The sequence below is a fragment of the Physella acuta genome, unplaced genomic scaffold, assembly GCF_028476545.2.
Source record: "Physella acuta isolate Inbredline_101_S28 unplaced genomic scaffold, ASM2847654v3 ptg000507l, whole genome shotgun sequence".
Classification (NCBI taxonomy): Eukaryota; Metazoa; Mollusca; class Gastropoda; family Physidae; genus Physella; species Physella acuta.
In genome coordinates, this window is record NW_026732026.1 from 75281 (window position 1) to 346466 (window position 271186).

Genomic DNA, 271186 nt, shown 5'->3' on the forward strand with positions numbered 1-271186 from the left:
ATTATACAACATGTATTTTATAAAGACTACAATATTTGATCTTTCAGCGATGTAAGTAATTTCTCAACTGTAGTTCTCTGTTATGTAAATTATCATATTCTCACATTTTCCCACACCCAGACGAGGCATTCATTCCACATATCCAATCTCACACACTCACACATTCCACACATCCAATCTCACACACTCACACATACTTTACATCCTACGAGAATTTCAACAACGTAATTAATTCCACGCCTTCGACCTACCCCAACTTTAGTTCCGTGTTGGTGCCTCCTAATCTGCCCAGCGTCACCCAAAGCTAATGAAATGGCAATCAGCAGCAGCCACTGTGCCTAGTCCCACCAGCTATCACCAACATCCCCCCTCGGTCTATCCGGCACTATCACGTGGTACCTCTCGCTTATCGTCCTCAACCATTTAACTAGACTCTTTTATTGCTAATTAGGGGACGTTTCTTCACGATACGAAAAATGTTGTGGTTGAGTTTAAATCTGTACAACCTGGCCACTATGTGGTTTTGTTTAGTGTTGGCCAGATTTTATAGACTTGTGTGTCCAAAATTCACTGTGATGTAGTGGATTCGTAGATTTGTAGATTGTTGCTGAGTTAAAATATCTGCGGTTACGGATTGTAAAAAAAATGATGGCGTGTACATGTGTTACGTTGATGCCGATGTTACACATCTTTTTAACATTAAAATAAACCGGGAGTGATCTCCCCTAAACTTTCTCGAATATTCTTATATAAAATAACAGGGGATGGGAACTCGGGCTATTGGGCTTGTAAGTTGTTAAAGTAGCTTACCAAGTTCTCGCTCCGGTAGTTGCCAGCTGGCGTTTTTTTTGTTTTTTCAAACCAAATGTGAATATTTTTTATTTTATTTTTTTAAGTTATGAAATTTACTTTCGTTTTTGGAATAAAAAAACTCCGACAATAAGTTGTTTTAAGTAAATTAAGTTTAAAATAACACACACACACACACACACAAATATATTATATTTTATATAGATCTAGATAGATCTAGAATACAACCTGTATAATAATAATACATCTATAATCTATATAAAATATGATATTTATAGGCCTAAAAGATTTCAATCGTAAATCTGAAATCAAGCCTAATTTAATTAATAAATATATATAGCCTAGATCTAGAGTCTAGATTTCTAGATCTAGAATTCTATATCTAGATCTATGACTTAAAAAAAACCCTCTTGAAAATTCCGACTTAGACAGTAACATACGACATACAGGATTTATTTTTAATTTATAGACTCAAGAGTAGTCTAGAGATCTAGATTCTAGATCTAGTTTCTTTTATTTTACAGTGTAGTTGAGTGGAATTAATTACTAAATTACTAAATAGGCTATTTACTTTAAGACAGGTAGACTAGAATATGTTCAATATCAATTTATATATAGAATCTAGATTATTCTAGATCTAGCGAAGTTTAGTGTAGTCTTGTTGTAGAACTTAAGAACTAAATCTAGAGTGTAAGCAACTGTAGTAATTTAGATCTAGAATCTAGTACTGTGTGACGTCATTTTAGGGGGTGGAGAAGATCCACACAGAAACAGTTTAAGGAAATGGGCCTAATATTCAAACAGGTAGAGGTACCAACATGATTTTAGAGATTATGTAGATATACATACATATATATATATATATATATATATATATATATATATATATATATATATATAGGGGGAGGGGTAGAGAGAGAGAGGGTTCATCTGTAAATTGCATCACACATTTTATGATGATTTTTACCTCCCCCTCATAAAGGAGGGCAGTAAAAAGAAGAATGTATGATAGCTGGGTAATCCTAATTTATATAATCAGATTATTGTGATAAATAAAAGTCAACATATCTAGCCTAACAAAATGCCATGAATTTAAAATATATATTATGACTTAGAGAAAGTTTGGTGAAATGGAAATATCTGCAAATTTGATTTATTTTTGATGTGTAACTTGTTTATATTATTCCTTTGGAGCTGATATTAATAAAAAGTTAATGAAATTATAGAGTTTTATCCAATTGATGTTTCTAAAGCCTTGCATGAACTTAATTTAAATATATTTAGCTGCCCAGGCAAAGAACCCAATGAATTTTCCAGAATTGGCTTGTCGTTTGACCGATGGTAACAAAGAGAATCACCCAGGATCTTCGCTGATAAGAAAATCTGAAGACATACCTTATTCTTCTATATCTAAATGTGATTTGTCTAATGAAAATATTTATTCAGTGACAATTGCTAAAGATATTTTACCATTATTTCAAACATCATCTTCTGAAATGTTGTTTTCTATCTCTAAACCTTCCACAATTTCTTCAAGTTTCAAGAGATATTTTAACATCATTGCCTACTTCCCACAGTTCTTATGTTCAAAATTTGCAATTTTCTGAGAAACAAAGTAATAATAAATTTGTACCCAGTGTTTTAGTTTCAGCTCCATTAAAATTTAATAAACCAATCAATTTCAAAATTAAATGTTTCTTATCCCATATGAAAGTAGTCTGTTTTATTTAAGAAAAATCACCTTTAAAAAAATTTAATGTTTGAATGTCAATAAGTTGTTGACATGGACTGGTTTGCGGGTAAGCTTTTATACTTAGTGTACAATAAAGATTCAGTTTTGATGTCAATATAGTTGCTTCTGAAAGAATTAAACTATAAACAATAGCATTTATATTAATATCTCAATGGCAGTTCAGTATACTTTCATCATTGTTTTCAAATAACAAAACAGAACTACAGTTTTAAAATTGAAACAAAAAATGAAAATAATTTCATAAATGGATGGTTTTTTAATTACTTAAAACAGAAGATGCATCAATACAGCATTACAATGTATATGATTAATATTTCTTTTCATGGACAATCATCATTTAAATTCTTCATTAAAAGTTAAATTCAGCTTCCTTGTGTCTAAAAATCCACATCCATGCTGTTCCATTTACCTAGAAATTAAATAAATAATATTTTTAACAACTTTCTGTAATATGAAAAAATTAATCATTGATTAAAACAGACAGCCAATATAGCAGTTGAATTAAAATTCACCTGTTTCTGTGACATTTGCATGTAAAATTAGAGTGTTCAGAGGTATATACCCAGCCACCTTTAATTTCCCTATCTTGAGCCAGGTACTCATGAGAGCTGGTACTCATGAGACTTGGGACATCATACCAGGACTAAAACCAGGGATCTGAACTCTTATCTTTTAGGATAGAAATGTGAAAGCTACTGTCTGACAGTCCCACTATCAAGCCATACATATTAATACTTACAGTATATAATCTTAGTAGCAACATATTCTTTAAGAATTAGAACACTGAATCGATTTCAAACTTGGGCTTAAGCTGAAAAATGGCTTATTATAAAAAAAAAATTCAGCTCACCTTTAGTTCAAGATCAGCACCAATAGCCACAGTAAAGTGTGAGAAAATTGCTTGCCAAGTACCTAGGGAATGTAAATATAATAAATTATTAAGTTTATCCATATATTATATTAAAATAATTATTTAACTAATATAAGATATTAATATATATATATATATATATATATATATATATATATATATATATATATATATATATATATATATATATATATATATATATATATATATATATATATATATATATATATATATATATTTATAAAAGGTTTAATTTATTGTAAAGGTTCCTTTTTTCTATCAACTTAGCTTGTCTTAAAAACTAAAATATCTGGTTTACAGTTAACCATATCTTAACTATTACAAAACTATTAGTTTCATTTTCATTACTTGTAACTAAAAATTGTAGTCAATAGATCTAAAACTTAATTCTATTAACAGCTAACTGTAACCATACTGACTCTGACCAATTTATTAATTTTTGTACCCTGTAATTCATTAATAATTAGGCTTATACTAAAAGGCCGAAAGTTATCAATTGTAGATTTTATAGTCCCTGGTCTAGACTAACAAGACTAGCCTACAAGTCTAATAGTACTAATACACATGATCTAGTTTATAAGTTTACTACTAGGCAACTTGCTAGAAGACTAGTACTTAACCAAACTTTAACTTGCTAAAAATAAAAGGGCCTAATACAATAATAGATGGCCTAGTAATACTTTTTTTTTACTGTGCTACTTACACTGCTTTTGGTACTATTACTATGACTAACTAACTACTAACTAAACTCTATTGTAGCTTGATGGAGATCTATCATCTTGCTCTTCTAGTAGTCTACACTACTTACTACTTAGAAAAGTAGTAGCACTACTGTAACAATTTCAAACTAAATTTAATCTATATATTACTAGATCTACTCATTGCAACACTGTAGTCTGATAAGTCTGTAAGCCCTAAATGTATCTAGACCTAGATTCTAGTCTAATTTAGTTTCAGTCTAGTTATTAGTACCTACACTCTACAATAGTCTACAGTACTCTACACTACACTCTACTACTACTCTAATCACTCTACTGGCTACTGATCTAGATCTAGTAAATAGCTAGAGTGAGTAGATCTAGATCTAGTCTAGATTCTAGATATAAAAAAATTAATTTAAAATTAAAAACAGGTTAGCCTTACTAGGCACTAGGCATTACTAGCTCTTACTAAACTTAACTAGGGTAGGTTTTACCTAAACTAGATCTAATCTAGATCTAGAATCTATCTAGATCTACTAGATCTAGATTCTCTAGATCTAGATTTTAGATCTAGGGCCTACCATACTACCATCTGCAACTAGAATCTAGATCTATTCTACTATCTCTATCTAGATCTAGTACTGTAATACTATCTATCAAGCCATCTATCTACAAGCTACTTCTAATAACTATAATAATAGGCCTACTTCTGAGACTAAAATATTAAACAGTAATCACTGAGTAATCAGTACTAGAGTCTAGTTCAGTAATCTAGCTAGATCTAGGTCTATTAACATTAACATTGTTGTCTAAGTTCTAGATATCTAGATCTAATATCTAGATCTAGTTCTAGATTCGATTAATTATTAATAAGTAAGTCGTAGGCTGAGTGAGACTGGAAGTGAGTGGAAGTCATCCTCATTTTCCTGTTGTTTTAGTTTTTACCGTCATCCTTTTCTTAATATTTTTAATATTTTATCTAGATCACTAAAATACTAGATCTAGATCTAGAATCTAGATCTAATATATTCTAATTCATGAACTTATACTCTTAGAACTAGATTAAAGCAATGTAGATCTTAGTAGGTAGATTCTAGAATCTAGATCTAGATCTAGGTCTAGACTCTAGGTCTGGGAATCTTAAGTCTCGTAGCAAAGACTGAGTAGAGTCAGAGTAATGTCCCCTAGCCTTGGACAAACTATCAACAAAAGAAATAAAATCAATATACTTACCGCCACAAAACTTTTATATTCAAAAATGCATACACATGTGTTTGTTCCCATCCATATGAAAAAAAACAGCGTTGAAAGTTTTTACAGTTGTTGCATTTCTGGAACGTTTGATGATTTTGAAATCTTGAAGCGGGACCTACTAACAAATAGCCGCCATGTTTTTTGTTATCAATGGGAAACCCCGTTCACAACAATTGATTTAGTTCGAAAACTTTTATCTCTCCCTGGCTAACCAGACACGAATTAACGCGAGAAAGAACGATAAACTTACAAGTTCTATAGACATGATTTTTAATCCATTTTAAATACTTAAAGTTTTAAAAATAGAATAAAATCTCGTAGACAAATTAATTGCACACCAAGTGAACGCCCAATAAAAAAGCGCATAATAGTGCGCAATATTATTAGTACTTTTAAAATTTACATTAGTTTTTTGAGAAATCGGAAGTAGCGTAAATTACTACTTCCAGTCAACAGAAATTACTCAAAATTTAACAGAAGGTAGAGAATTAGATCTTTTACTTACATGTGAAATTTCATTTATCTATCTGAAATAGTACTCAAGTTATAGGCTTTTGAAAAATTCAAAGTAGGAAAAGTACCACTTCCGGTTATCGGAAATCGCTCAAAAGTTGATACGGATCTACGATTTTGATACAATACTTATATATAAAATTTCATCAACCTAGCTGTAACGGTACTCAAGTTATCGTGTTTACACACGGACACATAGACACACAGACACACACACACACAGACAGACGGACAAGATTGCAAGATTATGTTTTTCCGTATCAGTGAGGTGTAAAACGTCGAGATCTGTAAAAATTTCGATTTTTTTTTTTGCACGATTACAATACTTTCTCTATACTTCGTATATACGAGAAAGTAAAAAGTAATACATTACATGTGTAATAAAAGCATCAATAAAAAAACCGGGAGTGATCTCCCCGAAACTTTCTCGAATATTTTTATATAAAATAACAGGGGATGGGAACTCGGGCTATAGACATGATTTTTAATCCATTTTAAATACTTAAAGTTTTAAAAATAGAATAAAATCTCGTAGACAAATTAATTGCACACCAAGTGAACGCGAAATAAAAAAGCGCATAATAGTGCGCAATATTATTAGTACTTTTAAAATTTACATTAGTTTTTTGAGAAATCGGAAGTAGCGTAAATTACTACTTCCGGTCAACGGAAATTACTCAAAATTTAACAGAAGGTAGAGAATTAGATCTTTTACTTACATGTGAAATTTCATTTATCTATCTGAAATAGTACTCAAGTTATAGGCTTTTGAAAAATTCAAAGTAGAAAAATTACCACTTCCGGTTATCGGAAATCGCTCAAAAGTTGATACGGATCTACGATTTTGATAAAATACTTATATATGAAATTTCATCAACCTAGCAGTAACGGTACTCAAGTTATCGTGTTTACACACGGACACACAGACACACAGACACACACACAGACATACGGACAAGATTGCAAAATTATGTTTTTCCGTATCAGTGAGGTGCAAAACGTCGAGATTTGTAAAAATCTCGATTTTTTTTTTGCACGATTACAATACTTTCTCTATACTACGTATATACGAGAAAGTAAAAAAAAACATTGTTCCTAAACTGAAATAATCTAAAAGCATCCTGTTGTTGGTTTAGAAGGTATACAGTCTTCAGAGGCGTTAAAGTATAGCTGTAACAGCTAACATTTTTAGAGGATATACGGTACTTAGTGGATTTCCAGTATAGCCGTTACAGTTATCAGTTTGAAAGTATTCTCGGTATAGTTTGAACCTGTTTAGAATAATTACAGTACTTCTGTAGCAGGTGGCGCCACTGAACAATGCCGTCTGCCACACTCACGGAGCAGACGTGTAGGAACTTCTCGCGAACTTAGTTCATCAGCTCGGGTTTAACTCAGCTCATCAGTTCAGGTTTAGCTCAGCTCACCAGTCCAGTTCAGGTTTAGCTCAGCTCACCAGCTCGGGTTTAACTCAGTTCATCAGCTCGGGTTTAACTCAGTTCATCAGCTCGGTTTAACTCAGCTCACCAGCTCGGGTTTAACTCACCAGCTCGGGTTTAACTCAGTTCATCAGCTCGGTTTAACTCAGTTCACCAGCTTGGGTTTAACTTAGCTCACCAGCGTGGGTTTAACTCAGTTCGCCAGCTCGGGTTTAACTCACCAGCTTGGGTTTAACTCAGTTCGCCAGCTTGGGTTTAACTCAGTTCGCCAGCGTGGGTTTAACTCAGTTCGCCAGCGTGGGTTTAACTCAGTTCGCCAGCTTGGGTTTAACTCAGTTCGCCAGCTTGGGTTTAACTCAGTTCGCCAGCTTGTGTTTAACTCACCAGCTTGGGTTTAACTCAGTTCGCCAGCTCGGGTTTAACTCACCAGCTTGGGTTTAACTCAGTTCGCCAGCGTGGGTTTAACTCACCAGCTTGGGTTTAACTCAGTTCGCCAGCTTGGGTTTAACTCAGTTCGCCAGCTTGGGTTTAACTCAGTTCGCCAGCTTGGGTTTAACTCAGTTCGCCAGCGTGGGTTTAACTCAGTTCGCCAGCTTGGGTTTAACTCAGTTCGCCAGCGTGGGTTTAACTCAGTTCGCCAGCGTGGGTTTAACTCAGTTCGCCAGCGTGGGTTTAACTCAGTTCGCCAGCTTGGGTTTAACTCACCAGCGAGGGTTTAGCTCAGCTAACCAGCTTGGGTTTAACTCAATTCACCAGTTCGAGTTTAACTTAGCTCACCAGCTGCGGTTTAACACAACTCACCAGCTCGGATTTAGTTCAGTTCACCAGCTCGGGTTTAGCTCATCTCAACAGCGTGGGTTTAGCTCAGCGCAACAGTTCGGGTTTAGCTCAATTTACTAGCTCCGATTTAACTCAGCTCATCAGCGCGGGTTACTTCAACTCACCACCTCGGCTTTAACTCTTTTCACCAGCTCCGGTTTAACACAACTGGATAGTTCAACTCAACAAAGCTAATCAATTTGGTTTTAATAAATTTACATAAGAGAGTGCTAATTATTCACTTACACGCCGCTCAGCGCAGACCCACTAATTCCGGCAACTACCTTTTAACACTAATCCTCACACCTGGTCTCACCTGCTAGGTGTTACTAATTAATGGATTAACGACTTGTTAACTTCCATCGAACGACCTTACGTTCAACGTGTTAAGAGTTATCCCGCTGAGGAGATTATACTTAAAAACAAGTAAGTAATTCGTGTCAATACCTGAAACCAATACTTGGATACTTTGTAATACACTTTACTTAAAAGTTCGTCTAAATTTTGTATTGACACGCGAGAGTTATCGTTCTTGGGTCAGCCGGGCTTAATAATTCACAGGTACACACAAGACCTCTTCAGCTGTTCCGGTGTCCTGTTGATACAGTGCCCTTGTAGCAGGTTCCGGTGTCGAGTCGACACAACACCCTTGAAGTATGTTCCGGTGTAGTGTTGACACAACACACCCTGAAACAAGTCTTCACGCCATGATCCAGGAGCGCCCTGGGCCGGGGGGTGATGCTAATGCTGGCAATTAGCGGAGACCCGACACCTGCTCATTACCCGCAAGGCACCTGGATCAAGTCCCGGTTGCGACAACATTTGTAGCCGTTTACACGATTCGGTGAATAGTTTTAACGGCTTTTGTTAATGGCGGCAACATGGTTCAGAAGAAAATCCATTAACTGACCTTAGTTTATAAAAATGGACTTTGTAAACACACATTTCATTAAACTAGTAAAATGACGGTATTTGCGGATACGATTCTTTTACGGGGCTTTTCCGATGCTAGTAATCCTACCTAATCCGGGCGCTGACCTTTAACCTTGAACAAAACAGAAAACCAATCATATCCCGAACATTAATCCCGACCACAGCCCTGACCCTAATCCTTATCCTTATCCTAACCCTAGACAAGATTCTGATACCGACACCCGGTATCATAACGCCGGCTGTTTTACCGAAATCAAAAACGATGACATACTTTTTGGATGCTGGAATTTTTTTTTTCATCAACACCGGGTTTGAATGAGTAGCTTGATCATCACCCCTCCCCATCCCTATGAGCTAGTTATGTAGTAGGCACCACGCTGGGCGTGAGTGCAAACAAATCTCGCAGCCCACTCATGTGCTCACCATCTAAACCTCGTTACCTCTGCTCACATATCTCGTGTTCCTTTTATATCGTGCTCACCCCTGCAAACGGTGCGACCAGAGCATCAAAAGATCCCGTCGGTGGAAACATTTTGAAAGACAGCTGGAGAGGACACACAGCCGGGCAACTGTGACCTTGACCTTTGACTGACCAATCACTGGCCTTTAACCCCCTTCATTAAATTGAACATGAGAATTCTGTACCATCTTAACATCACAGAAACGTTTAACTTATAAAAAGTTAATAAAACGCAGACGTGTGAATATATTAACAACATCTGTTTAACCAGCTGCTAGGGTGTAGTCCAGGGATATGCTCGTCTTCATAGAGGTAGGGGAGGGGGGAGTGAATCGTCTGTAAAGTACATTCCATGTGGTCAATGTTCCAGCAAACTAAAGCTAGTCGTTTTTCCAATGGAAGCAAATCTAAGGATAGACTTGACCATCAATTAGATCACGTAAAACAGCCGAATATTATCTCGCTACCCCCTATTGCGTCACGCGTCGTCACAAAGTGTGTGTCCCTTCCCCCCCCCCTCCCCCAACCAACTTTCTTCTTTAAACTAAAAAAAAGTTTATTCCCTTCATGCTTTAATCCTCCACAAAACTAAAAATACATCCGTTTATCTAAACATGCACACATTCACAAAGTGATATCACATTGACACATTACAGGCTTGCTTGAAAAATACGTAAATAACATTGAAGGACGCAGATGGTAGACACAAAACTATCACGCTGTGAAACGAAACAAGATTGAAGACCCGCTTTTACTTATTTTTTTTCACTCTCTCGTGAGCTGCCCAGCATTATGAAATACTCTCAACTCTAGATATGAACGTACACCAGTCACACCCGCTTCCTTTCATCTTCTATGATAGCGGCTTGTTTTTTTTATTCAACAAGAGCTCACATTTTAAACGGTTAACATATTTTCAATTTATCTCATTTTTTTTTAACTTGCGAGTTTTAGAACGATTTCCTCGTGTGTGTTTTTTCTTTAATAAAATAGAAAGTTGAATTAAACCCAGATATTTCGAATGGTCCGAGTTAGGCTTAAATTTATCACCCAGGCGGGTTAGCTTCCACCCCCTCTCCCCCCCCCCCCCCCCATGCTAGATGTTTTGAGACCTTGCGCCGTATTAAAAAGCCTTACAGTATATCTTTGTAGCCCCTGGGGAGCAAGGGGCTGATCACACCTCTCCAGCGGACTCTGTTTTGAGCGGCTCTCTTTATTTGTGCCAACGTAAACCCGGCAGCCTTTGCCTCATCTTCTACTGTCCTTTTCTAGGATATCCTTGACCAGCCTACCCTCCTCTTCCCCTGGGGATTCCAGTCCAATGCTTGCCTCGCGATGCTATCATCCTCTACTCAGGGTATACCCTATCCCATGTGCTTGCTTGAATAGATTAAAAAAAACCCACCCATTACATTCCCATGTGCAATTCACTGGCGACGGAGGAATATTATATTGTCAAAAGTAGTTCTTCCTGCTAAGTATTTGATGCGACCTCTCGCAAAAAGGCGGAGGTTCGTGTGACCGGAATTTTAATGGGGTTTGTTTTAATGAAAATATTCCGAGTTCTCTCCCTTAGTTGATGAATATTTTTTATGTATCACAAATCTAAAAATTTGAATATTACCCACCTCCATACCACCCCCCCCCCCAACCAGAATGAAAATACATTAAGGTGTGTAGTTAGTAGGAGGGGGGGGGTCACATAGGTAGTAAATACGATTACCTATTTGTATAACTATAATTGGATTGGATTATCTTACTTGGATTTAATCAATATTAAAATAAAATTATAAGTCAAGGGACGCTACCTATCTTGAAACTGCAAATACAAACAAAAATTAAAGAGAAAGCGATTGAACAAAAACAAAAAGGTATAATCTTTTCACCATTACTGAAACACAAGTATAAAATAGAATAAGTGTATACTTTTCCAAATTGTACTGCTTTTGAAAAAAAACAACTTTTATATTTTAATCAATGTTAAATTATAAACACTTTAATATAGTTTTATTAATATATGTTATAATTAATTTTTCGGCACAACTTTGTTTACTCTGATAAAATCAAATGAAAATTAAATTTTGACTCCCTATTAAACTAGGGAATTTTCAAATGCGAATACATAATTCTATTTACCATTTCATTACGACTTTCATTTTCGTCAGGAAAAAAAAATAAAAAAAAATACATAATTCTACCTTTAATAGTACACTATACCGGCCGTGAGTGACGCCCATCTCTGCAGGCACCCAAACATCAAGAAACCATCAGCCCTCCGTATGTGGTCAATAATCAGCCTCCCGCCCCATGCACCACCTGTTGTGTTAAAATCGCTGAAATTCCTTACATACGATAACATTATCAACTTCAGACGATGAAGATGACTGCCAAGGCCGACCAAGTTATAAAACGATCTAAATTTAGCGAACCTTGCGTTTGATTTTGTTGTGGAGCTAAAACTACAAGAATCCAGAGAGGGAGATAACTTAACCAAGCACATAAAACTGGCTTTAAAGTTCACATCGAAACACAAAAGGGAAACTTGATTACAGTTATCTGCTCTTTGTGGCCCGATAACATGTATTATAATGATTAAAGCAGTTTGTTTGTAGCTGTTTTGTTAGAAACCTTCGAAGATGGTTCTGTGGAGATACTGTAGGCGTAGTTTCATGAGGTTAATGAAGATGGTGGTTATCGTCTTGGTGTTTTGTTTTGTTGTTGTTATTGGACGTACCGACATGATGGTGATTTTCTCATCATTAGACTTCTTCTCATTAAAAAAAAAGAAGAAGAATTTTTTTTAAATTAAAAAAATGTTTTAAGCAATTGAAAGTTTGAGAGGATCAAAAGAATAAATAAAAGATTAAAAACGCACGATGCAATTAAAAAATAATAATTTTCTGTTGTAAGATCAAAGTAAATTATATTTTAAAAATATTGTCTGTTCGTATGGGGGTTTAGTATGTAAACACGCTTAATTTTGAAACATTCGCTAAAATATAGGGCCTATAGGTTGTTTTTATAAATTGGAATGCACATAAATATGTACATACATATAATGAAAAATAGTGTGGTTATGTTGTAAAACTGCGTCTTTAAAGTTCGATCAAACGGACACATATACCACCTCCACACACACATACACTGTACACATACACCTACAGCAGGTTGGCTACTGTGACACGCGTACATAACACAGAAGTGACTATGACGTCAATAAGTTTCTGACATAATTTGTCGCTTCGTCGCCATATTTGAGGTCAGGGTGAACGTCATTCGCACCGTCCGACCCACTAACCAACGGTGCACACCGTTTCAAACCAAACACGGATCAATTGAACAACGCACCGCGCCAACCTCGGTAGGAAAGTACTGTACACGTGGGTAGCGGTCACGTGGAATTGTTTGCAAACAGACCCTCGCCCCGCCCCTTCCTCTCACCTACCGACAAGCGGTGGGGACTCGGGACGGAGGGGGGAGCCCGCGTGCCGCGCGCTATGTCCGGGGACTGCGCCTCGTCGCCCGCTCCCCCACTACCATCGGCGGATTCGCGTTAGGGCTGACGGGGGCTCCAGTGCTGATGTAGGCGGCTGTGTACGCTGGGTCGTTCAGTCGTCGAAGTTGTGGTACGCGGTGTCGACTAGTGCGGACACACAGGATAAAAACACAGTGAAACCGTTCCATTTTCAACATTCTTCAACAAAAACTATTCGGAGACATTTACATTTTTTTTCTTTTGTGGATTTAAAGAAAAAGAAAATAAGACGCCGCTTTCTGAGTTGAAAGCAAAGGTATTCTGGTCAGTTCTTGCTTACGTGCGCTGACCGCTTTATAATAAGACTGAACCGTGGATCGCCTTTACCTCTGTAAATATTGGTGCAGGGTTTAAGATAAAGTTAGATTTGAATGCTCGCCTCAGCAGAAACATGTTGTTAGTTTTTTAAAAGTGTGAATTGATTTGTAGGAAAAACCGATCGATATTCTAGTTCGTGGTGTTAAAACCTCACTTAAGTTTGTTTATGAATTTAGTTTTCATAAAGCGTCGTGGCTAGCAGATAGTTTAAGCGTGTTATTTATGTATCTGATGTTGTGATTGGCAAATTCATTTCGCTTTATCTTGAAATAACTAGATCCAAGATTTTCTTCAATGTTTTTCATTTTTATAAAAAAAAATTGAAAATGATTAAAGTTTGAAGACAAAATTTTTAAACCGTCGTTAATTTAAAGAAAGCATATTATAAGCATCAATATATAATACCGCAGTCTACAGTCAGTACGGTATTTAGAAGAATTATTTAAAATATATCTGAGAATATTTGTAATATTTAAAATATATCTGAAAATTATTTGCGCTTCGCGTCCGTCCGCGAAAATTTTTTCCTGTTTGTTTATATTTGAAGGTAAACTAAACATGTCTTTGGGTTATCTATTTAAGCGGCATATTATCCCGTAGTTTTATTTCTACTCTGGTTTAAAATGAAATCTTTTGGCACTTTTAGACAATCTATTTTGGACTTAATCTTGGCTCCAGGGTTAAAGTTGAAAGTTGGTTTGTTGTTTTCTTAAAATGCTGAGTTTGTCAAACGTGAGTACTACGTGTGTTTTACTCATGTCTTGCTGCTGTTTACATCATTTTTCTTTCTTCAAGGTAGAGGCTACACTAAGCTACACGCTACTGGAGATTAAGGTGACACAGGCTACACGCTAGTGGAGTTTTACAGAACGGATATTTTACTTTTCTGTGGACCAATTTTTCAAAGCTGTAGATTCTAAATAGCAGGGACCAAAAGCAGACTTATTGTGTTGTATGGATATCTTAGCACTGTTTGTATTTCATTTCTGGATAAAACTACTTCAGTCTGGATTACAACGTATTTCCTTGATGTTTCTTCAATAATAAAAAAAACTGATGTCTATACGTGTGGAATAAGTTATTTTTATATGTGTGTATGTCAATAGTGTGACGTCATTTAACATGGAAGACGAGCTGCGTTGTCCGGTATGCTGCCGGTTTTTTACCAAGCCGGTTCTCATGCCGTGCGCCCATTCGTTGTGCGTCGCCTGCGCTCTCAGCTGCCAGGAGCCGGCCCAGAACCTGCTCCCGCAGTCCATGTCGTCTGCCTGCTCTGAGTCGGACAGCGGCACCGTCATCAGCGACCACCTGAGCCTGATGGACTTCCCGGACATCGACAAGCTCAGCATCGTCAGCGAGACGGACAGCGGCGTCGTGTGCAATAGCCGGCCCAGCAGCTACGTGGGCACGCCCAGCGTGGCCAACATCTTCCTGCAGAGCCTGCAGAGCTGCAGCTACGGCATCAAGTGCACAGTCTGCGAGAGGCTGGTCTTCCTGGACGAAAACGGCGCCCTGTCCCTCCCCACCAACCGCGTCTTGGAGGCCATCGTTCACAAGTATCAAAACCAGAGCAAGAAAGTGGATATCAAATGTGAGCGGTGCCTGGCCGACCACCGCACGGCCACGGCCATGTGTGAGCAGTGCGAGGTCTTCTACTGCGATATCTGCCGCGACCAGTGCCACCCGTCCGAGGGCATGTACGCCAAGCACAACCTGGTGGACCCCACCCAGGGGGAGATGATCCTCAAGTTTAAGAGGAGGAACAGCCGGGACCACAAGTGCGCCGAGCACCCCTCCGAGTCGCTTGGGATGTACTGTCTGTCCTGCCGTCTGCCCGTCTGCTGCTCGTGCGCCAAGGACGGGCGTCACATGACCCACGAGGTGCAGCCGATGCCGGCCATGTGCAAGAAACAAAAGGTAAGACTAGTTTAATTGGTGCCACCACACAACGTCCCACCTCCTCAACACACAAACTTGACATGTCAATCGGCCGTCAACTTCATCATGTCCCACATCATACACCATATGACTTCTCGTACCCCAGTATGTTCAACCCGTATTTCGTATAACAACATACATCGCACAACGCTCTATAAACCTGTGGTACCCTCTATATCTGTTTATACCCTCGTATCAACCATTCATCTAGTACCTGCTACTGTATCCTAATTTTGACTGCTCTCCCTCTATCCCCAGTACAATTTCATGTGGGTCCGATATCCCAAATGCACATCATTGTACTCCTCCCATATCCCATTATAGATCGCTGTTGGCCCCACGGCGATTTACACATATCCCAGTTCGCTTCTCTGTACGTCCCATATCCCAGTATACAATCATGTACTTCTCATACCCCAGTTCTCAGTACGCCCCCCCCCCCCCCGCGCGACCTACACGAGACCTCCATCTATCACGGCCCCTGATACCATCAACTCTGACCCCCACGGGCAGCGGATCAGCTGTCTGGCCTGCTGTTGGCAGTTGTCTGAAGACATGACAACTGTCATAACTCACGGGGTCACGTGATTTAACTGCCAGCCCACCACCCCCCGCCCCTGCACCGCTTGCCCCAGTACGTCACACGGCGGCCGTAGTTAGGCCGCACTTGATAGATTTAGACCTGTCACCGAACCTTTTAAACGGTCGCCTAGGTGACACGGTGATGTCTAGAGATGGATGAGTCTTGACACCCTTTGTTTGACCTTGACATTGTGGCTTTAGTCCTGACCTTGACACTATAGTCTATCTACCTATGACCTTGACATTTTATCACTGACCTTGACACTACAGCCACCTTCACCTTGACCTACTAAATCTACTATGAGCCATCGCCACTAACACTACTAGTGTATTGTATGCTGTTCCCACTGCTGTTATAGACACTGTATCAACTCGTGACCTTGACACTAGCTACTGGCAAATCGACCCACACTTTTAAAAAAGGTCGGTATTTCCACATCTGGTTGATCCAACTTCGATCCCCCACCCCACTTAAAACCCTCCGTCTCGCACCCTCCACCCACAATCCTCCGCTCACCCTCATGTTGAAACCGCCCCCCTCCCTCTCCTCCCCTCCCCTCTCTCACGGCAATGATTAACACCGTAGTGGAGGCGGGAGAAAGCGCGTGCAATTACCGCGGTAATTAGCCGACTCGCGTGAAGTGGAAGTACAAGAAAAAACGGAGCTCATCACATCTTACGATCCTGGCGTCCCCGGGGACTGGGGGGGGGGGGGGTCGATTCTTGGCTGGGCCCTAACCGAGTTTCTTGAGACACCACAACTTTCTCTGTATGTACATATGTGGTGTAGTATGTTTATTAGACTATATCATTTTCTCTGTGTGTACATATGTATGTAGTGTGTCTATTTGACTATGTATCAGACCCCACAGCTTTCTCTGTATGTAGACTTACATACTTATGTGGTGTGGCTATTAGACTGTATAACACGCAACCATTTCCTCTGTATGTACATATTTATGTTAGTGTTTTTAAGCTCAGTTATTCCATCATAGTCACGTGGTAGAGCTCACGATTACCACCTGTAAGGTTGGTGTGATAGATTACCGGACTCAAAACCTGAGTCCACTCACCTCTTAATACAGGTGCAGTAGAGTATATCTGTAGTTTGCATCACACGGAGACTGAATGACCATAGGGATATCAGTTACTTATACTTTCCTTACTGCAAGACTGCAGTACTAGTAACTTCACACTCCGTCAGTATAATTCCAAAAATCTTTTTTAAACTAAATCTTAATCGTCACAAAATAGCTTACAAGGCGCTGAACACAACCTTGATCACTGAAACATTTCCCTTCTGGTGTCACCCTTTCCCCACACTCGCATAAAAGTAAAACGTCTCAACCACTCACAAAGTTCGCTAGGTTCCCCACTAATCAACTGATTTTGATGCAACCCGCGATCACTTGTTTAGACTAGTCTCCCCTTTCTCAAGACCAGACCATGTTTAATCCCCACAGTCAAGAAGACATCTTTTTTTTCTACGTCTAACTTTGTCTTTTTGTTTTTTTCCTTTCTGTTTACCCTACCGTCCCCTCTTCTTAACTAAAGAAAAAACAACGATAGATTTAAATGAAGCAGATGTAAGAATTTTAATCAAATATCTCGGTAGTTAGTGTTCTCGTATGTATGATGTCAAGACGAGACGTTGCGTATTCCGCGGACATCGCGTCACGCGCTCTACCCCGGGCTTAGCGCTAATTTAACCAGGTCTATCGGCGACTCCGGATTTAGAGTATCTTGCGATGTTTTTAAGTCCGGACCTTAGACACGTGACCAGAGTTGATGATAGGTCCTGGGAGGGTGTCTGACCCCACCCCCCCCTGTACAACGTCAGTGTGGATACTGGTCCGTCATCGCCTGCCTGTTAAGTTTTGTCGTTCACACGTCATCAGCGCGTGAAGGACGAGCCCGGTGTTGGTTTCATGTCTGGCAGTCAAAACACAGAGAGAGGAAAACATCAGGTTGGGGGGGGGGGGGGGGTCTGATAGCACACCACCCACCCTCCGTATGAAGAGCACATTAGAGAGAAAGAAAAAACATCACATTAGGGGGTGAGCTGGGGGTGAGTGTATGATAGCTCACCATCTATCCTCACCCTCCCAGTTGTGGTTCTGACCAACCCACCACGAGATTCTGAAAGAGTAGCTGTCACTAAGGTCGAGGAGGGGGCGAGGGTAGGGGGTGCTCAATAAGAAGAGGGGGGGGGGGCAATAACTTTGTACTTCTGCTTGTGTTTCTTCGTTTGGTGCAAATGTATACACGGGGGGGGGGGGGGGGGAGAGATTGATTTAAGTTATTTGAAATGTCGTTTGGTGGTTGATTCTATTGTGTGATGGTGTCGGAGGGTGCAGTAGTGACAATCACGGGTGTGTGTATTTCTGCACGTGATGTCATCAGCTCTTCGTGATGTTATGTTATATAGGTGGTGTTTGAGTTTGTGAGGTCAACTGATGTTTTGTGCTGTTCGTAGTGTGACATGATGTCAAATGTTCGTAATATCAAACGATCTCAAATATTGTCCGTAATGTCAACGATGTCATATGTCCGTAATGTCAAACGATCTCAAATATCGTCAACGATGTCATATGTCCGTAATGTCAAACGATCTCAAATATCGTCAACGATGTCATATGTCCGTAATGTCAAACGATCTCAAATATCGTCAACGATGTCATATGTCCGTAATGTCAAACGATGTCAAATATTTTTACCATCAGTTGTGTACCTTCCCCCCTTACCATCCTCTGTTTACTTTTGAAAAGATAAATTCCTCTATCACGTGACTTGACAATCTTTAATCACGTGACCTGTTGCATGTATCGACGCCATTGGACTTTCAATAGCTCCAATCAACTCGGCGAAAATCGAACGCAAACTATATTATAATTTGACCAAACTTGTTATATTCGCTACCGAATTATTCTCCCCGTTGTACAATTAAACATAAAGAGAGGTAACCTTTTGTTTTGTTACGTAACCCGCACTCACTAATTACAGTTGTTTCCTGTCATCCTAGATCTGTAATTAGCGGATGCTGTATTTAGCTTCATTAAATAACAGAGGGCCCCATCAGCTCGGGTCATTATTACAAATAAAATATCCTCGCTGCCGGCTCGTGAAATTACATAGATGTCGCTCCACCCCGTCACGAAACTTGGCCATCTTTCGCTTTTAAAGCGGAGGCCGAGCAAAGGTCAAGGTCGAAGATAAAGGTCACGGTGCTTATTTTTAGACACATAAAATTTAAGAAAAAATAAATATTATGTTTTTTTTATTTTAATTTTTTTTTTTTGAAATTCGTTGGTTTGACAGTCATCGCTGGACGATCGGGCTTAGTCGGGATGATCTTGTCAAGTACGGCTTGTCTGATTGGTTTAACTGGTAGCAAGCATCTGTCTGATTGGTCTGATGACGAAACTTGTTTTTATGCCTTAGTTTTTAACCTGGCCGTCGTCTCAAGGTTGCGTCAAATGGTTTTTGTTTTCCTTATTGTTGTCATAGTTGACTTTTTTCTTCTGTCATAATTGACTTTCTTCTGTCATAGTTGACTTTCTTCTGTCATAGTTGACTTACTTCTTCTGTCATAGTTGACTTTCTTCTGTCATAGTTGACCTACTTATTCTGTCATAGTTGACTTCTTCTGTCATAGTTGACTTTCTTCTTCTGTCATAGTTGACTTTATCAGTTGTTGTCTCGAAGGTCTCTTCGGGATGGACGTGCCGGAGTCGACCCAGCTCAAATGAATACCCGACTCAAGTCATTGAGAGACAATGCAAAGAGGCGGTAGGGTGGGAATGAGTTCAAAACTTGGTTCACTATAGTCTCAAACATATTGTCGCCTGCTATTCTATTGAAAATCCGATTGATGTGTACCACAGACGTGCATCGACGTCCTCCGTCTGTCTGCCCCCTCCCACATCTCCGTCCATCAATACTCCGACACCTCAAAACAGAAGTTCACGTTCTAGAACAATCTCCGCTCCTACAGATTTCACGCCTACAGTAGCAGACGTCGAACATTCCAGACGTAGATCCCGTGCTCCCTGAAGCGTGAAAGATCACCCCCCCCCTGTCTCTCTGTGTTAGTTCGTCCAATCGTAAGATGATTTATTTTAAAACTTAAAACAAAAAATCTTTTCATTGCACTGGAAGATATAATTATTTTCTATGTTTCTCCATTTACATCAAATACAACCAGATATATGTTTCTCTATAATTGTCATCAATGATGTTTTTTTGCTTGTTTATATAAAAAAATTATGGGATAAATATATAGCTTCTGTCATCCACATTTTTTATCATTGTCCGGCACGCGATGTTATTGAAATAGAATTACGTCGAAGGCAGAAGATAACAATTATAGGCCTACGAAAGATAAAAAAAATATTGCTACAAGTTTTGTAAGGCTGCGAGAGACATCCAGTGAATTATTACTTGCTGACATAAAAACTATTTCTTTCCTTTAAAGCTCCGAGTTTTGTTTTTAAAACGTCCCTGATTAATTGGATTTCCCGGTTTTATTTTTAAACCATCCTCGCTTTTGTGATCTGTGTGAATGTCATGCTTGCAAGCATGTTTACATTCTGCTTCCATGTAATGAATGCGGAATGTTTGTTTTTAAAAGAAACATTTCTTGTCGAACACCATTAACTTCCAAAGATAAAAGCAGTTTTTTAATGAATATTTCAAAACACAGCTAATAATCACGGGTGGGTAATTTACCAGTGAACATGCGTTTCGTTAAAAGAAATTTTTTTTTGTTTTGCTGTAAGTTTTTGTGATTGGCAGACATAAATAGAAACTTTAATCACGTGCACTCTTCTGACCAATCACCGAACATTATTATATTTAGCACCGAGACAAATACGGCAAAATATTGATAGTTTAGGATCAAGTTTGTAAAAATGCGCGAACACTGTACATTTGACGCAATCGTAACAAACAGATGGACCAACGAGGCTGACAATGTACCGAAGGGCATGCGAACTCTTAGTTGTAGAATGATATGTCTGGGAAAAGGGAGCTTCACATTTGTAACACTTAGTAGGGAGTTTTCTATAAGGCAAGGAATCTTCACACACAAAACATATACTAAGTGAAATGGAACCTTCACATTTGTAACTTTTTGTTGGAAGTTTTCTATTAGGTAGGGGATCTTCACACACAAAACATATACTAAGTGAAATGGAACCTTCACATTTGTAACTTTTTGTTGGAAGTTTTCTATTAGGTAGGGGATCTTCACACACTGGACACATAGCTTGTTTATAACCTGGGGTTTTCCCCCCACCTAACTGACGCCCGTGTCAGAGACTAACAAAGTCTATGGTAAATATTTACAGCATACATCACGTCTTCTAGTTTACTTACACTATGTGTAGAAGGAGGGGGGTGGGAGGGTTGTTCCATATGGCGAGGAAAACATGTAAGGTGATACGAATATAGGATACATTTTTTAGGGTACATTTTTTTGGGTACAATTCCATTACCGTGGTCGGTACTTATGGCAGTGGGGTGAGTGAACATGTCTAACCGATGGCCTGTGGTAAAAGGTGAAAGTATCTACCCGATGGTCTGTGGTAAAAAGCCCGTGGGTGACTTGGTTCATCGGCCGCTCTACCTGGGCGTCAGACCACGTGACACGTGAGATTTCACACATTGAGTACTCACCCCCTCACTGTCAGCCTCGTAACAAAGGCTCGTTAGGAGTAATTGAGTAGTCTCCCCTCGGTACTAACTGCTGGCATTGAGTAGTCGCCCCTGGGTACTAACTGCTGGCATTGAGTAGTCGCCCCTGGGTACTAACTACCCGCTTGTACCTGACTGGCAGCTCTAGTCATACCTGACATAACGGCGCCCTACCGCTAGTCTGAAATTTCCCCCCACTCCACATTAAATATTGTACCCCCTACCTTGTTAGCAACATGCCCACCCTCCTGCCGCCATACCGATTTCCTTTCCCACCCCATCCCCAAGTAGCCATAACATCATTTCTTTCACCCCCCCCCCCTGACCGTAGTCACAACATAATTCCCTCCTGTAATTGTTATAACATAACATCGTACCTCCCCCCCCCGTGTTAGTGTTGCTAAAAATTGCATCTTCTATTTCCCGCGGTTCTGCCCGGAGCGTCCCTGATAATGATAAACATTAGTCCCTCTAAACACTGACAAATTGGGCAAACCGGGGGGGGGGGGGGGGGCTGGACTTAGCCGCAGGGTCCCTGGGTCGTGGGGGGGGGGGGGGGGGGGTTGGTCGCCAGATGACGCTGGCCCCCATTAAAGCGGTCAATATTGAAACACGATGTCTGGATGTTTCGCCAAGCTGCCTTCGTCTCCCAGCCGTCCCGCTCCGTCGTCTGGCCCAACACGAATGTCTTCGCGCCTATTTTCTTAATGACCTGATTTGCATACAAGCACAGAGCAGAGCACTTTAGCATCGCGCACCTTCTACCAGAGACGTCGTCACATCAAAGTGTCTCGTGTTTGGCTGTTAATTAAAACTTTAAAAACATGCGTGATATGGTCCGAAACTTTGGAGGTTGGTTACAAGGCTTGGGAAGATTTTGGAGGTCAATGAGAAGTTTTTAAGTACTTCAGCCTTCTCATAACACGATATTTTGTGAAGACGATATTTTGTGAAGACATTTTGAGAAAAAATTATTGTTAACATGATACTTCTAACACGATATTTTGTGAAAGCAATTTTTTTTTTGTTTAACTGATATTTTATGAAGACGATATTCCTGACACGAAATTTCTAACGAAGTTGTGTGGATGTATTCAGCAAACGATGCTTTGTTTTCTATTGTTCCCAATATACCAATCCAGGTGGCATTTTATTTTTAAATTGTCCTTACTTAAAACAGAATAGCATCTATTAGTTAGGGTTAGCTTAGCTCATGGTTAAAATCTGGTAGTAAACTCACCCACCGTGGCATAGACATTACCCTCGTCTAACCAAAACCACTATAGCCTAATCTGAACCAAGTAATGTACTAGGAAATATCTGGACTAAACAAGACGTGTCCAGTGTCCCTCCACCCCCACCCCCACCGATGACAGATTCTCGTGTCCACACTATTAATCCACCTCTAATCCACATCACGTGTCTGATAATCCTGCACGTGGCGAGGATGTAGGCACAACCGTGTCGTCTGCCTGCGTTTGTCTGGTCGTTGTTTGCTAACTGACCTAGCTCAGTTAGGGCATAATCCTAACTGCTAGCTCAGGGCCTAATCCTTACTGCTAGCTCAGTTAGGGCCTAATCCTTACTGCTAGATCAGTTAAGGCATAATTCTAACTGCTAGCTCAGTTTAGACCTAATCCTAACTGTGTGTCTGTCCCTTTCAACGTGTCGACTGCGCATAGATCTATGTCATTAAAAAATACACGACTGACCCTTGGGCAGTTGTTTTAACTCCACGACTGTCCGCTTAACATAGGCCTACCTCTGACCGTTGGTAAACCTCTTGCAAACAGCACACTACAAAAATCATCACCTGAGATGGTTTCCACCTTGACCCTGTTAATTAACAAGCACGTAACACCCGGCTTACGTCTGAGAGGGGTCTACCTGTAGGTTTACCTGTAGGTTTACCTGTAAGTTTACCTGAAAGTTTGACCCGTTCCATTTGTTTAAATCTTGCAGCTTTGCAGATTTCACCGCTGCTTACTTTGAATTACACCGGGTCTTCTTGCCTTGGCCTGTTGGCCCAGCAAGGGTTTGACTGTCTTGTTGGGCCATTCTCAAATTAATACTGGGTGCTTTAAAAAAAAAATCGGGTATATAAACTATACTATTTGTATTTTTAAAATATCTGTATGAATAACGTTAACTGTCTACACGCTTACACCACTGCCCTCCTCTGCTCCCAACAATTGAGCAGACATGTTTGTATTCTCATCAGACCACCAATGTAATCTATTGAGGAATACTACTCACACCCACACTAACCCTCACCCTCACACTTACACACACTCACACCCCCGCCCCATCATATCAATGGCCTACTTCATGATTTGACACCTGACTTTCGCCTCTCTATAAACCTGGTTCCCTGGTGAGTACTCACGCTGACCGGGTCCCAGCCCTCGCGCGAGCTCGTGGGCCAATAAATCTGGCAGCACTCAATAACAGAAGCACTAAATCACCGGGCTGGGTGGGTTTAGAACTCCGGACCCTGTGGTTATCTCAGACTCGTATCGAAGGTTGAATTCGTTCATTGCCAATCTATTTGATCCAGTACTCTTGAACTTTAAATTTGTGACAAGCTTATGTATACAATAGGAATACATTTTACCCCCACATTTGATTCATCTTACTCAAGTCTTCTAACATGGGAAAGTTCTATTGTATCAAGAATTATGGGTAGTTAGGAATAACGTTTCTTAAACAGGCACATAACTTGGGACAGTAAAGGTCACTTTGAGACGTGTTTCGTAAGGAATAAACAGGCGGTGGTTAAAGTCTTGCAGCCGCGGTCGTCTGCTACGGTCGTCTGTTTCAGTCGTCTGCCGATTTCCAATGAGGCGTCCGTGTGTGAAACATGGCCACTCGATGGCCGCTCATTAGCCTGGCCTAACTTGGTAGAAAATCGAAGCCATTCGAGTAAATGTTACGGACTTGTGGGAGGTTCGGGTGTCCTTATTGATTATTATGTCTGGGGTAAGGTTAGGGGGGGGGGGGGCTCGATACCATAATAACAGCCATCAACAGGAGAAGGGTAGGGACAGGGGGGAGGGTGACACGCCATCATCTCTTGTTCCACTTATTAGTCTTTTAAATCACCCGTTGCGCGCAGCCAACTCGCGCAGCATCCGACTTCCGCTTTGATCTACTGGCTCGAGACACACCCATTGACCCCAGAGACTGTAAATCTATCCCCAAAAAATCTCGTCCTATAAAGGCCCATCTGACGGTATACCGGTATTAGCATGCTGTAACTTCAGTCCGAAGGGGGGGGGGGGGGGGGAATAAAAAAATAAAAACGCGAATTCGGTCGACAAAAAATACGAAATAATATATTTTATTAGATACTAACTTCCTCTGCGATCAGTCATCGATTTTCACATAAAACTGTTAAGAATATAAACGACCACGATTCCCGCGCAAATAGAATACTAATGTATAAATTTGGTAGCAATTCAAACTAGTATTTTCTACCCCCTGCACTATTCAAATAAGACTCCCCCCCCCTCGGTTTATATTCCCCCCCCCCCCCCCTTTCTTAAAAGGGACTTAGCTCTCACGTAATCCAAACGGGAACTTGAGGTTTAGTATCGTGTCGAGTATTCATCCAATAAGGCGAATCGATTTTCTGTGTAGAAACCCAAGAAATGAAGGCAAGGAAACGGTATCGACGTGTGAGCCAGCGATATCCAATTACTGTCACTTCAATATATTTCTTAATGCCCACCAGTAGCCGGCCAATAGATTTTTTCCCCGCGTCTGTTGTGTTGGAGCAATATTAAACTAACTCGTCTTGATTTGTTTCGTAGAGTTTTTCCGAAGTTCTATTATCTACTTTTATTTTCAGTAGTTTAAAAAAATGAATTTAAAAAAAAATATTGTTTCGTTATATTTCTTCAAGACAAAAACCAAAACCTGGGTGAAATAAAAAGTAGAATTGTTTTGGTTTAGCGTAAGGTATGACAACATGAGTTGCCTAAGAAGGGGGATCATGGGAGGGCGGGTGTGAAGGGGTGGGGGTGTTGTTTTGCAGACGTTTGATCCCCTGCTCCCCTTCAAGTGGGGTGATCAGGTTTCATGGCACAGATACGTAGGATCTCCATATGACATGCGCATTAGAAGCTTCCGCTGGAGATTCTATTATACTAACTTCCGGTTAAGCTTCCATATTTTTTAAAAGTATTTTTTTATCGTGAGTAAAAGCAATTCAGCTTGCTTGATGTAATATCCGTGTAATAATTACTATTATTTTACAGGATCGGTAATGAACTTTTTACTTGAGAGGGATTTGAATAGAAAATATTGCCGGGATTAGAACCGGGTACGCTGGGATGACAGTCTGAGCTATTTTTAACTTGGCTTGTCATTCAAAACTGAGGAGGAGATTTACCCAGCATTTCCTGGGTCTTAGTTGGGACGTACAGTCGTGGTTGAAGGTATGTTCCAGGTTTAGGGTGTTATAGGTAACTGGGACGTACAGTCGTGGCTTAAGGTATGTCCCAGGTTTAGGGTGTTATAGGTAACTGGGACGTACAGTCGTGGTTGAAGGTATGTCGCAGGTTTAAGGTGTTATAGGTAACTGGGACGTACAGTCGTGGTTTAAGGTATGTCGCAGGTTTAGGGTGTTATAGGTAACTGGGACGTACAGTCGTGGTTTAAGGTATGTCCCAGGTTTAAGGTGTTATAGGTAACTGGGGACGTACAGTCGTGGTTTAAGGTATGTCGCAGGTTTAAGGTGTTATAGGTAACTGGGACGTACAGTCGTGGTTTAAGGTATGTCGCAGGTTTAAGGTGTTATAGGTAACTGGGACGTACAGTCGTGGTTTAAGGTATGTCGCAGGTTTAAGGTGTTATAGGTAACTGGGACGTACAGTCGTGGTTTAAGGTATGTCGCAGGTTTAAGGTGTTATAGGTAACTGGGACGTACAGTCGTGGTTTAAGGTATGTCGCAGGTTTAAGGTGTTATAGGTAACTGGGACGTACAGTCGTGGTTTAAGGTATGTCGCAGGTTTAGGGTGTTATAGGTAACTGGGGACGTACAGTCGTGGTTTGGTTGAAGGTTTGTACCAGGTTTATACGTTAAATGCCGTATGGTCCTTCTGATTCCTTGATCCCGGCATTGGATGCGATTGTGTGATATTTCAATGTGATATCAAATGTTTACTCTATCAAACGTGGGTCGGGACCACATTAGAGCTGAGTAGACTCAGTGCTGTCTAAAGAGTCAGGTCCGTTACCGTACTGGTCATTTCCTGGTGACTGATCGGATCACTGTCCACATATTTAGCAAACTAGTCTATTGTTGTGTACCTTTGTATACCTTAAGTTACTTTGCTGAAATCTATTTCCAATCGTAAATGCTTATAAGCGAACTAATTTAGACGTGCAATCTCGCTGAGAGTGAGCTGAAAATAGATTGCTTTAAAGTTTGGTATGAGGCGAATAATACCCAGACCAAAAAGCTTATCCGAAAGGCGAGTCGTTTTTTTTTTTTTTTTTTTTTTTTGTCAGGCTAATTAAAAGCGGATCGTAGGCAAAAATTTTTACAGCAATTAAATCCGTTCTAATGACCCGGCTTTAAAAAAATAGTTTTTAAAGAATCAAGACAACTGAAGGGAAATAATTTTAAGGGGAGGTAAAGCCGTGTGATACTTTATATGTCTCATTCAGTTAAAAACAAAGATTAGCCTAAACGTTTTCCATGATAGAAAAGCTGTTCTTTCAACTAATAATTATGTGTTGTAAATTGTGAGCAATCAATTGTAATCTTGATCTAAGTGAATCGCGTTATTATTTACTTTATTTTTAACATTTTTTCGTTCACCATGACTTTCAATAACATGCTTTTTATGAATCACCTTAGCGTTGCGTTAATTGTATTGTTGTTTTTAGCCATCGCATCTAGATTCTAGATCTATTATTAATTTATTTAAAAAAAAAAAAAAAAAAAAAATTAATTTATTTTTATTACTTGAACAAAGTCTAGAGATTAGCTCCTTTAATTAACTTAGACTAAGTCTAGTGATATAGATCTAGATTCTAGATCTAGGGAATTTTGTTTTTAAGTTCAACTCTGTAAATAAAGAGAAATGAATTGTAGATTTCCAAGGCCTGATGCCAGTTGTAGATTGTTTTGTTTTCCTTGGGCTGGAGGAGGTGCTAGCTTCTACACAGCATGGGGGAAGATATAACGGAAGATGTTGAGGTCATTGGTGTATGTTTGGCTGGAAGAGAAAACAGATTCAACGATCCTTGCTGTGATAATGCTAAAGAAACAATCGACTGGATAGTAAAGACATTACATGATGAATATTTTGATAAACCATTTGCTTTTTATGGTCACATCATAGGTGCGTTGTTATCTTTTCTGGTAGCTTTGGAAATCAAACGGTTGTACAATAGGGAACCAGAACATATGTTTTTATCAGGGACCACAGCACCTCATTCACCTCACAGCCAAGCACGCATTTTAAATGTTAACAAACTAACTAAAGACGAGTTTTTAGAAAAAATAAAAATATTAGGAGGGATTCCAGCAGAGATTTGTGATAATCCAGAGCTAATGGAGATATTTTACCCCCAGTGGCGTAGGCAGGGGGGGGTTAGGGGGGTCATAACCCCCCCCATAGACCCCTCGGTATATAGAAAAAGTATGAGGGGGGGGGGGTGCACATCGAAAGTTTGAGGGGGGGGTGCAAATCGAAAGTTTGATGGGGGTGTAAATCGAAAGTTTGAGGGGGGGGGTGCAAATCGAAAGTTTGTCCCCGGGTAAAAATTGGAACCCCCCCCCCCCCTTGAGACGATCCTGGCTACGCCACTGTTTACCCCTCTATGTATGCAGATTTCTGTTTGGTTCCTCAACTCAAGTATGAACAAAGCCCAGAAGACAAACCTCCTTTGAATTGCCCGATTGACTTTTTTGATGGAACGGAAGATGTTGATCACGATATTGCAGCTTGGAAACAAGTCACGAAAGGCAGCTTCACATTTCGTAAAATGCCTGGAGGCCATTTTTTTTCTAAAAGATCCAGAGAACACTAGGAAACTGATCAACTATGTGAACCAAAGGTTGGGGGGGGGGGGGGGGGGGGGTTCGAGGACATTTGCTAAAAACAGAAAACACAAAGACGATGATAACGTTCTGTGCAACATAAAGTAAGAGATGCTGAAATTAGAAAATTGTTTTATTAAAAAAAATTGACATAAAAAAAAGTTATGCAACATATTCTAAGCACTTAGCTTCTGCAAACTAGGTCCTTTGCTCTGTAAACTAGGCCCTTTGCCTCTGTAAACTAGGTAAATTGCTTCTGTAAACTAAGTCCTTTGCTTCCGCTAACCAGTTTTTCTAGAAAATTCTTCCTTGAGTGCTGTACTACGCTCGACTCCAAGAACTGAAGGTTACACTCGTTACGTCATCAAAACTTCAAGTCTGGAACTTTTGTCCTTATCTCACTGTGAGACTTCTTCAATCTGAAACATTTTAAACCTCAGCTATTTCTATTGAACTGTAGTTCACATGTTAGACCTTTGTATTGCACCCCGACCCACCTCAGGCCTTCTCTAATGCACACCTACCCCAGTGGTCCACCCCTCCCCAATGAACATTTACCCCCGGCGACCTAGACCACGTCACCCTGGCTAACTAAACACAAAACACGCACTTAAAGGTGCGCAAGTGAAAGCTAAAGAAACGCAACATGAATCGGGTTTGACCGAAGCGGCCAAGCGGAATCCGTGAAACGAAAATTGTGTATCGTTTTTCTCCCCATAGACCTGCCGAGGTAGTCTCGAAGGCGTCAACATTGACACGTTCAATGACCTAACCATTCAATGACCTAAGCATTCAATGACCTAACCATTCAATCATTAAAGAAAAGAGGAAAAATTCTTTTTTTCTACTTCAGTAAGATTCAGTAACGAGTTTCAAAGTATTTCTATTTCTGAAGATCTCGCGGTAACATAGATATAATATTATCTTTCTAAAGCGATGTATCAATCCCGGGTTTTCACGTGTCAGCTGTGATATATGACCTCGCGGACTAATGGGATCTCGCGTGAATGCCTCGCGCCGTGAGAAAGTCGTCAGGAGATCTCGGCCTATACAGAGCCAATGAGCCGTGACGGTGTTATAGGCTTGACATGTTCAGTTGACTTGATCGTATGCCTATAGAGGGCAGCACCGGTTCGTAAATAAAAATATTCAAAGATCAGCGCTTTAATTTTTTTATATATTTTTTTTCTTGTGGCATTGATCACCGACCTAATTTGGAATGATAAGTGTTAAGTTTGGATTAAGTCTTACCGCAGATTAACAAGATCTTAAGTTACATAATATTTATGGAGAGTTTTAGCCTGTATCGTTCATTTTTACTAAAATAGTTGTAAGCAAAAATTGCAACATAAAATCAAATCATACCTGTCATTTTATTCAAGAATTAAAATGGCCAGCATTATACATTTAAAATATACACGTTTACAAACGCATAAACATATAATAATACTAAATGCAAGTAGACATAAGTTTTTTTTTCATGATGAATATTTTTTCTATAGATGTTGCTTGTGTGTTTGGGGGGGGGGGGGGGGGAAGATACCGGTGAAGCAAATTTTAAGAGAGACATCGACAAAAAAAAAATCTCCACACAACACTGTAAAGGGCAAGTATGGGGGTGCCTAGGATATTGAGGGGAAGTGCGTTTCTGTTGCCCTTTCCTCACACATTACCACCCCCTCTCCCCCCGCCCTGCATGGAAGAAAAAAATCCCCTTTGATGTTTTTCAACGGAACTCTTCTGTTTTTTCTTTTTATTTTCAGCTGTTGGTTCAGCCGACGTCCGTCTAATGCTGAGCGCATGTTTATATCGTGGCATTACAGGTTTTTTTTTGGTATGTGGCCGTGGCCGGGGTTAAATGTTTTATTTAGTTTCGTATTTCTTGGGGGAGGGGGGGGGGGGGGTGGGCTCTGGGTGAAGGCATCGCGGGTATAGCGTTACTACATGACCCGTGTTATTGCTGGGTTATCTTTTCACGACCTGTGATGTGACCCGTGGCTCCATTTCGAAACGGTGAAACAATGGCGGTGACGGTCGGGGGGTTGGGAGGACGGGGATACCCAATCGGGTGTAGCAGCTTTTAAGGTTTATGTCTGAAAGGAAATTAATTGTTCGTGTGAATGGTGGTGCACTGTAAGGCGACAAGCCTGGTTCTTCCATTTCCGTTTTAGTTTTCAATAAATTTAAAAAAAAATGGTTTCAGTATGCGATTAAGTTGGAAACTCGGTTGTGAAACTTAGACCGAACCGTTTTTAACCGTGACAGCTGCGAGTCTTGAGCGTGGAGTGGTAAGAGGCTTTACCCCCGGGACTTGTCGGCGTCTGGCCCTTAAGGCCCTCCAATACCTGATCTGTCTGCGGCCCTCTAATACTTGATCTGTCTGAGACCCTCCATACCCCACGACCACGACCGTCCTTTGACAAAATCCCCACCCGGCGCCACTACCTGCGCTGAAACCGGAAGAGCCGGTTCCACCGAGCGTAAAACAACCGGGCGCCGGCTGATGAAAGGTATCGCTCACGTGACCTTTGTTGGGGGCTCGCTACAGTTGAGTGAATCCCGGCAGGGGGTGTCCGCCCCGTGGCTAGCCGCCATTGTCCGGGCTAAAATTGTGGCTCCACGCATCTGATCGCTTGTCGGCGGAGTTCACTGAAGCGTAGCGCCGAAAGTGATTCACTGAGGAGACTAACATACCTGTAAACACGTTAAACATAGCTGGAGCTTGTTAATTACTGGGATATGAGGGACTGTAGGACTTGAACTGGTCGCTTTAGAAAACATTTTTGGAGGGGAGGGGTTGACACAGGCAATGCTATTGAATAACCAAGATTGAATTTAAAAAAAAATATTAAAATCTCAACGCAATGATTACTTTTTGAGAATTTCACAGGAATTACCCTTATTAAATCTTACTTCTAGCCGTCTATTAATTCAACTCTACATCTAGCCGTCATGTCAACTCTACTTCTAGCCGTCCATTATATCTACTTCACTCCTAGCAGTGCATTAGGACTTCTCTACTTCTAGCCGTGTATTATGTCTGCTCTACTTCTAGCAGTGCATTAGGACTTCTCTACATCTAGCCGTCCTCTATGTCTACTCTACTTCTAGACGTCCATTATGTCTACTCTACATTTACCCGCCCCTTTAGGTCTTCTCTACAACAATACACCACGATCACGTGAGATCGCAGGGGCCCATAACCAATGGTGAACTAAAGCCTGTTAATGCCGAGTGATCCGCCCCTGATCATGTTACAACCTCGTGTGACGTAAGCAGCTTTCACCTCACACAAGCCTCGGCAAATGTAAATTGATATCCCGTCCTGCTCGTATATCATTGTCTCACCATTGTCTCACCACTTTATACAGCGTCAGCATGCAGAATGTCTCACCACTTTATACAGCGTCAACATACAGAATGTCTCACCACATAGCGTCAGCATACAGGTTTCAGCCTCGTTCTAAAAAAAATGTAATTTAATTAAAATGTTGAAATTCCACAAAACAAAACAAAATATAGCAATTTTTTTAACGTTTACAAAAGAGCATTGATTAAACTATTCTTCAAGTAAACAAAAGTGTAAAATGTCTACAGGTTACTTGATAGATTCTAGCTTGAGGCATGTAGTCATAAAGTAGGTACTTATTTGGTGGTTGGTAATACTTTTCTACGGCTTAATATGAGGTAGGACCTTGGTAGTAAACGAAAACCGCCATTTAAAACCTCCTTATAAAACCTCCGCATGAAATCACCCAATGGAAACACCCCTAACTCTTTCTACAGAAAACTCGCTGTACGTCCATAAAAAGAAAATTGTGAATACGCCTCTGAATGATGTTCTATTTTTATCACACCATACAAACAATACATCAGCAGGGTCTAGAATCTAGAAGCTTCACCTTATGTCGTAGATGCCCACATGACATAACTTCAATCACAGAACACCTTATGGCACCTGCACCCCAATATGTCCTCTTGTGACACTTTACACGGAACAACATACGGAGTGTCGGACACAGAGTTTCTTCCAGGCATCTCTTCGAAGAAAGTCTACCGCCCCTCCGAACAAAATGGAGATTATATTGAAAATATATACTTTTAACAACGTTCAAGCCCCCCCCCCCTCCCCGGAGAAGAAAGTTCGGAAGAAACACTTGTCAGACACCTTACACGGAACAACATACCCGGATTGTCGGTCACACGGAACAACATGCCAGGAGACGCCTGGGGGGGGGGGGGGGCGGGGGGGGGGGGGGGGCGTGTCGACTCTTTCAATATACACCCGTCAGCCACGAGCCGTGTCATGTTGCTATTTATAGTGTTTGGAGAAATCCGTTTTTTTTTCTCCACCGGAAGTCATTGGCTTGGTTATTGAGATTTTATCATTTATATACTAGATTTGATAATAATATATACACATATAAATAGACACACACACACACACACATATATATATATATATATATATATATATATATATATATATATATATATATATATATATATATATATATATATATATATATATATATATATATAAATACTCATATATATACTCATATACCGTAGACAAACAATGTTGTCAGTAGACCACAAGCCTGGCCAATCAGAGTCGAGTCTGTAAGCAAACTAGAAACCCAACTCCAACATGACCTCGACCCGATAATCGTCTGAAACTGACCTTAATCTACTTCTCGTTATCCATCCTGGTCACACCAGTCAAGGCGAATAACCGTTGGACGGCTCTAGCTGGGCCAAAAGGGGAAACAACTCGCCCGAATTAAGTCCCCTTTTCTATTCAGTCTATACCCAGCATTCTCTGTTACTAGAACACGATTCAACACATCCTTTTGCTTAAAGGCTTCTACGTTTTCAAAAGGAGTTCTTTCCCTTCCCCAAATGATTTGTTTGCACTTAACAACCGTCTCCTGGGTTTTTTTTTTATGGTGTTTGCCTGGCCGTTGGTTGGATGGACGTAAGGCCGTACAGGAGTAGAGATGTTAAGGACAGTGGCCATCGTGTGTTTGTGTACAGCTTAGCTAAAGATGGAGAATTGTTGCGGGTTTATAGAGTTTGTTGGAGAAACTGGGTTCGTTTTGTGTTCAAAGGGTGTTCAGTTTGAGGTCATACAGAAAAGTGTGTTTGGTTTGTTTTTTTAAAGTGTGTACAATTTGTTAGAAAGTGTGTTCAATTTGTGTTTGAAAGTGTGTTAAATTTTGTGCTTGAAATTGGGTTCAATTTTTGTTTGAAAGTGTGTTGAATTTGTGTTTGAAAGTGTGTTAGATTTGTGTTTGAAAGTGTGTTCCATTTTTGAAAGTGTGTTCAATTTTTGAAAGTGTGTTCAATTTGTGTTTGAAAGTGTGTTCAATTTGTTTGAAAGTGTGATCAATTAGTGTTTGAGGGTTTGTTCAATTCGAACGTAACATTGTGTTGAGTTTGAACGTAAAACCGTGTTGAGTTTGAACGTAAAACTGTGTTGAGTTTGAACGTAAAACTGTGTTGAGTTTACTGATGAAGATGATGAGTGTGTTAGCTCCGCCGTTGTTGTTTACATTCGATGATAAAGCAGCTGGTCTGGTACAGTTAGAAAAAAAAAATCTTTTGATTATCTCATCATTCAGGAACCATGCGGTGCTTGTTTATAACAGTTTCTTGGGGGTGGGGGTGGGTCAGGGGAGGGGTGTGTAAGAAGTTGGGTTTAGTTTGGTATTGGTACTAGTAGTGGGGGGTGGGGGGTGCATCAGGCGAGGTGTGTTAAAGAATGTTTAGTTTGATATTGGTGCTAGTTGTGGGGGGTGGGGGTGCATCAGGCGAGGGGTGTTAAAGAATGTTTAGTTTGATATTGGTGCTAGTTGGTGGGGGTGGGGGTGCATCAGGCGAGGGGTGTTAAAGAATGTTTAGTTTGATATTGGTGCTAGTTGTGGGGGGTGGGGGGTGCATCAGGCGAGGGGTGTTTAAGAATGTTTAGTTTGATATTGGTGCTAGTTGTGGGGGGGGGGGGGTGGGGGTGCATCAGGCGAGGGGTGTTTAAGAATGTTTAGTTTGATATTGGTGCTAGTTGTGGGGGGGGGGGGGGTGGGGGTGCATCAGGCGAGGGGTGTTAAAGAATGTTTAGTTTGATATTGGTGCTAGTTGTGGGGGGGTGGGGGTGCATCAGGCGAGGGGTGTTAAAGAATGTTTAGTTTGATATTGGTGCTAGTTGTGGGGGGTGGGGGGGGGGGTGCATCAGACGAGGGGTGTTTAAGAATGTTTAGTTTGATATTGGTGCTAGTTGTCCTGATTTCGCTGTCCTTTTTTTGTGCGCCTAGGCTATTTAAATAAAGTATTCCACAATTTATTTGTTTTAAAATAAATTTTTCCATACATCTTCGTGGATGGAAGTCTAGCACCAGTCTAGACCGTCCATTAAAACGGCTTTGTCTGCCTCTGTAGATCTGCTACAGAATGATACACGCCTTTATATTATAAAACTTGTCGCTAAAATAAATGTCTTTTTTTTCGCGCATTCAAGTGTCTACCCCCTTTTCATCCTTCGCCACTTACAACAAACACGAAATATCTTTTAAAATACCCCAGTCCAATTTCCCCGACCCCAAGTTACAAACCCACCCCCTTCCAATTCCACGCTAACCACACCCACCAAAAATAAAAAGAACAGACAGAATGTTATTAAGTTATGAGCTGAAATAAAAAAAAAATCTGTTTTAAAAAGCCGTTAAAACGCGCGTGCATTGAAGATGAGTTCTACGAACAAATCACGCGAACCCGGCGTCAAGCTAGTGACCTTTAACCTTTGAAATGTTCGAGTTACCAAACTTTAGAAGGATTCGGGGGAGGGGGTGGGGGGCGGCGGTGGCTCCGAGATCCGCGGGGGTGCACTTGACAACGTGATACTTATTTCTTCACCCTGACGGGCCGGGCGTCCGTCTCCGGCTGTCAGACTGACGCGGCTAAAGGGTGCTCCGGCATGCGGTGTGGGAACCAAGATGAAAAGACGTGAACAATGCTGGATGCTGGAGCGACAGAGCAGAGGCCGTATGATGGACGTGTGCTGGGGTAGGCGGCAAGGTCTCGCGTTCTTAACTGGACGGCAAGGGACTGGATTCTCTCCCCCGCCCCCCCCCCCCCCAACATACACACACACACACTTATTTTCGCCAATCTCAAACTTTCTTTTCTTTTATCGTATCTTCCTTTTTCCTTTCTCTAACATAATTTATTCCTCTACTCTACTGTCTTGTAATAAGTCTCTTTTTCTCCCTCTTACTCACTTCCCTCTTTGTTTTCTGTTTTTATCCCACTGGTATAAGCCCTCCCATCCAAATTCGACATATCGCCTCATATATATATATATATATATATATATATATATATATATATATATATATATATATTTATATATATATAAATTAACAGTTCCTATCTCCAATATCTAACGTTAAAGGCGAACTATGGCATATTTATTGACTTGACCCAGTTCTGCCCATCTCCTGCCAGGGCATCAGGGCAGAGCGCGCCTCCCGCCCCACCTGGCAGTCTCAGGGGCTCTATGATCCAACTCTGGAGTGGTGACCTTATCTGTAACAGATGATCAGGCCGCCCCTCTGACACGTCGGCTCAGCTGCGAGCCTTGGCGTACCGGAAATACGTCATCGATACCGCCATTACTGAGATAATGGACGCGTTTTGTTATATTCTCTCTAAACATTTGTTTTACGAGAAATTTTTTTTTTTTTTTTTTTTTTTTTGCACCCATGCTAACTTTAAATAAATGAATACTATCCGAAATAAGTTAATACATAAATAATGAGCCGAATACAAAAATGTACCAGGTTTTTTTCTAACTTTGCGGCCGAAAGTCTTTAATTATTTATCAAATATATAATTGACTTCTTTGATGTGTGGATGGAGGCCGAATGATTACACAAGCGAACTTATCGATTATTCAGATCGATTGTCCTGGATCTTCAATTATTTGATCAAACTAGCGCCGGTTCCGTGAACTGAATTCGCCATTTCCGACGTACCAGAACATCCATTGTGAAGGGATTTGATAGAATAGAACCCTGAGTCCCACACAGTGGGTGTGTGTGGGGTGGGGGTGGGGGGATGTTGGAGCAGGAATGACATAGGGGATTCCCTGTCACTTGTTGCCATAGACACAATGGTGGAAGATTTCATTGGTTGGATTCTAGTTTTCTTTCTAAACTAGGCCTACAAAAATGGAAGATTTCATTGGTTGGATTCTAGTTTTCTTTCTAAAGTAGGCCTGATTAAATGTAAGATTTCTTTTCAAGGTTGGATTCTAGTTTTCTTTCTAAAGTAGGCCTGAGTAAATGGAAGATTTCGTTTCTAGGTTGAATTTTCGTTTTCTTTCTAAAATAGCGGCTCATGGTTCTGATGTTTGGCTTAAGAAGCGTCCAGTGCTGTAGATTGTTCCTGCACAATACACGACTTTCAAATGCCACTTCATGATTCTATTTTAAGATTTCATTTTCATTTGACCCAATATGCTTCTTCTCCCAAGAGCCTGATATTAAGGCCTCTCATGAATGTAAACATTCCTTTGGTTTCCGTGAAAATATTCCAACCTTAAAAAAAAATAATCTAAATTTTGGTTTTCTGCAAAAGCTATCTATTTGTGTAAGAAGTAATCAATCATTCTAACCTGCTGATGTAAGATGTAATCATGTAATCTCACGTGCTGATATAAAATGTAATCACGTGGTCTCACGAGCTCGTGTAAGAAGCAATCCTTCAGTCCAAAATTCCCTACCGTCGTTGACTGATGTACTGGTACCACAAGACTCCGACTGTTCCCGTGGTGCCGCCAGACCTGACCCAGGTTCCCCCCACTGACAAATAGGTGTGGTCGCTACCCGTCCACCCGTCAACGGGCTGAGGTTAGGGTTGGAGACTAACATAAATACTTATCTCACGGGACTGTTTACAACAAACAGCGTCCTGTTGTGTGAACACAGTACTCTAACATTCAAACAAACAGATGGTACAAGCAATGAAAAGAAAACGTATTTCTGGAGCTTATATAAGCTTTATCATAGAGAAGTTATAAACATTTTTATGATAACACTGTTGTTATAGTTAGCAAAGTTTCGCTGGCGAATGTTATCATCGCTACACTTCAGTATAAGCCAGAAAACAGAAACAGCGCAACAGGCAAGTAGTTGGGCTACCTGCGATAGATGAGTCAAAAGCTGACTTGATTTAGCATGTTTGCTGTTTGCAACCTGTTGTACAGGTGGTTTAGTTATGACGTCAGAATGCAGGTACTTGTGCACTGTCAATGCTCTGCATATGTCAGTGTGTAGATGTCAGGGGTAGGTCGGTGCAAACAATAAACTATGATACGTGAGCAGAGCATAAGCAAACAACAAAGGAAAACTTACCCGTTTATGTTTTAAGTATAAGGTAGTACTAGAATACTAGATAATAAAGAGAGAGAGAATGAGAGACAGAGAGACAGATAAACATCCATTCCCCCTTCCCCTAGCTAAATATGTAGGAGCTAATTTGAATCATCGCTTAAGTACCAATTTTCTACTTCTTACATCTTGCCAATTAAGTAATTCATATCTTTGCTCACACGTGAAGATCTCAAATTAATATATTTGCTTACACGTGAAGATCTCAAATTAATATATTTGCTTACACGTGAAGATCTCAAATTAATATATTTGCGTACACGTGAAGATCTCAAATTAATATATTTGCTTACACGTGAAGATATCAAATGAATATCTTTGCTTACACGTGAAGATATCAAATGAATATCTTTGCTTACAAGTGAAGATATCAAATTAATATCTTTGCTTACACGTGAAGATCTCACCTCTGCGTTGAGGATGATCACCGCGAGTTAACCCCCCCCCCCCCCCCACTAATCCAACCATCTCAGCCCGTTGATTACCCGAGTGCCAGTTCCACCACAACATAAACGGCACGCGCTCCCAGACGCTAACAGGAAACCCCCAAATGAAAATATTTATCTCAAATGTTTCCGTGAGCGTTTGGAGTGCTCAGCCCCCCACCGCCCCCCACCGCCCCCACGCGTAACGCCCGGGCGGGTGATGAGCTAATCTCAAGGTGTTTATCATAATTATCAATGAACTCCCCGGATGGTGGTGACGATGGGCGGTGATCACGTGGCTACAAATGTCACGTGGGTCTGGCAACTTTACGTTGAACGTGAGCTCCCTCCTGCCTGCTCGGGAACAGGTGATGCCGGTCGGGGGTGGCTATTTATAGCTTTTGATTTACGACACAAATTAAAACGGTTCCTATTGGCTCTAGGAAATTTCGTGCTATTTTTAGAACCAATTTGAGCTAAGTCGAGTTTGCAGCTCTCTGTTTCACTGAAGGTATTTATATTTATGTGGAGAAACATGTTGCAAGGGGGTGGACAATGCACCCCTTTCATTATCTAGCTAGCTATTCAACGTAAGTGTAAGTGATGCTTACCTGTGTAAAATTCTTTAACATTTAGATGGCATAAGGAAAGAGGAAATAAAAACAAGAATTTCGGCATAGTTAAAAAGCAGAGTTTACAAAACTGTAATCTGGTTTCAATACATTTCACACGAATCTATATTTGAGTAAAAAGCGCTAAGTAACTTAACTTAATAGAGCTGTAACAATGTAATGATACGTAAGTTGATGAAGCTGTAACAACTTGCATACACAACCCCGCCCCCAATTCTTGTGTACTTGCCGTCAAGTTGAACGTAAAAGCAATGACCTCAAGGTCAGCGCTAGCACGCGAGAAATGATGAGAGTGAGTACCTTCTACAGTCTACCACCCCTCGCTACACAGCTCGGGATATGTAGATACAGAAGCACGCGAGTGGCTGGAATAAAAAAAATACATGCTTAAATGCCCCTGGGGGAGCGATGCCACCCCCAGCAGGTAGCCGTTTGATGCCAGAGTTTTGCTATTGTACCCTCTAGTTCTTATCACTCCAAGCAGTCCCCTGCCCTGGGGGTGATATGACACCTAAACAGACATGTTTTCATGGGGTGATATTGAGGGTGTTTGAATCAAAGCGGTCGCCTACTGGTTTGTCTAATGATAAAATATCAACTTTTATACGAAAAAAAAAAAAGATATGTGACTTCTGACCTTAGCGGTGTAGTAAAAAAAGCTTTTGATTTATATCCGCGTGCTATCGAAGCCCAGATAAGGGAGATAAATGATTGGTGGAGGGTGGAGCAGGAGTTGTAGTTAATGAGGTCAGCACTTTTATAGCCAGTAGATTTGGATTTAACCAATAGGCAACACCGCACGATTTTGCGACAAGAGAAATGATTGGTTATTGGCTGTCGATAAAGCATGTGTATATCAGGTTGTAATGTATGTTCAGTACATCGATGTTTGGGCGAGAGTCGTGCAAATATCAGCTTGCGAGGCAGGGGTGAGGGGAGGGGGGAGGTCACGTGGGGGGGGGGGGGGGGGGAGGGAGGAGGTCACGTGGGGGGGGGGGAGGTCACGCACTAAACAAGTCTGGATGCGCACTACCTGAATGTGTTATTCCAACATTGATATGCAAATCTGCACACAGCCACGGAAGCTGCGACTCCGGACGGGAAAGCCGGCATATCGGAAGCCGGACCCCCCACGTGACCTGCTTTCATGTACTCTTCCACTTCCGGAATAAAACAACTCTAGATTGCCACAGCGTGAATCGACCCCCCCCCCCTCCCATCGTCCCCTCCCCCCTTTTATTTTTGAGCTGTACTCATTTCTCGTCCCGACGCCCGGGAGGCGATATCTCCTCTTTGTTCTATCTCTTGATGCGAGTGGTAATGATTTCTCTCGCCCCTCCCCCCCCCCCCCCCCCACATCGCAAATCTAAGACAATAGCACCGTCTTACCAGAGTGGCTCCATAAAGATCTTTGGTCTTGTTTGACTTGTGTTTCTTACCTTTTTTTTTGTTTCTAGTTTTTTTATTTTGCATACCCTATAGTAAATCGAAAGGAGCGCTCGCAAAATTACATTGGGATCAATAAATCGGAGAGTTATTGGTTTTTTCTGTTTTGATAGATTAGCAATGATCTGAGTGGAAAAAGGTCAGTGAAGGTCATTAAAAAAACGAGGTCAGTGTGTACGTTTTTAGGAAGACGGATGTATCTTACAAGGTTGGGCCAAAACATGTTTTTTTTTTTTTTTTTTTTTTTTTTTTTTTTTTTTTTTTTTTTTGGGCGATGCATCTTCCTATAAAATTACAAGAAAATTCACAGTTTTGCCAACTAAGAAAAAAAACGTTTTTTTTTTATCGATGTATCTTACAAGAAATTCATATATTTTGACCAACTAAAAAAAAAAACGTTTTGTTGGTCGATAACAATGCAGCGTACATCAACAAGAGAAGAAATCGATGTTTTTTTTTTTGTTTACATCTCTCAACAGGTATGTCGTATCGTTCATCGAGGGGGTCCAAGAGGGGGTCCTAGAGGGGGTGCAAGAGGGGTCAACTCCGTGCAGCGAGCACGGGAGGTAATCCCGTGGATCCGGTATAAAAATAGAAACACCAGTCAAAATACGAAGGACGTGAAGAGGCCCCCTCATCACGTGGTATCATGTAGGTGGAATCTTTCTCTCATAAAGTGGTTCCTTTGTTCCCCCTCGGGAACATTCCGCCTGGGTGGAAGTGCCTTGTTGCCGCTGGTAATGTGTAAACAAGACACAAACAACGACGGGACGAAGAGGGTTAACGAAATGTACCGCGGAGACGAAAGGGTTAACAAAATGTACCGAATCGATCGTCTCTCTCCTACTTATAAAAACACACTCTGATATTGAAATATCTTTGTTTTTGTTACAAAAAATAGTGCTCCGACCTTTTGTTCGCGTGAGGTTGCGTGTGGCCTTAATGTCTGTATTGGTGTGGATTTTCTACACATCCGCTGTGGTCTGTATAAGGTCTATAATCGATAGGATTCGTGGATGTACTTCGATAAAATAGAAGGAAAAAAAAACAATACAAGGATAGAACCTCCATGTCTAAGGTAAAGCTAGACTGATGTATTTTATATTTTTAGATTGGTTTACATGTTGTAGGCGTGGTCGAATATTCAGCGCATGATTGTTAATCCAAATATCTCGATTTTGTATTTTTTTTATGACCGTGGATTTGAGTCTGATTGGTGTCAATGAGTCCTCTCAGCTCTAATGAGTACTTGACCCGAGTGGGGGATAGTAAAGCCGGTTGGGCTAACTGCTGGTCGTAGGCATATAAAAGAAACAGGTGAACTCTGCTTCACCTGCGCTATAAGCCAAACTTGATTGGCAATGGTGAGTTATGATTTCGTTACACTAATGACGTCACATGGTGTTGTGTCACAATAAGGTCTGTGGTATCACAATGTAACCAGTGCTACAGTGTAACGCTACAAACATCTGAATCGATGACCGAACATGCCTTCTACATGCCTGTTCACCCAACCGTGACGGTCTCGCCCTGCTATGGATTAACTGTCCTATGGATTAACTGTCCTATGGATTAACTGTCCTATGGATTAACTGTCCTCGGTCAACAAACACGGCGCATTTTCTCTTGTTCCTTGTCACAGCCCATTGATTTTATGTATCGATTCTAAAATGATTGTCACGGCTTTGAGACTATTTTATACTCTCACCTAGATGTACATTGAGGAGGCATTGATAAACCCTGCTTTATTTTATGGTAATCTGTCTAATATCTGTCGTCTGTTTTAGATTTGCCTACAGACGTGTGGTATACAGTATGTTGTATGCTACAAGATATGTTGTATGTTACAAGATATGTTGTATGTTGTATGCTACAAGATATGTTGTATGTTGTATGCTACAAGATATGTTGTATGTTGTCTAGAACCGGTGCTATCTTTGAGTCGTGTTTAATTTTCACTTACACAAGCCATTAACAATGCGTTTAGTCGATATTTCAATACGTTTCCCTCTATTGTGAAGTTGTCGTTTTGCTGACATTGAAGGTTGAGAGTGGGGGTGAGAGGGGGTGGAGGGGGAGCTGTGTGTTAAACCAGGTACCTCTAGCAGACGATAATTACTTTCGGTTTCACACGAATTAATTTCAGCGCAAATGTGACGCTGACTGCCACAGCTCGCAGCTAACCTGACATGCCTGGAGCTAACCTGACATGCCTGGAGCTAACAATAGTTCGTTTGCGCTTTCACTTGAGCCGGAAGCCACGGCACATTAACCCGGAGCGCCGAATTTCGCCGGATTAGGGCTGTGTCTGGTCAAAAATTTTAATTAGAAAATTACAGGCCCTGCGCCAGGTGTAAAATGTTTGAGGGTGTAAATATTTTTTCATGTCTAATGAGATGTGAAAGTTGTCAGAGCGCTTGTCATTTTAAAAAAAAATGTTGGGATTTGTGTGGGTGGGAGGGTTGAATGAGTGGGGGGTGGGGCGCATAGGGGTGGGGGTGGGGGTGGAGGCAGAAGGGGCGGTTGGCCGCGATAATATAAAGTAAGTACTGGTTAATGAGGAAGTAAAGGGAGCTGAAGCTGGAATTGAGGAGGGGGTAGGGAGTAGTATGTGTGTTTGAGGGGTGGGGGGGGGGTTGGGGGTGGGGATGGAAGAAGGAGCGGTGGACAGGACATCTCATTTAAATTGTTCTTTATCCCGTCACTTGGCCCTAGCCCCCTTGTCCAGCCTGGCTGTTTTTAACTACCCTGATACTGGTCACCACTCACCTGACCCCACCCCCAGCGTTTTTTTCTTCAATCCATCATTCAATGAGTTGTTAGCCACTACGACCCCCCCCCCCTTCCCAGCTGTCGTGTAGCTTTTAAAGGCGCGTCAAATCGAATGTGAATCACGGAGCCTAGTAATGTAGAAAAAAAAACAAAATTTGATGGACATTCGAACAAATGTCTTCGCCAGAATGTCTTAAAACATTGTACGACAATATATCTACATCACTGGCTACTGTAGGTAAACAAAGTGACGAGGTCAGCCAGGATACACATGTTACTTTACCAGTATCTGTTTCATATAGGAGCGTGTGGTAAGGGTGGGGTAGGTTGTGGGGGGGGGGGGGGGATGGAATCACCTTTTGTTGAGGATTGACTGCCGACTGTTGCCGTACATGTATGTATGACACGTTGAGCACCCAATGAACCCTGAATCAGATTTCTGTGTCCACAAAAGGAAACCCACTTTGACATGTGTTACAAAAACAAACCCACTTTTGGAAATAGTAACAACTCAAGTGGTTATCAAGTGGGTATCAAGCAACACACACCATAGCACCATGTACAAGACTGGCGATATCTTGAGACACCCAACAAAACAACCGGAAGATGTTCGGGACATTCCTGGTTACGTCGATCATCCCCCCCCCCCCCCACCTTCTAACCGTGTCACATTAACGTGACCACCCTACGTGACAGTTTGACGGTTACCACCACGTGACACGCCTGTAAGATCCCCACCTCCTCTACGCTTACCCAAGTGGTAGCATCAGCAGCGGGTAAACAGACAGGAGGGTCCAAGACGTTGTTGATCAACGCATTCCAGCGGACACAGGAGAAAAATGTCCGCCTGGGTGTCAGGACAGCCCGTCGTATTGTTGTAGCGGGTTGCCATGGGAGACCAAAGGAAATCTGGGCCTGCGTGTCGCGGGGCAACCAGTTGATGTGTTTTCTTAGACAACAATTTGGGGGGGGGGGGGGTGGCAGGTGACGGGGAGAGGAGGGTCGGAGGCTGATGGGTCTAGGGGTTGATGGGTTGGTGGGTCTTGTGGGTCGATGGGTCCGGTGGGTTAGTGGATCCGATGGGTCTAATGTATCTGATGGGTTTTGTGGGTTTCTTGGGGTCGATGAGTTGGTAGGTCTAGTGGGTCTGTCTGGGGTCTGAAGGGTCTGGTAGATGGGTCGGCTAGTCAAGGTTTAACTGAGCAGTTGTGTCGTCACGAGTTAAATCATCTAATCGTCTTAAAGTTAAATCTTCACAAGATCATCTTACACTACAGTAGTTAAGTTCATCACAATGTGCATCAGCAGCGGGTAAACAGACAGGAGGGTCCAAGACGTTGTTGATCAACGCATTCCAGCGGACACAGGAGAAAAATGTCCGCCTGGGTGTCAGGACAGCCCGTCGTATTGTTGTAGCGGGTTGCCATGGGAGACCAAAGGAAATCTGGGCCTGCGTGTCGCGGGGCAACCAGTTGATGTGTTTTCTTAGACAACAATTTGGGGGGGGGGGGGTGGCAGGTCAAACACCTCATACATCGACCACAGCTTCATCCGTTAGTGTACGACAGTCCCTGTTATCTGACTTATACAAGGACGGAAAAAATAAAGTATAAAAAATAATGAAAAACTAACAACACGCGTAAACAGAATCCACAAATAACAACAGATTCTAAAAGACAAAACCCAACCACCGGAAAAAAAAAGTAAATTTAAAAGTCAATTCTAGTTTATAATCCAGGCAACGCGGACACAATAGGTATTAACAGCTTTATAATAAAAACACTTTGAAAACTAAATCTACATATTCTAATTCTTTACAAACACTAAAACAACACAAATAAAACAGCGCTTCTGAAGCTACAAGTGGTATTCGAATCAGTCAACTTCAAATTGTTTTTTTCCTTCTTCTTTTTGTTAGAAAATAATGGGGAAAAAAACCCCGAACAACCCCCTCAATGTAATCCTTTCCGGAAATTGAGTTTCAAAGGGAGGTGACTAACAATGAGAAAAAACAGCCCCTGATTAAATTTCTCCTTCTGAGCCGATGTACCGAGGGCTGATTAAACAGATCTGTGGTGGGGGCTACCCATCCTGCAGTTGTGAACAAACTTTGAACGTTGGGTCTAAGCACGTACCCCTGGTGGGAGTAAGTCAAAGCTAGGACTGTAAGCCCCCTGGGTGGGTGTGTGGGTGGGAGGGGGGAGGTGGGCAGAGATTTTCTGGGTTTAGATTCTGTAGAAAGAGATTAGGTAGGTGTATACGGGTATAGAATGTGTATGTTGTCTACAGAATATGTAGGCGCTCATGACCATACAATACATTTTCTATTTTGGCCAAATTACATATCGCTGTATGTTGCCAAATAACGTTTCGGTGTACGTGACCATAAAATCTTTGGGAGTTTGAGCATAGGTAATATTTGGGAGAGTGTTACCTTGATACCTATAGATGTAGTGGCTATATAAGTGTAAATTGTGTGGCCTTATTATTTATAGGAGTATGGCAAAAGCCTGATGTACTAGGGCTAGTAGGCTAGAGTGAGATTCTTATAGTTCAGTACAACCAAACCCTAGACGGGGACTGTTAATTCACCGGAGGTGTTAAGCTCAGGTTAATCTCAGGTTAAACTCATTTTCTTCCAAGTTGATGTACGTCGTGTACTGGCCGTTTTAAATAGTCACAGGAAGGTGTTTCGGGTCGTTTGGTGTTACAAGGTCAGGGGTGACAGGTGTCATTTTGACTGGTCATAGCGAGGTGTTTCAAATCATTTGGTGTGTGTGTGTGGGGGGGGGGGGGATAGGGGAGGGGGGTGACAAAGACAACAGTAATAAAACATGTCTGAACATGGAGCTGACAGTGTAGTTTACCTGATGCTGTCCACACCCCTTTCACCCTTATCACAGCCTTCTTTCTTTCTCCCCTTTTTTGTGTGTGTGTCTTTCAAAAGTTGATGGGTAGGGTTTTAAAGCACTAGGGGCATTCACCGGGGATTAACCGCAAATCGAAAACGCTTATCTGTCAACAGTATTCGTCAATACAAGGCTGGGGCCGCGGCGCCAGGGCCGGTGGAGGGGGCGCCACACCTTGTTTGTCTCCCCTCTTTTAAGTCGGATACCGACCGGAGCAATGGCTTTTGCCACCTAGAGGTGTCTGGGGGGGGGGGGGGGGTGTCACCTTACCTCCACCATTCCGTTTTCAGGCTTTTGTAGTTACCTGGTACCCCTTGCTTATACTTTAGATTTTAGGGGTGGAGGAGGAAGGGTGGGGAAATAGTTGGAAGAGGGAGAAAGGAGGTGTGTCACTTTTTACTGCCATAACAAACGAGACAAGACAAAGAAACAGCACCATTTGTACTTTAACGCTTTAAATTTGTCATTGATAATTAATTGGATTTTCCCGTTTTAAAAAAAAAAAAACTTCGGCGTGTGTTTACAATCGGAAAAACCCGGTGTAGCATGGGCGTTAGGTCAACACAGTTAACTGAATTCACTCAAATGTTGGCGCTTTTTATAGAGCTCGGCGCTTTGGTGTGATATGACAATGGTGAGGTAAAGTTTAAGCGGGGGTTCAAATTTAATTAAGTCGGGCTGGGGTGCGACTATACAGGCAACAGTGGTAAACTGGGATGGGACAGTCAATGGCGGTTAGAAAATATTATGGTGGAGTAAAAGTAATAGTTTTGTGAAAAGTACTTTTACGCTAAAATTATTGTACATTGAAAATGTTATTGTTGAATTACGAGTTTATTTCGAATTGACTGCATTGAGAATTTCAGATTAAAATAAATCATGTTGGTGTGATAATGTGTACAATTTTTATCAAGTTTTACCTAAATAGTTGAAGAGTGAAGCACATTTTGTTTTTGATAAAAATCTGCGGATGCGTGCGAGGCCGTTCGGCCATTAACATCAGCGCGAGCCGGCGCTTTACACGGTTGTCACGTGTCACGGGATCCCGACCAACCACAGACTTAAGTTATGGCCGCCATTTTCGGAGGAATTCTTTAGACACGGCGCCAGGTCCCTGGAAACTTATACATCAGCCCCACAGCCCCCAGCCCGTGTGTGCGCGGGGGGGGGGGGTCGCTTCTCTACCATGTACCCCAGACATCAACCCCCAACCCCACCCTGCATAGAAGACACCCTGACAAGCTACACAAACTCCGGAGTTTTTATAAAACTGGCATTAGCAATTATGTCAGTACGGTCACGTAAATGCATGCTCAACCTGGGCTATTATTAGCAACGGGAAAACCCCCGTGACACGAACACTGAGCGTTCATGCTTTATTCAGATTTCGACTTTTACCACGATGATGGAGCTCACAGAATTTAGATAACCCAAGCGAACTCTGGGTCTGTCTTCATGAATAAAAAATAACCGCATGTGATGTCCCCTTTTCTCCTTTATCCGCGAATAAGCGAACCATTATAGTCGCGATAATTATCGCCACGATAATGGCAGTGATTTAAATACAACAAGCGCCAGATTAAGTCAACTTTTGACACCTCTATAAAACACAAACTTACGGGGGGGGGGGGAATTTTTTTTTTGTCTAACTAAAACCCAAAGTCGCCTAAAAAAAATATGGACGGGTTTTATTATTATTATCAGATACATTATTCAAATTTAGAAGTTCACGCCGGGGTCAAACAACAACTGATCGAGTCGTCTGCTTTGAAGTTTTATGGCGGGCCGTGAAAAGGGAACAAGTTAATTGTGACCGCTTGAAACATCAAAGGACGAGCCTGGTCGAATCAAAGGACGAGCCTGGTGGAGCGCCGAATGTTCTCGGCTGTTGTAACGTTATGGTGCCACCGGCGCTCTTCCCATCCCCTGATAGTATCGGCACGCTAAAAGACAATTTTACTGCCCGCAGGCGATGAAAGGCTTAGTTCTTTGAGTTGTCTTTGAATGCCTGGGTGGGTTATTTCCCTTGGTTCTAACGCCGTTGTCTACCCTGCGAGCTCTTCTGTAGGTATCTTTAAAAAAAAATAGAACGAGAAGCTGTATAAAAAAGTCTATAAATAAAACTTCAATTTGTGTACGACTTTCCATATCTCTGTCTTGTAGTAACGTGATGTCAAATCTCCGAAGTTGATTGGTCAGCAATATACAGTTACAACATTATGGAGCCTATTACATTGACTTGTTAGAATGACTTGTTTAGGAACTTGTTTAGGAAATTGTTTTGTAACTTGTATAGGAACTTGTTTAGGAATTTGTTCAGGAACTTGTTTTGTATCTTGTTCAGTGAATTTTTGGTAACTTGTTTTGTAACAACGTTAGTAACTTGTATCCACTTGACCACAACTGTTACCTCCACAAAAATCTCCAAAATTTTATCGCGACTTGAGCAGCTTCGTACACAAAAAGCTTTTTCGCCTTTTTTACGCATAAAATTTACATGCTGCTCCTTTATGCACATTTTATCGCATCTGTAATTAAATAAACAAGAACGAGGCCAAGCAGAAAATGGAACAGCCGACCCAGATCACACAGACACTGGAATAAAAGACCGTACTACTGTAGCGCTAGACAGAAAAAAACAACACAGGCTCATCTTTCAAACTGTGAGCCGTCAATTAGGCCGGGCCGCCGGAAACAATGGGTGTTTGTCACGATAGTGAAAGCTATTCCTCACTTCCTGTCTACCTGCTCTCCGCGAGCGATCCGGCCAAATCGTGTTTACATCTTCGATATATCCACATCCAGCTTATCCATATCCAGCTCTGGGTCTCTCGACCCCCCCCCCCCCCCCCCCCCCCACTCTCCCAGGCTCCCGAATCGTGTTTACATATTCAAAAATATCCCCATCCAACATATCCAGCCCGGCCCCCCCCCCACCCTCCTACAGGTCTCTCTACGCTCAGATTTAATCCTGACACAGCACATTTATAACAAACCAGCAAGACGGATGTAATCTTTCAAATCTCGCGGTGTCTCGTCACCTGCACGTGATGATGCGTGGCACCGCGAGACCAGTTAGTCGGAGATTACACATAGCGCCGGCAGAAATTAAATCTTGTCACATCACTCCATAACCTCCCCCCCCCACACACACAAACGTTCCAGATCTAATGAACAAAAAACATGAACTAATTAGAAGCAGGGTGTAATCAATCAATCAACGATGTTAATTTCTCACACCTGAGATCACACAAACACAATTTAAAAAATCAACAATGAAAAAAACCCAACCAAACAGCAAGACTCCAGCGATGAATTAAACTTTGATAAATCTAGTTTGAACTGATTACTACAGTAACGCTGATTCACACACAAGTCTATATTTTCTGGTTGGGTCAGTTTGACATATATATAATATGTAAAAAATTAAATGCTTACAAATGACAACTATTATGTCGTAATCTCGCAGATTTTATACTTGTCTGTTAAAGCAATGTTACTTAAAATTTTATTGCTTTGTACTTAGATTTTGTAATAGAAAGTCAATAATTGAACATTTGATCAAACTAAAGCTTTAGACTGTCTGATTTCCTTTTACTATTGAACACCGAAGACATTCAAATCAAGAATTTGAGTATCTGAAGTTATGCCTTCGGGGAATGAACCACATCTTGAAATGTCAACATACTTTAGGCGCCAAACTGGCAAAGCACGGTCGAAATGTCCAGATTTTTCAAATACTGCCACATTGCCATTTCTTAAAGAAAAAAAAAGATTTTGTGTTATTGATTTTGGCGTTGATATTCCCAAGGAAAGGGAAGTGTGTTTGAAGATAGTGTTAAGATGGATTTACATGTCGACAGCGACGATAGGGCAGACGCTGGTTTCGAGATCAAAGCGTTACGGGCAAACACTCGGAGAGAGAAAATAAAATGGCCACTTGGGCTACGTGAAAGCAACATTTCAAATTTTCAATAACTGTTTCAAATTTCTTTATTTTTTTTTTTCGTTTTGTAATTATGAAAAATTTATTTTGAAAAGAATGTAGGTCAGCTTATCACAACATAAACATCTTGAGCTGATGTAGGTCAACGTGGCTAGGTGTCGCCATCTTAAACTGACCTAATCCTCACACTTGACCGGCGTGCCGGGTCAATGTCCGATCTCCTTGGTTACTTAGCTGACGTCATCAAACCTCCCCGCACGTGTCCCAAAGCCCGAACTAAAACATGACCCGAGGGGCGATGTTTTGATTTCATCTGAAACTGCTCATCCACTCACCCCCCCCCCCCACCTCACTCGCTGACCCACTAACTCCACCCCCACCCCCGATGTTCAGTGACCTGTGGGGGGGAGGGGGTAAAACCAACAGTTCAGCCACCAGTTGATCTAACAACTGACCGCTCTAACCAACACTCTTACTGACTGACCATCGCTCTTATAGACTGGCCTCCACACGTACAGACTTACCACCACACGCATGGACTTACCACCATTCTGACCACCATACGTATAGACAGACCACCACGCGTATGGACTGACCACCACACGCATGGACTGACCACCATTCTGACCACCACACGTATAGACAGACCACCACACGTATAGACAGACCACCACACGTATGGACTGACGACCGCTCTCATAGACTAAAAACGCCACGAATGGTCTGATCATCATACTCTTCGACTACTACACCCTTGCATGGACCTTTGACTGACCAGGGGTCTCCTGCTATCTCATTCACAAAGTCGTGTTTAAAACTGACCCACACTCTCATATACTGAGCACTACACCCCTGTACCCACCTCTCCGTTATACTGACCCACACTCTCCGATACCGACTCCCCTATACTGGCCACCACTCAAGTGTACTGACCCCGGATCTCCCACAATCCCATTCACCGACTCTTGTTTACATTGACCAACCGGACACTACGGTTCACTACCGCTAATGGACAAACCATGTCTTCGGACAAAGTGACCTTTAGAAATGTATTTTCTTTTCACACCTCACCCACCCTCCAATCTCACCTAACACCCCGCACACCCCGCACACCCTCCCACCTCACCCTCACCCACCCCCACACCCACATGCTTAAAACGTTACTTATAATTTTTAAACCTTTTTCCTCCCCACTTGATATTTCTGGAGATACTGCATTAAAAAATATCCTTTTCTTTACCGTGTTTTTAAATCTCATATTTTGTTAACGAATAATGTGCTCATCTTGTTGACACTCGATTGACTGACCTAAAATCATAAAAATTCGATAACACTTACCTGCCATGAAATGAGGGCGTCTTGACCTTAAGGCCAACATACGAACCACAAAACCTGGCTAAAATGTCATCCTTCTCTGGCCGTCTGGCTTAAGACATGCCGAGTTTAAACCTCGACAGATTAGCATGTTCAACGGATTAGCATGTTCAACAGATTAGCATGTTGAAACTCTTACGTCTTGAAGGATTAGCATGTTGTAACCAAATATATGACGTTGCGACAAGACCTTTGGATAAGTTCTATTCCACGTAATTTGGAACAAGTTCTGTCTCAAGTAGTTTGGAATAAGTTCTGACCCAGGCATTCAGAAGGTAGACAGCTAGACAGCTAGACTCTCTAGATGATTCATTCTTTTCAGTTTAAGCAGCTTTATTGTTTGAAAAACAACAACAACAACAACAACCTTTCAACGTTTAACTGTACGTTATAGGCAGCGCCGTAGATGTCTTACCATAACGATAACTTAAACAACATCCTAACTAATGTTGTACTTCAGCTACGTCACTAAGATGGCCGCTACCGTAGACAATTTAATAACTACAACCAGTGCTGAGGGCTCCAGAATTTGGTTCCACTCCATCTTTAGCTACTACTGCCTCGCTTCTGTGAGACCGTTCACTTGGGTGGGTGGGGTCGTAAAACTCTGCTACGTCACGTGACTGAGGTGTTTTTTTTTTCTTTAAGCGTTGGGGGGTCGCCTCGTTAGCGGCACTGACTACCCCACCCCCACGGGGCAGAGTCGCGGTATACGAGTCAGGGTCTGTACGTTACACGTGTCGTACAGGTACATGCAGGCGTACTTTGTGTTGGCCACACGCAAGTCACTAACACAGGCTGGTGGTTTGAATGGTTGATTCAGTCAACCTCTATTTTCATTGCAACTTGAAAACGGTTCAAACCTTTGGACAGTGTCCCCCCCCCCCCCACGCTTTGAGCAGTGTCCCCCCACTTTGGGCAGTGTCCCGTCCCCCCCCCCCCAACTTTTGGCAGTGTCCCCCCCCCCCCCCCACTTCCCCATTGGACAGAATTTTTTTGCTGATTGAGTCAGTTTGGATTGGGGGGGGGGGGCGGATGGTCATTGTTGGTGTGGGTGGGTACTAGGGGGGGGGAGGGCATTGTTTCTCCATTACATTCTGGGACCAGATAGAGAAGTGGAGTTGGCATGACAAGGGGGATCAATAGCGCTAACTTTGGAGGGGCTTAACTCGGAAGGGAGAGGGTAGATACTAGCTTGGGGGTTATGGGGCCGGTGGGGGGGGGGGGCTTAGATCAGACGTGAGGGGGTAGATACTAGCTTGGGGGTAATGGGGGCGGAGGGAAGGGGGGGTCTTTGTACATCCGTGAGGGAAGCTAATTGGGAGTGGGGCGGGTATAGAAGTAACTTATTGAGATTTTATTTGATATTTCTCTACGTCTACTGTGCTAAGTATTTTATTGCATATTCACGAAAATAAAAGAAATAAATAAATATAAACAAAACAAAACACCAGCTTTTTACACGAATAGGAACAAAAAAAAAAAACAACCTCCGTCTCTCTATTTCACACGCCCTATTGTCCCATTGACCGGCCGGATTGAAAGAGAGACTTGACTATTGAAAAGAATTCTGTAGGCGAAGAACATTCATTTCTATAATAACCGTAAAAGCAGTAATGCTATCATATGCCTAAGTTCTTCCAATATAAGTATAATCTTCTTATCAAATTACACGCGTATTAAAATATTAACCCTCCTACCGTCGTCTTGAACTGGTCTTTGATTAACCCATTCTTGCCCGAGTACGTAAATTCAGCCCCCAATCCGGGTCTATTATTGACGTCCGGGTCGTTTAAAAACACCACGACCGTCGGGCTGTAGCTCCGACAGGTTGGCTGTCATAGCCGGGACCCCGTGTGGGGAGATGTCTGTCTATTAGAGACCCTGTGGAGAAATGTCTGTCTATTAAAGGCTCCGTGTGGAGAAATGTCTGTCTATTAGGGAAATAGTAGACTAATCAATAAATGGAGACAGGGGGCGGGGGTGTGAGGGTGGGGAGTTGTCGTCTGATTCTTTAACCGTCTGTACGTTCGCAGCGTTTTTACGACGAGCTGAGAGGTTGAGTGGGGGGGGGGGGGGGAAGGGGGGTTGGAGGAGGAGGGAGGGGAGTCTAAATGTAGATGTCATGATGGAGATTGAAAGAGAGAGGAGAGGGGTAAGGAAAAGAGTGTGTGTAGGTTAGAAAATAGAACAGAAAGAATTAATTTTTAATCACTGAATTTAATGGCACCAGATTAGTCATAGAACCTCCCGCATTGGTATTTAATCTCGTCGTTACCTGAAGTGACATAAAGTATACAAAGAAATGCATTTCAGGACGGAATATTATTTTTACTAAACTCATAAACACTTGAGGTAGACTTATCCAACGTCAGCATATAGCCGAGAAATTAGATTTAACAATGAAATATTCCACACATAAAAACAAACAAACAAAACCTAATTGCTTGGAAGCACACCTGATTGAAGGGAGTTCTAAGCTTTCGTTCAGTTCATTTGTAAATTATTTAATTTGTTTTTCTTTAACGAAGGTGGGCCATTAAAAGTTCTGTTGTCTATATATGTTTTAACATCCATTTTTCTTAACAAGCGTTACTTGAACATTCCGTCTTAAATAATCACCTTAATAATGCAGCATTGGTCAGCACACACCTTTTTAAAGATGACAAACTTGTAAGTCATTCAAACATTCGAACTTAGGAAACCATCATTACGTCATCATGTTTTAAAATCACAACCCCAAACATGAAGAATCAATAATTGCCGCCGTAATAACAGACCTTAATGAAATGATAATGAGTATGAATGTTTTATCAATTCTGTTCATCCTTCCATGAGGCAAGTCGCGGTGACATTGTGCCGTACAAAAATATTCTTGTTGCTGTGTCGTCAAGCCTTGCTAGTTATTTAATCTGTGACTAAAAAAAAGTTACGGTTTCGCCTGTCTTCAACCTAAAACAATGACAAATAACAGCCACTACATCTTTTTTTTTTTTAATTTTTTTACAACAGATTGGAATTCATTTGTTTCTACTCAAATATTTTAATCAAAAGCACGCTATTAATTGAGAGTCCAACCTTGATGTTGCTGAGTTTATTGTCTCCCCTTATAAATATCTGCCCACGTTATCTCCCCTTAACTAAAGACAGAACTCTGGTTAAACACAGAAAACAACATCACATTCATATATAGTAAAAAAAAATCTGGCAACATTTTTTACCCCATCTAAATGTAATTAGGATATTCACCGAACACTGGCATTGCTAGGATTGATTAGAGGTCGGGGAAGGGGGGCCCGGGGGTAGGGGGGGTAAATATAGCTTTATATTGAATATTTAAATTCGATCAAGGGAGGTAAAAAAAAAGGTCGAGAAAGATAAATTGGAAAGCTCATTTATTAGAGCTCATTATCCGGTGTGTGGAGGTTAAGGGGGAGGGTGGAGAAGGGGGGGGGGGGGCAATCAATGTCCAGGTGGCGGCATGTACGTGACACGCATCACGTGACTTGCTTGTTAAGGGGGGCATGTCCGTGAAACACGTGGCATATTTGTTAGTGGCGTTCAAGTGACATGCTAGTTAGAGGCATTACTGGTCAGTGTGATACAATTGGTAGAGGCGATACGGATTAAAGATATAATTTTGATCAGGGCTCTCTTTTTTATTTTGGTACGATAAAGAACCAGTTTTGGAGCGTATAAATACTCTTTTAAGAACTTCTCTTCCTCATCCGGCATAACCACCCCCCCCCCGTACTACTTTAGTACTTATGAATAACTCGTACGACATGAAGTCTCGCAACTCTTCCAGCTATAAATAGTCTTACACTCCCACAGGGGAGGCAACAAATAAAATCTTTATGACAGACGGACATAACTTTTATTATAGACGGGCTATATTTTTTTCTTACAAAAAGACTAAATTTTATGACAAACAGATAACAGATGACCAAAATCCGTCTGCTGATAAAAGACTGGAGTATTTCCCTCCATCACCGCTTTTCCCGCACAAATTCAACCCTCGCGCCCAAACTTTTTAGTTATCTCGCGTCTACCCCAGCAGTAAAGTCACCACCATATTGTCGACCTACATCCGCCGTAAACCGGAAGTTGACCCCCACAATTGGCGTGTCATTATACCATAAGACTAAAAGTTATACTTTGTGAAGAAAAAAAAAGGTGTTTTGGTTGGGGTTTAAAAAAGTCGTGGATAAAAACACTGGGTAGCTGGATACTTAAGAATTCTGAGGCTGAGTCTTAAAATGGTTTATACGTGTTGAAATTTGCATAGCCATAGACGTTTTGCGGATCGCTGTAATGAGTTAGGGTACCGTGCCTTGAATATAAGCGACCCCTGGGATTGATAGTCAATCTTAAGAGGCGGGGTAGTTGGCAGGGAAGGGGGGGGGTCGGGATGGGGAGTAAAAACATGAGGAGAGAAAGGAAAAGGATTAGGTGAGGGGATGGCAATTATTTATAAATAGAAAGCATGAACCTTGGGAATATTTCCTTGCTGGCAACCATCGGTCAGTTAGCCAGGAGTTCTGACAGAAAGATTGGGTGTGGTGAAAAAGGGGGGGGGGGGAGAGGGATAGGGTCATAGGGTCATGAAGTGATTCTTTTGAAACTGATATATTTTCATTTACTAAATAGTAGCTAATCTTTGCCTGTGTTTGAAAGCTTTAAATGACATTTCTTATAGCTATTCTAGCAGATCGGGCATATCCAATTCTATTTTTTAACCTCTAGCCTGTATGCTATCCATTGATGTCTTGTCCAGGTCGGTTGACCCCCGGGGGGGGGGGGGGGTGAGGTCTGTGATTGATTCCTGTATCACAGAGTCAGCCGATGAGTCAGGCTACGGGCCATGTCTAGATCTGGGCTAATTGCTACATAGCGACCAATGGCCAGCGACCTATGACCCGTGACGCATGAGATCATGTGATTCTCGGACTGGGATGAGCACAAATTGTAAACTCACGATTAGTGGATCAACATTTTGGACGTCTGTCATGAAAATAGTGGAATATATATATATATATATATATATATATATATATATATATATATATATATATATATATATATATATATATATATATATATATATATATATCACATTTCTGTGTGTGCGTGTCTGTGTGTGTACTACTTGGTACAATGGTACAATGTGAAGAGACAGAGCCCTAAAAGAACAACGAGGTGCCCGTATGTAGGTCAAGCAGCTCCTAATATAGCCCTGGCTAAACCCATCATTACGTCCGAGTGTCCACGGCCTGGGTAGGTCATAATAAATCAGTTGTAGGTTCCATTACGGTCGCCTCCAGCCAGTGACCACAACAAATGACTTCTGTCGTGTACGTACTGACAAAGTCGCCTCTCTGGAACCCACTGTTCCCGGGGTCTTAGCTCCGAGGAACCTATTGTTCCCCGACCCGGGTCGGCCCAACGGTGGGGATTTTGTGCTCAGTCCGGTACGCCATTAATCCTCCGGTAATCTGGTGGGTTTCCTTTCATCATCACCACAACGCGCTTTTTGCGCCTTTCCCGCCTCCGTATTTTTCTAATTCCGGTCAATGCTGTATATATTGTATACCAGGATGAGGGGAGAGCGTGGGCAATACTGGACGTGCTGGTCATCTAGAGGTCCAAATGTTAGGCTGCCTGGTTCTAGTCTGGAACTTTCCTGGCTAATGGACGTCCAGTGAGGGAGACGGTCAGTTCTCCGGGGAGGGGAGACTGACGTCACGCAACATTTGTGTTCGCCGGCCTTCTCTTGGTGTTTTCTCCTCTAACCCACTCACATAGGCCTTTCGTATGTTTTAGATTGTCTCTCTTCTCACATCGGCCTTTCCTATTGTTTAGAATCTGTCTCCTCCTGTCCTTTTACTTCGGCCTTTCTTATGTTTTAGCGTTTGTCTCTCTTCTCACATCGGCCTTTCTTAGAGTTTGCCTCCTCCTGTCCTCGGCCTTTGTAATGTTTAGAATATGTCCTTCTGTCCTCTTTCATCGGCCTTTCTCGTAAAATCTCACCTGTACTTCAATTTTCTCACAAACCAGCAAACCAAAAATAAACAAAAAATGAAACCAGTCTGGTATTTCAAACAAATCGCGATATTTAAATGTCAATAATATAAGCTCAAGACGAAATGCTAGTGAACTTTAAACTGAAATACCCCAGTAATTGATATCTGAAGATTAATAATATATAATAAGACTATACGGTAAACACAAATAATAGTAGATAATTGTAATAACCTGCTTGTCGCCCCTGAAGGCAATGATATTTTGCATGAAGAAATAAATATGTTTATTTTTGGGTACAGGGGGATGCGCTTATTAAAGAAATTATGATAGCAGCACTAAATGACATTGATGCTTGAGAAGGGGGGAAGGGAGGGTGGGGGCGAGGAGGAAGGGAGGGGTGTGGTGATACAAAACATCAAAGTTGTTTGGGATAATGGGATTATCCCATGCGTGTCTCCTCGCGTTTTTTTTTTTTACGAGTTATCGAATATCTCAGCAGACAAGTGTTAAAAGACGAGGCTGTCACGGGGGTGGGGGTGGGGTAGTAGGGTGGGGTGGGATTTGTCAGGTAATTACGTACACCAATCAACGAAGTGTTGACTGTAATTGTCATGACAAGTGTGAGAGGAGGGTGAACACAGATAAACTCTGACGGCTTAATGGAGTTTGTTTCGAGTTAATTTTTTCACTAATATGTTGTGTGATTGTGTGCGAAGATCGAGCTGTAAGCTGCAGTAGACGAAGAGAGAAATACAAATGTGCGAATCTAAAAAAATATTTACGCACCGTTTACTTTTCTTATCTAGCAAGAGGGTGATTAAAATAGATTGGATGTTCGCTAATAGGGAATTCCCGTTAACAATACGGCTACACCTTGCCACAAAAATGCTCACAGGAAGTTTTTTATCTTCCCTTCTGGGAGATTCAACCAATGACGTTAAACATTGAGGTCACGTGGGCAAACCGCCTACATAAGATTTAATTTTTAACATTAAAGGTTATGTAAAAAATCATTCGAATTATTTTTTTACCGTAACTTTAAAGTCCAACGGTTAACTTTACCAACTGTAATTAAAAATCAGAAAAGATAAAAAATTCTAAACCGAATATTAAAATGAATTTTAAAATATAATTAGAAAAAAAAAAGCTTCTGTCAGAGTTGTCGTTCGTTACCAAAGAGTACTGTAAAGAACACCAAATTAGACGCTTTTCTTTTTCCTATTGTTCGGCTATCGATTTCCCAGAGTCACTGAAGTCGTTTTAGGATGTAATATCAGGGGCTAAAAATAGCCCCGAGTTGATATTTTACGACACGATAATTACATTAATCGTGAACAAGAGTTCTAACGTTCAGGGTTTGAGTCCGGTGACATTGAGAAGTCGAGGATAAGAATGATGATTAAGGAGATAATCTTTCATCGTGTACTCTACGGTGGCTGTCGTTAGCCTTGAGCCAGGAGATTTGAAGTACATTTTTTAAAAGCGTTTTTAACATGGTTTAAAAACATGATGTTTGGGTCTAATTATTTCTTGTTATGTCGTTAATGGGGATTAAGGTGGGGTCTGTGTGGCGAGGCCGTCTGATGTGAGTCTAGCAGAAGTGTCTGATTATAAGTGTGGAGGCGGGTCTTAGAGCAGCAGGGGAGAGAACAATGTCAGAAGACAATTTTCTTGACTTACAAGAAGGCAACGTTGGAAATGTTAACGAGAATAACTTCAGCACCAAGCTTGAAGGAGAAGTTTAAAATATATTCCGTCACTTAATTTCAAATGTTGATTGTAAGATACATCATTCAACCACCCGCTCCCACTTCCACATGTTATGCATACCATCATCACCATAATACACCTAACGCAAGTAATCTATACAGATCTCTATGCTGATTAAGGCTTACGTTCGAAACGTCCATGGTTCTTTGTCTTTATTAATGATATTACCGACATAATCTACTTTATTAATTAATACATCTATATCTCACTCTTACCCCAACCCACACTCTTACCGCTACACTTCCCTCTAACCCCACCCCTAACCCCACCCACACCATCTCCCTCTAACCCCACCCCTAACTCCACCCACACCATCTCCCCTATACCCAGTCACCCCCAAAACCCTAAAGTAACATTACCCAACCACAATTCATCATTGTTTACTTTGGTTGCGCCAAACTAGCCAGACATTTCCATACCATTTCGATATTTCAACTCAAGGGCGAAAACTCTACATCATCGCCGTCTTTTTAAAACCACATTTTTCTTTTCAACAACACAACTCAGTAAAGCAGACTTGAGTTAGGGGGGTGGGGTGGGGAACCGCACCCAGTGGTAACCTCATTTGCATATGTCATATCCAAACATTAACAACTCGATTAATCACGCGCTAACAAGATGGCCGCCTCCAAATCCTGGCGCTGCCTGCTGTACCCCTGCAGTCCCGGGGACAATTCACGAGAAGTCCCCGGGACATTCAGAGCGATGTCCCGGACCGATATGCTCGTGAGCATAAATCAGACACAGGGGCCTGCCAATATATGCGCCCCAAGATGGCGGCCCGGCTCAAAGGCCCATAAAGTAGGCGCTGGGATAATTGACGCACACGCTATTAAAAGAAAGATTTACAAATCGTTTTTGACAGTTTCGCGAAACGAATGCGAATTTAAAAACTGGATTCTGGAAGAGGGGAGGGATGGTGGACAATGTATGGAGGAGAAATACAACATGGCGGATTTGTTTACAAGCGAGTTAGTAGCTTGACACGATATATTTAAACAGATTCTTAAATAGCAGCTTATGTGCATGATAATGGAGAGTAGATATTGTCTGCTGTTTGTTGACGTTTTTATTTAATTATCGTGATGCGTATTGATTACAATTAAAATGAGCTAACCAAGAACCTATCAATACGTTTTGAACAAATTTCGTAGAAGAGAACTTTACTTTCGACTTGTATGTCATAGTTATATTCACCCGTTTATGCTGTGATATATGCATGAGTTAATATGCTTATGTTGTGATGTGTACACGGGTTGACACCCTAATGTTGTGATGTGTACAAATACTTTAGGTTTTATATCTTAAGTTGTTCCTTTTGTCTGTTTCAGAGCGAACTCTCCCAGAACTTACAGGCTCTGTCTGAGAAAGCTAAATCAGGGACAGAGTTTATACAGAGGTTAAAAAAGATGGCGGACAGTGTTAGTGTAAGTAGACATTTTTTTTTTAAAGACAGAACTTAGCTATACTTAATTGTGTGATTAAATGCATCGAGGGGTGTATATATTTGTGTAGGTGTGTGGGTAGGCGTGTGTTCGTGTGTAGATTAGCGTAGGTGTGTGGGTAGGCGTTGTGTTCGTGTGTAGATTAGCGTAGGTGTGTGGGTAGAATTTCGTGTAGACTAGAATGGGTGTGCGTGTATCGACTAGTGTGTGTAGACTTGTGTGGGTGTGTAGACTAGTGTGTGTGCGTGCGTGTGCAGGCTTGTGTCAGTAGATCTACACAGCACTACCACCTCAGTCACATGACTTTATGTGTGTGTACCCGCCTCAGTCACATGACTGTAGATGTGTGTTGGTGTGTGTGTACCCCAGTAGATCTACACAGCACTACCGCCTCAATCACATGACTGTAGGTGAGCGGCGACAACAACCATCAACACCCATCACAAGCCCAGGTGTAAAATCTCTTTTGATGTCCCCTCATTTATTTTTTATCTGGCATAAAAGTTTTAAAACGAGTAAATTGAAACACCTTCCCCCCCCCCCCTCATTTCTCGACCCCCATCCCCAGTACATACGTAGGTCTGGTTTATTTGAGAGAAAATAGAAATTCTTAGAATCAAAGTGTGTGAACGAAAACCTCATCTACCGCCTACCTTTCTGCTCCGTATCTTCCATCTACGCTAGAACCATTTCAAACACACTTTAATTTCTGCTGGGAGCCACAGGAAAGTTCATTGAATTTATCTCTGATAAACTGCCTTCATCATTATTTTGTACGTGGATCTAAGATATTAAAAAAAAAACACGACCTAGTTATTATTTTCTTTAGATAACATTTTTATTATAGTAATTATCAGTTTTTCCTGTTAAAATTTACACCGATGTTGACAGTAAATGTTTCATATTTCTAATTTTTAATACGTTTTTTGACAAGATTCGATGTAAAAGTTTCTTTGATGGACTTTTGACAAGATTAAATTGAAAAATTATTGGGTAAACTTTTGTCAAGACTGACTGTAAGTTTCTTGATAGACATTTTATCAAAATTCGATGTAAAAGTTTCCTTGTTGAACTTGAGACAAGGTTAAATAGAAAACTTATTGGGTAGACTTTTGTAAAAATTCGATGTAAACGTTTCTTTGATGGACTTTTGAAAAGATTAACTAGAAAACTTATTGGGTAGACTTTTGTCAAGATTCGATGTAAAAGTTTCTTGATAGACATTTTGTCTAGATTGACGGTAAAAGTTACTTTGATAGACTTTTGTCGCCTTGAGAGTGGAGCATGGCACGATCAATATTACGTAGTCCCCTCTCTGATCCAGTCGGCCTGTCCAATTTAATCTCCATTCTGGGGGGTGGGGGGGGGATAAAAATAAAAATACACCGAAATAACCGAACTCTGGAAGCGGATATTTTAAGGAACATTTTGTTTCAAAATAGGGACTGGACTTTTTTTTTTAGCGATTTAAGTTTCATTTCAATGACAGTGTTGAGTTTGAAATTTGATAATAAAAATGGTAACTTCAATTAAGTTTAAAAAAAAAATGCCTGGCTTCGATCAGATGTTGGTCTGATTACAAGACAGCCAAAATAATATAGCATCAAAGTTTGGCTAAAGAGACAACAAAAAATAAAAGAGTAGCTGAAAAAGTAGAACAAAAGATAATACTTTAAAACAGCGCTCGTTTTTTTTAACGGGAAATATTACTAGTATTGAAATATTAGTAAAGATAAACGACAAACAAGCATCCTCTTTCATCCAGAGAATAAAATTACTGATGAATTGGAAAGCGAGCAGGTAACTGTGTAAACAGAAGCCCTTCATCAGTTCTAAAGCCATAGATGGTGGTGTTATATTTAGACCAAGATAACTCGAAACTGTCCGAGTTTAAAAAATATATCGACGAGTCTATTATTTGTTTCAGTGATTACTTGTTTTAGGATATCATAAGCATGACATCTGTCGGCATAGTTATTGTGGATGCCTCCCCTACCCCCTCCACAGTCAACTGTACCTAGTTAATGATTCTTGTGCTGCCCCCCCCCCCCTAACCCCCTACAGGGCAACTGTACTTAGTTAATAATTCTTGTTCTCCCCCCCCCCCTACAGGGCAACTGTACTTAGTTAATAATTCTTGTTCTCTCCCCCCCCCCTACAGGGCAACTGTACTTAGTTAATAATTCTTGTTCTCTCCCCCCCCCCCCCCCCCTACAGGGCAACTGTGCCGAGTTTGAGAAGACGGTGGTCGCCCAGTGTGACGCCCTGATTGAGGTCATCAAACAACGGAAAGCTGAACTCCTGGAGAACGTGGCCGAGGAGAAAGCGCTCAAGGTTCGAACCCTGAAGGAGCAGGTCTCAGACTGCACATCCCTCCTGCAGAGAACCACCGGCCTCCTGCAGTTCTGTATAGAGGTTCTCAAAGAGAGCGACGCCTCCTCTTTCTTGCAGGTAACTCGACTTTTATTTTACCTTACCTCCTCCTTCATTAGATAATTCGACATTTCTCCCCCCCCCCCCCTTTTTCAAGTTATTTCTTTCATTGGTCTTGTATGGTTAGCCAGGGGCGGAGTCACCGTGTGCCCCCGGCAGAACCTCAACCATGGCCGTCGACACAATAATATCACGAGGGATATTTATACTTGCCCCAGTCAGAACCTCATGGCCGTCGACACTATTATCACGAGGGATATTTATACTTGCTTATAGCCATAAGACATTTCAGGGGCCCATAAAATTGGACTGGCCGTTATCTATCACTGTACTAAGTCGTAGAGACTCCAGAGATTGATACTAAATATCTACAGGCATAAAAAACTATCTGGTCTCAGGCATAAAATAAACTATATTTATAGGATAGCAATGTGTAGAAGTTACACCATCATTGTTTTTGTGACAGAAGCCAAGAAAAACATACAACTAGTTATTTTAGAGGATAATCATTTGGTAGAAATACATTTTAAAGCATGCAATTTTACTTTAAAAAAAAATCAAAATAGAGAGAAGTAAAATTATAAAAAATAGAGATCGGTGAGTGACTGGTGTATGCACATGTGTTTATTTACTTGTATGTGTGTGTATGTTTGTGTATGTGTGTATGCGCGTGTGTATATGTGTGTATGCGAGTTGTTAAGGTAGATTTAGTTTATTGATCGGGCCTAAAGCTGAGGAAAGACTGAGGCTTGCACACCGGGCTTCTACAAGACGCGAGTCATCAAAAAGGTTCTACATTCTCAAGTCTAGCCGTCAATCTTCTAGAATCCCTTGTTAGCACTGGAGATGTAGCACTGGCACTGCTGGCACTTGGGGGAGGGGGGGGGGGGAGGTTGGCTTCAGGGGGTGGATTGAAAATGGTTGAGAAGTGAATGGAAAGGGGGGGGGGGTGTGACGGTTAACCGAAAAAAAAAAGAGGAAATAAAAAAAAAGTTTAGAATTTTAAAAGGTTCCTTAAACTAAATGAATATTTTTTGTGTGCTTCCTACGTCTTTGGTTGGTGAATGTATTTTTTGGGCTCTAGCGGGTTCGTGTGTTATTTAAGAAAAAAGTTTTTGGCATTTCCATTTTGGTTATCCTTGTTGGTGTTTCGATGTTACTGAAGTCAAATTTTTATAAAGTCAAGTTATTACATTTTGACTTCGGCATTTCCATTTTGGTTATCGTTGTTATTGTTTAGATGTTACTGAAGTCAAATTTCAAAAAGTCAAGTTATTACATTTTGACTTCGGCATTTCCATTTTGGTTATCGTTGTTATTGTTTAGATGTTACTGAAGTCAAATTTCAAAAAGTCAAGTTATTACATTTTGACTTCGGCATTTCCATTTTGGTTATCGTTGTTAGTGTTTAGATGTTACTGAAGTCAAATTTCAAAAAGTCAAGTTATTACATTTTGACTTCGGCATTACCATTTTGGAAATCGTTGTTGGTATTTAGATGTTACTGAAGTCAAATTTTTATAAAGTCAAGTTATTACATTTTGACTTCGGCATTTCCATTTTGGTTATCGTTGTTATTGTTTAGATGTTACTGAAGTCAAATTTCAAAAAGTCAAGTTATTACATTTTGACTTCGGCATTTCCATTTTGGTTATCGTTGTTAGTGTTTAGATGTTACTGAAGTCAAATTTCAAAAAGTCAAGTTATTACATTTTGACTTCGGCATTACCATTTTGGAAATCGTTGTTGGTATTTAGATGTTACTGAAGTCAAATTTTTATAAAGTCAAGTTATTACATTTTGACTTTGGCATTTCCATTTTGGTTATCGTTGTTAGTGTTTAGATATTACTGAAGTCAAATTTTTATAAAGTCAAGTTATTACGTTTTGACTTGAATGATGGCGAGAGTGTGTTGTGTTTGGTTAGAGATGGCCATGTCTTTAAACTGGCCACATATGGCCTAGTGTGGCCATCCATGGCCATGTCCCCTGGCCGTGTATCAGGCCCACACAGTCACGCCCTGAGTCTGTCCAACCGACCTCTACCCCCGGGGTGGTCGAATTAAAATGTTTCTTAAAGTTAAAAAAAAAACCTCTATGACCGTGTTGAAATGTCTTCAGGCCGTCTTCACGATCTTACGAGTGACGGGACTATGGGACAGCTTCACTGCACACGATCCCGAATCTCGGTTCTATCCCCCACTCCCCCTACAACTCCCTCCTCAGTGCAGCCTGCAGTAACAACCCCCCCCCCCCACATCCAAATATCTGTAGAGCAAATCTCAGTCTCAGGTTAGCGTGTAAACTGCCAGGCAACACAAATGATTTTTATCTTCACCAGACGCCACCCTACGGCTGTAGTAGCTTCTGATCTTTTACACCCCATCCTTTACACCCCATCCTTTACACCCCATACTTTACATCCCATCCTTTACACCCCATCCTTTACATCCCATACTTTACACCCCATCCTTTACATCCCATCTTTACACCCCATCCTTTACACCCCATCCTTTACACCCCATCCTTTACATCCCATCTTTTACACCCCATCCTTTACACCCCATACTTTACATCCCATCCTTTACACCCCATCCTTTACATCCCATCCTTTACATCCCATCCTTTACATCCCATCTTTTACACCCCATCCTTTACACCCCATCCTTTACACCCCATCCTTTACACCCCATCCTTTACATCCCATCTTTTACACCCCATCCTTTACACCCCATCCTTTACATCCCATCCTTTACACCCCATCCTTTACATCCCATCCTTTACACCCCATCCTTTACACCCCATCCTTTACATCCCATCTTTTACACCCCATCCTTTACACCCCATCCTTTACACCCCATCCTTTACACCCCATCCTTTACACCCCATACTTTACATCCCATCCTTTACACCCCATCCTTTACATCCCATCCTTTACACCCCATCCTTTACACCCCATCCTTTACACCCCATACTTTACATCCCATCCTTTACACCCCATCCTTTACACCCCATCCTTTACACCCCATCCTTTACACCCCATCCTTTACACCCCATACTTTACATCCCATCCTTTACATCCCACCTGATCACTTACATCCCATCCTTTACACCCCTTCCTTTATACCCCATCATTAACACCCCATCCTTTATACCCCATTCTTTACACCCCATCTGATCCTTTACATCCATTCTTTACACTCCAATTAATCTTCTACAACATAAATGATCATTTACACCCCAGATGGTCATCTTTTATGATAAATAAGTGAACGTTTATGTGACAGAATTGAAAAGTAGATATTACACACAAACAGAAGTAGATATTAAAACAATATGAAATTGCACACACAAGAGTAGATAAAAAGGATTAAAATATCATATATCAATGTAATTATATCAATCCCCGACCAATAATTGAGTTTAAAAACGACGACACAGTTTGGGAACCGTTACTACGGGGTGTAAACCATTTCCCTACCCACTCCTCTTCTCTCATCAGGGATAATTTTTTCCCTCTTTTCTCTCAATAATCCCCCTGCCATCCCCCTCCCCCTTACTTCTAGCCCGGTTGTGTTTTTTTTTCTCGTTTTGTTCGCAAGTAAAAAAAAAAATCTAGAACCGGTTCGATATTTTTTTTCCCCTTAGGTTTGTAATCATGGCTTTCCTCGAATCTTCAGTGGGAGAGAGCTGATGGTGTGGAATGGCTGTTTTGTGGTTAATAATGAAACGAGAAATGTACTGTACTGTAGCTAGGAACTTCAATGGATGAGAGAGGGAGAGAAAGAGAGAGGGGGGAAGGGGGGGGGGGAGAGGGAGAGAGAGAGAAAGAGAGAGAAAAAAAGCTGATTTTTAAAATAGTTGAATTCCCACGTAAACCAAATGAGGTTTTCCAAAAAGTTGTTTTTTTTTATGCCAGACTGCGGAGTAGGTTTAGGCTTAAAGGGAGATAAGTCAGACAAGGGAAACAAATGTAGGCTAAACCAGATATTCAAATCTATCGGACACAAAAGCATCTTTGATATGATATTCGTGTTTACCTGTTATGAAACTGGGGTTAGGGAATATGTGGTTTGTTTTGACTCCCATTATCTAATGTTCGTCGCGAATGTTCTCTAGTTTTTCCAGTCTCTGTACATCCAAGTGTAGATACGACTTCCAACAAGAGTTTTTAATTGATTCAAGATAGTTTAATACATGTTTGAAATTTTACATTTTATATATACATATATATATATATATATATATATATATATATATATATATATATATATATATATATATATATATATATATATATATATATATAATATATATATATATATATATATATATATATATATATATATATATATATATATATATATATACATATATATATATATATATATATATATATATATATATATATAACGGCCTAAATACAGAAGTTACCGAAATGCATATTTGCTTGTCCTTTAATCTCTGGTCCAGTAATTGGTGAAAGCGCAATCAGCAAGTTGCCGTAAAACAAATAATCGATTATCGATTGGACTCGAGCGTAGAATGGTCCATGCAATGCTGCCCTGTGGTTTGATTTTATCTGCTCAGTACATGGGCATGGCAGGGCACATTTCAACACAGAATCAATAGTTCATTATTAGACCAGACCGATAGGACATTGTAACACGTAATCGATAGGTCATTACTATTACTAGACGAGATCGTTAGGTCATGGTAATATGAAATCAACAGGTCATTACAAGACTAAACTAAAAGGTCATTTCTAAACTAAACCAATAGGTTATTACTAGACCAAATCAATAGGTCATCACAAGACAAAAACTAATAAGTCATTATCCCATAACACTAACCCTAACATCACTGTCTCCATTAATTCAGCACTAAGCATTTATAACCGCCTCCATTAACTCCACATTAAGGCACTACAACATCCCCCCCCTCTTGACACAACAATCAGCCATTACCTCCCTCCCCAACACAACACAACACCAGGCCATTAAAGTAAAAACAAAGCCAGCCTTCGATGTGTTAACAAAGCCGTAACGTTCCGTCAGTTTGAAATCAAACAGGAGTTGTTTGTTTACATTTGAAAACGTGCGGTTTAGAGATCAAAGGCCGGATCATTAATAAGGTCAAGTTGTGGATGTTCTGAGGGGGGAGGGGGAGGGATAGTATGTTTGTTGCAGGTTGCTTGATGGCACCAACATGTGCAAGCAGTGATGTATTATGTCATTTACCAACAAATATACCTGCAGTTATATATCCCACCTATTAAATATCACAATCGTTAAGTACAATTAATCATACAGAAACTACGCAAAACACCAATTATACACCAAGCAAGTATCACCACTCATACACCACCAATCATACACCACCAATCATCCCAATTAAAGTACCAAATCAATGTAAAATCTCAGCCTTTGAACACCCGACTTATCCGCCTCAATAATTTCTCCATATTTCCATTGTTCTAAAGACCAGCTATTAAATTTCTTACTTTCTTCATTTCCAATCACGCTCAACCGATTGACAAAAAAATTTCTTAAGAAAATCCCCCAGGCTTTCATCACGTAGATTCAGTTCTGAAAAAAATCGAATCTTTAAACTTCCAACTTGCTAAAAAAAAATTTAATTGTTCGAGTGAAGAGACGTTTGCGTTTAAGTCAACATCAATAGAGCGTGACGCGCTGATTTTCCGCGTGAGTGATTGGACACGGTTCGAATCTCCCCGGCTGATGGATGATGTGAAACTCACGAAAGCAATCAAGTCCACTTTATTTGTGGTGATGTTTCAGTCGCTGATGTTATTGTCTTAGGTGGGGGATGGAGCGTTAGATAAAAAAAAACTTAGCTTGCTGTACAGTAGGTGTCGGCTCTTTGGAGCATGAATAAGTTATGTCTTTGTTGAGATCGTCAGCTCTGGGAGGTTTTCTGGTGAGATCAGAACTTACTCGGGTTAAAGGTTACACGGTCAGTAAACGTTAAGCAAGAACAGGTTGGGTTAGGGTTGGGTTTAGGTTGGGTTAGGGTTGGGTTTAAAATGAGATGAAAAGTTCGAGCTCGGTCGGGTGACATCATCTCACATAACAAGTAGCACATCATCCCACCTAAAAAATAGCACATCATCACACCTAACAAATAGCACATCATCACACCTAACAAATAGCACATCATCACACCTAACAAATAGCACATCATCACACCTAACAAATAGCACATCATCACACCTAACAAATAGCACATCATCACACTTAACAAATAGCACATCATCACACCTAACAAATAGCACATCATCACACCTAAAAAGTAGCACATCATCACACCTAACAAATAGCACATCATCACACCTAACAAATAGCACATCATCACACCTAACAAATAGCACATCATCACACCTAAAAAGTAGCACATCATCCCACCTAACAAATAGCACATCATCACACCTAACAAATAAAACATTATCTCACATCAGCAACAAAACAACATCAAAACTTACAATACATCAACAACCAAACAAAATAAAACCCCACAACAACCACAATACAACCAACACCAATCTGTTATTTACCCCTCCCCTACCCCAGCCCCCACCCATCACATCATCCCATCCAAAAATATATTTCCCTCACCAAATCCCCTACAAGATTAACAAACCCCATAGCCCTCTGTGTGTGAAATCTACTCACCAGTCCATTCATGGCCGCCCTCCGAACGTTTTACATACATAACCTCGCCCGGCGCACGTCAATAGAAAACTCTGTATATAAATGATGTATTGATGGGGCATAACCGCCTCTCGGTATCGAAGGGACGTAATCACCCCTCCCCTTGCTTCTACTCTCGGTGTAGTCTTTCTATAGCCTCCCCTTTCACCTTGACGCATTGATTTTCATCTCGACCCACCAGAGATGGTACTCGTTTTCAGCACCGTCAACTTCCATTTTTTTTTTTACTTCACTTTAAGATCGCGTTTCTTAGGTCTAAGATCGCGTTGAGATTACGAGATTTCGACACCAGAAAACGGGATATCGCGAGATCACACAACGAGATTACGGTATCGTGGTAAAAATCTCACGGGCAACGATACGATTCCAGCTTCTATTTTCCCACAAAATAAAACGATCTACGGTTTATTCTGGAGCGTTTTCTCTTCGATAAGGTCTTGAAAACGGATGTGGTTTTTGCTCTTAGCAGCTCGTACTCAGCAAATATGTATTTTTTGAAGTTTTCCTATAGTATATTGAAACTGAAATGTTTCTATTGATTTTCAAATAAATTCTCAGGATTTTTTTTTCTTACTGGCTAAACTGCAACATAAATTCGAGAAACTTTAAATATTTTATAAGTATTTTACGAGCTTTTTTAATCAGAATTTAAGCCCGGATTAAAATAATTTCCCAGCGTGCCTCACCCCCGCCCCCTCCCATAGACATCCATTTACATACCGACTTGCTATCCGCCGTAACATTAGTTTATTTTTTAAAGAAGTAACTTATCGTTTTCACGGCTTTCAAATTAAAATGAATACTGTGACATATCTTTTCCAAGACCACTGACTTACATATGCGCTACCACTGACTTACCTGGACAAAACCACTGACTTACCTGGACACAACCACCGACTTACCTGGACAAAACCACTGACTTACCTGTACACACCACTGACTTAGCTGGACACAACCACTGACTTACCTTGACACAACCACTGACTTACCTGTACACAACCACTGACTTACCTGGACAAAACCACTGACTTACCTGGACACAACCACCGACTTACCTGGACAAAACCACTGACTTACCTGGACAAAACCACTGACTTACCTAGACAAAACCACTGACTTACCTGGACAAAACCACTGACTTACCTAGACAAAACCACTGACTTACCTGGACAAAACCACTGACTTACCTAGACAAAACCACTGACTTACCTGGACAAAACCACTGACTTACCTGGACAAAACCACTGACTTACCTGGACACAACCACCGACTTACCTGGACAAAACCACTGACTTACCTGGACAAAACCACTGACTTACCTGGACACAACCACTGACTTACCTGGACAAAACCACTGACTTACCTGGACAAAACCACTGACTTACCTGGACAAAACCACTGAATTACCTGGACACAACCACTGACTTACCTGGACACAACCACTGACTTACCTGGACACAACCACTGACTTACCTGTACACAACCACTGACTTACCTGGACAAAACCACCGACTTACCTGTACACAACCACTGACTTACCTGTGCAATACCACTGATTTACCTGTGCACTACCACTGATTTACCTGACCGTTACGTCATCAATCACTGACGCGAGAGCCGCTAATAAAAAAAGAGGTGACGGGATTTAATCTAAGCGGGAATAAACTCAGCTCACATCATTTTTTATCTCTAGTATCTTGATAGATAGCGGTAGATAGCAGGTCCAGATCATCCATCTTAACAACACTCCGACCGTTTTTAGCTCACACGTCAACATTTGTCGAGACTTAGGTGCTCACGTACCGTGGTCTAAGTGGTGGATGGATAGTTGTTCTGTTGGGGAAATGTTTGGGGCAGTTTAAATAGTCGATGGATAGTTGTCCTAATGTGGAAATGTTTGGGGAGTCTAAGTGGTCGATGGATAGTTGTCCTAATGTGGAAATGTTTGGGGAGTCTAAGTGGTCGATGGATAGTTGTCCTAATGGGGAAATGTTTGGGACAGTCTAAGAGTTTGAGCTTATTGTAATGTCCTGAAGTGGATCAGTCGAAGTCCCCAGACGGACTAGTAAATGTCCTATACAGGACTTGTTAAAGCCCCTTATTTTTTTAAACTACATAAGTGTATTACCAGAGACAGACAGACATAAGCTCACAAAGCTATGAATAAGCTCCAGACCATGTTTTATATTTCTTAGTTATGGCTCACAACAAAGGCATGGTGAGATATTCACTGAATGGAGGTATAAAAAAACGCTGTTTGCCTCTAAGGGTTTCATCTAAATATGACTTTACTGCCAGATACCAGAATCACTTTCATCTATTTTTGGCAACCAGTCACCAGGCAAACAATAACAATAAACACGTTCAAGTGTTATAGCAATGCAGGCTTAATAAAAACGTGCACAAAACTTGGTTTGTTTTATGCTTTTCGTTGGGTGAAATTATTTCTGTTTGCTGCCGACTCCACGATTTATGTGCATCGTGTTGTCTGGTTTTCCTCACTTGGGGAAAAATACTTTTGAGAAAATTCATAGGATTGACAGAAATTCACTTTTTAAAAAAAATAAAGGACCTTTGACTATCGTGTTTTTTTTCTTCTCCTTGCTGTTTCCGGTCTGAGGCTACTAATCAGCAGACGTGGACATTAATGAGCCCGTAAAACATCGCCCGCCCCACCCTGACAACTCCCAGACCCCCACCCCACCCAACTAGCGGACCATCCCGACACATCTTCCTTTGATTTAACCCCACCACTGACAACTTCCCCACCGGCCGGGACCGGTCTTGTTTACGGCTCTGCCGGTCGTGAGTTTAGTCTCGGCTACCTTATACCAAAATGGCGACGCCGTTAACCGGCAGACCCCCCCCCCCCCCCCCCCCCAATAAAACAGAACCGTGTCATTTAGCGCAATAACTCGCGATAGACGTGGACTTAACAGCAGTGATAAACGTCAACTGGAAATATGTAGCCGGTCTGCCGGCTCCATCGTTTAGTATCCCCGACCTTGTATTCTTTCATCAATCTTAGACGCCGGCCACGATTTTGTCCTCTCAGCATTTAAAAAAAATCCTTTCATGTTTTGCCTCAACCACTTGTCAGGAATGAATTATAAATTAATTAATTTTTTAACGCAAACGGCTAAACTTGAAGTAGTCATCAATTTTAAACGGCGGCTCCACTTTAATTTTTTTTTAAACGCCAATCGTGAAATAGGTTCAAGGGTACTGGCTAAGCTCCAAATATCTTTCCATAAGAAAAAAAACGGGTTATGTAAAAGACATAAAAACGATCGCAAAATTAAACCAAATTGTCTCTAGGAAATACCTACACGACGAAATCCCCAGCCCTGTAACGTAAACACACCTACATTTCGGAGTGCAGGAATACTATTTCTGTTAGAACGGTTCGCGTATTCCGATGGCCTGTACGAATGCGCACCCCTGCCAATGAAAGCTATTAAGGTAGATCAAGGATAGCTACGATATATCTCTTACACTGTCATTTTCGCTCCAGTTTTTTTATAAAGCAATTTTTTCGCGAGTAAAATCGTGTTGGTTTTGGCACGGGCCAGCTACTCGTGTGAAGGCTCCACACAAGATGGATTACCTCCCTCTCTCACCACATAATTGCATCATCTAGTATTTTCCTGCAAATATTTTTTTTCCCCTTGAACTGAATATACAACAGCGAATAGATTGAACTAGCACAAAAAGAAAAACAATTAGTTTACAATGCTTTAGTTTAATTGTTATTGTTCGCAATAAATCCTTTTTTTTTTGCTGAGCTATCTAGTGTCAGGTTTAATTTCCTACTTGAAGCATATATTCCAAGCTTATTGTCTAGATGACAAGGATTTTCATAGCAATACAATAAACGTGTATTTATTTTTTTACGTGATATTTATGATTTATGTATCTCATACAATATTAGCCTAGCTCCAAATCACTCAAATAATACACCTACATCCAAATCACTCAAACATTATACCTAACGTCGAATCTCTCAAACATTATACCTAACGTCGAATCACTCAAATATTGTACCTAGATCCAAATCACTCAAATATTACACATAGTTCCAAATCACTCAAATATTAAACCTAGCGGCGAATCACTCAAATATTAGCGAGCTTTTAAATCATTCTAGTATCTTCAAGTCACCCAAAATATTAAAAAAAAAACACTTAAAAAACCCACTCATTAAACTTGAAATCACCCAAAACATAAACACGCCACCAATACAGAAATAGACACAAAGATTTCATTGAACGCACGTGTTAACGCACTATAAATAAACCAACACTGATGGTACAAAGAAGAGTATGGGAAATTCCAAAATCAAGGAAATAATCGACATTCCAACGCCGCACCCCTTACTAAATATACTTTTACCCCCCCCCCCCCCCCCTTCTAGTTAATGTCCTATAAAGGGATATTTAAAGGCCTTATTTTTAAAAAAAATATTGTTAGATTCTATTGGTCGGTCACATCACGTGGTTTTACTGCTTGTTGTCTTGGTATGGGTGTTTTAATTATCGGGTGAGGTCGTTTTGCAGCTGGTTTATACAATATATTTTTTAGAGCAAGCTCTGGATAACTAAGGATTCGGCTTTGTTGTTATAATATATCTTTCACAACGTGGTAGCAAGGGATTTATTTTTAGATAATTGTTTCAGTGGGTTTATGTGAGGATCAAAATGTTTGGCAAGATCTGGAGAAGACATGGGCGTTCTTTGGTTTTGGGGGGAGGGGGGGGGGGGATGGCGACATACGTCGCCTGAACTTATTCAGTGTAAGATTGTGTGCATGCCGAGTGCAGGGTATTGAGAGTGGGGGGGGGGGGGGTGATAAGCCCGGATGTGTGCCTTGAATACATGGGCCAGACATTTCACTTTACGATCAATATAAGTTGTAGCTTTAGAAAACCGCGATCTTTATTTTCTTGGAGAATATCTTAAGTTTACATTCCTTTAAACATTTTGTCTTGCAAACAGTCGTTTATGTCCAGTGGTGCGTTCGTTGTGGTTTGATCCTAGTGGTGCATGCACAGCGGTGCGGCTTGTGGTGCTGCGGTCTGTAGTGTGCAACATCCCCGCAGTGAACGCACTAACACATTTATCTGCGGTGCCAGCTTACTTAGTCTGGTCTCAATTCTATGGGGAGGTGAAGCTCCTTCAACATGAACAAATGCAGACATACATTCTTTACAACAGACACAAGAGTTCTGAATGCGTATTCGATTCTTTCTATAATCGTACAGTCGATTTCACGTATCGATGCATATAAAACCCGATACCTCTCTGACCCCTAAGTGGTTTAAAGTGTAGAACAACATTCTTGGCGAGTCCAGAAATAGAAATATATGAATCGTATAAATATCTGGGATACACATAAATGTTAACTAAACAGGCGTTGCCTAGCAACCACAATGTGTTACCATTTGAACCAACCAACTCCTACATCAGAGAAGCAGGTTCAGCAAAGTGTGACCCACACCTCGCCCATCCATATCGATCTTGTATCATCTTGTATCATCTTGTATCAATCTTGAATCAATCTTGAATCAAACTTGTATCAACCTTGTGTCAATCTTGACGCTCTCTGCAAGTAACATTCACTGCACCGTGATACACCCAGTGTGATTTCTTCAATAACTTGATGTATATAGTCTATACCTGTTGTTTAATTGGTCCAGTAGTTTGATGAGACTTTGAAAATTTGGTAGAGTTTAGGTACCCGACACTATCTTAATACATGTGACCAAGTATATGGAACTTTAATAATTTGGAATGTGGATTCATTTTTCCAATAAATAGAGAAAGCATTCCGTAGAGACTATTTTATCCCCATATAACTAGCAAGTATGTTACACAAACGGCGGTTAGCAAGTACATTATACAAACTCTGTTTAGCAAGCACGTTATACAAACGCCAATTAGCAAGTATGTTATACAAACGCCGGTTAGCAAGTATGCTAAATATACGCTGGCTTTGTTATAAAGCCTTCAATCTTTATTTAAATCGCTCGTATTGTCCTTAGGGTTAATAGTTTAATTATAGGATACACATGTATGTCCCGGGACTCCCAGTGCATGATGGGTAAAACATGCATATACATTATAGATCCATTTTCTATAAGCTTGTGTTTGAGAGGCCCCCATTATTCAAAGTTACCAGCGTAAAACACATTGTTTAGAGGATACGATAGCAATTTGGTCTGTCGAGGGCAAAGTTGAACACAATAGGAATCGTTAGGCAAATAGACGTGAACAGAGGAGAACAGCCAAGTGTAGATCAATAGGCTTAACGCTAGATGTGGCTGACGGAACGGTCGAGTACGTATTTGCTATAGGCCAGGGATGGCCAGACAATAGCTCTTGTTGTCCCGTCCCCCCCCCCCCCCGGGGGAGGGGTGGGAGCTGATCATAGACATGGTTTCATAATGGGGCCGAGCGGGGAGGTAATTGGGACGAACATTACGGGTGCTCGCGGAGTTCGGTTTGTTGAGACCGGAAGTGTTCGAACCGTCCCATGAGGCCAGTGGTCAGTTGACGGATATGGAACTGTCCGTCAATCTCTGGTGCCAGAAGCGGCGTACATGCCGGATGTGAGGTTATGATTTGCATGCGGCAGACAGATAATCAGGAAATCCGGTCTTGCTCCCAAACACTGAGCTATTTTGGTTTAGAAATTTTAGCTTTTCTTTCCTTCTAATATTTATCTATACATAGAGGATACTTCAGGGGACATGAAATGTCTGTCTCTTTCTCGTAAAAAAAAAAACTTTAAGCAAATAAATGTATTAAACGTCATTACTATTATTTTATTTTAAGACGTGTTTGCTTGTTCAAAATAAACAAACCCAAACATACAAATTCTCATTCAAGATGTACAATGACCACGATCGTGTCTACTTTTCCCGGTACCTTTCCTCTTTCTTTCTCTCCCTACCCCCCCCCCCTCCCCTCCCCCGTTATTTAATTTGTTGGTTATCCTGCCTGCGAAAAGGGACGTCACTGTTACATAACAGACCCCGACTTGCCTACACCCGCTCAGGTTCCTGTCCGTCGGTCTAGATCTGCCCTAGCCCAGGTGACAGGTTAATGTCTAAACGTCTGGGACTATCAGGCCCTGCCAGGCCGATGATGCCCTTATCACGCGGCAACGTCGGGCTCAGTCTCTGATTGGTCAGACCCACTTCCGGTACCATCTACAATCACATTTCAAACACCTGCACAGTCACGAGTACCAGGGTGAGTTATCAAAAGCTGAAGTCTAGTTTTGTGTGAGTTATCAAAAGCTGAAGTCTAGTTTTGTGTGAGTTATCAAAAGCTGAAGTCTAGTTTTGGGTCAGTTGTTAAAGTTGAAATCTAGTATTAGATGAGTTATCAAAATGCATTAGTAATCTTGTCATAGCGCGTACGAAACATACATTACGTCAAGTGTAGCTCTAATACAAAGCAAGTTTTGACAACATCCTAAAGCGATTAAAATAAACATCAGGATATGAAACTAGCTCTCAAACAAAGGAAACAAAATTAATTTTCACAAAAATAACTTAATTGAAAGAAGATATTTTTAAGCATTTCAAAATAAAATCTAAAACGAGAACAAATTTATCGTAGACCGATTGGATGCGCATTGTGCAAACCTCATGGCTAGGCGTTATTGAAATACGATACGGTAAAACATCGAAGAATTGTAACAATCAAACAGAGCCAGTTTTTAGCATCGGCATTCGATTCTACAGGTTCAAATATGTTATCAATATTAACTATAGAACAAGTAAGTCAATCTCTTATTATTTTTTTAAAAGAAACAGCTTAATACATTTACATATAGAAATTGTGAAATATTTTTAAAAAATCGTTGATACACAAATGGTTCCCGGTTCCCATGAGTTGAGAGTCCCTGGCTTGTCTATTTTCGTCTATGCACAGATTATCAGAATTCCAGCTTCGATTCCAGACTTTTCCCTTCAAGCCCAGCAAATTGCCAATCACTGTTTGTGGAATCCTGTTGATGCTCTCAGGCTGGCCCCGTGTTAAGGAGACGCTATCAAAATAGCTGTAGACACACGCTCACACAGACCCCACTCACGCACACACACACACACGCACGCACATAACGACACACACAAACACACACACACTAGACGGGGACTATCACGGCGCTTATAGGCCAGGGGACAAATTGTTGGACGGGAATAAATACAAGGGGGGGGGGACATTTTAGACGCGAATAAATACCAAAAAAGGGGGGGGGGACCTTTTAGACGGATATAAATACTAGAAGGGGACTTTTTTTTTAGACAATAGGGTGGGTGGGGAGGGGGACTTTTTACACGGGGATAAATACAAGAGTGGGACTTTTTAGAAGGGAAGAAATACAAGAGAGGGACTTTTTAGAAGGGAAGAAATACACGAGAGGGACTTTTTAGAAGGGAAGAAATACAAGAGGATACAAAAAAGAGGGGACCTTTTGTCCAAGAACACCGCCCTATTGGTCGCCATGTAATGCCAGCTGAATAAAACAGTAGCTCTGGATGGTCCGTGACGTCATTAGTGCCACCATCTAACGTCTTTCATGTCACATTTATTGTCGGTTATGTCCAAGACGCTAGGCAGTAGAGGGACATTAGGGGTGGGGGGGGGATGATCGATCTACAGCTGTGGGGTTAGCCGGTACACACTTGACTTCTATAATACTAGCTACGATTTGTATTATATACGTAGTAGATGTACAGCAACTAAATTTAATTAACATACCAAGAACATTCTTTATTTCGATAACATTTGTATAAACAGACATTTAAATATTGTGTAATACCACAAATCAGGGTATCATAAAATTTATTTTAAAAACAAATATTGACAGCTATAACTAAATACAGTTTAATATGGTAATTGCGTAAACGTTTGCATTTTATTATTGAGTGTAAATTTACATAATTTTATTATAAAGTTATAATATTGTGTCGGCTCTGCTTTGAGTTAGTGCGAGCGTAATGGTGAGTACTTAGACGGCCATAGCTAGATAGTGTGCAGATCTTGAGTACTTAGACGGCCATAGTTAGATAGTGTGTAAATCTTGAGTACACAGACGGTCATAGTTAGATAGTGTGCAGATCTTGAGTACACAGACGGTCATAGTTAGATTGTGTGCAGATCTTGTGTACACAGACGGTCATAGTTAGATAGTGTGCAGATCTTGTGTACACAGACGGTCATAGTTAGATTGTGTGTAAATCTTGAGTACACAGACGGTCATAGTTAGATAGTGTGCAGATCTTGTGTACACAGACGGTCATAGTTAGATAGTGTGCAGATCTTGTGTACACAGACGGTCATAGTTAGATAGTGTGTAAATCTTGAGTACACAGACGGTCATAGTTAGATTGTCTAAAGGTTGACTAACTAAGTCTGGAATTCTCTGTAGATTTGAAGCACTGGGCCACTGGCGTCACCTCGCTCTCGTAATGTATTCAAAACCAGTTACCTAAAGATGTCGGCCATCACGTGACAGGCCTTAAGAGCACTGGATCACGTGACCCGGCACCGGAGTACCCTGGTCTAGACGTCATTTGCATTACCCACCGGTCATCTGCGTGCCGGGTCTAATAGCTTACTGGGAGGGGGTAGGGAGGTTGTGTATTGGAGGTTTTAGTCTTGTTTTCATGGGCTAATAGGTTGTGTTTCGAGGTTTTAGTCTTGTTTTCATGGGCTAATAGGTTGTGTTTCGAGGTTTTAGTCTTGTTTTCATGGGCTAATAGGTTGTGTTTCGAGGTTTTATTCATGTTTTCATGAGCTAATAGGTTGTGTTTCGAGGTTTTAGTCTTGTTTTCATGAGCTAATAGGTTGTGTTTCGAGGTTTTAGTCCTGTTTTCATGGGCTAATAGGTTGTGTTTCGAGGTTTTAGTCCTGTTTTCATGGGCTAATAGGTTGTGTTTCGATGTTTTCGCATTGTTTTCGGGGGCTTGTGAACAAATGATTCCTATGGGTTACAAGTTTGTGTCTAGAGGTGTAGGTTTTGTGTGGGGTATATTCTTTTTTTAAAGCTGTAGCCCCTTTGGGGCTTCTAGATTGTGTATCTGAATTCTTGAGGTTTGTCTGGGTTTATAGTTCACGGACTACAAATTTAGGGAGGAGAGCTCATAGTTTAGTGTCATTGAACCATTCCGATTGCTTTCTTCTTGTGTATCAATGAACAAAACAAAGAGTTACAGCCAAACATGGACCCTAAAATGGTACAATTTTACAATTTTTAGCTAACGTTTAAGTACTAAATTTGAAAACACCAATCAAAGACGTGCGATTTAAACATTTCATTAAAAAAACGAATACTTTTGACTGACTCTAGTCTACGCAGCCAATGACGTATCTGTGTTTTAAGAAAACAGGAAATGTATTACTTGATTTGGTTCCATAGCAGCCAAGCAATAAAACCTCTCTTTGTCAAATCGAAGCTATAGAATCTCGCGCGCTCCAATTGCGCTTAAGGTAATTGTCATTTAATGAGTTCACCAGATATAATTCAACTCCCCAGTCATTATACGGTCCACATTAAAACCTTTTTTTCAGAAATGCAATTCGTTTTCGTTTTCTCATGTTTTTTCCGACTTTAAATGTAGACTTTCCTTTTGCACCAGGCGACATTGGCCATCACTGTAGCTATAAATAACTCATGGCTCTCGTCACGTGACAAACAACGAGCAAACAATGGCGTCTGAAAGAAAAAAACCCACGTGATCGCCCGCGACCGCTGGGAAAACAAAACGTACCCGTTAATACGTCATCAATAGCTCTCCCAAAGGAAACCCAGGCCCTAATTCATCGCCAGTTGGCACTTAAACTTCAAGGTCAGGCTGACCCCTATAATAAAATTAATCCCCCTCCCCCTTCTCTCTATTTTCATTTTGTGTTTTCTGGAGCCCTAATGTAGCAATTCAAATAGGAACAACACATTTTTTTTTCTCAAGGTTTTTTTGGAAATTTTCCAGGTCGTTTCGTTCAACTTCCGGTTTAAGATCAATTAGAGGCCAAAGTCTCATTAGCCTCCGTTGTCATATTCTCTTGTCTGCTAGCCGGCAGCCGGTTAAATCTAGAGGTCATGGTTTGACAGCTGGTTAGACAGTATTGTCTAGATGTGTTGTCCAAGTTAGTCGAAAATGTCTAGACGTGTTGTCCAAGTTAGTAATGTCCACTATAGCGCGCGCTAATTATTTCACCAATCAGTGACGTAAAAAAAAAACATTAGAAATACCCAGCATCAAATAAATTGATCTATTCCATTTTAGGATACACAAATCGTAGATTCATTATTTACCAGCACAACTATACTTGCATCTCCTTCGTTGGGCTATGGTTAGGGTTAAGGCTAGGGTTAAGGCTAGGGTTAGGGTTAGGGCTAGGGTTAGGGCTAGGGTTAGGGCTAGGGTTAGGACTAGGGTTAGGGCTAGGGTTAGGGCTAGGGTTAGGGCTAGGGTTAGGGCTAGGGTTAGGGCTAGGGCTAGGGTTAAGGCTAGGGTTTGGGCTAGGGTTAGGCTAGGGCGTTGGGCTAAGACTACGTTTAGCGCTTGATAAATTAACGATAAAGATAATAATCTGTATGAAGAAAAAAAGGAATGCAATTTTAGCCCATAACGAAATGTACCTATACATCTATATAACCAAATAAGCCACAACAAAAACAAGCATGCATTTTCAATACAACGAAGATGGCGTTGATAATCTTTTTACCCATAGCGTGCAGTTCAAAATATGAACATCTTTCACATAGAGAGCGCTATTTAAAATATGAACATCTTTTACCTAGAGAGTGCTATTTAAAATATTAACATTTAGCTTGTGACGGCCAAAGTAAGGTTTTATTTCCCCAGTATTGATTTTGTAAACACCGTGTACGACCCGAGCTAATGTATTAAATATTTAAAAGCTATTTTTGTTCCCCAGTCAGCGCGCGCAAACACTGTATAATGAAAAGTGTTACGCCGGTGAAGTAATTTAATGCAACAGCGAAACAAAACTAAAATGTCGAGTTAGGTATTTTGTTTTGTAGTGGTGGTGGTGTCAAAAGGGCTTCTTGATTATTTTTGGGATGCGAACTACATTTTTCAAGAATGTGGTGTGTTACTACGCCGTACTTTCTTCGGATAAGGTACTACTTTCAGAATCCGGGACTTCTTACATTCCAGACGCCAGCCCCAAAAGTGATCTAACAGATATTCGATACCAGGTATCTCCACGGAGAATTCTGGGAGCAGATATTCTTAAATAAACAGAAATGTCACCAACAACATTCTATAAATAGATTATGTGTATGCAATCTCTAAACACACGTGCGATATTTTCTTTTTTGATCATTTGACCTATTTTATCTGACCCCCCCCCCCTCAACCACGCACATCTCATCTGCTCTAAATATTTTCTACCTGATCCTTTCATCCTTACCTCCCCTTCCTACTCGTGTCTTAACAAACAAGTGGCGATCAATGCCGTTAGCCGTACACAATACACCTACTTATAATATACAAATAGCACAACATTAGATCACAAAAGATCCCTTTGTAGGTCTACTATTTCCGGATCCTTTAACCAGGTTCCCCCCCCCCCTCCCCTCCCACCCACAGGCCTGCCCACACATGGTGTGAAAAATGTAATAGGGATCAAAGCTGTTCTGGTCTCAGCATGGAATGGCCGGGTCTTGGGTAATCTGAGACGGCCAGTACCAGTGGTCGGGGGGGGGGGGGGGGGTAGGGTCGGGGTCTGTTTATTTGGGGCTTGTTCGTGGTGTCTGTGATCTTCGTGCGACGGTTACCTCCCTTGGATGTGAGTTGTGTTTATCTACCTATGTATTGTAGTGTCGGTAGGCACGCATTTGGGGTGGGAGTGGGGTGGTTTATGCAGTCTTTGGTGGTGGTGTAGGATGTCGTATAGGGTTATAGGGTGATGTAGGCAGTCTTTAAAGATGGTGGTGGTGTAGTCGTTTTGGGGGGGGGGGGGGGCATAGGCAGTCTTCGGAGGAATAGGATGTTATAGACATAAATAGCTCTCAAGTGTTATACGGGTGGTACATGGGAATGTGACACACTGAAATGCTCGGACCAAAATACGCACTGAAACAAAAAGTTCAGCAACTAAATGATACCAATGGTCTTGCCTTGGGCACAACTGTCCGCTCTTCCATCTACCACTGACAACTCCACACACTGACAAACTCCACTGAAATGTGACTGACAACTTCACATACTGACAAAGTCCACTGAAATGTGACTGACAACTTCACACACTGACAAAGTCCACTGAAATGTGACTGACAACTCCACACACTGACAAAGTCTACTGAAATTTGACTGACAACTTCACATACTGACAAAGTCCACTGAAATATGACTGACAACTTCACATACTGACAAAGTCCACTGAAATATGACTGACAACTTTACATACTGACAAAGTCCACTGAAATTTGACTGACAACTTTACATACTGACAAAGTCCACTGAAATGTGGCTGACAACTTCACATACTGACAAACTCCACTGAAATGTGACTGACGACAACTCCACATACTGACAAAGTCCACTGAAATATGACTGACGACAACTCCACATACTGACAAAGTCCACTGAAATATGACTGACGACAACTCCACATACTGACAAAGTCCACTGAAATATGACTGACGACAACTCCACATACTGACAAAGTCTACTGAAATTTGACTGACAACTTCACATACTGACAAAGTCCACTGAAATATGACTGACAACTTCACATACTGACAAAGTCCACTGAAATATGACTGACAACTTTACATACTGACAAAGTCCACTGAAATTTGACTGACAACTTTACATACTGACAAAGTCCACTGAAATGTGGCTGACAACTTCACATACTGACAAACTCCACTGAAATGTGACTGACGACAACTCCACATACTGACAAAGTCCACTGAAATATGACTGACGACAACTCCACATACTGACAAAGTCCACTGAAATATGACTGACGACAACTCCACATACTGACAAAGTCCACTGAAATATGACTGACGACAACTCCACATACTGACAAAGTCCACTGAAATATGACTGACGACAACTCCACACACTGACAAAGTCCACTGAAATGTGACTGACAACTCCACACACTGACAAAGTCTACTGAAATTTGACTGACAACTTCACATACTGACAAAGTCCACTGAAATATGACTGACAACTTCACATACTGACAAAGTCCACTGAAATATGACTGACAACTTTACATACTGACAAAGTCCACTGAAATTTGACTGACAACTTTACATACTGACAAAGTCCACTGAAATGTGGCTGACAACTTCACATACTGACAAACTCCACTGAAATGTGACTGACGACAACTCCACATACTGACAAAGTCCACTGAAATATGACTGACGACAACTCCACATACTGACAAAGTCCACTGAAATATGACTGACGACAACTCCACATACTGACAAAGTCCACTGAAATATGACTGACGACAACTCCACATACTGACAAAGTCCACTGAAATATGACTGACGACAACTCCACCGTTAAAGCACGCAGTCAACCATCCCAAGACTACACAACGGCGCCGTCAACTTGGTGGTTTCTGATTGACATTCGTCTGCTAGACTGTCTCGTTAATTATCACCGTGTCTGGCGCTTAAGTATAACCGTTTGATTGCCAACATTCTGTAGCTAATTGCTTCATTAAAGTATAGACGTCCTTGGGATGGTCAGACTAAGTGACTGTACACGTTGATCGCGATTAAAGACTTTATTTTTTAAAATAATGACGTCATTCCCGTGGAGAGTCTAGTGAAATATTAACTTAAATTAACGTTCGATACTTTCTAAACTAGTTAAAAATTATGTCATTAATCTACTTTTTTAAATATAAATTAAAAATAAATAAGATATCGACTAATCATGTTTTCAAATATTTCTATTACTTCATGGAAATTCATATTTAAAAAAAATGGCTTTGAAAACGAAAATTAATTCCGAAAAATTAAAAAAAAATTAATTAAACGTATTTCTTTTATATGTCTGATATCTGGGATAATTTAGCTGAATGTTTTCTTCTTATTTCTTTTTATATTGTTAATTAAAATTCGATAGCGGCTGAAGTGATGGCTTTTAAATGACTTGAAGGAAAAGTAACGAGACCGTCTTATTGTCGCCTACCTGGTCGTGTTGATGTTTCGTGTCAATGACCTCAGTCAGCAGACGACCTTGAGATGTGTGAACCCCCACAGAAATATCCTCACGTCTCCGCCAAGGTCTGTGGGACTCCCACACAGTCGCTTGTCTAGACTAGACATTCCATTCAGGTAAAGCTCCCCATCCTATGTTTCAGCCCCCCACCCTCGTGTTTCAACACCCCCATCTCTAGCCGGGGTGTTAGAGCACATGTTAGAGGTGGCTGAGGTGGGTGAGGTAGCCCCTAGGGGGAGGCCCTGCACTTCCAGCAATGTTGAAGGCACGCCGATGACCTTTCCGCACTGCTCGCAAAGTACATCAAAATAACAAAGTTGTACAAATAGTCAGGTGGCCTTCACCTTAGGGGGTTGACGCCAAGCGACGAACCAGAAATTCTCCGTCTTTTAAAATGCAGACAAAAAGTCTGCCGGAACGTTTAATTAATTTTTCCACCCATGCAATCAATTTTTTTTGGCTCCAGCCTTAGAGATAATTAGATTTTTGTTCTGGCATCTTCGTCTGACGCAATCATAGCTTTGGTGGCTCGAGATTTTCTCGAGATATCTTAAAAGGTGCGGCATTGTCATCACGACTGTACTACCCGCTAATGCATCAGCTGATTTAAGGCATGCACGTTTCACTTTATTCCTATATTTATAACTCATTCTTAGAAACGTTTTTATGAATAATGGAAATTAAACGTTCATAAATCACATAGAAAGATTTTAATAACATTCTGTAGATCAATCTCAGTTGGTTTTGGAATACGCCATATGTTGTTCATAAGAGTAATAAACCGGGAGTGATCTCCCCTAAACTTTCTCGAATATTCTTATATAAAATAACAGGGGATGGGAACTCGGGCTATAGACATGATTTTTAATCCATTTTAAATACTTAAAGTTTTAAAAATAGAATAAAATCTCGTAGACAAATTAATTGCACACCAAGTGAACGCGAAATAAAAAAGCGCATAATAGTGCGCAATATTATTATTACTTTAAAAATTTACATTAGTTTTTTGAGAAATCGGAAGTAGCGTAAATTACTACTTCCGGTCAACGGAAATTACTCAAAATTTAACAGAAGGTAGAGAATTAGATCTTTTACTTACATGTGAAATTTCATTTATCTATCTGAAATAGTACTCAAGTTATAGGCTTTTGAAAAATTCAAAGTAGAAAAAGTACCACTTCCGGTTGTCAGAAATCGCTCAAAAGTTGATACGGATCTACGATTTTGATAAAATACTTATATATGAAATTTCATCAACCTAGCTGTAACGGTACTCAAGTTATCGTGTTTACACACGGACACACACACACACAGACACACACACAGACACACAGACATACGGACAAGATTGCAAAATTATGTTTTTCCGTATCAGTGAGATGCAAAACGTCGAGATTTGCAAAAATCTCGATTTTTTTTTTTTGCACGATTACAAGACTTTCTCTATACTTCGTATATACGAGAAAGTAAAAAGGAAACACATGGGGTACTGTATGAAAATGGTAACCTTTCAATCAAACACGTTTAGGTCTTCTTGACGATTTCAAACCTGACATGTGAGGTCAGCTCAACAATTCACTTCTCCTAGTCCCGTATTGATCCCCGCAGGTTAGGTCAGTGAACGTAATAAGTAGGTCCTGTCATCTTGCCGGTCACTTCCTTGTCCCTGATAACTCCTGCTCAACGACCTCATTTCCGCTCATCTTCCCCCACTAACCCCGGGCCTTAACTTGGTAACATTCCGCTAGAAGCACGTCATCGATCTACATAATATAAACAACACGACCCAACTGCTAGCTCAACAAGAGAGCTTCCTTTACGTCGGCACAGCAAAAATCTACATCATAAGTGTCTCGGAGTTGACTCGCCTCGCTTTTCCAAGGAGATGATTGCTTGTCAGACACTCGATTGGGCAATGATCTGAGGCGGTTTCATGCTGTACATAGATAGAATGATGTATATCTGATTGATGCACACGTATACGAAGCCATCACATGCGTATCTTCTCCTGAATGCAATGCGATGATATCTCTCGTTTAGATTTCTGCGCAGATTTTTTGGCGTCGGAAAATCATTTCTTCGCGATCTATGCGTTTTTAATGTTTTCGCGAGTCGATTTATCTGCGGATTCGCGCAATGAAAGGTAGCAATTTTCCCGCGTCCTACCCATCACTGCGCGTAGTAAAACTCCAGACAGCTTTCGTGGAAGATGCATTGCACTGAATATAGCGTCAAGAAAAATAAATTAGTTTCGAATCATAATGAAAAAATTATAAACACAAGGGCTGAGGCAACGTTAGTGGGACGAATTGGGGGAGAGATTTGAGGGTGTTATTCTTAGACCCTGAACTATAAATAGAGCCTGAACTAGAACTAGAACTAAAACTATAACTACAAGTGCAACAACATCAACAACAACAAAAACAACAAAAACAACTACAACTACAACTACAACTACAACTACAACTACAACTACAACTACAACTACAACTACAACTACAACTACAACTACAACTGCAACTGCAACTGCAACTGCAACTGCACTTGCAACTGCAACTGCAACTACAACTACAACTGCAACTACAACTACAACTACAACTACAACTACAACTACAGCTACAACTACAACTACAACTACAACTACAACAACTACAACTACAACTACTACAACTACAACTACAACTACAACTACAACTACAACTACAACTACAACTACAACCACAACTACAACAACTACAACTACAACTAGAACATTGCCATTCGTTATTTCATCTCTTTCTGTAGACCACATGCCATATTTGAACTGGAATCGTCCACCGCCCACCCAATAATAACATCCCTAATGTTTATTTTTTAAATTATTTATTTTCGCCGGATAATTTTATGATAGCTCCAGCAGATGGAAATAACACACGTAAAAACAGACATTTTCCTCTTCATACAGCAGACACAGACAATAAACTGTCTTAGATCAGACAATAAAAGTCTTACATCAGACACCAGCGATAAACTCACGTCTATGGCAAACTCCGACCAGGGAAAACAAAATAATGGAATCGATTATAGGTCTAAGTTTCCTTTGAAAGTCGTTTCCTCGTGTCGACCTCCATAAGAAATGGGCTCTAGGTCCGCTAGCAGTAATTGACAGATACATTCCGGTATCGATACCGTGCGGTGTAGATCGATACGGCGTCGAGTCTAGTTTTACTCCTATACCAATGTTTAGTTTCATAAGAAACGTTGTGATCGTACTGAAAATAGTTGTAACGTAACTGGAATAAAAATATCGATCCTGCCCCAGGGAGGGATATCTTAAGCTTGAATGGTACCGACAATGACATCAAAGCGAGCCTGTCTGGTCCAAGATCTTTGAAGAACTAAAACTCTCAACTTCAATTATTTTCTTCGATTTTTTTTTTTTTAGAAAATAAAAAAATTCATGGACTTTAATGGGTTTTCACATTTTTAACGATGTTTTTTTTTCTTTTCTATTTTGAAATATTTTAAAAAGATTTTATATTTTAAGTAAACATTTTCATTTTTAAGTTTTGAATGAAATAAATATTTTTCCCCCTTTTTGAAGACTGGTAACTTTACTATTATAAGTGACGAAGTGACAGAAATTTATAAAGTCAACTTCCTAACACCTCATTTGTAACGTTCTCCTGTGCACATACATCCAAGTTATGTGTCAAAACATAGAAAAGCTGCTATCACGTGATAAGTTCACCCATGGGTGTAGAGTAGGTTCGATGTAGGGCACCATATGTCTTCCCCCCCCCCCCCCCAATCCCTAACCCACAACATAAAAAAAGTATTTCTTCCAACCGTACGATGTGCATGTCCAACTGCCCGCATACAAACAGATCTCAGGTTCCTGGCAACACGGCACAAGTCCCACGTGTAACCAACTCTTCATTTTGTCCGCGCCATCTCCCGTTTCCGTTGTGTGTTTATCCTACTGGGTGTAGCATACGACATCTATTACGTCAAGATGTTGCAGACGTGTCTCTAAAACTGTAACATTTAGAACGACAGTAAAACACAACATATCCAGGAACAACGGGGTGATCTCCCCTATCCAACACTGTTGTTCTAAATGTTCAGGTTACTCTTTATGTTTACGGCATGAAGAGCTTCACCACTCAATACCTCATGTAACATACGCGATGGATACCAAAATATGCGGCTTCAAATATCGCAGAGTTGACCTTGTGGTTCATCGCCAGACAACAAAACACGCTTTCTCATTCTCTCGGCAACGATATTTGGCATATGTGGGACCCATTTTGTCTTGTTCCGTTTGTCGTATCTCTTCTTGTCCTGCTTGAACGCAGGTCTTGTCTAGTTTCGGATGAGACCAGCGGATGTAGAGCGGGGAAGAAGGGACCCTGGGACCAGTGGATGTAGAGCGGGGAAGAAGGGACCCTGGGACCAGTGGATGTAGAGCGGGGAAGAAGGGACCATGGGATAGCTCACAATGTTGCCAGACACGGATGGGATAACGGGGTTCACTCCCATCCCCCCCCCCCCCCTCCCATTTACAGCGACAAACATCCCCCCAGCCACTCTTACTTCGCTTTAGTTGTCTCGCGTCAGTTGAGTCGTGACGCCGAGCCGTGACGCTATGGTACATCGACGCCCTAACAAGTCCCGCATTAACAAAAAAAAAATCATCTTTTAACACTCTACGGCTTGTTTGTAAATTGAAGCATTTCTATTTTTTTTTCACTAAGTCGATTTCACAGATTTCTGAAATTACCAACGAAGAACTCCAGTATTGTTCTATCGTTCAAGGATAACATTGTGCGATTGCATTGATTTTTTAAAATGTGTTTCTCAGATTTCTAAAAGTTTGGAATTCGCTGATACAGAAATAAAAATAAAGTAACGAAACAATGTTTATTTACATTAAAAAGTAACATTTAAAAAGATTTAAAAGTAAAAAGAATTGTAAAAAAATGTTCATCATCGACGAAGAAAACAGCCGACCGCTAAACATCAAGACACAGAGTACTGTGAGAATAGACTGACGCAAAAAGTTGAACATAATAGCCGCAGTTTTTTTCTTCTGGAAGAAATATGGATTTTTTAAAAGTTTTGTTTCGTTATCAAAAAGATAATGAAAGTACAAGATTTGAGACTTTCCCCTTTGATGTTAGCGAGTTCTCTTGGTTGGGTAGTCGGGTTGTTAACTTCCATTTTGGTCGAATGAGTTGAATCAATGTTTAACATTTTGGTCGAATTAGTTGAGTCGATGTTGAACATTTTGGTCGAACTAGTTGAATCGATGTTTAACATTTTGGTCGAATTAGTTGAGTCGATGTTTAACATTTTGGTCGAATCAGTTATCGATGTTAAATATTTTGATCGAATTAGTTATCGATGTTTAATATTTTGATCGAATTAGTTGAGTCGATGTTGAACATTTTGGTCGAATTAGTTGAATCGATGTTTAACATTTTGGTCGAATCAGTTGAATCGATGTTAACATTTTGGTCGAATCAGTTATCGATGTTAAATATTTTGATCGAATTAGTTATTGATGTTTAATATTTTGATCGAATTAGTTGAGTCGATGTTTAACATTTTGTTGGAATTAGTTGAATCGATGTTTAACATTTTAACAAAAACATGACGACACTGTATTGTTGTTGTTATTTAAATCTTTACTTAGGACATTATTGAATTTATTTGTTTGTCAGGTAGTACTAAGTCACTCCTGTAAAAAAAAAAAAAAAATGCGTCTTTGTTTTCCAAAATGTTATAACACCTAAAGCATCAACTAAATATAAACATATTTTTAATTAAAAAAAATTAAGATCGATTTCGTGGTTATGTTTTTGTTTTCTGGAGATCTCGATGGCCCCTTTGTTCTGACTGACTGGACAGGGTGCGGGCTGATGAAATTTGCGTTCAAACAACACTCGGCGACCTCAATACAAAACAGGGCCGGGTAATAAATTCATTAACTGATCGGCAATTAATTGCGTCACTCTTGATGATCCAATATCTTTGCTCTTTTATTTCCTCCTCCCCCCCACCCATCAGCCACAGCCCTACAGCATAGCTGCCAGCCCCAACTTTCAGCGCCCCAGTCCAACCATCAGCATCCCCGCGCCCCCACACTCCCATCAGCACCCCAGTCCAGCCATCAGCACCCCCGCGCCCCACCCTCACATTAGCACCCCATACAACCATCAGCACCCCCACACTCCCATCAGCACCCCAGTCCAGCCATCAGCACCCCCGCACCCCCACTCTCCCATCAGCACCCCTCCCTCCCATCAGCACCCTCGCCCTCCCATCAGCACCCCCGCCCCGTATCTCCAGCAGCCAGAATCAGCAGACGACCAACGTCACAACGCTGCCAGCGGACATGTTGTCTGTCTCCATCCATCTCCATCATTACGCAATATTCACGACACCCCGTGATCTCTTTCACCAATTTGGTAGCCGCTCTTTGTTTCTTGATTAGCCGCCATTGTTGACGCCAGCCCCACCCCCCTGTCACATCCGCCTCTATCCCAACAAATTAATGTCCTTCCTCCTAAACGTCCAACTTCGAATTTTGTTCGCAAAAAATTATTTTGCTCAATTTATTTTTCCTGAAATTTCCTAATGTTTTGTAAAAACATTTTTACAATTATAAACTTTGTAATCAAAGATATCCAATATAAAAAAGTAAGCATTATTATATTACTTTTTAAAAAGCCTACATGACAATATTATACAGCGCTTATTGCAAAGAAAATTCTCGAACGTATGTAATATAGCTACTTTAGGTAAATATCCTGTAAGCAATAAAGACAATTACCATCACGGCTAATAGCCACGCCTAATAATGTTATGGAGGAATTCCCAATCATTTCTGGGAATTCCCGGAAAGTAGATTAGAGTTGATAAATGTTGGATGTTTTACTGTAAATTAGATCAGACCAGACTCACTGGTTCCATTAGAGTACCTTCACCTGCTACGGGAATGTCCGGTTCTGTCGTTAGACACTAGTTTCGATTTCAATGTGGTGACAGATTTTTTTTTCCTAGTTTCGATTTCAATGTGGTGACTTGGATTTTTTTTCCTAGTTTCGATCTCAATGTGGTGACTTGGATTTTTTTTCTTGTATTCGATTTCAATGTGGTGATTTGGATTTTTTTTCCTAGTTTCGATTTCAATGTGGTGACTTCGATTTTTTTATTGGTTTCGATTTTAATGTGGTGATTTGGATTTTTTTTTCTGGGTTTCGATTTCAATGTGGTGACTTGGATTTTTTTTCCTAGTTTCGATTTCAATGTGGTGATTTGGATTTTTTGTCTTGGTTTCGATTTCAATGTGGTGATTTCGAATTTTTTTCGGGGTTTTGATTTCAATGTGGTGATTCCGATTTTTTTTTCTTGGTTTTGTTTGCAATGTCGTGACATGAAGTTTTTATCTTAGCTCCGATTTTCAATGCGTTGACATGGAATTCTCTTGTCCTTTAATATATTTTATTTAAAATACGAGTTTTATAAAGTCAGCCGGCATAAATATATAGAAATTTCAATTCTGTTATTAATGATTATGTTTAACGAAGGTTTATTTATTTCTGCTAGAAATTTTTACATTTGCGGTGAAACATGGATACAATTATTCATCAAAGGTTCGAAAACTGACATTAGTAATCTACTTTGTAATAGTACAAACATACTCTAATATAAATGCACCGCAGACGTCTTCATTGTAAAAAAATTGTAGGCAAAATTATCCCTCTACGTCTTACAGATGTTCATTCGTCTGTGCTTAAACTCATTCATGCATGAAACACATTTTGATCAGGTTAAAACAGAGGACCTAGTATTTCCAATATCAAAGTCTGTGGTGTCTTGTCTTTGATCACGTGATTAGAGTCAACCAATCGACATCCGCCTAGTTAAAGATTGACATTATTTTTTCTTCATGCGGAGCTATGACGACTGCGACTTGATCAAAAAGTACACAACGTAGTGTATTTCTGATGGTGTTCTTACCAGACCCGGAATTTCTTATTCCCTCGACATTTGTGACAAAACACAAGAAAACAAGGTTGTGTGGGTGGGTGGGGGAGGGGGGGGGAATAAAAAAAAACTTAAGAAAACAGAAAGAAAACCTTATAAAACCTACATCTATCCTTGTGTCCAAAACGAGGTTTAAATCTCAATAATTCAATACCAGAACGATTTGTTTCCCCTTCTGTCCTTCCTGGTGTTTTGTTTTGTAAAAAAAAAAAACACAACAAAACCCCATCCCAACAGGCATTCTCAGACTGCCAGACGGTCTAGAAGACACACACGCACTCAAGCGCCCTTTCCTCCTCCCCCCTCCCCCTGCCTTTGCTTGAAGAATTCTTGGACGACCTAATTTGACGCAATGTGTTTTAGAGGCTCTCAGTCCACACTTGCATTTTTTTTCTTCGTTACTCTCCAAGACGTTGTTTGTTGGAGACACACGAACACACAAGCACACACACACGAATGTACACACACACACAAGCACACACACGTACGTACACACAATCATACACGAACACGCACACACAGACATCGACACACTCGTAGACATAACGATACCCACATCCACACAATACCAAAGCCAAGGTAGTGTAGGACACCATCAGTGCGGTGTTGTGTCATATGTGTGTATGTGTGCTGGACTGCCGGACAGACAGACGGACAACTGGACAGCATGACAGCAATACAGCTGGACAACTGGTATGAGATGAACTATCCTGGATAAGGGATACTGTGAGGATGTCTTTCATCAATTTTCACATCAATGTTACATCAACATTACGCCAACATCACATCAACATTACACCAACATTACATCAACATCACATCAATATTACGCCAACATCACATCAACATTACACCAACATCACATCAATATTACACCAACATTACATCAACATTACACCAACATCACATCAATATTACACCAACATTACATCAACATTACACCAACATCACATCAATATTACACCAACATTACATCAACATTACACCAACATCACATCAATATTACACCACCATTACATCACTATTACACCACCATTACATCACTATTACACCATCAGTACACCAACATTACACCACATTACACCACATTACACCACCATTACATCACCATTACATCACCATTACACCCCCATTACACCACCATTACTCCACCATTACATCACTATTACACCACCATTACATCACCATTACACCACTACCCCATCAATACTACATTCCTACAAGAGACACTAACTCCCTCTAATCGGCTTGAGGAACTGTCTGGGAGCCAGGACAGGGCTTTATAACCGTTTTAGTGGCGGGGCGTCAGGGGGTGGATTAAAAATGGGCGGGTAGAATGGCTCTTGGTCGTGGGGAGGGGGAGAGGGGGGATAGAGGGGGTGTGGGGGGTGTGGGGGGAGGAAGCAGACATTAGCATACCAGTAGGATCGATACTAGTCGATACGTTGGATGGAGTCGAGTATCGGTTAGAAATAATCGAACAGCCATTGACTTTAAAAAGAATGAAATAGTTGTGTTTTTTTGTTACATTTAGAGATGATATACTTCACGTAACTAACACTCCAGCTTTATAAATAGTTTAAGTGAATGTGCTGAGTTACGTGTATTCTTAAGTTTTATATTGTGTTAATGCACTTAACTATACATTAAGGTATTATTTTGTACCGTCTGGAAAGCGATGAAAAACAATGACTTTTTCAGGAACCAATATTCAACGAATAACAGAATAACAAAATCGGCCAAATTCCCAAGCGATTTCATTGTTTTTCTATTATGTTTTGACTAGAAAAAAAACGCAGACAGCATTCATATTTATAAAACAACCGATGATTGACGGAGTTTTAAATCAGATTTAAAAGCTCGGCTTGCATCAAATTACATTTTGTGAATGGGGTTTGATAGGAAAAGGTGCGAAGGTTAGGAGAGCTGGAACAATATGTGTAGAGCGGTGTTATCTTTTAAACGCGATTAGCTGAAACTTTTGATGATGACATAAATCAATAAATCAAACAAAGGTGTTTGAATATTTGGTTTTTTTTTTTACAAAAAACAAAGCAACAGCGAAGACAGTTGTTAGTTAAAAAAATAAATCCGTTTCTTATAATTAAATAGAACCCAGTTTGTTACTTAGAATTAAACAGAACTGGTAATTGATCAAACGGAAAGTTCATTACTTAATGTTTAAATAGACCAGTTAGAGTTAAACAGAGAAGTTGCTTTGAGTTAAATAGAGCAATTACTAGCTAAAGAGTTAAATAGAGCAGTTGCTAACTTAAGAGCTAAATAGAGCAGTTACTAACTTAAGAGTTAAATAGAGCAGTTAATTACTTAAGAGTTAAATAGAGCAGTTAATTACTTAAGAGTTAAATAGAGCAGTTAATTGCCCCCACTACAGGTATGTAAATGAGAGCCAACACCTGGTGTAGACGCACGGGGTGAGTGTGACCTTACCTTGACCTTACCTTGACCTGACGAATCCCTTCTCGTCATTCATATTCCAAAAATAATTTCTTGAACACGACCCAACACCAGCAGGCGAGGTGTAGAAAACTGGGATCTTCACATCATCAGCATAATTACTCCCCCCCCCCCCCTTCCTCTCTCCACCCCCCGCCTTATTTTGTCGTTGTGTTAATCAGAAACGATCTAACGCCTGGGATGATTGTAATTTACACCTGCGCGCCTCCTGTGTCGGGATAAGCCCATTATCTGTCGGGATAAGCCCATTATCTGTCCGGCATCTCGATCAACCGACCACCACCAATAGCATCTCTGATTGATACGTGTCGCTAACGGCCCTCACAAAACACTAGCCCGTCTTGAGCCCTTAGGCTGCCAGATAAAACTAGTTCGGTCGACCGTAGGCCAAAAATAAATAAATCTCCGGGGTTGTGAACTTTGGTTCACTTTTTAGAACTTAGTTTGGCCCGGGGCGGTCAGGGTGACAAGTTCTCGACGTTGAAATATTTATTTTAAAAACATAACTCAGTACTACACGGTTTCAGTATTGTGGTATCATACATTTTAAATAGAAATAATGGGGTTGGGACACTTTTCACCTAGTGTTTCTAAAAAAGAACCACAAAAAATAACGTATTCAAAAAGAACTCATAATATGAGTTCTTTTTAAGAATTCCGTTCAAGTAATCAAAACAGGAATGAACTTTGTGATACATCATTTTTTCTCTTAACTTTAAAATATGAACTGAAAATGTATGTCTATTTATAATTGTAATAATACAAGTGGAATTATTGCATTTTTGTTTTAAAAATTTAAAATCCCAAATGTTTTAAAAGAAATTGGCGTGTGAATTGGCTAAATCAACATAGACAAAATGGATGTGTAAAAAAAATAAAGCACTTAGACAAATGTTTTCGGTCCAAGGGTCACCGTGACGCGACTAACTGGTCTCAAGTCTCTCCATGACGTCACTAACTGGTCCCGAGTCTCACCGTGACGTCACTAACTGATCTTAAGTCTCACTAACCCTCCATGTATTTGGTCCCAAGTCTCACCATGACGTCACTAACCCTCCATGTATTTGGTCCCAAGTCTCATCATGACGTCACTAACCCTCCATGTATTTGGTCCCAAGTCTCACCATGACGTCACTAACCCTCCATGTAATTGGTCCCAAGTCTCACCATGACGTCACTAACCCTCCATGTATTTGGTCCCAAGTCTCACCATGACGTCACTAACCCTCCATGTATTTGGTCCCAAGTCTCACCGTGTCTAACCCTCCATGTAATTGGTCCCAAGTCTCACCGTGTCTAACCCTCCATGTAATTGGTCCCAAGTCTCACCATGACGTCACTAACCCTCCATGTAATTGGTCCCAAGTCTTACCGTGTCTAACCCTCCATGTAATTGGTCCCAAGTCTCACCGTGTCTAACCCTCCATGTAATTGGTCCCAAGTCTCACCATGACGTCACTAACCCTCCATGTATTTGGTCCCAAGTCTCACCATGACGTCACTAACCCTCCATGTAATTGGTCCCAAGTCTCACCATGACGTCACTAACCCTCCATGTATTTGGTCCCTAGGTCTCACCGGGTCTCATCAGCCGGGTTGTGACTGCCGACGCCAACTTCAACAAGGAGATGGAGCTGGCGCCCAGGGTGAGTCCGGAGTTTGAGCTGACGCTGGATAACACCCCCGCCATCCACGCCATCCAGAACATGAGCTTCTTCCAGATGAAAGGTAAGCACCACTCGTCTACTCAACCACAAACATCTTTAATTAACCTCGATTACTTTTTTATTAACCTTGATTACTTTATAAACAGCAAATATTATCTTTTCGCACCTTTCAACGGCTTAATTTATCTCACCCAGATCTTATACTTAATCCTGAACTTAATCCTGAGCTTAATCCTTCTGATCCTAAAGCCTCTTCGTGAAAATTCCCGACTCCAATTTTTAAAATACATTCCCGTATTCATCTCTTCTTATCTGTTCATTATCCTAAAGCACACTGAAGTTGATAAATCAAAATCTCTAACGTCAACAATTCTGTTCTCGCATCAAATAAATCATCAAGATTCTCATTTGATTCTCATCGACACCGTTTCGTTATCTGAAAACCCCTGGCTACACAATATGCTGGCTACATTCCCATGACATCACACCCCTCAATCATAACGTGCTGGCTACACCCCCTCCCCCCCATTACATCACACCCCTGGCTCACTATGTGCTGGCTACCACACCCCGCCCACCACGTCTCCCACACACCCATGACATAACACCCCTCAATCATAACGTGCAGGCTACACCCCCACCCCCCACCCCGCCTCCCACACACCCATGACATAACACCCCTCAATCATAACGTGCTGGCTACACCCCCTCCCCCCATTACATCACACCCCTGGCTCACTATGTGCTGGCTACCACACCCCGCCCACCACGTCTCCCACACACCCATGACATAACACCCCTCAATCATAACGTGCAGGCTACACCCCCACCCCCCACCCCGCCTCCCACACACCCATGACATAACACCCCTCAATCATAACGTGCTGGCTACCCCCCCCCCCCAATTACATTACACCCCTGGCTCACAATGTTCTGGCTACACCTCACATTACATCACCACCCCCCCCTTACTCACTATGTGCTGGCTACCCCCCCACCCACAAAATCACATTACACCACACCCCCCCCCCACCCCCACCCCCACATGACATCACACCCTGCCCGACATGCACAACCCTGCATGTATTTTACAATCTTCCCGCACGATTTCCATCACGTCTATGATGGATCTAATTTCTCCTCTGTTGCCGGTCAACACGGTTTCTATCTAACTACTCTATTGACCCCTCTCTACTCCCCCACCCCCTAACACCCACCCCCGCGACCCCTGTATTCAAACCCTCGATCTACAGCTCAATCTTTGCTTACTGTAGCGACACACACGCCCAGCGGCTGGCTCGTCTATTACTGCTGTATTGATTTCTGTATGTATACTCCCCCCCCCACCCTCCCCCACCCCCGGGCCCAATGTTTTCATCTTGCTCTCGAGGATTAGCGAGATCCCATCGTATCCCCATCGTAGCCCCATCGCACCCCCCTCACACTGTTATTCCAAGCTTTCTATCAACTTGTCTATCGCTGCCAAAGCCCCTCGGCATATTTTTGTCGTTTTTTTTACAACCAAAAGAAAAATAACAAAAATATCCAACTGCTGTATACACACTTGATATTTCACATTTATCTCAGCTAAATTGCGTACCCAGCCCGGTGTTATCCCTTCAATCACCCCATCTCTCTATATCACTGTTAGATATTCCTACGATAATCACCCGTAGATTTGCCAGTCATGGTTTGGGGTTGTTTTTGTTGATATCTATTGAGATAGAACTGGGGCAGGAGATATTTCTCTCTGGAGGTGGACAGGGGATAGAGAGAGAGAGAGAGAGAGAGAGAGAGAGAGAGAGAGAGAAAGAAAGAGAGGAAACATTTCTCTCGGAAGGTGGACGTGGATAGAAAGAAAGGGGCGTGAAATGGTGAGGTTGATAGTGACTCTAGCGTCACCTAACTGAGGCTCCAATCATAGTGATGCCCAATCTTTTATAGTGAGACCCAAGTTATGGTAGTGAGACCAACGTTATGGTAGTGAGTGAGACCCATGTTATGGTAGTGAGACCCATGTTAGTGTTTGTATTTTCCTCCGATCAACTGCGACCAAACCTTATGAAACAAGGTCTATTCTTAAAATCTACAAATTGCACTGAGCTAAAAAAATTTTTTTTAAAAATCATCCCCACTCCCACTGTCAAATTATTTTTTAAAATTTAAAACCCGAAATGGTCATCTCGAAATAATTAACTTTAGCCTTGAGAAGGGAAAAAATTAAATTAAAAAGCAAATACAATATTGTAAAAATCTTGGAAAAAATTAATGAAAGCTACTGTATCAGCCAAAAAATTGTTAATATCGAACAGTTTTATCTCAGAAAAAAAAAAAACTCATCTTCTGAAATCTAATTATAAAACCTCGCGTACAACTTTCTTCGAACTTTAATCATCGAGCCATCAAAGACAGTCTATAAATAAACTTATCTCAAATATTATTTTTACCCACACCACCAAACTCCGGCCGTCATCAAAGAATAATTCCAGAGTACCCATCTTACGGTCTGCCGGCTCCGCGGGTACATTTTAACCGGCAACCACGGCGCCCGACGCCGGCAGGGGACTTAACTCCGGCCTACTCAATCATCGCGAGCCCCGGATTTAAAAAAAAAAAGACGAATTTAAAAGGTGAACAAACTACGGCGAAATCCCCCGACGCCATTGTTTCTACCATTATCACGTGGTTCTGGTGTGAGGGTGAGGGGGTTACGTCCCGTGGAGAGCAACCTTAAGCCGTTATAGACGGACTGTGATGCTAAGGTTTTTTTTTTTTTTTTTTTTTTTTTTTTCATGGCTGATGTCTTTAACACTCTAGGATAGAGCACAGTTTTTGTGTTAGTAGTATATGGATTTTTTTTTTTTGCCGGCTGTTCTAATCCTAGTACACGGTTTTTTCCGGTTGCTCTTATCGTGAGAGCTGGAGATGATGAATCGCTGACTGGTACAGGGTTAGAGACGAGGGGGCTTTCCACGCCTCATTGGTCACGGCTCTGTCTTCGTGACGTCAAGACTTTTCCGCTTGACTGGAACCGTCACGCCAGCCTGGCGGGGTGAGAGATAACAGGGGTGGTGTAAGTCACGTGACTAGCTCTTGTTCTAGTGTAAAGTCACATGACTGTTAAGTCAGATGATCATCTCTTGTTCTAATGTTAAGTCACATGACTATCTCTTGTTCTAGTTTTAAGTCACATGACTGTAAAGTCACATGACTGTAAAATCAGATGATCATCTCTTGTTCTAGTGTAAAGTCACATGACTATCTCTTGTTCTAGTGGAACGTTAAGTCACATGACTGTCATACTAATTGGTGTATGCAGCAAACAGCTGAGTCAGCACACTGAATTTTATTGTCTTGCTTAGGTCGCTTCTGACCTCTACGACTCCAGGCCAGGTCTAGGAACCTGAAAATATTGCAACACAAGTCATTCTCTGTATCAGACATGTGGACCAACTGGTAGCTCTAGCCCACAAAGAATGAGGATAGGAATCAGTTTTAAAAGACGAGTAAACTTTTGGGCACCGCTACTTTCTTGTAGTCCATTGGGCACCTATATCATTGGACGCTATATCCCTATCGGTTAAGCTAAGACTTTGAACGGCCGCACGCGTCCACCCACCGCCGACAACACCTTACCTATGTTGGCACTGTGCACCTGAACAATAACAGGAAGTAGTTTACCAAACTTTACCGAACGATAACCGACAACCTGTTCCACAGGTCACTGACCTTTGTGTATCATATCTACAATCCACCACCGGAACCAGTTTATCTGGTGTTTAACATCAGATCTCCACCCCCTCCCCACCCCCACCCCCCATTCTAAAAACACCAGAGCGTTTAGAGCCTAGCTTCAGTTGCTCGTGTAGATTGCAGGTATCAGCTGTTTTGTTTCACGTGATGTTAATTAACATTCTTTGGCTTGTGTTCGATGTTTAGGTTCAATACACTCGAACACGTTCTATTTTTGCCGAATTGTTAATGAGCAATTTGTAACCGGTTTTAATCAATCAATACAAAACTGTATCATCACATAGCGAATAAGCTTTACAGTTTGCTAAAAAAAAAGTAAACATTTTAGAGATATTTTTGGCATTAGTCTGTTAGTCTCTATTAGCTTATTAGCTCCAATCCCTACTAAATAACCTCGAATGTTTTATAAGCCCCAGTTTGTTAGAATTGAGAACCCCTGACATTAACTACATGTTAAACCCGTAACGACGCGAGACAGGTGTTTCACATAACTCAAAAACCCCGAATCAGGCATTAAAAAAAATGTGGAATCCCCCAAAACCCGAGGTTTACGTCTTCTACAAGTGGCCTGAGATTTCCTAATTAAATGGGCAGGTGGGGGTCAGGCTGAAGGTAAACTCAAATATATTTTTTTACCTGCGAACTTGGTCGGGGCCAAATTGAATAATGATGCAAATTGGATTAGTGCCAATTACCTGCGAAAATAAAACAACCATTTAACTTAGTTGCCGTCTTTACCAAGCAGTAAAATTTTATTTGTGTGTATATATATATATATATATATATATATATATATATATATATATATATATATATATATATATATATATATATATATATATATATATATATAATGATATACATATATAAACATGTACTTCCTTACCCCATTAGAATGGCAATGTTCCATTGAGTCGTGTTCAATTACCAACAAGTAATCACCGAATTATGTCATAGCACTATTGTAAGTCTTCTGTTGTTAAAAGTCTTTGTTGTAGTGTGCAAGGGGGGAAATAAGGGGCGGCGACTCCTAGACACTGGAAGGTCTTCTGGAAACAGTTAAAAAACAAAACAAGGCAACGTTGTGTGAATGAGTTCAACTTTGGCGGCTTCCGATGTCAAGAGAGTCTGGAACTATGTGAATAGGCCGAGAGGAATGGGGGTAACTGGGAGTAGTTGGAGGCTAGCTGGTTAAGTGAGCTAACGGGGGGGGGGGGGCAGTGTTGGGAGGTGTCTTGTTATCGAGGTGTGTTGTTATCGAGGTGTGTTGTTATCGAGGTGTGTTGTTATCGAGGTGTGTTGTTATCGAGGTGTGTTGTTATCGAGGTGTGTTGTTATCGAGGTGTGTTGTCATCGAGGTGTGTTGTCATTGAGGTGTGTTGTCATTGAGGTGTGTTGTTATCGAGGTGTGTTGTTATCGAGGTGTGTTGTTATCGAGGTGTGTTGTTATCGAGGTGTGTTGTTATCGAAGTGTGTTGTTATGTCTGTCTTTGAGATTTCCATTGCCGCCGTTACCATTGAGCAAGGCCAAACTTCCTTCAACACTAGGCAGCCCATAAATAAAATGACACAACCCAGACCATTGCAATAAAGAAGAACATTGTATTATAATAAACTGTGCAAAAACCCACAACAAAACTGTAGACAACAATTTTTTCACCTCCACAAATGTGCCGTGTTCTGTACAGCATGAGATCTTCACTTTCCCAAGTTTGAACTGGATGTTTGCAAACAGAGTAACAATCGATTAGATAACTGACGGTGTTGTCTACCTTTGTACCGAGGCGACCCTACAGATCATCTCCCCTGATTTGTTGATCAGGGATGTCAGCCAGCGCGTCAATCTCCATGACAACACAGACATGCCACCAGCAATTGACCTGTCACTGACAACACAGACATGCCACCAGCTAGTGACGTGTCACTGCCAACACAGACATGCCACCAGCTAGTGACGTGTCACTGACAACACAGACATGCCACCAGCAATTGACGTGTCACTGACAACACATACAATGTGAAAACATGGCCATGTTTCACCGGAAGTGTTTTTTTTTCTGATGCTGATACGGAAAGCCATATACTACTCTTACAAAAAGCCATACAACTTTCTTAGGAAAAAGAAAAGCCATAGCTCACACTTAAGTTTGACAGCTTCCTGGTGAGTCGACTCACGATGTGTGAGGCTGAGACAGGAACGTGCTACGTCACGATCACCTGGTGTTTTAGGAAACACTAGAAGCGTCACGAACATTGGTGACGTCACGAACATTATTGACGTCACGAACATTGGTGGCGTCACCACCACTAGTCTCTAAAATTAAAACACATTTTGACGCCTACAATTACTACAAATATAATGACCACTACTCCGACTCTTAGAAACACGCTGACGCCTATCCAAGCACAACCACTAGTCTGACTCTAAGACGCATGCTGACGCCAATCCACAGTGGACCGGTCAATCCAATCCACTCGATGTCAACTTGACCTTCTGTCAGGTCCCAAACCAGGTTTGGGAATATTTTTTTTTAGCTTCGTCAGCGCTTTCTGTTTAACTTGAACAGAAGGGCATAGGATGGAGGGGATGGGGGGCATGTCAGCACCATCTGTCCAATAATGTCGGCACCTCACTCCTACCCCCCACCCCCACCCACATAAAAACTTAAAATGTTACGCAAGCTTTGCCGCTAAACATCAGGATAATGGCCCGGCGAATTTTTTTTTTCTATTGACATTCGCCCGGCCTGGGTTCGCCATTTTTGTGTGTATCATAAGATAGCTACATGTGTTTGCTGGGAGCGTCTGGTGTGGGGTGGGGGGGGGGGCAGGTGAAGGCGTGTCATGTCTGTGTGGGGGGGGGGGGGGTATTTTTGTCTTGTGTGGTGTGGGGTTCTATAACTTGGAGGGTCGATGGGGTGATCCCAAAAACGTTGTGTGTTGAAGGGATCAGGACATTTCTAGCGCTAATGGAGGTCTGCTATATAAGTACGGTGGCAAATAGAATTATTTAAATGGAAGTTCTAAAACTGATCTGCAAGCATTTCGTGGATACCTCAACTTTACTCAAGTGATTCCAGTACTGTAAGCATTTCGTGGATACCCTAACTGTACTAAAGTGGTATCAGTACTGTAAGCATTTCATGGATACCCTAACTGTACTAAAGTGGTATCAGTACTGTAAGCATTTCACAGATACCCTAACTGTACTAAAGTGGTATCAGTACTGTAAGCATTTCATGGATACCCTAACTGTACTAAAGTAGTATCAGTACTGTAAGCATTTCATGGATACCCTAACTGTACTAAAGTGGTATCAGTACTGCAAGCATTTCATGGATACCCTAACTGTACTAAAGTGGTATCAGTACTGCAAGCATTTCATGGATACCCTAACTTTACTAAAGTGGTATCAGTATTGCAAGCATTTCATGGATACCCTGACTTTACTAAAGTGATATCCAGTACTGCAAGTATTGATCTTATTCTCTTAGAGCACTGAAAGGATCCCAGATTTGCAAGCATTGAATTGAGTATTAAAACAATCCCACTGAATGGATCCCCAAACTGAAGTACTGAAGGAACCCGTATCTGCAAAAATGTGAAGGGATCATAAAACTGCAACTTGGTGTGTAGGTGTGTATGGGGGTGAGGGTGGGGGGGGGGGGGGGGAGTCCGTAAGTGCAAGTTCTGCACGCAGCCCATCCCACCAGCTTGGAGTTAAAATTTCAAGTCTGAATAAAGCTGAGAGTAAATACAAGAAAACATCAACGAAACTGATTTCCTCTGACACTTACCACCCCACCCTCCCCCCACCACTCCCCCACCCCTCCCACCCCCTGTCACATCCAGACCGGAGCTGATTGCAAATCTATTCGCCTATTAACCCTCTCACAAGTCGACGTGGGAGGTGTTCGTTTATTTTCGTGCATTTACGTTAATTTGTTTTATTTTCACTGGCAGTAAGGAATGCCCTACCGCTGGGTGGGAGCAGGGGGGGGGGGGGAGAGCCAATTTTTACAGATCCCGTACAGTTTGATTATGGGGTTTAAATCGTGGGACGTAAATCGAAATGTTTGGTACACTTCAACGTTGTTTCATTGTTTAGAAGTTAATTAGTCTAGGATTGTGTGTATGTGGGGGGGGGGGGGGGAATTTAAATAACAACCCACCCCCTCAAATTTTAAAGGACCCAGTACGTTGCTTGACGACTATATCCTGCAACTGCAATAAATAAATTCAGGCCTTGAAAACAGGTCAGACTAGCATAGTATTAAGTAGCTAGCCTGCGGTCACATTAGGACTAGGCTACCCAGGCAACTTCACCCCACCTACCCCCCCCAACCCCCACCCTCATAAAAACTCTGCTCCAACTGTCCCCAGGGGTAACTCATACGATAGACGCAGGCTTGGGGATAATGCTTGGAGCCTGCCTCACCCTCACCTGCTTGTAGACTTCCCATGAATGAGATCTGAGTATTCGAATTTGTATTTTAAATGTCCCTGTCCACGTGAATATGTTCGGATTTTAAATTCACTTCTATGTAAAATTGATTGAGTGCTGTTTCCGTATACTTTTAACTCTTATAAAAAAAACGATGACGTCATTTCCGTTTAACCAGGTGTTACAGCCAGGGGCAATTACCGCCCTTGTGTGGCTGTTAAACCACAGCAGTGAAGCTACACAATTACCGCCCTTGTGTGGCTGTTAAACCACAGCAGTGAAGCTACACAATTACCGCCCTTGTGTGGCTGTTAAACCACAGCAGTGAAGCTACACAATTACCGCCCTTGTGTAGCTGTTAAACCACAGCAGTGAAGCTACACAATTACCGCCCTTGTGTAGCTGTTAAACCACAGCAGTGAAGCTACACAATTACCGCCCTTGTGTAGCTGTTAAACCACAGCAGTGAAGCTACACAAACAGCGATAACTGTGGCTAACCACAGCAGTGAAGGTACACAACGGAGAAATAGTCATTAGAGAATATGGGCGTTTCGTGTTTAGAGATGTATGTGTTCATGTGCATTCTTGTCTTAAATCTCGTGAATAAATAACGTGACAGTTGGGAGACCTGACGTGATCCAACAATTCCCCGTGACACTTTCGTCACGTGTAATATCGGTATAAATATGATCACATGATACAGTTGGTTATAAATATGATCACGTGATACAGTTCGGTATAAATATGATCACGTGGTACAGTTGGGTATCAATATTTCCGCTGGCGCTGGGTCTGTGTTACAAGTGGCGCCCTATGCGGCTACTGTGTGGATTGTGTTTTCGGCGCCCCGACCCCCCGGGGACAATAACAAACATAGCTACGGCTGTAGGTAAAGGCCGGCGTTGTTTTACGTGGCGCGGGGGAGGGGGGGGGGGTCGTCCATCAGTTGATTCATGCCGGCTAGAGCTGGTCTAAATGTCACGTGATGGATTCCTTGAGTTGTTTGGCTTATGGGGGGGGGGGGGGGTAAGATAGATTGGCCATTGATAAAACAGTAGTTTGACTATTTGGTGGTAGTGAATGAAAGACATTTATAGATAACATGCATTCTAAATATATATATATATATATATATATATATATATATATATATATATATATATATATATATATATATATATATATATATATATATATATATGGTCCACACATCTTTTGACTACCTTGCAACTATTTTTTTTTAGTAGGTAGAAAGTAGACTACCTTGCAACTATCCATAAATAAACTCTCCGTTTCTCCGTTGCAGACTTCTCCCTTCTATTATACAAACTTTAAAAAAATCCGAAACGGATATTTCAATGGTTTATCTTCTGATTATGATATCAAGCATGTGTAATTGAAACCATGTTGTTGTTTCTACCTAATGGCTTAAACAGAAGACAGTGAAAAAATTAGCAGAAGTCAGCATCTTAACCCACCGTTGGTTGGTCAGCTTGGATTAATTAATTAATCAAACTCAGCGACTTTTGATGATTATTGCTGGAGTTGTACGCTCCCTGCGTGCCCCGTATTCGCGGCGAAGTTCAGAACTGACGTCACGATGGTTACCATCTGTCCCATCAGTTTGACGTCACGATGGGTACCATCTCACACACGCGTCACTATGGAAACCATCTGTCTCAACACTTGCTGGGGCTCCAGATTGATGGTATAACGAGACTCATCTGGACAAGGTTAAATGGATGAGTTGGATTTTTTTTTCTTCTTGGTAAAAAAATTGTTTCGTCTTTATTTTCTGTTCTACGTTTGTGATGATGATTGTGTGTTAAGGACTGTGTGGGATGGCTGTTTGGGAATGATTGTATGGGGAAGATTTTGTGGGGATGATTGTATGTAGAGGATTGTGTGGGGGGATGATTATATGGGAAAGATTGTGTGGGGATGATTGTATGGGAAAGATTGTGTGGGGATGTTTGTGTGATGGTGATTGTGTGGGGATGTTTGTGTGATGGTGATTGTGTGATGATGATTGTGGGACAGTGGTTGTGTGGCGGTGGTTGTAGCAAGATGGTGTAGTTTGAGAGTGTGTGAACACAAGCTTGGGGGATCCTCACAATTTGGTCCACCCAACAACACGTTTGACCACCCCTGTGGCCAATTGAGTTGTTTGAGAACACCTACCTCAATTTCTTGAACCCGATCTTCAACGCAGGCCGGGCCTCTATACGACAGTGAGTCGTTGGTTAAAAGGCCCCGTACCTCTATATTAATACAGTGAGTGGTTGGTTAATAGGCCCCTTGCGTCTGCTATACAGTAGGTCGTTGGTTAATAGAGTCCTTCCTGGTGTAATAAAGTGGGTTCCGTCGTTGATAGGTCCCGCCCCTGTTTAATACAGTAGGCAGCTCCACTGATACGTACCACACCGCGAGTGACACCATTATCACGTGCACACACTACTCACGCTCGCTCCTCTTGTTTATCTTACTGACACTCCCGCTCATCATCTAATGGACCCCAAAGGCTTGCTCGTCTGCTGGTCGTCTGCTGGTCCCGACCAGCGAGCAAACACGACCATTTTACAACATCCACCATTTCAGCATAACCCGCCGTTTTTGTGGGGTTTAATACAGTGCTATCTCGACATAGGTCAAACGAAACGAGTATCGGATTTTCCCGGAAATATCAAAGGTTTTGCCTCGAGAGGATTTTTTTCTTCGAGTCTCCACCCTCGGGGTTTAATGACGTTTAGGGGAGGACGTGGCCCGGGGGTAGGATCGTATGGCAGGGCCCGGGTGAGGCTCAGTTTGTCGTGCTCTCAGAAGTGACAGTCTTTAACTAATCCCATTTTTTTAATGTCGTATACATAAATACTGCAGAACGCACCAACGAACAAATTAAAAAAAAATTTTTTTAACCATGAATAGTATTTTCAGCAGTCGAAAAAGAATTTCTATTGAACGCGATTTTCAGTATTGAATAAAAAAAAATCTTTTTTTTTTTCTTCGCTTTTTTTAGATTTGTCCCCAAAAAAGTGTGATACACCCCACACCCCCCACCACAACGCCCCAAACGTGTAAAGGAAAACCTGTTTGCATAATCGATTTATGTTGTCAATTTTCATTTCCCCCTACACCGGAATCGATTCTTTACATCGTTGCGTCACTCAAAGCTCGCACCTAACGTTATTTTGGTGGTAAAATATGGACCGGGTAGAAAGGACACGAACATTTTATTTTTTTTCTTCCCTCCCTTTTATTTTATTTTGGTGCCCGATTGCTTGTACATTTAGTCAGATGTTTTCCAGTAATGGATTCTGGGATTTCAAGCTTCAAATGCGGGGTCTAGAATAATCCGCCTGGTAAAGTTGCATGCGACCTTGAACTTATTCAAGGCTGATCTCGTTTTCGTGGTTTTTTTCTCTTAAAAAATACCAGTATCTTATTTTTGTATTCCATTATGGACTCTAAAATAGAAAGAAAAAAAACTTAATCCACTCAGAGGAAACGATTTTCTAGACTGGGTTGAATACACAATTAGATATTTATAGAAAAAAGGTCAACGATGCTATTTTTTTTTAAAGTTGTTTTGACGTTGAAGTCAAAATCTTGTGTAAGCACATCTTAAACTGACCTTTATTTTATACGATACAGAAATTTGTTAAACAATTTTTTTTTTGCAAAAAAAAAAAATCGTGTATGGGTAAGATTCGCATTGATCTTGATATCTCTACCTGACGACACCTGACTTCACCAACACCAAACATTGTACGTAACACCGTCAACCACCAACATCAAACATTGTACGTAACACCGTCAACCACCAACATCAAACATTGTACATAACACCGTCAACCACCAACATCAAACATTGTACGTAACACCGTCAACCACCAACATCAAACATTGTACGTAACACCGTCAACCACCAACATCAAACATTGTACGTAACACCGTCAACCACCAACATCAAACATTGTACGTAACACCGTCAACCACCAACATCAAACATTGTACGTAACACCGTCAACCACCAACATCAAACATTGTACGTAACACCGTCAACCACCAACATCAAATATTGTACGTAACACCGTCAACCACTAACATCAAAGAGACATTTCCTTTTAAGCCTGAGTGTGAGATACCAAAATCTGAAATGACGAACACACGAGCCATTATAAGATTCTACGTGGTTGCTGTGTTCCAGTTCACGCGATCACGACTTTAAATTCAAATCAACACACACGTTTTACCAGACACCATCCCCGTCTCTCCCCCACCCTCTACAGCAGCTTACCCCACTATACACTTACGTGCCTACTGTACGCGAGGTTTGCCATTATGAACGTAGTTTTGTCAGTTTCAGGAGGAAATGCTAGAACTTATCAGAGAGAGAGAGAGAGGGGGGGGGGGGGTTAGAGAGAGGTAGGGTGAGGGACTGAGAGAGGAACAGAGGGGGTGATATTCTATCTGTATGTCGTCAATCTGCTCCGTAATGAAACAACAACAGTTAAACTGTTCATCGGTTCTCGCCCTTTGTTCGCATTATCCCCCTTTCTTCCCGGTTCAGTATTTCATTTTAATTAAACCATTAATAATCCCCTACCCTACCCTAACCCTAATCGCCATTCTCCACTTAATAAAACTCTGGTTTATTATTCTTTACAACACTCGACTTTTATGATGCCAGATTTTGCTAACACCCTTTGACAATGCCCATAAAACTTCGCATCAATTTTCTTCCCTTGACTTACGACTTTGAGCCATAAGTACTGTCTATACTTGGCATCTAACGTTTATGGTTTAACGAGGGACGAAAAACCAACACGACATATTTTCTTTGATTGGGGCAAATATTCCCATCAACATAGCAGCCAAAATAAGCAGGGGATGGCCTAGTCTTCATGTTCAGTAATGAAGAACTCAATGAAAACGGCAAGGGAATTAATTTCGAAGACGCGCACAAGGGGAGATTATCCCAGTAGTAAACGAACCAGATCAGCGCAGGCGCGACCACCCAGACTGTATGCACCAAGTTTAACTTTGTTTAACGTGTTTTTTTTTTCTCAACTGTTTTTTTTTTGTCAGATATTAATGAAATTCATCCACTCCTCCGTGAAATATTTCTAAATTTGTCTTTACAATCTAATTCTGTTTTCTTATTGATCTATGCTGTTTAACTTTTGCCTTTTTGTAAATCTTTTGTAAATCTCGAGTTGAATTATCTGACGTTTTGCTTTTCTCTCTCTTTACTCAGATGGTATTATAGGTAAGTTGGTTTCCCCCTCACCCATTGTGTTTTTTTTTTGATGTTGTGAAAACCCGTTACCTCAGCTTGATATTTTTGTTTCGGTTTTCGTGCCTGATATATTTTTAAACATCTTGGTTGCTAATTTTTTGTTGTAAAAATTCGATTTAGTTTCGTTAAAACGTGTTTATTTTTATTTTTTATTTGGTTTCTCGCGCTGGCGCATGCGTGAATGGAGACTATCGTGACCTAATTTACGTGACCTAATTGTCGTGTACTTTTTTTTTTTGTCAACAAACATTTGTATGTTTAAAGCCGTAAGCATGTTCTCTGTCACTGACATATAAAAAAAAACACTCTAAAAATAGATATCACGTGATTGTCAATGCCTTGAAATTTTTGTCATGCTCAAGTGTTATTATTGTGTTACCATAACTTGCTTTTTGTTATTGTTTACTGTAATTCAAACACGCCTGACCTGTATGATAACATCACATCCAATTCTTAAGTACTATTCACATGAAACTGATTGTTCGGTGTTATAGTTAGTCATATTTTCCTTCTAAAAGCATCGTTTCTTGTTCTTGTTTGACCTACCCATATGTCTTCACGCTCTAGTTATTTCAGATTAAACATTGTTTATGCTCTAATCATTAATTAAGATTCGTTAATGAAATGTGAATTACTTACAAACCACAAAGTAATGCATTCCCCCATCCCCCACCCCACCTATTCATATACCATATTCACTCCGTTCAGGAGTTTCTTCATGTTTCAACAAATGTATTATGTTTTGTTTTTTAATTTAAAGATTTTTTTTTTGTGTCAAACAATTAAATACTTAAAACTAATTAGCGCACGAATTATCATGTTGCATCGTGAAACTTAACGCCGACAGGAACTCTCTAAAAAAAAAGGATGTGTAATGGTGAACCTTTACATCTGAATACATAAATAGATTTTTTATAATTGGTTTTGATCTTTGTTTACCCCCCCCCCCTCCACCTAAACACAGTGCACACAGTGTGAAGCACTGTACGCAACAGATGCGAGCCAAGTAAATAACAAAACTCTCCAATTAAAATGTTTACCGGGTACCACAGCTTTAGAACTAAAGATAAATCTGGCTGAAATTGTAGTCTACTCGCCAACAGATGAGTATGTGAGTTCAAGGGCAGCGCTCATTAGTTCAGGAGTTTAAGGGGAAAGTATCACCCAATGTAAAAGTGACCAAAGAATATACAAAAAAAAATTATTGCACATACACACATGCATTTTTTACCCTAGTAGTTATAATCAAGGAGCTATAAAACGGCACATAAAAGAAAGTCAATGTATGATGCAAAAAAAAATAAATAAATAATTTGACCCAAAAAATTGTAATAAGAAATCTAGGACTGCAGTTTTCTAGCATTTTGGCCCTTCCTGCTGAAAATACGTAAGGAGATCATGAGATGCATATCAAGGTAACCTACGCCTGGAACTAGCAGATTTTTATTGTGACAACATTTGTTTATTTTACAATTTTTGAGAGCCAAACATGGGGACGGCGTGGCCTAGCGGTAGAGAGCTAGACTGTTAACCCGAGAGTCACGAGTTCGAATAAGTGGAACGTCCCTAACTCACGTTATATTCCGTGTCTATTAATCAATCACACAATTTAACCCGCTTCAAGATGCTGTCTTTCATATGGTCTCGAGTTCGAATCCGGGTTCAGAAAGAAGAGCGACTCGTGTTTGGGTACAAATGGAAAAAGACAATAATTTCCAAAAAAAATGTATAAGAAACTATTTTTTTTAAATACTTTTTTTTAGTGACGTAAAGTTTGAAAAACAGGACTTTATGATGCTTTAAGTTTCAAGATAAAACTTTACCCTTTCGTTAGATGAATAAAGTAAAAATAACTTTACTCTGTTTTTGAGATAAATAAAGTAAAGAAGTAAAGATAAATTTGATCTTGTATTTTAACGTTAAATCTTGACTCTGCACATCAAGACGTTAAAAACTTGACCATATATTTTGTGGTTAAAAAAACTTGCCCCTATATCTTGTGATTTAAAAAAAAAGCCTGACCGTGTACTTTACTACCCCCAGCCCCGGGCTCGCCTGTGATCATCCCCGAGGAGTGTTCGTGTGAAAACAACAGCGTGACCATTGCCTGGGCCCCCCAGATGGGCAGCGTGGTGGAGGCCTACACGCTTGAACTGGATGACGGGAACGGTGGAGATTTTAGGGTAAGCTCCTTCACACTGTCTGTCTGTCTGTGTGATTGTGTGTCTGTGTGTCTGTGTGTCTGTGTCTGTCTGTCTGTCTGTCTGTCTGTCTGTCTGTCTGTCTGTCTGTCTGTCTGTCTGTCTGTCTGTCTGTCTGTCTGTCTGTCTGTCTGTCTGTCTGTCTGTCTGTCTGTCTGTCTGTCTGTCTGTCTGTCTGTCTGTCTGTCTGTCTGTCTGTCTGTCTGTCTGTCTGTCTGTCTGCGTGTGTGTGCTTTTGTTTGTGTGTATGTGTGTATGGTTGGGTGAGTTCACCATCTCTGTTTTTGTGGGGTACTGTTGTGGCAGGGTAAGTTCCATGTCAATGTGTGAGTGTGTGTGAGAGAGTTTGTGTGATTGTGTGTGTGTGGTGCAGCTTAAGGCTGCTGTCACTGACGGTATGCTAGAGTAAGTTCCCCTTGGTAAATTGGAATTGATACTTTGAGTTCCCTGTGAGTTCCTTGTTAGTTCCATGTTAGTTCCCTGTTAGTTCCCTGTTAGTTCCTTGTGAGTTCCTTGTTAGTTCCCTGTTAGTTCCCTATGGGCCCCCTGTTAGTTCCATGTGAGTTCCCTGTTAGTTCCTATTAGTTGTACATAGCTCGGTTTAACTGAATATGACTAAGGAGACTAACCTGGTTCTGGATCATTATAGTGCAAAGATTAGGATTAGTGAGGAAAAAATTAACAGTTTATTGATTCAAAAGTTAGATTTAGTGAGAGAAGTTAGAAGATGACTTATTTAAAGGTCAGTTTTAGTAAAATGAAGCACTATCGAAACGTTTTCACTTGACTGATATAATTGAGAGACAAATCTTGGTTAACTTGACGTTAGGAGACCTGGACCACGGTCAATAAATCAGAGGTTGACATGTCAAGATAACGGTCAACATTTAGAGAAGGTTGACAGTCTCGTGCATGTAGGAGATTTTCACCCACATGAGGGTGCATTTGTGTGGGGTGTGGGGTTACGTAATAAACAACATTTCCGGTGTAAGAATATTCTAGAACCAATAGTGCTAACGGTAGTGTTAAAAATATTTTTTTCTCTAGACCTACGGGAGTCGTTTTTTTTTTTTAAGGGCAGGTTAAACCCCCCCCCAAAATACAAATTTAAGTCAGAAATGTTGATTTTTGAAAATCTATTGTTTCTGAAACTACATTCAATTCTGAACATTTTTGTATAATCATTTTGCAAAATTTTTTATTGCTAGTATTTTTTATATTTTTTTAATTAATGAGACTAATGACGTAATTCACCTATATTAAGCAACATTAAGCAACATAAAAATTAAAAACTAACTAAAATAGATGTTCTTATTGCTGAGTAAGAGGCTCCAGATGCAATTTATGTAACTGGGAGGTTTTAAAAATGACTTATTTGGTATAGTTTTCGCTTTTTCTCGTTTTTTTCAAATTTAGTATATTTTTCACTATTTAGCGTTTTTCTCAAAATGTTACTTTTCAACAAAATTGTACCAGTCAAATCACTATAACTCAAAAACTAATTGAGATATTTAGCTGAAATTTTGCACACATGTTTACTAAACACTGCTTGTAAAGTTGAACTAAAAGAATTTCTATATCTTTGAAACTTCTCATTTTATAAAAAAAAAGCTAAGTCTACTCCCTACTTTTTGGAAAAATTTTAGGTCTCACTTTTAAAAAATTTGGCTAAAATCCATTTTTTATTATTTTCTAATTCTTTTAGTTCATCTTTTTTGTAATTGCGTATATTACACTATATTAAAGATTTGTGTTATTCTGACAAACAGAAGCTGTGTTATTTTGATTTCAATGAGGGCTAATTTTGAGCTATTTTACCCTAAAAATGACACTTTTTAGAAAATATTTTCTCAAAACCATAACTTTTTAGTGATTTTTTTGCATTTTTTTCATATACTATGCTAGTTACAACTTCCTTATCACTCAAAAAAGTCCTAACACCTAAATTTCAATTTGGGGGTTTAACCTGCCCTTAAATCTTTGTAACACAAATTTTACATTCCGTTCGTGTTTTTTTTTACACCGGATCTGAAAGAGAAATAAACAAATTTAAAGTAAAATCCTCGGGAAAAATACCCAAACTTTTAACAAGTTAAAAAACCCACAACTAATCTATGGATGCAAATCAGTGGAGCAGGGGAATCCCCTTAGGGTTAGTGATTTCTGTGATGTAGTCAACGGAAGTTCTAAGACTTTTTTGTTGGAAGACTTTTTTGTTGTAAGACTTTTTTATTGTAAGACTTTTTTGTTATAAAACTTTTTTGTTGTAAGCATTTTTTGGTGTAAGACTTTTTTGTTGTAAGAATTTTTCCTTTTTTTTGGCTGGTTTAAGACTTTAGTTGGATGGTGTGGCGGTCAAGTTGTAAAACTTTTGTTGAATGTTACCTCATTAAGCCACCCAATTCTCCTTCTGATAACCTATGTAACACAAAGCCTCAGTTGTTGTTTTTTTTTTTTTTTAAAGAAGAAAAACTTAATTTGTTTTGTTTTTTTGCTAATTAGAGAACATTCTGACTCCCCCGAGTTCACTCATCAAAATACAAGAAATTCCAGTCTACACAATTCACACGAACAGCCATAAAACGAGGCGCGCAAAACAAAAGTTGTTAAGGCACAATGTGACAGCGCCACCTGTAGAATTAGCGCACAACAAAAAACATACAGACTTGTAGATAAGAAGGGGAACAACAGCAGAAACAGGGGGAACAACAACAGAAACAGGGGGAACAACAGCAGAAACAGGGGGAACAACAGCAGAAACAGGGGAAACAACAGCAGAAACAGGGGGAACAACAGCAAAAACAGGGAGGACAACAGCAGAAACAGGAGGAACAACAGCAGAAACAGGGGGAACAACAGCAGAAACAGGGGGAACAACAGCAGAAACAGGGCGAACAACAGCAGAAACAGGGGGAACAACAGCAAAAACAGGGGGAACAACAGCACAACAGCAGAAACAGGGGGAACAACAACAGAAACAGGGGGAACAACAGCAGAAACAGGGGGAACAACAGCAGAAACAGGGGGAACAACAGCAAAAACAGGGAGGACAACAGCAGAAACAGGAGAAACAACAGCAGAAACAGGGGGAACAACAGCAGAAACAGGGGGAACAACAGCAGAAACAGGGCGAACAACAGCAGAAACAGGGGGAACAACAGCAAAAACAGGGGGAACAACAGCACAACAGCAGAAACAGGGGGAACAACAGCAGAAACAGGGGGAATAATAGTTGTAACAGGGGGAACAATAGCAGAAACAGTGGGAACAACAGCAGAAATAGGGGGAACAACAGCAGAAACAGGGGGAACAACAGCAGAAATAGGGGGAACAACAGCAGAAACAGGGGGAACAACAGCAGAAACAGGGGGAACAACAGCAGAAACAGGGGGAATAATAGATGTAACAGGGGGAACAATAGCAGAAACAGGGGGAACAATAGCAGAAATAGGGGGAACAACAGCAGAAACAGGAGGAACAACAGCAGAAACAGGGGGAACAACAGCAGAAACAGGGGGAACAACAGCAGAAACAGGGGGAACAACAGCAGAAACAGGGGGAACAACAGCAGAAACAGGGGGAACAACAGCAGAAACAGTGGGAACAACAGAAAAAACAGAGGGAACAACATCTGAAACAGGGGGAACAACAGCAGAAACAGGGGGAATAATAGTTGTAACAGGGGGAATAACAGCAGAAACGGGGCAATAATAGTTGTAACAGGGGGAACAACAGCAGAAACAGGGGGAATAATAGTTGTAACAGGGGGAAAAACAGCAGAAACAGGGGGAATAACAGCAGAAACGGGGAATAATAGTTGTAACAGGGGGAGCAATTGCTACAGCAGGGCGAACGAGCGCTGTACCCGTGGAATAACCGTTACAACATGGGTGAAGGGAGGGGGTAGCTGCACTGTTTTAATTAACACCTCCGCTCCGCGTCTGTTGTTTTAAATAACTCACGGCAATTGTTAAAGAAAACAGACAATTTCAAACTACAGACCAGAGCAGATAGCTTATCTATTTCTGTCAAGGTTTGACTGGAAACTTTTTTCTCAAACATTTTGTTCTCCTAAGTTTTTGTTGTTTAAACTACGTTTTGGTTGTTTTTATGAGGCGTTTTTTAAAAACACATTTTGATAACACTCTAGCGCATTGTAGACTAGGCCTACATGCTTATTTTAACAACTGTTTTCTTTTTTGTACACATTTTTTTTCTCCAAATATTCCTTACATTATTTAGATCTAATATTACATTGCAGGTGCTTAGTATTTTAAGGTCGTTTTTTCCGTATTTTTTTCTTCTGCTGTTGTTGATATGAAGGGTAAAAGCAGTTATGGCGTTTTATATTGCGCAACCGTTTTAAAAAACATCGATTAGAATCTAGTTCAGTTTTGACCTAATAGACAAAAAGGTTGGCTCTAATTAAAGTAATTAGCTGATGGCGTACAGCGCGAGGAATGAACGGACATTGGTGCTGATGTGGTCTCCATACTGGTAGTGACCAACGGCATACGAGATTGGTGCTGATGTAGTCTCATCCTGGTGGTGACCAACGGTACACCAGTAACGTTACATTCATCAGCTTCGACTTCTAGCTTTTAATTATACTGTTGGACTGAGTTTTCTCCCACACAAGTATTACGTGTCAACTTGTTGTGCGCCATATAGGCCGTTGACTCAGATTTCAGCCTGTTTTTTTTTTTGGACTGGCTTCCATCTAATAACAAACTACAAGGCAGCAGTTGTTTGATATTGGAGTTTTCTATCCTAGATGGGTTGCTGCCTCCAACTATCGAGCCTCATCTACCCGTGCCCTGGTTTCGAACTCGGGACTTTTAGGTTTAGTGATTGAGCTTTACTGATCCGACCTTGCCGACAATCAATAGTGATTGATTTCTTTTTTAAAAAAGTGTTAAATGCACATTTTTGCGCACTTTTTGAACTGAGTCTATACGGGTCACGTGTGTAGATCTCCATCAATCGGCTTAGACTGATCGATCTAAAAATAACTACCGGAAAATATAAAAACTCGGCACAATGCCAACCTATGCCGCTCTCGCCTCGGCGGAGTAAAAAAAAAAAACAATATCACAATCTAAACAGGAAGTGACGATTTAATGCTCGTGGGAAACACGATACGGTGGCGCGTGACGCCGCGTGAAACTTGTGAACCTGACGTCACGCCGGCCTTGACGAAGGTGTGAGTCTACAAAACAAAGATTAGCAGCCTTGTCTTATAGCAGCGGGGGTGTTTAGTCAACACGGTGCATAAAAGGAACAAACAAATTTTTTATTCCACAAAAAAAAAAACAAAAAAAAAACAAAAAAAAAAAAAACGCAGGCTGATTCTCCAGCCGGCGCCATTAATTACAATGGCCCAACCCTACACGCGCCGCTGTTATTAAAAAACAAGGAGTCATAACTGCAGCCCTCTAGTGCGCATGCGCCGCGTCTGATGCGGTAATTACTTTATTCCTTCACAAGTCTTCGCACATTTGCCTTTTTTTGTTACACCATTGGTCACGTGTTCCCCGTTAACTCTGACCGTCTAGTCTGATCCTTTTTGTATCCCATAATCCGGTGAGCTTTAATGCTTCCATTTCCGGTGGGGGGGGGGGGGGGGCGGGCTATAGAAAACCGGCATACATGTGCAGTCGTCTGCAACGTCATGAGCTTTTAAGTACCTAATTATAAATCCACCGTGGCTGCTTACAAAGTGGGTTGTACAAAGGACCAGCGTGAAGCTGATTATATTGTTACACCAACAAAAGTTCAAAAGGTGTACAAATTCCTTAAAAGTTCCAGGTTTATATTCATGCATGGAATATCCCCCCCCCCCCCCCCCCCCCGCCCCTACTGTAACTGAGATCTGTTTATTTTAGAACATTTTTTTAAAACTCTCATAACCATTTAAAGTTCTAACCTTGGGCTGATTTAGTTTCTGGTTTGTCTTAACCTTGCAGCGACATTGACCTTCGACCCCCCCCCCCCCCTCCAAGTTTTTCCCACACCGCGTGAATCACACCTTACGTTTGACACCACCCAACGATTGATCTCTGCGCATGCGCACTGCGTGGCCCCCCATTTATTTATTTTTTTGGCCTCCTGGACATGCGCGCCTAATTGCCGTCAGTCGAGACAAGGTAAGATGGCGGCGTCAAGAGACAAGAGAACCAAAACCAATAGCCGAGTCGAAACTTTTAGATCCCTTGTGCCCCACGTCCCCTCTCAGACCATGTTTTTAGCCCAGCCAATCAAAGCTTTGAGATTCTGAGTTTCATTAGAGCTTCACTCACGCCACATCTGGTCACGGGGGTTTTAAAAAAAAATCTGGCCAGCCGAGGTAAATACGTAACCATAGTAACCTTGTACTCTAATTGAACGCTTGGATTTTTAAATTTATTTTTGTATTTAAACGAAACATTATTTAGATGGACGTCCTAGCTAGCTAGTTATATTATCTGTATGTGTGTGTGTGTGGGGGGGGGGGGGGGGGTACCGTTGTTAAGGGGGTTCATTTTGGGGGTGGGGGAGGAGGGGGGGGGGTGAAAGAACTAGTAATTGAGATGTTTGAGATGTGTCCTGATAAATTATGCAAATCTTTTAAAGAACGTTTGACACGAAACCTGCTCCGGGGTCAGCAGCATTATAAAGCTTTCATTGTAATTATGCTAATGACCCATTAGGCAAATTATGACGGACGCCTTGTTTATCTTCGTTGCTTTTTTGTGTGGAATTCATTCAACTTTGACACAAGAATTCGTTACATAAACAGATTTTTTTGAGACGAACTTATTGGAAGGCGAGGACAAAGGAAATAATCCAGTAGGAAATCTAAGTTCTAATCTGGGGCTAAGGCTAGCGGCCCGCATAGGCAGGGAATGGGTTGGGATCGGTTACGTCATGGTGCCGACGAGGTGATGTTTAGCTAAATTAATTAGCTCGTGCTGGCGTGCACCAAATCATACCCTCACCCCCCCCCCCCTCACCGCTCAGCCTTTGTCGGCTTCGATAAGGTTTAGGGTTAGGTGTCGTTCATTAATGACGTCACGATAGTTTAGACAATTCTTATACCACCCCCCCCCCCCCCCACCCACAAATCTCATCACCTCACATATCGTGACAAAATTTATACATCGTCCATTGTGACGTTACAGTAGCGTCTACCCACCCTTCAAATAACCATGACCCTGAAGTCAATTTTTTTAAAAACCCAAACCATCGCAGGTGTAGTGACATTAGTTACGGTACAGCTCATTGGTCATGTGATAGCTAGAGTTTAGGTTAAGGCCATCGCTAGTCCTGGTTTTAGGATGGTTAAAGAGCTTTATATATATATATATATATATATATATATATATATATATATATATATATATATATATATATATATATATATATATATATATGTACAATCTTGCCTGACCGTCTCAAGGGTATGGCATATATTTGCATATCCTGTAATATCAGCTTACAAAAGGAAACAAAAGAGAGCCTATATACAGCACTCGATGGTCCATCCATCACCAGATCTCCCCCCATCTAACGTGAAAGGGAAGTGAACGAGAAACCTGCGAGCCGGTTCCCTGCCAGCCGGACCCTGCCAGCCGGTCCCTGCACGCTATGTATTGAGCATCTATCATCCCGGACTGTTTACATTAGAAAAACCGATGCCGGTTGTCTAAGCCTGGATGTTGAGAATCTTGTATCCCCCCCCCCCCTTATGTTAAAATATTAAAAATAAAAATTAAGTCGTTACAAAATTTACCGAGGCGTGTAATATTCTATTTAATACCAATTAACCCATATTAAAAAAAATAATTTCCCCGTATTTTTATGTATTAACTAATGCCAAAGCATACAGATTTCTCTCCCTTGCCTTCTATACACCTCATGTTATTTCTTTCGTCCATTTTTTTTTTGTTTCAATTTTTTATCACTCCCGAAATCCTGCCTGATGAAATTTTTTTTTATCGAAATATGGAAATCAGATTTTATTGATCAGGTTCGATGGGGAACATGCCCTTTCAGCAGAAAATCTCGTCTGCCGATGTGAGAGCAGACCAGAGTTAGGGATCTTGAATGTTTCTAGCCCCTGCCTCCTTCCTCTCTTCATCTGCTAGACAAGAGAAGATAAACAGAGAAGTTTTTATTTAGAGTTACCTCGCATGATTATAAGAATATAGCTATATATATAACGTGTTTTTATGTAACTTCCTTGGATTATTTTGGAGAAATTATTTGGCTCAATAATCCATACATCCATAAGATTCCGTAAGGTGTATTTATAAATCCATTTATTATACAGTAATTACATCATTTTAATGGCGGCTGACCGAACCAGCTTACGTTCAAGTAGTTTAATCAACAACGTAGATTCTCCAGCTAATAATGTTTGTACTTGGGAATCTAGGCTTCATATCTCAGCATGGGACATTCTCAAGTGCTGGGTTTTTTGTTCAAATTTACTTCCATTTCTTTCGTCTAGTTTTTTTATTCGCGACAATGTTTACCGTATACTGTGACAGAGAACTGCACCGCCCCTCGGGAAGCGAACTGGCCCCATACAAAAGCCCACTCCAGTGTGATACCTACTCGGCCAGGTACTAACGCATTCATCTCTCAGTCGTTGAGACAAACATTCAAGGGCGACAACCCGTTCACTCGCGCCGGTTTAATGGCCACTAAAATCACGGGAGAAATGAATTGCATTCCTCACAATAAACAGATAGATAGGGGGTAATGTTTTATTGGGTTAACTTTTTTTATAATCTCGAAGACAAGTAACAAGAGGGAATACTTTTCTTCAAGAGTATTTTGAAATATAAAAAAGGGTCTTAGGTTTCTTTTATCTATTCTATTTGCAAACGTATGGAACGTTCTATGGAACGTTACACATACACACAGAGAATATATATATATATATATATGTAACGAGCGAACAGTTACCCTGCCCGACAACGCCAATTGTAACGAGTTGAACCACTCATGCTACACAACATCGACTACAGTAGAAAGACTCGAAGATGCAGGTTCGCTATTGATCCTTTTATTACATGAATCAAGAAATGCTTCAATATAACACAAGGAATCAACAGGAATGTTTCACAATAATAGTCTGAATCAACTGACCCATAACAGTCCTCACTAGGCTTCATATAACTGAATCCACATGTCTATTGTCCTTCTTAACACAATATAACCAACTTGATATGTCACACAGACTGACTGATCTAAAGCGAGCGATGAAGAGGGAAGAGAACGAGTTCCGCCGTCCCCTCCTATTTATCTCTTGTATCCGTACTCGTCTTTGTACTTGTATTCCTCCGTAATCGATACTTGTACTCGATGTCTCCGACCACTAGTTGCGCAGTTCTACGTACAGTCCGTGAAATAACATCTGCATCCTATCAATCAAAGTTGACAGGCTGTCTGAATCCCCTCGTACCGTTTCCCAAAATAGCACGCGTTGGCTTTGAGATCGTCATCAGTCCGATCCAATAAGCCACCTGCTATGTTGCGTCAGACTGTAATACTGCGTCTCGGCTTATCGTTCGTTATCAGATTTGTAACTAGTGGCTAGGCCTACCCTAGTCACATCCACCCCTGCCTTTTTTTGTGTGTTTTCAACCACAAACAACGCCTGGCAGGTGCACTCCTCCAAAGTCAATCGCACAATCGTAGAAAAAAAATTTTATTATTCCACTCACTGTCCACGACGTCCCATTCGTATACGATTGACAGTTATACCTATTTCACATATCAACTGTGTCTACATCATCTTCCTGAGACACAAAACAGTTCTAGAATTCACATCCACCCTTTTCGTTTGGTGCCTTCACCAGTTCACTTTTATAGCTTTTTGAACCGTCTGTTCTCATACCAGCGCGACCATGAAAGACTTGATGGTTGCTGACAAAAAATTTCGTCTTCCTTCTGTTCCTCAAACTTCTCCGCGGACCACTTATCTGATGGTCTACTGTCTCTCTGCTTCTGGAAGGAACGGGATCCTCTTTGTTGCCGTTATCCTCCACTTGTGTATCGCGGTTGTTCTGTTGATGGTGATATGGTTCCGGGATGGGTATGTGAATTTCCGTTATAGTTTCCGGTTCCCTAATTGTCTTGGATTTCCTTGTGTGTAACTGCTCTTCTTGCCTATTCCAATATTTCTTTAATTGAGCAATATTCGCCCACCGATCCGGTTTGGCGTGATCGATGGGTCTTATCTTAAAGGGGCCACCTGCTACTCTAGGCATCTCCACGACTTGCCATATCTCCTGTCCCCAGAGGTCGTGGATCTTATTTCTGCCTAACGGGTGGCTACGCAGTAATACCCTGTCATTCAGTTTGAGTGGCGGGTCCTTTGTCTGTACCGGCGGTTCCCTTCGCCGTGCTTCATGTTCTAGTCTTTCCTGTACTACCCTGTACATTTCTCTAATTCTTCTCATGTGTTCATTCACATATTCCAGTGCGGTGTATGAGCCAGTCATACTCTCCCTTTTTCCTAGGAACAAATCAAGAGGGAGTCGAGCCTCCCGTCCGAACAGCAACATGTATGGCGCAAAGCCGGTTGTGGCATGGGGTGTGCAGTTGTATAGATATACCAACTCTGGGAGAAAATCAGGCCAACGTTTTTTCTGTTCAGGTTCTAGCGTACGCAGCAAATCATGCATGCTGCGGTTGAACCGTTCACACTGTCCGTTTCCTTTCGGATTAAATGTGGTTGTTCTAGATTTGTTGATCCCGTAGTGGCTGCACAGTTGGTTAATTACTTCTGACTCGAAAGCCCTTCCTTGGTCAGAGTGTAATTGTCTTGGTATGCCATATTTGATGAACCAATGTTCTATTAAGACCTTTGCCACTGTTTTGGCAGTCTGATCTCGCGTGGGCACCGCCACCGTCCATTTGGTGAATACATCAGTCATTACCAACACATGTTCCGTCCCATCCGATGATTGCTCCAACGACGTAAAGTCCATAGCCACAATCTCTAGTGGTTTTGTCGCTAGTAGGTGTCCTGATGGCTGTCTCAATTTGACAACTGGCATTTTCGCATGCTGACACCTCACACAAGCCTCACAATGGCGTTTGACCTCCATTTCCATATTGGGCCAGTAACACCTCCGTCGTAATATCTTGTGCGTCCTGTCCTGACCCTGGTGTCCTGCCCTGTCATGTGCCAACCTTAGCACTTCTTCTCGTAACTGTCCAGGCACCACCACCTGGTGTATTGTCCCATCAATTTGGTCATGAATTCTCCGCATGAGAACACCATCCTCTATACTGAGACGGTCCCACTGACTCAGTATTTTCTTTGTTTCTCGACCAAATTGTTCTCTTTCCCTTCTTCCTGGGAATTTTTGTTCCTGGACGTGTTTCAACAGCGGCTGTAAGCCACTATCCGTTCTCTGGGCATCTCTTATCTTTTTGTGATTAAGGCAATTAAAATCACTACTGTCCATATGTTCGGGCTCTGTGGATATGTGCTCCACCCCGGTCTGCCCGTTTTGCATCACTTGTACCCCATGAGGGATATCTGTTGACGCTCTGACCTCACATATTCCTGTCAGCGTTTCTTCCTCATCGCCCGGTCTCTCGTAAGGATTCCTTGATAAGGCGTCCGCATTGACATTGGACCGCCCCGGGCGATGTTTTCTCTCTAGGTCAACGAGTGCCAATTCTGCTGCCCATCGCTGTTCGATGGATCCCAGCCTTGCTGTACTTTGAAGTTCTTTTTCAATATCGGATAATTTCTCTTCAAGTCTTGTTTGAGACTCTTTCATTTCTTCTAGTTTGCCAACACTGTTCTGTTGTCTACTATTTTTATTTACTTCTTCCGATAACAGACACTCTAAAGATGAACATTTCTCCTGTGCTTTTAATTTGCATGACCTTTCCCTATCCAGTTTCCTGGTTAGACTTTGAATTCCTTTATTAAGTCTACCAATTTTCTTCTTATCATCATTTTTCTCTACCAACGAATTGTTCACTTGAAACTTTTCAACATCCCAGTTCATTTCACAGTTCATTTTTTCCATTAGTTGTGTTTTGCCTTTCTTTTTCTCCTTACTGTGTTTCTTTGTCATTTTGTTTACTAAGTCATTACCTCGCCGCTCTGTAGCCTTGACCTGCCGTACAGAGGGCGATCGTTTCACCGGACAGTACCGTGCCATATGTCCGGGTTGTGAACAGGACAAGCAAATTGGTCGACCGTCGGCCGTCCATTGGAGTGATGGCTTGGCAGGACGCGGCCGTCCAACCCGTCTCTGTTTTGTCCCGTTTTTGCCCTGATTCTCAGCTGTTGACCTGCTCTCTAACCTCTCCAATCGTTGGTCAACCTTATCTAGGTGGGCCAACAGTTGAGCCATCATGGTCTCCATCGTGTCGGCCCCTGTGGGTGGGGATTGTCTCTGTTCAGGCACCGAGACTTTGTCCACCGAACAGTTCGATTGGTCCTCATCCTCGGACCTGCGGATCGCTGAGTTCCTGACCTGAAGGAAGGTCAACTGCGGGTCTTTGTGGACCTCCTCTTTCAACTCTCTTCTTAGGATCGGGGTTGCCAGCCCCTCAATGAAATGGTCCCTCAGTAGGCGCACATCAATGTCAGGTGTTTTGACCTTTACCGAATCAAAGGCCCTGTTCATCCGGTGTGAGTACTCCATCACACTCTCCGCCATTCTCTGCCTTAAGCCTACGAACCCTGCCAGCAGTTGCGATCCCGACCGTCTCTCCCCAAAGGTCTCCATAATCAGATCCAGCACCTTATCCGGATCTGATTGGATGGTTTTATCGTGGCATTTGACCTCTGCCCTGACCGTCTCTCCTATACTTCCCATCAGCAGTCTTAATCTTTCCTCTGGTGACATACCTCTCGAGGCCCAGGCCGCTTTGACCTCTTCACTGAACCTGTTGGTTAAAGTTGGATCCCCGTCCCCGTAAAATTTGTTAATGTGGGACTCTCTGGGTAGGACCACTATATGGGTCCGCTTCTCGTCCAGAGTAGACATTTTATCCCGTAAGTAAAACAAAAGAGTTCTTTCTTACCGTGTGTGTATGAAAAAATTTTCCTCAATTTTCACAGTTCCTGAATGTCCGAATTCACATACACACAAAACACAGTTATGCACAAGGTTGACTATGGGTGCCTCAACCGGCAAGTCTAGTTGAATTCATCCTGATCGCAGCGCCAAATGTAACGAGCGAACAGTTACCCTGCTCGCAACGCCAAATGTGACCTTCCCCGAGTCTATCCTGCCCGACAACGCCAATTGTAACGAGTTGAACCACTCATGCTACACAACATCGACTACAGTAGAAAGACTCGAAGATGCAGGTTCGCTATTGATCCTTTTATTACATGAATCAAGAAATGCTTCAATATAACACAAGGAATCAACAGGAATGTTTCACAATAATAGTCTGAATCAACTGACCCCTAACAGTCCTCACTAGGCTTCATATAACTGAATCCACATGTCTATTGTCCTTCTTAACACAATATAACCAACTTGATATGTCACACAGACTGACTGATCTAAAGCGAGCGATGAAGAGGGAAGAGAACGAGTTCCGCCGTCCCCTCCTATTTATCTCTTGTATCCGTACTCGTCTTTGTACTTGTATTCCTCCGTAATCGATACTTGTACTCGATGTCTCCGACCACTAGTTGCGCAGTTCTACGTACAGTCCGTGAAATAACATCTGCATCCTATCAATCAAAGTTGACAGGCTGTCTGAATCCCCTCGTACCGTTTCCCAAAATAGCACGCGTTGGCTTTGAGATCGTCATCAGTCCGATCCAATAAGCCACCTGCTATGTTGCGTCAGACTGTAATACTGCGTCTCGGCTTATCGTTCGTTATCAGATTTGTAACTAGTGGCTAGGCCTACCCTAGTCATATATATATATATATATATATATATATATATATATATATATATATATATATATATATATATATATATACTTCAGATTTTTTTGGGAATTTGTGTGTACACAGCCAAAATTGTGGTGCCCACAACCGCCGAGAAACGATGCTAGTAAAAAAAAAAAACTTAATTGGAAAATATACACCGAACCTTTCCGAAACTTTTTTATTTCATTTAGATATGTACTAAAATGTTACAATTTAACTTTTTAATTAATTGAAACACAAGCCAACATTCTGACAACACCATTACCGTAGTCCTGATAACACCATAAGAACACCATGCTGTTTAGTAGCAACATTGGAACACCTTGCATTTTTACATGCCTCTTTGTAAACTGTCGTTATATTTTTAACTCCGTGCTCACAAGATTACTATGTTTTTCTCCCGAAATGTGACAAAAAATCACAAGCCTCGTTTGAACGTCCATATTTTAACTGCTTACCCAGTCTTAGCCACCATAATAGTAAACTGTTAATATCCCACGTGCAGCGGGCGTCACGTGATGGGTTCACTCAAGTGTGATTGGCCAGGCACAAGACGGGCAAATGGCGCCATTCACATCTATCTATTTACCGTGCGCAGCCAGCCGGAAGTCCATCGTTTCCCCGCGCAGAAAGCGCTTTAGAAATTTCTCCTATTTGCCGGTCCCATTGTGTTACGAGGCCGGGATCGATATTTTATATTATTTATCGCTCGATTGATTGGAATTCGCTTTGGTGTTCACCTGGGCCCAAGGCTAATGACGTGTTTCTATTGTACCAACTACCCAGTGATATTTTCATGCTGGGGAAGAAGGCAACATGTTTGGTGCTAGACTCGCAACAAAAAATATTTTACCCAGACCAGTTTTTCACACCGGATTTTGTTTATTTTTATGTCGTAGAAATTTCGGTATTATGAAATTCAGTATTTTTGAAACATAAACAATGAAAGCAAGGATAGCGTGCAGTAGACTATAGCTGAAACTTAACGTGAGGCAGTTGTCTTTTTATACATGTGTGGGGTTCGAGCCCTTCTCATCTTTTTTTAACCCCCCCCCCCCCCTCTCCCACACACACACACACCCTACACGACTAATTGGAACATAGATCCTTAAAAGATGCAGTACACTTTATCAGCTATGTTTGGTACCGATATGATATACACTGAAACACAAATAACATTTTAAATTAAATACAGGATACTATAATAAAGGACAGCTAACACTTTTTTTTTCTGATCACATTTTTTTTTAAATAAAGAAAAGTTCTGAGGAAAATTTCCAAATCGGATTATGCTTTCTCGAATCATCCTGAGTCTGATATTTTTATATTTGCTTTTATGTTTAATGGACAGGATTTCACAAGAAAGGTGAAAGGTTATGAAATTCAGGGTCTCAAAGTTGAAAGTTCAAATATAAATCCATGATCTTATAACACAGGACAGTAGGAAAATCGATGATCTTTAAATTTTAAATGAATTTCGAAATGTTCACTATCATTGAGATTAGTTGTTTATAAAATCAAGATCCGCATTGTAAAAATAAAAATCTTTAAAGAATGTTCACAGGTTCATTTTAGATAGATCGGTTATCTTCAAAATACTTTTTTCGCGAAATAAATAATCTTTAAAAAATCTTTAAAATATCTCAAATAGATCTCTAATCGATCTTAGCCAGAAGCCATAAAGTTAAGGAACACTCTACACACCAAAAGTTGGGGTGCATTCTGTAGAGCAAAAGTTGGGGAACATTGTGTAGAGCAAAAGTTGGGGAACATACCGTAGAGTAAAAGTTGGGGAACATTGTGTAGAGCAAAAGTTGGGGAACATACCGTAGAGTAAAAGTTGGGGAACATTCTGTAGAGCAAAAGTTGGGGAACATACCGTAGAGCAAAAGTTGGGGAACATTGTGTAGAGCAAAAGTTGGGGAACATACCGTAGAGTAAAAGTTGGGGAACATTCTGTAGAGCAAAAGTTGGGGAACATACCGTAGAGCAAAAGTTGGGGAACATTGTGTAGAGCAAAAGTTGGGGAACATACCGTAGAGTAAAAGTTGGGGAACATTCTGTAGAGCAAAAGTTGGGGAATATTCTGTACAAAAAAAGTTGGGGAACATTATGTAGAACATTCTGAACAGCCAAAATCGAGGAATCCTCTCGCCGTTAAGAAAAACACCATCACGTCTCGCGGTAACCATAGACGCCATGTCACACAAATGGCTGCCGGCGGTGTAGCAACAAAAAACCTACTAAAACAACACAGCCGGCAGTAGGGCTGCGAACAGTGCTACACTGTCGGCATTTCCTCCCCACCTAGCGCACACCTGGGCTGGTAACTGTGTCACTCACCATCGAAATAGCGATAGATCCACTCACCCCTCCAATCAAAGTTTGACAGAGGGAACCTACCTGTGGAATGTTAATGAAACAAACACTACCTGTACTAAACAAACCAGCGCCCCACGCCCTGACTCCCTCGGTTAGTGTGTTGGGAGTGTGGGGGATTGGTGAACACCGGTGTTTGTGTGTTGGGTGTGTGGGGGATTGGTGAACACCGGTGTTTGTGTGTTGGGAGTGTGGGGGATTGTTGAACACCGGTGTTTGTGTGTTGGGAGTGTGGGGGATTGGTGAACACCGGTGTTTGTCAAGACAGTGGCATGCGGGCCGTCACCGGCCTTCGAGCTATACATTAAGATCTTTTTTTTTTTTTTTGGATTTAACTACTATGACACTTATATAAATATAACAAGCGGGTAGGTGTTGAGTTGGGGGGGGTGGAAACGTTGAGGAAATCCACATTTTAAAGATTAAATGTAACGTGTAATTGCTGCGTATGTGGTGCGTCTGGTTTGTTTAAAAAATGTTTGTGTTTATAAGGAGTTGTAACGAGGTTGTAACTGTTGTGTGTGATTTATATTGTGTACCGTTTCATCTTGTCTTTGATGCTCGGGTTGGTAGCGTATCAGGTGTCACAGCTTTGAAAATCGCCCCATGTCTCAACGTATACCATGTCCCATCTGCAACCTGTCCTGGTTGTGCAACTATTCCCAACTCCACACCCTGCCCATAACTCCACACCTTACCCCGCCACACCTTTCCCCCAACTGCAACTGACCTCTAACCTCTTGTATGTTGCAGGTGGTGTACGTAGGTCGCGAGATGATCTGTACAGTCGACGGCCTCCACTTCAACAGCATCTACAACGCCCGAGTCAAGGCCCACAACCACGCCGGCGAGAGCGACTACAGCGACATCATCTCTCTGCAGACGGCCGAAGGTAGAGATGTTAGAGACCTCGCTAGTTTTGATTGGTACGAGCTAGGCGGGATCCTTGAGCGCTTGTCCAAAGTGTGACCCCCGTCTTACAGCTCGACCCCTGGTGTCCGAAATATCAACCCCCAACCCCCCAAAACAACTTAGTAAAATACACATGTATTTTATTTAACTTGTAGGTGTATTTATTTTCTAGATACAAAATATAGGTGCTATTTTAGAGCTTTATTTGACGAATATCTAAAATAGAGATATTTTTTAAACATAGCTTAGGATATCCTTTGGGAATGTATGTATTTAGAAGCTCTGAGTTGTAATTATAGTACAACCAACAAGAATTAAGCGGGGCCAAAAATATTTAATTAGAATTTTAAAATATGTTAAGTGTTGAAAAAACATGTTTTTTTTTTAATTAAATTTTTGTTATGTAATTCTGAACTAGCCCAGATTAGAAACCTGGAGAGGACATTTTTTTTATCTGCCTTGCCGTGGCTTTAAAAACGCCACAGTAAAAAGAAACAAAAAAAATTATTAGCAACTATATATCAAATATTTATAAATTGTTGTATATAATGATGAAATATGTGATGAATGTTAGCCAACCAATCAGTGTAGATGAAAGCAATCGGGCCATATGGGCCTTAGTGTGAGAGTTGTACATTAGATGTAAAGGGCGAAACAACGGTTAGCTTTCATATATTTGTGTGTGTGCACAACCATATATGGTAACATGTATGTGTGCAGATGAACATATTAGCACACGTGCGTTGTGCATTCACATATTGTATGTTTGCAACCGTTTAGCCATCACATAAACCATGCTAGCGTCTGTCTGATCTGAACACAGTGACCAATATTTATGAGAACATGATAAGCATAGCAGCAAATGGTGGGTTTTAACAGACCACCCTGAACCACCTTGGACCACACGGGTTTTGAACTCGGAATCACAAGCGAAGCCACTGTTTAGCTTGTATTCTAGGCTATAGAGTTAGGGCTATAGCTAGTTAGGTTTTATTCGTTCGCTGTAGATTCCCTAAACTGTATTCGGAATCAAAATTTTCAATTAATTGAGAGGTTTGAAAAGGTGGGGTGAGTTTCATTGTTATTCATTGGGTTCTGGTTCATCCATGAGTTCAGGATTAGTCATGGGGTACTGGATTAGCCATGGGGTACTGGATTAGCCATGGGGTACTGGATTAGCCATGGGGTACTGGATTAGCCATGGGGTACTGGATTAGCCATGGGTTCAAGATTAGCCATTGGTTCAAGATTATCCATGGGTTCAGGATTATCCATGGGGTACTGGATTAGCAATGGGATACTGGATTAGCCATGGGTTTAGGATTAGTCATCAAGGCTCCAGCCTACAAATCCAAGCTAGACGATGGTCTCTCTTGATGTTTGCTGTTCTCCAATAACCCTCCTACGTCTTGTCCTCTACTAGTGAAGTGGTTTGTGAACATTGTACTAAATTAGTGTTCCATTTTCACATAGTAACATTTTATTTTTTTTATTAATATATTTGGTTGTAGTAGGATTCACTTTCATTTAGGACTGATATAAATATATATTTAAATACCCAATTTTATAACTGACAATATACATTCTGGAAATATTTATCGAAATTTTAAAAAATCATGAAAAATTATATAACTATTCATTGATTTAAATCATTTGTTTTAAGTCTAAATATGTTTTTTTTTAGAAATTTATAGTTAACTTAATAGTATTGTTTCTGAGGTTCTTTTTAAATTAAGATGTTTAAAAACTGTTGATTTTGGTTTTAACTAAATAAACACAGCCTTAATATTTATTTACCACTTATTTTAAAATGTAAGCAATGACTAATTTGTTGTACAAAAATTTGGACTGTAAAAATTTGTACCTAAATAAGCTTTGTGGTCTTGTGCTTTCAATTAAGTTTGTTTCATTTGTGAAATTTAATTTTTTGAAATTTGTATTTTCCCTTGATAATTTGCCTCCCTTTTTGTTTTTCTTACAATGCATCAGTGTGCATATCAAATTTTGTGATAAAACAATGGTTTTGAATGACTTAACATGAACCTGTATTTTAAACATAGGCAGCTACATAATCATCTTGTACCAACATGAGCATAGAGTTTTACCTCAATTTCCTTAATCCATTCGATATAATCACATTTAATCCAACACAGATAACACAGTTTTACATCTACATTTTTTTTTTATATTTAAAACTAAAATTAGGAATAAATATGTAAACAAGTACAATTTTCAACAAATAAGATTTTTTTACGAGCAGTTAGATCTGATAGGTCAAAATAAAGTTTTGAAACTCGGATGTTTTGATATATTTTTTTTATTATCAATTTGTGTTAGATCAGTTGACATTTTCTCAGAAGAACATTATGTTGTGTGGATTGTGTACACAACTGATCTAAACACTTAGTGTTTTCAAAAGATATGTTACACTTTAACATCTTGAAGGATTGCTTGCTTTTTAACAGTTAACGTATTGATTTATTTTGTACAGAATTGTGTTTATTTTAGTTGACCGTGAGTTGAATGTTAATTTAAAATAATTAATATTTGATTGAGAATATTGTATTCACGTGTAAGCAGGTAGTAGAACATGTTTTATCTTTGAAGATGGTTGCTGTATGTTCGGTGAAAGTTTTATGTGTGTTCTTACATGTGGGTTATATGACATTTGATGAAGTTTTAATAATTACACAGCTATGAAAACCATCGACATTACCTAGGGCGAGGCATATCTTACCCTCAAACTACCCCCCCCCCCCCCCAACTTTGTCAATTGAAATTTGACTCCCAAAAATCTGACCACCGTTCTAGTTACTTAAGCTGAAGCCATGTTATAAAGTGTGTATGTTTGTGTATGTGTGTGTTTGTGTATGTGTGTGTTTATCAGTGTGTTTGAAAAATTGTATATGTTGATTTTTTTAAACAGTTATTTAAAAACCACGAACCTGATTCAGCCGTTTCAAACTGAAAAGCTTCTTTTAACATTTTGTTTTTGTTTTGTTTCTTGAATTGAATATTTAATTTTTACTTTGTCATGACCTACTTGGTTAGATTGAGACTATTGATAACATAGTTGTTACATATATGACAAAACAGAATGTAAGTAATGCTGAGATGAATTAAACTTTAGTTTACAACGTGCCTCAATTCTATTTACTTCGTTTCTTCATGTTCATAGCACCCTATTTTTAAACCATTCAAGTGATTTAAATTCTCAAACAAATACATTAAATGGAAAGGAATCAATAAATCACGTATAAAAAGAATTCGCAAAATGGTAAAAGATTAAACAAAAAAAATCATTAGACATTTTTTCTCTACTCTCAACGTTTACTACCAGTATACTGTTATACCTGGACCAGTGGCGTAGCGACCCTTCCCGGCGCCCGGGGACAAACTTTTCGATTTGCACCCCCCTCGAGATTTCGATTTGCACCCCCCTCGAGATTTCGATTTGCACCCCCCCCCTCAAACTTTTGATTTGCACTCCCCCCCTCGAGATTTTGATTTGCACACCCCCCTCAAACTTTCGATTTGCACCCCCCCCCCTCGAGATTTTGATTTGCACCCCCCCTCCAACTTTCAATTTTCACCCCCCTCAACCTTTCAATTTAGTTTTCCAACCCATTTTGGCGCCCACTAAGCTCGGCGCCCGGGGACATATGTCCGTCCCCCCCGCCCCCCCCCCCCCCTCGCTACGCTACTGACCTGGACTGTCTACAGTCTCAAGAACAAACACGGCCTTTCCTTAAGGAGAAAACATGTCGGACTACTACAGCAAATAGCCCTTGGTGTAGCTAAGATAAATCGGTGCCAGCGATCACGCTGGATTTTCCGGTAGTTATTTATTTATCAGGACAGGTTCTTGATTTGGTCGATTAAAAGTACCTGCCGGGGAGGACGCCCCCCAGCACACCACTTAGCTACGCCTCTGTGAATAAAAATAAAACAAAGAAGAGCTGTGATAAGACAACGTCTGACTATCGAAATAGTCGTCTTTATTTTTTAAACGAAACGGTGTTCCTATTTGATAAATATCAGATTTACCTGCCCTCCATTTAACATCAGATTTTTCCTAGCATCAAATTTACTTCAGTTTTTTTTCAACAGCTTCACAAACACTAATAACAAAATGTCTGTATTTGATCTAATGACATCAAAAACAGATGACTTAAGTATAAAGTGATTAAAATATTAATCATGGTGGGTAGAAAATAGTTTGCTTTTTGTAAAGAGAGGGAGGACACGTATAAAGGAGAAGTGTGTAGTTACTGCAGTAGAAACAATGGTATTGTGGTGCGCTACTCACATAAATAACGGGAACTTGGTTAAATTATTGGAACATACGTATTCACGTCGTATTTATTTTGATTAATGCATACAGTGACTTCGTCGATTACAAGACAACACAAAGCAAAGAACCGAGACATAGAGGCTGTATGTTAAGTTACCTGACGAGGTCAGTAATGGCCGTCAAATCGTCACTAGCGTCACGTCCATACACTACTGGATGTTAATGGATGCCTCGTTCTTCGTGTGTTAAACAGAGCCTCTACTTGACTTCTCGCTCCCCCCCCCCCCCCCCGCTCCACCATCCGCCTGTTGTCAAAAACAATAAACTCACCACGGTTATAAATAACAGTCACGTGATTGGAGAAACACTGATATAAATCTGGGCCGGTTTTGTGAGTATTGTTTTACCAAGAAACGGCTCTCGGTGGATCCGATTCCTACTCGATATTTCGGGTGTATTCGATTCTTGTTCTATTTTGTGTGTATCCGATTTTACGACTTGATCAATATCTTTGTGTATCCGATTCTACTTACTACACATTTTTGGTACGTCTAGCCTCTAACCAGCTTCTAGCCCTGACCCTAACCATCTTCTAGCCCTGACCCTAACCATCTTCTAGCCCTGACCCTAACCATCTTCTAGCCTTGACCCTAACCATCTTCTAGCCCTGACCCTAACCATCTTCTAACCCTGACCCTAACCATCTTCTAGCCTTGACCCTAACCATCTTCTAGCCCTGACCCTAACCATCTTCTAACCCTGACCCTAACCATCTTCTAGCCCTGACCCTAACCATCTTCTAGCCCTGACCCTAACCATCTTCTAGCCCTGACCCTGACCCTAACCATCTTCTAGCCTTGACCCTAACCATCTTCTAACCCTGACCCTAACCATCTTCTAACCCTGACCCTAACCATCTTCTAGCCTTGACCCTAACCATCTTCTAGCCCTAACCATCTTCTAGCCTTGACCCTAACCATCTTGTAGCCTTGACCCTAACCATCTTCTAACCCTGACCCTAACCATCTTCTAACCCTGACCCTTACCATCTTGTAGCCTTGACCCTAACCATCTTCTAACCCTGACCCTAACCATCTTCTAACCCTGACCCTTACCATCTTCTAGCCTTGACCCTAACCATCTTCTAGCCCTGACCCTAACCATCTTCTAGCCCTGACCCTAACCATCTTCTAGCCTTGACCCTAACCATCTTCTAGCCCTGACCCTAACCATCTTCTAACCCTGACCCTAACCATCTTCTAGCCCTGACCCTAACCATCTTCTAGCCCTGATCCTAACCATCTTCTTGCCCTGACCCTAACCATCTTCTAACCCTGACCCTAACCATCTTCTAGCCCTGACCCTAACCATCTTCTAGCCCTAACCCTCTTCTAACCCTGACCCTAACCATCTTCTAGCCCTGACTCTAACCATCTTCTAACCCTGACTCTAACCATCTTCTAACCCTGACTCTAACCATCTTCTAACCCTGACCTAACCATCTTCTAGCCTTGACTCTAACCATCTTCTAACCCTGACCCTAACCATCTTCTAACCCTGACCCTAAATATCTTCTAGCCCTGACCCTAACCATCTTCTAGCCCTGACCCTAACCATCTTCTAGCCTTGACCCTAACCATCTTCTAGCCCTGACCCTAACCATCTTCTAGCCCTGACCCTAACCATCTTCTAGCCTTGACCCTAACCATCTTCTAGCCCTGACCCTAACCATCTTCTAACCTTGACCCTAACCATCTTCCAACCCTGACCCTAACCATCTTCTAGCCCTGACCCTAACCATCTTCTAACCCTGACCCTAACAATCTTCTAGCCCTGACCCTAACCATCTTCTAGCCCTGACCCTAACCATCTTCTAGCCTTGACCCTAACCATCTTCTAGCCCTGACCCTAACCATCTTCTAGCCCTGACCCTAACCATCTATTAGCCTTGACCCTAACCATTTTCTAGCCCTGACCCTAACCACCTTCTAACCTTGACCCTAACCATCTTCCAACCCTGACCCTAACCATCTTCTAGCCCTGACCCTAACCATCTTCTAACCCTGACCCTAACCATCTTCTAGCCCTGACCCTAACCATCTTCCAACCCTGACCCTAACCATCTTCTAGCCCTGACCCTAACCATCTTCCAACCCTGACCCTAACCATCTTCTAGCCTTGACCCTAACCATCTTCCAACCCTGACCCTAACCATCTTCTAGCCCTGACCCTAACCATCTTCTAGCCCTGACCCTAACCATCTTCTAACCTTGACCCTAACCATCTTCTAGCCCTGACCCTTACAACATTCAGAAGAAAAAAAAAGTGTTACGTTCAGCGTTCTCATTATGAAGCAAATTTTGTAGCACGCACAGAAAGAAAAAACTCGCCAGAAACAACGCGAGATTTGAACAGCCCCGGCGAGATCTCCTTACAACAGCTGAACACACAAATACTGTGAATGCAAGCAGACAGACGCGAATGTTGTAGCCCAGCTTCATTTTTCACAGCTACCGATGCGAACCTAAACACAACACGAACATGCTTACCCTTACATGTGTTCGGCAGATCTCTCAAATGGAAGAGTTACACATCTTGATTAGAATCATGAAAAAATACGCGGGAATATAAACGAAAAAAAAAAAGACTTTTTTTGGGGCTGAAATTGCCAAATATACTGTAATTTGTTTCCATAACTTATCATTTGACTTTTTTATACTAATCAAAAACAGTTATTTATTCTTTCAACATCAAATTCTAACATAATTTCCAAGCGTGTTTTTATTCTCTGGACAACGAAGCCAAAAATCTTATCTTGATATTAATTTTTACCCTGACTTAGAAAAAAAATCTCTCGATTTATTAAAAACATGAACCTCCAAAAATAAATCCGAACAAACTTGAAGGTTTTGGCCACTGAGTTCATTAGGGTAATGATCTCTTTCTTGATTCTCTGATCATGGGCATGACAAGCAAACCATTGTGTCCCTCCCCACCTCCCTCCCCACCTCCCCCCCACCCATGTCCCCCACCCTCCCCACCCAAGCCCCGGCTAAGCCTAAGACTAGCTTGTCATCTCGCCTTGGTTTTCTGGAAATTTCTGGAATAATTTTTTTTTTTTAAAAGACGAGAAACCCAAAAAATTCAAGAAAATGAAAACCTCAGTGCGACGTTTACCTTTCAAGGTGACCTTGAAACAAAGTGTACTCATCAACAAGTATGCCACGTGACCGGGCAAGTCGCGTGACATCCAGACCGAAATAGCCTCGAACCGAAGAAATCTTAGAACATCTTTCAACGTCTACGGATGGAGAAGTTGGTCTTGGAATGACGTTATCGAGTCGAGTTGGCTTGTGAAGGTTATCAGCACTGTGTTGGTTTAAAACTTGAAGCACTAGATCAACTTTAATCCACGTTAGTATCCATCACGTGAACTCTAGTCTATGTTGGTATCCATAATGTGAACTCTATGTTGGTATCCATAATGTGAACTCTATGTTGGTATCCATAATGTGAACTCTAGTCTATGATAGTAACCAAATTGTGAAGGTTGTAAAGTGAATCAACTGTAATCAACAATCTGCCTGTACAGTACATCAAGTACATCTCTCTGTAAATTAGTTCAAGTTTCAACATGTCTGTATATTAGCAATACTAACTTGATCTTGCTGCTAAGTACCAAACTATGGAAGCTAAGCTTAATATTCTCCCACAACATCTAGCTATACGTTGTCCTCTAGATAGCAAGCATCAGTTGTCCAACCCATTTTTGTGTGGTACACCAGTGTGTGGGTCTACTGTGTGGTACACCAGTGTGTGGGTCTACGGTCTGTGCATGTGTGGGTCTACTGTGTGGTACACCCAGTGTGTGGGTCTACTGTGTGGTACACGCAGTGTGTGGGTCTACTGTGTGGTACACCCAGTGTGTGGGTCTACTGTGTGGTACACCCAGTGTGTGGGTCTACTGTGTGGTACACTAAGTGTGTGGGTCTACTGTGTGGTACACCCAGTGTGTGGGTCTACTGTGTGGTACACCCAGTGTGTGGGTCCCAGTGTGTGGGTCTACTGTGTGGTACACGCAGTGTGTGGGTCTACTGTGTGGTACACCCAGTGTGTGGGTCTACTGTGTGGTTGTGTGGGTCTACTGTGTGGTACACGCAGTGTGTGGGTCTACTGTGTGGTACACCCAGTGTGTGGGTCCCAGTGTGTGGGTCTACTGTGTGGTACACCCAGTGTGTGGGTCTACTGTGTGGTACACGCAGTGTGTGGGTCTACTGTGTGGTTGTGTGGGTCTACTGTGTGGTACACGCAGTGTGTGGGTCCCAGTGTGTGGGTCTACTGTGTGGTACACCCAGTGTGTGGGTCCCAGTGTGTGGGCCTACTGTGTGGTACACCCAGTGTGTGGGTCTACTGTGTGGTACACGCAGTGTGTGGGTCTACTGTGTGGTTGTGTGGGTCTACTGTGTGGTACACGCAGTGTGTGGGTCCCAGTGTGTGGGTCTACTGTGTGGTACACCCAGTGTGTGGGTCCCAGTGTGTGGGCCTACTGTGTGGTACACCCAGTGTGTGGGTCTACTGTGTGGTACACCCAGTGTGTGGGTCTACTGTGTGGTACACCCAGTGTGTGGGTCTACTGTGTGGTATGTGTGTGTGGTACACCCAGTGTGTGGGTCTACTGTGTGGTACACCCAGTGTGTGGGTCTACTGTGTGGTACACCCAGTGTGTGGGTCTACTGTGTGGTACACTCAGTGTGTGGGTCTATTGTGCGGTTGTGTGTGGGTCTACTGTGTGGTACACCAGTGTGTGGGTCTAACCCCTGGCGCCATAAGTCCCGACGTTTCGTCTTTGAAGAAATCAAATTTATCGTCACATTAGAAATTAGGTCACGGTTATTTTGTTTTACCTGTGCTGACGTCATAACAATCTCACGCATCTTACTTTTTTTTTCTCACTTTTTTCGGGAGGTGGGGGGGAGGTGGAGGGTTTGGGGGTGTTAAATTGCTGACAAATGATAAAAAAAAATGAAATCATCAATCAAAAGAGAAATGTAAAGTGCGGCGTGTTAAATGTTCGCGTCTGGTTGCCATGTGAACGCGGACATGAAGAAAGTGACAGGGGGGAAAATACGACTCATCTCTTGGCGGGGAAGTGCAGCGAGATATCTATTACATCTGTTCATAAGTTGTTGCTGCCTCCGGCTCGGGGGGTGGGGGTTGTGGGGAGGGGGGTGGGGGTGAAGAACAATACGCCTAGCGCCGTCTCAAATAAAACCCATTGAGGGAAGCAGACGATAGCTGTGCAAATAAGTGGGATCGTCTGCTACAAGCATGTTAAAAGGACGTGATTGCATTGTTTAGGGTAGGGGTGGGGGGGGGGGTGAGTTTGTAAATATGATCTTTGATAGGGTTGTGGGGGGGGGATACTGGGATTCCTCATCTACTCACAGTTTCTTCAATCTCAGTAGTGACGTCACGGTTCCTGAGACGTCTTCACACTAAGACGTCTTTACACTATGACGTCTTCTCACTGCGACGTCTTGTCACTGAGACGTCTTCACACTGAGACGTCTTCACACTAAGACGTCTTCACACTAAGACGTTTTGAAACTAAGACGTCTTCACACTAAGACGTCTTCACACTAAGCCGTCTTCTCACTAAGACGTCTTCACACTAAGACGTATTCACACTAAGACGTCTTCACACTAAGACGTCTTCACACTAAGACGTCTTCACACTAAGACGTCTTCACACTAAGACGTCTTCACACTAAGACGTCTTCACACTAAGACGTCTTCACACTATGACGTCTTCTCACTAAGACGTCATCACACTAAGACGTCTTCACACTCAGACGTCTTCCCCATGAGGCATTTTAACGCCATCGTCTTCACAAATAAAGTCTTTATAAAATATACAAAGAGATCTCTAGCCAAAATATACAACTTGATATTTTTTACTCCCTGTCAAGATTTACCATCCAAAAACCAACAACATTATCTTCGCTACAGTTACTTTATACAACGCTATTAAACTCACATTTCCAATCCATATTTTAATTCCACTTTTTATTCTATTCAAAAAAAGTATTTTTAGATATCTTTAAACATTTCAAAAACACCGACCGCATCTCACCATTGGGGAAGAAGTACCTAATGTTGTCTCCAAGTCCACACAAGACCCATCTCCTGTGTGTCCTCTGTCCTGTGTCCTATGTCCTATGTCCTTCCCGCCTTTTATCTTTATGTTCCAGATATCTGAAGTAGCGCCTTAGGGCGTCATCCGCAGACGACCATTGTTGGGGAGACACCAAAGATCGATAACTTAACGATTTATTTTCTATCCATACCCGGATGTAACCAGCTCACTTCCTCGCATTTTGTCGTCACTTCCGGCGGTATCCTTTACCGCCATTTTTTTTACCCATTCTGGGTCTCGTTTCATCTATTTACTGCGGACGTCATGTATCAATTCTTTGCTCTAATGCTTTGTTGGCCGCAGTCCTATTGTCGGCGGTACTTCTGCTAAACTTTTCTACAGACTTACATTTCCATTGGATGTGTTCACTTTCAAACCGGAACATTTGTAGGGTAGATGCACTAGAGTTCATCTATTTCGATGACGTAGTCACGTCTTACAAGCATAGTGACGTCATGCAGACAGACAAACTCTCTACAAACGCATGGACGTACTACAGATATACTGACGTCTTTCAGACTAATTGACGTCCTACATTGACGTCCTACAGACAGACGAACTTTCTACCGAAACATGGATGTCCTACTGACATATTGACGTCCTACAGACACACGTTTTTCTAACTAATTGACGTCATTCAGACATATTGACCATCAACAGATACATTAACGTCTTTCGGACATATTGAAGTCTTACATACATATTGACTTCTTTCAAACATTTGACGTCCTACAGACACATTTAAGTTATCCGTCGTATACTCTACTCCCCGACAAGGAAAATCCCACCCATTTTTCGACTCAGTCTTTATGGTATTCTATCTAAATAAAACACCGACCAAAATAGACAGCAGTACATTTTCTTCACTCTCCGTTATGTTTGTTTTATTGAAGATATAGTAGGTCAAAGTTACCGGATAATGCATGGAAAGGTCGGGGAGAGTCGTAGCTCACAGTTCTGTTATCGTATTGTGCGCGCAAACAGCGATGTCTTTGATGATGAAAACTGAATGTCCCGGCCCCGCCCTGACGTAATGGCGACCCGCGGTTGCATGATACTAAACCAAACACATACCTTTTCAGGTGATTGTCTAGTTAGCAGCGCGGGTTAGGGGAGTTAAGGCGAATACCGCAGGGGTTAGTCGCCGTACGAGTTGTCTGGTTTAGGGGCGCCTAATTATTTATAGGTCAGATCTGCGAAGGGGAAGTATTTGGGTAAATACCACTCGTCTTTTATGCGGTAATTTATTGATGTAGGTCAAGTTAGTGGGAATTCGCCAAAGAAATGTGGGTTGTTGTTGAAATAGCCGTACGTCTCAAAGAGTGAGGCGAGGCATAGAAGGCGTGGTTATGTTGAAAGATTTGTGTGTTATGTTTTGGCGAAGATATTTTCTGTTAAATCTATCCAATGCTTAAATGAGATATGTATTATTACTATAGTACTTGGCGTGGTAGGGCAAAGCAAGGAGGAACAGTTTGTAATAAGATCATATTCAATTTGGGTGAGTTTCTTTTTAAATAAAAGTGATACCCCCCACCCTTCCCCCTCCCCTAGACACTGGAAAGGTCAAGTTTAAAACTACCTCCCCACCACTCCCCCCCCCCCCTCCCATTCACATTGAAAAGGTCAAGTTTAAAATGACCACCTACCATATCCCAGATCGGCGATAACTGTCAGTGTTTACCATTAAGTGAAGTCACGTGACAGCTATGTTTACCTCAGCCTGGACCCTGTCAATGAAATGGCTTCTGCCAACGTCGGCTCTTATCACGGGCGTCCATCACTGGACCAGGGGCCGCCGGTCAGTGGCCGATATAAGGGCCGTGAGTTGGCTCAGTCAGTGGACTATATAAGGGCCGTGAATTGGCTCAGGGGCCGTCGGTCAGTGACTGATATAAGGGCCGTGAGTTGGCTCAGTCAGTGACTGATATAAGGGCCGTGAGTTGGCTCAGTCAGTGACTGATATAAGGGCCGTGAGTTGGCTCAGTCAGTGACTGATATAAGGGTCGTGAGTTGGCTCAGTCAGTGGCCGATATAAGGGCCGTGAGTTGGCTCAGGGCCGCGTCTTGATATCTCCGTCAGCTGTCGGAGACGTCGATAGCCACTCAATATGATGAAAATACCTGCCACACTTTTCTTTTTCTGTTTTTTTGGTTCGTATTAGCTAGTCAACATGATGTATTCTATGCGACTTTTGTTGGTCATCATAGGCTGTAATCAATTTCAGGAGCTAGCTAAATTAAGTTCCTCTTTGGAAGTGACGATCCTTAGGGCAGATGAAGTATAGCGCAGCTATTTCTTGACCAAGACAAATGTACGAATGGTGTGAACAGTCACCTTTACTTTAACTAAAATGTTGACCACCCCCCCCCCCCCCCCCCGAAAATTTCAAGTGCCCCCCCCCCCCCCCCGGAGAAAAAAAGTCTGGAAGAAACACTGGTGGGCTCAGGAACGTCATGCATACCAGTCAGAGATCCGAACTCGAAACTTTCCAGTTAGCAGTCGAGTGATCTGCGACTCTAACCACACCGTCACCTACTAATAGCTTACCCTTTTTACCCTTTTACCAAACTCTAATCATAGGCTTACCCTAACCCCAATGCTGTAACTACTCCTAACCCTAGCCCCCTCTCTCAGCCTAAACCTTAGACTAACCTCACCAGCGATACCGAAAAAAAATCGACACGATACTATATTCACCGGCTGGCGTTTTTACAAGAACCTTTTTCCTATTTCTAGAAGTGTTTTTCAAAATGTTTTCAGACAGCACACAACTCGTAGAATGAATAAGTAATGAAGCGATTTGTGGAGCTATTTAGAATCAAAATTGCTTTGGTAAATTGCCTTTTAACACCCTCATATTCACCGTTAGTTTTTTTTTTTTACACACATCAGTTTTTTTAAGGGACTTTAAAAGTCAGGATAGCAGAGCTGGATTAGAAACGTTTGATAGAATGTCGATTTGTTATATGACGGGAATAGCAAATAACACCTGAGGAAAAACGGCTAACCTAATCTAAAGAGAAACACATTTTTATCTGCAGACCTGTGAATCGTGGGGCAGGTTTCACATCACAAAGTTGACTCATTAGTTGTAATTAAAAATCGGGTATTAGTGAAAGTAACGCGGTTCATCTGTGTTTGATTGCTCAACTATATCAGGGCTCCCGAAAATATTCTAGACTTTCTTCCTATAAAAATCATTGATAGGTTTTTACAATTATTCAAAGAGAATCTTTAAATAAACCCAATCTTACGTTGTGCGCAAGTCACAATTCATTAATTAAATCATCATTTATACCAACGGCGGCCACATGTGAATATTCCTGAAGAGTAAAACAGCATCCACTAAAAGCACACCAATGTATTGTACACATTTTGATCCATTAAATATATAGTAAGGCCTACATCCCAATTCTTCCTAGTTTAAAAATTAACATTGTGGTATAATACTAGTCCACTCGTTTTATTTTCTCATTACGTTTTCATTGATTGATTTTTATTTATTTTTTTTTTTGCATTTCATTAACCACAGGACAATTGCCGCGATTAAAAAATATGCAGGTAGTAATTACGTTAATGAGGGATTTAAAATCAGCGCATTCAGTGTGAGGCTCAATGAATAGTGCTCGTGTTGAGTGGGGGTGGGGGAGGTTAGGGGGTCATTCAAACAGAGGTGAAGGAGGCTCCCCGGGGGTGGTGGAGGTTGGGGGCTACTAAAACAGAGGTGAGGGAGGCTGACGGGGTGGGGGGGGGGGGGGTCATGCAATCGCAAGGTCAGACAGGGAATGCAATATTTCAGTACAAGCGTACTAATTCTTTAGAGTCAATCTTTTAATTAGTGCTTAAAATTAGCTGTATGTTGAAATACTTCAGTAAAAGATTCGTTAGCAGCACGGTCCTAGTTAGTGCCCCACATTCAGCTGTATGTTGAAGTACTTCTGTAAAAGCATATAGATTCGTTAGCAATTAGTACCCCACATTCAGCTGTAAGTTGAAATACTTCTGTAAAAACATATAGATTCGTTAGCAATTAGTACCCCACATTCAGCTGTAAGTTGAAATACTTCTGTAAAAACATATAGATTCGTTAGCAATTAGTACCTCACATTCAGATGTATGTTGAAGTACTTCTGTAAAAACATATAGATTCGTTAGCAATTAGTACCTCTTATTCAGATGTATGTTGAAGTACTTCTGTAAAAGCATATAGATTCGTTAGCAATTAGTACCCCACATTCAGCTGTAAGTTGAAATACTTCTGTAAAAACATATAGATTCGTTAGCAATTAGTACCCCACATTCAGCTGTATGTTGAAGTACTTCTGTAAAAGCATATAGATTCGTTAGCAATTAGTACCCCACATTCAGCTGTAAGTTGAAATACTTCTGTAAAAACATATAGATTCGTTAGCAATTAGTACCCCACATTCAGCTGTATGTTAAAATACTTCTGTAAAAACATATAGATTCGTTAGCAATTAGTACCCCACATTTAGCTGTATGTTGAAGTACTTCCATACGAATCAGATTCGTGATACTAATTAATGCTCACAATTCAGCAGTAATGTTGAAATGTTTTAATATATTTCTAACTAAGGCCTGACTACAGGTTAAAGTATGTGTGTCTCGCCCATCTCACAATGTCGGGCCCACTAATCCTTGACTTTTATTTTATTCTTTTAAAAAAATCAAATCTCCACAAGACTGGAGCGATGAGTTATCTCCCATCAGAAGGGGATGATGGAATTAAGCCAGGAATAAAACACAAATTTAACAAATGTCAGACGGTGCAGACTGAGTGAAAAAAAAAATCTTCTTCACCGTTTTTTGTTTGGATGGCGAAATTATTGATTCATTTAATTAGAATATCATTAATAAACTTATCAGGGCTGAATATAAAACATTGTTCCTACAAATACACGACTATTTTTTCTACGCGCAAGATTTATGTTTGATTGCATTACACAATTACAGTAAATTTGATGTTTGTGTGTATCTATATAAATCAGATTTTTAAAGGGAAATAAACTTCCATGCGTTTAGGTATACTGATTGTATTTTGTATGAGGGAACAGTGTGGTCAGCCTTATGTTCGGCCACTTTAGGTTTCCCAAACATTAGTCAGGTACCAATTAGAGCTAGGTAGTCTCAGGGACATCCCACAGGTTCCGAACTCTAGACTTTCAGGCTAGCGACCACGCCGTACCATTTCCTTTATGTATGTCTCTACCATTTATCTAATACCTACTTAAGCTGACCTATTCTGATAAGCGAATACGTTCAATGTTGTTTAGACGATCAGTTCCATGAAGATGTTTTGTGTACATAAAATATGAGAGGAAAAGCTTGAGAAGCCCCGAATGTGGATGTGTAGTGTGCTACCCACATTATGTAGTTTTGAAAATCACAAGTAACAAAAACAGCTTGTGTGATGTTAAATCCTAGTTTTTTATTTATCAGACGAGGCTTCAACATGTGTTTTTAGATTTAAACTTGATTATGATATGTAAATAAAACATTCTTTGAACATGAGAATCCATGTAAACACCGCACACAAACACACCTGCAGACGTACATTAAATATTCAACAACACCTGATATTGTCATTACGTCATTCCATTTGTCCAACAATTGGCGCCTGACCAGTTGGGTTCAAGGCTTCTCAAACTATCATCCATGTACCCAGTTGGTCTCAAGGCTTCTCAAAACATCATCCATGTACCCAGTTAGGCTCAATGCTTCTCAAAATATCATCCATGTACCCAGTTAGGCTCAATGCTTCTCAAAATATCATCCATGTACCCAGTTGAGCTCAAGACTTCTCAAAATATCATCCATGTACCCAGTTGGGCCCAAGGCTTCTCAAACTATCATCCATGTACCCAGTTGGGCTCAAGCTTCTCAAAATATCATCCATGTACCCAGTTGGGCCCAAGGCTTCTCAAACTATCCATGTACCCAGTTGGTCTCAAGGCTTCTAAAATATCATCCATGTACCCAGTTGGGCTCAAGCTTCTCAAAATATCATCCATGTACCCAGTTGGGCCCAAGGCTTCTCAAACTATCATCCATGTACCCAGTTGGGCTCAAGCTTCTCAAAATATCATCCATGTACCCAGTTGGGCCCAAGGCTTCTCAAACTATCCATGTACCCAGTTGGTCTCAAGGCTTCTAAAATATCATCCATGTACCCAGTTGAGCTCAAGACTTCTCAAAATATCAACCCTGTACCCAGTTAAGCCCAAGGCTTCTCTCATAGTCCTTAATCCCTGTATCCCTGTAAGTTGTGGTGACATAGTGACATTATGAGATCCGCTGACGTCACCACGGATACTGTGTGTTAGCTATTCTATCCAAGCAACCCATGTCAGGATAAAGTTTTAGATCTGATTGTCCTTATTCAATATGTCCAACTTGTGGTCGACAATAACGGTTCTCAAAAAGTGCATAGCAAGTGGAGTTTAAAAGTTTGATTTATCTTTAGTCTCTGTATTTAATCCATAGTTACAATTTCAAATGACGGAGCGTCATAGCTTAGTTTTGTGGTTGTAAATAAATAAATAAATAAATAAATAAATAAATAAATAAATAAATAAATAAATAAATAAATAAATAAATACATAATTATATATATATATATATATATATATATATATATATATATATATATATATATATATATATATATATATATATATATATATATATGAACAGACAAAAAGGAAACTTTCTTAGAGCGATTAAGTCCGACGTGCATCATTGAGAATTAACACCAAATCGTAGATCATAAATATCAGACTTAAACCCTTGAGGCCCCAGATGTGTCCGCCTGTGAACCATTGATCCTAGAGACGCCCCTGTGAGAAGTATAGCCTCAGTCAACAGCTGCTGTACTGGAGCCAATGGGGGAAGAAAACGTCACTTAGTGATTTGAATACACGGCCGTTGACTTGAGTCTATTCAGTGGTGTTTGACTGGAAAAAAAGTTTAATCGTTTTGTAGTCAAGGTTAGCGTGGGGTTAAAAGCTGTTACGCCGTTAGCTTTGAAAGCTGTCGCTTCAGTTCTCGATAGCGTAAAGCTGTCAAACTGCTGTGAGGTATAAATAAAAAGCTGTTGCACTGTTCTGAATATTTGGACAGAATTGGCCGTAAAGTCTTATTGTGTAAAATGCCCAAAAGTCTAATAGCAAGATTTAGTTATATTTGGCAATGTGAGAGTGTGTTGTTCGCGTCAAGTTTCCGTATTTAAAGTTTGGTTTCTTGTACTTAAATCATATATCCAGTTCAAACACTTCAATCCTCATACAAAGGTGATAGGGATCTTGCACAAGGCATGGAAGACCAGAGGTAAATCAAAATATCCTCAATAAGATTAGTCTTACAAGGTCAATGAGGTACAGAAGAAAAAATACAAAACGCGAAACCAAACAAATAAACGAACGGTGTTTACAGTGCATCAACATAGTGTACGTAATATGTCATGGGAAGTAGTGGTCTAATTGTGTACGATAGCAGGTCTTGGCTGACAATAATTGTCAGGAGATGTCATAGTATGGTCTATGTCATGGGCCGTGGCATGGACTGTCATTAGCTGTCATGTGCTGACATTCGCTGTTAAATTATGTCCTAATGTGACAGGTGATATACATACTTTATATTCGTTGTCATGTGCTGTCATTCGTTGACATATGCTGATATTTGCTGTCATTCGCTGACATTTGATGTCATGTATTGACATGAAAAATGATATTGTGTCTTACTGTGACATGAGAAATGTGTGTACTCCCATACGATCTTTGACTTCCACCGGTGTCCCCACAAGCTCCCTTTTTTACATCACGTGATGACATTTTTTTCTGTCATGTGACATGGGATATCACGTGTTGACATTTGCTGTCATGTGACATGGGATATCACGTGCCCTTACTAAATTTCAAAGTTATGGCGTCAGGGAGAGGTAACTCAACAACTTTCAAAATTACTTATCTAAACTCACACGTTTTTAATCACAAACACAGACGAAAACCATCCAAATCTAATAATAAAACGACTCGTCTTTAACCCACCTCAACCTGCGTACAAGACAAGCAAACACCCCTATATCGGCCAACATTAGAACCGCTGAAGACTTGAGATTAGCCCCTAGATCTGCCAACATTAGAACCGCTAAAGACTTGAAATTAGCAGACGTATTTGTTGTAGAGAGTGTAACACAATCCTCGCAGCCGGATCAAACCGGGGCGGTTTAAACCAATCACGATGCGTCCGTTGCCAAGGAGACGTGAACAGGAGTCTATTAAAATAAAACGATATCGCCCCACTATTAACACGCAGACCTGAATGGCTGGCCGAATTACGTGGTTAAAAAAATGTCGCGAAAAAGCTAATTTATTTCAAATTGCTACATCATTAGTTTAAAGTCTGCTGACTAGCGATTACGTGGGGTATTTAAAAAAAAAACATTGACAATGTAGTCATCTCTGGCTGGGATTTAGTGTGTTGGTGAAATCTAAGACAATGGAGAAAACAGCTTATTAATATTTAATATTGGATTTCTGTTTCTATTATATAAATAGATTTTTTTAAAATGAGGTATGACGTAGGAGGAATTAGAAGAGATTTGTTGCCACGTCGGATGTTGATGGGGGGGGGGGGGGGAGAGGGCGTGTAGGGAAGTAGGTAGAGATGAGATTTGTGTAGGTGGTGGTAGAAATATGGGAATTTTGAGGATTTAGAAATATAGGGGAGCCGTTTAGAAGTGTGAGGTTATTGATAAGTGTGGTGTATGGGTGGGGTAAATACGTGTGGAGGTAACGATGTGTGGGTGAATAAAGGAGGGGGTTAAAATGTGTGGGTGTATAAGAATGTGGTTTTGTTCTTGGGGAGTATATTTGTGTGGGGTTAAGGGTATCGATGTGGCAAAATGACGTATTAAAGCATGGGCTTGGTGAATTTTAACTGTGTGGGGGATGTAGATTTGTGGGGTATAACTGTGGGCGTATACGTGTGTTGTTATACGTGTGTGGGTAAAGGTGTGTGGGGTATTGTGGTGATTTATGGGTATCATCATTTTTTCCCGTTCATGCCCAAGACACATAGAGCAGATGAAGTAGAGTTCATCTGATACATAGACCTCGGCATATGAAGGGATAGTGTGGTCAGCATTACGCCCAGCCGCCATTGTTTTCCCTAACGTGAGTTAGGTACCGATCAGAGCTGGGTGGACTCAGGTACATGCTACTGACTACAACCCGAATTAAAACTCGAGACTTTCGGGTTAGCAGTCTATCTCTCTACCACTAGACCACGCCGTCCCATATTTATGTGTGTGACAGTCATTTTTTGTAGTATAGATATATGTGGGGGGTATACTTTTGTCAAACTGAGGTGAGGAGTAGGTGTGAGGGTAAGTGTGAGGGCAGGTGTGTGAGAGCATGGAAGTGTGAAAGTAAGTGTCGTGATATGCAGGGGTGTAACGAATATGTGAGGGGTTTGAATAGAGATTTAAAGAGAGAGTGTCAAAAAATATATGACGGTCAGCAAGGTGTAGAGTAGTGGAATGGTGGGTGGAGGTGTGGAGGGGTGGAGTGGAGATTCTTTATGGATTTGCTGCCTAAGCAATAGAGTGTTCACTGCCGCTAATTATTTATGTACACAGTCATCCAATCGTGTCCATCTACTCAGCTTTCCTGGGCAAATTCACAGAGAGTTTCAAGCTGGTTGCATAATTCAAAATTGGCCAACATTAAAAGCTTTGACAACAATCACAAAACAAAGGCATCAGTTAGAAAAAAACAAAACAAAATTGACAAACAAAACATACACAAAAACACTAAGATATCTTAGCTTTGTTTTGTTTTAACAGATAATGAACAAAAAAAAAACAAATTTCAAAAAGATATTTATTTCAAACATGGAAGTTTTTAGCAAAACTTTTAGCTGCGTGTTGTCTAGATATCGTTTTGACATGTCGGATTTTTTTAACGTAATATCATATGTTTGCGTTTGTGTGTGTGTGTGTGTGCATGTGTATGTGAATGTGTGTGTGTGCATGTGTGCGTGTGTGTTTGTGTTCTGATATTATTCAAAATAGAGATGGGAAGAATATTTGTGAAAGGTAATTTATAGAGATAACACATGTAACAAAATTCATTTTTGAAACTGACATTGTATTTAAATTAGTAACAAGTGACTGTACTTTAGATTGATTTGATTTTTTTATTTGATTCCATCCCAACTAGCTCTTGTTCACATTTACCCTAAACTAAATTTGTTGGGTTATGTTTGAACTCTAGCAAATGGTAGACAGAAGACCTCTAGCAAATGGTGGACAGAAGACCTCTAGCAAAAGGTGGACAGAAGACCTCTAGCAAAAGGTAGACAGAAGACCTCTAGCAAAAGGTAGACAGAAGACCTCTAGCAAAAGGTAGACAGAAGACCTCTAGCAAAAGGTAGACAGAAGACCTCTAGCAAAAGGTAGACAGAAGACCTCTAGCAAAAGGTAGACAGAAGACCTCTAGCAAAAGGTAGACAGAAGACTTCAATTGGCCCTAGTACAGGTATCCGTTTCGTGATTCTGTTTTTCTGTGACTCAAAGTTTGCTTTTATCAGATCGTTTGAAACCTTGACACATGCACGTATGATTATTCATTGAGCCGGGGAACTACCGTGTGAGCACAGTTGTGTGTCCCCTACAACATCACGCGCGCCAAAAGGGTAACATTTATAACGGATTACCCGCCATCTCCACCCCAAATTTCCATCAATTTACACAATTTAGCGCCTGTTATAATTTTACAGCCTCGTGAATTAAAAAAAAATATTCTCAAATATTATCGCAGGGGAGGATTTTTAATAAAAAAAATTGACGCCTTGACGCAATAAACGATTTTATTGTAGAAACATTGAACTCTCCCGACCTTTGAAATACCCCCCACCCTCCCCCCTTAAACTGACGTTGAATATCTAACACCCAATGGCCCACAATGCCATGAAACAAAATGTCGCCCGCCGCCATATTGATTTCCTCAAGGCCGAGAGTCACGTGGGTCCCGTAAACTGCCGGCAGATTTCAGACGGCCGTGAGCCGAGACCTGACCTTTCAGTCGTCGCCTCACGTGCAGGTCAAGTCACACGTGGGGCCGTAGAACTGTGACTCACGTGCATCAAGGTGTGAACTCTGATGATGGCCTTGGGTCGGAACAGTCGACTCTAGGTCGATCATTGGCTCTGACGTTAGCCTTGGGTTGGAGCAGTCACCTTTAAGTCAATTATTGGATAAGTTGCTATTATATCATTTATTCGTTGTGAAGGTGCAATTATGTAATGTAAATGGTGTGTAAGGTAGATGGTGTGTAAGGTAGATGGTGTGTAATGTAGATGGTGTGTAAGGTAGATGGTGTGTAAGATAGATGGTGTGTAAGGTAGATGGTGTGTAAGGTAGATGGTGTGTAAGGTAGGTGGTGTGTAATGTAGATGGTGTGTAAGGTAGATGGTGTGTAATGTAGATGGTGTGTAAGGTAGGTGGTGTGTAATGTAGATGGTGTGTAAGGTAGATGGTGTGTAAGGTAGATGGTGTGTAAGGTAGATGGTGTGTAAGATAGATGGTGTGTAAGGTTGATGGTGTGTAAGGTAGATGGTGTGTAAGATAGATGGTGTGTAAGGTAGATGGTGTGTAAGGTAGATGGTGTGTAAGGTAGATGGTGTGTAAGGTAGATGGTGTGTAAGGTAGATGGTGTGTAAGGTAGATGGTGTGTAAGGTAGATGGTGTGTAAGGTAGATGGTGTGTAAGGCAGATGGTGTTTAAGGTAGATGGTGTGTAAGGTAGATGGTGTGTACGGTAGATGGTGTGTAAGGTAGATGGTGTGTAAGGTAGATGGTGTGTAAGGTAGATGGTGTGTAAGGTAGATGGTGTGTAAGGTAGATGGTGTGTAAGGTAGATGGTGTGTAAGATAGATGGTGTGTAAGGTAGATGGTGTAAGGTAGATGGTGTGTAAGGTAGATGGTGTAAGGTAGATGGTGTGTAGGTAGATGGTGTAAGGTAGTCGTTATGTAAGGTAGAAAAGTTAAAGAAAATACCTAGCGGCCGACCGTGTACGGAAAAGGAGTGTTAAACAAGTGATCAACCTAAGCCTCCAACACAACCTTGCTCAGCCTCTCTTACAATAGACAAAGCCATCACTTATTACATCAAACTAAGCCCCAAACACAGCCTCTAAGCCCCAAACACAGCCTCTAAGCCCCAAACACAGCCTCTAAGCCCCAAACCAAACCTCTAAGCTTCCACCACAGCCTCTAAGCCCCAAACACAGCCTCTAAGCCCCAAACACAGCCTCTAAGCCCCAAACACAGCCTCTAAGCCCCAAACCAAACCTCTAAGCTTCCACCACAGCCTCTAAGCCCCAAACACAGCCTCTAAGCCCCAAACACAGCCTCTAAGCCCCAAACACAGCCTCTAAGCCCCAAACCAAACCTCTAAGCTTCCACCACAGCCTCTAAGCCCCAAACACAGCCTCTAAGCCCCAAACACAGCCTCTAAGCCCCAAACACAGCCTCTAAGCCCCAAACACAGCCTCTAAGCCCCAAACACAGCCTCTAAGCCCCAAACCAAACCTCTAAGCTTCCACCACAGCCTCTCTCTCATCCTCCCTCGCAATAAACAAGCCCAAAACATTTATTACAAACGAAATGAATACAGCTATTTTTAGACAAAGTGTCCCCATTTGAAAACGAGGCTATACTTTCAATAAACCTCTACATTGTTGTTAATTAACGGGAACGTTTACACCGGGTACTGTAATTAGGGGAGTTTCGTAATTAGGACTTTATTTTTATTTTCGTGAGCGCATCAATCGAGTAGCAGAAAGACCAGCCTTGTCCTTGGGTAGTTCAGTGTGAGCGGTTTGTGCACGTTCATTTCTCACCTCTATTACGTGAAGAACTCCGACTGCTTAGAACAGGGGAGATAAGGACGAAAGTTATTTAACATTCTACGCACGCTTTTAAAAAAAAGGGAGGTAACTCACCATCAAACTAAAAAACACCGGAGTTTTTTGTTATATTTTTTTAAAGTGGCATTGAAATTCTTCTCTCGTAGTCTGAGCGCTAATGGAGAGCATCCAATTGACAAGAAACTCCCTGACAAAAAAATTTGGCGCAACTAAGAAATGAGTTGTGGCGTTTCTTTTTATTTTCACCCAACACCTTAGGCAGAAGGTGAGCACAGAATGAGAAGCTTAATGGGAGGCCGCAGGTATCAGACATAATAATAATGGGAACTGGGAAGAGGTAAGGTAGGGAGCACCGGTGAAAGATGGTGGGGGTGGGGGTGGGCGGGACGGCCAGGTGATAAACAAAATAAAATAAACAAAAGCCGCATCAGAACTCCCGAGTTCATGCGTTTAGGCTGACCTTTGCTTGAAAAATAAATTCACGTTTGACTGTTGTAACTTGTCCATTACGTGAAGATAGAATCAAACACACATCAAGTTAACGGTGTGGGTGGAGGTTGGGTGGGTGGGGGGGGGGGGGGTTGGGAGGAGAAAATACTTTTTAAAAATTGGAGGAAATAGTTTTTTTGAAAGTCCCGGGCCAAATGTCTTTGCTTCCGCTCTGAAGATTGCAGTCGGAGATGAACAGCCTCAGCACGAGCGAGAAATTAGGAGGTTTGACTTTCTGACCAGACGGGTTAGACGCTTGAAGTTGGGAGATGATGGAGCGGAAGTGACGTGCTTGTGTGACGCCATCAACATGGCCGACGCCATAACACGGAGTTCGTGTTTAAAGAACATTGGATCTGAGAGTTCTGAGATCTGTAGAGTTGTGTGGGTTTGGTAGAGTAGTGTGGGTTTGGTAGAGTTGTGTGGGTTTGGTAGAGTTGTGGGGGTTTGGTAGAGTTGTGTGGGTTTGGTAGAGTTGTGTGGGTTTGGTAGAGTTGTGTGGGTTTGGTAGAGTTGTGCGGGTTTGGTATAGTTGTGTGGGTTTGGTAGAGGTGTGTGGGTTTGGTAGAGTTGTGGGGGTTTGGTAGAGTTGTGTGGGTTTGGTAGAGTTGTGGGGGTTTGGTAGAGTTGTGTGGGTTTGGTAGAGTTGTGTGGGTTTGGTAGAGTTGTGTGGGTTTGGTAGAGTTGTGTGGGTTTGGTAGAGTTGTGCGGGTTTGTTAGAGTTGTGTGGGTTTGGTAGAGTTGTGTGGGTTTGGTAGAGTTGTGCGGGTTTGTTAGAGTTGTGGGGGATGTGTGGGTTTGGTAGAGTTGTGTGGGTTTGGTAGAGTTGTGCGGGTTTGTTAGAGTTGTGTGGGTTTGGTAGAGTTGTGTGGGTTTGGTAGAGTTGTGGGGGGGGGGGGTTGGTAGAGTTGTGTGAGTTTGGTAGAGTTGTTGGGGGTTTGTTTGAGTTGTGTTGGTTTGGTAGAGTTGTGCGGGTTTGGTCGAAATGTCTTCATGGTTTAGTGCTAATAAAATATTCAGCTAATTGTGACTTGAACTATGACATGAACTATGACATGAGATATGACATCAACTATGACATGAGCTATGCCATGAGCTATGCCATGAAATATAACATGAACTAAGACATGAACTATGACATGAACTATGAGATGAAATATAACATGAACTATGACATGAGCATGTATTATAATCAGGTTCATGAGCACCGGACTTACATTTCAAACGTTCACCATCACAGTCCCACAGTTTAAACACACATGCGCTGGAACAAAACGTCCACCATCACAGACCCACAGTTTAAACACACATGCGCTGGAACAAAACGTTCACCATCACAGACCAACAGTTAAACACACATGTGCTGGAACAAAACGTTCACCATCACAGACCCACAGTTTAAACACACATGCGCTGGAACAAAACTTTCACCATCACAGACCCACAGTTTAAACACACATGCGCTGGAACAAAACGTTCCATTCATGCTGAAATTGAACACGTCTTGGTTTTTTACGTCACACTCAAGTGGTGGGGTGGGGAGTGGTAGATGGTAATGTAAGGGTTTTACTGGCGGGGTATTTGGGGGTGGGGGGGGGAAATGTTTGTAATGTAAGGGCTTTACTGGCGGGGTATTTGGGGGAGTGGGGGAGGAAGATGGTTGTAATATTAGGGCTTTACTGGCAGGGTATTTGGTGGAAGGAAAGAAAAGAATGAGAAGATTAAGTACTATTTTTCTCTAAGTTAGGCAGAAATATATAGTTTTACAATTATTAACCATAATGTTTATTACTCATAAATAGCCGACATATGACTTCGTTTCTACTTATACATAAAATTACACTGGCATTAATGTAGATTATAAAGAATGTTCCGTTAATTAAAAATAATTGATACAGTTGGCCATGTACATAACAGAATAACCTTTTTACCATGTTGACAAACTGAAGCCTGGTCTAACTCTCCCCCTTAACCCAATACTGGACAGGGAGGTGACCACGTGATCGGTCAACAAATGGTTAACATAAGTTTCAGGTTCCACAACTAGTGTAAGGTTAAAATCCTACAGTCTAATAGCCTTTCTAAAAGTTGACATAACTCTGTCATTTCTACCCTGTGTTTTGCAAGATTCGCTCACAAAGAAGGTATAAATATAGAATCTGGAATCAGGTTTAAAATTTTAATCCTCGGCTAAGTCCGGATGTAATTTCATTAATTTTTAATTAGCTAACATCGTAATCTGACCATAAACAAAAGACACCAACAAGTTATTACCCTGCCACCCCCCCCCCCCCCCCCCCGCCCACGCCGTATTTGCTGACACTACTTACATAAATGACTTTTGTAACATCTAAATGTATACGTATATGATACAATACAATCGGAGAGGAAACGGATATGACGTACTAGAATATCTATTTACGTTGGAAACCAACAATTAAAAAGCTATTATGTGGGCTGGCGGGAATGATTAAACAAACTAAATTAATATTTTCAGAATTCATTTTAGTATAATTGTTTGTAATTTAAGTAGAAATGTAGGTGGTACTTTCTTATATGAGCTTGAAAGTTACACACGAATGACACGATTTAGGTCAAATCGTGAGAATATTTTACAAGTATCTTACGTTAATTCTGACAATAACGCTTAAGTATAAAATACGTTTAAGTTTGCATGCAATAAGTATGACATAAGTATGAGCTAAGTACACATGACAAAAGTATGACATTCGTTTGAGCTGAGTACTCATACGTATGACCTTAGTACACATGACATAAGTATGAGCTAAGTACACATGATATATATATATGTCATTCGTATGAGCTGAGTACACATGACAAAAGTATGACAAACATATAGATCTAAGTACACTTGACATAAGTATAACATACGTATGAGATATATACGCATGACAAAAGTATGTCATTCGTTTGAGTTGAGTACTCATGGCATAAATATGACATACGTATGAGCTTAGTACTCATGGCATAAGTATAACAACATATAAGTATGACATACATATGAACTAAGTACCGTTGATAGTGTATGACATTAAGACCATTTGTCTGACTAAAGGCTATACCTGCAATTGAAAGGTGAATGGGAAAACTGTGAATGGAGGTGAAATGTACAGACGTTTTGAAATGTCTTGATTGACATTTAAGCACTTCCGGTTGAATTGTTTTTACTTCCGGCCAGGTTTATTTTTAGACACAGCGGGACAGGGAGGAATGGATTTTGTTCTTGTCTCCAGTTGTGATACCAATAGGTTATGTCCCTTTATAGCTTGATTTTGTTTATTTCAATACCTAGTAATTTTGTTCTATTTACTTGGCTAGTAAACTACATAATTACAAGATATATCTGCAAGTAAAAATAATGCAAGCATAAGTCTACTACATTAATATTCCATGTTGAAAAAAAATCTTGTTTCTAAGACGTGAAATAAAATCTGTTTTTAGTTTTGATTTTTTTTGTCTTAGCTCCACTATTGGCCTGACCTATATGTTTCTTTTAATTTTAACTAACCTTCACCTACGGTGTTGTCGTGTAGTAGAGCGCACGCTCACCAACACCAAAGTCTGAGTTCGATTCTTGATAAGGTGCATTACACGTTCTTGGGTTAACCCAGCTCCTATGGGTATCTGATGGTCGGGATAATAAAAGGAGAGAACCGGACCCATAATCGCCTCTTATGCTGAGGTTACTGAAACAGGTGAACTCTGCTTCATCTGCCCGTCAGGTCCGAACGAGTTACTCTACTGACAAATAAATATGTAAAAAAACTGAATTGATAAGTTCTCGTCAACTTGTAAACAACTACCATCTTTTTGTCGGTGTGTATGGGGTAGACGTACACTAGACAGTCCTAGGGGAGGCGTGAAGTAGACAGTCATGGGGAGGCATTGAAAACTGTACAAAAAAACGTGTAACCAGACCTCTAGGCTACACCATCGTGCGACTAAATTGAATTCATCGACCGAAATTCAATCTCTCATTGGTCTGGCGAAATCTATTGAGATTAATTCGACTGAAAACCGAATTCTGTGGATGTATTTTCAATTAAGTTTATGAATATTTGTTAAAGTTTTTTTTTTTTTTGTAATCTAAAAGTTATACAACAACAAACTCGATGTATGAGACATGGCCATCTTTATTTACATCTCAAGGCTTCAAGCCACAAGAGCTTCGGATACTGTGTGCATGTGTGTATGTGTATGTGTGTATGTGTGTATGTGTGCATGTGTATGTGTGCATGTGTATGTGTGCATGTGTATGTGTGCATGTGTATGTGTATGTGTGCATCTGTATGTGTGCATGTGTATGTGTGCATGTGTATGTGTGTATGTGTATGTGTGTATGTGTATGTCTGTATCTGTGTGTAAGAGGCAGGTTTCAATGGCCATCGAGGACGAATGTGCCCTTTGCTCCGGATAATGTGTGCATGTGTATGTATGTATCTCCGGATAATGTGTGCATGTGTATGTATGTATCTCCGGATAATGTGTGCATGTGTATGTATGTATCTCCGGATAATGTGTGCATGTGTATGTATGTATCTCCGGATAATGTGTGCATGTGTATGTATGTATCTCCGGATAATGTGTGCATGTGTATGTATGTATCTCCGGATAATGTGTGCATGTGTATGTATGTATCTCCGGATAATGTGTGCATGTGTATGTATGTATCTCCGGATAATGTGTGCATGTTTATTTATGTCCGAGCCCCAAATGTTTTTTTAACTGGCCACAGATCTCGTGGAATCGCTCTCACTGCGGCTCATATTCCAGAACGTTCGAAATCTAACGGTGGGGGACGCTCCCAGGGGTGTCCATCAACCTTCCCGTAACGAGGGCCAACGAGTTTGTTTGATTGAAAACGACACTCTTGCCTAACCCCCCTCACTCCTTGCCCGAAAACCCCTGTTTTTGTTAACCCTTATATCCCGCCGCAATAGGGTGTGGGTGGGGGGGGGGGGGCTAACTTTTAACTGCAGTGAGCATTGTAAAGGAAGGCCCACGTAACATCTGTAACTTGCTGAAAATGTTACTGATAGATGACTATCTTAACAACATGTAAGTCGGTTGTTATTTTTTATTTTACTTAATAATGGACTAACATCAGTTTATACTTTCTCAAACAATCATTACAAATATATATATTAAAAAGTTTGCACCTTAAAATTCCACCAGTCGCGGATTTGGGTTTCATAGTACTTGGAGTATAGTGTTTTTATTTCCGGTAATGCTAGGTACTCTTTTTAACTGAGTGGACACACAAAAAATGTTAAACCTCCAATTTCTGAATTGACAAAATCTAATGTGTCCCTTCGTTTCAAAGCTTATTATTATTATCTGCATTAAAATGCAAACTCCGTTATACAATTATGGTAATTAAGATAAGTTATAAACTTTCATGGTCCCCTCTCACCACTAAATTAAAACTAATTAGCCAATTAAATTTGGGTCTTTTGATCTTTCCTGTTTTATATAGAGCTCTGCTATTTCTCGTCATCAATTTTTATACGTTGACCTTGACCTCGATATAATGACTCTGTTATCTTTCTTCCCCTCGCCCGACCCCCCTTCCTTTCATCAATGACGCATTGAGTAAACCTCGACTGTTTCATCTCGGGTCAAGGGTCACCTGTGGGGTGGGGGAGCGGGGAGCGCCCGGGTCCACAAACCTCCCCACAATCCCCAGCGCCCCGTGTCATCGAGCCTACAGTTACCAAATAAATTGAGCCCGACACAAACCTCCCCACAATCCCCAGCGCCCCGTGTCATCGAGCCTACAGTTACCAAATAAATTGAGCCCGACACAAACCTCCCCACAATCCCCAGCGCCCCGTGTCATCGAGCCTACAGTTACCAAATAAATTGAGCCCGACACAAACCTCCCCACAATCCCCAGCGCCCCGTGTCATCGAGCCTACAGTTACCAAATAAATTGAGCCCGACACAAACCTCCCCACAATCCCCAGCGCCCCGTGTCATCGAGCCCACAGTTACCAAATAAATTGAGCCCGACACAAACCTCCCCACAATCCCCAGCGCCCCGTGTCATCGAGCCCACAGTTACCAAATAAATTGAGCCCGACACAAACCTCCCCACAATCCCCAGCGCCCCGTGTCATCGAGCCTACAGTTACCAAATAAATTGAGCCCGACACAAACCTCCCCACAATCCCCAGCGCCCCGTGTCATCGAGCCTACAGTTACCAAATAAATTGAGCCCCGAGAGTAAATAAGCCCGCGCGCCCCACATACAGGTGAGTACATCAAGAAACGGCTCACGTCTGCTGACATGTGCTCTCATCTGGGGACCTCACAGGGGGAATTATCCTCCCACCCTCACCCCACCCTCACCCCTCCCCGACCGTCGTTTACTCTCAAGTTCATAAATAAAGAATTGTATCAATGCTATAATAATGAGAGCAGAAAAGCGTGAGAGAAAGCGAGGGAAATTATGGGGAGAGAGTGAGAGAGGAGAGAATGACCGACATCTAACATGTAGACTATGTAGAAACATCCCCATCCGCTACTGAACTTCAAACGATTTTCCTCACTTGAGTGTTTTATGTCATGGCTGAGTTTTGTGCTATTCGACTTTTTTTTGTGGCAGCCTTTTACGAACACACTGACATATGTTGGTGTTAATCTTGATCAACCTACTATCAACCGTTGAGATACACTGTCGAATATTTCTCTTTTTGACCGACTTGCGAGTGTTTGTAGTACAGTAGACGGTTAAATGATAGTTTACAAGCTATGGTCAACTTGGGACGTATTAGGTTTATGCTGTTGTTAAAGTTAGTGGGTTTAGTCTCAAAAGGCTAGGGTTTACACAGTGGAGTTAGATTTGTTATCTTTACATGCTGTGTGTTTAGGGGTTACATATGGTTAAGATTTAAGACGATTTGTAAGGTGTTTGGGTTTAAAATATTGGTTTATTACGGTGGGTTTAACTAAGCTTTCAGCAGATTAATGTTTATCAAGTAAGCAGAAAATTAAAATTATCAAAAAAGGACTTCCAAAGATTCTTAATCTCTAACCAGAATTTTAAAAAAAATTAAAATAGTGTGGAGACAAATGGAACCAAAGAATACATTTGCCAACTATCATTACAAGCACAATCTCCAGGTGGATTATAGAATATCCCTAGCACAATCTTCAGGTGATTATAGAATATCCCTAGCACAATCTCCAGGTGATTATAGAATATCCATCAAAGTGTAGGAAAACCTGGCGACCGGAAATGGCCTTGAAGAATGTCAGTACCTGCCTGCGATGGGAACACCTGGAGAGAGCACCCTAGAGCTAAGCAAATATCACCCTGACAACGTCCCCGTGGGGGCCGGCACATGGCTGGTGGGGCGTCCGGCTGTGGGGGCCGGCACATTGTGTGAGTAGATTTGGGAGGAATTATAAGACAGACATCGAGAGTCAGAACGAGGATGCACGTGATTGTGTGTGTATGAGGATATGTGCTCTTTTTTATGTTTTGTAGGGGGGGGGGGGTTGTTGGAAATGTTATATCTCTGCTAGTCTAAGAATAGTTTGATATTCACTTGCTGGGGGAGGAGGGCGTGTGGGTGTGGGGTGGAGGGGGATGTGGGTTGTTCTGTTGAAAATACTACATCTCTGTTGAAAATACTACATCTCTGTTGAAAATACTACATCTCTGTTGAAAATACTACATCTCTGTTGAAAATACTAGATCTCTGTTGAAAATACTACATCTCTGTTGAAAATGCTACATCTCTGTTGAAAATGCTACATCTCTGTTGAAAATGCTACACGTCTACACGTCTTAGAATAGTTTGATCCTCTTGCCTCAGGTTAGGTTGACGTCTTAGAAATTAGCTTCCGGGTCACATTAAAAAAATAAACATCATTTCGATTCTTTCATATTTTTTTCTTTTTTTTTTTTTTTTGCTGGAATAGAATTGAATCCAAGCACTTAACGTTATTTAAGATTCATTTGATTCTATTTTCGCTTCTTGGCTATCCTTTTATTGAATCGATAAATATTTTTATCGTGAATGTGGTTATGTTATGACATGATTTACCCTGTGATCCAGTACTAATTACATCACTTTAATTAGACCATATTTAATTGCCACTAATGGTTACTTTTATCATCCATGGTACAGCTCCGCACTAGTTGTTTTTCTTTTAAATTTTGTGTAGTAATGATACGATCTTCATCATATTGAGTCAAGATATTGGAAACTGCTCCAGCAATTAGACACGACTCATTAAAGTAATTAGGAAGAAAGCCTCGGTGTGAGTGTTCGCTGGCCGGTTGATTGTGTGGCCAGGGAACAATCGGGTTTTAATGTCAAACTTTTTTTTTCTTTACGTTTTCATACGGATTTAATTACCAATGTTAACTCTGATGTTAATCACGTTAACTTTAACGATTGGGATATGCTAATTTGATGGCCGCTGTGGTCGCGGTCACCATTTCATAGCTCGGCCTTGAGTTATTGTGTGGGTAAAACGTCACTGAAATATGGTGTGGGAGGGGGGGCGTACACGTCCCCGTGTCAGGCACCACCACACCAGGGGTATCGGTGTCGCAGTCATCAAATGGGCGTAAAACGCGCGACGTCTGCCCGATTGACAGCCGGGTACTAAAACCCATCCGCCCGTATTAGTTATCTTCCCTCGTAAAATCGGCGCCGGAAAATCCGACACCAGCCATAAAACGGCGCAGACAATCTGGCACGTCTGATACACCCCGACTACAAAAAGCTGGCCAGATTTAAGTACATTGGCAAGTGAAATAGAATAGTCCTCTCTGTTTCTCTGGCTAACTAAAACAAATATATAATTCGACTCGTGAACGAGAATGAACGTGTTTATTGTTGTTGGGTGGGCGGGGGTAAAGTAGTTCACTGTCAAATGAAGCTATTTTTTTTTTCTTGAATCCTTGTTGAAATACGGTTTGGCTAAACACGACCAGATTTTTATCTGGAACAAGTAGGTGACTGTTATGGCCACTTGACTTCACCAGAATTCGGTACACAATTTTGTGGGTCGTTTTAACAATTAAAAACTCCGCGTATTTCAGTATATGGTTCTTTATGTAAGAGATGCTTCTGCATACATATCAACATACGGAGAATTATTTCCGTTATTTTCAATATAGGTTTTGGGGGTTTATTTTTTTTTAATTCAAATTTTAAAAAAATTAAAATCCTAACGAAATTAGTCTTAACCGTAAATGAGAAGTATAACCATTCTGCAACAAATACATCCATAATCTTTATGACTGATTAAACTTGAACTAAAAGGTTAATTTTTAAATAAAATATTTCCCGAGAATTGCTGTTGTGATATGTAAGTTTGTGGCATTCCCCTTAGATACTTATAAATTGATGCCACTTGCTACTTTTTATGAATAAGTGGTATGCTAAAATCTGAAACCAATGCGTCAAATCGCAAAGAACTTTAAGTCTTGTTGGTTGAGGCAAGACATAATAAAGAAAAGACATTTGATGCGGGACTGTTCTTTTTTTTTATGATAGCACGGCAGATCAAGTGTTACATTTTGTTTGTAGAAGGTTGACACGAGATTAGGATTTTGTTTTTACGGAAGACCGTCACGTCATGTGTAATGTTTTTTTTTTCTTTCGGCTTCCCATTCATGCAATCGTTGGGGTGAGACTGGGGTGGGAAATAAACAGTAAGGGGGTCTAGTTGTTGTAGCGTTGTTTTTGTTGAACGTGAAACGTAAATAGGGTTTTTTACTAAAACAATATCATGACAGGGTCTAATGTCAGTGTCAGTGTCTAATGTTAGTGTCAGTGTCTAAAATCAGTGGGTAATGTCAGTTTCTAATGTCAGTTTTTAATGTCAGTCTATATAGTCAGTATCTGATGTCAGTCTTTAATGCCAGTATTTAATGTCAGTGTCTGGGCCGATCGTGTTTTATCTGGATTAGTCATGGTCCACAGAACATCAGGTAACATCCCCCCCCCCCCCCCCACACACCCACCCACCACGTAACGGTTCGTTAGTCTATAAATATAACAATAACAGACATGCCATTGGTATTAAGGCTTTAAGCAATAGCTGACATGTCAGTGACATTTATGCTTACAGCAATAGCTGACATGTCAGTGGCATTTAGGCTTAAAAAATAGCTGACATGTCAGTGACATTTAGGCTTAAAGTACCTCCACTCATCCAGCTTATAGGCTACATCTCTACGACACGGACTAAGATGAAAGAATACAGCAAAAATAATGACTGATAGACAGAGCTCCAATTTGTTCATATTTAAATGCCGAATAGTGGGGAGGCTAAACAGCTCCTGTGTTTGCGGAGGATAGACAAAGTCCTGGCTAGAGGCTAGATGGAGTCTGGGTATGCAGGGGCTATACGGAGTCTGGGTATGAAGCGATTTGGCATAAGCTGCTGAGTAGGAGGATAGTCTAAAATAGGCAAAGTTTTCAGATTTAGATTTTACATTGTAGTAAGGGGGTCGTCCATAAATGACGTCACACTCGTAGGGGGAGGGGGAGTCGGTAATTTTGTGACGATGTGTGCGACGTCACACTTTTGCTGTACAGAAAAGAAATTAGAAAACGAATTTTAGACGTTATTTTGCGTTTTAGAAAACAGTTTTAATAAATTGTAATAGGAATTTTGACAGATTTCAGACAAGATTTTGGAAAAATATCAATGTTTTTAAAAAAATTCAACTGCAATTTTGAGGGAGGTTGTAGGATGAGGTGTTACGTCATTTTAGGGGGGGGGGTCTGGCTTTTTGTGACGACGTGTGACGGAGGGGAGGGGGGGAGGTAAAATCGTCCAAAAAAAGCGTGAAGTCATTTATAGATGACCTTAAGTTTACATCTATTAGCTTTTGTCTTGCATTGATGCTTGCCAGTTGATAATGCTCGTGTATTGAAGTTGTTTCTATCAAAGATTATCTTTAAAAGTGTCTACTTCGCTCGACCCAAACCTCAGTTTTAGTATCTCATTTGTTAGATAGGTTGAACCGTGGTGAAAATTGATTGGGTCAATGGTGTTTATCTCCCCTGTAAATACAATTACTTTTAAGAGTTACAGAACGTCGCGAGGACGCGAGAGTTATGGTCCCTGCCAACCACCTGCCGTGAACTGTTTACAATTTAGTCAAACGCGAGCGGAGTTGTGTCCCATTTCAAACTTCAGAGACAGAGTTCACTTTGTGGGCTAATGGGCAAGTGGTTACTTACTAAATTAGTTCTTGGGCTAATGGGCTAGTGGTTAATTACTAAATTAGTTTGTGGGTTAATGGGCTAGTGGTTACTTACTAAATTAGTTCGTGGGCTAATGGGCTAGTGGTTACTTACTAAATTAGTTCTTGGGCTAATGGGCTAGTGGTTAATTACTAAATTAGTTCGTTTTACTTTTTTGTCTGCTAAGTCGAATATTGAAGCAAGTTAGTTGAATTCATCTCAACTTAAATAATCGTCTAACTGTTACCTTATGTCATAGTTGAAACTCGACACTTGTTCTTGTGTAATTTGTATCCGTTTACTGAAGTGGTTTCACACTTAGCCTAAATAAAAGCCATTTATTTTAGAATTTCATTTATTTAAAAAAATGACCGACATTTTTTTATGTAAGCTACACAACAGGTGTTTGCTAGTAGTTGCAGGAAGACGAGAATATAAGGACATCCAGTCTTCTACAAGGTCATTTAATCTTGTACAAGGTCATTATGTCTTATACACGGTCATTCAGTCGTGTACAAGGTCATTCCTTCTTGTATAAGGTCATTTAGTTATTTACAAGATCACCGTCCACTAGAAATTTCCTGTCAAAGATAATGATAATGATGGCCGTGGCGTTTAGTCTATTACAATAAACGTGTTCTTTGCGCTTCGAATACCGCTGTCTCTGATCCATCTTGCTACTACAAGTAATTAGTAATGAGGACAAATAAAACTTGTTTCCGTGCGTTCAAGAAAAACTCCTCGTCCTACACCCAATATGTATTGGCGATATACAATATAATCTAACTCTTTAATCTAAGGGGTCATCCTTAAATGACGTCACGCTTTTTTGATGATTTTTACCCCCCCCCCCCCTTCCCTCCGTCACAAAAAGCCAGACCCCCCCCCCCTAAAATGACGTCACACCTCAGCCTACACCCCCCCACACACACACACAAAATTACAGTTGAATTTTTTTTAAATAGCTATATTTTTCCAAAATCTTGTCTGAACTCTGTCAAAATAGAGTATTTTAATCAATTCCTATTACAATTTATTAAAACAGTTTTCTAAAACGCAAAATAACGTCTAAAATTCGTTTTCTAACATTGCTTTTTTATAATGCAAAAGTGTGACGTCGCACCATCAGACCCCCCCTCCCCCTCACCACACACCGTCACAAAATTACGGACCCCCCCCCCCTCCCTTCCCCCTACAAGTGTGACGTCATTTATGGACGACCCCTAACTCTAATCTCCCGTCCAAATTAAACCCAATGTTTCCAATCTTATCCAGCCTACCAACCACATCAAGGTCTGGTCTATTACGTCATTCTGCTATCGTTACGTCACACTCACCCTACACATGTTCTACTGCAATAAACAAAACAAACATCAAATACCCTCTAACCCAATCTTACCGTCTCCTTAAAGTACTCTCCAGCCATACACGTCTTTAATCAACTGTCACAATCATGATCTACGCTTAGTTAGGTCACGTGTACCGTCAACCACCCCCCCTCCCACCCCACTTAAATTAACCTACCCAGTGATGATGTCATAAAACAGTGTGATTGTAAAACAAAATTAACTTCCCCCTGAGAATATTACTAGAATTGTAACGTTATCCCCACACCGTAACCCCGCCCCCTGCCCCCTCTATTGAAACGCCTGACCACACCTTTAGCACAGCAGACGAGCGTATAACTGGAGTACAACTCACACTGACGAACACGTGACCCAGTGCACGTGGGGATCACGCGCGTGCAGATAAAAAAAAATAAAAACCTGGTTGAGATTCCGCAGCGAGACAATTAAAATGTCTAATTGATTTCAATTACCTGCTGTTTCTGTAAATTAATGCACGGCAACATCACGACCATGTCTGTAGCAGACGACTGTATCAGAGCATGTCTGTAGCAGACGACTGTATCAGAGCATGTCTGTAGCAGACGACTGTATCAGAGCATGTCTGTAGCAGACGACTGTATCAGAGCATGTCTGTAGCAGACGACTGTATCAGAGCATGTCTGTAGCAGACGACTGTATCAGAGCATGTCTGTAGCAGACGACTGTATCAGAGCATGTCTGTAGCAGACGACTGTATCAGAGCATGTCTGTAGCAGACGACTGTATCAGAGCATGTCTGTAGCAGACGACTGTATCAGAGCATGTCTGTAGCAGACGACTGTATCAGAGCATGTCTGTAGCAGACGACTGTATCAGAGCATGTCTGTAGCAGACGACTGTATCAGAGCATGTCTGTAGCAGACGACTGTATCAGAGCATGTCTGTAGCAGACGACTGTATCAGAGCATGTCTGTAGCAGACGACTGTATCAGAGCATGTCTGTAGCAGACGACTGTATCAGAGCATGTCTGTAGCAGACGACTGTATCAGAGCATGTCTGTAGCAGACGACTGTATCAGAGCATGTCTGTAGCAGACGACTGTATCAGAGCATGTCTGTAGCAGACGACTGTATCAGAGCATGTCTGTAGCAGACGACTGTATCAGAGCATGTCTGTAGCAGACGACTGTATCAGAGCATGTCTGTAGCAGACGACTGTATCAGAGCATGTCTGTAGCAGACGACTGTATCAGAGCATGTCTGTAGCAGACGACTGTATCAGAGCATGTCTGTAGCAGACGACTGTATCAGAGCATGTCTGTAGCAGACGACTGTATCAGAGCATGTCTGTAGCAGACGACTGTATCAGAGCATGTCTGTAGCAGACGACTGTATCAGAGCATTTCTGTAGCAGACGAGAGCATGTCTGTAGCAGACGACTGTATCAGAGCATGTCTCTAGCAGACGACTGTATCAGAGCATGTCTGGAGCAGACGACTGTATCAGAGCATGTCTGTAGCAGACGACTGTATCAGAGCATGTTTGTAGCAGACTGTATCAGAGCATGTTTGTAGCAGACTGTATTAGAACATTATGGCAGTCTTCATTTTTTTAAAAAGCATCTCTTAGTAAAAGAGAGAAAGTAAAAATAAAATTCCAACAGTTTAATAAGTCTAGCTTCTTGATTGCGTTTCCACAATATGTAATGCAGGCCTTATGTAATGCAGGCCTAGTTAATATCACCATCATAGCTATCATTCCGTGTCTGCTCTTTACACATTCTTCCTATGTATGTATTCTGTGGAGAAAAATCTGGCAAGGTATCCCCCCTCCCCCTTGTGTTATTTTTAGCAATTTACAACTGGCTAATTGCCCTGGAAAAAAAAAGTTTACGAACTTCCCTAATTCACATCAGGCATGCAGCAAGACAACTTTTTCGTGTGATCTAATCCCCTCGGGTTTTGACTTACACGAGATGTCTAAACGCTAAGACAACAAACACAGACGAGGTGGAAGCTAGGCGTAGACAGAGCATTGTCTAGGCCGAGGCTGTGTTTTGAAAACAATCACAGAGACAAAGGGACATAAGCTGATGGTGTTAGTAAATAACCAACTTGGGAAGCAGGAGTTGTCTCTGATAACAAAATGTTATTTTTTTCGTTTTTGTACCGATGTTGATCATAACAAACACGTTTTTACTCGCTTTGGTTGAGAGGGAAAGGTATGTTTATTACCAATTTAAGTAAATAAAATTATAAAGATAATCATTAAATTAATTGTTTTGTCACTTGGGTATTTTTACACCACTATTTGTTAACGTAATTATATAGTTAACAGGATTGATTTATATTTGCATTCCTACATTATAATCAAGGGACGGTTGGCCTAGCGGTAGAACGCTAGACTGCTAATCCGAGAGTTACGAGTTCGAATCCGGGTTCGTCAGTAAAACGTCCAAGGGTGGGGATAACGTTGACCACGCAATCCCTTCATATGCCGAGGACTTAGAAGCAGATAATACAAGAATATCATCGCATGATAGCAGTCTAACTAAATTGTTCTGGTTTCGTTTTTTTAATGATTTGACAGCTACGGAAATGTTTTTAAGTTAAGAATGAAAAAAAAAATCATCACTTTATTTTTAGGAGATGGAAATCTTTTCTTTGATGAGGAATGCTCATGACTTTATCAAATAGCTGTTTTTGTTTTTCGAATATTGAACTTTTTAATTTGTTGCCATCCCGTATCAATGATTATTTTGTGGTTTCTCAAAAAATAATTTTTTTAAGGAACTTGCAACTCCTGGTCTGCCTGGTGTGGAAATATCAACATTCTCTTTGGTGCATCAAGTTTAATATCAATATTCTCTTTGGTGCATCAAGTTTAATATCAATATTCTCTTTGGTGCATCAAGTTTAATATCAATATTCTCTTTGGTGCATCAAGTTTAATATCAATATTCTCTTTGGTGCATCAAGTTTAAAATCAATATTCTCTTTGGTGCATCAAGTTTAATATCAATATTCTCTTTGGTGCATCAAGTTTAATATCAATATTCTCTTTGGTGCATCAAGTTTAATATCAATATTCTCTTTGGTGCATCGAGTTTAATATCAATATTCTCTTTGGTGCATCAAGTTTAATATCAATATTCTCTTTGGTGCATCAAGTTTAATATCAATAATTCTCTTTGGTGCATCAAGTTTAATATCAATATTCTCTTTGGTGCAGCAGGTTTTATTTGTACTTGGATTAATTGTGTTACATCAGTGTACAAACTTTGTTTTTAAAAAAAAATCGCCCCAATTGTAGCAGACAGCGCTGCCACTGAACCACACTGCCTCTCTAGACAACTTGAAAAAATCTATTTTTAGGTCACTTACAAACTAAACTAAAACGGTACGACTACCCTTTCAATGTGACAAAGTATGTTTTCTTCCAAGCAGAACACTGTATTGATTTGTTAGCGTTAAAATGCTTGTTAAATATTGTTTCTGACGTTACCACTTTTCCAACATTTTTTTTTACAATTAATGCATGGCCCATGACAGCTACAAAATTTAAAATTGACGAATGATTCGATTACAGTTTTTCTCGAGTGCACTGTATCTCATTCTTTCTCTCATAACGCCCATCTATATTCTCTCTCTCTCTCTCTCTCTCTCTCTCTCTCTCTCTCTCTCTCTCTCTCTCTCTCTCTCTCTTGCTATATATATATACTAGGCATGCTGCCCAGCTTCGCTTAGGCTTTCGAAAACATTGAGAATTTGAATGCTTAATTAATTCGCCCGAAGGTCGGTCTACGACCTCAAGAGTTATGAAGAGGTTCCTCCGTGGACATTTTTTTTCGATTTATAGCTCATATAAGGTACCGGTCAGTCGAGGTCAGTTTTGACCCCCACATCGTAGACTTTTCGGCCAACCGGCCCCCGTGTTCTGTCGCACCAAGGCAAGATCATGCCAAATTTGAAGCGCCTGCGGCGCCGGGAAGTGCCCTATCGGACACCCGACAATCTAGATCTAGATCTAGATTCCTAAAAGAATTTTTTTTTTAAATTTAGCCCGAGCATAATAAAAAAGAATACATTAACCAAGTTGACTTGCTGTGTCTCGAACCCGCACCACCTGCGTGGTTTAATGTACACTAACATCTCCGCTATTTAGGCACCTTATAAAATACGGAGAATGAAACACGTATTTTAAAATCTTAACTTACGCGAATATGCCTATTCTTTCAAATTAATTTTTTATCCCAAATTAGCCAGTTCCAAACAAAGATTTTGTATAAAATAAATAAGTCTTGAAATAGTTTAGTCCTAATATAGACATTTATTTTTGGAATTGATTTTAGAGAAGTTAGAGTCTAAATCTAGATCTTAGCGTCTACGTCTAGATCTAGTTATTGCGTAGATTTAGATTTAGATTTAGTCTAGATCTAGAATCTCTAGATCTAGAATCCAAATACATAAAATAAATTTTATGAGTTTAGGCCGGAAAAATTGTATTGTATACATTTCATAGTGTACGTAGATCTAAATCAAATTTGAATGAAATAGTTCATTTCTTTTCATTCTTAACACGGCAGATGACGTCATTAGTTAATGTATAAGCAATAGTGACGTCACAGTTTTATGCGTTCTTTTTCACATATATTAATGCTTTTCCGGTTGCATAAATAATACTGTTTCTCTACATTCGAATACGCCTTTAATTTTTATTTTTCTTCTTTAAGTAAAATTGTGGTTATACATTTAAAACATCTAACATATTATTTTCAACAAAAGTCCGTAAAAAGTTCTCCATATACCGCTGCCGATTCTGACGTGATGTCCGGCGAAAATTTTTTGCGGACAGAGAAAGAGAGAGAGAGAGAGAGAGATGTGCGCACATTGGGCTTTTATAAATTAGGATATATATATATATATATATATATATATATATATATATATATATATATATATATATATATATATATATATATATATAGGCTCGTCAATTTGACGCCATTTAAGTCTTAAATAGAGGGAAAAGTAATTGCGAGGTTGGCACCCGCCGCCGTTATCGCCCTTTTAGCCGTCTGTGATTAGCTATCGGTAAGGTTTTTATCGTCATCGTTCAACAGACTTACAGCCTGTTACAGAGGGGCTGGATTAGTAAAACATTCGCAGCCCTTCTCATTAATCCCACTCAATGTTCCTCCACCACTGACAGAGTAGCCGCGACCCCAGTAATGAGCAGTCGTTAACGGATAGGTGATGCGGGGAAGGTAAGGCGAACGTGAGCGGATCTTGAAGACAGCGCGGCTAATCTGAAGCTGGTCTTTAGGTGGAAAAAGATTTCTCACTGTCTACCGGGCTACGGTGAGTTTCTTTTCTTACCTGAAACTCGATTCTTGACCTCTCGCCTGCCGGGCTATTTATAACTTCAAGCATTATTTTTGCGATGAGGTGTAGAATGGCACTACTTAGATGGCGTGGCGAATTGGTGCTGAAGTTTGGGTTGTGATCTGGGGGTCACGACTAGATGTAATGTTCTGTACTTACCTAAAGTATCTTCACTTTGTTGAGTGTTGAAACAATAAAGTGGTTACATTATGTTACGTCTGGCGCCTTTAGTTGTGCAATATTTGTTTTCATTATATGGAGGGGGGGGGGGGACTGTGAGATGAATTGTATGTAACAGTAGGGAGACGGCACTCGTGTCGCAAACTATATGATTTAATGTGTGTGTAACACAGCAATCAAACATACAAAGTTGCAAGTATGTATTAACATAGCAATCATATGTATACGTCGCAAGTATGTCTAAACATTGCAATCAAACATACGAGCTGCAAGTATGTCTAAACATTGCAATCAAACATACAAGTTGCAAGTATGTCTAAACATTGCAATACTAACTCAACATACAATTCACAAATTTCCGATTTAAAGACCTCAGGACCCTTACGGAGTGGCTTATCTTGACGAATAAACAAATACACGTGTTACAAATAATGAAACAGCATATAATGCTAACACAAAAATTCCGATTAAAAAGAAACTGCGTTGGAATTTTTTTTTACGTTTAAGAATGTATTTATTACTATAGTTTAGCTAGGTATTCACAGTAGGAACTTCTGCCCCTATGTTTGTTCAAATATGAAAGCTGTGTAGGCACGCTGGGAGCGCCTACCCCATCAATTTTATTTTTTCGTATTCCCACAAATTAAAACCACGGCATACATTTATAGGTACATAAACCTTAAACCAACACATTTTTGTGAAGATGGGTACTGGCGTCTAGAAGTGTAACTACGTCGTAGTCTCGATTCTAGACATCAAACCTCGGTTAAAATTTCTAATTTACAGTTGGGCAGGGGGGGGGGGATGCAGGGGAGTTATTGCTGTCACACGGTGAGATTTCTTTTATCGCTTTGACGAGGGGTCGGGGGGGGGGGGGCGCCGGTTATTGCTGCGACGATTGGCTTGTTTTTACCTGGACTTACAAATACGCGGCTTGATGTAAAATCCAGAGAGGTTTTTGGTGCGACTTGCGAGGGGCGGGGATGATGGATGCGCCCCTGAGGTCTGGATGGGGAGTTAACCGTCCGGCGGTGCCAGACGTTTGGCGCCTGACGCCTGACTTCATCGCTGCACCATCTTCAGGGATTAACTCTAATCTGTCTCAACTTGAAAATAATGAATCCAAAAATTTTAAATTTGTATAAAACTGCCGGAAAGTTTCGGTTTTGGAGATTTAAAGTGGGGCTCGTTGTTTGTGAAGTTTACACTTACAGTGTGAAAATATTTGTTGTAGTAAAGTATGATGGTTTTTTTTTGTGAAGGTAATAATGCTTGAAGCGGTCGTCGTGGTTGCACGGTAGCGTTCGGTAGCTAGCCCGAAGGTTTCGGGTTCAGATCTCGGTTCGGACTTGTGACTGTAGGACGTCCCTGAGTCCACCCAGCTCTGACGGGTACCTAACTCATATTAGGAAAGTAAAGGCGGTTTGGTATAGTGCTGACCACACTATCCGTTCACAGAAACAGGTGAGCTCTAATTACCTTAACCCATGGACCATCATACCACTTGTTAAACACCGCGATAATATATAACAAATGCCATACAGGTGAAACAAAAATTACATAGCCACGTTCTTACATGTGTAACCTTTCTGCACTTGGTTTTGTCAGTAGCTGCATCTTTAGCGTGAGTACATTTGAGTTTTAATACTGTTGGTCATTTGACAAAGTTAAAATTGAACTGTTGATGTCAAGCAGTTAATGTCAAATACTTGAAGTCAAGTACTTGATGCCAAGTGCTTGATGTCATGTCAATGGTATTACAGTGTCATGCAGCTCATGTCATCCAACTCTTACATCCCAACCAGAGATGTTTTTTCCAGGCACCCGTTCGAAGGGGGGTGGGGGGGAGCCCTCCCCGAAGAAAGTCTACCTTCTCCCCCCCCCCCCTAACGAAATGGAATTTATATAGAAAATATAATATATACTTTTACCAGTGTCCGCCTCCCCCCCCCCCCGGGAAAAAAATATCGAGTGCCCACCCCACGGAGAAAAAAGTCTGGGAGAAACACTGATCCCAAGATTTCTCTTGTTGACAGCAGCATTAGATTTCTTAGAATATAAAAATATTTTAATTCATTATTTTCAATCAAAAAATCTGATTTAAATATCAAATTTTCAATCAAAAATTCGATTTAAATATCAACTTACGTGTGTTGGGGGCAAGTTAATTAATTAAAATTTAATTTAAAGGAAGGTAAGTCTGTCACGCATGTAGTCAGTTATACAGCTGAGCTATCATACAATAAGTCAGTCATACAAATTGTCTTCAGTCAACCAGTCTAGCATACAATTCATCTGTCATGCAACTTGTCTGTCATAAAGTAGTAAGACATACATTTAGTCTGTAATGCAGCATGTCTGTCATACAACAGGTCTGTCATAAAACTAGTCAGTCAAACAACCAATCAATTATACCAACGGCTCCACTCAAGCAACATGCGAAGATTAATACAGCAATGAGGGTTATATAAGCTTTGTTATACAAACCTTTACATCAAGTAAACATGTCTAACATTTGGCCATAAGTGTACAACATTTGGCCATAACTACAACATTTGGCCATAACTGTACAACATTTGGCCATAACTGTACAACATTTGGCTATAACTGTACAACTTTTGACCATAACTACAACATTTGGCCATAACTGTACAGTAGAGGACTGTGTTCTCATCTCCCGAATGATTAAAAATATCCAAAAACATATTTCCTTGAGACAACTATTAGACTATTTATTCACCAAAGATGGCGGCAGTCGGTCAAATAACCGACGCCATTCACCAACTTCCGTTTCCAAGACAACCATTTTTTGTATGTTTGTACTCAGATTTCAATCGGCCTCCTGAGACTACTCGCAACGTAAGGGATACCGTTTCAAATTTTGACGAAACCCGCTAATCACTATTTTTGTTACCGCTCCTGCCTTTCCTCCGCGGTGAAATTAGCTCCCTTTACTGGGGCTATTGACACGGTAACCGGCTGATATCTCTCGGCTCGGTTTCGGGTCCCGCTGGGTTACACCGCGCAAAGTTGTGAGTGCAAAAACTTGTGTAAACACTCAGTGGAGAACTCTCTATAAACGATCACACTGACGAACTCTCGGCGAAATTATTTCATTGGATTAATCAGCAGAGGTAAGACTTCCGCTCCTACCATCAGACGACGACAAAAAGTAAAGATTGTGGTCTCTTCCAAATCTCACGAGATCTCGTAGAGTGGTGATATGGGGGGGGGGTAGAAAAAAAATTCAAACAGTTTCAATTACCTGAGTGGTTTTTTAAACTTGCAAAATTGTGTTTTAGCAGTGGCTGATTGATTCTTGACGCATACGTTCAAGGAAAATAGAGACACATACACATACACAGAGAGTGTGTGTGAGTGTGTGCGCGCGTGTGTGTACACACTGGAATGGGGTGGGGAGTAAAGTATTTTTCAAAAAAAGAGGGTAACCTTTAATAATTCAAAAACCTCAATTCGACTGTCTACTATTTCTATAGTCCTAACTAGACTAATGTTTTTTCGTATACCACCCCCCTCTCCACCGCCCCACTAAATCGACCTGCAATGCACATGACAAAGCCGACACATGCAGACAACGTTACAATAAAGATTTAGTTTAATCCCTACTTTGACCACAAACACCAGAACCCTCATCCATGCATGGTTGACCTTGACCCCATTAAAACATTGATGACCGCGGCACATGTCCTGGTCAAGTGGCGCGAGCGACGCGTCATCATCAGATCCAACCTAGCAGATGTCCTTTCATCTGAGTGATCCTCTCCTCCCTAGCCCTCTTAATCCTCCCCACCCTAGCCCTCTTGATCCTCACCAACGGCCTCCCACGAACATTGTGAATGGCTTCAATAAATCGGCTACTGAAAAATGTATCATTGAAGTCCTTAATCATTGAGGTAAACGACTGAAAAAAATGTATCATTTACGTCCTTAGTCACTGAAATGAATGACTCATCATTTGATTTTGTACAGCTAAGATTTTTTTTCAGCATTTTTTATGTACATTTTCGAAACTTAATCATAATTTGCTACTTAATAAAATTTCAAATTAATTGTAAAAGAGGTCATTTTTACAAAACTTCTAAATAGTGTTTTTCTGTACGAAAAATCCATTTTAACCCACATATTTTTTTCCGCCTCAAGAAATTATGAGGGCATTGATGCAAATCTTAAATCTGTTGAATGGCTACAAAAAGGGATCTGTAATTTGTGTTCACAGTGTGTATGTGGGCCAGTACGTTGTGTTGATAGCGTCTCTGTGGGCCTATAAGTTGTGCTGATAGTGTCTATGTGGGCCATTTAGTTGTGCTGATAGCGTCTTTGTGGGCCATTTAGTTGTGTTGATAGCGTCTTTGTGTGCCATTTAGTTGTGCTGATAGCGTCTTTGTGTGCCATTCAGTTGTGCTGATAGCGTCTTTGTGGGCCATTTAGTTGTGCTGATAGCGTCTTTGTGGGCCATTTAGTTGTGCTGATAGCGTCTTTGTGGGCCATTTAGTTGTGTTGATAGCGTCTTTGTGTGCCATTTAGTTGTGCTGATAGCGTCTTTGTGTGCCATTCAGTTGTGCTGATAGCGTCTTTGTGGGCCATTTAGTTGTGCTGATAGCGTCTTTGTGGGCCATTTAGTTGTGCTGATAGCGTCTATGTGGGCCATTTAGTTGTGCTGATAGCGTCTTTGTGGGCCATTTAGTTGTGTTGATAGCGTCTTTGTGGGCCATTTAGTTGTTCTGATGGCGTCTTTGTGGGCCATTTAGTTGTTCTGATGGCGTCTTTGTGGGCCATTTAGTTGTTCTGATGGCGTCTTTGTGGGCCATTTAGTTGTTCTGATGGCGTCTTTGTGGGCCATTTAGTTGTGTTGATAGCGTCTTTGTGGGCCATTTAGTTGTGCTGATAGCGTCTTTGTGGGCCATTTAGTTGTGCTGATAGCGTCTTTGTGGGCCATTTAGTTGTGCTGATAGCGTCTTTGTGGGCCATTTAGTTGTGCTGATAGCGTCTTTGTGGGCCATTTAGTTGTGCTGATAGCGTCTATGTGGGCCATTTAGTTGTGCTGATAGCGTCTTTGTGGGCCATTTAGTTGTGTTGATAGCGTCTTTGTGGGCCATTTAGTTGTTCTGATGGCGTCTTTGTGGGCCATTTAGTTGTTCTGATGGCGTCTTTGTGGGCCATTTAGTTGTTCTGATGGCGTCTTTGTGGGCCATTTAGTTGTTCTGATGGCGTCTTTGTGGGCCATTTAGTTGTGTTGATAGCGTCTTTGTGGGCCATTTAGTTGTTCTGATGGCGTCTATGTGGGCCATTTAGTTGTTCTGATAGCGTCTTTGTGGGCCATTTAGTTGTGTTGATAGCGTCTTTGTGGGCCATTTAGTTGTGTTGATAGCGTCTATTTGGGCCATTTAGTTGTGCTGATAGCGTCTATCTGGCCCGCAAGTTGTGCTGATAGCGTCTTTATGGGCCCACAAGTTGTGTTGATAGCGTCACTTTGGGCCCGCAAGTTGTGTTGATAGCGTCACTGTGGGCCCGCAAGTTGTGTTGATATTGTGTCTGTGTGCCCGCAAGTTGTGCTTATAGCCTCTCTGTCAGCCGTCAAGCCCCCACCATTACCACGTTGAGCTGACCGATCCTTTCTGACAGGGCTGAGATCTCCATCGAGAAAACTGCAGACGCTATCAGATGGATGAAGGGGGGGGGGGGGGAGGAGGGATTAATTTGGTATAATTAATTACATCGAAAGCTTGGACAAAGGAAGGGTGTCTTGGTGCAAAGTGCATTAAGCATTGCGTCATTGTTGTCAGAAACCAGAGTAAGTATGTTGCGGGTCAAGATGCAGTGTTGTACATGTTGTCACAATCGTAAAAAGTTGTTGTGGTTGTCTATCGAAGCTGTTTAGATTTACATGAGGCCTGACTAGCGTTATGTTTGTAGCACGGCATTGGGCGGAGATAGGGTAAGGTTGTTGTATCGATGACCTTGAGCAACAATAACAAAATCTGTTGACTTTTTTGCTTTTCATTGTGTGTGTGTATGTGTCTGTGTGTCTGTGTGTGTTTGTGTCTGTGTATGCGTGTGTATGTCTGTATGTGTGTGTGTGCGTGCGTGCGTGCGTGTGTGTGTGTGAGAGAGAGAGAGAGAGAGAGAGTAATTAAGGTTTAGTTAAAATGTGCTACGTACGGAATAGGGCTGGTAAGTAGGTCACCAACCAGTTCTACGGCTCAATAAAACCTGCATGAGCCACAGAACTGGTTGGTGACCTACTTACCAGCCCTATTGTTGGAACAATAAGAGAGAAAAATTAAAATAAAATATTCCAGATATAAACTGATATTGCGAAACATGCGGACGGCGCTCGCATGATTTGCCCCTCTACAATAAAGAAATAATCAACGCCCTCCGAGTTTGCCGGGAAAATTTGACAGTGACGTCCAATATCTGGATCACACTGATCCCTCAACCCCCCCCCCCCCCTGCTGCTGCAGGCCTAGAACCAGTTAATTGGTCATTGTTCCAAGGTCGTGACCTTACACTGCTGTGGGACCCAAACAACGGATGCTGGAACCCCTAAACGACGTCACACGCCGGATGATGGGCCGCTTTTGGTCCGGTCGTCTGATTGCGTGGTGCGTGGGAGTGGATCAAATCCCTGATTATGCTAATGCCTGATGACATCCATGCCCCCCGTCCCCCGTCTCCTGCTCTCATGGGCATTTAAATTTTGTTCTCTTAAAAAATGTAAATAAATTATGCAAGGACTTTGTGTTTTTTTAGCCATTTTATTGTTACAATTAGTTGATGCGCTTCATTAAATGGATCATTTAACACAGTTTCACGGATACCGATATGTAAAGAGTAATGTACACTTCAAGATTATCTGTGGGGTAGACAAGGTAGAGAGAATAATTATGTTCTTATGTCTTCGGCGTATAACATGCATAGTTTCAAGTAGAGTAAAGAATACTCTTTGAACCTAGCGATCTATTTGGGCAGATGTTTCTTGACCTCGGCACATGAAGGGAAGCTGTGGTCAGCACTTTGCCCAGTCGCCTTTACTTTCCCTAACATGAGTTAGGTACCCATCAATGCTGGGTGGACTCAGGGACGTTTTACTGTTTGAAGTGTGCAGCAGTAAAACGAATCTGGACTGACAAAATTGCCCAGAAACATAAAAGGGGAAAACAGTATGTTGACATATGTTTTTAGCGCAATTTCCATTCTGGAGAATTGCGTTTATTAACCCGTCATTTCTGGATGGATGGATGAATGGATGAATGTGTGTCCGCAGCTTTAAGTCGTATCTCCTCCTCAACGAAGCAATATCGATGACTAGTTCCAAAAGCAATTATTTTAAGCAACTTACGAGGATGAGCATAGGCCATAAAAATTCCGGGTTTCTTTCATGGATTTCCCGGAAAAGCCAAAAAACCTCGAAAAAATGCAGTTTTTGCCCATATCTCGGTAACCAGACCACTTAGCGACTTGAAACATGTACCAATCGATTCCTGACATAATTTAGAACAATATTGCCGAAGAAAGTTTTCAAAAATATCCTTTCGTTCGGTCACAACAAATTTTTTGAATTAATTAAACTTTGGACCGAATTAGTAGGCATTTTTTCCAACCACACCACACGCGTCATCACGTTCAATAGCTGCGCCATCGCGTTCAATGGCTGCGTCATCACGATCGGTAGCTAGGCGCGCAATGGTTTTTAGTCATGTAACTATATTGTAAATAAAACATGTAAAATACTGAAAAAAAAGTTAATAAAAAAAGTTTTAATAACTAACCAATGGTTTTACTAACCCTGCTCTTGATTTACGCTACGACAAAGCTATTTTTAGATAACATAAGGAAATTGCGCTTAAATGTCACTAGACTTTTTAATTAACTTGTTTAAATATATATGTTTTAAATTTTACAATACGAGTGTGGCTCTTGTCAAGTTTTCCATTCCTCGATGTGGGACATACACGAGTTCCCAGCCCAGAGTTTATTATAATACCCTTACATAGAACTGTTCAAGATCCGTCTACTTTAGTAAAGTGAATTCAACACCACCAACTCATCAAATGGCAACTCTTTGGGCAAGATTTGCGGAATCTAAAACCTAACGATTCAAATACTTTCATCCAATGCTTTAACTGGGGAAGGGGGATCTTTGATCAAAATATAGAATTAAGGCTGTTAACTCCCTTTTGGAAGTCATCTTTGCGGACACAATACTTACTTTTGGAAGTGCCTCGCTACACAAGTCCAAGTTACAAGAATTTCAATTCGCTGGTGTAACGTGGCGACATTTGGACTGATCAGCTCGACACGGACACAAAGGACTTGACGGACACACCAGATGTAACCTGCCAGTGTGGGCAATATAACAAGGTGGGGACCGTTGGATCAGGTTAGGCTTTGTGTCCATAACATTATAGGCGGATACTGCAGTAAGTCCAGTGTAGGGCTACTGATAGGGAGAGTTACAAATAGGGCGACAGAGGTATAGAGGCACCAGACAGAGCTCGAGAGAGAGAGAGAGAGAGACTTAGACAGTAGACTAGGATAGAGAAAACAGAGACTTAGACTAGGGCAGAGACAGAGAAAAAAAGAGGGCTGGGGGGGGGGGGGGTGAATGGGTGAGTTAAATATGTATGGAGTGATTAGCCAACTTGGATGAATGGCCAATAAACCGTATACATCAATGTCTGGTGTCTGTCTTTCTCAAGTCTTCTTATGTCACGGCCGACACGACTGCAGACAGATAATCTAAAAAAAAAAAATGATTGAGTTCAAAGTTAAGCGACTCGTGAAAAATAAATTGGACAGCGCATTTCAATTTCAGTCCACGTGCTCAGTGGCTCGCGCGGGGCGGCCGGTGGGTCGGGCGACTAATTAACGCTCACCACCAAGTAAAAAAGGATGTTATTGTCAAAGCGGTTCTCAAGAAAGCGGACCGCGGGCCTTATACGAGCTATGTACTCGCGCATTGCGACGAGAGAATGAAAAAGAAAAACCGGGCAGGTCTGCGTGGTTAGGGCCTGGGTTAACGTTGGACTCTTCCCAACACGGCACCCCGTGCTTGCCAGATAAAGCATTAATTAATGAACCTGATTTATTGTTATTGTTATTAATTTTGCGAATCCGCTTCGGCTTGGGGGAAGGTCGCTTCTCTATAGAGACATTTCTAGAGGGACGCGAGAGTGGCGTCATCAATCACGTGACTCCCGTGGAATTAGCCGCGCTTGTTCAGTGTTGTTGTTTTTTTATGGTAAGGGCGATAATTCTTCTTGTCAGTGAAGTGAAAGCAAATGTTTACGAGGTGTTTACAAATGTCATTTACCCTCATTTTTTTATTCCCTCGTTTCCTTTTTTTATAATTTATTAGAGATTATTCTGAGACTATTTATTAGTTTTAATTATCCTTGAGCCTCATCTCATTAAGTTCACCATTTGAATGGCGTATCCTTAAGCCTCATCTCAACCAAAAAAAGTACTAGAAGCGTGATTGCCTACATGCGGTTTTTCTCTATATAGCTAACTAAGCATGAAGTGTGGAGCGTGAAGTATGAGGCATGAAGCATGATGTGTGAAGCATGAAATATAAAGCATGAAGTGTGAATCATTAAGTGTGAAGCATGAAGTGTGAATCATGAAGTGTAAAGCATAAATCATGAAGCATGAAGTGTGAATCATGAAGTGTGAAGCATAAATCATGACGCATGAAGTGTGAATCATGAAGTGTAAAGCATGAAGTGTGAAGCATAAATCATGAAGCATGAAGTGTGAATCATGAAGTGTAAAGCATGAAGTGTGAAGCATGAAGTGTGAAGCATGAAGTGTGAAGCATAAATCATGAAGCATGAAGTGTGAATCATGAAGTGTGAAGCATAAATCATGAAGCATGAAGTGTGAATCATGAAGTGTAAAGCATGAAGTGTGAAGCATGAAGTGTGAAGCATGAAGTGTGAAGCATAAATCATGAAGCATGAAGTGTGAAGCATGAAATATGAAGCATGAAGTGTGAAGCATGAAGTGTGAAGCATGAAGTATGAAGTGTAGAGCATAACGTGTGTAGCATGAAGTGTGAAGTGTCATTTAGGTTTTTAAAAAATTGTTTTGTTTTGATGTTGTAACAACGTGTTCTTGGTCCCCACTACCTAACCAGGTTCTTATACTAATAAACTGTCTGCTTTTAAAAATCAAATGTAAAATAACAAATAACAAATAGTGTTTCAAAGAAATGGGAATTGTAGTGACGAAGAGTTTGGGTGGGGAGAGGAAGGGTGACGTCTAGCACACCACTTCACTAACACACCTCTGTGTTTGCGAGTGCACCTTAGCACATCACTGTGTGGTGAGTGCACCTAAGCACATCGCTGTGTTGCAAGTGGACCTTAGCACAAGTCTGTGTTGTGAATGCCACATTTTTGTTTAACCTTTAGGTGTGTGTGTGTGTGTGCGTGTACGTGTGCGTGTGGGTGTGGGTGTGGTGTGTGTGTGTTTCTGTGTGTTTTGTGTGGGGGGGGCGTCTTTCGACAGTTGATACAGTAAAAACATGTCATCGGTATTTTATATATACATAAGCTTTTGTTTCTTTATTTCATTCGTTGTTCTAACTTGACCTCCATTTGACCCCCTCCCTCCACAGTGGCATGGTTCACCTTCGACCCCTCCATGACCCACCCGGACGTGTTGCTAAGCAACAACAACACGACCATCACCTGCAGCACGTTCGACCACCGGGTGGCGCTGGGCAGCGTCGGCTTCAGCAAAGGCGTCCACTACTGGGAGGTGACCTTTGACCGCTACGACAACCACACTGACCCCTCGGTAGGGATCTGCAGGTTCGACGTGGACAAGAGTGTCATCTTGGGTGAGTTGCAATCGGGAAAATCCCGTCTATTTATAGTTATAGTTCTATCGAGATTGCTGGATCGGGAATACTTTGTTATTTTGTGCTAATTGATTGAATCAGGATTTCGCGTATAACTATTAATATTTCTAGCCTGGTGCTAGATACAATATTGAACTTTAAAATATACAGAGACCTAGTATATTAGTTATTTGTCAGGAGCCTATTCGTCTTGTGTTTTATTTGTCTGAAGTCCTTTTGGGCGCGGATCCGTTTTGTTTGGGCTAATAAGGTGGAAGGGGTTTGAACGGGGCACTGTACTAAATGTATAGTAATTTCAAATGTAACTAATGCATCTAATGTGATGTAGTATGAGTCTAATTTTGGGAAACATGGAACTTTTTTATCGCGCAGAAATATTTCGTTCACCTCAGTTTGTTGTTTGACGATTGTCTTTCTCTCTTTCTCCCTCTCTATCTTTCTCCATTTATCTCTGCCTCTTTCTCTATCGCTCTCTCTTTCTCTCTCTCTCCCTCATTCTCTTTCTCTCTCTCTCCCTCATTCTCTTTCTCTCTCTCTCCCTCATTCTCTTTCTCTCTCTCTCCCTCATTCTCTTTCTCTCTCTCTCTCCCTCATTCTCTTTCTCTCTCTCTCCCTCATTCTCTTTCTCTCTCTCTCCCTCATTCTCTTTCTCTCTCTCTTTATATATATATATATATATATATATATATATATATATATATATATATATATATATATATATATATATATATATATATATATATATATATATATGCATTTATGTGTGTGCATTGCATCATTGTTCAGTAAATTTAAATTCTCTGCAGTGTGGAAAAAGGTAACTAAATATTAATAGTAAACAGTATCTCCCATTAATGTGTTTAAAACTTTGCAGGGGAGGCAATGTTTAAATATATATTTTTTTTACTTTGTTAAAAATAAACAAAAGTTCAGCAGTACTAAAACAAAACAGAAGTCAATGTTGTATATTACGCATAATATGTATTTTAAATATTTTATATACATTTTTTGTCAATTTTATATACTTTATGGGATTTCAAATTTATTTTTAAACTTAATTTAAATAGAAAACTGTTGAATGCTTTAAATACATAATTTGTTGAATTGTTTAACTACTTGTGTAAGTTTTGCTCCAACATTTTTCCTTGGGTCTCCTAGACCAAACATTTAGCATTCGTTTTTACTTTCTCGTATAGAGAAAGACTCTTAAAAAAATATAATAATCATTAAAAAAGTTTTTAAAAAACCCACGTTTTCTGATTGAACTAAAAAGTAGAAAATAAAAGCTATAGATCACAATAATGCAAGCGATCACTCTACTATACTTTCATATGTTTTGTGCGAAACATTTGTATGTTTTTATAAGAATATATATATATATATATATATATATATATATATATATATATATATATATATATATATATATATATATATATATATATATATATATATAAAGCTATTTATTTCAAATAAAAATAACATTTATTCACTTAATCCTAATTAAATACCAAAGTATTGAAATAAAAATGTTAGTGGCTCTTTAAAAACTGGAAAATTTCGTAAATTGAAGCTTTTGGCTCCTCCGTCTCAAAAGGTTGCCGACCCCTGTTCTAAACAATCATAACTGCCGGTACTGTGCTGTTAGTGGGAGAACTCTCCACTGTTTTGTGGAACTACCTGTCTAGTACTTTATAGAACTACTTGTCTAGTACTTTATGGAACTACCTGTCTAGTACTTTATAGAACTACCTGTCTAGTACTTTATGGAACTACCTGTCTAGTACTTTATAGAACTACCTGTCTAGTACTTTATGGAACTACCTGTCTAGTACTTTATAGAACTACCTGTCTAGTACTTTATAGAACTACCTGTCTAGTACTTTATAGAACTACCTGTTAAACGGTTTATAAGCGTACCTGTCTTATGGTTCATGGAACTACCTGTCTAATTGAATATAGAACTACATGAAATAGTTCATGGAACTACCTGTCTAATTGAATATAGAACTACATGAAATAGTTCATGGAACTACCTGTCTAATTGAATATAGAACTACATGAAATTGTTCATGGAACTACATGTCTAATTGAATATAGAACAACATGAAATAGTTCAGTGAACTACATGTCTAATGGCTCATGGAACTACCTGTTTAACGGTTTATAGAACTACCTGTTAAATGTTTAATGAATGAAGAAATCACCTGTGAAATCACCTGTGAACTCACCTGCGAGCACCTGTAAGACTGAATTCCCGACCCAGGTTTAGTCTGACTGGCTAGCCACATCACCACCAAACGGCCGACCCTCATACCTGCTTATAAACAATGGATGGCCCTACAACTAGATGCAAGGAAGAAGGTCGGCTCTAACTGCACACAGACTGCCTCAAAAACAGAGCGCTACATTCTTTTTACAACATCTGATACAAACAGATGCAAGGAAGAAGGTCGCCTAAAACAGAGCGTAACCATTTTTTGCAAACACTTTCTGTAATGCCGCAAATTGTCCGTGGAAAATAAATTCCACACGCGCTTATTGAAGACACAAAGAGAACGCAATGAAGCGTCAACCAATGTACAACCTAAGTAAAACTTTTAATAAATTCTGAAGTGATCCAGATTTAGCCAATGATTAGTGCAAGTTGGTAGTTATCCGACTTGGTGTGTATTAATTTGAAAAAAAATACACTTCACAAATTTTTCGGTCAAGGTGAGGTTTTAATTAAAACATGGTGCTTTTTTTTTTTTTTTTTACATCGCAATTTTTTATTTTTGTTTTTGTATCTCAACTTTAAAAAAAACAACTTAAAAACTAGATCCAATCCATTCTCTAACGCGATCGTGAGGCGCGCGAACCGGGGGGGGGGGGGGGGAATGTAAAGCCCAGGGGAGTTTCAGGAGGTGCCAGGGTCTCAGGTCAAGAGGTGTCAGCGCTGAGTCGGCTGACGCCTTTGATGTGTGCCTTCATCATAAACACCGATAATTGCTCATTAGGACTTGAGCTGACAAATGGGACGTAACTATTATAGAATCAAGTCATTGTCAAGGGGAGGTAAATCTGGAAGAACTTTTTTTTCTATCTTAGACAAGTCGAGTCTTATTATAGAAACATTATTGGCAGGAAATTATCCACATTCCAAAGATTTATATGAGCTTTTTTTATTTACATAGCTATTCTCAATTTTTTTTTGTCACTTCAAAATTGTTAATTTTTTTTTCACCACAAAATCATAGGTCCTTGTCACAGCAATATTCTTAAATTCTGGTCATATCTTATGTCTACAAGTTTTTTTTAAGTTATTCACTTCGACGCAAATTCACAATATAACAGTACTCTGTACTTTAATTTTGAGACATTTTTATGTTGTTACTGATATACTGTGCATCTATTTCAGAACATTGTACTTTTATGATGTAGCACTACTTTTATACTGTGAAACTGTACTTTCATACTGTAAAACTGTACTTTTATGTTGAAGCACTACTTTTATACTGTAAAACTGTACTTTTATTTTGTGACACTGTACTTAATTTTCTCCAACACAAATGTTTTTATTTTGAACTAGAATTGTAACAAATTCAAACCAAACTGTTAACTCCACCCTGGCGCCCTAAGGCAGGGGCGAACACTACCACTAGTCATCTCCGGTTCGCGCGAGTTGTTAGTCATGGTGATTTCTTAATTATTTCCTCCCCCTAGGCGAGTCGCCTCCCATAGCCTCCTACATCCTGGCTAGTTTTTTTTTTTCCGTTTCTCAAATCTAGTGCTTACTCTCAAAACAGCTGCTATCGATTTTTCTTACAAAATCCTTCTGACACGTAAGTAATTTTAATTCAGTATTACCGAGGGAGTTAGGTTTTAAAATGCTTGTTGTTGCTGAGTTTACCCCGGGGAGTGGGAGGTGGGGGGTTAGGGGTCAAAACATGTTAGTATTTTAAGAAGATTGCGAGCTTATAAGTAATTATTAAACAACGAAATATTTGAGAAACTAATCCCCATGCCTATTTGTAAAAGTTAAGCTAACGCAAAGTAATAAGACTTCAGCTCAAACTAAACAAAAACAAAATTTCAACATCCAAACAAAAACATTTTTTTTTTACTAAGCAGCAATACCCTAGATAAGCCAACAACAACAAACATGAGAGATGAAGAAAAAAAATCCAAGGTTTTTGTTTTGTATGTGTGCACGCAGATTAGCAGTAAAGCTGCTTAAAGATAGAGCTATGCTGCTTGGTGCTAATCCCTTGCTGCTTAGTGCTAATCCCATCGATTTCTACTGTTTGGCCAGTTGAAGATGGTGCCTACATGTCAATTAGAAAAGTATTCAAATGTAATTAAAACTAATAGAATGTAATCAAATGTAAGTAAAACTAATAGAAAGTAATCAAATGTAATCAAGGCAAATAGAAAGTAATCAAATGTAATCAAAACTAATATAATGTAATCAAACGTAATCAAAACTATTAGAAAGTATTCAAATGAAATCAAAACTAATAGAATGTAATAAAATGTAATCGCATTTTCTTGTCAGTAGAGTTAGTATTAACTAAGTAATTTGGGTCTATAATCTGGATTTTTCAGCTAAGGAAATTGCGAAGAAATAAAACGATATTGTATTTTGTTGTTTTACACATTTATTTTGCAGCCTATTAATAACTTGTTCACTGCGGGTGCTAAAGATCGTTCACTTGATGGCGTTCGTGTTCACGTGATGATGTTCGTGTTCACGTGATGATGTTCGTGTTCACGTGATGATGTTCGTGTTCACGTAATGATGTTTGTGGTCATGTAATGATGTTTGTGTTCACGTGATGATGTTCGTGTTGACCTGGGGGTTTGACAAACTTAGACATCGTGTCATTAAATGATCGCTGGAACTGTCGAGATGTTCGACACCCCACCCACCCCCTACCTCTGATTGTTAATATATTAGTAAGAAAATCTCTGGTCTAATTTTAGCTCACTCTACCTACAGTAGCTTGTTAATTGTTTACAAACCTTATCGTTGAATATAGTGACCTATCACCGGGTGTCATAGGCCTGTGGCCGATACCTAGAACTTTAACTGAGTGGGTTCGAAACTTCTCTACCTCTGACTGATTGACTTATACATCTACTTTCTTGACATGGATAGATTTAACCAGCTTGTTAATGGACCAAACATTATGAACCAAACCCTTGATTAGCCCTAACGAAATAAAACCACTGATGACATATGGATTAGCCCCAACAAAATAAAACCACTGATCACATATGGATTAGCCCTAACGAAATAAAACCACTGATCACATATGGATTAGCCCTAACGAAATAAAAACACTGATGACCCAATGGCCCTGCTGTGGGTCAGCACTGGACTAACTCAGAGAAATGTTTTTTTCTCTGTCCTGTAGACACGTTCCTCTTCTGTTAGTCGCTCAGAGCCGTGCTAGCAAAGTGAATTTGATTTGATTCAACGATTTCATCAAGTAATCGATTCCTTACACGATTACACGAGTCCTGCCCCCCCCCCTTTCCACACACGCACACACCGAACGACATACGTAAACACAAAAGTCAAAGACGTAAATCAAAATAATACTAAAAGTCTTAACCACCCACCTTATCATCTGCCTCAAGCAAACAATGAACTACCCACCTCAACCACCTACCTCAACCACCCACCACAACCACCCACCTCAACCACCTACCTCAACCACCCACCTCAACTACCCACCTCAACCACCCACCTCAACCACCCACCACAACCACCCAACTCAACCCAACTCATCCACCCACCTCAACGACCCACCACAACCACCCACCACAACCACCCACCTCAACCACCTACCTTAACCACCCACCTCAACCACCCACCTCAACCACCCACCTCAACCACTGACCACAACTACCCACCACAACAACCCACCACAACCACCCACCACAACCACACACCTCAACGACCCACCTCAACGACCCACCACAACCACACACCTCAACGACCCACCTCAAACACCCACCTCAACATCCCTCGCCAACAACAACAATTTGATCAAGTTTAAGCCCGACAAATTGCTTTCTTTGAGCACCACTTCTCGTGTCACTTGTACAATGTACTGTAGCGCGGTGCTAAATTAGATTTAAGTGCCAGACACCAAGAATAACAGAACTGACTAAAATACTAAAAGATTCCTTCTCCATCCTCCCACCACCCCCATCTTTAAATAAACAAAATCCACCCTCCACCAGTCTCCTCAGAAAACCAACAGATTTTAATGGTTGAGCTATAAGCAAATTCGATAATATTTTTTCAGGTCAATTATTTTAAACTGTTATATATTTTTATTTTATTTTCTGAATTTGAAAACAAAATAATGCAGTTAAATTATTTTTTCTGCTTCACTTGGAAAAACCAATCGGTTTTGACAATTTTTCCACTTGAATAGAACGAGTTATCTCCCACGGGGATCCGTTTTATCTCTGCTCCGTTGTCGGGTGATTGCCATTGTTTTCTGTGCATGGTTGTTGTTTTGTTCTTTTTGTGGGATTGGATTTAAATGAGCGTCTATCTAAGCTTTGTGATGGTGATGACATCTTGATGTTAAGCAGATGACAGCGGCAGATAACTCTAACTTAATTACATGTTATTGTTCAAAACATATTGTCGAGTCTCACATTTCTCCAAGTTAAGTTTAAATTGACGCTGACCTTTAGTCTGAAGCCCTAAAGACTTGACCAGACGCGATCAACAACAGATTTTCGCGGCGAACAAAAACTAAAACATTACAATAGTCTGTGCATCAAGGATGTTTAAAAATTGTGTTCTACTTTTGCACACCCCACCCCCACTGATCCCCCCTCTACTGACCTCATCATCACTGACAGTCATACATAGATACACACACTTGCTCTCTCACACACACAAATTAGCTCACACACACACACAAACTTACACACACTCACTATACCAACACGCAACACAGTGTGTCCATCTTCTACCCACTGTACCGAACACGGTTCCCAGTTCAGCCGCCAGGGTAATATTCACCGAAGAAGTCAGCGACGAAGTAAAATGACAATGAAAACAACAAACAATGTTGCCAACTATTTGAGCCAGGCCATTTGCGTGGAGCTTGTCTTACACGTATGCCGGCTTCTGTGCCGGCTTCTGTGCCGGCTTCTGTAGCATATCACGGCAAGCAGCTGCTTCACACAACAGCCACCACCGTCATGTTGCCTGTTGCTCCCCCCCCCCCTCCCCGCCACTAAAACAACAGCTCGTCATTAGTCCAATTCCACGCCTGCTAATTGCCGGCACTTCTCCAGAAGACCGGCTACATCACCGGCACCACAGTTGCCGGAATTTTTTTTCTCTCTCCATTAGCTGAATTGTTTTACAGCACCTCAGATATAAGGAGGGGGGGGGGTGTTAAAATGGTTTAAAGTTACAAAGTTAACAATTGGTCCAAAGCGTCAAGAATTGAAAGTTAACTATGAGCAACATTAACCCGTAAGTCTCGAGTTCGAATCCGGGTTCAAGTCAGCAGACCGTCCCTGAGTTCACCCAACTCTGATGGGTAACTAACTCACGTTAGGGAAAGTAAAGGCGGCTGGGCGTAGTCCTGACCACACTATCTCTTTATATGCCGAGGTCACAGAAACAAGTGAACTCTACTTCACTTGCCCCATAGACCGCCAGGTTTGAAAGGGAAACTTTACTTTTTTATGAGCTACATGATCAGATGACGTGATTGGACGGTGGGACGCATCCGAAAGTGTCAAGGTCGTAATCTGTACTCGTGTCCATTTGGATGTCCCTCACTCCACCCAGATCTGATGAGTGCCTGACTTACGTTAGGGGGAAGTAAAGTCGACTGAGCAGCACTGACCACACTATCATCTTGTATGACAATGTCACCGAAACTCTACTCGCCCTGCACGCTGATATAGAAACACTTTTAAAATTAAAAAGTTTACGTGTTGCCTTAAGTAAGAAAATCTGCCAGTGGTCAAACATGTTGGAGACAGACACGTCAAGTGATCCAGTTGGTGCAAATATTGGTTTGCAGATATATCATTAGTGTCATTGAGGTGGGATAGGTGTGGTCGAGTTTGTAAACGCTCATGGTCGCTAAACCGAATAGTCTCGAGTTCGAACCCCCGGGCAGATGAGGCTCGTTAGCTGGGGACAGCCACTCTTCTATAAGAGAGACAATTCCAAAATCAAACAACTGCTGCCTTGTAGTTTGTTCTTGGTTGGACAAAGGCTATGAAAGCAAATCCTAAAAGAAAATCAGGCTGAAATCGGAGTCAACGGCCTGTATGACGTATAACAAATTGACACGTAATACTTAATTTTGTTGGAGAGAATCTATTCCATTCCAACATTAAAAATTAAAAACAGAAAAGAAAGTTATATAATTATAGTTCTTCGTATTTAGAACCTACTTGGTAAATATCACTAATATTTCTGACGAGCCGGCCCGCGGCATAACATACGCCGCTATTTAGTTGTTTCTAATTTTCAATACAATTCATAATTTGTGAATTCGACAGTACCAACGCTGACACTGAAAATATTTCTTTAAAACACTATAAGTAGCTCGTTAAGGACCATAACCCCCCCCCCTTCCTTCCCTCCCCCCCTCCTCCCCCCCCCCCCCCCTACGTTTAAAATCGTTGGCTCTGCTTGTAAACATTTAGAGTGAACACAGCTCACTAAAACCATGTAGGGGTGGGGAGGTAGGGAGAGCGTTTGCAGCTTGTTTTCTAACGGCTCGAGGAAGAGAATTATATATATAGATAATACCTAAAGATTGTTGCTACATGTGTTACTTAATAGCGATTACTCGTCAAGTTTACAACAGAAAAAAACTATGTTCGTTTGCTAACTTTTATCTGCAGCCAGAGTTTTAGTTTAAAAGTTTTAGCGTATGAAATAAGTGATTTATTTATTTTAATCACTATATTATTGGTTTTAACATTAGCAATATTATTACTTCCCTTCAGAACTTCAATGTAGTAAAGGGAAACAACCATAACTTTATAAGTCATTAAAATACAAATACCCTCAACAGTTATGAAAATAAAATTTTAGTTATTCACTGTGAATTTAGACATAAATATAACCTTTCGTGTACAATTTGTGTCGGATTTGTACTTTCTTTGATTTTAATATTATATTTTTGTACTATTGTTTAATCAATAAAAACTAATACCAAAGTTCCAATAAAAATTACAATAAATATGTGAAGAAAATCATTTAGCTCACTAAATAAAACGCAATTAAGTATAGTTGTAACATTACTAGCGACTAATTATTACAGAAATTCATGTTTACAAATTCAATATTAAAAATAAGGTTATGACAAAAATCTTCCTAGACGTGTAATAGCTATCGTATTTTGTCATGTCAAAATCTTTTCAATACATTTGAAAACGCCATGCTCTTAAGATTGCGATAGGTGGATGGAACTTGGAAGTATTTCGGAAGGCGCCGTGTACCATCAACACTCCTGTTGTATTACTTGACTTGTATCTTCAACCAAATTTTTAAACAACCAACCACAGAATAAAGCGGGATCTAGCTACCCTACACCTTCTCGTATATTCGTATAACAGTAGGGGCTGGGCTGGCATGTCAGGGTATAGACAGTCAGGTTAGTGAATAAACGCTAGGTTTTGAGGGTGGTGGGTTTTTTTTTTAGGGTTGAAACGTTCTTAGAATATACTGCTTTATGAGAATATAATATAAAATTATCAAAATCTGAAGGTTTTTGAGAAATCCGAAATAGAGGGAAACACAACTTCTAATGAAGGAAATCTCTAAAAATTGATAGAAACCTAGGATCCAATTAGCTCCTTTTACAAGTAATCATGTTCGCCTTACTAAAATAGTATTCAGGTTATCGGTTTTTCGGGATCCGAAGGAAAAGTACAACATTCGGATAACAGAAATCTAAAACACATTGATATAAACCTAAGCGTAGGATCTAATACTTATACTTGTATATGAAATTTAGTCTACCTGCTGAACAACATTCGTATACCTCATATGTTAAACAATATGTATGTGCCTCATATACTGAACAACATTTGTATACCTCAAATACTGAACATTCGTATACCTTATATACTGAACAATATGTAAGTGCGTCATATACTAAAAAATATGAGCTTCATATACTAAACAATATGTATGTGCCTCGTATACTGAACAATATGTATGTGCAACCTTCCCGCTAAGGCGAAAAAGCTAGAGTGCAACTTGTATTTTGTGTGCGCGGAATTCTAAAAGTTTTATACAAGGCTATAAGTATTTTAGAAAATGACTGCGCGGCAGGTCCAAAACTACTGTGCGGCCGCGCAGCTTAGAGGGAACATTGTGTATGTGCCTCTTATATTTAACAATATGTATGTGCCTCATATACTAAACAATATGTATGTGCCTTGTATGCTACAAATTAACGGTGCATTGGGGGAAATCCAACCCGAAAACTAAACGATTCCTCTATTAGAAGTTTGTTTTGCTGTTTTCACTTTTTTTTTTTTTTTTTTTTTTTTAGAAAATTAAAGTTTCGTTTTTATTTATCTATTTTTTTCTAGTGAGAGATTTTGCATCAGAAACGTTCTTAAAATATCAGGACATGCTTTATATATATAAATCTGTGATCACGATGTCCATTATTCTTTACCCTTATCTACGCACTACCTACGTGTCAAAACATCGGGAAAACCCATCATTCTCATTGGAAATCCCCGAAGTGGACACGAAGCCATTACCGTAATCAATATGTATATCCTATATTCATGTTTGAAATCAAATTTCCAAACTGCAAGAATCGCTTAAACGAATACCACCGTTTAAATCACGCATGTGAAAATAGGATAAGACAATTACTTGACTGTTTACAGATATTTAGACTCGCTATTGGCCCGATCAACGCCGGTATAATTCTATCTGGTCCCTCGGTGTACACCCAACACGATCCTGTTGTCCTGTTTTTTTTGGCTGCAAGTCTCGCCAACCCGTGAACGGTAGATCTGATTAGCCTTCTGGCTGGGTTCTCCTGTTTAGGCTGCGCACTGCAATGCGCAGTGACAGTAATTGGCGACGTTTCCGGGAATTGAATTGATGACGTCATAGACCTCACGACATAAAGTACCGGTCAGTTGAAGACTGCACGTGAGAATTGATGACGTCATAGACCTCACGACATAAAGTACCGGTCAGTTGTAGACTGCACGTGAGAATTGATGACGTCATAGACCTCACGACATAAAGTACCGGTCAGTTGTAGACTGCACGTGAGAATTGATGACGTCATAGACCTCACGACATAAAGTACCGGTCAGTTGTAGACTGCACGTGAGAATTGATGACGTCATAGACCTCACGACATAAAGTACCGGCCAGTTGTAGACTGCACGTGAGAATTGATGACGTCATAGACCTCACGTCAGAAAGTACGGTCAGTTGTAGACTGCACGTGAGAACTGATGACGTCATAGACCTCACGACATAAAGTACCGGTCAGTTGAAGACTGCACGTGAGAACTGATGACGTCATAGACCTCACGTCAGAAAGTACGGTCAGTTGTAGACTGCACGTGAGAACTGATGACGTCATAGACCTCACGACATAAAGTACCGGTCAGTTGTAGACTGCACGTGAGAATTGATGACGTCATAGACCTCACGACATAAAGTACCGGTCAGTTGAATACTGCACGTGAGAATTGATGACGTCATAGACCTCACGACATAAAGTACCGGTCAGTTGAATACTGCACGTGAGAATTGATGACGTCATAGACCTCACGACATAAAGTACCGGTCAGTTGTAGACTACACGTGCAGATATCTGATGACAGATCCAGTTACACACAGAAATCTACACTGTAATAAAACTCGACATAATTAGTGATTAGGACCTTAATGAACGGATAATTTTATAGATATGGGTCATGAGGAGTAAGCTCATATTTTTTTATCATTGACGTTTAATTATTGTTGCACAATAAAACAACAATTTAATGGTATGACAACATCTTTTTATTTTTCTAAACTCTTCACGTTGTTAACTTACATTTTTTTGGCAGTCATTTTGGTGAACATTCAAATCCTAGCAATAATCAGTCACATACGGGCAGAGAGCATTCACATTTTAGCAGTAAACATTCACGTTTTAGCAATGAACATTCACATTTAAGCAGTATACATTCACATTTTAGAAGTAAACATTCAGATTTTAGCAGTATACATTCACATTTTAGCAGTAAACATTCATATTTTAGCTGTTAACATTCACATTTTAGAAGTGAACTTTCACATTTTAGCAGTAAACATTCACATTTTAGCAGAAACATTCACATTTTAGCAGTAAACATTCACATTTTTAGCAGTAAACATTCACATTTTAGCAGTAAACATTCACATTTTAGCAGTAAACATTCACATTTTAGCAGTGAACATTCACATTTTTGACAGTGAACCAAACGTGTTACACGTCTGCCCATCTTTAATCACCCAAGCGTGACACGTGATCTGCACGTCTCACCTTCCCTCACGTGCGCCCCCCCCCCCCCCCTGTCATCGTGACCCACCACGTCACTTCCTGACGATGCCAATGTTTTAACCACAACCGGCACTTCACTCAAATTTTCTCACCCCCCCCCCCCCTCCATTACACATGCTGCGTCAGTGAACCCATGTTCCTCGCGTCATGTTCCTCGCGTCATGTTCCTCGCGTCATGTAAGACGTGCCGCACGTCCTATAGACATGCACGTCATGCTGACGTTAAAAACATGCACGTCCACTGTGGTCTCCGTGTGAGTTCTTAAATTTAATTACACGACCCCCACCAGGACACTCAACGTGTAAATGTGCGTGCAACAAATAGATGGAAATCTAACAATTTGACATGGGAAGCGATTGGCACTTTTTTAAAGACGGCCTCCCCACCCCCTTCCACTCATAAGCTTTCAGATGTAAACAAAAGATAATTAATTACTTCTTTCTTACATAAATCAAAGAAAACTCAATCAACCCCCGACCTAGTTAAGGGACTAATTTTTTTTTCAGTCACAGTTGGCATTAGTCGGGTATAGGGCATAAGGAAATTGTTCTTAGAACCATCCCGAGAACCATCCCCAAACAACATCTGCCCCCACCCCACACACCATCTACCCCACACAACACCTGCCCCACCCCACACAACATCTGCCCCACCCCACAACATCTGCCCCACCCCACAACATCTGCCCCACCCCACACAACATCTACCCCACCCCACACAACACCTGCCCCACCCCACACAACACCTTCCCCACCCCACACAACATCTACCCCACCCCACACAACACCTGCCCCACCCCACACAACATCTACCCCACCCCACACAACACCTGCCCCACCCCACAACATCTGCCCCACCCCACACAACATCTACCCCACCCCACACAACACCTTCCCCACCCCACACAACATCTACCCCACCCCACACAACACCTGCCCCACCCCACACAACACCTTCCCCACCCCACACAACATCTACCCCACCCCACACAACACCTGCCCCACCCCACACATCTACCCCACCCCACACAACACCTGCCCCACCCCACACAACATCTGCCCCACCCCACAACATCTGCCCCACCCCACAACATCTGCCCCACCCCACACAACATCTACCCCACCCCACACAACACCTGCCCCACCCCACACAACACCTTCCCCACCCCACACAACATCTACCCCACCCCACACAACACCTGCCCCACCCCACACAACATCTACCCCACCCCACTCAACATCTGCACCACCCCACACAACACCTTCCCCACCCCACACAACATCTACCCCACCCCACACAACACCTGCCCCACCCTACACAACATCTACCCCACCCCACTCAACATATGCACCACCCCACACAACACCTTCCCCACCCCACACAACATCTACCCCACCCCACACAACACCTGCCCCACCCCACACAACATCTACCCCACCCCACTCAACATCTGCACCACCCCACACAACATCTACCCCACACAACATCTGCCCCACCCCACACAACACCTGCCCCACCCCACACAACATCTGCCCCACCCCACACAACATCTACCCCACCCCACAACATCCGCCCCATCCTACGTGTCTTGTACTTCCCGTCCACACCTCACATAACTTTTACCTACATCAAAATTTGCTTCCTGGCCCTCGTGTAAAACATATAACACCTAACCCCCCCCCCCCACCCCCGCCCCGCCACGTGTAACAGAACCCACCCCCCAGGTTGACGAGGTGCATGTAGCGTGACGGCTTCAGATCCGACAACCGTTTAGCCGTCCATTTGGTGGGCAGAGTCCATGACGCGTGACGCGTGAGCTAATGACTCGGCTCTACCCCCCGTCTATCTGGTCATGAGAAAACACGAAACGCCAGACCCCACCCTGGGGCAGACACGGGGTGGGGCAGGCGGGTGGTCATCAGGTGACTAGCGTTATCTAACTGCCTTTGGTTGGTCCCAGTTTTCCACTCCTGATTTGAACAACGTTTTCACCATGTTGGATAGCACCATCTTGCGATTATATTTAAAGACTGCAGTTTTTTTCTCTAATCCTAAAAGCAGAAACATAATCCTTATCTCGCTAATACTTTTTTACATCAAGAATCGTATTTTCACCCCTCCTATCTATATCTGCCAGACTACTTTAAAAACAATACCGGGCAAGTCTAAATATCTATTCTAGTCTTAAGCTAAATTTAGAAGAGATAAATCTTCATTTAGTCGTCTGAGAGCCGCTTGTATTTTAAAAACAATCATGTGATTTCTGTATACTTCTACGTCAGCAGAACGGAAGACAATGGCTGGTCACGTGATTGCCTACAACAAATAAAACAATTCCAGTCCAGGATTTAACTGTCCGAGTTAGCCGATGACAAAGGGTTGTGTTGCTGGACTTTTTTCTAAATGATCGGGAAAATCTAAACCGCTGATATAACCATTGTTACACACAATTGTTATATGCAACAGCTGTTTCACACAAAGGTTGTTATATTTAACAGTTTTTATGTTCAAAAGTTGTTATATTCAACAATTTTGATATTCAACAGTTTTGATATCCAACAGTTGTTATATTCAACAGTTGTTATATTCAACAGTTTTGATATCCAACAGTTGTTATATTCAACAGTTGTTATATTCAACAGTTTTGATATCCAACAGTTGTTATATTCAACAGTTGTTATATTCAACAGTTTTGATATCCAACAGTTGTTATATTCAACAGTTGTTATATTCAAAAGTAGTTGCATACAACAATTACTTCCAACATCTCAGTATAGAAACGCTACTTGTAAAAGTATGATATATTTCTCGCTGTCGTCTGTTTCATCGTTTGTCCTCACATCTGTAGCCACAGCACCCCCCCCCCCACCCCACCCCCACCACCCCCACCACCCCTGGGACCAATAGCTTTTCAATTTATCTTCTGTGGTGACCTTGTCTGGCAAAAAGGAAATGACGTGACGTCATTGTGTGTGAGCCCCAGAATGTTTTATTCTACAGCCAGTTGTGCAGATTTTCCAGGCATCTCTTCGAAGAAAGTCTACTGCCCCCCCCCCCCCCCCCGAACGAAATGGAATTTATATAGAAAATATATACTTTTAACAGTGTCCCCCCCCCCCCCGAAATTTCAATCCCCCCCCCCCCCAAAATTTCTAGTGTCCTCCCCCTAGAAGAAAAAAGTCTGAAAGAAACACTATTGTCCAGCTGAATATCTGATTGTACGAGAAGTAAGGTGTGGAGTGTGTATATCATCACCGCCATCTTCTCCGGTTTCTTTTCAAGACACTGGGCATATGAAGTAGATTTCATCTGTTTCGACTAAGATTATCCCCGGAATTGGCGCCTCACTGCTTGTTATTTAATTAAATAACCCGAGGTATAAATAGCCAACCTTCAAATTCTCATTAATCTAGGATGATTACTGTTTCCTTCTTTTTTTTAAATATAATTTAAGAAGTGTTAACCACTGCTTTGTAACTGAAAAAAATAATTCTAAAAGCGTACACAAGCTAATTGTATATTTGACAAAGAGAAGACATTGGGGAAAAACATGCAGGGGAGGGTGAAGAGCGGCAGCTTTTTAAATCCTTAACTAAAATATACAACGTAGTAGACTTCCGTTTCTATTTTGTGTGTCTGAAACATCTAGTTTATTACGTGCCATGTAAGCTAATACCTTATTAATTAGCTTCTGTGCTTACCCGCCTACGCTGGTAGGGTATCGGTTTAGACACGTTAATGAATCTTTAATTCGATACAGCCTCCGCAGCTTTTAGCCGCAATAAAAAAAAACCTCTGCTTTACGTAAACTCCCTTGTTTATTACTAGTACTCTCCCTTTATTTTTCCACGTCTCGTTGTCTCCCTTTATTTTTCTATTTCGTGTTGTCTCCCTTTAATATATATATATATATATATATATATATATATATATATATATATATATATATATATATATATATATATATATATATATATATATATATTTTTTTTTTTTTTTTTTTTTTGTTCAATTTTCAAGTGAGTTAAGTCAACTTCCTTAGACATCCATCAATGTAATCTGCCAGCGGCAACTCTGTTTAGTGAGGCAACGGGTGCCGTCAAACTGCCATTACAGGCAATACTTTAGGAAAATAACCGGCTCGCTGACATCGACGTCGGGAGATCTGATCTTATATAACCCGGGATCGAATCCCTGTCACTCAAGTGTCGTGTCACCTGCCGCACGGTAACATAGATTTAATTGCGTGCCAAGAAGTCGACATAAAGCAAATATCCCCCTACAGTGTGCAATCATAAAGTGTTACGTTGTGTAAAAGATACGAGAATCTCCAGTGTTTTGTGTTTATTCAACCGAAACGAGTCAGTTGTATTGTGTGGAATGATGTGACTCATGTGAGTATTGTATAACCTGAAGGTTGGTCTTGTAGTGGTGTGCTATGTAAGGTAAGGTGTTCGATAGAGCAGATAGGGGATTAGCTTCGGATTATTTTATTCTTATTGTTGACATGGCTGGGTGATTATGTTGACACGGCTGACTGAAGATTGTTTACAATTGTTGGCGAAACATATGGGTTCACAACTCTTTTAAGCAAGATACAACTCGTCATTTTATCTAACATTACGTTATTCCCACTTATTTGTTTTTAATATTACAGGTTTTTAATTACTCGTGTTAAATAGGGGGGGGGGGGTGTCTTGGAATGTGTATGTATATGGGGGTGCAGGTACTTGCAGTTGGGTAAAAGATGTCACATTTCGTGCACATGTAATACGATATGTTCTCGTGTTATATGTTATGTGACCGGGTCATACGATATATTAACACGAACCCTTCCGATGAATGTTTATGTTTTGCACATGGCCTCATAGTATGTTGTAAATTACAACCACTGTCGCATGTGTGTTGGTTGCTGAGACTTCCTCACTGTCTATAATAATCTCACAACTCAATTGTCTGTTAAAACCTCTTTTTTCTAACTACATCCCGTCGACGGATGTATAATGGCGGTAATTTAAAAGCAATCAACGGCTCCAACTATCAAGTCTACCACAGCCTCGTTCTAGTGACACAGGTTTAGCCAAGGTCGTTAACATCATAAGCAGATGACGTTCGTAAACTCTGAGGGTGGGGGACCTGTCCGCGGGGCTGGTTGTGGACGATATACAGCGCACTATTTGACCCCCGGGGGGTCGCGATCAAAGAGAACGGGGCCCGTGGCTGGCAGACACGTGCCGGGCAGGTTGCGCGTGCATGTGTCTGTGTGAGCACTGCTTGTCCAGGTCTGTGTTTGCTTGATAAACATGCACATAACCCGCCGGCTGGGAACTGGATTAGGGTGAGCTAACGGCTGTTGGGGGAGGGGGAGGGGGGAGGTTAGACTGGATATCTTGTGTCCAAAAACTGGGGGGACTTTCTGAGCGTCATGGAATCTTTCTCGGCCGTAGAAAGCGTTAAGTTCATTATCTGCGTATAAAACCGGCAAATTAGTTTCATTGCCATTTTTTAAATTTACCTTTTATTCATTTAGGCATTATTTTATATTCCTCTTACTTCTTTAATTCGACCATGCCATTAGCACGCAGTGTTTCTTTCAGACTTTATTCTCCTGGGGGGGGGGGGGGCACTTAAAACTGTTCGGATGGGGGGGGGGGGTGGGGCTGAATAAATTTTCCGGTAGAAAATACAATTATTTATAACTACTGTAGGAATACTGGGTATAAAACCACTGACTATATAAATATAACCACCAACCATAGAACTACTGACAAAAATACTGTTAAACCTATTAGTTGGGGCATAATAGATCCAGTATCGGACTATATCGGAAGTCATCGGCCAGTATCGGCCAGTATCGGCCAGTATCGGTCAGTATCGGCCAGTATCGGCCAGTATCGGTCAGTATCGGTCAGTATCGGCCAGTATCGGCCAGTATCGGCCAGTATCGGCCAGTATCGGCCAGTATGGGCCAGTATCGGCAAGTATCGGCCAGTATCGGCCAGCATCGGCCAGTATCGGTCAGTATCGGCCAGTATCGGACTATATCGGAAGTCATCGGCCAGTATCGGCCAGTATCGGCCAGTATCGGTCAGTATCGGCCAGTATCGGCCAGTATCGGTCAGTATCGGCCAGTATCGGCCAGTATCGGCCAGTATCGGCCAGTATCGGCCAGTATCGGCCAGTATGGGCCAGTATCGGCAAGTATCGGCCAGTATCGGCCAGCATCGGCCAGTATCGGTCAGTATCGGCCAGTATCGGACTATATCGGAAGTCATCGGCCAGTATCGGCCAGTATCGGCCAGTATCGGTCAGTATCGGCCAGTATCGGCCAGTATCGGCCAGTATCGGTCAGTATCGGCCAGTATCGGCCAGTATCGGCCAGTATCGGCCAGTATCGGCCAGTATGGGCCAGTATCGGCAAGTATCGGCCAGTATCGGCCAGCATCGGCCAGTATCGGTCAGTATCGGCCAGTATCGGACTATATCGGAAGTCATCGGCCAGTATCGGCCAGTATCGGTCAGTATCGGCCAGTATCGGCCAGTATCGGCCAGTATCGGCCAGTATCGGACTATATCGGAAGTCATCGGCCAGTATCGGCCAGTATCGGTCAGTATCGGCCAGTATCGGCCAGTATCGGCCAGTATGGGCCAGTATGGGCAAGTATCGGCCAGTATCGGTCAGTATCGGCCAGTATGGGCCAGTATCGGCCAGTATCGGCCAGTATGGGCCAGTATCGGCCAGTATCGGTCAGTATCGGCCAGTATCGGCCAGTATCGGCCAGTATCGGCCAGTATGGGCCAGTATGGGCAAGTATCGGCCAGTATCGGCCAGTATCGGCCAGTATTGGTCAGAATCGGCCAGAATCGGTCAGAATCGGCCCATTGTAAAAGTTTGTTCCATCAGACGTGCGTTTGACTGCTCACCCCAGCACGTGACCGGCAGGTTAAAAGCAATAATTAGTCGCCTCCCCGTCGTCACGAGTGATCAGTCTCGGATAAAGCCAGATTATCGCCCTTGTCCTCGCGTTATTCCCCCTGAATCACGGCACCAATTTTCTAGTCACATGTTGTGTGGCTTCACATGGGAATTAATTCATTTCCCTTTTGATCCACCCATCCACCAAATTAGTCTTTCAGTCCACCCATCCACCACACTAGTCTTTCAATCCACCCATCCACCAAATTAGTCTTTCAATCCACCCATCCACCAAACTAGTCTTTCAATCCACCCATCCACCAAATTAGTCTTTCAATCCACCCATCCACCAAACTAGTCTTTCAATCCACCCATCCATTAAATTAGTCTTTCAATCCACCCATCCACCAAACTAGTCTTTCAATCCACCCATCCATTAAATTAGTCTTTCAATCCACCCATACACCAAACTAGTCTTTCAATCCACCCATCCACCAAATTAGTCTTTCAGTCCACCCATCCACCAAATCAGTCTTTCAATCCACCCATCCACCAAATTAGTCTTTCAGTCTACCCATCCACCAAATCAGTCTTTCAATCCACCCATCCACCAAACTAGTCTTTCAGTCTACCCATCCACCAAATCAGTTTTTCAGTCCACCCATCCACCAAATCAGTTTTTCAGTCCACCCATCCACCTAATTCCTCTTATAATCCACCCATCCACCAAAGCTCATCATATCTACCACAGAACACTGTACCCTACTCATGAGATCATCGACCGATCAATTTGATAACTCGATTCAGTAAACCAATACCAACATTATGGTATGAACTTCACAACTTTCATCCTAAAATGTCTGTTTTTTCAAGTCGGCTTAGATTCGAGTATAACCAACAACCTCACGCGTAGTTTATATACTCATTCTGTCATTGTTTTATTTGTTCCTTTTACATTTAAAACTCGTTTTTTTTATTCACCCGTTGAAGGCAGAATTATGAAGCTAGGAAACTGGTTACCTTTTTTTTTCATTTAGTTAAAACAGTTGATCTTTCATGTTTTGTTTACTCGAATATAAATAATTTTTTCATCAACCGAATTTTAAATTAAACTTTCAAATGTAAATATTTAAATTAAATAACAGCGACGTAAAATTAAGTTACATCGTGAGGGTGGGGAGAGTGGGGGGTGGGGGTCTGACACTAACAAAGTTTGGGCACTCGAACAGCCCGGGGGTGATGTTTTGAGAAACGCCATCTGGGCTAGGCCTGTGTTTGGCGAGACAATAGCGCCACAACGACACCATCATTCGCCGGCTACGACTGCGAATCTGCCGGCTATGACCGTGAATCTGCCGGCTATGACCATGAATTTTAACTCTGCCTTAACCGGATCAGACCGGAATGGCTATTAATACCCCGGCAAGCAGCTCGCCATTGTGATGTCGTCAGTGTAACGATACTACAGCGGTCAAGTTGTCCAATTTGCCGGCCACTCCATGTCGGGGGGCTGTTTTGGTTGGAGTGCTGGGGTTGACGTTTGTGGTTGGCGGAGGTTGCATGACAGACAGTGTAGGCTAGTTCTAGACTAGTGCTACACATTTTGTATGAATTGACATTTGTGGTTGGAGTTGGTGCTTTGGAAATACAGTGTAGGCTAGTTCTAGACTAGATCTACAAATTTTGAATGACGTGACAATTGATGTTAGAGATGGTTGCGTGAAATGCCAAGAAGTGTAGTCTACATCTAGACTAGTTCTAAGAATGTCAGAAAACTTGTCATGTGTGGTTAGAGGTGGTTCTGTGTAACAAGAAGCCCATCTATACATACACCTGTACCATATACACAAGACGACATGGACCTATATTTGACAAAACATGGCGATTCTGGTTATATAATTCATCTCGTACTTATTCTGCAGAAACTGTACTTGGTATATATTTTTTTTAAAATATTAAATATTTTATGGAATTTGTAAACATTTTAAAATTCTAATTCAACACCATAAACCGTAATCCACCCATAAAATATATGCCTCCACCACACCGGCTGTTTGTTCAGTGTTGTAACCCAGGTCCGTATCAATTTAAACTATCTAACAACACCCTCTAAGGTAATTTTCAAACTTTAATTTCGTGACATTATTTTTTTTCCACCAACGTTTTTGTGTGTATTGATGCTACTTACAAAACTTGTTCGAAAATATTATTTTTTAAATGTACTCCGTAGCGTAGAGAGGGGGGGGGGGGTGCGGGGGGGGGGGGGACATATGTCCCCGGGCGCCGACCTTAGGGGGCGCCAAAATGGGTTGGAAAAAAAAATTGATAGGTTGAGGGGGGTGCAAATCGAAAGTTGAAAGTTTGAGGGGGGGGGTGCAAATCTAAATCTTGAGGGGGGGGGGTGCAAATCGAAAAGTTTGTCCCCGGGCGCCGGGAAGGGTCGCTACGCCTCTGAATGTGTACTACACTTAACATTCAAATGACAAGGTTTTTTTTTAACTTAAAAAAAACGATTGAATTACAGAAGTTTGGTTTTTAATTTGTTACGAGCATGATTTCTTAACGACCACAAAGGAACCCGCGTCCTTAACTTACCGTATCTAATCTAGAGGCTTAAGAATAAAAGTTTTTTTCAAGCCGCCATCTTGCCAGGGGTCAACTCAGGTCACCACGCGCACAAGGTAACACCGACAACAATCAGACGATACCAACATAATCGACTACTCTACGTGTAAAACGCCACAGCGAGGAAATCGATGCTTATTAACTAGAAATAAAAGCGCGGTAATCGATTCGAAAAACCCTCTTTTGTTCTCACCCAAGTAATCGATTAATTTCGTATCGTCCAAGCTGGGTATCGTTTTGTGAGGATAATAATGTTAATTATTAATGACATTCGATTAGTTTTTTTTTTATCTTGTAATTGGTAGATATTGATTTTGTCAAGAAAGATAATTACACATTCCAATGGGCTGCTTTAAATTTCTGTACGACTGATTAGGACATGGAATTTTCGCAATCAAGATAGATTTTAATGAGGATTTCTTCGATTACGATATGTCAGCTTTAGAAGAAAAACAGAAAGAAGTCCAAAAATAATCATTAAAGTTAGGTTTTCGTGAGATGAATTTCAATTTAAACTGACATCAAGTAGGTCCACTCAATCAAGCAGTTCTATAAGTCTCGATGTCAACTTTACATGAGGGTTTCTTGAGTTGGGTTTTGTTTAGTGGGGGATTGTTACGTGAAGGATAAAGGGAAAAAAACAAAGTAAACTTTGAGATCTGAAGGTTCTTAGGACAGATGAGGTAGAGGGGACCTATTTTGTGACTGTAAAAAGAAATTTATATAGTCAAGCTAGCTTCGTTGGCCCAACACTTAGTCAGGTACCCATTATAGCTGTTACCCAATTTAAAAGTTGTAAGAACCTTGTAAACATCTCCATTTGATTCCTCCCAATCTCCCAACAGCGAATACCTATGGTACACTATTAGAATACCTATGGCTACACTACTAGAATGCCTATGATTACACTATTAGAATGCCTATGGTTACACTATTAGAATGCCTATGGTTACACTATTAGAATGCCTATGGTTACACTATTAGAATGTCTATGGTTACACTATTAGAATGCCTATGGTTACACTATAAGAATATCTATGGTTACACTATTAGAATGCCTATGGTTAGACTATTAGAATGCCTATGGACACACTATTAGAATGCCTATGGTTACACTATTAGAATGCATATGCTTACACTATTAGAATGCCTATGGTACACTATTAGAATGCCTATGGTAACACCATTAGAATGCCTACAGTTACACTATTTGCTCTCCCATGTTACTGTGACCATTACAAATGTTAAACGAACATCTTCACAAACTCTCCAAATTTTAAACACCGTTTTGACTTAATGATCGGCTTTTAGTGGCCTGGACAAGGTAGTCGCATAAAGAAAACTTCGTGAGAAAAATGAACAGACGAAGAAAAACTGGTTTCTGAAGAATTATGAACTGATGAAGAAAACCTCTGGTTTCTGAAGAATTATGAACAGATGAAGAAAAACTCTGGTTTCTGTAGAATTATGAACAGATGAAAAAACTCTGGTTTCTGAAGAATCAAGAACGGGTCCTGAAACCAATCGATACTCGACAATCCTCGGGGTTTAGTTTTAAGTTTATTTTTTCCCCAAGAGCTCTTCAAACTTTGACGCTGCCGGGGAGTGACGTTTCGCGGGTTGAAACCAAGTTCACCGCCGGAACCGGAAGCCGGCCAATATCCAACGCGCCGGCAAGTCTGTGCGCCGTGTTTGCCGTGAACACAAGAGTTTCCTGGCCACATGGCCGAACACGTGTCCGTATTGTGACAGGCCACTCTAGGCTGACAGAGGCCCCGCAGACCCGGGAACCCCGTGGTAGCGAGATCTTGAGACCCACTGGGCCCCGTGTATCAAGTCGGTAGACGGAGGCTGGGGCCGAATGCCAATGAGCGAATTAGTCAATTTTAATGGCGGATTTGGTTGGTTGACTTCACAAAGCTGGACCCACATCAAAACACGGATTTAGTCTGACATGCATCAGACATGCATGAAACAATGCGCACTCTATACATACACACCATTCACACACACACTGTCCACACACAAACACCATTCACACACACACACTCCACACACATTAACCATTCACACACACACACCAAGCTCACACATACACACTCCACACACACTTACCCTTCGTTCACACAAACCACCCCCCTCACCCACCCACCCACATCCCATTACAAGAATGAGATGTTATTTTTTTGGGTTTGGTCCAACTTAAAATTTTGTTAAAATTAAAAAAAAAACAAGTGCAACATTTAAAATTCAAATCATGTTCGGCAACTCTGTTAAATCGCCCCTCTGATTACTTCTTTGTTATCTTTCCCTGTCTGTATTTTTCTTGGTGGTCGCTGGACTTTAACTCAAGTATCAGAAGGGTAGCGGGACTTCCCGAAAAGTATATTTGAACTGTTAAATCGCGAGACCTTGACAATGACGCGGGGAGTGGGGGAGGGGGGGGGAGGGGGGGGGTACAATCTTAATCTGTCCGAGTTAGGGGACAAGGGCGTTGGGGACTGGTCAAGCAGACATGCGCAGTGATGAGAATATTAATGAAGCTGTTGGTCAACAGCGGGCTTTTAAACTTGGTTAGTTGGGTGGGCGGCACCATACTGGTGGAGATTGGCGATGTTCAATCAAGGAGAGAAGGGATGGGGGGGAGGTCAAGTAAAAATTTGGGGGGAGGGGGTATGTTAGACTTACAATCTAGAGACTGCAGTGAAAGCTGTGTGTGGAGAGGGGTTGTTACTTCCACAGCAGCGAAATGAAAGTTATATTTGCCTTTTGCCCGAACAACGACGGTCGCTTGCATTATTCAGATTGGTCCCTCAGTGTCCGGCATCGACCGTTTTAATCAACGGTGACCGGCACTCACGGCTGTGCCGGCTCCCCGTGTTTTTCCTTGAGTGACCTGTCGTTGAACTCCTTTCTGTTTTTTTTTCTTTCACTGCTCTGTGTTTTCTACGGATTGACACTTAGGCTACGTACAGCTTTAGTAGAAGGAAATATGGTGGGTAGGGGGGGGGGGGGAGACAAGGGATTGATTGGAGAGTACGTTGATTGGAGGTGGGAGATGGACGCTACGTTGTGGGACGGAGAGTATTGACCGGATGTTATTAGCAAGAAAGTGAAAGGAGAAACAAAAATAAAAAGACTGTAAATAGTTTAGACTAGTGGGCTTTGAGCTATATAAATGTGAGAAAAAATGTTTTTTTTTTTTTGTTTTGAAACACAGTGATGCCATTAACCTTATATGATGTTTTAATTATTATTTTAAATTTAAAAATAGTTTGAAATGTATACATTTCTGTAACCATGGAGATTGATGTAATACTAAACTTTTTTTTTTAAACTACTAGAACACGCAAATCCTTTGATTGGTGCTAGAAATAGTGATGTGGGGTGGGTGGGGGGTGTTCTGTTGATGACTGGTTTAAAAATAACGAAGTGATTAGGAGATTAGTGGATGAATAAACGAGAAATTAAAAGGCTTGCTTTAGGGTAGGGAGGGGGTGGGTGTGGTGAGATGTTGTCAGGCAAGAGGGGGGGTTCATTCATTAACGGATTAGGAGATGCATAATCAGGCAATGGACGGGAGGCTAAACAAGGAAACAGGACCATAGGGGCAGTGTGGGAAACGGCTTTAGTTAATTCCAAATGACGAGGTTGTTCTAATGCACGAGGAAAAATGGCGATATCTTAATATAGCGCGCTAGCTCGGCAAACGGAAGTTAATTGGTGGGAGGGGCGGATTTGTTGACGTACATCTCTCGATCGGAAGTGACGTGTGTTTACGTTTTGTAAAGACCAGATGCCTTTAATGGCTCGACATTAGAGTTGGGGTTAATAATTTCTTTCAAACTTGAAAAATCGGTTTTAAAGTTTCCTCGTATTTTATTTAGCGTTTTAATGGAGTTAAATCTTCATGAATGTTTTTTTTTTATTTAAATTCAATTTTTTTAATGGACGAGAGATGAAAATGATTTTCAAAATGAGGTTTTTGAAAAGGTTGTCACAATATACGTGTATGTGTTGTGTACGTTGTGTGTATGTTGTGTGTATGTTGCGGGTATGTTGTGTGTATGTTGCGGGTATGTTGTGTGTATGCAGAGGCGTAGCGAGGGGGGGGGGCGGGGGTGCGGACCACACCGGGTGATACCATATAGGTGGGTGACACCAAGGCAAAAAAATAGCAAAATATATAGAGAAAAACTCGAGGAGGGGGGTGCAAATCGAAAACTTGAGGGGGGGGGGGTGCAAATCGAAAGTTTGAGGGGGGGGTACAAATCGAAAATTTGAAAGTTTGTCCCCGGGAAGGGTCGCTACGCCTCAGGGGGGGTGTCACCATTAATTGCCGCACCGGGTGACACCCGACCTCGCTACGCCACTGTGTGTATGTTGTGTGTATGTTGTGTGTATGTTGTGTGTATATTGTTTGTGTGTATGTTGTGTGTATATTGTTTGTGTGTATGGTGTGTGTATGTTGTGTGTATGTTGTGTGTATGTTGTGTGTATGTTGTGTGTATGTTGTGTCATCTGTGATGAACACTCTTACCCCCACCATTTATATAGATAGGTACGTGTTGTAGCTATACCTAAGTTTTATGTTGTAAGATATATACGTCGGTTATACGGCTATACATCATATATACCTGATAACTTGGTAATAAACTTAAGGTTTCGAGGTTGGTGTTGTTACACTTGGTCAGGTTCCAAGGTAAACCTAGATATTTTGAGTAGGTTTAAACCGTCGTACCAATTGAGAATCGTGTGTAGTGGATCATTCGATTTTAATCAGAGGTGGGAATATTGTATAGCTGTTTAGTAAAAAGTTATATTGTTCTGATTGATACATGTTATACTGTTCTGTATCTGATACTGGTCTATGTGGGATATTGTTTGCTTTATGGAAAACAGAAATCGTAATGGAGGGGGGGGGGGGGGGGTTGAAAGAACCATCTCTTTACCCATTTGAATTTTTTCTTTTACAGCAAATAATATCAGCCTTGACCTCATAGGTGGGTTTAGTGGGGTCACATCCGGGTCAGGCATGTAGAGACGAACACGGGCAATCGATGATCGATAACACGATCGGATCAGCCTTTCATCACACGACTATCCTTCCACTCTAGATGACATCAATACATCCCTCTCCGGTCACGATGACCCCTGGTCACTGCCGGCTGCCGGCACCACTCGGATTTAATCATGTCATAACCGGCTGAGCCGGCCATTGATCGGCGTATCTAGTGAGACAATATTGGCGATCGTTATGGCGAATTATTGATATGGCGCTTTAGGATCTTGACTCATGAAAGATTGATGACGCTAGGTGGCGCAGCTGTTGTGCCTATTTTAACCGATCTATTTTTAGATTGAATACAAACATAAATTACGACGTGTTTACTCAACCACTTGACGTAACTGTTTGCCTATTTCATCATAGCGCTGTGGGATTTACTGTGTTTTTTATCAATGAACTAAATGAGCGGAAACATATATCGAAAAACTGAACTAGGAAATTGTAGTAATCACACAACAGACTTAGACAATGCTATTGGAGAAACAATAAAGACAAAGCATAGTTGCTTTAAAAAAACATTAAGTTAGAGTGTAACAGAACTTTATTCTTTTTGTGTTACAAATATATTTTGTATTATTGCGCTAATTGCATGTCATGTTTTGCTGAGATCATATGTCTTTTAAGTGATATTCTATTTATAGCACATATCTATCACACATAACATTCATATATTATTCCTGTATTATCTGTCAACAAATTTATTACACATATATATGTAACTGCTGGAGTGACCCTATCACATATCATAATGTACTGTCCGCGTCATGATTCCCTTGTTGCCCCTATCCCATGACGCCCACTTTGTATTGCTACAATCTAAAGCTCAAGTCTTATCCCTACCACGTGACTCCCGTCTTGCCCCTATCATCTGACCCTAACGCCTTACCCCCTCACCTGACCCTCACGTCCTGTCCCCATCACGTGACTCCCGTAACATTCTCCTCCTATCTCCCCAGGTAAAGACGAGCGCGCCTGGAGCATGTACATCGACGAGAAGCGCAGCTGGTTCATGCACATGGACGAACACACGAACCGCACGGACGGGGGGATCCGGTGCGGCAGTACGGTGGGGGTCCTGCTAGACCTGACCCAGCACACCCTCAGCTACTACGTCGACGACGTCCCCCACGGGCCCATCGCCTTCACCAACCTCCACGGCGTCTTCTTCCCCGCTGTCAGCATCAACCGTGACGTGCAGGTGACCCTCAGGTCTGGCCTGGTGCCGCCCGTGGACAGCGGCAGTGAGGCTGAGTACTAGTGAACTCTACAACACGGCTATGTGAGGCTGAGTACTAGTGACTGGTACACCTTGACTCTGGACAGTGAGGCTGAGTACTAGTGACCTCTACAACACGGCTGTGGGCAGTGAGGCTGAATACTAGTGACCTACAACACGGCTGTGAGCAGTGAGTGAGTACTAGTGACCTACAACACGGCTATGTGAGGCTGAGTATTAGTGACCGGTACTCCTTGACTGTGAACAGTAAGGCCCTGAACTAGTGACCTTGGCTGATATCTCTCTATCAACATGAAACAGAGAAAGTAACATATACTTGTATTATTATGACATCTGTTTTGTAAACAGACTTACACAGCGATCTCATAAAATATATGTCATTAAGAATTTAAAACCCCCACTAGCTTTATAGAACGAGCAGTTCTAACCTACGAAAAAAATAAAAAATAAAAGCGGAATCGAAACATTTATTTTCTTTAGAAATCAATTAGTCCGTGCCTTCTTTACATAGGCCAAAGTTCCATAGTCTGGTCTTTAAAAGACACCCTGATCTAACAAGATAAACTAGTTATTTACACGATACATGTTTGGCCTCTTAACAAAAATTTGAGCAGTTGGACTGAAAATTGACAATTTATTTGGTAAAACTGCCGGATGTAGAGCCAGGTAGCTAATGTAGAAATATGAACTGATTTTAATACATTTTAATTTTTTTTATCTAAACGATGTGATAAATATTTAATTACTGAACTATTTTCATTCTATTTTTATATGTCTTTGTAAATATTGATTACTTTACGATCGAATGCCTTTACTTGGGTGATTTAAATTATTGTCTTTGCTTAGCATTATGTAAAGTATTAGCTTACCGAATTAACATGTGAATTATGTATATATCATAACTTCGTGTACATACGGTTCTATATGTGTGTGTGTAAAAGTTTCTCCTCGAGTGAAAGATACGTTTCTCGTCTTCTTAAGATACTGACCATGTAACCCCGGACTGTCCTTAGCACCAGCAGACTTGGCCCAAGCACTGGCCTAGAAAACTCCCACGACACACAGTAAAACTGTAAGAATGGGGGTTTGGGGTCATTCTGATTGGAGATAACAATACACGTCAGCAACAATGTTGACCTGTTCGATCCCCTACAGGGTTCACCTGAGGACGAAGAAGACGGATAGGTTGTTTTGTTTGTAAATGTTTTGTGTGTAGGTACGTGATCCGCTATCTACAACACTAACATCTGTCATTAGATTTAAACTCTACTAACACGTGAATCAACAGGGTAACAATACTCTCCGTAAACCAAACGCACACAGAACGGGGTTGTTTAAGCCAATCTAACATTGCCAGCCAATATATTTTACACTTTTCTAAAAAAAAATTTAAAGTTCATTTTAGTTTATTTTTAATTATTTAATAATGTACATCGTGTTAATATATCTTTTAACTTATTAATGAGTATTTAAATCATACTAACGTTTTTTATTGCGACAACCACCTACACTATCAGGTTGGTATTGAACTTTTTCACTCAAGTTTTTCACGACATCACATACAATTAACTTTTACCTCCCATAACATATCCCATAATATTAACAAGACCCCATCACAGGTCACCATACAGAGATCCCTTCATAAAGATCCCCATGATGGGATCCCAATGTACTGACCCCATCACTTCACACACATACTAACCTCCCACACACAATTCCTTATCAGGATGCTACGTGGAGTGTTTGGAATAATTTTACCTGCATAAATATTCATACCTTTATTTTTTTTTATATTAAACATCATACAACATGCCTTCAACTTTGAAGGCATAAAACACCATAAAAATATTCATACCAGTAATTTTTTTAAAATTAAACAGCAAAGTAATATTAAACAGCATAAAAATATTCATACTTTTAATTTTTGGAAATATGAAACACAATAAACATATTCATACCTTTAATTTTTTTAAATTATTAAACACATAAAAAATCTATACCTTCTACCTTTAAAAATATTACACAGCATAAATATATTTGCTTTAACCAAGTTTTTATTTTTAAAATTCAAATTGAAATGATTGTCACATATCATCATTTGGTGTCAGATAAATATTTAAGGAACAGATTCAGTAGGCGGCGTATCTGTCATAATTTCCTGTTTGTCTTAGTTTCAAGGACACGCTGATGTAATTGGATTTTTGTTGACAATGGCATATTTTTAGAAAACTTAATTCAAAAATGCATTTGGTAAATTATATACGTTGTAGAAATTTGATTGCAAAATTGTATTAATGAAGACCGAGATTATCTTCTATTCTAAATATGGAAGACGCGACCATTTTATATCTATTTTTAGCGACATCAATTGCGAGTTTAATATTTCCGCGGGGCGTTTTTTGCAGAATATTAAAAACAATAGATAAGACAATGAACGCTAAAATGTGTTGGCGAATTGACAATATTCACAGACAGTGGTGGGCGGGAATGCTTTTACATATTGCAACATCGTCATTGTAAACCTAGCCTCGTTTTTATTATCTACATAAATATCTAAAAATAGAATACTCAGTTTACGTAGATGAAATCGTGGCAGTTGAATTATTTAGTAGAAATGTTTTGACTTGATATTTTAACCAACATATAGTGAACTTAATTTAGCATTGTCCTCTTGGGGTGTATTTTAAGTATTAATTAATTATTTAAAACATCGAGCAGTTATTATTGCACATCCAGGGTTTGGCTAATTATATGCTACATGCTTTAACTTTTTAATCAGCGTTGTTCTTAAAAAGACTCAATTCCTTTGATGTAATTTTGATGTAACTTTGATATTATTTTTACGATGTTTTTACGCGGCAGCGGCTTCAAAGGCAGATTGCACGTGCGAATGTTTTGATGAACAAAATGATTTGAAAGCTTCAAATCCAGTGGTTCTCAAATAGGTTGTTATGTGGTTCTATTGTTTTACCATAAGCCAGACTTAACGAAAATTTACAACATAAAGTCTAACCTATATATATATATATATATATATATATATATATATATATATATATATATATATATATATATATATATATATATATATATATATATATATATATGTATATGTATATTATAAGATCCGTACATTATAAGATCCGTATGCCTAACATCATAAGGTCCCTGCGTCACATACAAACATCACCAGACCGGATCAACAATTACATTTTCCCTTGATCCTACGCGGACCTAAGACGTGGAGAGTTCCAGAACGACTATCTGCTAGTCTCACCAGCAGCCATCAATGTTAATCTGTCCTTCATTATCTCTAACTACTTCATCCGATTGATTTAAATAGTTTTAATGTTAATTTTTCCAGTTGAATAAATAGTCCTCATCTGGTGTAGCTTTAGGGTGCCGACGCCCTCTGTACGACATCTGATGTAGCTTTAGCGTGCCGACGCCCTGGTTTGAGACCCACCCTACTAAACCTGGGACCTTCTTTGTCCCCACATCAGATACAGCCTCCCCCTCAGGCTGACCGGACATCGAACTCTGGTATTTGCTGGTCACACATGACTGGCGCTGACACGGTTGGACGAACATGCACCACGTGATGACTCAGCTAATATCGCTCAGAGATCAATACTAATAACAACATTATCGATTTGTTTTGTCCGTCTTTTTACCCTCCTTCCTTATAATTAATAAACCCGGTAATTAACGTTTTTTTTAATGTTCTAATCCGTTGATTTTATCAATCCTGACTTTATAGCACTGTTGGGGACGGCGATCGTAAAACAGATGAACAATTCTCTTTGTGGAATCTACGAGCGACTATTGCAGGGCCCTATCAGTTGACTGCGTGAATTATTTAGGGAACAGCGCGATTTGACTTTCATCATCAAAATCTTTCTCAACTCAGATTGCGGTGACTTTATGATTCAGTGTTTCCGACTGTAAAAAGAAGAAGGACGTTATAACGGCATACGGGACGTTAATTTTACACATAGACTTATGTTTAAAACATATGATTAAAATGGTTCGGTTTGATCCCCTACCTCTATGGACCAAACCATATATATATATATATATATATATATATATATATATATATATATATATATATATATATATATATATATATATATATATTTATATATATATATATATATATATATATATATATATATATATATATATATATATATATATATATATATCAAGTTAACAAAGTAACATATGTATATATACATGATACTTCTTAACTGACTTATTTTTTGACGTAATGATACGATTTAATAAATACATTTTATTAACAAATTCTCAAATATAAAGATTATTTTCATAAAAAGAAGTCTCCCAAATTCCTGGTGCTATAGCCGTCATTTTAATTAACCTGATTTCAACAAAACCGCCAAGTCCACACGAGATCTGGATATCTCGTCCCAAAGTTAAAACGAGAGAAAAGATTTCGCCCGATTTTTTTTCTTTCAATATAGCTACAAATCCTCTAGTAAAGCGCCCCGCGTTGATCGAATGCGCTCTTTAGGGCTAAATATAGATCCCTTTCCCACGGGATGTCATTAATATTGACTTGAAACTGCAGGGGACACTCGAAAATAGGTTATTGATGTGGTGTGATGTGTCGGGGGAGTGGGGGTGGGGGTGTATTTACTGATGTGGTCCTAATCGTAAAACAGTTCCAGGACTTGTAGTGAGTAGAGCAAGTGGGATCGTTGTTCGGGGTGGTGTTGGGTGAATCCAAATATGCTCACGCTTTGGGTATGTTAAGATAATTGGGGGGGGGGGTGTAGATGGGTCGGGGTGTAGAGGTGAGTGAATAGTACGGGGGAGGCGGTATAGTAAATGGATCTGACAATAGTAGAGAAAGTTGGTTGTGTGGGTATTTTTTTTAATCTTTCAATATCCCTGCGAAGACTTGTACACATGTAAACCTGTATAGCTGGATTAGAAGGGTGGACATTGTCCGGTTTAAACAATGTTTACCTTGATTTTCACGTCCACAACCTTGTCTTACCCAGCTACCAGAAGCAAAAAATGGCCGCTACATCTACCCCGCCTCAAAGCGGTTCTTAAGATACCTTTAGGAACGACACAACCCAACCAAGACGTTTCTATTTGGATAGACAAAATATCGGACTAATCGACAGTTCTTCCACGAAGCCAAACGTAAAACTCCGATCAGTGCTGTAGTTTAAAAGCTTGTATTCTGTCAGCTTACTTAAATAATTGTTACTGAAAAAAATGTACCTATTGTTACATAGGCTAAGTTAATCTATTTCTGTATCTTCGTACAAAAGACAACACGACAACACGTATCACACACGACAACACATGTAGCTTAACTATGCTGCGCTGTGTATCTGCGTGAGTGTTCAATTATTTATCTGGCATATTGAGGATTTATAAAAAAAAATGTGTCGCAAAACTTAATGAGATCCTATACATTTAAGATAGATGTATTAATTAACTAAATAAACGCTGCTATATATAGGAATAAAAGATTTTGTAGCAATGAATGGACTTTATAATGAAGACATAAAAGTGTAAGTGTGGCTACAGTGGTTTGGGAGTACGAGAATTGAAGGGAAAAAGTGATTGTTTAATTTAATGATGTCGGGTTAAATGGTGTTAAAATGGTGTTAAAGTGGGTTCAAATGGTGCGCTTATGTGTGAACACGTCGATGAAAAGATTTGCTTTATGGTCCCCTGCAATGAAAGCTCGTGATTAAAAGCTTTACGGCTGATTCACGGCTGATTCCCCGGGCTGGCTACCCCACCCCCACCCCACATACCACATCTGCACCACTGGTTGCTCTCGTCTGTAATCAAATTTATCATCGGCTACAAAAGATAAGAAGTTATTTTTTTATTTACATTATTTAATATTCTACCTCATTTGAGTAATGGTCACTCTCTGTGTGAACCAGATTTGAACCCACGCAGCTTGGGTGTTGCTAAAGGCGGGGGGGGGTTGTTTTTTTCATTGTATTTACATCTATGTAGATGTGCGTGCTCCTGCTGGGTTTCGAACCCTATCCCTGATCTCGAAAAAAGATTAATGCTAACAACGACGATCATCGGTAACGTGTCTTTTACAACCGAAATTTGCCAAAATTTATTTCTAATTTTCTTAACACATTTCACATTCATTCACACACACACACACACACACACTTTCTCTTTCTTCCTCTCTCTCTCTCTCTTTCTCTCTCTCTCTCTCTCTCTCTCTCTTTCTCTCCAAATTTCCTTTTCTGCCTCTTTTCTATCTCCCCCCCCTTATTATTTTCTTTTCTTTTTTCTATCCTTTTTTCCCTCTCTTTCTTTATCATTCATTCTCTTTTTATCTTACCCTCAACACAAACTGAACATGAAATAATTATTGTCTGATATTTTTCTCATCAACGACCACATAAAAATAAACCCATCTCTCATTGTATACCAAAAATAGAATATCTAAATATACGCCCTTACGCTTTGCATAAAAACTAAACATATTCGCAAAACGACAATGCATAATTCGCATTAAATAATTTAACAATTAATTAAATAATTTACCGTGTTTTCTAATTATATTTTAAGAACAAACTTTATACATGTAAAATATATATGTGCCGTACATTATAATATACCCATATATCAATCAATATAAATATCTTTTATTTTTAGATATATTTTAGAACATGTTAAATTATATATATGACAGCAGCACAATTAGAATCAGTATTTTTTTGAAGATGACATTTAATGTGACATTTGTATGGGTTGAGTATGTGACATTTGTATGGATTTAGTATGTGACATTTGTACCTGTACAATATATTGTTTTACAGCCATGATATTCATTCTATTTTTAGATATGAAAATTTGGGAAAGAATGTGATTGGTGTATTTTTTTAAACATAAAATAGTGTCGTTAATTAAATTGTTTCTTCGCTTTTTGCTTGCTCTATCTTCCGAGTTTTGTGAATTCTTTTAGATGTAAATAAAGATATCAATAAAACTGGTGCGATTTTGTTTTTGTTGTTAACTTTCTTTTTGTTAATATTTTTCAGTTGATATGTGAAGTGAAAAGTGGATGATTATGTGAAACACATAGAAACATTGACAACTGGAATATATAAAACATATTCCCAGCGGGTCTTGGATTCACTCTCTATGTACAAACCACACAAAAAATTGACGCCAATCAATCCATACTGACATAGCAACCTTGTACCAACTTACTTATCTAGGTTGCAATCGATAGCTATATTTTAAACAATATGGTTTAATTATTAGAGATTACACCATTCAAACCAAACACGAGATGTTTTTATTGAGTTATATTGTTTATAATATTTATGATTTTATTAACACGAATATTTTTAGTTGTACCTATACCATATTGCAAAACTAAAATACAGTATAAACTTTATTGTTGATCGCTTGAAACCTAAGTACAACAAGTATATGTTTAAATTAGTTGAAATAAATCAAATGTTTCTCTATTTCCCTGAAGCAACCGGTCTGGTTGGGAGGAAGATGAAACAGCCAAGTCAGTCATTGATAACTCGACAGGAACAGTGTTACACGGGAATATTTTACTACTCAATCGTGTTTTATCTCAACCCTTTTTTAGCGTACCCCGGGGAGAGGGTGTGGGATACAAAACATGCAGCTAGATGGATTGGTCTTGTTAGTAACACAACATAGGACAAAATATCTTTGTCGATATATCGTATATATATATATATATATATATATATATATATATATATATATATATATATATATATATATATGTGTGTGTGTGTGTGTGTGTGTGTGTGTGTGTGAGAGAGAGAAAGAGTATGTTTGTGTGTGTGTGTGTGTTTATATCTGTAATTGCGTGTGTGTATTCCATTAATCCAGTAGAATTTAGAAATTGTTCTTATAAATGCAACCACAAACAAATCTCAAGGTCAAAAGGTTAATGTGTTTCCCACAATTCCTGTGTAGTCCAGCCTTGAAGGTCAGACGTTGGGACGTCTGGGCATGTCTCCACATCACGTGGTCTGTAGTACGTGACACGAACAATACAAGCAGGGTCAGGGAACTAATTAACATATGAATGACCCGTGGTCACCTCTCTGTGTCTTTTGGTCAGCAAGTTTTGTTAGCTCCAGACGCCAGGTATTTTGTTTGGGTTGTCATGCTTGACAGACTTGCCAAATTGGCGTTTAGAAATTCGGGTGCACGGCCTTGGTACCTTGCTAAATAATTTGGCCGTGAATTCGTTGACTGCTTTTTTTTTTACAGAAGTTAATTAACAACCAGGATATAAATTGGCGCCAAACAATCGTCTGATGCAATCACAGGAACATTGTAATTTTGTTTGAGAGCGTCACGAAGCGTGCCAGACGAGAGATGTAAATAGCTCAACACGATGACAATAGGATGAAGTTTTCATCACGGAGTAGCCAGAGAGATGGTGAGGTACAGATTATTGTTGTCTTAATTCGATTGCTACATCACGATTTTAAAAGTTTGCTGAATGGGGACGGCTTGATTGGGGTATGACGGGACCTGATAATTAAGCAATTTGGGGTCTCTACTTTCAGAAGGATTGTAAGGTGAGGTATCTCATTAAAGCAAAGATTATACAGTGAGATATCTCATTTAAAGAAAGACTGTTCCGTAAGGTATCTCTATTAAACTGAGATTGTACACTCTGCGTTATCACCATGCGTGTAGGTGAACGGGCTGTGTGGATGCCTAACCGCACTTTCTAATTGCTGCCAGGTACTCCCCACAGCTGAGTACATTGAACGTCACGGAGATTGCCGCCATTACATAACACAACTGCTATTATCAGCGGATGTGACGAGATTAGTTCAATAGTTAAATGTTTAGACTGGTATGTCCAGGTGTCCACGTGTAGATTGGACTATAGGACCAGCTCGTCACGTGACTCACCAGCCATGAGAGAGACGTGTGGGAGAGACTTGTGGGATATAAATCTGAGAGAGACTTAGGAGATAATTAGGTGAGAATTAGGTGAGCTTTATGGGTGATGATTATGGGAGAGACTTATGTGAGAGATTTATGAGAGATTTATAGAGAAACTTATAAGAGAGACTTATGAATAAGACATATGGGAGAGACTTATGAGATAGGTTTGTCCAGCATTGCTCTTCACTTCACAAGACCGACTAGAATGCGATCCTGGCCCAATCAATCAATACAGAGATCGATGTTCTATTGTTACAGAATCGTCGCTGGCGCCACGGTGTCTGCACCACGGTCACGCCTGACAGAACCTGGGGTCAGGGGCATGATGGGGGGGGGGGTAGAAATGGAAAAATGGATAGACGGACAAACGAACTGGTGGTTTGTGTGTAGGCGGTGGTTGGGGAATAGAGCGAAGGAAATCCATTTCAGGCTAGCGAGATGAAAGGCGGAGATGCAAGGATAGGGCGTATCTTAAGGCAGGAGCTTTTGGAGAACTTATGGGTAACAGCTACTAAACACAGAAAAACATTACGTTTTTGGATGTTGTTTTTTGTTGTTTGTTTGTTTTTTTTGGGTTTGTTTGTTTTTGTCTGATTTTTGTTTGTGTTCGTTTTTTATTATTATTTTTTTATTTTTTTTTTAGAAAAAGTATAGGCGTGGGGTATCAACATAAAGCGCGTTTTATAAAATTTAACTTTTTTTTAAATTTAAAATATGTGCCTAGGAAACCTGTTTTAAAAAAAAATGTGATTTGCCCCAAAGCCACTTCGGTTTCAAGCGTGTATTTTGTGTGGTTTACAAGCAACAAGCGAGTGCAGAAATCTGTGCTGAAAAGGACAGCAACTCATTAATTCCGAATCCTTTTAAAATCCAGACAATTTTCTTTGATTGTTGGAAAGAAAGCAGCGTTTAATCAAGTTAAAATGAAGGCCAATCAAGTGTGTTTTATGATTAAAGGGATCTGTTCACCTAATTAAAGAGAAGGTTTTGGGATGTAGTTTTATTCCTACAGATGGTTTTCTAGCTTGTTAGGCAGGCGGGTGGGGGGGGGGGGGGTTGATGTTGATGTTTATTCAACATTTTAATGCCATTTTTTTGGGGGGGTCAAAATTATTAACTGTCTGGCTGTATGGGTCTGGGTAAGTTTGGCGCTAATTGAGTCCATGTGGTTCTATGTGGGTCGTGTGGTGTGGATAATGTGGCTCTGTGGGGGTTATGTTGTTCTGGGTGTGTGTGTGGTGCTGCCCTGTGTGGATCTATGTGGGTCTGTGTGGCTCTGTGCTCACACACATTTAAAACAAAAAAATAAATCACGTCAACACATTTTAGCGACCAACGACTCTACAAATTACAGCTAAAGAACAGTTAGGTTTTTGTTTATATTTTACCGCATTTAAAACGTATTTACAATTATTATAAAAGTTTTAATCCTTCATAGGAAGTGTGTGACTAAATTATACATTTTGGCGCCAAGAACGGATTCTAGACTTTAGCCCCACTTTTTACCGACCTACATTATCGTGCCATAGATCTCCTTACACAATCCCCCACCACTATTTTTAGCTAGACTAAGCATCATAACAGATTAGATAACACAAGAGCATAAAATAAGAATACAATACGTCTAAGAAGCTTTTATTAGAATAACTTCCTGTGTGATGATGTTAAAAGTTAACCCTATAACGCCCACCCTATAATTTTTTTAACTCAACGCCAATTTTCGATATAGCTTTCCAGTACTCACACACTCGTCTCCTGCAAGTTTGAAGCAGTGGGGGTGGGGGGGGGGAGGGGGAGGGGGATACGGTAGGTGTAGGGTGTGGGTGCAGGACAGGTAGTAAATTTTAGAAGAAGCGGGGTGGGTGGGGTGTAGACCAGGTAGTAAACTAGAAGCCACGTGACTGTCTGCTTGCCTCGATCCTGCGCCGTCACCGACGCTCGGCGCTGTGTGAGTTATGGCTCCACCATAATGTGTGTGTGTGAGTGGGTCAATGTGAGTATGTGTGTGGGTCAGTGTGAGTGTGCGAGTAGGTCAGTGTGAGTGTGTGAGTCGGTAGGTCAAGGTGAGTGTGTGAGTAGGTCAATGTGAGTGTGTGGGTGAGTAGGTCAATGTGAGTGTGTGGGTGTGTAGGTCAATGTGAGTGTGTGGGTGTGGAGGTCAATGTGAGTGTGTGGGTGTGGAGGTCAATGTGAGTGTGTGGGTGTGGAGGTCAATGTGAGTGTGTGGGTGTGGAGGTCAATGTGAGTGTGTGGGTGTGGAGGTCAATGTGAGTGTGTGGGTGTGGAGGTCAATGTGAGTATGTGGGTGTGGAGGTCAATGTGAGTATGTGGGTGAGTCAATGTGAGAGTGTGTGGGTGAGTAAGTCAGTGTTTGAGTATGTTGTGTATGTGGGGAGGGTGCGAGGTGTGAGTGTCTGTATGTGCAGTCTATCCGTCTGTATGCTCACCGTAGGGTTTTGTAGTGTGTGCAATGGCCCGTGACGTCTTAAGTCTAAGTGCGCATGTCTGCACGCGCATACAAGCGTCTCTATCCCATAAATCAAGGCGCCTAGACATAGAATGGGGGGGGGGGGGGAACAAGGTAAATCACTTTGTCTGTTGAAATATAATAATTAATCTTAGTGGTAGTAGTAGAAGTAGAGATTGATTTAGCAGTAGTTGTTGTAGTTGTTGTACTTGTTGTAAGTGTTGTAGTTGTAGTCGTTGTTGTAGATGTTGTAGTTGTTGTTGTTGTTGTTTTAATTGTAGCTGTTGTTGTTGTTGTTGTTGTTGTTTTAATTGTAGCTGTTGTAGTTGTTGTAGTTGTTGTAGATGTTGTAGTTGTTGTAGTTGTTGTAGTTGTTGTAGTTGTTGTAGTTGTTGTAGTTGTTGTAGTTGTTGTAGTTGTTGTAGTTGTTGTAGTTGTTGTAGTTGTTGTAGTTGTTGTAGTTATTGTAGTTGTTGTAGTTGTTGTAGTTGTTGTAGTTGTTGTAGTTGTTGTAGTTGTTGTAGTTGTTGTAGTTGTTGTAGTTGTTGTAGTTGTTGTAGTTGTTGTAGTTGTTGTTGTAGTTGATGTTGTAGTCCTTGGCAAGTGCACTCACTGATTTAAATTTTCCAACACCACGTAAACCTGATAGGCTGACACAAAAAAAGGGAACACAAATTGCAAACGAACACCATATTATATTGTGTGTTTTTCTTGTCACAAGAAACGGAATGTGTTCAAATAAATTTCCTCACGCCAATGTCAACAAGGAAACCCGCGAAGGTAATGCATTTATTTTTTTGTTCAGAAGCAATTACAGAAATATGTCAGCATTCATATAACTAAGTTAAAAACAATTACAGTAATATGTCAGCATTCATATAACTAAGTAAAAACAATGACAGCAATATTTTAGCATTCATGTAACTAAGTAAAAACAATATGTCAGTATCTAAATAACGTAAAGACTGAAAGACGTTAAGACAGCAAGATGTAAAGACAGAAGAAAGTCAAGACGGAAAGGGCTGCATGTCTGTAGGTGGGCAGGGGTGGGCAGGGGTGGGCGGCAAGTCTATAGGTGAGCAGGGGTGGGCGGTGAGCAGGGGTGGGCGGTGACCAGGGGTGGGCGGCATGTCTGTAGGTGAGCAGGGGTGGGCAGTGAGCAGGGGTGGGCGGCATGTCTGTAGGTGGGCAGGGGTGGGCGGCAAGTCTATAGGTGAGCAGGGGTGGGCGGCATGTCTATAGGTGAGCAGGGGTGGGCGGCAAGTCTATAGGTGAGCAGGGGTGGGGGCATGTCTATAGGTGAGCAGGGTCGGGCGGCATGTCTATAGAGCAGGGGTGGGCGGCATGTCTATAGAGCAGGGGTGGGTGGCAAGTCTATAGGTGAGCAGGGGTGGGCGGCATGTCTGTAGGTGAGCAGGGGTGGGCGGCATGTCTATAGGTGAGCAGGGGTGGGCGGCATGTCTATAGGTGAGCAGGGGTGGGCGGCATGTCTATAGAGCAGGGGTGGGCGGCATGTCTATAGAGCAGGGGTGGGTGGCAAGTCTATAGGTGAGCAGGGGTGGGCGGCATGTCTGTAGGTGAGCAGGGGTGGGCGGCATGTCTATAGGTGAGCAGGGGTGGGCGGCATGTCTATAGGTGAGCAGGGGTGGGCGGCATGTCTATAGGTGAGCAGGGGTGGGCGGCATGTCTATAGAGCAGGGGTGGGTGGCAAGTCTATAGGTGAGCAGGGGTGGGCGGCATGTCTATAGAGCAGGGGTGGGTGGCAAGTCTATAGGTGAGCAGGGGTGGGCGGCATGTCTATAGAGCAGGGGTGGGTGGCAAGTCTATAGGTGAGCAGGGGTGGGCGGCAAGTCTATATTTGAGCAGGGGTGGGCGGCATGTCTATAGAGCAGGGGTGGGCGGTGAGCAGGGGTGGGTGGCAAGTCTATAGGTGAGCAGGGGTGGGCGGCATGTCTATAGAGCAGGGGTGGGTGGCAAGTCTATAGGTGAGCAGGGGTGGGCGGCATGTCTATAGAGCAGGGGTGGGGGCATGTCTATAGGTGAGCAGGGGTGGGCGGCATGTCTATAGAGCAGGGGTGGGTGGCAAGTCTATAGGTGAGCAGGGGTGGGCGGCATGTCTATAGAGCAGGGGTGGGGGCATGTCTATAGGTGAGCAGGGGTGGACGGCATGTCTATAGGTGAGCAGGGGTGGGTGGCAAGTCTATAGGTGAGCAGGGGTGGGCGGCATGTCTGTAGGTGAGCAGGGGTGGGCGGCATGTCTATAGGTGAGCAGGGGTGGGCGGCATGTCTATAGGTGAGCAGGGGTGGGCGGCATGTCTATAGGTGAGCAGGGGTGGGCGGCATGTCTATAGAGCAGGGGTGGGTGGCAAGTCTATAGGTGAGCAGGGGTGGGCGGCATGTCTATAGAGCAGGGGTGGGTGGCAAGTCTATAGGTGAGCAGGGGTGGGCGGCATGTCTATAGAGCAGGGGTGGGTGGCAAGTCTATAGGTGAGCAGGGGTGGGCGGCAAGTCTATATTTGAGCAGGGGTGGGCGGCATGTCTATAGAGCAGGGGTGGGCGGTGAGCAGGGGTGGGTGGCAAGTCTATAGGTGAGCAGGGGTGGGCGGCATGTCTATAGAGCAGGGGTGGGTGGCAAGTCTATAGGTGAGCAGGGGTGGGCGGCATGTCTATAGAGCAGGGGTGGGGGCATGTCTATAGGTGAGCAGGGGTGGGCGGCATGTCTATAGAGCAGGGGTGGGTGGCAAGTCTATAGGTGAGCAGGGGTGGGCGGCATGTCTATAGAGCAGGGGTGGGGGCATGTCTATAGGTGAGCAGGGGTGGACGGCATGTCTATAGGTGAGCAGGGGTGGGTGGCAAGTCTATAGGTGAGCAGGGGTGGGCGGCATGTCTATAGGTGAGTAGGGGTGGGCGGCATGTCTATAGAGCAGGGGTGGGCGGCATGTCTATAGGTGAGCAGGGGTGGGCGGCATGTCTATAGGTGAGTAGGGGTGGGCGGCATGTCTATAGAGCAGGGGTGGGGGCATGTCTATAGGGGAGCAGGGGTGGGCGGCATGTCTATAGGTGAGCAGGGGTGGGCGGCATGTCTATAGAGCAGGGGTGGGTGGCATGTCTATTGGGGAGCAGGGGTGGGCGGCTATAGGTGAGCAGGGGTGGGCGGCATGTCTATAGGGGAGCAGGGGTGGGGGCATGTCTATAGGGGAGCAGGGGTGGGGCATGTCTATAGGGGAGCAGGGGTGGGTGGTGAGCAGGGGTGGGCGGCTATATGTGAGCAGGGGTGGGCGGCATGTCTATTGGTGAGCAGGGGTGGGGGCATGTCTATAGGGGAGCAGGGGTGGGCGGCATGTCTATAGGTGGGCAGGGGTGGGCGGCTATAGGTGAGCAGGGGTGGGCGGCATGTCTATAGGTGGGCAGGGGTGGGCGGCAAGTCTATAGGTGGGCAGGGGTGGGCGGCATGTCTATAGGTGAGCAGGGGTGGGCGGCTATAGGTGAGCAGGGGTGGGCGGTGAGCAGGGGTGGGCGGCATGTCTATAGGTGAGCAGGGGTGGGCGGCATGTCTATTGGGGAGCAGGGGTGGGCGATGAGCAGGGGTGGGCGGTGAGCAGGGGTGGGCGGCATGTCTATAGGTGAGCAGGGGTGGGCGGTGAGCAGGAGTGGGCGGTGAGCAGGGGTGGGCGGCAAGTCTATAGGTGAGCAGGGGTGGGCGGTGAGCAGGGGTGGGCGGCACGTCTATATCGGAGCAGGGGTGGGCTGTATGTCTATAGGTGAGCAGGGGTTAGCGGCATGTCAGTTGGTGAGCAGGGGTGGGCATGTCTATAGGTGAGCAGGGGTGGGCGGCATGTCTATAGGTGAGCAGGGGTGGGCGGCATGTCTATAGGTGAGCAGGGGTGGGCGGTGAGCAGGGGTGGGCGGTGAGCAGGGGTGGGCGGAGAGCAGGGGTGGGCGGCAAGTCTATAGGTGAGCAGGGGTGGGCGGCATGTCTATAGGTGAGCAGGGGTGGGCGGCATGACTGTAGGGGAGCAGGGGTGGGCGGCATGTCTATAGGTGAGCAGGGGTGGGCGGCATGTCTATAGAGCAGGGGTGGGCGGCAAGTCTATAGGTGAGCAGGGGTGGGTGGCAAGTCTATAGGTGAGCAGGGGTGGGCGGTGAGCAGGGGTGGGCGGTGAGCAGGGGTGGGCGGTGAGCAGGGGTGGGCGGAGAGCAGGGGTGGGCGGCAAGTCTATTGGTGAGCAGGGGTGGGCGGCATGTCTATAGGTGAGCAGGGGTGGGCGGTGAGCAGGGGTGGGCGGTGAGCAGGGGTGGGCGGTGAGCAGGGGTGGGCGGCAAGTCTATAGGTGAGCAGGGGTGGGCGGCATGTCTATAGGTGAGCAGGGGTGGGCGGCATGTCTATAGGTGAGCAGGGGTGGGCGGTGAGCAGGGGTGGGCGGTGAGCAGGGGTGGGCGGAGAGCAGGGGTGGGCGGCAAGTCTATAGGTGAGCAGGGGTGGGCGGCATGTCTATAGGTGAGCAGGGGTGGGCGGCATGACTGTAGGGGAGCAGGGGTGGGCGGCATGTCTATAGGTGAGCAGGGGTGGGCGGCATGTCTATAGAGCAGGGGTGGGCGGCAAGTCTATAGGTGAGCAGGGGTGGGTGGCAAGTCTATAGGTAAGCAGGGGTGGGCGGTGAGCAGGGGTGGGCGGTGAGCAGGGGTGGGCGGTGAGCAGGGGTGGGCGGAGAGCAGGGGTGGGCGGCAAGTCTATTGGTGAGCAGGGGTGGGCGGCATGTCTATAGGTGAGCAGGGGTGGGCGGTGAGCAGGGGTGGGCGGTGAGCAGGGGTGGGCGGTGAGCAGGGGTGGGCGGCAAGTCTATAGGTGAGCAGGGGTGGGCGATGAGCAGGGGTGGGCGGTGAGCAGGGGTGGGCGGCATGTCTATAGGTGAGCAGGGGTGGGCGGTGAGCAGGGGTGGGCGGCAAGTCTATAGGTGAGCAGGGGTGGGCGGTGAGCAGGGGTGGGCGGCACGTCTATATCGGAGCAGGGGTGGGCTGTATGTCTATAGGTGAGCAGGGGTTAGCGGCATGTCAGTTGGTGAGCAGGGGTGGGCATGTCTATAGGTGAGCAGGGGTGGGCGGCATGTCTATAGGTGAGCAGGGGTGGGCGGCATGTCTGTAGGTAGACCTCAGGTAGTGTGTCAAGACTCCAGACAAACAAACAGACCAACTGACACACTGGCGGCTGACATTTACGCCTCGGCCTGTCACAGAGTATACATGTTTAGCCACTAGTCTGCCAGCTGACTGCCGGTCGGTCAGCGGCTAAATGGCCGGTTGGTTTGTTTTGCCGGCTTAGACGACAGATAAGGCCCCGGAAGTCTGTTTGTGGTGAGTAGGTCTGTGCGATAAGTGAGGGAGAGAGTTGTCAGCATCTCACGTGAGTGGCCTGAGATCGAAGCTGTATCAACAAACCTGTCCATCCACGGACAGGTCAAAGACTTGATGTTCCAGCTTAGCTGCTTCATATATGTTTCTCTTGTACGGTCCAAGGCAGACCATCTGAAAGTTCTCGGGGAACAAGGGGGTGGGATGGGGTGGGAATTAACAACACAAGCAATGAAGCAGTTTGTTTTCTTTGAAGTTGTTGGGTATATAGGTGAGTAACTGTGGCAATTCGCTTGATCCCCCCTCCCTCCCCATCTTCCATTTACGTAACTCTTAACCATGACGCAACTTTACTCTTACCCTCTTAAGTAGTTTGTCCCCCTAACCACTTAGGTAACTCCCCCCCCCCCTCTTAACCCTGACGTAACTTTACTTTTACCCTCTTGGTCGAATTTCAATTTGTGGATGAAACAAAAGTCAACAAAATTTCACTAAATGTTTTCTGCCAGCAGTTTATTTCATTTTGTGATTCAAATTTGAAACCATTTTAGATTATTTCACTTTTAACTGCGCTGTGTTCGTTAATCCACTCATCTCAGGTCTCTAATGTAAGACTACCAATGATGTTAAGACTTTAGAGGTAACACGAGTGTTTAATCAGAACGGATGCAAGTAGATCCATGGTGATTGCTACCAAAATAGCAATAGCCTTCATCATTACACGCGCCAGCAGTAGGAGTCAGGTAAACGGAAAAAGTAACAGGAAAATAAAACACAGAAAAAAGTCACAGGAAAAAAAGTCACAGGAAAATAAAACAAAAGAAATATAGTCACAGAAAAAAAGTCACAGGAAATATAGTCACAGGAAAAAAGTTACAGGAAAATTAGTAGCAGGAAAAAAAAGTCACAGGAAAATAAAACAAAAGAAATACAGTCACAGAAAAATAGTCACAGGAAATATAGTCACAGGAAAAAAGTTACAGGAAAAATAGTAACAGGAAAAAAAGTAAAAAAAGTCACAGGAAAATAAAACAAAAGAAATATAGTCACAGAAAAAAAGTCACAGGAAATATAGTCACAGGAAAAAAGTTACAGGAAAAAAAGTAACAGGAAAAAAAAGTCACAGGAAAATAAAACAGAAAAAAGTCACAGGAAAAAAAGTCACTGGGTAAAAAGTCACAAATGTGTGTTTGCATTGAATAACAGCATAAATAACACACAACATATCAACATATTTAGCACATAACATATGAAGACATTTAGCACATAGCACTTTCGAGAAAAAGTGTCTTTATCTTCTGCACTATGTTTTACATTTGATTCCAAACCCCCCACAACAGTTTTGGCAAGTAGGTCATTATGTATCTGTCTTTCTTCTAGGTCATAAGCCGGCCACGGATATATTGACCTGCAAAAAATGGATTTCAAATTCAATCATTCGTCGCTTTAAAAAAAAATCCGGGAAAAGTGTGTTCACGCGAAAGATTTTTTTTTTCTTTCAAATCAAGATTTTTTTTCACACTGTAAATAACTCTAACCCTATTCAAAAAACCTCAAACTAAGCATTTTTAGACAGTTAAAAATGTTAGATTTGTAGGAAATCTCAGACTATATTCTATGAAGAACACTATCTAAAAGAATTTGGTCATAGTACCATAGGGTTTTTATAAACCCTAAAAACTTGTACATAGTACCATTATGTAAAAGACCTGAAATTACGTGTACACATTGTGATTGTGTACAGTGTACACGATACAAAGCGAGTTGATGATCGACACTCAGCTGTTTGAGCGTGTACATTGTACACAACATCAGCCTATCGTGGTGTTCACCATTGTATCACTCAGGTCAGTATCTAATCGTGCTAATAATTATCAACAAATTGATTTTAGTAAATCGAACTTGGTGGTCAATAACAGCAGACGTGAAGCGACCATGTCACGATGAGTTTCTCTTTAATCCTGCTTTACGTCAGGTACCTAAAAACTCCTGATTGTGCTCCAGTTAGGATCCGAACCCGAGACCTCTACAATTCTTTCTATTTGTTACATTCTATAAATGACAAGCTCTAATTCACATGATATAGCGCATTGCGTGCTAATGTATACCACTTCAATATAAAAACTACCAACAGCAGAGACGAGTACGTTCAAGGCATGTGTGTTCAATTTAAAGAATTGTGAGAGAAGAGTTAATGGGGGGATGGGGGGGGGGTGGAGGGGGTGGAGTCAGAGAAACTCCATCATTAAATGTAAATAAATTTAATAAAGGCGTTTTAAATGGATGTCGAAAAGTTTTTACTTCCTTTCCTCCCGCCTCACTCCCTCCCCATCATTTCTGCTTCAACCAGCAGGAAGTTCCGCAGTCGCCATTTTGTTTTTCTCGCGGCAAATTTATGAGAAAAGGAGGTGAGAGGTTTTTTTTAAATCTTAACTGTGAGATCAGGGCTGGGGAGAGGAGGGAGGGGAGGCTGGTGGAGAGGGGGGAGAGAGGGTGGGTGGAGAGGGGGGATACAACAGGAGGTTGGTGGAGAGAGGGGATACAACAGGAGGTTGGTAAAGAGAGGTGATAGAAAGATGTATGTAGAGGGAGAGATACTGAGGACACATGGAGGCTATGAAACAATCATATAAAGAAAATCAAACCACTAGCGACACTTTAACCCGAGTTGACGCCCCTGGTACTTTACACTTAGTCAGCAACCTTCTGTCCTCTTGCAACGACTCGTAGCTAGATGTCTCGTTTAACGACGTCAATAACGACGCAGGTTCAATTGTTGGTTTAACCCTGCCCGTTTAACGACGTTAAAAACTTTTAATGTACGCCAAATCAAGTCAACGACTTGAGGTCTCTCCCCCCCCCCCCCCACCCTGCCATGGTGCCTATCACATCTGTCGTGGTCCCCCACCCCGGAGCAGCCATATGCTGGTGGACGGGACCTGGAAAAATCAACACCCCGAGTGAGCAGCTTGGGAGAAATCACGAGCATGCCGGTAACATTAGCCGGTGATGGGGGTCCATCGTAAACAAGCGACCACATTGCCGGCACCGGTTAACCGGCTAATTCCGGCTGATCAAGGGTGTTTTAGCCCCACACAGACCCGGGCACGGCCACCCCCGGGATGGGTACATCACGGAGTAAACGAGGCGTGGTCAGAGTTAGGTTCCGTGTTTTGTTTTTAAACCGCTGCTAGGTGGTCTAGTATCTACCTTCAGCTGACGCGCTCAAGTAGCTTTTTGCGCTTTCACCCAATAGGTCGTTTGATACATTCATCTTATGTTCTAGGTCATTTCATTCATTCATCCATTCATCTAGGTCACTTCATTCATTCATCCATTCATCTAGGTCATTTATTTCATTCATCTATTCATCTAGGTCATTTATTTCATTCATCTATTCATCTAGGTCATTTATATCATTCATCTATTCATCTAGGTCATTTATTTCATTCATCTATTCATAAGGTCATTTATTTCATTCATCTATTCATCTAGGTCACTTCATTCATTCATCTAGGTCATTTATTTCATTCATCTATTCATCTAGGTCACTTCATTCATTCATCTATTCATCTAGGTCATTTATTTCATTCATCTATTCATCTAGGTCATTTATTTCATTCATCTATTCATCTAGGTCATTTATTTCATTCATCTATTCATCTAGGTCACTTCATTCATTCATCTAGGTCATTTATTTCATTCATCTATTCATCTAGGTCACTTCATTCATTCATCTATTCATCTAGGTCATTTATTTGATTCATCTATTCATCTACGTCATTTATTTCATTCATCTATTCATCTAGGTCATTTATTTCATTCATCTATTCATCTAGGTCACTTCATTCATTCATCTATTCATTTAGGTCATTTATTTCATTCATCTATTCATCTAGGTCATTTATTTCATTCATCTATTCATCTAGGTCATTTATTTCATTTATCTATTCATCTAGGTCATTTCATGCCATCATCTTTTCTTATTGGTCATTTTCACTAGACTACAATTTTCACCAAACTACATCACACCACACTACATCACACCACACTACGCCACACCACACCACATTACAACACACCACACCACACTGCATCACACCACACTACGCCACACCACACCACACTATAACACACCACACCACACTACATCACACCACACTGCATCACACCACACTACGCCACACCACACCACACTACAACACACCACACCACACTACATCACACCACACTGCATCACACCACACTGCATCACACCACACTACACCACACCACACTACACCACACCACACCACACTACAACACACCACACCACACTACATCATACTACATCACACCACACTATACCACACCACACTACACCACACTACACCACACTACACCACACTACACCACACTACACCACACTACACTACACCACACCACACTATGCCACACTACATCATACTACATCACACCACACCACACTACATCACACCACACTACACCACACCACATCACAACCACACCACACTACATCACACCACACTACACCACACCACACCACATCACAACCACACCACACTACATCACACCACACTACGCCACACTACATCATACTACATCACACCACACTACATCACACCAAACTACATCACACCACACTACACTACACTACGCCACACTACACCACACCACACTACATCACACCACCATACATCACATCACATCACAGTACATCACACCACACCACACTAGACTACACCACACCACACCACACCACACCACACTACACTACACCACACTACATCACACCACCATACATCACATCACATCACACTACATCACACCACACCACACTAGACTACACCACACCACACTACACCACACCACACTACACTACACCACGCCACATCACAACCACACCACACCACATATCATACCCAACTACACCAGTAGTAGATAGACACGCCACTGCTAGATAGACACGCCACTGCCTATAAAACCTGAAGTGGCACGTACCTGCCCTACCTGGAGTCCGCTGCCAGCAGACGACGCGCCCACCCAACCAGGCAACTGGACCAGATTCGTCTCATGAAATCTGAACCCGTCAAATCTCGACTGAAATATATTTCTTGCCGCTGTTCAAGTTTATCACACCGATGAACCCGCTAGACCCACTGCTTCGTATCTTGTTTTTTTATATCCCATGTTTTGTACAAGCCAGGGGAGGTAATGTTTGACGTGTACAGCACACCGAACCCCAGGTTTGATAACTCCGTCAGTCTTGGGTCAACACGACCAGCAGTTATCGCCCCTTATGTGTTGCGTCACATCCCCCTCCCTCCCACCCCTACACACAGCCTGTAGCCCTCGAATTATTTATCTAGTTATTCTCATTTCATAGATTTGGTACCAGACTGCCATATTTAGAGGTTCAAGGTTCACCAAATATATTAACAATAAATTGTTTAGAGTATAGGATGTATAGATTTCCACCTGTTACCTTTGAAAGAAAAAGTAGATCCACTCTCCTAGCTGGCCACACCAAGTGAGAACCCACTACTAGCCACCTCAACATTGTTTACCTCTATATCACCGTGTCTGCTCATAGACGCGGGTTATTTCCCTTAACAGCTCAACTCCTCCATGGCGTCCTTAGTAATTTTTTAAGGGGAGACAACTCGGAAGATTCACTAAGATGATAAATTACCATTAAAATCAAGAGCTCATATAACTACGCGTGTCTAACTATTTGATCTGTCCTATTTAAAAGCCTGCATAATTTTTTTTCACTTTAACGAGTTAGGTTATTTTTACATCAACATTAACTAGTAATGTAAAATATTCAGAGTGACGGTGGGGGGGGGGGTCTGTCTATCTGATCTATTTTGACCGTTATGACGGTGCCCGGCCACCCTGACTCCATCCTCAACTTTCTTCCAACAGTTGTAGTACCGACGCTTCAATTAGCAACTGTAGGGTGTTTACTAAATAACAAAAAATCTAATCCAACATCTTCTCTCCCTCCCCCCCCCCCTCCCCCATCACTTGTGCTGACGACGCTCATAGTAGCAATGATATCGTGTATGTAAATACTTACACACCCAACCCAGCCCCTCCCCCACTTTAAACCCATCCCGTGCCGATACCCTGTCCCGTAATCTATATCTATGTGGTGTTAAAATATCTAACACTAGTGTCATCGAAATAGTTCTAGGTCCGCCGACGAAGGCCGCATGTCGAAACCCAGCAGTAATAATATCCCCGTCATCAGCGCGTGTTTACAGAGCACGTGACGTCGCGTGAAGCCGTGTTTTGTTACTCGTGAAAGATGAATGCCGGCTGCGGGAAAGCTGTGCCGGCAACCGGCCAGGGCTGACTGGGTAATGAAAACCAAACATGCCAGTTTGGAGCCAGCACTGCGAGCAGGACGTACGACTACATTTCTAGTTTCTCGAAGTTTGGGATAGTTTTTTGTTTATTTTTTGTGTCAAAATATTGAATTTAAAATTGCGAGAAGTCGAAAGTATTTTAGTAGTTTAAAACTTTATTTTAAAACAAATTAGAATTCAGGAAGGTAGGACAACAAAATTAAGCAAACCCGAGATATTTTTGCTTAAATAGACTCTAGATTTCGTACTTCTTTCAAATAATTTCTTTTACATTATTAAATATTGTTACTAACAGATTTACACACTAAAATTTGAAGTTTCAACTTTGTTTGAAGATAGTTGAGAACACAGAACAAGAAAACCATATGAGGCCCGCGGTCCAGGAGTTTACAAACATGTACTTTCGACATAACAGAAACTATTATAGCTTATGATTAATATTATTTTCTTTTTTTAAAGTCAAAATATTTAAAACCAACAACAAGTTAAAAAATATCCTAAAAAAAGTAATTTTACCTAATCTGATTAGTCATAAAAAATTATAGCGAAGGGAAGATAACTTTTGATGAAAAAAATCTCTAATACTGCCACATCGTTGCCTGGCCCCTATCACCACCATCTTGGTTTTATTACCTGCTCTTTGTTTTTTATTGAAGATTGGATGTTCCGCTTGTGATAAATTAACTTTTAAAAAATGGCGTCTGCTCGAGTTATCTCCTCACTTTGTTCTAGATGAGGAGATGGCCTCGCTTTCAACTTACCTGTTCAGGTATGATAGAGGGTGAGTCGCCTCTAAAAGGTGAGTCGCCACTACCAGAGAAGGTGAGCCGCTGGGGGGGGGAGAATTTTGGGCTATAAATATTTAATGAGCTGTATTTTTCTACAGTCTGTGAGAGAGGCTGATATATGGAAGAAAAAAGGCGCTGATTAGACATGGGGCTACAAGGAACGTTCTCCGTCTAGACGTGGTGATACAGGGAACATCCTCCGTCTAGACGTGGTGATACAGGGAACATTCTCCGTCTAGACGTGATCATACAAGGAATGTTCCGGCTAAACAAACATTACATGGAGTACAAAATTTTCCGGCTAAACAAACAATACATAGAGTACAAAATGTTCCGGCTAAACAAACAATACATAGAGTACAAAATGTTCCGGCTAAACAAACAATACATGGAGTACAAAATGTTCCAACTAAACAAACAATACATAGAGTACAAAATGTTCCGGCTAAACAAACAATACATGGAGTACAAAATGTTCCGGCTAAACAAACAATACATAGAGTACAAAATGTTCCGGCTAAACAAACAATACATAGAGTACAAAATGTTCCGGCTAAACAAACAATACATAGAGTACAAAATGTTCCGGCTAAACAAACAATACATAGAGTACAAAATGTTCCGGCTAAACAAACAATACATAGAGTACAAAATGTTCCGGCTAAACAAACAATACATGGAGTACAAAATGTTCCGGCTAAACAAACAATACATGGAGTACAAAATGTTCCGGCTAAACAAACAATACATGGAGTACAAAATGTTCCGGCTAAACAAACAATACATGGAGTACAAAATGTTCCGGCTAAACAAACAATACATAGAGTACAAAATGTTCCGGCTAAACAAACAATACATGGAGTACAAAATGTTCCGGCTAAACAAACAATACATGGAGTACAAAATGTTCCGGCTAAACAAACAATACATGGAGTACAAAATGTTCCGGCTAAACAAACAATACATGGAGTACAAAATGTTCCGGCTAAACAAACAATACATGGAGTACAAAATGTTCCGGCTAAACAAACAATACATAGAGTACAAAATGTTCCGGCTAGACAAACAATACATGGAGTACACAATTTTCCGGCTAGACAAACAATACATGGAGTACAAAATTTTCCGGCTAGACAAACAATACATGGAGTACAAAATTTTCCGGCTAGACAAACAATACAAGGTATACAAGAAGTTCCGGCTAGACAAACAATACATGGAGTACAAAATTTTCCGGCTAGACAAACAATACAAGGTATACAAGAAGTTCCGGCTACGCAATGAGCTAAAAAACCGCCCACTAGACCAGAATGGCGCCACTGTAGACAAAAAGAAAAAAAATTACCAGGAGCAGAAGCGACACCCCCAGACCAGAAGTCTGAGGACCGGACGGCTGGCCGGCCATTGATGTCTAAACTTTACCTGAGTAATGCACCCCAGGTGTAACGATTAGGGAGTCACGTGATACGATTTCCTCTTCCGTTTTATTTTTAAAGGAGAAACCAGACGTTAAACATAGAAATTGTGGCTTTAACCTGAAAAAGTTGCAGGGCTGGTTTGGTATTCGGGTTTGTATTTAGGGTTTTGTATTTTTCGTTTGTATTTTTCGTTTGTATTTTCCGTTTATATTTTCCGTTTGTATTTTTCGTTTATATGTTTCGTTAATGTTTCGTTTGAATTTTTCGTCTATATTTTTCGTTTGTATTTTTTGTTCATATTTTTCGGTTGCATTTTCCGCTTATATTGTGTTTGTATTTATGTCGTTTATGTTTCGTTTGTATTTTTCGTTAAAACTTTCCGTTTGTATTTTCGTTTATATTTTTCGTTTGTATTATAGTAAATTTTTATTGTATTTTTTTTTTTTTTTTTTTTGTAATTTTTATTTTTTGCTGGCATTTTTACTTTCTCGTATATACGTAGTATAGAGAAAGCATTGTAATCGTGCAAAAAAAAAAATCGAGATTTTTACAAATCTCGACGTTTTACACCTCACTGATACGGAAAAACATAATTTTGCAATCTTGTCCGTATGTCTGTGTGTGTGTGTGTGTGTGTCTGTGTGTCTGTGTGTCTGTCCGTGTGTAAACACGATAACTTGAGTACCGTTACAGCTAGGTTGATGAAATTTCATATATAAGTATTTAATCAAAATCGTAGATCCGTTTCAACTTTTGAGCGATTTCCGATAACCGGAAGTGGTACTTTTCCTACTTTGAATTTTTCAAAAGCCTATAACTTGAGTACTATTTCAGATAGATAAATGAAATTTCAATCGTAAGTAAAAGATCTAATTCTCTACCTTCTATTAAATTTTGAGTCATTTCCGTTGACTGGAAGTAGTACTTTACGCTACTTCCGATTTCTCAAAAAACTAATGTAAATTTTAAAAGTAATAATAATATTGCGCACTATTATGCGCTTTTTTATTTGGCGTTCACTTGGTGTGCAATTAATTTGTCTACGAGATTTTATTCTATTTTTAAAACTTTAAGTATTTAAAATGGATTAAAAATCATGTCTATAGCCCGAGTTCCCATCCCCTGTTATTTTATATAAGAATATTCGAGAAAGTTTAGGGGAGATCACTCCCGGTTTATTTGTTTTAACTTTTCGTTTTTATTTTTTGTTTTTTAATCTTTTTTTTTAATTTTACAAATGTATTTTTATATGTATATCTAGTTTTTGGTAAAGAACGATGCACATTATTAGGCTGGTTTGTGCACCTGATTTTTTCCCTGAAAAAAAAAACTTCTGTTATCTGATGTGAGCCGGTTTGAATACGTACGTTTATAATTTATAATACCTCGATGTGAGACAGGTTTTACTGCGGTGTTTTACATCATGAAGGTGCAATTAAAATCTGCAACGGTGCAGGTAAGGTGAGATCTGTAACACGTCAACTTGCAACTTCCGGTGGAATGGGTGCATACCTGAGTGATGTGTACAGATGGGTGTGATGTGTACAGATTGGTGAGATGTGTACAGATTGGTGAGATGTGTACAGATTGGTGTGATGTGTAGAGATTGGTGTGATGTGTACAGATTGGTGTGATGTGTACAGATGGGTGTGATGTGTACAGATTGGTGTGATGTGTACAGATTGGTGTGATGTGTAGAGATTGGTGTGATGTGTACAGATTGGTGTGATGTGTACAGATTGGTGAGATGTGTACAGATTGGTGTGATGTGTACAGATTGGTGTGATGTGTACAGATTGGTGTGACGTGTACAGTTTGATGTGGTGTGTACATTTTTGTGTGGTGTGTATAGATTGGTGTCATGTGTACAGATTGGTGTGATGTGTACAGTTTTATGTGGTGTGTACATTTTGGTGTGGTGTGTATAGATTGTTGTGATGTGTACAGATTGGTGTGATGTGTACAGATTAGTGTGATGTGTACAGATTGGTGTGATGTGAACAAATGGATGTGATGTGTACAGATTGGTGTGATGTGTACAGATTGGTGTCATGTGTACTGATAAAGGGGATTTGTACACATTTTTGTGACGTATACTGTTGATATTGACGTAGCAAATGATCGTGAAGCAATGACGTAAGTTATCACAATAACAGTAACCCATATTTCAAAAGACGTATTTCTCGCATTATGTGATTAACAATTAATTAAAAGATCACTATGAAAATCAATAGATTAGGTAGAGATCACGTGATTCAGAACATGAGGCCGACACGTATACGACCTAGAAAACTGACCTTGTTAGCAACCTCAGCGTGACGTCACATGGATGACACGAAATGACCGGAAATGATAGTTTTTAAACTGCTGTGAACTGCCCCACAAATCAACGACTCCACCATAAAACACAGACACCATCCGGGCACGTAGAAATTGATTTCATTCAGCCAACACCTCTTTTATTGCCAGTCCTCTTCCTCCCTCCCTCCATATCTCTCGCTCTCTCTACATATGTTTACGAGAATACTCTCTCGTCTTCTCTCTCTCTCTCTCTCTCTCTCTCTCTCTCTCTCTCACACACACACACACACGCACGTATTTACCGGCGATTATAAAAAGGCTATGGTGTAACAGGTAAGGCTTTTATTGTTGCCGTTCAGTGTTTCTTTCAGGCATCCCTTGGGGGGGGGGGGGGGCAATACCCCAAGTTTTAAGTGCCCCCACCCCACCCCGGATAAAAAAGGCTGAAAGAAACACTGTTGCTGTTTGACATCTAATTTTCAGTAAGCTTAGGATCAGGGTTTAGCTCAAGCTGTGTTTAGTATTTACACCACTAAAATCGATTGTTGAAATTTATTAAAGCTGTTCCAAATTTTCAGTAGAGCACTAAAATCAATACGCTTATGAAGGAATTTATTTTTAAATGTCATGTTTAAATTGCCTTAGATTAGTTTCGGTGTGAAATACAATATAACTACATTTAGATCAATAAGTCACAAAAAGTACAGCCTATTTCTTAAACCGAGGCTATTTTGTTTTATAAGCTAGGATTTCACGAAACTCTGTCAATTCTACTGGTCTAAAGGTACTGTTCTAATCACCACAAGATCACACAGTCGCATACACTAATCAACTGTACATACAAATTGTGATCATCCGCCAGTTTGATTTAAAAGCAACCTAAAACCTCAATGATCGGCACATTTTTTTTAATGTCAGGTTTCCATGACAACGCGCAGCTACTCTTCTGTGTATGTTGACAGGAAAAGTTACGGTAAGACTTAACAGGGATGTGGTAACTGTTTATCAATAGATTAAAAATCGCAACAAAAAAATAATTAATCTTCAACTACCCATCCAAACAACGATTACCTACAACTTCCTTATCTGAACTTAAATCTCACCTTGAAACTCCATATATGGGTCTCTCCACCTTTACACAACCCCAAAATAACCCACGGGCTCTACAAACAAAAGAGCCCTCTGTCTCTCCTCATCCCGTCATCTCTTTAGTGTCCCAAAGCTTTTAATCTGACGTCACCGGTTGCGTAGTACCCCCAGTCTCGATGACAAAGACCGCATTAGCGAGTTACCCAACTTCCGATGGCCCAAAGATCCGTCTCACGCCCGTGTTGGCCAGCTGTAAGAGATGGCCCTCCATCAATAGAAGGTACTACGGCTGGAACCGGAAGTGACCTAGGTTTCATGCCAGTTCGAACTACTAAAACGGGATGGAGAGAGCGAGTGGGTTTCCTGAGAGGTAGGTTGAAAGTACCCCGCGCAACACTGGCGTGCTGATCATTCAGGCCTTTCATTGGGGAAAGAAAAGGGCATTGAATTTGACGTGTTAAGTTGAAACAACTTGACATTTTTAGATATCTTCTTTGGATTATTTAATACTTGACAATTTTAGATATGTTCTTTGTTTACATAATACATGACATTTTTAGCTATCTTGTTTGGTTACATAATACTTGACATTTTTAGATATGTTCTTGGTTTACATAATACTTGACATTTTTAGATATGTTTTTTGTTTACATAATACTTGACATTTTTAGCTATTTTGTTTAGGGGTCATCCATAAATGACGTCACGCTTTTTTTTTGACAATTTTTACCTCCCCCCTTCCCTCCGTCACACATCGTCACAAAAAGCCAGACCCCTACCCCTAAAATGACGTCACATCTCAGCCTACAACCCCTCACCCCCCTTCAAAATTGCAGTTGAATTTTTCTTAAAATACGATATTTTTCAAAATCTTGCCTGAACTCTGTCAACATAGAGTATTTTAATCAATTCCTTTTACAATTTATTAAAACAGTTTTCTAACATCCGAAAAAACGGTTAAAATTCGTTTTCTAACATTGCTTTTTTTATAATGCAAAAGTGTGCGGTCACACGATCTAACCCCCCCTCCCCCTCATCACAAACCGTAACAAAATTACAGACCCCCCCTTTCCCCCTACGATTGTGAAGTCATTTATGGACGACCACTTAGTTATATAATACTTGACATTTTTAGCTAACTTGTATATCTTATAATATGATATTTTTAAACATACAAGCATCTTTTTCCTTGTTAAGTGTATTAACGATTGAAGTAGATTTATGTTTAACAGTGTAATAAAATAAAATTGATTTGCTAGTTGATGAATGTGTTTTGATCTCGCGAATTCGTCAGGTTCGAAGGTGCTTTACCTACACAGAAGAATAAAGTGCACTACATCAACTATTGCAAATGTATTGTTGGATGGAATCTAAATTTAATTAAGTAAGCCTACAATCTGTAATCATATACATTATCACACACTAACCTTAAATTTAGGTTTGTGATGGGGAGGGGAGGGGTCATGGCTGCTTGATGAAATTTAACAACGCCACAAAGAAACCATCACTTACCAACACTGAAATTTAACAACGCCACAAAGAAACCATCACTTACCAACACACAACTACACCTGCCCACACCAACAAGATCAGCTCAACATGATTGTACTAACCATCGGTTTTTTTCTTTGAAAAAAAAATGTGCTTCGAGTAGCAGTTTTTAAATGTAATGAAGATTGCTGTAATTTATCATTGGCTTATCTAGCCACGTGACAAATGACTAGGCGGGGCCAGAAAAGGGAGATTTCCTTACAGATAATCCTAAATCCTATTTCAAAGTAACTTTTTTTTCTCAAAGCCTGATCATCTGATGTACACAACTTTCAAATAAATAAACAGGAGAAAAAAGTTACATTAAAAAATAAAGCCTTCTCAATTTTTAACCATTTTTATTTTTATACAAGTTGTGTAAATTAACCTGTCGGTGAGTCGCGTTAATTTGACAGTTTTGTAAACAAAACATAAGCTGCAAGTATACAAGGATAACCCGTAAACATCAGAGTTATTGTCCTTGAATTTTTTTAAATGTTGTTTCGCTGTCAACGAGATTTACTTTCAAAGACACATAAGACAAAAAAAAATTTAAAATATTGATATTTAGAATATCGTAGGAGTTTTGTTTTTTATTCTGTTTGTTAATATCTAGATATAAAGTAACAATGTATCGAGGGGGATTAAGGAGGATTAAGGTAATCCGATTAAAATCAACATTCTAAAACTTTGCTGATGCAAAAGTTCTCTTGAACGCATTTTACAAGGACTGGGTCAGGGTTGAGTTGGTGGTAATTAGCCTAATAAAACAGTTCGGACAAAAAGCCAGATCGTCTTGTTGTGGGGATGTAAGTATATTGTTGCTATTGGGTATGTAACTATATTGTTGCTGTTAATAGTAAACATATGTACGTTGTTGCAACAAGGACACCACATACAATTCTAGATATCAGTTTCTTTAATACTCTCTCTCTGTTCATAAGAGATAAACACTTTAATAAGCCAAATGTTACAACCGTATCCAGGTACAACTCCTGCTCTGTAAGCACGGGGTGTAGGTTTATTGGTGCTGGATAAGGGGAGAATTTTTTAGTTAGATGAAGGGTAACTACCCTAGTCTAATAAATGGAGACTACCCAAGGCCTTATGAATGGAGACTTCCCTGGTCTAACGAAGGGAAACTACTTATGTCTAATGAAGGGAGACTACCCTAGTCTGATGAAGGGAGACTTTCATAGTTTTATAAAGGGAGACTAACATATTCTTGTGAAGGAAGACTAGCATACTCTATAGAAGGGAGACGACCCTAGTATGATAAGAAGGGAAACTACTGCTGTGTACTTTGAGAAACATGGCCGCCTGAACGTAAAACGACCAACGTTACCAACACTCTGGTATCCGTGACCGTCATGGATGAGTGCACACGTCAGATCCGACAGATGGGGCCGTGTTAACATGGGAATCAATGTATTCCAGCCCCGCCACACTAGCCCTGACAGGCCTGCGACAGGTGTGGGCTGTCCAGCAGTTGTACCTGCGGGCCGCATCTGGCCCAGCTGTACCTGCGGGCCGCATCTGGCCCAGCGAGTTAGGCGACATCCCAAACTTGGTGGCCATCGTTTTCTAGCCAGGGGCGAGAAAGTTTTTCTCTCCGCTGGTAGAAATTGTTGACAGGGGCGTAGATCTAGATAAAACATGGGGGTCTTTACTACAAGTCTATTCTTTACACCCTCGAAGCTAATTCTATGAAATTTGGTAATTTGCCCAGAAAAAAAATAAAAAAAAAAAATTAAACTGATAACCTACATTTTTGTACATATTTTAAAAGATAGCTCACTTCAAAGATTCAACTTGTCACGCCATGATTAGATTCGTATTTTTAATATTCCTTATCACATTCATACACATTCACCAAAAAGTTGTGACGCCTATGCTTGTAGTCCAGCAGTAAAAAAAAAATGTCTGTGATGTTGGTGTAAGGTGTAAGATGTAAGACCCAGGAAGGAATAGGCCTACGTCAATGTAAGTTACATTGTGATGTTTGTGTAAGATGTAAGACCCAGGCACACGTCAATCTGTGATGTTGATGTAAGATGTAAGACCCAGGCACACATCAATCTGTGATGTTGATGTAAGATGTAAGACCCAGGCACACGTCAATCTGTGATGTTGATGTAAGATGTAAGACCCAGGCACACGTCAATCTGTGATGTTGATGTAAGATGTAAGACCCAGGCACACGTCAATCTGTGATGTTGATGTAAGATGTAAGACCCAGGCACACGTCAATCTGTGATGTTGATGTAAGATGTAAGACCCAGGCACACGTCAATCTGTGATGTTGATGTAAGATGTAAGACCCAGGCACACGTCAATCTGTGATGTTGATGTAAGATGTAAGACCCAGGCACACGTCAATCTGTGATGTTGATGTAAGATGTAAGACCCAGGCACACGTCAATCTGTGATGTTGATGTAAGATGTAAGACCCAGGCACACGTCAATCTGTGATGTTGATGTAAGATGTAAGACCCAGGCACACGTCAATCTGTGATGTTGATGTAAGATGTAAGACCCAGGCACACGTCAATCTGTGATGTTGATGTAAGATGTAAGACCCAGGCACACGTCAATCTGTGATGTTGATGTAAGATGTAAGACCCAGGCACACGTCAATCTGTGATGTTGATGTAAGATGTAAGACCCAGGGACACGTCAATCTGTGATGTTGATGTAAGATGTAAGACCCAGGCACACGTCAATCTGTGATGTTGATGTAAGATGTAAGACCCAGGCACACGTCAATCTGTGATGTTGATGTAAGATGTAAGACCCAGGCACACGTCAATCTGTGATGTTGGCGTTAATGTAAGACGTCAATGTAAGTTACTGTGGCCAAGCAGCATACGTGATCAGACGGCTTGAGGCGATATGCATGACGACAGATACAAGATACTGACCCATGCCTGACGACAGATACACGTATGACTGACATACGATGCATCACGCGGCGAGCACGACGAAAACAGGAGAGACGACAGACAGGATTCGTGGGAATTCGTGGAATATCTCAGCGTGGATGAGGAAGGTGGGGGGGGGGGGGGGGAGCAGAAATAGAATTTTATAGTTTGAACGTATCTTCAACTTAACTTATCTTTAACTGAAAGTATTTTCAACTTAACGGATCTTTAGCTGAAAGTATCTGATACTTAACGTATCTAAACCAATGTTAAAAACAAGCAGAGAGCACTCAGCGTCTTTACTTGATCTGCTTACAGCTAGTTGGTTGAATGATATCACGTGGGTTGTGACGTCATGAGGGGAAAAATGACTACGTACTAGGTTACATTTTAAAAACAAAAAACCTATGTATGTGAATGTATATCCACATTGTATTCATTTATTTAATTATAGTTGCATGCGATATTCTAGTTTACCAAAACAGACTGAATTAATTATAAATATTTTTATGAACAAGAATAGGAGCTGTGTTTATCAAAATTAAAACGTGATTTTGAGACAACTATAATCATCACTGTTGATTAATTCAAGCTGTGACGTAACGTCTGACCAGGAGGACGTTGCTAATTAGTGGTAATCAAAGCCGAGGTTTAATTACTACAATCCGAGAAGATGACGTCATAAATACGTTCAAGTTACGAGACATCTAATTACCTAAAGATAAAAATAAATTGTCACTTTGTTGTACTGTAGTTATTGGTTCCACTAGCTTTAGGTCGAGTCACTTTCTGAACTTGATAAGTCTCTCTACGCTGTGTGAGAATGTCTCACCTTTCAAAACTTGATTTTAAATAATATTTTATCATTGTTGTATAGGTATCACGTTTTTCAGTGGGTTAAGCCTGGCTCACTTCTTGAAAGTGATATGTCGTTTCACTGTTCACTGGGTAAAATCGTAGTCTCACTTTATCGCACTTTGTCTAACTTTGTAAAGACAAGAATAATGAGATGTGTTAGTGGCCTCACCTTGACACGCTGAGATGTCATATCAGGAAGTTCGTTAGATGTCATACCATGCCATGTCAAGTCAGGAAGTTTGTTAGATGTCATGTCATGTCAGATTACAGGAAGCATGTCAAACCTCTCTGTCTATAAACAACCTGGATCTTTCAAATAGCTTGTCATACGATATGTCATATGTCATCTCATTGATATCTCATATGACATCTCCCATGACATCTGAGATGTCATAGCAGGATGTCTAATTAGTGTGAGTTGGAACGTTTTTCTAAAAAATGCAGATGAAAAGGCGCGGGGCCAAATTTTAAAATGAGTCTTTACCTCACCACCCCCCCCCCCTTTCCTCATCCTTTTTTTCGCCAACCCACTCCCATGGAGCCCTAGAGTATCTAGTTAAGTTTCTTTTTTAAATAAAATTCTGAGAAATGAATATCAAGTTTACTTTTGAGCAAGTTATTGCGCTTTGATGAGCCCTAGGGAAACTCGTGGGAAGATGATCCAATAGTTGACCTAACGAGTCGGGGAACATGGTGTGAAATGGTGGTCTAGACACCGGAGACAACTGTACTTTTAGACTTCATACAGTGGTCTAACTATACTTTTAGACTTCCTACGATGGCCTAACTGTACTTTTAGACTTTCTGTGGTCTAACAGTACTTTTAGACTTTCTGTGGTCTAACTATACTTTTAGACTTCCTAACAGTACATTGGGGACGGAGTGGTCTTGGGGTTAGAGAGCTGAACTGCTAACCCGTGAGTCTCGAGTTCGAATCAGTAGGTCGTCCCTGAGTCCACCCAACTTTGATAGGTACCTAACTCATGCGGCTGGGCATAGTGCTGACCACACTATCTCTTCATATGCCGAGGTCACAGAAACAATTGAACTTAAATTCACTTGCCCTATAGACCGTCAGGTTTAAAAAGGGAACTTTACTTTAACAGTTCATAAAAACTTCCAAACTGTATTTTTACACTTCCTAACAGTACTTTAAAACTTCCTAACAGTACTTTTAGATTTCCAAACAGTACTTTTAGAGTTCCTAAAAGGTACTTTTAGACTTCTTAATAGGTACTTGTAGACTTTCTAACTGTACTTTTAGACTTCCTAACTGTATATTTAGACTTCCTAACTGTACTTTTAGACTTCCTGATTTGTAATTGCACTTTTAGACTTACAGTGGTCTAGCTCTATTTTTAAGCTTCCAAACTGTACGTTTAGACTTCCTAGCAGTAGATTAAAATTTCCTAATTGTACTTTTAGACTTCCTAACAGTAAATTTAGACTTCTCATCATGGCGCAAATACCGGAACCAGATGTGCTTTGAAACTTCCTCTAGCGGCCTAACCTTCATGTTGGAACATTTGACCAATGTGGTTGGTGGTGGTCACGTGATAGCCACATCACGACAACCACAAAGCCAAGCCACGTGATCATGATGTCGAGCGAGCTGGTGTCGAGGGCAGACACACTTCATTCACATTTGATATTCTATTGATCACATGTGACAAACTAACGAATCCCACAAAAATAGAGTGATGCGATTTTTTTATTATCTGCCGTCAAACTGTGTTAAAATTTGTTGTAAAAAAAAACTATTTGATCGATTGTAGCATTTTGTTGCTGGCCAATATAAGGAAGTTGTTCTGCGTAGTTGAACTGAACAAAATGAAGTGTGTTCAGTTGTGTTGGAGAAGACAACAAGAAATATTTTCAACGGTGTTAAACAGCGACCCGTCTTGCGGGCAAGCTTCAAGGCAATTCGTGATTCGGAAAAATTGTTAGTTAAAGAATAAGCAGTTGCTTGGTTCAGTATCACAACAAGGATTCGAACTAAGTACAAAAAATAAAATAGTAAATATTTTTGGGAAAAACCAAACCATTTATGACGTCCACACGCGGGGGACTTTTATAAGGTAAAAAGTGGATTTTTGTGGACGGGGGAACGGGGGGGGGGGGGGTTCAAAATAAATAAAAAATTGTGAACGTCATAAATGGATGACCCCCTACTGGAAAAACGTCAAAATGCTGCAATTATGGCTCAGAATTGTCTGTTTCTCACATCAACAAAAATGTCTGCTTCTCACATTCGTTAGATCAACCACCACTGCACCCCCATGCAACTGACGTCCACTGACCTCCATTTAGGTCCGACACGTGACCGTGGTTTGTAAATCAGCTGACCTTGAGTTTGACCTTGACACGAGTCAATTGTCCTTGGGGCGCGTGCCGCTGGGTTTCTCTCATCGTCTCTGGGACTCTCTAGTTACATCCACTATCCACTGGATGGTGGATCGTTACATCCACTATCCACTGGATGGTGGATCATTACATCAACTATCTACTGTATCGTTACATCCACTATCTATTGGATGGTTGATCATTATATCCACTATTCACTAAATGGTGGATCGTTACATCCACTATCCACAAGACGGTGGATCCTGGCATACTAGTTATCCACTGTAAGGTAGATCGTGATGTACAAGATAGAAGACAACAAAAAATACGTAATTTGAAAACAGCAACAGAACGTTGTGATATGAAGCAGGACCAGGACGTGTTTTGTCGTGAAACAGGACGTATGTTGACATCAAACAGGACGTATTTTGACATGAATCAGGATTCATGATTTTGATTCATGGGGTAATTAAACGAAACTCATTTTTTTTTTACATTAATTCATTTCCGGCAGAGGAATCATTTAACTCGAGAAATATTCTCTTGGAATCTCCGCTCTGTATGGTGTTGTTTTAATATGGGGGTGGGGGGGGCCTGGCAACGAATTCTAACGATTTTCTATTTTCTCCACATCAATGTCACCTTGACCTCCTGTGTGGGTACTCTAATGGCACCATTAGGTGTCAGAGTGTGTGTGTGTGTGTGTGTGAGTGTGTGGGGGCGTACGTTTTTGTTTTTTTTATCTGAACTTTAAACTCTTTTCATTGGCTTTTTAAAATTCTCCCCCCGTCCCTCTCTCTCTCTCTCTCTCTCTCTCTCTCTCTCTCTCTCTCTCTCTCTCTCTCTCTCTCCTTCTCTCTGAGTGGTAAAGGAATAGCTGAATTTTAAAAAAGAACTTCGATGCCACTAGACTTGATGGGTACCGGAAAACTGGAGAGAAGTAACTGTGACTCGCCATTGTTCTGATTACATAAAACATGAATATATATTTTGGATGCAGAACTCTACTTCACCTGCTCCGTGGACCTCAGGTTAGCTAACAGTGTGTTTACACCGAGCTACTGTTTTATACATAGCCAAGTTTTTACTCCAGTCGGTGCCAACAATAACATTCTTTCTATGGCTTGTGTGACGTCATGAGCATTGCATTCAATCAACACTCCGATGGAGTGGCCAGATAAACTTTCGGCACATCAAGTAAAAAAAACCACAGCAACATGGTGATCATTACAGGTTTTTAATATTAGAATTTGGGAACAAATCCCAGATAAAACGAGAATGTTTTTAAATCGCCTGAGCAAGATAAAAAAAATAATCTCAGGTCCGATCGATCTGCTGGTCATGTGACATGGCCCTCGAATGACGTCACGACACTTCCCGAGACGTCGAATGCCAGACGTTGTGGCGCCTTCTGCTACAGCTCTCACACACACAGGGGTCAACGTCACTCTCACATACACAGGGGTCAACGTCACTCTCTCACACACACAGGGTCAACGCCACTCACACACACACACACAGGAGTCAACGCCACTCACACACACACAGGGTCAACGCTACTCACACACACACATAGGGTCAACACACTCACACACACAGGGTCAACACACTCACACACACAGGGTCAACACACTCACACACACAGGGTCAACACACTCACACACACAGGGTCAACGCTACTCACACACACACACAGGGGGGTCAACGCCACTCACACACACACAGGGTCAACACACTCACACACACAGGGTCAACACACTCACACACACAGGGTCAACGCTACTCACACACACACACAGGGGGGTCAACGCCACTCACACACACACAGGGTCAACGCCACTCACACACACACACACATATATATATATATATATATATATATATATATATATATATATATATATATATATATATATATATATATATATATATATATATATATATATATATATATATATATATATATATATATATATATATATATATATATATATATATATATATATATATATATGTGTGTGTATATATATATATATATATATATATATATATATATATATATATATATATATATATATATATATATATATGTGTGTGTGTGTGTGTGTGTGTGTGTGTGGTGTATGCGTACGTGCGTACGTGTGTGTGTAAGTGTGTATGTATATGTGTGTGTGTGTGTGACAATTTAAAGGACTTAACCTGCCAACGTCACTGACACACCCATTAAATACACGTCCACGAATGTCACCCCGACCATACCACTGGTCTACACGAAGGTGAGGTGGAATACCACACTAGTCCTAGACTTAACCGCCACCTAATGTACCCTCCCACTGACCAACTCCCGACCCTGACCAAACCCTCATGTAACCCACACACGGCCTGAGAGGAACTCTCCCTCCTCTGCTGGTGCCGGAAGCTTAAAACTTAATTCCGGTCCTGGCTGCTGACTATGTTGGTCTACTACGATGGGAGGTGGGGGGGGGTGGTGTTGATGAGGGAGGGGAGGGAACTGCTTGTGACAGAGTTACGGCACTTTACTAGGACAAACTACTTACCCCGCTATTTTAGACGTCGAACTAGGACTGTAGTTGTCCGATGATTTACAGAGTATGTAAGTTAGACAACTCTTATAGTCTTCCTGTTGCCTAGCTACCAAAGCGGCTGACAAACTGAGCACAAATCATCTCTAGATTAGGACGTGTGATTGATACGAACCGGACTTAGAATAGTGCAAAAAGAAATCGCGATCAGATTAATTGTTTTAAATTTAAAAAAAAAATTCAATTTTTAATTTTTCAAATTTGTTTCGTCATTTGTTTTAATGGTGCTTGGAAGTGTGGTGTAATTTTCAGTCAATTGATGACGTCAATGCTTATGGCATCATTTATTATGTGCCAGTTGTTGTTGTTGTTATTAATGTTGCTGTTGCCGTTGCTGTTGTTATTGTTATTGTTGTCGCTGTTGCTATTAAAATTGTTGCCATTGTTGTTACAGTTGTTGTTTTGTTAAATGTTCTTTTCGTTGTTGTTCCTCTTGCTATACTTATTGCTGTTGTCGTTGGTATTAAATTTCCTAGCCACATTTAGATTAAAAAACAATACACAAATGTACTTATAAAATCCACCGAAAATAAATTCTCCAGAAAAGTCTAAAAACATAAATCACAGTTCATGTTTACTAAAATTAAATTTTCAAATGTTAAATGTCTGTATGGATAATTTTACCGTGTGGTAGACAGATTGGTTTGGTCCGATAATACAAAGTACCGCTGTCAAAATAAGAGCAGATAAAATTAATACAATAGTCGTTTATAAAATAAATATATTTGTTATAATCGAAAAAAATGGCTACAAAATGCTAATAGTTATGTTGACAAAAATGCCGTCCATTTAGAAGAAGTATCGCTACAGGTTAGAGATGGATGTTTTATCCACTATCTCAATCAGTGCATAGTGTAGGAAAGTATGGAGATAACTTGGTCTACGTGTAACGTGTATCAGTTTTTGCTTATGAAGAGAAGTGCCTATCTTAATTTTATTGTATTTTACCGCTTATGGAACTATAGGGGCCTTTAGAACAGCCGCCCTCAATTTAGCGTGAGGCGGTACCTAGGGTTGGTGTTAAAGACAATATTTTATATCGAGTTTTGGCTAAGGTTTGTTTTAAAACTCGGTGTGTGAGATGGTTACTGGCGAAATAACTTAATAAGATGGCGCAAGGACCAAATAATGATGTATTTATCTCTTAAATATCACAAAGCAACTCGTGGAACATCATGGCTTAACGGTAAAGCGTTTGCGGCTAGCCCTAAGGTCTCGAGATCGAATATCGGTTTAAACTTGTGACGGCAGGACGATCTTAAGTCCACCCAGCTCTAATGGGTACCTGACTTTAATTAAAAGTTAAGGCGGCTGGGCATAAGAATAGACAAGCTTGGTCTAAAGAAGTACGTACCAACTTAATGATGTACATTTAAACGATTTTTAAAAAATTATATTTTCATAAGCCATTACTTAGAAACTATCACTTTTTATTATTTTTAAAATCGTGAACATATAGGTCAACATGATGGGGGAAAAAAAGTGCTTCTGAAGGTTTAAGTTCGAAAGTCAAAATGGCGCACACTTTACAAACCGAAGTTTCTGATTGGCTGGCCATAACGAGTTGCGCAATTGTTATTTCCGGTCCAGAATGGAGTCCTGACTTCTAGAGACGTGTGGGGGTGGAGGGAGGGGGTGGCTAAGTGGAGGCGGCAAGCAGACGATGGGTTTTGTTCATTTCACGGTTGAGCGAACCGTGAACACAAACAAAGCTGTTGAGTTAATTTGTGCGGTGTTGCACTCACTCGATGGCTTGCTTTAAACACACAGTGTTTGCGTTCAGTTGGGTGTTTACCGATCTAAATCACATCGGTCTGTCGACGTGTGTGAATGTGGTGTTAAGATTTTTTTCAATTACTTAATTAATTACATAACTGCGACACTGCAAGGCTTGAAGTAAATTCCTTTCCGATGTTTTTAAAACAAGAATAGAAGATTATATAACATCACGGAAAGATGTTTCTGTGTTTCCTCGGTTAGGGTATAAGCTTGTATGTGGGATTGTAGGCAGGGCTAGGATAAAGGCGGTGTTTAGAGTTAGGGCTTTGTCAGGGTTAGTCTCCAATACATTCCGTCGACGTTCATGAAAATATTCATTTCTTTATTTTAACGTGATTTCTTTGCATAGTTATTTTTGTAGGGTGTACCAATAGTTAAGTAGATCATATAGTCGAATCTCATGTACCCTATATAAACATAGCTCAACCACTTGTAGTTGTAAGTTTAAATTTCCAGCAGTAAACAGTAAAACCTACCCCTGACCCCCATCAACAGTAAAACCTACCCCCACACGTCAACATTAAAAACTACCCCTTGCTCTACACAAAAGCACACGCAAACTATCAATGAAAAAAAAAATAGTTTCTCAACTGAAGGAAACTTTTAAACAAATCTCCGCCATAGCTAGCAAAAAAAAACTGTTTGGCTCCGGATGTGGTCAGATTTCAGAAACAAAATAAACTTCTCTGACTTGCCAGACTGCACAACTGGAAGTTGAAACGTAAACAAAGTCAGTCAGTTAAAAGTCGCTCGTGGAACTGGCGAGGTCTTTAAAGGTGACCTATTTTTAGTTGTCGATTTAGAATTAAATAACCAGGTGTGCGATATATCGGTGATCTCATTCTGTTTATATTTGCTTCGTGATCCCCGTGTGTGGTGTTTGTAAGGTCTGAAAGTCTAGCGAGAGTGTAACGACTAACAGACTGATATCTGAAAGTCTAGAGTTTAAAACTTTTTTAAAAAGTCTAAAAGTTTGGTAGTAGACGTTAAAAGCCCTTTCTAAAAGTCCCAATTCGATAGTTTAAAAGTATATATTCTAGATTCTGGAATACTGAAATCTGAAAGTTTAAAGTCTGTTTAAAAAAAAAATTAAATTTCAAGGTAACTTCTAAGTTAGATGTGGCTTATGGGATGTATTTTAAAATAGTATTACACTGTTTTTCAACAATAGTAAACATCCTATTTAAGTCGTCTCGCTGTGTAGTTAGGAAAAGTACTTTTTTAAAGAAGTTTTTAGAACTATCCGTTGCTTGTTTTTTTTTTTTTTGTTTTTTTTTTTTGTTTTTTTTTTTACTTACACCAGAAGTTTGGTATAAAGCTTTTTGTAGCTGATAAAACAAGTTATCTGATTTTAACAAATTTACTTTAGGCAGACCTTAACCACGAATACATTGCATAGATCCACTTTTATAAGGTAAACTATTGTTAGGCAATTATTTGTCAACGCTGCATTTGTCAATGAGATATTTGTCAAAGGCACATTTGTCAGTGAGATATTTCTCAACGATACCTTTGTCAATGAGATATTTCTCAACGGTACATTTGTCTAGAAAAACATGGAATGTTAACTATTGTCAGGAAGATACTTGTCAGATTTTTAGGTAAACATTTCTCAGGTAAACTCTGTTAGGTAAACAGTTTGTTTAGTCTTTAAAAATTCAGATTCCAAGAAAAATCAATACAAAAATTGTGCCAGGTGTGATTCGTTGTTTCCAATCTTAGGGAGACACAACAGTTCCTGCACGAGTGACTTGTAATAGGAAGGTGAGACGGCTGTCTTTCTGTCACTTCCTACCTACGGCGAGAATATAAGCATGAACCAAATCTGTACATTTCTGCTAAATGTAAAAAAAAAAATCAATATTTGTAAGAAGCTTAAATAGTATTAAGATTACAGTACTAAATAAGTTCTTTCTTCGTGCTTAACTTTTTTATCTGCCAGATGGTTTGAACTCGAGACTTTTTCGAATTTTAACAACCATTTGCTTTGGGGGTCATCCATTTATGACGTCCATACGCGGGGGGGGGGGGGGGGGGGGTCCGAAAAAAAATGAATTTTGCGGACGCGTATGGACTTATATAAGGAAAATAAGTGGATTTTTGTTGACGGGGGGGGGGGGGGTCAAAAATCCAAAAAATTTATGGACGTCATAAATGGATGACCCTTTGCCGACTCGACCACACCTCCAGCACAATTAAGCGTTACGTGTCAGCTGGTTATGCGCCATTGAGGCCATTGACTCCGATTTCAGCCTGTTTTTCTTTTTGGATTAGCTTCCATAGCCTTTGTCCAACCAAGAACAAACTACAAGGCAGCAGTTGTTTGATTTTGGAGTTGTCTCTCCTAGAAGAGTGGCTGTCCCCAGCTAACAAGCCTCACCTGCCCGTGGGTTCGAACTCGAGCAACCATGAGCTTTATCGACTCGACCACGTCGACCCCCTAAATAAGTTGAATCTGACGGTTTCTTAACTGACTTCTGCTCATGTCAATGTTTATACCGGAAGCGGAAGTCTACCCCAGTTGAAAGTACGCTCAACCAAACTCTGTATTTGTTTTTCTTGGCGTTCTGTGAACGCAAAAGAAGTTCGAGAGCTGTGGGTAGCGATGTGTTTAGCTATGGGTAGCTTTATGTAGCTGTGTATAGCTATGGCTAGCTTTATGTAGCTGTGTATAGCTATGGGTAGCTTTATATAGCTGTGTATAGCTATGGGTAGTTTTATTTAGCTGTGTTTAGCTATGGGTAGCTTTATGTAGCTGTATTTAGCTATGGCTAGCTTTATGTAGCTGTGTATAACTATGTGTAGCTTCATGTAACTGTGTATAGCTATGGGTAGCTTTATGTGGGTTGCGATATGAAGCTGTGTGTAGTTATATGTAGTGTGTAGTTGTGTGTAGCTATGGGTTATTGGGTAGCTGTAGGTAGATGTGTGAAGCAGTGTAGCTGTGGGAAACTGTGTAGTTGTGTGTAGCTGTAAGTAGCTGTAGGCTGTAGGTAGATGTGTGAAGCAGTGTAGCTGTGGGAAACTGTGTAGTTGTGTGTAGCTGTAAGTAGCTGTAGGCTGTAGGTAGATGTGTGAAGCAGTGTAGCTGTGGGAAACTGTGTAGTTGTGTGTAGCTGTAAGTAGCTGTAGGCTGTAGGTAGATGTGTGAAGCAGTGTAGCTGTGGGAAACTGTGTAGTTGTGTGTAGCTGTAAGTAGCTGTAGGCTGTAGGTAGCTGTGGGAAGCAGTGGGAAACTGAGAAGCTGTTGTATTTGTGGGAAGCTGTGTAGTTGTGTGTTACTGTGAGTAGCTGTATAGCCCCTGTATCGCCTCACCCCAACCTGGTGCCCCCCGCCCCTGTACCACCCCCCCCCCCCCCCACCCCACCTTGTAAACAAGTCGACCATCTAGTGACCACGCCTAAATACTATCACGTGTCTGGCGCGCTCGAGTGAACATGATCTGATTATTCGTTTAATCTCCTTCATTCAAGGCCGGCGGATTTCCACTTGGTGGATGCGGCACGCTAAGTTTGCCGGTGTGTGTGGGGGGGGGGGGGGGATAGATCGATTTTTTTTAATATCGATGATAGGATCAGGTTATATATCTTTTGATGTTTGGTTGTTGGTTAAAATCTCGTTTGATGTTTTTTTTTAGAATAGGTTTTGAAAAATCTGCGGCGAAAGTTGCTGTGTTTTCATTGTAATATTTTAAAGTTCTCGGGATGCAATTTTTTTTATTAGGGTTGGTTGCCGAATAAATAGAAGCCGTATTTTTATAACTCCACCCCAGCTTCCACCCCAGCTTCCACCCCAGCTTCCACCCCAGCTTCCACCCCAGCTTCCACCCCAGCTTCCACCCCAGCTTCCACCCCAGCTTCCACCCCAGCTTCCACCCCAGCTTCCACCCCAGCTTCCACCCCAGCTTCCACCCCAGCTTCCACCCCAGCTTCCACCCCAGCTTCCACCCCAGCTTCCACACAGATTCCACACAGCTTCCACACAGCTGATGTTTTCAAAATGTCTGGTACAGTTCGCCACACTTGAAATATTCGTAATTTTATTTATTTAAAAATCGCTGTGATTTGTTTTTTGTGTATCTCAATCAAATGGTTTCCGTTCACGGTTCAAAAACTGTTGTTTGGTGCTGGTCGATTGAACACGACACCTGGGATATTGATACACCTGGTGTGTGGAGTCTCCTCCTATCCTTCATACCTGGGCCACAGACTTTACTGGGTTGTCAAGACAGGTCTACAGACATCTTTGGGTTGTTAAGACAGGTTTACAGAGATCTTTCGGTTGTCACGACAGGTCTACAGACTTTACTGGGTTGTCAAGACAGGTCTACAGACTTTACTGGGTTGTCAAGACAGGTCTACAGACATCTCTGGGTTGTCACGACTGGGTTGTCAAGACTGGGCACTTTTCTTGGTTGTCAAGCCTGGGCCACAGACTTTGGGTTGTCAAGCCTGATCTACAAAAATATCAAGAATGTCCTTTAAACTTGGTCCACATATTACTCAGTAACGTCTTCACAGGTCCTTACAGATAGATGATTTTGTGGCTAAAGTTTAGTTTGATGTCAAAGTCCATAGAGATAGATCGAATTTCCCTGAGATTTAGGTATAGTTTGATCTCCATTTTTGCAGTAATATACTGTATTTTTTTAATGAGAACATACTTCATGTTGCTTGATTTAAGTAACCTATGATCTAGAGATAAAATTTTAAGAAAAGGTTAAGATCCCCCTGTCTTCCTGAATTATTCAAGATACACACACGCTATGACAAACACCTTCTATCATATCCCCCAAACGTCATCCTTACTCGTCAAGTTAATCAACAGAATGTTTTAAAATATGCTTTCCCGTCAAAATATTTTACTTGCTATCTGCCAACCTTCCATCTAGCCGCATGCTACCTGCTACAATGTCGCAACTCTATAGCTTGATGTTACCTGGCTACTTTCATTGAACTGTCAAGATTAGGCTACAAGAATATCACACGCCATCACCATCTCTGACAGACCGACAGCACACCCAAGCTTCTAATCCCGAATTAAAGATAATCCTAATCTCTAACTGTGATAGATTGTTTATTTTAGCTTTAAGTTTTAATCTTTGAGCAGACTAAATTTAAACCAATCTTGTCCGGCTACAACGGAAATGGAAAAACTTTTCCAATCCGATTAAATCGGAACGTCTTGTCCATCTGAAGATTGCGATTTTCTCCTTATTAAATATCCCCTCTCTGTCTCTCCGGCTCAAATTATAGGCACCGGACAATCGTGAATCGCTGGCCAGTGGCCATTATTGTTTCTGGCCACGCGGCCCCACGCTGACCATTCAATCATACAGAGTGATGCTGTGAGGCAGGGTGAGTCACGCCGATCAGATGTCCGACGACGCTCGCCCCAATGACCATAAAGCAAATTAAACCTGGCCGACCACTGCCTCACCGGACGTTTGTGGGCTGCCTTTGATTCCCGTCCCGGGCAGCGGACAAGCGGTGCCCAGAGACTATCCGCAGCGCCATCTGTAGGAGGCGGTAATTAACAGGGGCATTACTGTCCTAGGTGTCAGCACTGGAGTGTTTAGGGTCTGGTGGATGGGAGACAACGTCATTAGATGACCAATTGTTTCAAGCCTGAGTTCTTAATTTTCTGTTAATATCTAGATTGGTCACTATTGGTCACCCCCGAATAAAGTCTACCGCCCCCCGCCCCGAACGAAATGGAATTTATATAGAAAAAATACTTTTAACAGTGTCCGGCCCCCCCCCCCCTCCCCGAAGATATCAAGGCATCCCACCCCCCACCCGAGATGAAAGTCTGAAAGAAACACTGCTTTAGATAAATTAGTACTCTATAAGTGCTTTTATATATATATATATATATATATATATATATATATATATATATATATATATATATATATATATATATATATATATATAGAAGGCCAACATGCTGAACTGTACGTATTGTCCTTCTGTATATCCATTAATGTATACAATCCATTCAACTCCAACAAAAATCCTTTTATACATCTTTATGTCCTTCATCAATTATTCTTTACTCTGACATGTCCCCTTCCCCTGTGTCATCCCCCCTCCCTACAACCTCGCAAAGCCCTTCGAGATTCGCATCTCTTTAATACACACACTCACCCCCACCCTCCCTAGCCCCTCCCTCCCCGTGCCTCAACATTGCTGATCCTGTCATAATCCCCTTCCCCACTTAATAAAACGGCCGCCCCTATCCAGAGCCCCATTAGAGCTACCCCTATGATGGGGTCTGTAGCAAGTATTTAAATACATCGTCCTAATCCGCCAAGCGTATGGCAATGACATGGCAGAGTTTTAAACATGAGTTATCTCCCTCTCTCGGCCACTTGGTTGTCTCCTCGTGTAAGTTGCCCCGCCTCCCCCCCCCCTTGGCACAGCTGTAGTTTGCCCCCCCCCCCCCCCCCCCCTGCAATAGCCCAGCTGTAACTTGTCCCCCATAGTCCACTTGTCCCCCATAGCCCAACTGTAAGTAGTCTTCCCATAACACCATAACACTGCTCGGAATTGCCTCCACATAGCCAAAATTGAAGTTGTCGCCTCATAGTCCAAAAGTGTCTTCAAATAACACCCATCTTGGCTATCTTTTAAAAACTATTTGGTATTTTCTATTTCGACAAATCTATCAACATGTTGCACGTCCCACCGTCATACAAAAACTTGCGACTTTCGGACAAATCTATCAACATGTTGCACGTCCCATACAAAAACTTGCGTCTTTCTGGGTTTTTTTTTATCTTGACCTAGTTGTAAAACATGCCAGGAAGGGGAAGTGTCTCATAAAGGGGGAGGGGAGAGGGCATGGGCGTGGTCAATTCCAAGAAAGCTCACATGGGGGGGTGCCTGTAATCTTCCAGATATTTCTAAAATTCTTCGACCAAAACGCAGCGGTCACGTGATCTGCGTCCTAATTACAGGGCGATGCACGCGAACTTAATGAATCATCAAACTTCAGCTTTACTACAGCGGTTCTAACAAGTTCCCAAAAAGGAATAAAAAAAAATTCTAAACAAGTTCCCAAAAAGGAATAGCCCTTTTTCTAAAAAAAAAAAATCCTTTAATTTTAAAGTAAATTATACGATATTATATCACTATGCGTGTAATTGAAATCAATATATATTGTACATGGGTTAATATTCAAAGATCTAGGGGGTATATGTTGAGAATCCCTGATGAAATGTAAGAAGCATCATCGATAATCCCAGTTTGATGTTACCCCCCCCCCTCCCCCCACCACTTGAGGGAATCTGCGCGGACAAGATGCGTTTTTAAGGAGGGAATTAATGAGCTATTAATAGAACAAGTGGGTACATGGAGGGGAGGTGGAGGCTGAAAATACGGAAGTGATGTGGTTAGTGCTGTGTTTTATGCTAATAATTAGAATAATGTGGCTACATAATTTTAAACATTATAATTTTTTTTCTGATTTAAGTTTAAGTTCACACCAAAAAAACAACAACAGGTATACCTAAATCTGTTGTCCTGTCATATGTTTACTAGACTACCTCAGTCAGGAGCAGGTCTTATAGATTAGGGGTTATACATTTATGACATCCACACGGAGGGGAAGAGGGGGGGGGGGGGGGGTCCGAAAAAAATCGACTTTCGTGGACGCGTGTGGACTGGGGAGGATGGGTGGAGGGGGGGGGGGGGGTGTTCGGGTCCATGCGGACCAGAGTTTCTTCCAGGCATCTCTTCGAGCCCCCCCCCCCCCCCCACCCGAAATTTTTTTACCGCCCCCCCCCCCCCCCCCCCGAACGAAATGAAATGTATATCATTTATATAGAAAATATATACTTTTAACAGTGTCCGACCCCCCCCCCCCCCGAAGAAAGTCTACCGACCCCCCGAAAATTTCATGTGCCCCCCACCCCCCCGGAGAAAAAAGTCTGGAAGAAACACTGATGCGGACGTCCACAAGTTGAACTTAATGTCGCAGTACTAACATTTTTAAAACAAACAAAAAACTCGTATCCTGCAAGATAAAAGGGAAATTAAGACGACATTGTTCGTGTTAAATAAAGACCTCTTGATTCTACTTTTGCTATATCAGTTATTACGTACACAATACATGTTATTGTAATAGTAAATTGGTGGTAAGTTTTGCGAGATCTACTAAAATAATTTTGGGGGGGGAGGGGGTTTTCGTCGAAAGTGGACACATGTAGACGAGGGAAGGGGGGGGGGGGGGGGGGGGGGGGCTAAAATCCCAATCTTTTGTGGACTTCATAAATGGATGACCCCTTAGAGAATAAACTACTAGGATTCTGCTTCACGTTATGGGGGGGGGGGGGGAGGGCTACAGCCGGATCATTTCCCCTTCACTCCACCACTAGTTGTTTCCCCTAGATCACGGATCATCTATAAAATCGAATTTTAAATATTTTAATCTAATTAGAACAGGGTACAAATTATTTCCCCATGATACATTTGTATGACATCAACCATTTCTTTTTTATAAAAAAAAATAATCAAGATTTAATTTAGAACTATGTTTAAGTTCGATGGGGAGGGGGGGGGGGGGGGGTAGAGGTGGGTAATTGTGTATCAATGTGCAACGAACAAGAAGAATTTAATTTTGTGGGTTTTTTTATTCACCAGTAGCGAGCCACTTGTTACTTGTGGTAGCGCTAGCTAACTGGGTTAGCCGATCACGATACACGGGCTTCTCTCTCCCCACCCCCCGGGCTTAAGCTAACATGACCCACACACACAATTATACAACACTGTGGGTATTAAAAAAATTTATAAGATAATGTTTTGATACGTATGAATTTTGTTTTTGTTTAATCCAATGTGTATCATTGAGTAGGGACTAAGTGGGTCGGTTTTAGGTTGATAAGAAAGGGGGTTGAGGAAAGGGGGTTGTTTTGAGCGGAAAGGGGTGGGGGGTTCAGTTGAGAGGATGGGTGGGTGAAGGGGGTGGGGATACAAGAGGAGGTACTTGAAAAGTGGATGGGGATTGGGGAGGATGTGGAAAAGGGATAGCCTGCTATGGGAGTAATGAGCAAGAGGAGGTTGAGTTCAGGGTGGGAGCACAAGAGCCCGGGGGGTGGGGGAGTAGTGTGACACATGCAAGATGTGAAAGAATTTTTAAGGAGAATTCCCCGTATCGCGCTCCGTCCCCCGGGACTACGGGGACGCCGGGAGCAGTGTCCCCGGTCCATTACCCCGGCAGGGTCGGGCGGCCCAACTGGCCCTCTCATAACACATTGATCCGAGCACACTTCAGCAGTGAGTCACGTGATGAGGAGCGCCCATAAATATCCACATCTTTCCTTCAAATTTTAAACCTATTAATATTCTTCTATAAAACTCCGATGGTTTTTTTTCCTTGATCTAAACGTTGGATGAATCATCTTTAAATAGTCATTGGTTGAACATTGTTCGGTTAGAAATATCGTATATTTGGAAATGAAACGGCTTCAATGTTAACTTTAAGTGTCCTTAATTTTAAAATCTACACATGAAATGCACAAAAAGATGGATTATTTTTATGGTACATCTAAAAAAAAGCAAACTTTGTTTTCATTACTTGAGATTAGTTTTCAATAGCATTCTGTTATAGCATTCTGTTATTTTTAATATTGTTATTTATTTAACTCTACGATTGTTTAAAGCAGATTTTTTGAGTACAACTGATTTTGATTACAAATAACTCTCAAATGTTGATTTTTTAAATTATGTTTTTATGTCAACTCATCTTAATGGTTGGTTATTTTACCAGTATGAACAATCCTCATTGGCTAATGTTTTTTTTAATATTTTGATATTTAGAATTATCCCCATTGTCTTTTTTTTTTAAATTCATTTTAAAACAATGTCTGGTTGGTGTCATTTTAACACGTTTCATTAATTGATGTTTTATTTTATTTAAGCAGCTCTGATTGGTTGACTTAATGACACACTTAACCACACGTCAATCATACCTCGTTGTGTCACGTGTAGCACCATGTACTCACTCAAACACGGACATGCTGAACGGGCATATTTTTTTTTATGAAAACAATTTATCAGCCCATCCAAGGACAAATATTAATAAATGCATTTTGAGAAGTTTAAAGGGAAGAAGATTTTAAAAGCGGATAAAAATATCTTGGCCTGCTGTTAATAACGTCGCGCTTAAATTTATAATGAGAATTTGTCTCGATTTAAACGAAAATATTAGAAAGATTGCATATCTTTGTGTTGTTTTTTATTATTGTTACATCAACAAGTTTCTACAGCCAAATAATTTTTTGGGCTAATTGCATAATAAGTCCACCATTCCTGTAATTCGTTTCATCGAGAAACATTTGTGCCAGTAATTCTTTCAACAAGCAATTTGTGCCAGTAATTCTTGCAACAAGCAACATTTGTGTCAGTAATTCTTTCAACAAGCAATTTGTGCCAGTAATTCTTTCAACAAGCAACATTTGTTCCAGACGTTCTTGCAACTCGCAGAACTTGTACTAGTTAAACATTTACTACTTAAACTTGTACCAGTGAAAGCATCAGTCTTTAGACACGTAATAGTACAAAGCACTATCCATCATCACCCCATTCCCAGCATTGATTTGTTATAGAACCGGACAATGGCCTTGAATTTCTCCACTCCCAATTTAAACAAAAAACTTCAAACAACAATCCTCACCCATCCCCTGTCTCTTCCTCCCGTTCTTTTGCTATCAATTGGACCCCAGGGACTAATCTGTCCTCTTTAACACGAACACACTCACGTTTTTACGACGAGAAAAATAATCCAGATTTTTTTAAAAATAAAAACAAAACATTTTTTTGAAACAAAATATTTTTTTTTTAACAATTTAGGGGTCTTTCCTATCCCATTTTTTTAAAAGATTTTTTTTTTAATTTTGTATAAAAGTTGTTTTTTTAAATTGTAGAATATCCAGGCGATTAGGCAATGACAAGGGTTTTGGTTAGCAAAGGGGGTGGTTGGAGGGGGGGGGGTGAGAGGGGGAGGATCATCCAATTAAAACATTTCGTCGGTGAGTCATTTCTTGGAATTGAAGACACGGCCTGTATTCCGTGACCAGTCCTAGGGACAGCTCATATGTTGAGGCTGTAGAAATAAAACCCCGCAAAATCGCACGTTGCATATTTCATACACGCTGACAACTTGACATCATGGCAGACGTTCGAGACGGCTTTTTTGCGGTTTGTTTAAATATTTTTCTGCAGATCGTAATTAGCTCCCTTCCTTGATTTTGTTTTTTAAACTAGCGAGCGCGGTGCAGTTTTTATTTAATAATAGATGTTTTTTTTTTTAAAAAAAACAATAATTTCCGACTCGAAACTAGTTCCTCTCATTATAACTCATTATAAATTGTTTCGTGTTTTTTTTTATCTTTTGTTATTTCAATGCAATTTTCTATTTATTAATCTAAAAAAAATTTCACCGGAATGTTTTAAATGATATGACTTGGACGGCTTGGGAAAAGAAATGGTTAACATCAGGATGTCAGGAAGATGTTAACGATGATGTTGTGTTTTAACTTGGGGGGGGGGGAGCGATAATTGTTCCTCATTTGTCGTAACTGTCAAATTAGTAAACGATTGCATCATTGAGCTCTGGTTAACTTTAGGGTTAATGGGTAAATAAGAAATAAGCCAAGTAGCGCAGATAATAAGCAGTCGCTGTCTGGCGATTGTGCTCGCCGTTGCTGTATCATGATATCATTTTACACTGGTCAAATAACCTGCCTAAAAGGTTGTAGTAAGAGTAAAATTTAAGGTTATGTTTAGATTATGGCAAAGTTTATAATTGGGAGTTTTTAACATCGGCAACATGCGCTGTGATCATTGTTTTAACTAGACATTTGTGGAGGGGGGGGGGGGCTTGAAATTTATTTATTTGGGGGGGGGGCGGACTAAAACTATATATTTTCTATAGACTTACTTCGGGGGGGGGGGGGGGCGTAGATATGCCTGGAAGAAAGTGTAGTTGTGATTCCTAGTGAGTTGTATCAGCGCCACCTATACCAATACACGTAGCTACGGTAAAGTTGAGGACTGGAATTCTCTGTTACATGATTTCATAGACGTAAAGTTCGGAACATATTCATGTGAGAGAAGTCTTCGGCACCACCTTTGACAGTATCCCTGGTCCTAGCCACAGCTTTTAACTTAAACCTAACCCTAAATCTCACCTGACTCTAAACCTACCCGTGGTAGCCATAAAGTAGACAATGTTTTGTCTTGTCGTATGTTTTATAACAGCCATGTTGTATTTTACACTTAAAGCTGTCTGTACAAAGACAGAAAAGTCCGTCTTATGACTGTTATACCGGCGTTTGTAAAAAAAAATTACAAAGCTCTCTAGTCCTAGGGTCTATTCCTCATACTGACCAACCTAATTATCGTCTGAGAAAAAAAATCTCCGCGCCATAACTAACAGAGGGTGGGAAGGGGGGGGGGGGCATGTTTAATTGCAGACACAAGGAAATAAAAGTGGCTCTTCTGGCATACGAACTCGAGTATCTGGCCATTCCAGCAAGTGGCGACACAAAAATCTGGACAATACGCTCGTGAACATGCCAACTGTTGGTGGAGGGGGTGGGGAGGGACACGAATCTTGGGGGGGGGGGGGGGGGAGACACGAACCAGCCGGGGTAAAAGGGAAACTTTGGTTAATGAGATGGTTGGAGGCTGATTTGTCATGCAGCCTCGATTTGAAGGTCCCAGCATGCATCTGGTATTGTAATTATGCAGGGAAGAGAAATTGGGGGAAGGGGAGGGGAGGTATGCTTTATTTTTAATTGGTTTAAAAAAAGGTGGCATGATTTTTTTTCTAGTTGTTTGTACTCAAATCTTAACTAGGAAAACAGAAGAACAGAAGACATTAGTAATGGTTAACTTATTTCTTGTTAAACATGGACGCTCGAACTACCCCCCCCCCCCTCCCGACCTCCCCGACCATCCTGACTTTGGGATATATTTGTTTTTAATTAATAGTTCTGTAACGTTTTTCGTATATACAAGGTCGGGGACCTGCTTGCCTCACACCCCCACTTCTAATATAACCTGACCGTGAACAGGCAAATCTCGCCCCTCCCCCATCTTACAAATCCCCCCCCCCCCCCATGTAATCCCCTGCCGTATTTTTTAAATGACCGCTACCACCAAAACGGAAAAGTTGTCTGCGGATAATTTTTGCGCATCGTGTTGAGCCAATTACACGTTTCCTGGAGCGTCCGTGCAAGAGGACCACCTTGACCTTGGCGGCTGTCATTCTTTGTGGGCCGACAAAAAATATTTTTACCGGCATTTTTGACACGTACAACCGGTCTCACTTTGATTTGAACGCCTAGTAACATCGTCCACGTCTGTCAGGCTTGAGTGAAAAAATAGAATCCTAGTTTTTTATTTATCGCCAAAGCGGAAGTCTCAAAATTGAGGTATTTATTTTGTTTTTTTAAAAGCAGGTCAAGGCTTCTACTGGCAACTTTGAAGAGTTTTTCGCTTGGATTCTGTTGATGTAATATCCTGTTGATTCCACTAGTTTGATGTAAAGGAATCGTGTGACACCCCCTCCCCCATGTTATTTCAGCCAACATAACGTTGTTGCACGGAATTTTTAAACCTCACTACTAAATTCAGCGTGAAAAAAAACCATACCAGAAAAAAACTACATTTGTTGTATTACATCGATGCCAACTTTGTGTGTCTAGCTTCAGTGGGAGCTAAGATATGGCCTTTGTTATAAAGTGTGGGCTGGGCAACACAAAGCTGAGGCGTGTGTCGTTCATCCAATGATCGCTGTCCCTCTCAGAGGCGTAGCGGACCGCACCGAGTGACACTATTTAGGGGGGTGACACCAAGGCAAAAAATAGTAAAATATATAGAGAAAAATTTGAGGGGTGGGGGGGTGCAAATCGAAACGAAAGTTTGAGGGGGGGGGTGCAAATCGAAAGTTCGAGGGGGATGAAAATCGAAAGTTCGAGGGGGGGGTGCAAATCGAGAATTGAAAGTTTGTCCCTGGGAAGAGTCGCTACACCTCTGAGGGGGTGTCACCATTAAGTGCGGCACCGGGTGACACCCGACATAGCTACGCCACTGGTCCCTCTATACCCTACCCAATTTTGTCGTAGGTCGTTCCAAAAGTCACACCCAACCCTCTTTCCAACTTCAAGAATTACCATTATTCTAACTTTTTTTCATTTTTATAGTTAAACCATATAACATATGTACTACTTTATAAATATACAACATGTCAAATCATGTTACGAGCAAATGATGTTACATTTCTTAACCCCAGCCGCCTTGATGAATGACGCCATTGATGACAACCCATAATATCCTGTCAACCAACTTCACGCAATATCCGGTCTACCAACTGGATCTCATTTCCGGTCTTAAAGACAAATTTGCAGCGATTAACCTAGCGCCGTGTTGCGAAGGTCAAACGGTCAGTCCAAGTTCACCGTTTCAAGGACGTTGAAGCTGGCTGACCGCTGTCCGTGCGACACGCGTGAATAAAACTTTGACCAGTAATTGGCCGGAGGTTCATGGCGCATGCGCAGTGCTTTGATTAAGTGGCCTCATCTGGTCAGTCGACGTGATGCCCCGGGCAGATTTTGGGGGCATTTCGCTGGCTAATTGGCTCTAATCACACAGCTTAATATTGCACTGGGTTGACCCCGGGGCATCGGATACGGGTTTTTGGTTGGTTATCAAGTCAACGGGTCTATGTGTCACACTACTACGTGAGATACTACAATATGACCACACTACTGTGTGACACTATTTCGTGAGATGCTACAATATGACCCCACTACTATGTGCCACACTACTACGTGAGATGCTACAATATGACCACACTACTGTGTGGTAAAGCACACAAATGTATACCATATGAATAAAGAGATACGAAAACATCAGTTTTGATTAAAACAGTGATTGGCATGCCAAATGGGCCTTGTAATCAGTGTTTCTTCCAGACTTTTTTTCTCCGGGGATGGGGGGGCGCTTGAAATTTTCGGGTGGGGGGGGCTAAAATTTCCGAGGGGGGACGACACACTGATAAAGGATATATTTTCTATATAAATTCCATTTCGTTCGGGAGCGGTAGACTTTCTTCGGGTGGGGGGGGGGGGGGGGCTACTGTAAGAAACTCTGCTTGTAATGTTGGACAGTTAAGCTGGGTGTGACATGGGAGTAAAACAATCGCTTAAATCACGTGACTCCCGTTACAGTCATCTTTTTGGTAAAGCCAGTATAAAAGCCTCCACATACGGTTGACAACTACCCCTGTGTGTAACTCGACGATTTTTATTTTATCTTGCATTCGTTTACTGTGTGCTGCACGTCTTTTTGCCTTTACTCTCCCTTACCCAGTTGAAATTCTACTTTCAAAGTTCACTCAACTCTCATCACCCCACCCCCACCCCCTCCCCCCAACCTAATTACCCCCATTGATAGGACGAGCGACTTAACCAAGTCTTGCCCTATTTGTCTGCTTGTCCTCCCCCACGCGCCAACACCACTCTGCCAATGCTGTCCTAGAGGAAGACCTAAAACAAAAGCAGTCAACTTCTATCAATATTTGCTTCCCCTAACAGTGGGATGCTCAAGTTCTCTACCCTTCGGGCTATTCATAAGACCCCATGCAGCGCTCGGCCAATTATCCACACATTTTAGAACTTTTTTTTTTTTTTTTTAAATTTCAAAGATTCCAAAACATAGAAATTGATTTCAAAGAAGGGAATGTAGTTAGTTTTTTTTTTTTTTAATTCGGGGCAGATGGGGTTTGATCCAGGCATCTTTGTGTGTAAGTCTTGTGTTTACTTGTGCTGACTCTGTAGACGAACTCTAGGAAATTGTTGATGCACTTCTGACTCACTTCGTGGGGGGGGGGGAGCTGCAGGGGGTAGGGGAGAGGTAGGGGTGGTGAAAGGGTTTAGAGGAATGGATGAATAAGGTTGGGAGGAATGGATGAATAGGGTTGGCCTGACTCAGAAGAATATATTCTTTTGATACGTGATCGATTCGAAAAGAAATTAGTTCCCGTGTAATTAAATCAGTCAATGTCAAATCTAGGAATGAAGAAGACATTAGTATAATTAACAATTTTCTTAGATCTTTTGATAATTTCTAACAATTAAGCTTAATTTCACAGTAAACCAATCGAATTATAAATAATTTAATTTGGTGGGTTTATTTTTTCTGTTTTCGAATTTTTAAATAATATCATCCGCTTAAGTACGCTTGAACGTAAAATCACATTTTCAAAATCCACGTCAAAAATATCTTCAAACATTACAAGGGTTTCACGTGTGTACTATGAACTGTTCTAGATACAAATATGTCAACGTTGCACTGTTCTAGATTTATAATTGCTACACACTTGTAAGGTTTTTCATGCTGAAAACCCGCTTAGAATATTTCTAACATGAAAAGAAATTTAGCTGTAGGCGTCTAGCGCACTCTTTTTGCTTGAGATTCGTTTTGAAGAATATTAAACTTCTCTTTGTCTTAAGGTCACCATAACCTAACCAGGGCGACGTTTAGAAAGAAAGAAGAAACATCGGATTTTATTTATTACTTTGTTGAATCTTAATCTCTATCAATATGTTTATATAATGTGTATAAAGTAAACATAACAATGCCTTTTGTTATACTGTTTACATTGGAGTCGTTATGACATCGGTTAACGTGAGAAGGGAAATAACTTACAAAATGTCTTACAACCGTATAGAGTTGTCGTTTTTGGAAATGGTATACCTCATGTATATAAACATGCCCGGCTATTAAAGAACGCTGTTGTGTTTGTTTCTTTTTCCGCTTGTCGTGTTGACGCGAAGTTTAACTTTTTCCATTTTCTTTCGCGAGTCTGAGGAGGCTGTTGAAACAAATGGCATGTGACTCGTCGTTGGAATCATAAGCCCTGTCAAATCAAGCGTCTCTCTAGACACAACAATGGCAGGCTGCTTCTTTTGTCTTTCAGTGCGTGCAGTGGGGCGGGTGTGGGGAGGGGGGGGGACGACCAGTGTCCCCTGATTGGGGATCACGGTTCATTTAACATCAGGCGACACTGGCGCCGCCCTGTCTGGCCGTTAGACTGGCCGATTCCACCATCCCACACCCACCAATATTAAGCCCCATTTCACTCGGCTTTCTAAAACCTCTTGAAATGGTTACCCAAGGGCGCCTGTCCGGTACTTCTCCCCCCTCCCTCCCCTCTCTTCCAAATCCCGGCCCTGGAGCCGCGAGCTTCTTTATCCCAGACACAATAGCAGGACGTCCCGGGGACAAGCCGTGGTTAAACACTGATTCATTTTTAACCCAGAGTTATTACCCTTTCTGACCTCTAATACAATGTAAACGTATTGACCCGAATTACTTCCCCTCATAGCTTAGTTCAACTGAGTTATCTTCTCTTTATTGTCTTTTTGTTGCGGCCGTTGTCACAAAATGGCGACAGAAACAACATATCCTCCGACCCAGACAATAATCCCACTTAGATTGGACTGAAATAATTCTTTATGCACTCTTTTATAAATATAACACCTCGCCAGTATTAATTGTTCAAATCTCAGCTATTTCTTGTTTTACTTATTGTTTCATTTAGTTTTTATGCAGATTTTTCATTGCCCAATCGCACGAAATATTTAATTAATAAAATTACAAAAGATCTAGAACATTTTTTATAAATCGGATAGAATAATACTTTTAGCGATCTATAAAAACAAAAAAAACTTCTGAGTGTACATTAGATATGTGACTACTTAAAACCGTCGATTTAAATTATTTCCAGAGTTGAAACAATAAAATCTAAAACTTACCGATTCAAGTTTCCCAAACTTTCAGTTTGTTTTGATTTATTCAAGAAATTTGATACAAACCAGATGTCTGGGGTAGTACTGTAGGATGAATTACTTTCAAATTATTTAATATTCGGCAGATATTGTGTCTGAAATCTGGCTAATGTTCACCTTATTTTAGCTTTTTACGGCCGATGCTTTTAGAAGATTTTAAATTTTTAACACGTCTGTGTGCGTCATGTTTGGATTTTATTACATTTTTACTTGTATTATGATACAAGATAGTGTTGTTTTATTTAGTAATAATGTTTATGTATATTATTATGTGACATAGGCGGGTTATAGGGGGAAAGGGGGGGGGGGGGGGGATCAGGGACGTCCAAAATTAAATTGGTTTCAAGTTTTTAAAAACTTACCACTATTATTTACCCTTTCAAAATAGTGTGTGTTAATTAGGTCTAAACTTTAATATTCAGTTCTGCTTGTTATTAGGCCTAAACTTTAATATTCAGTTCTGCTTGTTAATTAGACCTAAACTTTAATACTCAATTCTGCTAACGTTTCAAGACCTGAATGCACATGTACAAAAAAATATCCAAATTAATGTAACAATTATCCGTTCAATAATGTAGTTGACTTTTTTTTATACTTGAAAGCAGACTTTTAATGCCGTACTTGCTGTATAGAGATGGGGGCGAAGGATTTTTGTCAGAAGACCTTTGTATACGATCTATTGACTTATCTGTGGCTGCTTCAATGGAAGGGGGGGGGGGTAGATCGTTATATTTTTATAGCACAGTTAGACATCAGAGAAGTGAGGAATGTAAGAATGGTTCTATAA

At 41.1% G+C, this 271186-nt stretch overlaps 1 protein-coding gene and 1 long non-coding RNA gene across 2 annotated transcripts; one reads left to right on the forward strand and one right to left on the reverse strand.

The window, feature by feature from the left end:
- Window positions 1–2814: 2814 nt before the first annotated feature.
- On the reverse strand, window positions 2815–5450 carry LOC131944745 (uncharacterized). Its single transcript, XR_009387072.1, has 3 exons — window positions 5390–5450; window positions 3414–3475; window positions 2815–2972 (listed from the first exon to the last, which is right to left on the reverse strand). It is a non-coding gene; the product is annotated as an uncharacterized LOC131944745 (long non-coding RNA).
- A 7717-nt stretch (window positions 5451–13167) lies between these two features.
- On the forward strand, window positions 13168–211757 carry LOC131944749 (E3 ubiquitin-protein ligase TRIM9). Its single transcript, XM_059305552.1, has 9 exons — window positions 13168–13365; window positions 14223–15344; window positions 60771–60866; window positions 63102–63335; window positions 97367–97523; window positions 113004–113143; window positions 130213–130351; window positions 183081–183305; window positions 211456–211757. Exons 2-9 carry the CDS (start codon window positions 14550–14552, stop codon window positions 211755–211757), a joined length of 2088 nt encoding a protein of 695 aa, XP_059161535.1. The 5' UTR covers window positions 13168–13365; window positions 14223–14549.
- The last annotated feature ends 59429 nt before the right edge of the window (window positions 211758–271186 follow it).

Excerpts from the sequence above, each read along its gene's own strand:
- LOC131944749 (XM_059305552.1), top strand. The coding sequence starts at position 14,550 with ATGGAAGACGAGCTGCGTTGTCCGGTATGCTGCCGGTTTTTTACCAAG. Across the intron at positions 130,352-183,080 it reads CTCTCTGCAGACGGCCGAAG|TGGCATGGTTCACCTTCGAC; the intron begins GTAGAGATGTTA and ends CTCCCTCCACAG. Across the intron at positions 183,306-211,455 it reads GGACAAGAGTGTCATCTTGG|GTAAAGACGAGCGCGCCTGG; the intron begins GTGAGTTGCAAT and ends CTATCTCCCCAG.